Source organism: Nannobrachium achirus (genome assembly GCF_963921795.1).
Source record: "Nannobrachium achirus genome assembly, chromosome: 22".
NCBI lineage: Eukaryota > Metazoa > Chordata > Actinopteri > Myctophiformes > Myctophidae > Nannobrachium > Nannobrachium achirus.
This window is the reverse complement of record NC_137829.1, coordinates 18,823,301-19,111,658: the sequence shown is the minus strand read 5'-3', so window position 1 is coordinate 19,111,658 and position 288,358 is coordinate 18,823,301. Positions and strand designations below refer to the sequence as shown.

Sequence of the window (288,358 nt, the reverse complement as noted above, 5' to 3'; positions counted from 1 at the left end):
GAGTGATAATCAAAAGGAATACAAAAACACCCAGCATAGCCTATCTTAGGGATCTGTCGGGAGAGATGAACTGCCAGGAGTTAGAGGCGTCAGAAACATTAACAGAGGATTTCAGTCATGGCCTTAGTCATGTTTTGGCACCTGTACCCACCTGCCCTGTTCCCTATATACCCAGCATGGACCTATGCATTATGAATGGACACAACACAAAATTAAATCATCTTTTCAAATGCACTCTCCTTTATCAAATGCAGAGACCGCTCTGCTGCCATGCAGGAAGGTCACAATTCATCATATTAGTTCCTTGGCTTATACTCAGAGCACACTCCCATAAGTTTGACCATGACAATGAGCGCTCTGTGCCTGTCGCTTTCAGTACTATAGCCATCCGCTGAAAATGAGACAGGTGTCACTTCGCTTTGCCTGGAGCTTTTTGTCTCTCTGGTGCAGTTCGTCCACCTCTCACCCTGGTCAAGATCACACTCTGGGGCCAAGAATTTGCCTGAAATTGAGGTACTTTCCATCTCTATGTTACACAAAACCATTTTGTCTAGTGAGAACCTGAGTTATTTACCTGATTAGTCTGTAATCAACCATGTGATGATAACATGTAATTGAGTGTCTAAAGGCGACTCGACAACTGTAGGCCTATGTAGTGTTCTATGTTTAGTTGTGTTTGTAGATAAAGTATTGTTGTCTCTTCTCAACTGTCTGGCAGTAGTAATTATTCAGACATGCATGTTGTGTTGACTCTCAAGAGTGCATTCCCACCGCAAGGCCTAAAACCTAATTGAATAGGTTCATCATTAAGACCTCCCACAGGTTCGGTTTGGCTGAGAGCACGGTTATGCACCCGTGCGGACTGTTGGCACCGTTTATGCCATTGTCAGCCAGACAGACTGAAATGCAAATTTTGGAACGGTTATTAACCGTTCGCAGAACCATTCTATGGTGCAGTGGAAAGGACCCTTAAATAAGCATTGACACTGCATATGCTGCCAGAAGCGTTGGCTTTTACGCGGTGCAACTTGGTAGTGGGCCACAAACTTTGGCTGAGCCACAAATTGCTACCTCTTAAGTGCAGGTGACCACGATTTATTCACCCACTTGCCTCCGCTTAGAACTACCAAGTAGGAGCTGTCTAAAGGATTGCAGCGGATCGTGTTTATTATCTTTAAAAAAAGGATAATGGGTAGTTAGGAGTCCATTTCTACCTCATTGTTTAGGCTACTTACTGAAGGCGAACAGGAAAGTTGAGAAGGAGGCAGCATTGTAGAGCCATGGAAGAAGGCTCTAGTCTAGCATGTTTAGACCAGGGCGGGGAAGGAATAGATTAAATGTTGTTCCATTCTTCCCATAAGCCTGATTTATTCTTTATCGTACAACAGTGTCATGTGCCAAAACCAAAACCAATCTAGTTCACAGTTGTGAGGTTGTATATCTGCTATCTTCGGCACGCTAATACATTAATTCCCAACCTTTTCAGGCTGTGACCCCCAAAATAATCATATTTTAACTGGGGACCCCCCACCCAGACAAGCACTAGGAGTTGAGGCATTACATTTTGTATAACACGGTTGTATTGTTAAAATAGCAGATCTTTGTGTTGTGAGCATGTAAATCAGCTATTTTCACAATATCTGTCTCTAATATTTGACAATTTGGCCAATGTTTAATTTGTAATTTTAGAGGTATTAAAAAGTCCTTAAAATTGATACCCTCTATACACTTACACTTTATGTTGGATTGTTTACTGTTGAGTGAGAAAACAATGTTGCACATTAAGTTAATCATCTGGGGACCCCCCAAAATAATTGGGGGGGAGTCACGCAACGGAGTATAAATTAGGCATCACTTTTACCCTATTTTTAAATGAGAACTTTCCACTCTGCGCGCCTCTCTGAGTGTTGAAGGGCATTTCACGTTTTTTAGGGCTGAATTTGAGAAACTGTCTGGCCGGGCCGCCGAGCAGAGCGAGAGCGCTCCTGTGACACGTGATCCATCTCCCATCTATACGGTCCACTCGTAAACCCAGTCCCAACATTTCTGCTGAGTCGGATGAGTCCTGCTACCCTCCGTCTGTCTGTCATCCAGGTCCTTGAACTGCCACCAGCTAAGACCCCCCCCCCCCCCCCCCCCCATACCTGCAGCAGCAACGATGCCACTAGGGATGGGACGATAAGCGATATTATCGTCTGTTGTGATAAAAAACACTCACGATCATCTTATCGCGGAGATTTAATTTATCGCAACATCGTCCTCCGTCATGCACTGGGATCAATTCACCTTTTATTTGCCAAGCTGCATATATGGTACCACTTAAACCCTTAAATTGGTAAAAGGTACTTACAGTAGTTATAATATATGTACTTGATACCGTCTTTCTTTCACTCTCTATCAAATGTCTTTGGCAAAAAATAGCCGATCTAAAAGTAGATCGGCTAATCTTTGGCAAATGTTCCGCCCCAGGATAATGGATTTTTAATTATCATGATAATAATGTAAATCGCGATTTCTTTTGTCACAATCATCGTGATATGACATTTTCATATCGTCCCATCCCTAGGTGCCACCCAGACTGTCTGATTTACACACCCCTCCCTCAGTGAGTGAATCAGTGGCAGCGGTGCGGCGCCGAGCGTACCGTAATCACTGTTAAAAGTGGTGAGTCACTCTCAATGGCCCCGTGAAGGCCAGTGGTTGAGGGCCACAGACAGTAGAGTAAGGTGGGGTAAAAGGCCCCCCCTAAGGATAATGTCTATTTTATGACCAATTAAAATACATTTTGATATTAATTCAGTATGTACATGTTAACAATGCTTTACCCAATACACCTATATGGGCACCATGTTGAAAAATTAGATACATTTGATTTTATAGTACAAAAAGAAAAACATGTAAAAAGGGCCTATTGCCCCACTACTGGGGTAATAGGCCCCCCTCTATGGGGTAATAGGCCCCCTTCTATGTCCTGGAGCAGAATAAGTGCTACAATCATGAAAATTGTCATGAGCATTTTCCATGGGTCCCTTGACAAGATAATTGTCAGAGGAATTTGAATTTTCAAGATGGTGGCCATTTTTCAAGATGGCTGACACCTTAGTGGAGCAGTTATGTGATATAATAGTTTATTTGGTGATATAAGTATGAAAATTGGAATGAGCAGTCTCTGTGGGTCACTTGACAATTAGCCACCCACAGCTACTTGAAATTTCAAGATGGCGGACATTTTTCAAGATGGCGGACACCTTGTGGAGCAGTTAAGTGATATAATGGTTTATTTGGTGCTCCACTAAGGTGGTGGCCATCTTGAAAAATGGCTGCCATATTGAAATTTCAAGTAACTGTGGGTGGCTAATTGCCAAGTAAGTCTGGGTTTCCGAGGCTAATTGCCAAGTGACCCACAGAGACTACTCATGCCAATTTTCAGGCTTTTATCACCAAAATACCCAGGGGGCAAAGGAAGGTGTGCTGCATTTGCCCCGACATAAAAAGTTGTCCACCAGAAATATTATCTATGACCCAGTAGGATCACAACCTATATGGACAACCCGGTCAATTTGTACAACAAAGTCCAATATGGCCGCCTCAATATTAGCCCCTATTAGTTTTAATGGGGGGTGAATAGGGCAACATTTTAAACTGAGGGATATTTCCACGAAACTTCACAGGTTGATCAATGGTATACATATGAAAATTTTTTGTATGGCAAGTTTCCATGAAATCCAATATGGCCGCCACAATATGGCCGCCATAATGTAAGGACCCAGAAAATAGGTTTTGCCTCTAACTTCTGAACCAGATGAGCTAGAAACGCAAACTTGGTGTCTATTTCATGGTGTCTGACCATGGGAGACTCAATGGAATAGCTAATTTTATTATTGGGTGTGTCTGGACCTTTATTGTGCATATTTGCAAGATGGTGGATTCCCAAAATAGAGCTTTAACATAATTTCTACCATGATTGTTGACTGCTTTTGCAAATACAAGCAATATGAATCCATTTGCTAAGATTTATGGCACAGAAGGGACTTATACCTGTATTATTCTTGAGTTTGCATGTTGTCAAAATGGCTGTAAACGAGATATTATATTTCCTGTCCGATTCTACTGTATGTAGTTGTAGCAATGACTTCAGATAAAATCAGAGACCAAAACAATGTATCTTAGAAATTATTTTTTAATAATAATAAAAAAAAGAGATTATCTCAATGAAATGAATGCAACTGCCTTTTTGGGTCTTTCACACATAGACATGCACATGCTTTCCAACAACTTCAGCTTCAGGGAAATTATAATGAACACATGATTAAAACAGGCTGCATTATAATGCAAATAATTGCTAGTCACTATCACTGTCATGTGTACCTATCCTGCTGCATCTTGTCTCCAGTCCTTGGCAACGACACCCCAAGTAGCATGCAATTCCCTTCTTCGCACATGAAGTTCAATCACCCGAGAGAGACTTGGAGTAGAACCGCTGCTCCTTCACTTGGAAAGGAGTCAGCTTAGGTGGTTCGGGCATCTAGTACGGATGCCCCCCGAGCGCCTTCCTAGGAAGGTCCTCGATGCACGTCCCACTGGGAGGAGACCCCGTGGCAGACCTAAAACCAGATGGAAGGATTATATATCCAGACTGGCCTGGGAACGCCTCGGTATACTCCCAGAGGGAGTGGAGGAAGTTGCGCAGGATAAGGAAATCTGGAAGTCTCAGTTGGAACTGTTACCCCCGCGACCCGATTCCGGATAAGCGGTTGAAGATGGATGGATGGATGGATGGCACATGAACAGTTTTTCTGGCAGCCTTTGATACAGCTACATGATATTGCCTTGTCCATTGATATAGGCCAGGCTGGCTCTGTAGATGTACAGGGGACTGCCTTCCCATCACTGAGAGACCATCCATATTCAGTGAAGCAAGGGATGTCTGGCTTCGCGATGTGTGCAGTTTTATCTATTATGGCTGCAAGAGCAGCTCTTTTCAGGTGCAGGCCAAAGGCATTTTCTGTAGGTGGCAGCAGCTTCAACAGGGTTGATCGGTTATTTAGGAACTTGTACACTCTCAGCTTTGCCAGGTCAAAGTCCTCCGAATGGTCAGCTTTTGATGCATATACAGCTATTGTGAGGTCTCTAGCCTGATTCTTGACATCCTCTGAGAGGGAATAAGAGGAATTTTCACCAAACTCCTGAAGTGCAGGGAGATCTAGGCCCATGCTGGTCTTGAACCATGCCTTCTTTCCAGTGAAAAAGGGATAGCTGGTGGTATCTCTGCCACTCAGGCTGTGAATAAAGGGCAGGGCACGACACTGTGCGAGTCCAAGGGCTGAGACCATGTGATGGATAGGAAGATATGCATCCTGCTCTGTTCTCACCCACAGCTCTGGAAGGTCTAGGAGGTGGGTGGCAGCATGATATAGATGCCTATATCGTGCTGCCGCCATGGGAAGGCAGTCCCCTGTCCATCTACAGAGCCAGCCTGGCCTATATCAATGGACAAGGCAAGATCATGTAGCTGTATCAAAGGCTGCCAGAAAAACTGTTCATGTGCGAAGAAGGGAATTGCATGCTACTTGGGGTGTCGTTGCCAAGGACTGGAGACAAGATGCAGCAGGATAGGTACACATGACAGTGATAGTGACTAGCAATTATTTGCATTATAATGCAGCCTGTTTTAATCATGTGTTCATTATAATTTCCCTGAAGCTGAAGTTGTTGGAAAGCATGTGCATGTCTATGTGTGAAAGACCCAAAAATGCAGTTGCATTCATTTCATTGAGATAATCTCTCTCTTTTTTTACATTTTTTTTAATAAAAAAATAATTTCTAAGATACATTGTTTTGGTCTCTGATTTTATCTGAAGTCATTGCTACAAATACATACAGTAGAATCGGACAGGAAATATAATATCTCGTTTACAGCCATTTTGACAACATGCAAACTCAAGAATAATACAGGTATAAGTCCCTTCTGTGCCATAAATCTTAGCAAATGGATTCATATTGCTTGTATTTGCAAAAGCAGTCAACAATCATGGTAGAAATTATGTTAAAGCTCTATTTTGGGAATCCACCATCTTGCAAATATGCACAATAAAGGTCCAGACACACCCAATAATAAAATTAGCTATTCCATTGAGTCTCCCATGGTCAGACACCATGAAATAGACACCAAGTTTGCGTTTCTAGCTCAACTGGTTCAGAAGTTAGAGGCAAAACCTATTTTCTGGGTCCTTACATTATGGCGGCCATATTGTGGCGGCCATATTGGATTTCATGGAAACTTGCAATACAAAAAATGTTCATATGTATACCATTGATCAACCTGTGAAGTTTCGTGGAAATATCCCTCAGTTTAAAATGTTGCCCTATTCACCCCCCATTAAAACTAATAGGGGCTAATATTGAGGCGGCCATATTGGACTTTGTTGTACAAATTGACCGGGTTGTCCATATAGGTTGTGATCCTACTGGGTCATAGATAATATTTCTGGTGGACAACTTTTTATGTCGGGGCAAATGCAGGTTTCCCAAAAAAAGGCTGGTTTGCCCCCTGGGTAAAATAACCCTTTATATCACATAACTGCTCCAATTAGGTGTCAGCCATCTTGAAAAATGTCTGTCATCTTGAAAGTGTCCATTTCAAAGTGACCCATGGAAACTGCTAATGCCAATTTTCACGTTTGTATCATTAACTGAACGATTCTGCCAAAAATAAGCAGTTATTCTCTCCATGGGGCAAAAAGCCTCCGGGGGCTTCTTACCCCACACGAGGGGGGGGCCTATTACCCCAACGCTGTCATTGCAAAGAGTGTCATCTTAAATCTTAAACCTTTTTTATTTTTTATTTTTTTTAAGTTGATAATTTATCATAAGGCCTTCCTAATGATATACAAAAAATAAGTGAAGAGGTTCAACTTATTTACACCGAGTTTGGAACATTTTCACAGTGACAAAGAATTAGATCAGTTTATCTTAAATGTGTTTGATTGAGAAAGTTATGACCTGGATTAAGGTGAGACAATGAAATGTTGTATCCATGAAGAGCTAAGGATGCCAGGAATGTGCTGAAATCAAAATTTTTGCCACCTTGTAGTTCTGTAGTCAAATACAGCTGGGGGGCTTATTACCCCAGGGGGGCCTTTTCCCCCACTCTACCCTACCTGATGGATTAAAAGCCAAATAAAATCTCACGACTGAAAAATGTTTTTGTGACCAAGACTAAGTAGGTACTGGTGTGTGATTTGTGAAATGGTGTGTGTCATCAGTTATTACCTTTATCTGCTTGACCCAGTACATACTGTACATGTGGTGAATCATATCTGCATAAGCATAATACGCTTGATACGATGACCATCAACTACTTCATCAGATAGACTGACGTCTGTGCACAATGATATGAGATGTGTTCCTATTCAATCTGTCCTTGTCTCATAATATCTTCTGGTCACGTCATGTGTCCAATACTATATATATTCTCTCTCAAATGCTTAAATCTTAAAATAATCAAAAATAACTAACTGCTAATAATAATAATCAAATGTATAAGGTTTCAAAGCATCACAGACATGCTTCCATAGAAGACATAGAGTATGGCCTTTTTTTTATATAGTTGTGTGTGCCTGTGTGTATGTTTGTGTGTGGACACATATCCGTGCTGTATACTGTATGTGGAAGCATGTGTTGTTGTATCTATAAGGGCCAAAAGAGACAAACAGATACAAAAGTGCTGAGCAAACAGTAACAGGAGTTGACAATTGAAGCGTGTGTGTGTGTGTGTGTGTGTGTGTGTGTGTGTGTGTGTGTGTGTGTGGTGTGCGTGTGTGTATTACAATAGCTGTGAAGAACAAATGTCCCCAAGTGTAGTCCAATTTGAGAACAGCTTTCCATGGTTGTTTTATGGTTAAAGACAATGTGTGGAGTAAAGCCGGGTTAGACATTTATAGGTCAGCTTTAGGGGTTGGGGATATAAAGTTTTCCCTATTTTATACTTAGTTGTTCTTGTGTTACCATGTCACACACCCAAAAATAGTTGACAACAACACGCCACAGCGATATGCGCTGTGAGCTTGTAGATCCCAATGCCGTCCTAAAATGTTGATGTTCTCACAAGTGTAGTAGCACAAACATCACGTTTGTATTTCCATATGTGTGAGGACAAACATGCACGGTTGATGTGTGCGTGCGTGCGTGCGTGCGTGCGTGCGTGCGTGCGTGCGTGCGTCGTGTATGTCATTACCATATAAATGGGGGTGGTTCATTGTACCTGGGAGGGATTCATCACACATTTTCATGGCCATGCAAGACTGACTCTACAAAGACAAAGCTGTCATTCGCAATATAGTATTTATATGCATGCAGGGGGTGCTAACTGTGAGGCTTTGTAAGACAAGACCTCATACACATTTTCTGTGAAAGAAGATGCCATATACAGCTTGGTAAACATGATGAAACCATATCTGTTTTATCTTTGCACGAAAGGAGGAATGGGTGAGTTCTGGCAGTAAAGGCTCCACTATGTATCTTTTGTTTTTGTGTGAGTAAAATGTTATTGAATTTTTGACCAATCTGTAAATGCCTGGTATATAGTGCATTTACAGTATATAGCGCCTTTATCCAAGGTGCTTTACAGAGATTGTGCATTACATTCACACAAACATTCATACACCGATGGCGGAGGAAACCATGCAAGGCACCATCCTGCTCATCGGGAGCAACTATAGGGGTTCAGACAGAGTCTTTCTCAAGGACTCTTCGTCACTAACTCTGGGAACCCAGGATCGAACTGGGAACCCTTCAGGAACCCTCCGTGTTCTAATGACGGCCACTGCCACCCCCAGGGGTGTATAGTATACTAGTGCAATTTAACTAACTGCTGCGGTTACGTTTGGTCTCCCTGCTTTTCTATGTGGTAGGAGCACTACTGGATCACAAGTGGTAATGACGGAAGCATATCATTCAATTTTTGTTTTAATACAAAAAAAGTATAATAATAATAATAATAGCTCAGTAATATATACTGTAAGTAGCCTACAAAAAATGCTTTACATAAAAGAAAAGGAAACAACTTTATTAAGGAAAAAAGTGATGCTGATAAAAGGCAACACCAGTGGGTCTCAAAGTGTGGTCCTGGGACCCTCATGGTTTCTTGAGAGGGCTCCAAATGGCCCCTTACAGGTGTGTGCTACTCTTGAGTGTGTACGAATGGAACCATATGGGTTAGGGGGAGCATCTTAACTCGACCTCAGCTGGGAAAGGATATCCTTATTGTGTCACTTGTGCAGGCATCCGGGTTTCGAATCTCGGGTATAGGACGTGATGGAAGTTACAGTAGTGTAGCTTTAAAAGCCCAGTGAATAATGTGCAGAAGCATAGCTTTACCGTCAGTGACACCAGTGACTGACTAGTGTGTGCACCACTTAGGCAAGGTCAGCCCAGAGCCTATCATGCAGGAGTGTGAATGAGTGGGGCGGAGGTGTGTGTTTGTGCGTGCGTGCGTGCGTGCGTGCGTGCGTGCGTGCGTGGGGTGGATTTTGTATGTATGTTTGACGTGTGTAAACTGTGTATGTGTCTGTTGTATGAGTGCGTGAGATAGTGGCATGTGTGCGTGAGTGCATGTGGGTGCGGTGAAATTGTGGTAGACAGTGGCGTGTGTACGTGTGTGTTGTGTGTGTGTGTGTGTGTGTGTGTGTGTGTGTGTGTGTGTGTGTGTGTGTGTGACTCAACCAGACTCAATCTCTCCCTGTGGTACCCTAACACATCTCCTCCTCATTGCCTGCACCACAACAACATTCCAACCATAGAATCACTGTCACATATTCTAAATGGCTGCCATGTATACAAGGGAATGTATATTTCCAGGCACGATAGAATTGTTGACCTACTGGTTAAGAACATGCTTTCATACATCCCACTGTCCTCCGTTAAAGTTTATACCCACACAAGGGTTTCACCTACTGTAACATGTTCATGTTGTGCAATAACAAAGTTGACACTTTCTCAAATGTGACAGCCAATACACCAGATGTTATTGTTGTTGAAGAAGAGAGCAGAGAAGTCACCATCTTAGAAGTAGGCTGTACGTTTGACTATAGTCTGGAAGAGGCATTCCTTGCTAAGGTTCTAAAATACCAACTTCTCAAAAATGTGATTGAACAAGCAGTACGACACACACTTCATATATGTGACATTCCAGTTAATGGCCCACCCCCAATGCTGCTTCCCACTGCGCTCACAGCCCTGATCATCAACGGCTAGCTGCACTGAACAAACTGCACCCTCTCTGCGAGCAAGGCTAGAGAGCAAATCTAGTTGATGATGAACACAGCCACCATAAAATAACAATATAATCATATGTTTGTTTACCCCTATCGACTCTGTCGGGTGGAAACCTCATATGTCCAACAAATTCAAAAACAGCAAAAGCAGAAGATCTGCCAGATCAAAACGTGTCGTGTTTTGAGTTTGCGGATCTGCTACTTATGATACTTTTTGTGTAACGCTAGCTGTAGTATTAACAAGTAGGGCGTTAATTTACAAGAAAACACACAAAGTTTGGATATTGAGATAAGAGGTTTCTGCCTGACATGCAGCAACGATAGTGTTTTTCCAAAAAACAGTGTTCCCCCCTTTCCAAAATGTTACAAGGAATTGTTATGCACATCCACCTTGCTCGCTGGTACCGTGATTAAACGTGAATCAAATGATGTTCAATGCATGAGAAACTAGAAGCAGTGCTCTTCCGAGCACAGGTCTCCACCAGGCCGTGCGTCCTGGTGGTGCTACTGTATAATAGGCCAATGTAAAAAGGGTGGCATATGTTATTCACCTTAGATCTTTCATGGCAATCTGATGCTGCATGCATGATTTGAAGCATTGTGTTCCAAAAATGAGTTTTGCTAAAGTCTACCTGCTGGTGGCGCTATAACAGGCCAATGTGAAAAAGGTAGCATTTGTTCCTTGACCTAGTGGGAATATGTGTGGCAAATTTCACGGTAATCGCAAGCTGCGTTGATGATTTGAGGCATTTTGTTCAAAAACGGAGCAATCCTGCAAGCTTTGGAAGCCAATATTAGCCAATCAGGATGGAATATGAAATACAGACGGATCGGACTTGATCACATGACTATAGAGATACTGTGTACCGATTTGCGTGATTTTTGCATAAAATCTCAAGGAGTAATATCCAAAAATGTGTTTTACATAAGTCGGCCCAAAGGTGGCGGCGCTATAAAAGGCTGATGTGAAAAATGCAGGGTAAAGGTTTATCCTTAGCCTCTAGGGAGTGCGCTTACAAAGTTTGAAACTGATCGGTGGAGTTATAGGTAAAACCACAAATCGGCCTGTTATAGCGCCACCATGAGGCTGATTAAAAAAGATTTAAGTGGTATTTCTTCCTCGGCCTAGTGGGAACGTGTGTGCGCGATTTCATGATAATTGCACTTTGCGTTTGTGATTTGAGGCATTTTGTCCAAAACGGCTCAATCCTACAAACTTTGGAAGCCAATCTTAGCCAATCAGGATGGAATATGCAAAATCGGACAGATCCGTGTCGATCACATGACTGTTGAGATACTGCCTACCAATTTGTAGGATTTTTGGACAAAATCTGTAAGAGTAGTGCACAGAAATGTGTTTTGCGAACATCGGCCACTAGGTGGCGCTAGAAAAGGCCCATTTGAAAAACTTAGGGCAGAGGTTCTAGATTGGCATCCAGGGAATGTGTGTGCTCACTTTGGCAGCGACCGGGCCAACGGCGACTGAGATTAGCTGCACACAAACTGCGAGGACGCACGGACGGACGCACGGACACACGGACGGACGGACGGACGGACACACGGACGGACGGAGGGGAAAACATACTCTCCCCCATGCCTTCGGCTGGTGGAGACAATCATAGGTTTACATTGCCAAAGCAGAAGTGTACACAGTACAATACAACACAATCAGAACAAAATATGTGAAAGGAGTGTAACAGTTTCCATGTATCGAGGTTACATGCAGGCAAGGCAGGGGTATATAAAGGTTAATAGTCTTTAAGGTGGTTGGGTTCCATTTGATATCCTATACACACAGCAGCTCACGAATCTTGCTGCTGTGTTTGCACATTGTTTTACTTCACCCAGAAGATATGGGAGTTTTTTTTTTATCATTGGTCATGTTTTCAAACTCTCCTTGGGTGGTTATGATCTGTGAGAAGTATGTCTTGGTACAGTGGACAGGCGGTTAGGAAGTGTACACACACTTGTAGATCTATACAGTATTGGACACATGACATGACCAGAAGGTATGAGACAGGGACAGTTTGAATAGGAATAGAACATGCATGTCATATCATTGTGCTTGTGCTTACGCAGATGAGTAATTCACCACATGTATGTACTGGGTCAAGCAGATAAAAGATAAGGTGATAATTCATGACAGCAGCTGCTGCTCCTTTTTCGGAATAGCAGCTGCCTAGGCGGACTTCCTTTTATTTTCACTTATTTCCCCATGGTTCATATATTGGTTCATAGGTTCGGTTATTACAGTTATTACACTGGCCCGGGGCGCAGTCCAAAGGAAAAAGAAAACATAGGACAAGACGAGGACTAGACTAGGACAACAAGAACTCACACTGTCAGACAGTCACAACAGGAGGGAGTAGAGGCTAAACACACACAAACCCACAAAACAACAAGTGAACCTAATGAGTCCTCTACAGTGAATAGGTGGGTCTTAATCCATTATCGTGGTATGGCCTTGATTACTCCTAGAATTAGTCATGTACTGTATGTTGGTATTTATTGGGGACAGTAAGGATCACAAAAACACCTTCAGTAAAGAAAAAACACTTGGCACAGTATCCTCTACAACGCAGAAACAAATGCACACAATCACAGTGTCATTGCATTATCCGGCACTGAGCATAAACAAGTCCACACATCACAGTACCTCAGCAGAACACACCGATATCAATACACACACTGTTAAGAAGATTCCCCAAATACTATATGTTCAGTTACTTTTTCTGTTTTACCTCTAAGTAGAGTGTGCCTTTAATGTCTTAACTGACTGATTAGTGTTCCTTTGATGTGAGGTCACAGTGTTCCTTTGATTATGGTCACACCTGCTGTTAATTGATTACCTAGTTTTTCCACCTGTTGTAGCAAATGTTTGGCAGTGTCATTCATTCAGTTTCCTGCACAGAGAGCAGCAGCAGCCTTTGAGCATTTTGAGCTGCAGCTACACATTATTTATTTTTCCAGTGTGTGCGTCCTTTGGAAGTAAGTTGTTTGTTTCTTTTCACATACATATGTAAGACGTACACTCTGTTTAATGTTTAGGTGGAATATTATATTTGATGATTTCACTGATATTTGAGTTTGAGATATACTGTATTTAGTAGTTGAGTGAGTGTTATTGTGGGCTCGCCTATAAAGGCGAGCACACTTTAGATGTTGTCATTATTTATCTATCAGTCATATCATGCATACTGTAGACGGGAACTTCGGTTCCTTTCTACTCCTACATACTTAGTGAGAAAATGAAAATAAAAACATCAATGTGTTCAGCTTACAGTGGCGAAGTGTGCTATTATTTTATACAGCAATCGGCCAAATGGTGGCGCTGTAGGAAGCCTTCGAAAGTGCGAACTTTGAACAGGGATAGCTCATGCTGTGTTTTAGGTACAGCCATGAAACCTGTATACATGTATGCGTCTCCTCATGCCGAACAACTTTTACCCTCTAACTTTTGACCTCTGACCTTTAGGTCTCCCACAATTCGGAATAATATGAAAAACAGTAAAAATCTATCTCCTCCTGGGTTTTTTTCGTTACGCGCACAAAACTTTTTTCACATGAACTTTGGACCAATACGGTCAGATTTATCTCGGCGGATTTCTTTTAAAGTGAAATATAATTTTTTAATAATTCAATCAATATTGCGGTTTTATGGAAATTATTCTTCGGCCTCTAAATCATACATGCAAAGTTACACGTTCATGGCATTTGGCAAAGATGTGGAGGGTTAGTCAAAGTATCACCGAAACCAATTTTATTCCAATCGGCCAAAGGGGGGCGCTATACGAAGCGTTTGAAAATTCAAACTTCAAACGGGCATAAGTCATGACTCGTTTTGTTTGAAGACATGCAACTTGTTACACGCGTGCTTTGACTCAAGCGGAAGACATCTGTGTCGTTGTTAAGTAAGCTCCGCCCTTAAATTTTCCGCCATTTTGAGCAGTTTGTAAAACTGCTCAAAATGGAATTTTCGCTCCACCTGCACAAAACTTTTTTTACGTGAACTTTGGACCAATCTCTAAAGATCTGTCAGATCGGATTTCTTTAAAATTGAAACATGCTTTTTTAATAAATTCAATGAATATTGCAGTTTTATGCAAATTATTCTTCTGCCTCTAAATCATACATGCAAAGTAACATGTTCATGGCATTTGGCAAAGATGTAGAGTGTTAGTCCAAATATCACTAAAACCAATCTTACCCCAATTGGCCAAACGGGGGCGCTATATCATTTTGAGCAGTTTGTGAAACGCTTAAACCTGTTAGGATTTCTTTAGCAATTTGCATGAAACATTCTACACACTATCTAAGGACCTTTATCTAATATGCCTATGAAGTGCACACACACACACACACACAAAAATATTATAATAATAAATATAGCTGCAAGCAGCGATAAAGTGGCCAAAGCCAAAAACACCTCAAATCATGAACACAGCCTGCAATGTGCGTGAAATCTTGCAAGCACATTCCCAATAGGTCAAGGAACAGATACCACCCTTCTCACATTGGCCTGTTATAGCGCCACCAGCGGGTCAACTTTTGCATAACAATTTTTTGGAACAAAATGGACCAATCTTTGACGTCAGTAACGTCAAAGTGAGCACTGCCTGCGATCTTGACATTTTGTGATTTTATAGCCATTGTTTTCTGGCTTGAAGCGAGCCCACAATTGTTTCGAAGGAACAATATTTGTCTAGTTTTTTATGTTACTGTTATACATGTGGTTAACTTGTTTCTTTTTCTATTTCTGTTTGATATGCAGAAAACCACACATACACAAAGCTACCAACCTGTAACCCCCCTGCACAGTGCGTGAATAAATAACACTAAAGACAATCTCTGCATTTTTATTTATGCCCCACGGTGATCACGATTACACCGAACCCTTTTTTTTGAGAGAAACAATTTTACATATGGTCCTTCGAACACCGGAAGAGGTGATTTCTGTGGAAATAAGATGTCTTCACCAAGTAGAGATGTGCGTCCCAAGCGCCCTGTGCGTATTCCAGACTGGCTGGAGGACTACGAACACACCCTGCCTGGACAAAGACTACATCCACCACCTAATCCTTTAAGTCGCACTGTGCAGCATCGGGGCCAACAGCCATTCTTCGACCAAGTGGAGGGATACGCCGAGATGACGCCCCTCACTCAACGACAGCGAATGGAGGGATACGCCGAGATGACGCCCCTCACTCAACGACAGCGAATGGAGGGATACGCCGAGATGGCACCCCTCACTCAACAACAGAGGTACAGTGAATGGGGCATGGGGACCCATGAGCCAAGTTCTCAGTATTTAGTTATAGATGAAACTGGGTCAACAAGTCCTGGGGGGATGGATAGTATCGACGCCACCTATGGCAGATCCCACCCATGTGCCCCACTAAATACACCAGCCTCATCAGAAGTGCTAGGAGCTGTCAGACAGCTACAAGAGGAGAATCAACGGTTGTGGAGGACTCTGCTGAATGTGCAACGACAAGTGACAGTTAGCAGTAGCACCCCTCTGCATGTCCATAATGCCCCTCTGCCAGTCCAAACAACACCTGTCTGGCCCCCTTCACAATCGGAGCAGCGGCCCCAGCCCAACAGGCAGCCAGCCCCAACCACCATTTCTGGCTCTGCCCTTCCACCAAGCAACAACCCACCTCCAGGTGGACATCGCAGTGCAGTTCAGCCAGAGGATGGAGACTGGCCGCTGCCACCACCACCAGTAACGGATGATGTTCCACCATCGGCTCAAAGACTACCAGTGGACCTGGTACGTGACCTCACAGCTCGCCTTAACAGATTAGGGGGGCGGTCATCACTGCCACCTACACCTGATTATTTTGAACCTGATGGGGGCTCAGTAGCCTCAGATGAGTGGAGCATTGAGGAATCCGACAGACCGTACCGTGGGCTACCGCCTCACCAACCTCACCGTCAGCAGTATTCATCAATGCGGCAGGTCCCTGCCGTTCCTCCTCACCGCTCCTCTTCACCCCCTCGTCAGGAAAGGTCCTACCGAGGACCGAAGCCAGCTATCCCTAAGTTCACCAGAGAGGATCCAAGGGAGTTTGCAAGACTGAAAATCGCTCTGGAAAATCTTCTGCCCCAAGATGCAACAGAGAGATTTAAATTTCAGGTGCTTACAGACCACTTGAAATTTGAAGAAGCCCTGTTAATAGCAGACTCCTACAGCAACTCCCGATACCCATACAGTGACACCATGGCCTCCCTCAGTGCCCATTACGGTCAACCACACCAGCTGGCTTTGCAACGAATTGCAGAACTGATGGATGGGCCCACTATCCGCAGTGGGGATACAGCAAGCTTTAGAAGGTTTGCTTTGCATATCAGAGCTCTGGTAGGCATGCTAGATCAGCTGGGTGAAGATGGCCACATAGAGCTTCAGTGTGGTTCACATGTCGCAAGACTCTCAGCCAAACTCCCCCACGACATGTGTGCCAACTTCAAGAGGTATGTTCATCCATTGAACATCAAAGTCCCGACCCTTATGGACTTTGCTAAATGGCTGGAGTATGAGCTTGATATCCAACAGAGTGGACTCAAGTTCAGCCGCGATGAAGTGAAGGAGAGCACAGTGTCAAGGAAGGATCGACACAAAGATCAGAGATCACGCAAGGTGACGACCATCCTACATGGAACAGCACCTGCTTCTAATGATATCAACGCACTTAATGCGAAATATTCACGTGCTTTCAGACTCTTCAATGCAGAGGTATCCATAGATACAGCATACTAGTATCTCACCAATGCAGAGAAGTATCTCACCAAGGCAGAGATATTAGTAGTAAAATGACGACATCTAGTGGTCAACCTCAGAGGAGCGCAAAAATAAAACCTGAGGTGACTCCCAGCCTCGAACCAGATGCCAAGTGTGCTCTGTTCCCCAGTGTAATGCTCCACGCCACTGACCCTGACGGAGCGGCGCGGAATCCCACTCAGCCGCGTTACCGAGTTATGTGCCGTTATGGACAGAATAGTAAATATTCAGTCCCTCACTATCAACATCTACCCCACTATCCACGTCATAGATATCCACGTCATAGATAAATGCACAAAAAAGGAGTCACTTCATCCGTTCATTAGCTCAGTCAGTAGAGCACGGATGCAACAAACCCACGGTTTGGGTTCGATTCCCCTGAGGGGACTAATATTCAAGGCGAGAGATATCGGCGCATGCGTACTTCAAAGTAGATACTCCTCCGTGGATACACTGTGGATACTATCTGCGTTCAAACGTCTGAAAAAGGGTGATAAAGTCCGGTTGAATGCGAAGATACCAGTCGAAGCGGGTGGGAACAGAGACAAACTCTGCCACCACAAATGAGTCTGCGCTCTCCACAAACCCAGCCCCAGAAAAGCCCAAAACTTTTTGTCCATACTGCAACAACTCAATGCATTTCCTAGACCAGTGCTCCAACTTCAGTCAACTTACCAAGGAGCAGAAGACTGCATGGATCAAGTCCAACAAGAAATGCTGGAAATGTGGCCGTGGTCACCAGGCAGCAAAGTGTCGGCTCAGAGCGACCTGCCAGATATGCAAAGGCAAGCATGTTGAAGCCCTGCATGACCTTAACACAAGACCTGTGGAGGAGGATGTCTGCATGGTGAGTACTGCAAGTGATGTTCTCTACCTAGATCGCCGGGCTGGCTGTAGTCAGGTCTTACTGAAGATTGCTAAAGTCATTCTCCGGCATGGAGGTCAGACAGTAGAGACGTATGCAATATTGGATGATGGGTCAGAGAGGACCATCCTCCTTTCAGCCGCAGCCAAGCAACTGGGCATCAAAGGAACGCCAGAAGACCTAGCCCTGAGAACAGTACGGCAAGATATTAGGGTTCTCCATGGTTCAACTGTATCGTTCACCATCTCCCCCGCCAGCCAGCCACACAGCCGATTCAAAATCAAGGGTGCATTCACGGCAGAGGAATTGGGTCTCGCAGAGCATACTCAGTCAGTGGCAGCTCTCCAACGGAAATACAAGCATCTCCAGGGATTGCCACTCCAACCGCTTGACTGTGTCCACCCCCTCCTGTTGATTGGCTCAGATTATCCGTATCTGATCACCCCGATAGAGCCGGTGCGTTTAGGGCCACCGGGAGGTCCCACGGCAGTCAACACAAGGCTAGGATGGACCCTCCAGGGTCCAACCAAGTTCATCAAGAGACGCTTTACCCCGTCACAGTGTTTGTTGACATCCACGCTTTCTCCGAATGAAGAGCTGCTCAGCCAGGTGGAAAGGCTCTGGCAGCTAGACACACTGCCATATCGGAGTGAGAAACTGGTGACCAGGTCAAAACGAGATCAGGAAGCAGTGAACCTACTGAACGCCAAGACGGTTCGGGTGAATGTCAACGGAGTTCAGAGATACGCCACACCCCTGCTGAGGGTGAAAGATATGCCACGGCTGCAAGCACCAAAAGAAGCTGTACTGGCAAACCTGCGTGGCGTGGAGCGCCGTCTAGGCAAGGACCCAGAGAAGGCAGCAGTGTACACCACAGAAGTTCAGGAGTTGGAGGAGGCAGGCTATGCCACTAAAGTTTCCTCAGAGATGGTGGACCAAGTCGAAACTTGGTACATTCCCCATCACCTGGTTCATCACAATGGCAAGAACAGATTGGTCTTCAACTGCTCGTTTAAGTACAGAGGTGAGAACCTGAACGAGCTACTCCTGCCTGGGCCTACCTTGGGATCCACACTTCTCGGTGTCCTCCTGCGCTTCCGGGAACATTCTGTCGCTGTCAGTAGCGACATAAAGGGGATGTTCCACCAAGTGAGACTTCTACCTGAAGACAGGCCACTGCTCCGGTTTCTGTGGCGAGACCTACAGAGAGAGGATCCCCCGAGTATCTATGAGTGGCAGGTCCTCCCTTTTGGGACCACCTGCAGCCCGTGCTGCGCCACCTATGCGCTGCAGAAGCACGTGATCGACCACAGCCTGCCTGGAGAGGATGTCCGTGAGGCAGTCGAGAGATGCTTCTACGTCGATAACCATCTACAGAGCCTGTCTTCTACAGGTGAAGCAAAGAGACTGGTTGACAAGCTGAAAGCGCTCCTGTCTACAGGTGGATTCGAGCTGAGGCAGTGGGCGAGTAATACACCGGAAGTGATCAGTCACCTACCCAAAGAGGCTCGAGCGGAGAGCAGTGAGCTTTGGCTCAGTCAAGACCAAGCAGGTGTGGAACCCCAGGAGCAGACACTCGGGCTCCGCTGGTTGTGCCAGTCTGACACAATGGGGTACAAGTGTCGAGCACAGGAGAGCTCTACGCCCACGATGAGAAACATCTACCGCGTGTTAGCGAGCCAATATGATCCGTTAGGATTTATTGTGCCTTATACCACAAGGGCCAAGATGCTGGTACAACGGCTGTGGGACAAGCAGCGAGAGTGGGATGATCCTTTGCTACCTGATGAGGTCCTCCAGGCCTGGAAGACCTGGGAAGAGGAACTGCAGCACCTGCACCTAATCTCATTCCCCCGCTGTTATTCCAGTGCCGAAATGGATCGCCTGGACAGTGTCAGAGATGTACACATCTTCTGCGATGCGTCTGAACGTGCCTATGGGTCAGTGGCATATCTGCGCACAGAAGATCCCCAGGGGCAAGTTGAAGTGGCGTTCCTAACCGCCAGATCAAGGGTAGCCCCAAAGCGCCAGCAGTCCATGCCACGGCTCGAGTTGTGTGCTGCCGTCACCGCAGCACAATTAGCCACCCTGCTAGAAAAAGAGCTCACCCTGCCTCTGCGCTCAATAGTGTTGTGGTCAGACTCCACAACAGTCTTAACTTGGCTTCAGTCTCAATCATGCCGCTACAAAGTCTTCGTAGGCACAAGAGTAGCCGAAATTCAGGAACTGACCGACGTGCAGGCATGGCGCTACGTAGACTCTGCCAATAATCCAGCAGATGACCTTACGCGAGGGCTGTCTTTGCAGGAGCTTGCCACAGGAGGTCGATGGAGTCAGGGCCCAGCCTTCCTACGGCAGACATCCGACAACTGGCCAGCCAAACCAGTGACTGAAGACCAGGGAGATCCGATGGAGGTGAGGAAGCCAACCTTCTGCGGTCTGTCCGTCACATCCAGTGACCCTGCTTTACCAGATCCAGGTCAGTTTAGCAGTTTCAGAGAACTGGTTGAAGCAACTGCACTGTCTCGTCACGGGGCGGCCGGGTTGCAAGGAACTCCTTCTGCGGAGGCCCACATAGAGGCGGAAAGAGAAATCTTAAGGAAGGCTCAAGAACAATGCTTCGCAGAAGACCTCAAGCAGTTAGTAGCAAGTAAGCCTGTATCTTCCACAAGTCGCCTGCTCACCCTGGCTCCAGAGTACGACCAAAGTTCGAACCTCATCCGGGTGGGAGGAAGACTGCGGCGCAGTTCTGACCTAGAACCCTACAGTGTTCATCCTATTGTCTTAGACCCAGCTCACCCAGTGACAAGGCTGATAATTCAGGACACTGACAAGGATCTGCGACATCCTGGCTCAGAGCGGCTGTATGCAGAGATCAGGCGCAGATATTGGATTCTCAGAGGGCGAGAGGCCATCAAGAAACAGCAGCGGACCTGCGCAGACTGTCAGCGTTGGAGGGCCAAACCTACCATCCCGAAGATGTCTGACCTGCCTGAATCTCGCCTACGTCTATACCAGCCAGCATTCACTTCCACCGGAGTGGATTGTTTTGGGCCTCTCCTAGTGAAAGTGGGCAGACGGAATGAGAAGAGGTGGGGAGTGCTGTTTAAGTGCATGACCACTAGAGCCGTCCACATAGAGCTCCTGTCTAGCATCGATTCCGATTCTTTTCTCACCTGCTTCTAATGATATCAACGCACTTAATGCGAAATATTCACGTGCTTTCAGACTCTTCAATGCAGAGGTATCCATAGATACAGCATACTAGTATCTCACCAATGCAGAGAAGTATCTCACCAAGGCAGAGATATTAGTAGTAAAATGACGACATCTAGTGGTCAACCTCAGAGGAGCGCAAAAATAAAACCTGAGGTGACTCCCAGCCTCGAACCAGATGCCAAGTGTGCTCTGTTCCCCAGTGTAATGCTCCACGCCACTGACCCTGACGGAGCGGCGCGGTATTGGGCGCCGATGAGCCCCGTGAGTCGCCACCGAGGCGAGCGCTAGCGAGCCGAGTTGCCGCGACGAGCGGTGCGAACGGCGCCCAATCCCACTCAGCCGCGTTACCGAGTTATGTGCCGTTATGGACAGAATAGTAAATATTCAGTCCCTCACTATCAACATCTACCCCACTATCCACGTCATAGATATCCACGTCATAGATAAATGCACAAAAAAGGAGTCACTTCATCCGTTCATTAGCTCAGTCAGTAGAGCACGGATGCAACAAACCCACGGTTTGGGTTCGATTCCCCTGAGGGGACTAATATTCAAGGCGAGAGATATCGGCGCATGCGTACTTCAAAGTAGATACTCCTCCGTGGATACACTGTGGATACTATCTGCGTTCAAACGTCTGAAAAAGGGTGATAAAGTCCGGTTGAATGCGAAGATACCAGTCGAAGCGGGTGCTTTTCTGATGGCCCTGCGAAGATTCGTTGCCCGAAGAGGGAAACCTGCAGAACTTTTGTCTGACCAGGGCACGAATTTCAAAGGCGGAGATCGAGAACTCCAGGAGGCCTTCAAAGCTCTACATCCCACCCTTCAAGCCCAGCTGGGGAAGCAGCAGATCAAGTTCACGTTCAACCCACCGAGTGCGCCTCATTTCGGGGGAGCTTGGGAACGTGAAATCCGAAGCATCAAGACCGCCCTGACTGCTACCGTGAAGGCGCAAGTCGTCACTGAGGAAGTTCTTAACACTGTCCTCATTGAAGTTGAAGGGATCTTGAATTCAAAACCCCTAGGGTACTTGTCCACAGATTTGGCAGACCCCGAACCAATCACGCCAAACATGCTTCTGATGGGGCGGCTTGACTCAGCACTACCCCAGGCTGTCTACCCGGAGTCTGAGCTCCTCAGCCGCCGTCGATGGAGACACTGCCAAGTGTTAGCGGATCAGTTCTGGAAGCACTATGTGAGGTACTACCTGCCTACACTACAGACCCGCTCGAAGTGGTGGAACGACTCAGCCAACCTCCAGTCAGACACAGTGGTCATGGTTGTCGATCCACAGCTGCCAAGGGCATTGTGGCCAGTCGGACGAGTGAGCAAGGTTATCCCAGGGGCGGATGGACGAGTACGTACAGCCGAAGTGGATATCGGAGGGAAGACCTACATGAGGCCAGTCGCCCGGCTTATCAAGCTACCTGCCATCCCAGATTAGGACATGGACAGAAATCTTCTACTTGATGGCAAATCTGGTGCGCCAGATTTGGGGGCGGCTGTTAAGAAGATTCCCCAAATACTATATGTTCAGTTACTTTTTCTGTTTTACCTCTAAGTAGAGTGTGCCTTTAATGTCTTAACTGACTGATTAGTGTTCCTTTGATGTGAGGTCACAGTGTTCCTTTGATTATGGTCACACCTGCTGTTAATTGATTACCTAGTTTTTCCACCTGTTGTAGCAAATGTTTGGCAGTGTCATTCATTCAGTTTCCTGCACAGAGAGCAGCAGCAGCCTTTGAGCATTTTGAGCTGCAGCTACACATTATTTATTTTTCCAGTGTGTGCGTCCTTTGGAAGTAAGTTGTTTGTTTCTTTTCACATACATATGTAAGACGTACACTCTGTTTAATGTTTAGGTGGAATATTATATTTGATGATTTCACTGATATTTGAGTTTGAGATATACTGTATTTAGTAGTTGAGTGAGTGTTATTTTTTATGTTACTGTTATACATGTGGTTAACTTGTTTCTTTTTCTATTTGATATGCAGAAAACCACACATACACAAAGCTACCAACCTGTAACCCCCCTGCACAGTGCGTGAATAAATAACACTAAAGACAATCTCTGCATTTTTATTTATGCCCCACGGTGATCACGATTACACCGAACCCTTTTTTTTGAGAGAAACAATTTTACACACACAGTGTCAACAATATTATCAGTATGATACCCGTACCTTACAGTGTTATTGAGGCATGGAAAACACTGATGGCATTACAGTATAGCTAGTGCTGGGGATATTATGTCTTAAAGCACCCTATTCTTCCCAAACCTTTGAGCTCGAGACCCAAAAGAGAGATCAGACGTTTGCCCGGGACCCAAACTAGTGAAAACAGCAGATCTACAAGCTCACAACGCTTCGCGCCACATTGTGAGCTTGTAGATTGGCTATTTGTTTTCTAATTTATGGAATTTCTTTGAGGTTTCTTTGATTTCTTCATGAAGTTACTGAAAGAAAATCATTGAATTTAGTTTTAAATTCCAAAAAAAAGTTTTGAGTTAGTTTTTTGGAAATATTTTGAATTATAATTTTTAAAATCAAAATGTAGGAAACAAAAAGCAAAGGTGACCCATAAAAATGTTTCCGCAAACCCACAAATGCCCGACCCAGTGTTTGGGAACCTGTGCTGTAGGCTATGCAAGGTATGTCACCTCTGAAATCTTGATATTAACGAGCCAGACATTGATGTTGGTTCTGTCTATCTGTCTGTCTGTCCGTCCATCCATCCACAGTATCTATCACACACGCCACTCTTGTATTTCAACATCCTTAGTATCCAGTATTTCATCACTCTCTTGTCACCTTCCATAAAACAGACGCGTCCTGTCAAGGCTGTCATTGAGCTCTGAGATGTCTCTGCAGCAAACATATTATAATATCCATCCAGCCCCGCTCTGTTGCGCAGCTGTCTGCAACACACATCATTCCACTGCTATATGTGACCTTCACTACAACAGGCTTTATATTCCCTTTAATGAAAACACATGGCTTAACATTAAGCACTTAAAGGTCTACTTTAACTTTTGTTTCTTCTCTCACTTACTCATCCCAGGAATGGAGGATGTTTTGTTGCATTCCTGAATGAAGAATCTCCAAGATGAAATGAATGAATGACGATGAAAATATAGGTGAAAGCCTAACAACAGCAACACTATATTATAAAAAAAATCTGCTTACATTTTATAGTGTTCTTATTCTACTTCCGTCTTCTAATGTTTCAGTTTAATCATATGCGTTCTCATAGCTGCCCTGCTCTGCAGTGATAGCCGTTGCTAAAGGTACCATTTAGAGCAGTGGTTCCAATTGATAATTTAGGCATTTAGCAGATGCTCTAAAATAGAGTGAATTACAATAAGCAAGGTAAACACATCCAATGCAGAGACAGCGTAGTAGGCCTACTAGTGTGTGTGTGTGTGTGTGTGTGTGTGTGTGTGTGTGTGTGTGTGTGTGTGTGTGTGTGTGTGTGTGTGTGTGTGTGTGTGTGTGTGTGTGTGTGTGTTTTGTTGCAGGAAAATGTACTTGCACATTTACACTGCTTCAGAGCCCAGTAAGTACATTAGTGCGCTGCCTGTGGCCTGGTCTCCATGTCTGTAATTTGGTTACACTGTGTTCATCCTGAATCAACCTGCAGTCTGTGAGACTCTGTTTGTCATGCACGTGCACATGTATGCACTTTCATGCCAACACATCTCTCTCTCTCTCTCTTTCTCTCTCTCTCTCTAAAATAAAACAAAAAATATTATGTCCATATTTTAACCTTTTGAGGTTTTTCGTAAATTAGCGCCCTACTTGATCATACTACAGCGTCACACAAAAAAAGCATCAAAAGTAGCAGACCAACAAGCTTGAATCGCCGCGCTAAGCAACATTTGAGCTTGTAGATCTACTGCTTTTGACATTTTAAAATTTGAATCCTGAAAAGTAACAGTTTTGGACCCGACAGAGAGGGCGTGTTTTTGACATGGATGAGAATGTCTTAATTATGGCTGATTCATAACTTGTCTTATGACCAGGCCTGGAATTTAGTCATTTTACTTGGCCTTGGCCTTTGGTGTTGTCCATTTGTTGAGGGCACAAAGGCCAAATGTCAGGGCAGGAAGGCCATCAAATAACACAAGATACATGTAGACTATCTGCAGTGACAAATTATTGTATTCACAATCTGAGCCTTCGTGGCCTCCCTGAAATTCCTGCCCTGCTTATGACAGAGTTACGCTATAGCAGATCTACAAGGTCACACTCGCATCCATTTTGCATTGTAAGCTTATGACGCTGCTACATTCAGGTTCTAGTTGTCTCTAGTGTAAATTGGGCCTCTCTATTGCATCCAGCAGCCTTGGATGCTTTTGGCTGCCCCAGCTCTGTGCAGACAGGGATTTTGAGCAATCAAATACTGGAAAAGGTATCTTGTGATGCCCATGAGGAATGTGGCAACGCTCACATTTTAACCAATGAAAATTAAATCACATTAAAAAAGTGATAGACCGGCACATTAGTGCACATTTAAACAAAAAAAAAAAATGTCTGTCAAGAATGTTATTTAATATCTCTCAGGCACTATAACATTATGATGACTCTAATTGTGTTATAGATTGCGTTTTCACTTTGCAGTTCCTACTGCAAATCATTCAGCTTTTTTTGTTATTAGCTGGAGTATGACCTCTATTGAATTATGTCGTGGACATCTTTATATGAGCTAATGCCCCATAAAAGCTTAAAAGCTTACGCCACCCCGGGGGAGAGCTACCCATTGCGTGCTTCAACCACATAATTGCGACGTCTCGATGTATTCTCTGTAAAAAAAAGAAAAAAAAGAAGAAGAAAAAAGGGTCTGGTGTCGTTTCTATTCAAATAAATTCCTCCCAGGGTCAGTGTTGCTGTGTCTAAGTTTTAGAGGTTACGGTACGCGACTTAAATTTGGTTCTGTAAAGTCGCTTGAAAATATTGGTAGCTGCGGGTTGTGTTATTTGGGGCTTGTTTCTAATGTGTAGTTGCTTATTTGGGATTGCTTCCCAACAAATTAGAATCATTATTTAAACCAATCTCTAATATTTTCATGTCAAGGACCCCCAAATGAATATCTCTGCCGTCAGGCCAAAACCAGCCAACTCCAAAATGTTCACTTTACAGAAGATGAGAAAACAAAAACATCCAGCTCAAGTAGAGTTAGGAGGTTTTGGCCAAAGCGCTTTTTACTACTTTTCATTGGATCAATATTTTTTAACCAACAGACATAGGCCTATGTGTTCAATAGCACAGATTTATGAAAAGAAGCGGGCCAAACGGGTGGACTGGAGTTAGCTGGTTTGGCAGAAAGTGTGAGGATCCAATGGAGATAGGTTTTGGCCTTTCGTCTTAGTTTTACTAGACAAAATTAACACTTTATAGGCACAGCACTAGATATGAGGCGGTGGCGTTGGAGCGAGGCACTTCACCAGAAACCCAGAGAAAAAGAAGAGAGTCATCACCTTCCACATACAGTTGAGTAGAGCAGCGGTTCTCAAAGTGGATTCCAGGGACTCTGTGGGTTCCTTAAGGGGGTCTAAATCGACCCAAGTCTAACCCCGACAGTGTACAAATGGAACCAAATAATTTGGTTTCATTAGTACACTGTCGAGTTAGGGGGAGACCTTGAAATTTGAAAGTTTGAGAAACACTGGAGCAGAGGGACAGACAAGAGATGAAAAAGCAACTACACGTCTACTCACACAGCGTGAATCATTGACAGACAGAAACACAGACACTCAATCTATCAATCTATCTAGATAAAAAACCAACCAACCAGCACTGCTGCCGCACAAACGCGCGCGCGCACGCACGCACGCACGCACGCACGCACGCACGCACGCACGCACGCACGCACGCACGCACGCACGCACGCACGCACGCACGCACGCACGCACGCACGCACACACACACACACACACACACACACACACACACACACACACACACACACACACACACACACACACACACACACACACACACACACACACACACAGGGTTTATCTCTGGTGTGGTGACCTAGCTCTTCAGTATCATGTCTGCTCTTTCCTGGTGTCACAGGAGTATTTTGTTACACCTCTCTTGTCAGGTCGACCAGACCTCTGCACTCTGTGACACCACATCATGTACTCTCGGTCTACAAAGGTCTTTACAATGTGAAAGAAAATAAAAAAAACAAGAGCAACTGTTGTGATGTACAGTATATAGGCTATCGTCGCTCTCGGGCAGAAACCTCTTATCTCCATATTCTAACATTTTGTGTTTTTGGGGGATTAAGTCTTATAGCCTTTTGAATAACACACATTTAGTTTTAGTCTTAGTCTTTTTTAGGCCATGGCTACAAGTACACGGAGCTGGATATTTCGGAAGCTAGACATTTTTTTGTGCTGTTGGGGCTTGCAGCCACATGAAGCTGGATATTTCGGCTGTGAAACTGGATATTTTTTAACCGGATAAATAAGTGGAGAGATTGAAAAATATCCGATTCACTGGATCCGTGTAGACAGGAAACCCGGATATCTCTGAAGACTTTACAGTGTGTGTGCTTGTTAGACCTAGTTATCTTTGTCGTGTGGACCTAGATATTTTTCTATGTGGATATCTGAAAAACCGGGATATATGAAATATCCAGCTCCATGTGGACGTAGATATTTTTCTATGTGGATATCTGAAAAACCGGGATATATGAAAAATCCAGCTCTGTGTAGCCATGGCCTTTGTCTTAACATTTTTAGTCTTGGGACTAAATATCAAAAATCATAGTCTTTTAGTCTTAGTCTTAGTCAACAAAAGCAACAATGCATCACACAAAAGTATCAAAAGTAGTAGATCTACTGTTGTGATTTTGGTTAACCAACCATGTGGTCTGTGAAGTCTCCATCTAAATGAGATGGAGAGTTTGATGATCTAACTAGTAGTCAGGTTCACTATGTATTTTTGTTGGATTTTTGTGGAGATTAGCAAAACTATACATTTTTGAAATCTTCAGAGCATGGGGAATCCAAAAATCTTTGTTGGCATTTGCACAGACACCTGTAAAGCCGCCATTTTGGACGTTCAAAATGGCTGACATAAAATACATAATTTGTGCTATCTTGGCTTCTAGACAACATAGAAACTTAATTAAACATGACAATCCTATGTTTTCTGGGTCAAGGAATCAAATGAGTAATGGGTGTAAAATATTTCGGACCCCCACCCCCTTTTTGGGGGTTATCTATTTTGGGACCTCCCAGAACAGTACGCCAGCCAGTTAATGTCAGATTTTCATGATATTAGAGTTGTTTTGTAGGTTTTAAAACATCCTGAGTTCATTTATTACACTTTTAAACGTTTAAACTTTTCTGATGTTTGGTTGGGGTCTTTCCTCACCTGGGACCCCCAGATGGACCCCTGAGCCTATCTCAGCTCCGGCTCCAGAACAATATTAAATTAGATCATAACCATAAAAGAACCATAAAAGTTATTGTAGCTGGGCTCTGAAAACAAAAATGAGTAGTAGCAAATACCAGGGGTCTTCCACGGGGGTCCGGGACCCCTGGGGGGTTACTAGAGGGGGCCTGCCAAATCTTGATGGGATCTTTTTTTTTTACATTTGAAACTTTGAATATTTTTTATGTATCCTGGGTTTATGTATTGTTCTTTGATGGTTTATTAGTATTCTCAGTATTATTTATAACATTTTTGTGTTAGACAGTTATGGTTGATAGCTGTTACTGCAGGGATTGCAATAATGAAAGTATTGCAACTTCTCACTTACGCAGAACAACGTGTCCATTTATTGCACTGCACTCACACTTACAACACAACACACACACACAACTCTTTGTTATTGTCACCCCGAAACCCTCACCCTATCCTCTTAAAGAGCCCATGGTCAATATGCCCAAAGAGATTCACTACAATACAGTAAGTTCAGAAATGCAGGATCTATTCGTCTTCACATTGTCATCTTCAATGTCCAACCTAATAGTGTTGACACAGTCTCCACCATAGCATATAATGAAAGGCAGGCTTTTTTTGAGCAGGGAGGGCAAGACCCCTGACTGGAACACACCCTCCACTCTCTAAATTCCACCTATTTTCTTTGATTGGTGGAAGCTCAGGACTATTTGTCAGGTATGATTTATCCTGCATTGTGACTTGTTGACACGGGGGATATATGGTAGCAGTGCAGCACGAATTGGAGGTAGCATCTCACCCTCCATGTACTTTGACAGAAATAGTTCCCATCTGAGTAATCGCAGGGTTGTTGTTGGACCTTTTGAATTGTAAACATGGCTTTCAAAATGCTCCAATGACTGCAATGTTGATGGAAGCTCACCAATAATAAGCTCAGGTGGAATGGAACCCTTGCCACGGTCCTTGAAGCGGTTAATGGCTTTGTCATCATTATCAGGCTTCAAGAAGGCGTTGACCCATGTCTTTTTGGAGATTCCAACAAATGTTCTTCCTCAGTTAGCACCAGAAAAATGTGTAAGCCAAGGAACCCTTGACATTTGTGACATCCAATAACTTGAACTTGAATATATCTATTTCCATTTTTTTGTACCTTTGACTGTTGCAAATTTCAGTAACAGCAGGGGGACATCAGTGTTGGGTGACCAAACATATATGTCTCGCAAAGCACTATAAGCAGCAGAGGAAAGGACTTGATGAGGAATGAGGGTATCACCCTCTTCATATGTGTACACAAAATCATGTCCCAGGTATTGTATTAAGATGCCTAGTTTGTCATACCTGAAAATTGCCCTGAGCTTCCATCAATCGAAGAAATGGAATTCAGAGAGTGGAGGGTATGGGAGTCTTGCCCTCCCTGCTCCAAAGTTTTTTTTTTTGTTGTTGTTGTTGTTGTTGTTGATGATTGATTGAAGTATTTATTAGAGGTTCTGCATAGGTAAAGGTACAGTTTCATGACAGTACAGTTCACTGATACACGGTCAACTAAAAGGAAACTCAGGTAAGGCAAGGCTTATTTCCGTTGAGATCCTTTAACTCATAAATATAGGAAGTACTTGAGCTCATCAAATGTGGGACAAGGGGCAGTGCAGCTGCCCAATAACCCGCCTTGCACTCCTCCCTGCAAATGCTATTAGGGAGGACATGTATTGTAGTGAATCTCTGTGGGCATAATTGACCATGAGCTCTTTAAGAGGATAGGGTGCAGCTTTTGGGGTGATGATAACAAGTGTGTGTGTGTGTGTGTGTGTGTGTGTGTGTGTGTGTGTGTGTGTGTGTGTGTGTGTGTGTGTGTGTTGTGTTGTCAGTGCACGGCAATAAATGGACACGTTGTTCTGCATGCTCAAAGTGAGAAGTTGCAATACTTTCATTATTGCAATCCCTGCAGTAACAGCTATCAACCATAACTGTCTAACACAAAAATGTTATAAATAATACCGAGAATACTAATAAACCAACAAAGTACAATACATAAACCCAGGATACATACAAACATTCAAAGTTTCAAATGTAAAAAAAAAAAAGATCCCATCAAGATTTGGCAGACCCCCTGTAGTAACTCTGAGGACCCGGTCCCCCCAGTGGTCCCGGACCCCCCGTGGAAGACCCCTGGTATTTGCTACTACTATTTGTTTAATGTTTTCAGAACCCAGCTACAATAACTTTTATGGTTCAGTTATGATCTAATATAACATTGTTCTGGAGCAGGAGAGTGAATACTGAGATAGGCTCAGGGGTCCATCTGGGGGTCCCAGGTGAGGAAAGACCCCAACCAAACGTCAGAAAGGTTATTCTGGCTGCTTTAAAAGTGTAATAAATGAACTTGGGATGTTTTAAAACCTACAAAACAACTCTAATATTATGAAAATCTGACATTAACTGGCTGGCGTACACTTCTGGGAGGTCCCAAAATAGATAACCCCCAGAAAGGGGGTGGGGGTCCGAAATATTTTACACCCATCATTTACTCATTCGATTCCTTGACCCAGAAAACATAGGATTGGCATGTTTAATTACGTTTCTATGTTGTTTAGAAGCCAAGATAGCACAAATTATGTATTTTATGTCGGCCATTTTGAACGTCCAAAATGGCGGCTTTGCAGGTGTCTGTGCAAATGCCAACAAAGATTTTTGGATTCCCCATGCTCTGAAGATTTCAAAAATGTATAGTTTTACTAATCTCCCAAAAAATCCAACGAATAAACGTTTCTTAACATAGCAAACCTGACTATAGGGGTGGTGACTGAGTGATGCTTAAGTTGAGTCGCGCTCGGGTGGCGTCCTAAATTACCTGCCCACCACCACAGAGGTTGTGGGTGCGAATCCACCGTGGTTCATCTGGCTTTGTCCAGCGTCTTTGCCAGGGGGTCTTTTTTGTCTCAGGGCACCCCATACATATTTTTTTTAATCCAAGGCACTTTACAATTTTCACTCCCAGCACCTTATATTTATAGCATATCGTCGTTGTCGCTTGGAAACCTTGTATGTCCAAAACCGTTCGTTTTGTATTTATCATCTATAAAATATACTAAACTAGTGAAAACAGCAGATCTACAAGCACACAAAGTTGTGTGCTTGTAGATCAGCTGTTTTCACTAGTTTTGCGACAGTCTTGTATGATGAAGCACTGACTGAAAATAACTTTGTACTTCAAGTTTAAAATTATACTAAATAATATTTCTTTCAAGTGTCCAAATAAATTCTAAATATTATCAAATTATCTCGCGGCACCCCATGACTGCTGTCACGGCACCCCAGGGTGCCCCGTCACCCACTTTGAAAACCCCTGGTCTATGCAAACAATTATAGCCTGTGTTCGGGGAGTGGGATAATTGTCATTGCGCGTAATCCTACGGGCCGGGCGGCACCTGTCAGTGGGAAGTGTTGGGTGGGAGGGGTAGGACATGGGAGGAGAACTGTAGGCCCTGCATCCTCCTCGTGGGGGCTCCTCACTGGCAGGTGAGCCAGTAGGATACAGCAGCGGTGACCACACAGAAATGTGTGGGGAGGAATTCATTGGTATATGGACTAAATTGGGGAGAAAAAGGGGCGTAAAAAGAATTATTGGCGACTCTGAATTTAGGAAAGAAATAAAAGTTGAGAGAACAAGTTGACACCAAGTTCTGAAGTTTAATACACACCAGAGCCTTGTATTGTAGTGTCTACTTTATCAAAACCAACCAAAAGTAGTGCAATGAGGCCGAGTGTAGGCTGTTACTGTGTGACACGTTGTCCAAAACAAAACCAGGGAACTTCTCTCTTGCAGTTAAGGTGATTTTTTGAACAAAATAATAAAGGTATTATATTGTAAAATATTGTACTGAATTAAACTGGCAAATCTTAACGTATAAAGTAAATACAAACGTAAACGTCCTATGACGATATGAAATCTGACATCATGCATAGCCTACAATCCCTTTTATGCCCATATTCAGTAAAAAAGCGTACATGGACACGGACATGATTTGCCGTTTCTCATATTAAACTGCGACCTTTGGTCGCAACAAACAATGGACAAACCTTGCACAATAGAAGAATCACTCATTTAAAATAACTGAAAACTAAAAAAAATCGTGATAGACGTGTCTGTTGGACAATATTGTAATATGAGCATTAGATCCCTCAATTACAAGGTACATTACTTGAGAGCTCAGTCATGGGTGAAGGGGGTTTATGGGAGTTGGCATAAGCCCCTCCTCTCTAGGGTCCACTTTGTAATCCGGGAAGAAGCACTCTCCGGTCTTTTTACGACCACTGTTTGCATGCGCATCGCCATCGCTCAATTCAGTGTGTGTCAAATGGTTCGGCTCCTATTAAATATACTTCCATCCGCTGAAAGCACTGCATGTGAGTGTGTGAATGAGTGATAGCTAGCGAGAGTATGAGAGAGGAAAAATTCGAGCTTTTTGCCAAATGTACGGATCCATCTCGAATATTTTGAACATTGTGTAAAAGTAAAATTTCTTGAAACTTTATTTCTTGAAAATGTCATTTTCTAGATGCATTGCATTCAGTGAATTATTCCAAACCTTTTTTTGTTAAAATTTAGATTTTTTTTTTATGGCATGCAGCTCATGAATATCAAAAGCCCATGTTTCAAATATTACAATATTACACAAGACCACTCAAAACAAGGATTTATAATAGAGAAATGTCAATGTTCTGAAGTCAGAGTTGCTTGAAGTCCAGTGGGAAGTTTCCACAGTCAGTTATGATTTGGGGAGCTAGGGCATCTGCAATACTTTTTTACACAATATTACATTTTCCGAGATGGATCTGTACAGTATACCGATACTCCGTCGACAGGAACAGATCTCAAGCTAAGATCACGTAGGGAGCTTGTAGATCTGTTTTTGTGGGCAAGCAACACTGCTGTGCAATGAATGGAGTATTAAATACTGAGCTGAGGGGGGTGTATAAAAATAAATGTACCCCCATTCGTACCGGATGGCATCCGGAATCAATGGGGGTAAATTTACTCGAATCAAATTTTGCGACAAAAAACAAAAATGTTATTGAACTCTACTCTCCAAGGCGTGACTAATCAATAGAAAAAAAGTCATTTTGGGGGTGAACTACTCCTTTAAGACCTTTGGCTCCAAAATGAATAAAATAAAATGCTGATTCTCCTCTCTGAAAATGGCTGATCTACAAGCAATGTGATGAAATATTAGTTTGTAGATCAGACATTTTCGCTGAATATTCACCAATTTCTGCCAAATGTTTTGCATATTTATGACATGAGGTTCATGAGGTTAATGGGTTCAAGAGAGAGAGAGAGAGAGAGAGAGAGAATGGATAGTGTGGGATAGTGCTTAATCAAAACTAATGGCAGTTTTGAACCTCTCTGTCATCTTTAGCCCAAAACTGCCATCATCTGGTGTGTGTGTGTGTGTGTGTGTGTGTGTGTGTGTGTGTGTGTGTGTGTGTGTGCGCGCGCACGCGAGAATAATGAGCAGGTAAATGACTCCATCCCAAATTGCTATAATTGAGCAGGTATTCTGCTTGATTAATCAGTGTTATCGCTGATAGACTTGAGCATGATGGCTTTTTATGAAATGGCCGTTTGAACCCTGCTCATCAAACATTCATGCTAACAGGCTCAGTCTTAATCCGCTTAAGACATTTTTCATGATAATGCAATCTGTGCCTTTTTCAACCTGAGCTGCACTCTCAAAGACAGCTTTTCAGAGTGCTGACTGTGTGTATAAGGGCTGGGCAATTAGCCATTAGTATATCAAAGCTGACTTTTAGAACCAATAATCGACTTGCTTATGTAGATTAATTGAATAATCAAGGTGGTAGGACAATTGTTTTATTTCTTATATCAACAAAAATAATTCCAATCATTTTAAATTTATAATAGACTAAATGTATAAGTCTGATTAACCACTTAACCCTGTTTTATACTTTATAATGGTGGCATACAGTACAAAAATAGCAGATCTACAAGCTTCTGCTATTTTCACACACAAAAAAAACATTAATCAATTGTGCTAGAGGCGCAATTGGAAATCACACCACAGCTCCAGGAGGAGCCGCTCGTTTCATTTCACCAGCGTCGGCAGATAGGGTTAGATTTAGGCATAGTTTGACTGAGGTTAGAGTTAGGTTTAGGCATAGTTTAACTGAGGTTAGGTTTAGGGTTAGGCATAGTTTTAATGAGGTTAGGTTTAGGGTTAGGTTTAGGCATAGTTTTACTGAGGTCAGGGTTAGGGTTAAGGTTAGGTTTAGGTGGTCGGACCACCCGGCACCTACGCACAGTGCAAAAGAAGCGCTCCCTAGCCAATCAAAAGTAGGCAAAAGTTAGAAATAATTGTGATATTGATTTGAAGTCATATCGCCCAGCCCTACGTGTGAATAATTTGTAAGAACATGCCAGACAGCAGGAAGAGTTCATGTTAAGAGGACCATATCCACAAGTTTCCAGCGTCCCATCATGCATTGCGCAGGTGGGCGGCATTTCCGGCTCGGTCTCAGCCAAGCAGAGCCGAGTGTGATGTACTGTAATCTTAATCCTGACCGCCATTGACGGTCCCAGAATACCTGGATGTGTCCCACACACATAATTCTGCAGTAAATTCCAGCGGAAATAGGTGGATACAATGATTGGAAAAAAATAACTGTTCCAGCCATTCACTGCCTCCTAGTGGTCAACACCAGTATTCTCAACTCCAATGAGAAAAGTGACATCTTGTTCCCTATGCTCTAGCTGTCCTATATTTTAACACTTCTTGGTCATACATTGTTATTTTCTAGTGTTTATTTCATAATTCAAGCAATAATGACAAACTTTTGTCAAAATGTTAATACAGGATAAAATGCTTGTTACCAGTTGCACTGAGCATAGACAATTCATATGAAACATTAAAAACAAAAAAAAACATTTTAAGGTGAAAATAAAGGCAATACTAACAGTGTTCAAGTAGTTTCTCTTCTTCATTACAAAGAAAATAAATCAGAAAAGTATGTTTCTGATCCAAGGCACTTGCATAGATTAATTTTCTTTTCTAACTTTAAAGGCATCGCTTCTTTTTTAGAAAATAGGCTACAAAGAGAGTCAAAATGCGCCAGACCAACATTTCACATGCATGCCAGATTTGAACTGCATTTATGTATAAACTGGTTAAGCCAGGATGGATTTATTCTAGCATGCATCTTTTGCATCCATATTGTGCAGGTGTCAAATTAACACAGGGGTCTGCAACATTCTTCAGTCCAACCCTAACCCTTAGCTAAGAGAGAGATGAAGCTGGGACCCTCACTATTGTATAATTTGCCTTGCAGATTAAACTTTTACATTAGATTTCATAGATTGTTTTTCGTTTGACAGCAACTATCAGTGTATGTTAGATTCATTTAAATGTTTATTTTCAGACATTTAATCATTTGGTCTGCTCTTCCCCCCCCCCCCTTCTACACCAAATAAAACCTCTTTGGCGAAAATAGCTGATCTACAAACTCACAACGCTTTCCGCCGTGAGCTTGTAGATCTGCTATCTTGGCTAAAGTTTCAAGTGGCTAATGTAAAAAATATATATATTCTATCACACAAAGATTTGGAGGCCTCTCTGTAGTCCCAAGGGTCCCAGGCAGACCCCCTGTTGCAGACTCCTGTATTAACTCTGGCAGCCATAGTTCGGCGTCCTGTTCTTCAAAAGTAGCTAGAGATCTGCAAGCTCACAAATTGTAAGCTCATAGATTGTCTGTTTTTAAGCCATCGTATACAAAAATGTGAGAGTAAAATGGGCTTAAGTGGTTAAGAAACAGCAAAAAGCTTAAGTATACAAAATGAGGGTAACATGTGCAAAAACAGGGCTTAAGTGGGTTAAGGAACAGCAGATAACTACTGTAAGATCCATTATTGACAAAAACCAAGTTCTTTATATTTTAGAGGTATTGAACAGTTAAGTCCAGGTCAGATTCTTCAAACTATTGAATGAATCTGAACTTCTGAAGGGTCTTTGAAGGCTGACACGAAATGCACACCATCAAGCCCTGTTCCAGATCTCACATCACATTTCAAAAACGTCAGTGTTGATCTGAGATATTAATAATGATCTTCACCATCAATAACCTAAAAACAAACAGGAGAACATATCTGTCCTACTTTGACGTCCTTGAGCTGTATAATGCTCAATATATTATGCTCTGTTGTGCTAAAGCGTTCCGTGCCAAAAATAGTCGATCTACAAGTTCACAACACGTCAGAGATCGGCTATTTTCGGCACACTGTCGTACGTAAAAATAAAAACAAAAGCATAAAATGGGTGTAAATGTTCCAGCTCGGTTATATCAAAGATAAGGCACACAGTCATAATTCAGAAAAACCAAAAGCATACATATATGCATAGCAGTGTTCCCTTGTGACTTTGAAGCCAGTGTTTCTTAGTGACTCTTCTCCTGAAGAGGCACAACTTTATATTCCCAGGACAGTGTGACTTTAGATTCTAGGTCAGAGAACTTCCTTTCATAGATAAATCTCTGCCTCGCCTACGAGGCACAGAGTGGCTGATCTCTCAAATGGAGGATGTATTGCAGATACAAGGGAACTTTACAAATTCGCCACCAGTCGCACTAGTTTTTTTGCTGCACATATAAACCGAGGGATTTAGTATTGGCTATGTTGTGTCTTCTGGGGTTTCTTACTGAATATTTGTGTTTATACTGTTATATCTTCTTATCGGTTTCTACCACAGTGAATCCAAAGATTGATTCCCGCTTGCATAGAAAAGAAAGTTCCTGTTCTATTTCATACCTCCTAACCGCCAGAGGGCGGTGTATGAACACCGTGGATAAACATCACGCGCTTGCGCAGAGGTCGAATTCTAATAACAACATAGTCACCCGTGACCCTGTGTGCCTGTGCGTGAGCACGTACACTGCCTACATAGGCAGGACGCACACAAGGACCTCCCTCTTTCATCTTTTCGCCTAGAGCGCAGGTCGACACAGCAGATGCGTTGGAGTCTCGATAACCTAAACCTATATGGTACGGTGGGAGCTGCGGTTTTCGCCCTCCTAGAGACTACGTGGACTGCAAGGTTTACCCTGTTCAAGATGGGACTGAAAGCAGTACGGTAAGTAACGGCTGATGATAGCCAATTGCTAATATACTAGCGTCGAGAGTGGTTTTCGCTCCATAAAGCTAGTTGTATTGTATTGTGAGTTTGTGACCCACGTGTGTAGCACGTCTGCCGTTCACTATAGCGTCGATAGTGGTCTTCGCTACATAGCTATTGGTGAACCCTGCAAGGCAGCAGTGTGTTGGTGTATGGTTGTTTAGCGATAGCGCTATTAGCCTAACCAGCGTGGGTCTGCGGCTAACGTTGGCATAGAGAGCGGTGTTCGCTCCACAAGCTAACGTTAACGGTCGCTTGTTTACAGCGTTGCACAGCACACGGTGCTGGCATTTAAAAGCGTGTAGCATAGAGAGCGGTCTTCGCTCCACAAGCTAACGTTAGCTGTCGCTTGTTTACAGCGTTGCACAGCACACGGTGCTGGCATTTAAAAGCGTGTAGCATCAGAGAGCGGTGTTCGTTCCTTCGCTACAGTTAAAGCTGCTATAATCACCAGTCATGCAGAACGCATGTGCCCGGTGCGCCGCCGCTTTGGATATGGAGGATGGTCATGACTGGTGCCCGCGCTGTCTCGGCATTGACCATCTGAGGCAAGCCTTGACGACGGAGGCGTGCACGAATTGCAGCTGCATGGCCTTGGATGCGAGGAAGGCACGGCTGGCGACGGCTGAGGGCAGGGACATGCCTCCATCAGGCATGCCAGTCTTGAGCCCAGTGAGGGGGCTTTCTAAGAGCAAGCGCTCCCATAGTAAGGACGCATTGGCCAAGAAGGCAGGCGCCAAGAAGGGCCGTCGTGAAACGGCTGGTGGGGAAGGTGCAGGTGCGAAAAAGGTGCGTCAGGAGGACCAGCAACCCCCGTCGCACACGGTGGACTCACTGGCCGCTGAGTTTGCTCAGATTAAGGCCCTGCTCTATAACCTGCAGCCCCGTACCCCTACCACCGGTGCTGCTACCGTAGGGCCCCAACGCCATGCTAGGCAGCTGGGCCTGGACCATGCTGCAGCATGGGCTGCTGGTTTGGAGGACGTCCTGTCTATATCGGCCTCAGACTCTCTCTTCACAAATGAGGTTTCATATCATGAGGAGCCAGTTGGAGAGGCCCCTCGCTCTGAGTCGGGCTCACAGGGGTCAGGAGCAAGTACTGCTACTACTGCAACCAAGGAGGACCTTCAGCTGGCCCTGTCGCGGCTGGGCATTGAGGTCTCTACTGAAGGGCCCCAGCTTTCCAATGAATTCTTCAGGCATAGGCCGGATCCAGTTTTCTCTGTGCCGCCTTCGAGGGCTTTCATTGCGGAGCTGCAATCATGCTGGGCAGATCCCAGGTCTAATCGTCATCCATCGCAAGACCGCAGGGCCATGGGTGCCATGGCTGACGCGGCACAGTTTGGCTTGGACCATATGCCAGCGGTGGAGAATTCAATCGCTTCCCTGGTGGTGTCACCAGAGGAGGCCCTTAGTCAGGATCCTAAATGTCCACTGGCCCAATGCAGACTGACGGATGAGTACATCACCAAGGCTTATGAGTCAGCAGCTCAGGTGGCGCGTGTGGGGAATTCGATGTCCCACCTTGTCCTGGCCCTGGACAAGTCTCTTGTGGCGGCGGGGGCGGATGCGGCAACACAGAGCCTGAGTGAGGCTTCACTCAGGGCCTTTGCCTACATGGCTAAGGACCTGGGAAGGGTTATGTCCACCTTGACCTTGGCTCGTCGCCAGGTCTGGCTTGCTCAGGCCCCTGTGTCAGCGCAGTGCAGGAAGAAGCTCTGCAAGCTGCCTGTTGCCCCAGGCCAGATTTTTGGGCCCTCAGCTCAAGAGGCCCTGGACCGCTGCCTTGAGGTGAAGAAGTACAGGCGTCAGTTCGCAGACTTGTGCCGGGAACCCGCACGGCAGTCAAGGCGCACGGGCACTCAACGCTCAGCATCTGGTGGTCAGAGCGCTTCATCATCGGCGGCTAGAGACTCCTCGTTTCGGCACGACCAGCCCCAACGAGCGCCCCCACAGCCCTCTTTTAGGGAGCCCAGAGGTAGGGCTCCCAGGCGTGGGGGCGGCCGATCATCCAAATCATTCAAGGGCCGGGGGAGTCGAGCGTGACTCCCCCGACCCGGGCCCCAGCCGGTTCACCCCAGAACATCTAAGCCGCTGGGAAGCCCTAACTTCGGACCCCTGGGTACTTTCCACCATATCCGGAGGATACAGGATTCAGTTCAGACGTCGGCCCCCAGCATTCACCGGGGTGAGGATGACCGTGGTCGACGATCCGCTGAGGTCTCAGGCCCTCAGACAGGAAATTACAGAGCTCCTAGTGAAGGATGCCATAGAGAGTGTACCTGGTTCAGCAAGGCTAAGAGGGTTCTACTCAAATTATTTTCTTATCCCAAAGAAGGATGGCACACTTCGGCCAATCCTCGATCTCAGGAATCTGAACCAATTCCTGAAGACTTTTCATTTCAAGATGTTGCGCCCAGTGGACGTTATCCAAGCTGTGGCAGCAAAGGACTGGTTCACCAGTATAGATTTAAAAGATGCTTATTTTCACGTGCCAATAGCACCAGACCACAGACAGTTCCTCCGGTTCGCCTTCGAGGGTCAGGCATACCAGTTCCGGGTCCTTCCGTTTGGCCTCTCTCTCAGCCCCCGGGTCTTCACCAGGTTCGTAGCGGCGGCGCTGGCCCCGCTCCAGGACAGAGGGATGCGGATTCTCCCGTACCTCGACGATTGGCTGGTGTGCGCGTCGACTCGAGGACAGGTACTCAGCGACACATCGGCCCTCTTGAACCATGTGGCGCAACTGGGGCTCACAGTGAACCTCACCAAGAGCTCCTTGACTCCCAGTCAGGAAACTGTATTCATTGGAATCGCCCTCAACTCCGTTTCAATGATGGCCTGCCCCTCTCCACGGCGAGTGGACAGCATCCTGGAGCTTGTGTCTCATGTGCGGAGAAGCACCACGCTCGAGTATGGACTGCTCCTCAGGCTGCTGGGTTTACTGATATCGGTATCCAGGCTTGTACCTCTTGGGCTCCTGTCAGTGCGGCCTCTGCAGGTGTGGGTCAACGGCTTGGGCCTCGACCCCGTGTGGGATCAGGAGAGTCTGGTGACGATCTCCAGTCATCACCGTCGGTTGCTGGAGCCGTGGAGGAGAAGGGAGAGACTGTGCCGGGGCGTGCCCGTGGGGGCACTACCCTCCCGCCGGGAGTTGGTGGTGACGGACGCTTCCCTGTCAGGCTGGGGAGCCTTATGGGAGCACAGGGCAGTCAGAGGGTGCTGGGGCCCTCAGGAGAGGCGACTACACATAAATGTGCTGGAACTCCGGGCAGTGTACTTGGCCCTCAAATACTTCCTTCCTGCCTTGGAGGGGAGGCATGTCCTTGTCAAGTCGGACAACGTAGCAACGGTGTACCACGTGAACCATCAGGGTGGCATCAGATCCAAGGAGTGTCTGCTGGAGGCCCAGAGGCTCCTCAAGTGGGCTTTTCCTCGCCTTCGCAGTCTCCGGGCAGTGCACCTACCGGGAGTCTGCAACCAGGCAGCGGATTTGCTGTCCCGTCAGGATCCTCCACCGGGGGAGTGGAGATTGAACCCGGCCGTGGTCCAACGGATCTGGGAAAAGTACGGCAAGGCAGAGGTGGATCTCTTTGCCTCAAGCGAGTCAACGCACTGCCAGCAGTGGTTCTCCCTGTCGGATCCAGCCTGTCCATTGGGACAGGACGCGTTCGCTCACCCATGGCCGCCAGGCCTCTTATATGCGTTCCCTCCTTTGCCCATGCTCACGCTGACACTTCACAGGATAGCCACAGGCAGTCACACAGTGCTGCTGGTGGCTCCTTACTGGCCAGGGAGGATCTGGTTCCCCATGATCAGGCGGCTTCTCATTGGAACGCCTTGGCCCCTCCCGTCGAGGCAGGATCTCCTGTCACAGGTGCAGGGCCGCATTTGGCATCCCCAGCCAGATCGCCTTCAGCTCCATGTCTGGCCCCTGAGGGGCCAGGGTCTCTGCTAGAGTCCTGCGATGAGGCAGTTGTCCAGACCCTGCTCAACGCTCATGCGCCCTCCACAAGAGCGCTTTATGCAAACAGGTGGAAGCTGTTCTGCAAGTGGTGCGAGTCTCAACACGAGGATCCGGTCAGGTGCTCTGTGCAGAGACTGCTACGGTATCTTCAGACGTTGCTGGTCAAGGGGCTCTCGTCCTCTACTATGAAGGTGTATGTTGCTGCCATCTCAGCTCGGCATGTGCTGGTGGACGGTCGGACGCTGGGGTCTCATCCGCTGGTCAGTCGATTTCTGAAGGCAGTGCTCAGATTGCACCCCCCGCACGTGGCTAGAGTGCCCTCGTGGGACTTGCCTATGGTACTGGAAGCCTTATGTTCTCCGCCGTTTGAGCCGCTGGAGCAGGCTGGTCTCAAGTGGCTGTCTGCTAAAACCGCCTTTCTCCTTGCCATCACGTCTGCCAAGCGAGTAGGGGAACTCCATGCCCTATCTGTCGCTATGGACTGTTTGAGGTGGTCCTCGGATGGCTCTGGGGTTACCATGTGGCCCAACCCCTCTTTCCTGCCGAAAAGGATTTCAGCCTTTCACGTCAACCAGCCTGTCACTCTGACAGCTTATGCTGCGCACCCAGGGGCGGAGGGGTCGAGTCATGATGTGCGATTGTGTCCCATTCGGGCCCTGAGGCAGTACATTGACAGCACGATGGCGTTTCGGAAGTCGGATGCTCTCTTCCTCTGCTATGGAGGGCACAGGAAGGGACATGCTCTGTCCAAGCAACGTCTTGCTCACTGGATCATTGATGCCGTTTTGCAGGCTTATGAGCGGAAGGGGCTGCCGGCTCCTCCAGTGAAGTGCCATTCCACCAGGAAGGTGTCCACCTCCTGGGCGGCACTGAAGGGCGTGCCACTGATGGATATCTGTGCGGCGGCAACATGGGCTTCCCCCTCTACGTTCGCCCGCTTCTACCGGGTGAATGTTGCTGCCCCTCGACTGGTCCAGATGGCTGTGTTGTCGGCCTCCTCGACCTGTAACTGATGGTTGGTGAGTGCAGGTTCCTCGTGACCATGTTGATATACGTTATCCACGGTGTTCATACACCGCCCTCTGGCGGTTAGGAGGTATGAAATAGAACGAGAGTTATGCATATAACTATGGTTCTATGAATACCGGATAACCGCCAGAGATGTCTGTCACTCGGAATCCCAGACGAAAAGATTTTCACGAGGGAGGTCCTTGTGTGCGTCCTGCCTATGTAGGCAGTGTACGTGCTCACGCACAGGCACACAGGGTCACGGGTGACTATGTTGTTATTAGAATTCGACCTCTGCGCAAGCGCGTGATGTTTATCCACGGTGTTCATACACCGCCCTCTGGCGGTTATCCGGTATTCATAGAACCATAGTTATATGCATAACTCTCGTTCTATTCAACTCACCTACAGTACAGCGAATTGTTAAGTACAAAGAGCAATGGATAGATATTAATTAAATTCACTATAAATATGTGATAATATAAATCACCTCCAGATCAGTCTTTTAGTAAAGTTCTGTAAGGTTTTGTTGTTTTGTAATTGGCAAATTAGTTGGCATTGAATCATTTTTTTATAATTGTTTTCACTCAAAAGCCAAACATACTCAAGAGCAGCATCAAGATGATGGCAGTGTTTCTCAAACTTTAAAATTTCAAGGTCTCCCCTTAACTCTGACAGGGTACAAATGTACACATTTGTACACTGTCAGAGTTACAGACTTGTATGGGTCAATTTAGGCCTCCCGAAAGGAACCCACAGAGTCCACTTTGAGAACCACTGGTATAAGGTGTCCTGTTTACATGCTCCACAATAAGAGCTCATGGTTAACTTTAGAGCAGGTGCCCCATATAAAAACACAACAAAACTACCGTCGCTGCGCTGAGTTATGCTGTGTGCACAGGGTGGTACCCAACCAGTCCGGTATGTAACAGCAGCATAGTAAAAATAAATGGGTCAATGCGGGATTGCGGGTACATATATTCAGAATTTCTGACCTGAGAATGTATCTGTCGAACAGATTCTAAAAGGTTTACTTTATACCACCCCTTTCAAACAATTTTAAATGCATTTCTGAATCAACTCTGATCAAGGAGGCTACTGTACATAATGATTTGACTAGTTCTGATTATTACTGGAATAAAAGGTCCCCCATGTAAAAACAGCACATGATTACATTAAGGCAAATGGCTCATTGATTAATGTCATATTAAGATGAACGATTCATATTATGTTCACACCCTAAATTATAAATATTTCTGCATACACAAAGTAATACAAATATTCAGTATAGTACTGTATCACAAAAACTAAATGTAACACTGTGCACATGATCATGTCTTATGACTCGCTTTTGGGTCGTAAAACCATGTGTGAGGGATTGTTCTTCAGAAAAGTCTGACATTGCATATGGTTTGGAAACAGTGATTTTCCACAACACAATGTTCAATACAGAACACCAGACTGCAATGGTCTGGTGGACCATTGCATTCTCTCATGTAGGGATGGGACGATATGAAAATGTCATATCATGATTATTGTGACAAAAGAAATCGTGATTTATGATATTATTAGATTATCAAAATCTATTATCCTGGCGTGGAACATTTGCCAAAAAATAGCAGATCTACTAGCTCACAACGCGTCGCCAAACTTGTAGATCGGCTATTTTTTTTTCTATCAAAAAGACATTTGATAGAGTGAAAAAAAAGATTGTATCAAGTACATATATTATAAGTACCTTTTACCAATTATAGAGGGTTTAAGTGGTACAGGATATGCAGCTCGGCAAATAAATGGTGAATTGATCCCAGTGCATGACGGAGGACGATTTCATGATAAATTAAATCTCCACAATACGATTATCGTGAGTGTTTTTTTATCACGATAAACGATAATATCGCTTATCATCCCATCCCTACTCTCATGTTGTTCATAATAAAAGGCACAAAGGGACCTTTGTCAGCAGCACCTCTTGAAGCAGCAGTAAAAACAAATGAATGCAAAACATGTCTCTCTCAGAAAACACAGCTTTGAGCCCTCTTGAACAAGGCACTTAACCTTTACCTCCAATAGCACCAGCGGAGCCACGCAGTGACCGACAGCACTTGTGAATTGATAACCAGGAATGATCAAAAATAACAACCAATAGGCTCAGCCAGAGCCTTGTATTCAGAGAGAGTGGTGCCACCTCCGTTCACTTCATGGGGCCAGGTCTTCCACATACACATCTATTGGTGAATAGTGACAAAGCGCGAAAATGGAAGTTTACAGAATACATTGGAGTCTACGAGGGAAAAGTGACATTTCGAGTTACATGAACCGCGTGACCAGCGCCGTTTCTGACCCCGCATAGGTAAAACTCTCTATACAAGGCTCTGGGCTCAGCCACCATTTCCATCCCTGGACAGATTGAAAATCAAACCTATTTAAACATTCTGAGAGCCCTTGCGGGGACAATGTGAGCCAATGGCTTCAGGAAGTAGGTTCATCCAACCAAAGGCTAAAACCCCACCAAAGGTCTCTGATTCCCTGGCCTGTGACCCCTGTCGCCTGCAGTCTATCCTGGTAGTTGCGGCGGTGTCATATGGATTTCGCTGAAACCCCCCGGAGATTCAGCCGCTGCTGGAACAAGTGGAACAACGTGAGGGGTGCGGTACGGGTGGCTCGTTACCTCAGAGCTCCACGGTTCGCAGGCGGCCCCGCGGGGACACAGCGGCCATTATGCTCTGAGGCAGGCACTCAGACTGCTCCGCTGTACTGCCACAGCACGACCAGTGGGGCTTCCCCGGGTGGCCCTTATGACCGTGACCACAGCCCTGGAACCCTCCTGCAGGCACAGGCACACGCACGCACACACACACACACACACACACACACGAACCAGAGCTATTGAGAGAGACAGTTACAACTTTCCCCATAGACTTACATTGTAGATGGAAATATTCATGTAATATTCAATATCCAGTCCATTTAGTTTCAGAGTGCTCAGACAACAAACACTACTGTATAATAATTAGAACACTGAATCCTCATAATGGTTGTCGATGAAGCATGTGTGATACACGCACCACGTGAACGCGTCTTGCACGACAACGAATTTCACACACCTTTTTGAATAAACCTGCGATGCGACGAGATGACACCCATAATACTAAAGGGAGCAACAACGATCTGGACTGGTATCACTCATTTATAGAACAAACATGGGAAAACATATTTTTCTACAACTTGGCCACCTCGAAAAAACAAAAGCGAAACACACATTTGCATAATGGTCGCAACCTTAACTCATTGACTGGACCAGCCGAGCAACGCGAAAATGTGGCTGTCTTTCACTGCCTGGCTTCTCTTGCCTTTTAACATGGGCGCTAGAGTTTCCATCGTGCGCGATCGGACACGGACTATGCATCGTGCGTGTGCGGGTATTTCATCAGCTTCGAAAATCCGTTGAAATTTTGAAAATCCGTCCAGGCGTTGCATTTTTTTTTATAAAATAATGGTTAAAGTGTTTAAAATCTAGCTTGGCATTAGCCAGACTGATAACATGGATTCACTCAAACATTCAACCACGGTATCAGTCTGGACTTCGGCCCATAGGGAGCGAGTATGAGAAATCAGAAAATGATCAGGCCAATCAGTGACTGGGTTACACTGTTCAGTTGAAATGCAGTCACTGATTTGCCCGATCCTTTTCTGATTTCTCCAGAAATCTCTCTGATTTCTCTCTTAAAATCTAGAGTGACACGGATGCGTTCCAGAAGTGAATACATAGGACCACAACAGAAACAAGTCCCCAGGACTTTTTTGTGTTATCCTTTGAGCCTAAATGTCTGCACCTCTTGCCGTTTACATTTCTGACTAATAAAGTATTCAATCAATCAGTGACTTGAGGCCTAAGCAATTTTTTGAGAAACAACCCAAAATAGGGACACTTTGGTTCATGTGGTTAACGGGTTTTCCCAGTAGAAACATAGGATCTCTTTTCCCCGCAGTGCAGTGTTCCTTTCTGTCCTCTAACGGCAGGTTTACAGTGAATATTTCATGTCTTTAATCAGCCTTCCCTGGGCCTACTGTACCTGGCATGGTTCCAGGGCAGCCGCACTGGGACTGTTTGGATCCCCCACTGGAGCAGAAGGAGCAGCAGTGGAACGTCCCGCGATGACGCCTCAGCTTCCTCTGCACCTTCAGGACGAACGGCGAGCCCTGGAGATGGAGAGATACAGTAGAGAGAGAGAGAGAGGGGAGAGGGGGAACATTTTGATTACACAATAGTTTTCATGCCCTTTATGTATCTCAGCCCTGATGAATTTAGTTAATATTGTTGCTGTCGGGCAGAAACCGCTTATCTCCATATTATTAATACTTTTTGTGTTTTATTCATAAATTAACGCCTCTACTTGATCATACTACACTACGCGCCTGTGTCACCTCAGGACCTCAAGAGGGACCCACCCAATACCTCCCTAGAGGAGCCTCTTGTTGGTTAAAAAAATAAATAGAGCAGAAGATAGTCTTGGCCACCACTGCCGACTCGCCATCGGAGGGTGTAGCGGTTCAGGGTGGAAACACCTGATGAACGATGGTTACCACCTGAAGACATCAACTGTTTCTGGCCACGGCTACATTCACCAAACATGAAAGAAGGAGGCGCATATGCATAAGGTCGAAGATTTGGACAAAGGGATTAGGTTCCCCTGGAATCACAGTGATTATATATTGGCATTCACAGATATGGGCTTAATATTGATGACATCTACGATCGCAACCAGCAGTGTCACACAAAAGCATCAAAAGTAGCAGATCTGTAAGCTCGTAAGTAGCAGATCTGTAAAAAGTTTTGAAAAGCAACCATTTTGGACATATGAGGTTTCCACCCATAACAATTCATTCTAACTTTGAATATATTTGTAAATGATTGTTTTGAAAATTATCAGAGCTGTTGGTACAGTGTCCAATTTTTGAGCGGTGGGTAAACCACCGCTCAGTTCACACGGGTGTGATTTTTAGTTTGTTTATACCTAGGGGAGAAATGAGACGATTTGAACCCTAGCGTTTTATTTTATTTCGGTGTGAACATTTAGCAAAAATAGCCGATCTAAAAGCACACTACAGTATGTAGCGTGTGAGCTTGGAGATTGTCTATTTTTGGCATAGAACCCTAAATAAATAAGTATAAGTGGTTAAAACCATACCCAATAGGGCTATAACTATGAAGCTAAAGTATTGTTTTACTGTCCCACAAACAAACTGAGATAAAAACAAATTAAATTAAATCTAGACTGAAAAAGTAGAAAGACAGTTATTAAACCAAGTCTACCTTGACATGCTGGGCCTTGACACACACCCAGACAGAGTAGAGACCTGGCTCCACAGGAGTGTAGGAGACAGCATAGGATCCATCGCCGTTATCCACCACGGCTGCTTCCACCGTACTGAACACAAACACAAGCAACATGGAGTCAGATAACGTGTGGTTTTCTGTAGCTGTGGATCAGGGCTGCAACTTTCAACTAGACTGCACGCTGTCGAGTTGCCTGCCAACTTGCGCCTTGAAAAATCTGTCCGTTATCCGTCTTTGAATATTTTTGACACGATTCTATAAATGTCTTCTAAATCTTTCTTCTAAAATCAGTGGTTCTCAAACTTTTTCATGTCAAGGACCACTAAAATGACATGTATTTGGCCGCGGACCCCCATCTCAAAATGTGTTGTTCCAGGGACCATAAATATTTTATCACTTTTAAAAAGATATATTCAAAGACTTGCAAAAGAAGAAAAAAAAACACGATTTAAAAAAATAGCAGATCTACAAGCTCACAGGGCTGCACTCGGTGCCGTGCTGTGAGCGTGTATATCTGCTATTTTTCAATAGTTAAAGCATTAAATAATTCTAGGCCTAAATGGGTTTAAAACAACTGATATGTAAACGGCGTGCGTGTTGCCGCCAGGCAGGCAGTCACCAGTCCTTCTTGTCCTTGTGGATGATGCTGACCAGGACATGGTCCCCTCCACGTCCCATCTGCTCCCCCTGCACGTCCCTGCACACCAGGCTGAAGGCTCCCTGCTGCCCCTCCCTGCCCTGCAGGAGACCTGGACACACGCACGCACGCACGCACGCACACACACAGAGAGAGAGATTCATTACTGAATCAAAAGTAACCAACAAACTACCAAATTGTCAAATAACAGAATAGACGATCTACAAGCACACAATGCCTCACAACACAAGCCGATTATTTTCGTCTATTTTTTTATCCGTTTTCACTATACTGTGATCTAGCTTTGGAAAGAGTCTTCCTCCAACGCTGCAAGGCGTATTGCTGCCCCCCACAGTCAGTAGTAGGAAATTCCTGTAATTTAGTTTCAGCATGAACCAAAATTCAATTTAAACAATGATTAATTTTTGCCTGTGCACGACAGCACATATATGCATACAAACGTGCACACTCACACACAGAAAAAAGAAGCAGAATAGAAGGACAGATGTGCAGACAGGCAGAAAGGACACACACACACAGGATCGTGTAGAGACATGACATTAAAAAGCGGTAGTTCATCATTCAGACAAAACCACATATAAGGAAGCACATAGTCATTTATCTGGGACCTGGGACGTGGGACCTGGGACGCACGTGTGTTGTCCATCATAGGGGTTGGAGCAAGGGGTTGGCTATTTTCACAAATTCTGCCTCTAATATCTGACAATTTGGCAATGTTTAATTTGTCATTTTAGAGGTATTAAAAAGTCTTAAATTGTCACTTTAGAAATGTGCATATACTCTCTATGTTGGTTTGTTTACTGTTGAGTGAAGAAAACAATAAGTTAATCATCTGGGGACCACCCAAAATAACTTTGTGAACCACTGCTGTAAGTCACCTCAACATTCCTACCACAGGAATGTCAATATTCCCTAACTGCTCAGTGTCTGTGCGTGTCAGTGAGCGCACCTACTCATCCAGACAGTTGCTGAAACAACAATGAACAGCTTGTCTGACTAAACAACAGCGTATGTGAAAGAATGACCCAGTAAACCCACAGGGTCCCGTAACTCTGTGGAAGGTTCCCAAACTTGTTTGTGTCAACTAAGGTCCACCAAATTAATATGAAGTTGGCCGCAGACCCCCCATCTGAAAAGGTTTAGCGCCAGGGATCTCCAGTTATAGCAGATGTACCAAAAATCCCCAAAATAGCACGTGTGCAAGCTCACTTCGTGCTGCGCTGTGAGCTTGTACACTTAGATCTTTTGAATAGCCAACGTACAGTAGTAATGTATGAGGTGGTTAAAATGATTGTGCTACTATGAACCCCACTTTGAGAAGCACCGTTGTAACTGATAAATCACTGTATGCGTGTGCCCACCACCAACCAACAACACCTCTCTGTCTCTCTCTTGCCTGGGATCGCTTCCAATTTCAGGGTTTGATCCGGTCTTGAGCGGAAACAGCCTACGTCAAGTTGTAGTCCTCAAAGAACTACACTTTGACCGGAAAGATCAAAACAAAGCGACGCCTCTTGTTCTCCCTGTTTCCAGTTTAGGCCACGCCTAGACCGGATCAAACGGCCCGTTGTAAACGAATACCAGGCTTTCCTCCGAGGTGGAAAGACTGGTGATGCGAGGTTAGTCTCTCTCTCACCTTCCCCTTCGATGGTGCACCTGCTGAGGTCCAGCGTCTTGGAGTGGATGGCCCCCACCACTGGGAAGCCCCCCACCTCGCCGGCGCCCTCCAGGGGCAAGAAGCAGATGCTGCCGCCATCGTCGGGGGCCACGGCGGCAGGGTGGGGGTCGTAGCCCATCTCCGCCAGGCCGCCCAGTCGCCTGAGGGTAGGGGTGGGTGATATGGTGATAAATGTCTTTGAGACGATACCATGTCTCCACCATACCTTAACCCTGTATCCACGATATTCCTTTTCAGAGATATCGTATTTAGCGTGATACAATGAGGGAGCCTTATTCAAAAAAAGATCCTGTTCCTACATTTTGGTCTAAATCAGTAGTCCTCAAACTTTAAAATGTCAAGGTCTCCCCTTAACTATGACAGTATACAAATGAAACCAAATGGACCTGTAAGGGTCCATTTGGTTTCATTTGTATACTGTCAGAGTTACATACTTGTAAGGGTCAATTTAGACCTCCCAAAAGGAACCCAGAGAGTCCCTGTACCCAACATTGAAGACCACTGGTCTAAATGGTCTGTTACTCCTTTTTCTTTTAGTTTTTGTTACATTGTAGGTGGTTGTACTGTTATGTAACTTGAAAAATAACCATAAAAACCAACATGATAAAGAATCGTGATAAGATTGTGTATCGTGATACATCTTGGAAAAATATATAGATCTTTTATTTCTCCATATCGCCCACCCTTACCTGAGGGTCACACCCTTGGCGCTGAGGATCTCCGCCTCGGAGCCCGAGGTGAGCAGCCTCTCGGCGAACTCCACGCCACCGCGGACGTCCGCCAGCGCCTGCTGCAGCTGGGCCTTCTGCAGGTGCAGCTGGTTCCTGACGGCGGGCGAATGGGACACAATTAGCCAGATCCAACCACGACACTCAAACTCATAGAATGAGTTAATGGTTTAAATTAGTACTGTTCGATTTGGCCCAAAATTAAAATCCAGATTTATTGCTCAGAAAAGTAGATTTTTTTTGTAAAAAGAATAAATTATTTCAAAAATGTTGTTTTCATTAAAGAAATGCAAACAAATGTGTTTTTATTACATTTTTTTCTATTGGAAATATTATATTGCAGAACCTTGTCGTGTTTTAGGAGGATTTGTCTGCAAAAGAAATGCAAACAAATGTGTTTTTATTACATTTTTTCTATTGGAAATATTATATTGCAGAAACTTGACGTGTTTTAGTAAGAGGACCGGGCTGTAGACTTTTTGCCCCGTGCAGGGCTCTAATGAGCGAGATCCGTACCAGAATTACCCTTAAAGTCTAAATGGATTTGACAATTTTCTCGTTTAAAAAAAGAAATCTTCCAAACCAAAAAATCAGATTTCGATTAAAAATCGATTAATCGCCCAGCCCTAGTTTAAATACAGGGTATTTTCTGTGGTCCCGCACCTGCGCTGGACTCGGACCTCGTCCAGCCTTCGGAGCAGAGACAGACAGTGTGTCTCCACAGCGTTGGCGTAGCCTCGGGCAAACGCTCGCACCTCCACCGCCACCGCCTCCACCCGCGTGTGCAAGCTCTCCTGGGAAGTCTCCACCTTCAGTAGGGAGGAGAGAGAAGAAAACGCAGAAAACTCTTAGGATTTAGAACAGTGGTTCTCAAAAATAGCAGATATACTGTGCAAGCTTGCAGCGTGTCTGCTATTTTAACTTAAAAACTCTCTGGGGGTCCCTGGCACAAAATGTTTTCAAATTGAGGGTCCTTGGCACGAAAAGATTTGAGAACGACTGATTTAGAAGATCGTAGAATCTGCGTCAGGGTAATGGGTTTATAAACATTTCATAAAAAACTGGTGTCCCTCCACTTGTGTAGGGCCTTTCTCAGGCTGCGGCTATTGTGGTCGTAAGGGGACAGCTGTCCCTTTCAGTTTCCAGTGTAATGTGCTAGTTCCGGTTCACATATAGAATATTGCCATTAGAGTAACAGCCCTCGTGTGTGAGCGTGAGAGGGACATTATAAGAGGTGTTTGTTTTGACTTATGGGGACACAGGACAGAGAGGAGAGCACGCTTTATTTATTTTCACTGTTTTTTTTTTTTTTGTTTTTTTCATTTTTAATTGGATGATCTGGGGGAAATAATGAATAATATGTGGAGCCCTAAGGTAAATGGTACTGGAAGTGTAAAAAGTATATATTAGTGTTTTGAAAGCACAACAGACATATCTTGTCAATACACATCTTACACATTTCAGTCAAAGCCCTTTCATGGAAAAAGACAGGGAAACCTCGCATCGCTCAGTGGTTTAAGGAACTGTCTTTGTGCCTTCCATTAGAAAGAATCACATACACTCTCAAAAACAAACAAGAGCTATTTGAGAAAATATGGGGGAACTTTATCCAGTATGTCAAGGGTATGTAATAATTATTTAATACTCTTATGTGTCGTGTTAGTGTCAGGTTTTTGGGTTTTTTTTTTTCTGTATGTTGTAGTATTTTCTTTTTTGCTTGTTTCGTCTGTATGTAGCATATTATTGTGCTGTATATGTTGTTTTGTATGTCTCTTTAAAAAATGAAAAACAAAAATAAACATATTGTTAAAAAAAAAAAAAAAAAAGCGCTGGTCTGATCTCAATGTCACTGAGCCACTGCCACTACACCTGTTAGGTCAACGGTCACAGGGGAAGCGACAGTTCTGAGCCATGTGGCCCATAGGTACAGGAGAGGTCACCATGTGGCCCATAGGTCAGGAGAGGTCACCATGTGGCCCATAGGTCAGGAGAGGAGCCTATCTCCTGTTTCCATAGTGTAAGGCAGCTTGATGTACAAGTACACCTCCTGGACAGGACGCTGGTATGCCACAGGGATTTACCCACAATCCAACCCACGATGCAGAGTGCTAAATAGGGAGGCACTGGGTACCATTTTCTGGTCTAGACCAGTGGTCCTCACAGTGGGGTCCAGGGACTCACTGGGTTCCTTTTGGGAGGTCTAAATTTGACCCTCACAAGTATGCAACTCTGACAGTATACATACCATATGGACCCTGACATTTTAAGAACGTTTGAGAACCACTGGTCTAGACGCCAGACTGCAGAAGGACGGACACAGTTTCTACTGTCATAACCTCTGGGTTATAGGCTTATAACTCAGAACCCTCACCTTCCTCAGCGCCTCCTCCAGGCGCTCCAGGCGGGGACGCAGACACCCAGAGACCAGCTGGCGGATGCGGTTGCCGTGCCGATCAATGACATCGCTGGCGGGGCAGCAGCGGTGCTGGCTGGGGTCGCGGTGGAAGGTGGCGGAACACTCGATGCAGACGGGCAGGTCGCACGGCTCACAGAACAGACGCAGCTCCTGGCCCGGGTGGAGGGAGCAGAGGACGGGCCGCGACACGCGCCCGCCCTGGCGCTTCAGCTCCTGGAGACACTGGACCGTGTGGGAGGCTGTCCGCTTCTGCCTCCTGATGACACAACATGCAACAGTTGTAGGGATGCAACGGTTAACTACTAGACCAGTGGTTCTCAACCTTTTCAGGCCGCGAACCCCCAAAATAATCATATTTTAACTGGGGACCCACCACCCTACACAAGCATTTAGAATTGTAGGAGGTGGCTAGCCTGATCTCAGACTCAGCTCACGCAGTAGTCTGAAACTGTGCCCTTTCTGAGCGAGTGATCACGACGCACGGTGATCGAGACGCACCGTGGACGCGACGCACGGTCGCGGTGTGTGTGTGTGATTGTGTGTGTGTCTCTGTCTGTGCCAGTGACTGCTTCCACAGAACTGCGACCAGAAACATGTCATCAACATTGACAGCTTGGTGAAATCAGCACGCGCGTGTGTGTGTGTGTGTACCTTCCTCAGCCTGCCTGTGTGTGTGAACTTCGTTTGAATCGTTTCAACTGGATATTCGTTAGACCCACCCCCACCCCCCGCGCTCATTGGACGGGCCGAAAATAAATCCCGATTCATGTACTCAGCTCCAGACCAGAGAAAGAGTCCACTCTGAGAGTGGGCGGGGTCTATTGTCTGGAAGCAGGCTAGGAGTTGGCATTACATTTAGTTTGACTCGATCTATATACCATTGTGAAAATAGCCAAACTACATGCTCACAACGCCTCACGTTTTGCGAGGCGTTGTATTCACAATTTCTGCCTATAATATTTGACAATTTGACTGATGTTTGACTAGAGCTACTAAAAAGTCCTTACATTGGCACTTTAGAAATGAGGAGATACCCTGTATACACTTATACTGTGTGTTGGTCTGTTTACTGTTCAGTGAGAAAACAATATTGCACATTAAGTTAATCATCAGGGGACCCCTCAAAATAATTTGGGGCCCCCCATGGAGATCCCGACCCACAGGTTGAGAACAACTGTACTATCTCTTAGCCACTTAACCACTGTACTATCTCTTGGCAAAACGCAAGCAAGCGATTCCCGATGAAGCCAGTTGATTTGACATTATGGCCCAGATTTCTTTTATGTATTATTTTCCTGTATAGTGAAGTCAAAGGGACAGTGAATAATATACAAATGGCCATAACTTTTTTCACGATGTTTCCAGCAGAGCAGGCCTCTCATTCTGTGTGTGTATTGACCGAATAAATAGAAAAAACAAAAATAAAAAGTATGTCATCCTCTCAAATTTTGGGCCTGTGGCTCCCTGCCTATATCCACATCTCTGGTCGCTTCTCGGGACCCACCTGTGCGCTTGACTGCAGAACTCGCACAGGTTGACGGAGCAGACCTCGCAGCGCTTCTCGGCATCTCCGTCGCTGCACAGGTCGCACACCAGCGGGCCGTCCGCCAGCAGGGTCTCGGCGAACACCGCGTCCAGGGCCAGGTGGTCCGTGCTCAGGCCCCCCACCCCCGACGGAGGAATGTCCACCTCAGTGTCACACTGCGGACAGAGGACGGTGGTGACCGAGGAGGAGAAGGAAGTCTTCTTCTTGTCCTCCCGATGGGACGAGGGGGGTGACGGGTCCTCGCTGCTGTTGCTGCTGCTCCTCGAAGATGACGAGGTCCGGTTGGTAGCAGGCCTAGGGATGGGACGATAAGCAATATTATCGTTTATCGTGAACACTCACGATAATGGTATCGTGTCATTAATTTCTTTGTATATTTAGGTTATTTCCTTTGTCATATCTGCCCTGTGCAACTTCAAAGCAAAACAGAAATTAGATTTTTATTCATAACAATGTTCCAATTAATTCGTTAATTGCAATTCAGTTGTGTGACAATTTATCGTCATGTAAAAAGTTTAGCCTTGGATCAAGGCCATCACATATATAGATATAGATGTATTTTATAGAATGTAAATATAAAACATGTCAAAATGTAAAAATCAATCAAAATACATGAGATAGATCAGTGTTTCTCAAAGTGGATTCCAGGGAATCTGTGGATTCCCATACATTGATTGATTGAATAATTTATTGAATAATTTAGTAGAAGTTTGCAATAGGAAAAAGTACAGTTTCATGACAGTACAAATGAAATCACTGGTACAAGGTCAACTAAAAGGAGATCTTAGTAAGCTTTACGGCTTATTTACCCAGGAACCACTTTATGTAGGCCTATCTCATTATTGAAACTTAAAACAGACGGATATAACACAGTACTTTGCATAGGAGGATAAGATCAATTATAAAAGCAGGGGGAAAAAATACAAGGTAAATAAAATAATCAGAAGAAGCAGATATTTACAGTGGAAAGGGGGAGGTGAGTATGGGCTTAGTCTATTGATAGATCCAATGGTTAGTAAAATGTGATAAGTGATGGTGACAGCGTCAACAGCCCTACCGGTTGGTGTTGGTACCAGTACCGCTGGTTCGGGAGGACACAGAGAAGGGCTCCAGCTGCAGGATGCAGTCGGAACAGAACGTGTGCAGACACGACAGGATCTTGGGGTCTCGGTACAGCCGTTTACACACCGCGCACACCGCCCTGCTGTGGTCCGCTTTGATGTGGTCGGAGTCCTCGTTACAAAGTAGCGAGTTTGGCGTCTGCTGGTGGTGGTCCGCGTCTTTATTATTCTGCTGCTTGGAGTCCGACATTATAGTGCCAACCAGGTAACGGTTTGTTAAGTTAAGTTTACACCTGAATAATTCCTGCAGCTAAATAACAACAATGAATCCCACCCTTAAAAAACGCCACCACATAAATACGCCTCCGCTGTTTGCTCCAGTGTAAACTATCAAATCTCCTCCTAAACGATTCTCTCACTCACGGGGCATGCATTTTAAAAGTTCAAATTCCATTGATTACAAACGCAGACTGAGACACGAGAGAGACCACTATAATAATAGTCTAGCCTACTTTTCTCTTGCTGGAAAAACTCAAGTAGCCTAAATTTTTACTACTGCTCTGCCTCTCAGACATCTGACACCTTCCCGAACAGACCAATGAGAGACGTCTGCAGGCCCTTCAGGCGTGGCATCACGACTCCCATACAGTGGTTCTCAACCTGTGGGTCGGGACCCTCAGGGGGGTCCTCAAATTATTTTTGGGGGGTCACCAGATGATTAACTTAATGTGATTGTGAAACACTGTTTTCTCACTCAACAGTAAACAAACCAACATAAAGTTTAATTGTATAGAGGGTATCTGCACATTTATAGTGACAATTGAAGGACTTTTTGATGCTTCTAAATTGACAAATTAAACATTGGTCATTTTGTCAAATAACAGGGGCAAACATTGTGAAAATAGCAGATCTACATGCTCACAACTCCTAGCAATGCGAGGCGTTGAGAGCTATGGTTGTGAGCGTGTAGATCTGCTATTTTTTAGTCTTCCAGAAAAAAGAAAGAAAGAAAAAAGGTGCCCACACTGTTACCAGTAGGTCTACTTAGTTTGTGTACAATTTTGAGGTAGGCCTACTTTACTAGAATATATATAGAATATATTCGATTGATTGAATGAATACTTTATTCAGCCTACTTACTTTCTTTATTTAGTATTTACTTTATTCGGTTTGCAAAAAAACAAAACACAGAAAGTAAAGTTCAATACAAAAGAATGCTTTTGAGAAGAGGATTGAAACCCAAGAAAGCACTATGGCATTATTAATTACGACAATTAGGCCTACATTAAAAACAATGGCATTAGAACAAAAACAAAACAAAGCAATGAAACACCAGAATATACCAAACAAACCAGGTATTGATCAAATTAGGGAGTTGATATAATACAGAAAGGGGTCCCAAGTTATGTGGAAATAGTTTATAGACTGTGCTAAAAATATAGGATACATCATCAACAATTGCTACATAACTTAAATAATGTAAAGCTCTCTGTCTGTTGTTTGACCTCATTTGGAATTGATATGAACCTGTTGTTACACAGTAACAACATCAAAGTGAAATACTGCAAATGTACACCATACTGTATGGGAGATCTGGAGTTAAGCTGCTAGGCTGCCTTTATCCTGGACAATATAGGCCTACCTACATATTATGCTGTGCTGTGTTCTACATGATACAGGGATATAAGAAATAGAAAAAGCGTATGTCCTCGTGAAACTTTCAAAGTAGCATATCTGATAGGCATTATACACTGGCGTATGCGCTGGCCACATGAATGGACGCGGATCGTAGATTATAGTATGCCCTCAACAAAATTCGAGAACACACCACTGATATTATGCATTCCTAATCTCATTAGTATTTACATACATTTGTGTGAGTACTGAGTACTTCATTAATACAGCTTTTTGCAGTTTTTCATTATCATCTCCATAATATGGAGCTATACATTATATGGGTCCTTCTCACTTGTGCATTCCTATCTACACGCTACACCGTGTCTCAGAGTTGGACTGTGGATAGTTCAAAAATGTGTCCACCGATGATATGATTCATGGTAATTTTAAACAAGATTTAAAACTGTTTTTTAACCACCACTTGCCCCATATGGTTGAACAGTCCCTCATACTAGGGTATTTTCTGTTTTCTGTTATTGTGGGGAAAGGGTTAGGGTTTTGCTTTTGCTGAACATAGCCTATCGACAAGCTCACAACTCGTCGCGCTGTGAGCTTGTGTATCGACTATTCTCAGCAAAACTTACAGTGTAAGGCTGCAGTCAGTGTCTATCAGCTTGGAATGCCCATTGATGATGTCAGAAGGTTTGAACTGTCCATAGCCAATCACCTCTAGACGGAAAGAGTGCCATCTTATTTTGATGATGAGCATCATCTTATTGAGCATCAGCGATGACCTATTATATTGTTGTTGTCGGGCAGAAACCGAGGAACCTTCGATCTATTTATTTGTTAATTAATGCCCTACTTGATCACACTACAGTGTCACACAAAAGAATCCAAAGCAGCAGATCCGCAAGCTTGAAACACAGTGCCACGTTTTGACCTTGCCGATCTGCTACTTTTGCTATTTTTGAATTTCAATCCGGAAAAGTAACAGTTTTGGAAGATAAGGCTGAGAGCGTGCTTGACAATTAGTGCTCAAATCTCATCTGAAGTGATTTAACTCTTGTGTGTAACTTTGTAATAATAATGATCAGGTCAAATATCTGACAGAGAGAAGAAAACATGTGATGAGAGACAGGTGTTTAGACGCCACTGTAGGCGATGCAGCAGCACTGTAGGTGAAGAAATTCTTTGTGGAAACTCCTTTGTCTGTAAAACAGAGAAACACATTTCATTGCTGTTGTCATAAATAATACCTCTTTGTTTCAAATGTCTTTAATAATAAGAACCAGCGAGGTATTTTGTTGCATTTTAAGGAAAACCCATCAGGGCCACCTTGTGATCTGTTTCAACATGTTCCTCACAGTGTAAACAAAAAACCAGGCGAGAAATCTCTGTATTTCCCTCGATTTTGATTGCTTGCTCTGAAAGTCAACATGACAGTCATTCACCCATTATGAGTTTTGAATACACCCGCAGCAAAATGTATTTACGGTAAGTCAGAGAGTGTACAAAAGGAACCAAATTGGTCCATTTGGTTTCATTTGTACACACTGTGAGTTAAATGAACACCCATGTGTTTCTACAGGGACCACGCCATAGGCGCTGAATTATGTGCACGCTCCCGGGGGCTAAAGCCCATTCAAGCGCCATGGACCACATTACACACACAGTTGCTCCATATCCGTCGGGCCAGTGCTGCTAGAAAAACTAGAAAGGTGCAATCGGAAATTACAAGTGTGGTTGCCGTGACACAAGTCACACTTGCAAATAAATATTTCCGTATCTGTCAGTCCTTGTCCCTCTTTGAGTGTGTGTGCTAAACCATTCCGTCCTTGTCCCTTTTATGCCCATATATGGAGATCCCAACCTAGATGTCATCAATATTAAGCCCATATCTTGGAATGCCCATATATGGACATACTGTGCCAGTCTCATGTGGTCTATGATGTCAGACATCTATGATGTCAGTCATCTGATCTCCATATTTGGGAAAAGTTAACATTTTAATTGTGTGTCTCTCTCTCTCCATATATGGAGCTGACTATCATCACCCGGATCTCCATATATGAAGATCACGACACTGACCTCATCAAACTGATGATTTGGATCTCCATATATGGAGCTGGTAAATACCTCTACATATGACATCACAGACTCCAAACTCCATCACAAACGCACACTTCCTGATGAAGCTGGTCAATCTGACATATGGCGCAATGTGTGGCGCAATTTGCACAAAAACATTTGGTCACTCTTGAATAATAAAGCCGGACAAGTACTATGTTAGGGCAACCACACTAATTACCTGTTATAGTTGCCTCAGCAACAGCTCTCACCAAACTGTTTTGGATGCGACAGACGTAGGTTGTGTTCTGGCTGACAGGCTGCAGGGTGCTGATTAAACTGAATATCCCGTCAGAGGTCTGGGAGAACGTTGTCGTGCCATTCAGGACCTTGCCATCCAGGTCCAGCCATGTGACGGTGGGTTTGGGGAGCCATCTCTGTGACGTAGCTGTCAGTACGTCAGAGGCGTAAGTGAACGAGGGCGCAGAATAGGCTGCAGAGGAACAATGATGTCAATTCAAATGTTTGCACTGTGCTCCAGTAGTGGACAAAGTAGGCTACTCAACCCAGGTAGGCCTACTTGAGTCTAGTATAGATATTCCATGGTCAAATATTAATACTCAACTACGAGTGAAAGTTGCTCAGTTACATCATGTGTTTAAAAAACTAGACCAGGTCAACCTGGTTGTGCCAGACCCCCTGTCTGTCATCATCATTTATGACATCATGCCTTTTGTAGGCATGTCATCATCATGTCATCATCATATATACCCTTTATATAGAAAACCCGGACAGACCGACATTTGCTTATGTAGGCCTACCCATTTCATGGGTCTGGCAATAATTAAAGGGGTATTTTACTCATGCTTTTCTGTGCACCCCAGACTAATTTAAAGTAGTGTTGGAGAGAGAACCAATTAAACAATAGCTTGATTAATTATTTTGATATTTGACCCTCCTACATGTAAATAAGCCCATTGACCTTCAACTCATTTTGAACCATGTTAGACTTATATTTAAAACACACACCCCTGGTTCTGGTGACTGATATTGTCTGAGTCTAACATGGTTAACATGGAGATTGAAGTTGAATGGGCTTATAGGAGACATTATGACATTTTCTAAAATGTCATAATGCTTTGTTATTGCTTATAGATTCGTTATTCTCTCTGTATGTCTTTTCTTTAAAAGAAAGTTTGGGTCCCACGGTCACTTTCCTAGAAATGTAGTGGAAGTACAATATTGGAAATGTAGCAGAGTGATAATACCTTAATAAGCTTAAATAAATACATAAATAAATACTCAACTAAAGTACAGATATTCAAAAGAAAGTTACTTAAGTACAGCACTCAATAGGGCATAACAGTGGGAGTGGCTTACTGGTGCCACTAAAAGATTGGCCATTCATTTTTCCCATAGACTTTTACATTTTATATCAATTATTTTAAGCCTGGAATCAAGCCATCCAGGATCCAAAAAATAAAATAATCAAAGGTTATTTATTAAATGTAGTATATCATATCATATAATTAAATATCAAATATATTTTTTCACAGAATCTAAGGTTTTATGGTCATGATTCACCGGGATCCTGGATGGCTTGTTTCTAGGCTTACCATAATTGATATAAATATTTTTGTAAAAGTCTATGGAAAAAATGTATGGCCAATTTCTTTGTGGCACCAGAAACCACTGCTATGCCCTATAAACCCGCCCCAGTGCCTGCAGCAGCATCATTAAAAGCATCAGCTTGATGGTGTTGTCTACTGTAGATGTAACTAAGAGCATGTTAAACCATGGTTGGGATCAGTGTAAATAAACAGAAGGAAACCAGAAAGATGAGTCTCCTTTCTTGCCACTGTAAGGTCAACATCAACACTAACTGAAACTGCAGTGTGTGTTTACCAAACTATAACTCAAACAAAACTCAATCGTCACAGAGAAAACATCCTTGGTCTTTGTCAATATGTCATGCATAAACCTAGTATTTTAGATACATACTGTATGAAGATGATTTTATTTAGAAGTAAGTAAAATAAATATATAGCAGATCTATAAGCTCACAAATCTTTAGGATGAGATGCATTGTGAGCTTTTAGATCTGCTATTTGAAGATTTTTGACCAATTTTAATGACATGCCCAAATTAGGGACACTAGGTTGAAAGTAATCTCTCGAGAACGGATGAAGTGCTTCTCAACTCTTCTGAAATGAAAAGGAACATAACAGAGGGTGCGCTGTTTTTCCCCTTTTCTTTGACGATGGGTACCCAGATTGGGTTGAAAGTGCTTACCTTTGAATACCCTCTTAAAATGTATGTTTTTCATAATACACAAAACTTTTTTCTGACCTATTTGAACCTCATCCCAGGGCCCAGACAAATACTCCAATATTACTATAAAATACTCAAACTAACACTAAAACGAAAGTGAAAAGCAAAAATAAAAAAGCCTGAAAACGAATTAAAACTAAAGCTGAAATTGAAAACATGAAGTCAAAACAAAATACAAGCTAAAACTAAAGATAACTCCAATGAACCTTGCTACTTGGAGTTGGGGGCACCCGCTGGCCTACCGGTCCAGGCGCATACCACATAGTCTCTGATGCCTGACAGCGTGTCGCGGGTTCGAGTCCCGATGCCGACGACCTTTGCTGCGTGTCACTCCCCATCTCTTTCCCCATTTCCTGTCAGTCTACTGCCCTATCAATAAAGGCATAAAAGCCCCAAAAAATAAACCTTGCTACCTACCTGCCACCCTGAGGTGAACATCAACAGTGCCATTGGTGTTGACTTGGCAGCGGTAGACTCCCTGGTCGCTCTGTCTCACCCTCCTGAGCGACAGAGAAACATTCCCACTGGCGATGGCGTCGGGGAAGAGCTGAGTTCTGTCGTGGAACAAGGACGTGCAGAGAATTTTAGAGAGGCAGGGGCTGAAATTTCTAAAAGGACCTTTTGGTGAAAATATTGAAAATAGCAGACCTCCAATCTCAACGTGTCGCGTTGCGAAGCGTTGTGAGCTTGGAGGTCGGCCATTTTCGGTACTTGATACCACACTAAAATTAAGCATAAAAAAGGCAATACTGGAGATATGGCGTACGACATGGATTTCTACACAGAGGGCAATTCTTTCAGCATAAGATGCTACATTCAAGTTCAGGAGAGTTTGGACAAGGCAATTCTCTTGAATGCTGTCTTCTGGTATGGCATGCATTTGCATTTCTTTCACCATAGTGAAAACTGCATTCATGCTCTGGAGAGGGCACTTTTTACAGATGGATAAAAGGGCAGGGGCTCAATCCCCCTTTGATATATGTGCACATGCCTGTCATGGAATGCAGGGTTCTGGTCCTTGAGGACCGCTTTCCCGTGCTGGTAGCTGTAAACCAGGCCGCTCAGCCCCTCCTTGGTCCAGGTAACTGACACGTCGCTGGTGGGTCTGGAGTGCAAGAAGCAGCTCAGAACGACATCTTGGCCCAGGTTGGCCACGGGTGAGAGGTTGTTGCTTCGCACGTCAGACTCAGACTGGTGGCCTGTGAAGCAATAAGGATTAAGACCTGAGGCCCATTCTACAATGCCCTCTAAATCAGTTCTTCTCACACTTTCTAGAATCTTCAAAAAGAAATAATAATAATAGCAGCTAAATCAATACAAATATTACAAACATATGTATTCAGTCAATCATCGGCCACGCACCAGATTTTTTCACCTTCCGGACGCGCCACAAGGCCCCAAATTCTAACCGATTAACGGTTACTGTGATTTTAGGTCTCATCGTTTTTCTGGTATAAGGATTCTAATGATGTTGCATGTAGACCATCCAGATGTAGTCAAGGAAGCTAGGGAGTAGTGGGCCAGTATTCAGATGATATACAAGCCAATGGGGCCAATGTGATGGCTCTGTGGGCTGCTAGAGAGATCTCTCTATAGCGCTGCTGCTTCTCAAAGATTGGCCATTTCAGATCATGAGAGACAAGCCAGTGGGCCAATTACATGCGTTATATTTACTTTGTGGGCTGGCCTTTTTTTTAATGGCAGGCCTGGACCGTCCGGGAATGGACCGGCCTTTCGGGAGTTGTCCCGCTTTTCCTAATGGCCAGCACGTCCCTGGAATCAATTACAGTCAAATCTGTGACAAGTTGCAGATATGCTTCTTTAACTGGTAAATGCACAAATACAACACACACGCTCGTGCACACACACACACACCTTTCTGCATGTGCTTGTTTAATGTCAATCAGCAGTGACTATTGTCATGACTTGAACTGATTATCTTATCCAAACACGGTCATCATCCCTGTGTACACACACATAATAATCACTTAAACCCCACATGGTTATGCTAGTCCTCTTTCATGTTTTCGCTCTACATTGAATATTTTCGCTGCTGTGAAGCATTGAGAGCTTGCAGATCTGATATTCTTTGCAAAGGTTTACCCAAATATGGCTGGGGTTTAAGTGGTAAAAATGAAATGGACATGGACAAAGCTTTGTGTGCCAGATGAAGTGTAAAATCCTGACAAATGACATTTAAATGAATTACTGAGCACAACTTGAGAGACCAGTTCAAGTACAGTAATCTGTAGGGGCAACTCTGTGTTTAAAATTTTCCTTGGTTTAGGTGCACTATAGCCTGGCCCAGTGGTTCTCAAAGTGGATTCCAGGGACTCTGTGGGTTCCTTTAGGGGGGTCTAAATTGACTCATACAAGTTTGTAACTCTGACAGTGTACAAGTGGAACCAAATGGACCCTAACGGGTACATTTGGTTCCATTTGTACACTGTCAGAGTAAAGGGGAGACCTTGAAATTTGAAAGTTTGAGAAACACTAGCCTATCTCTTAAAGACAGCTCTTACCTGATAATGCCAGTGCTAGGATGAGAATGATGACGGCTGCAAAAATGACAATGAGGATGATCATACTGTAAAAATACAGAAACACATCAGTGAAGTCACTGTATGAAATGTCAAACACATTCCCAAGTACTGTCAAGGTGTATTGATAGGCCTATAGGAGTTAACAATAACATATTCACATCAAATCTGTTCTACTGACAAATATAGTCCCTTGTTCACCCCCAAAATGACTTTCTTTCTATTGATTACATACAAATATAATTTAACTCAAGTCTCCATGGCATAAGTATAATCAATAAAGTCATTTTGGGGGTGAACTACTCCTTGAATAACATTCATTCATCAAACTCTAATCTCCACCATTAGTCAGACTCAGCAACTCAAACATAAGAATAGTAAAAAACGAAGAAAAAAAAAACAGGGAAAAAAAACACAATGGGTTTATTTACTGTATAATGCATGTTACATTTAGGTAAATAAAGTACTACAATAGGCATTTGCATAAAAACCATCATACCTCTATAAAATATCACGTTAAATTGGTTGCTCAGACATATAGCAACACTTGGTCAATTTATTGCCTATGATCAATTAGATAGAATTAATTGATGAAAAACAAATAAATAAAGAGTGTAAAGTTCACCTCCCATATCTAAAAAGCTACAGCATAGCCTATGAACTCCTCTACTCACTGACTCACTTGATACCTCACTTAAACCTCACTTGAAACCCCTGAAAGTACAGAGACGTACATTGCGAAGATAGTGTCTCCCATTGAAGCCATAGTTCCATGTAGCCATGTAGCCCTGCAACTACTCCTGTGGACTGAGCAACTATCCTGTGTCTCGTCTCTCTCTACATTGTCTTATCTAACCTAGGTGTTACTGTTGGTACTGTTGAGGAGCGTCACTCACCATCCAGCAGTGAACGCTACCCCTTGTGTCAATATTGCATTTAAGGTGTGTACTACTTGTTTCAGCCACTCTCTGACATATTTAATCAACATATAGGCATATACATTATGTTCTAAGGGAAAGCCATGTGCATTTGATATTCATTTATACACACACACACTAATTGACACTTATGTTGAGCCGAGTTGAGTACGAACATTTCTGTTTAAGTAGCTTATATTCGAAATATTGCCACTGAAAAAGTGTTTGACTATGAACTGGATTCTAAAGCAAATTCCATACGTGAATATGACTCATAAGCTGCACTGGTGGAAAGTGCATTTACTGAAGTACTGTAGTAATTTGATGTAGGCCTATGTTTATTTTACTTGAGTATTTTCATTTATACTACACATAATAATCCATCAGAGGCAAATATTCAAAATTTTCTCTTTGCAGATTTAGATTAATATAAAACATATATCAACTGACAAATCTTTCCAGCAGCACAAGTCATTAAAAATCAGCTCCATCTTTAACAACAACTAAGTCAGGAACATTTTTAATACAACATATTCATATCCTCGGCACCCAGGCTTGTACTGCAACTTTTAATTAAATCTCAGTACTTCTTCCACATTGTGTGTAGGCTACAGTCCAAAATGGATTCACAGAACAACATTCTGTATCTGTATCAAGATTGGTATTTGTCCTTGTATGGTATGGTATGGTTTTATTTCGGTTTTCAAAATACAATGTTTAAAAAGAAACATTTAAAACAATAACAATTTAAAATAAATACGCAACAATGTTGCCGAAAAGGAGTTAGGCTGAAGCCGCAGCTTATGGTGCCTAGTACCCTTTATGTCTCTTCATCTTACATCAGAAACGAAATATCTGATACTTTCAAAACAAACAGTATCACTCTTATGTTTATCAAATAGTTTATAAAAATGCTCCTTCTTTTGCGATCTTATAATATTTACCAATTTATTTTTTACAACACTTGTATCTATTTTCGGTTTCTTTAGTTCTATGTTTTAAAAAATTCTTGTATAATAGATTTTTCTTTTTGCATGCATTTTCGATCCCCTTTGTGATCCATGACTTATTTTGCTTCTTGTGCTTTGCAACCTGTTTTTTTAAGGGGCAGTTTTTATCGTAAAGCTGAAGTACTGTTGCCAGGAAGGCATCATAAGCTTTGTTAGGATCTTTATTAATATACACCTCCTGCCAGTCCTGATTTCCAAGGTCCACGTTGAGGGCTGCAATGTTTTCTACTGTTGTTAGTCTCGATAAATTTTGTTATCGAGACAGTGTTATTTCACTGTCAATTTCATTTGTGAATATATTGTCTATTAATGTAGCAGTGTCTCTTGTAATTCTGCTTGGCTTTAGAATCAAGGGAAATAGGCTGCTACTGTACATTTGATTTATGAAATCTGTTGTTTTTATATTGCCTTTTGGATTGAAAAGGTCTATGTTAAAATCCCCACAGACTACATGCACCTTACTATTATTTAAATTCCCAAACATATCAGCCAGTTTATTATTGAATGTGTCTAGAGAAGTACCTGGAGTTCTATAAACACAGCTGATCATTATGTTTTTAGATTTTTCAACACTTATTTCAATAGTTAGATATTCTATAAAATTGTCTATTACATTTGACATGCTTTTTACCATTCTACATCTCAGATCAGTGTCCACATATATAGCAACTCCTCCTCCACCTTTAGTACTGTCCCTATTTGTTGTAAACAGTTCATAGCCTTCCAGTTCGACATCAAAACCTTTTTTAAATTCAAGCCATGTCTCTGATATTGCTATAATATTACATTTCTTGAATTTAGTTAGATAATTTTTAATTTTTGAGAAGTTTTTATATAGGCATCTACTGTTGAAATGAACAAGTGATAATGCACCCTCCATTATGGAATTTGACCTGCTCATAAATTGTTCATCTGTGTAATACTCACAGTTTTTACTTATATTATTATAGAAATGGATATCCGGGTCCATATCTTTGTCAATCCCATGCATTTTATACTTATTTGGATCAAAGGTTTCAAAATTCATATTTTCATATTTACTATATAGACTATACACATTTTCCTCCACACATGATGCATCTGTGCCTGCAAACTCCCATTCTTCTGTTCCTCCAAAGGGGAACATAAAATCGTCCTCAAAAATTAGTGCAACCATAAATCCACAGACACTCTACACAGCCCATGCATTTATCCATTCCTCGCACTTGCGCAAAATGCGCCCTCCTCACACACACATACAACCACAAACAGACCCACATTTGCAAACTGACACATACTAACCACACACACATACACGCACACACGCACGCACACCCACAGGCAGGGCAAAAGTTAAACAATAAACAATGAACAGAAAACAACACATGAGCAAAAAAAAACAAAAAACAAAAACAAGCAAGCGGCATCCCTTGCCAACCCCTAGTTGAAAGCCAGTCCATCAAAAGAATAAAAAAGCTTGCCGTCATCCTACAAGAGGCTTCATTAGTCAAATGCAAAAATACCATCCATGTAGGACAGCACCAGAAATGCCTGCAGTTTTGTAAGTGATAGGTTTGTTTGTGCAGTTGTCTTCTACAATCTCTCGGACCTCAATCTGCTAATTTAACATACAAATTGTGTTTTTGAAATGACAAACAAGGTAATGAGAGTCTTGAACACTTTATTGCCAAATTGCAGTGCAGTAACAACATAACATTTGAGTATTAACAGACTACAGGGATGTGGTAATGTCGTGATATGACATGGTCTATTCATGTCTTTTCCTGGTTGATATTATTGTCTCAATATCTATAGATGTATTTGGTGAAAAAAATATGTGATATTTAGTGGCCAAGCACTGAAAGGGCAAAGCCACTATTGAAATTGGTATTTCTCTATGATGTATTCTTGATGTGCAAAGAAGATCAATAAACAAAGATAAACTCTATGGCTGCCCTTTTTCATTAGCAAAATAGCCTGTGGCACCTTTATGTGTACACAGATGCAGTCCATTGTTTGAAATTCTGAGACCAAAGAATGTGTACTTTAATGATCTGTCTTAAAGGTACTGGAAGCGATTGTCTTTGGTCTTTTTTTTTAATTCTGTTTAAGTAAGCATTGCTGTCTGTGTGTGCGTGTGCGTGTGTGTGTGTGTGCACACGCGTTGTACTTGACATACCCTGAACCAAGAATCCAATACAGCTGTAAGTTTGTTATCCAATATACAACCTAAATACTGAAAGTGACCTCTGCTCTTGTGACTACACTGTCACCGACTCTGATCATCAGTGACCCAAACAGAAAGGGTTCAGTATTTCCGATACTTTCATCTATGAAACTCCCATTTAACATTGTAACCATGAATGGAATGTTCTGAAATCAAATGTCTGCTGACTTTTTTTTTTTTTCTTGTTTGACCTGCTTCTGTGAAGGCCACTCGAGACAAAACACGTGGGCATGTTTTTAACCTGTTCGAGTATTCAATAGCCTGCTTTAGTCAGTGGTGGAAAAAGTACTCAAATATTTACTTAAGTAGCCTAAAGGTATCAATATTGCAGTTTCAAATTAAAATTTACTTGACTAAAAGTACAAAAGTATTAGTGTGAACATGTACTTAAAGTACCAAAAGCAGAGGGTGCTCATTATGCAGATTGTCCCATTTCAAGTATTCAAACGTATACAAATCTTTTGAAAATAGCTGATCTACAAACTCACAATGCGTCACAATGTGTTGCATGTCGTGTTTTAAAAGTTAAATATGTAAAAAACTAAAAATGTCAAAGCATACAGTACATGTACACACCCACAATTAAACAGTAACCTGAACATGTTTAAGTTTGAATGGTGTTTCTAGGTATAAGTATTTGTAGGAGTATAGGTGCCAAAGTTTTTAGGAGAATATAGTGTACAACTATGCTGCAGCGAGCCCACAGCAATCTGGTACCACCATTTATATAAAAGTGTGTATGAAAATGTATGATCATGTTTTTTTATCTTTTGAAATAATAATACAATAAAAAACTATATACGAATCGGGATGGATATTTATGGTTAAAAAAAATGAAAATTGGAACAGCGGCAAGAACAGCTGCTTTGACAACCGATCAATATGAACAACCGACCGCCCAAACGTTTTTTTTTGCAGTGGTTGCCTGCAATGCTGTTATTTTTTACACCTCCGAATTGCTTCCATACAGTTATTTCATCCAGTATTTATATTATAACAAATAATTTTCTCGGGTCGTCTGGCTATGTGACAACCATTCCATAACACAGATTTAACTCATTAAGACTATAAATGAGAAGTTATTTCAAGAGTTTTTCAACAAATGTTCAAAAATAATTCAGTGCCGCACAGTGACATGCTGTGAGCTTGTACATCTGCTATTTTTGAAAAGCCAACGCTAAAATCTAAAGTGACAGATGCTTTCATGGTTTTAATGGGTTAAATATAAGAGCAACACCACAAGTGGAGGCTACAAATAAAATGGTATGTATATCCCAAACATTGCCTAAGAGATGTGCTTTCTAGGTCTGTTCTCACAATGAAGGCCACTGCAGACAGGGTCCGGTCTTCTTCATGGAAAAAACGGACAGATTGTATTAGAATGTATTCTTCTTCGTGTATCATCGTCCTTGATGATTGGTTGACGACATTTTATTTCACAAGATAGGGGAGGCCATTTCAGACCCGGTTATGTTGTCTGGTTTTTCCTTGCGGAAAATCGGACCCTGTCTGCAAAGGCAAAACTGTACATGTACACTTGTGTGCGTGAACCCTCACCAACAGTGACCTCTGGAAAACCAACATTTGAAAAGAGCAAAAGGTTCAGTAAAAGGAACAATTGTGTACTTGAATCTGTAGACTAGAATCTGTATAGGCTATTGGCCAGAAGTTCTCTTTTGCTTAACTTATTTGAAAGGTATTTTCTGTTATTTATTATTTCTTTTTACACATATTTTTACTATTATTTCTATATATCTATTTCTGGTTTACTGAAAGGACCCCCAAACCGATATGTTTTTTTCCACGCACATCCATCTGAAAATATTTTTGCCAGGGACCCCCGTACAACATTTGTGTTCCAAAAACGTCCCTATTTCTGCAATATTTAGTATATTGCGATGTGACAACTTGTAATCTTGTAGATCTGCTTGGGCTGCACGATTATGGCCAAAATAATAATCCTGATTATTTTAATCAATATTGAGATTGAAGCCGGCAGTCGCCAGAATTGGGGAGCGTGCGCGTGTCAAGCGTTCTAATGGCACCGTGAAGCACGCAAAAAGATTATCGGAAGATCATGTTATTGATCGTGGGAAGCCAAAATCGTGATCACGATTAAACGTGGACTCAGTGTGCAGCCCTCAGATCTGGCATTCTAATAGCTGGGGCCCCAGCCTCCAGTGAGTCAGCCCAGCGAAGGGGGAGTGTGGAGCGGGCTGGTCGTAACCCAGGAGCTGGCGGGTGAAGGACTCCCAGCTCCAGCCCATCTCCAGACGGCTGCACACACAGGGGTACTGCCGGTCTGCCCCGCACGCCCAGTCCACTGCCTTCTTCACAGCCTCCCATCGCTCTGGCCTGAGAGTTGGAATGAACCATTACTATTATATAACACAATTATACAATTATTATTACCCTGAGATCTTTAGCTTTATGAAAAACTAAACAAAAATATGCAAACCTAGCAGGTGTACTGCTGAACAAGTTCACAACGGGTCACGATGTGATGCATAGAGAGCCTATTATCCCTATTCATTGTTCAAATGGGTGTATGTGTAACCCTAGTGGTACGCAGGGGTACTGCGTACTTGAGGGAAAAAAATATGATAAAACATTGACATACTTTGTGTGAACCTGCTCATCTGTTAAATTGTTAAACCAAATTACATCAACAACTTGACTAGTACAACTGTTATGTACCATTATGCTGTTTTATTTTTTATTGGCATTGGAACTGGACTTTTGATATAAATAAGCAAAATGCTGTAGTCGAGGGAAGGGGGTACTTGGCTTCAGAAATCAGGATAAGGGGGTACAACAGCCAAAGAAGTTTGAGAACCACTGCTGGAAATAAAAAAATGTTCCCCCTCTTCTGTGTTGCCTAGAACTGGAGGATTGATTTTGGGGTTTGTATTGTAAAGTACAATGTGTGATGTCATCAAGTTGTACTTTACAATAGGGTGTGCCAAATGTAGTTCTAAGAGCGGCCATTTCTTGTGACAACACAGCCTTACACAGGTGTTCTGATTAGACTATAGCATTAGTTCTATGCAATCAAACAATTGAAACACCTGTGTTTTGTCACAAGAAATGGCCGCTAAGGACTACAATGACGTAGCCGCTGGCACACACTATACAAACCCCAAAATCAATCCTCCAGTTCTAGGCAACACAGAAGAGGGGGAACTTTTTTTTTATTTCCACACAACTCCTCTAAGGTATATTAATGACATAATTCAATATTGAAAATGGGTGGTCTTCCCCTTTAAGTGGTTAAGACAATACAGTGAAGGGTGGGGCTGCATGCAACATGGTTCCAAAGCAAAGGAATAAAGTAAAGTCTGTAAACAGTATTGTAACGTAACTTGTAGCCTAAATTTGATTAAGTACAATACAAAATTGAGTATTTATACTTGACTTGAGCATTTCCCATTTTCAATAATTTCACGTCTACTCCACCAATGGCTGCTTGTTTGCACCGCGACAATGGCGACGGCGCTCTCTACATGAGAGCGCTCAGGAAATCGGTCTGTACGCGCATGCACACACCTGGCCTGAGGAGGGTCCTCGAGTGAGAGGAGGGTCCGCAGGAGCTTTCCTTCCTCCAGCTGCTCCACGCGCATCAGCTGCAGCACCAACAGAGTGGCCAACAGCCTCAGGATGTCTGCACGGGCCCTCACACCTGCACACACAATTCAATTCAATTCAATTCAAAGGGCTTTATTGGCATGAGAAAACATATACTGTACATTGCCAAAGCAGAAGTGTACACAATATAATACAATACAATCAGAACAAAATGTGTACAAAATACACACACACACACACACACACACACACACACACACACACACACACACACACACACACACACACACACACACACACACACACACACACACACACGTTTGTATTACTGTACTCATGAAAACATCAACATTTCAGAACGGCGATTTTATGAATGTCATTTTTGCAATCGAATTTGCACATTTGCAAGCGTCAGTCACGCATTCACTGAACGTCTGTTTCCAGGTAGACTCGTCTCTCTCTCGGTCACGTGCAACTCTTTCGTGTATCATCGTCCTTGTTAACTTCAAACTCCATTTGAACCATGATAGATTGATTCATTAAAAACACCCATTATTTTTTTCTGGTGACTCATCCTAATACGTGAGCAGGCCGTGTTTTTCATTTTTTTTTTATTGTATTTTTTTTCCAAATAATTATTAAAAATGAATGAAAAAAGTGATAAAAAAAACCACGGCCTGCTCACGTAGTATGAGTCACCAGAACAAATAATGGGTGTTTTTGATACATTTATCATAGTTAACTCAGTGAATGCCACCCTTTATTCAAAATCTACAAAACTGGTGCCAGCCATTTTGCTTAATTTTGCCTTTTTATGGGGGCCAAAATCATATTTTGTACTTAAATTACATATATAAATCTATGCTTCTATCGAAAGCCACACTACCCCTCTTACAAAGGAAAACATGTATATTTATATATATATATCCTATCATTAGATTTGGGCTTCAATAGAACATGTGTAAGATGTCTTGATCATCATCATATGTGTGTGCTGTGATGGGCCCTGTGTGCAATCTGGAGTGCAATACCATTTGAAAACCACCAGAGGGTGGTCTCCTACTATCTGATCAACTAACAGAAGAAGGAAGAAGACGTCCATCTTTTTTTTGGTTTGGGCCTGTTGTTTACATTTTGGCCAGGCCTTTTAGCTAGCATGCTAACACACTTCGGAACCCTGGCGATCGCGATCAAGGATAGGTAGAGAAGAATGGATGGCACCGCTGGAATCCTGAGAATTTTCTGCGTTTTTTGAGTACTTATAGTTCGTCAGGGATGCACGGGAAAGTGTATAAACGAACGTTTTAGATAACATTTAAACGGCCGGAACCAATCTTCGGCTATACCGATTTTCCGCCGGACTGTGTTACACTGGTGCTACAGTCAAATCGGCCGTATCGCTCAGGTCACGGAGGCATATGGCCAACTTCTAGAGCGATTTTTTTGAAATTACAATTATGAAAAAATGATAAAACTTTTGATTAATTAAAAAGACGTAAAAGACGTTTATGGCACCGAGGTCCAAAGACGTATAAGACGTTTATGGCGTTCAGTGAGTTAAAATGGAGCTTTAATTTACAATGGGTGTGTATGGGGAGGCGTCCTGCAGGAGGAAGGCCTAGTAACATTTACATCAAATATCTAAATACTGAATCAGCAAATCAAAAACTGAACCGGGAAAGCGAACTCAAAATCTCTCTCACTCCCTCTCTCTCTCTCTCTCACACACACACACAGCTGTAGTACCCAGTGAGAAGATGCCCTTGTTCTTCAGGAAGACGTTGGCAAAAGAGTGCAGGTCGACTCTAATGAATCCACCCAGCTCAGCAGTACACTCCCAGTAGCCCTCCTGAAACACACAAGATGCTGTATGCTATACATAGATATTACGGTATATTTAAGGAATCAGTCTGTTTGCAAACTGACTGGTGGGTTAGTGAATTTGAGGAAAAGCTGACACTAACCAGGTTTTTGGGAGCTATTTTTGGCCTAGCCTCAGTCTAAATGCCCCTCAAATTAAAACCCATCAGTTTGATTCACCGTAAGGCAGTATCGCATGTATATTTATACTAATAACTCTTCCACGCCAATAGATGGTGCCCGTATCGTAGAAACCAGTGTTCTCAATGGAGCGAGTGAAGAAACGCACACTGTCCAGTGCCTTTAGGCATCTTAGTGGTTAAATGTAGTATATCAAATAATTTTATATTAAAATGTGTTTTATATATGTGTTTTATATAGGATCAGAGGAGAAGTTACATGATGTGTGGATGACGAGAAGAGCAGGATTAACAAACTACAAACTAGTTCACATGGACGATGTTGACTTTAATATATCAGAACGTAACAGGGAAATATATTTTATATGCAAATATTTACAATTAAAATACAAAATATGTTGAGGTCACTTTCTCATTTCCTGGTCTGTTTGATGCCAGTGTGAGAGGCGATTTTCAGAGAAAAATACCAATCTATTTGTGATAAGTCCCACCCTGTTTTCAGACAGTTTTTATCGAAACCATGCGTACAGTATCATAATGATCGCATATTGTCATACGCATTTCTAAAAGACATGAAAACATGTTAAACAAGATGTTAAAAACAACAGAATGTTATTTCTGTAACGCCTTTTCTATATCATTTAAAATAAATGTATTTTCTTTATGAAGAACCAGATTTCTTTTTTATAATTTATAATATTTTTCCAAAAATGAGTCTCATTTGCAGGACATTTTCAGGAAAAGAGCAGTGAATCACGAAGAGTTGAAACGGCATATCTGCACACCGTGTTGTATATATTCTCTATTCTTTTCAAAAGAGGAGTGAACAGTGAGATGAGAAGCACAGTGTAGAGGACCTACTGTATGCTGCAGCAAGAAGATGGACTCCCACTTCATGTTTTTACTCAGCTTTTGAGTAAAAACTGTGTACTCTGTCTGTTGTTGTTGTGGTAGTTGTAGTTGTTTTCTTTGTCTTTGTTGGGGTCTGTCTTCCCTTTCTCCTCTGCAAAAACAAAACTATGGTGAATAGTAGTAGTAGTAGTAATACAGCAGTAATAAAAACAACAACAACAACAATCATAGAAATGCTCCCGGGACTCACGTAGAAGTGTTCGGTGCTGTAGTTTTCCGTGGTAAGGATAAGGTACCTGCGAGTCGTCCGAGATTCCTGCTCTTGCACTCCAACTCTGCAGGCCTCTCACAATACCGTCGAACGCTTCGTGAAGCACCCGTAGAGTGAAGAGTGCCTCCCTCAAAGATGGGCTTTGAGGGAGGCATGGGGGATCCCTCAACGGAGGGGACTAGAGTGGTAAATGGTGCATTGGTAGTGGTTTGAGGAGCAGCCCTTGCAGGGATAAAGTGTGGTGGAGTAGCCCTAGCAGATGGAGGGATAAAGGGTGGTGGAGCATCCATAGCAGATGGAGGGATATAAAAGCGTTGTTGAGCACCCATAAAAGGCTGTATGGCAAAGGCCCAGGGTGGTGGAGCATCCATAGCAGAATGAGGTGTAAGGGGTTGTGGACCACCAAACAGAGATCCAAAGAGTGTTGGACCACCCACAGCAGATGGAGGGGTAAGGGGTGGTGGAGCATCCATAGCAGATGGAGGGATAAAGGGTGGTGGAGCATCCATAGCAGATGGAGGGATAAGGCGTTGTGGAGCACCCTGTGGAGGCATAAGGCGTTGTGGAGCACCCTGTGCAGCAGTCTGAGCGGCAAAGGCCCAGGGTGGTGGAGCATCCATAGCAGAATGAGGGGTAAGGGCTTGTGGACCACCTGGACCATCAAAGCGTATTGGACCACCCACAGCAGATGGAGGGGTAAGGGGTGGAAAGTCCTCCTGGCTCCAGGGAGGAGCAGCAGAAAAAGCTTTAGGAAGCGGTGTATACAAGCATTTCCTAGTCTTAGGAGGCGTGTAGTAACTGAACGCACAGGTGGCAATGTTGAAGCTGGTATGAGGAGGAGGAGGAGCAGGAGGAGGAGGAGAGGGAAGAGCCTTGGCAGATCCCATCATGGCAGATCCCGTCATGGGAGGTGACCTCAGGGCAGATCCCGTCATGGTAGGTGACATCATAACTGGAGGAGGAAGGTCAGAACATATAGGTGGCGCAGAGTCGGAAAAAAGTGAGGAGGAGGAGATGGGGATGGAGACAAGTGCCCCAGATACCCCCATGTCCATGCTCCATGACCCCACATCCATGTCCATCATCTGCTCTGCACCAACCCGGGAAAAACAGCTCGTCAACAGGGTATTCTCTGCATCGGACAAGGATGAATAGCTCAGGGTCTCCTCTGCATCAGGCGAGGACAAAGAGGATCTCATGATAGGACTATCTATTTCAACGGCCTCCTCCTCCTCTTCATCTTCCAGTGCTTCCTCCTCAGAGAATGGGAGGTACGGGAGGAAGTCCACATCTTCCTCTGAGACCAGCTTGTGAACGTCAGTGAAGCTCTCCTGCTGCGTCCGCTCTGAATCCTGGAACACAGTGGAGAAAAGCCCCTTACACACAGGGAGGATCAGGGGTGTATCAGTGGGATAACTGCTTTTTTCCCCTTCTACACCAAATCTCTTTGTCAAAAATAGCCAATCTACAAGTTGTCAGCTTGTAGGGTTGGCTATTTTTTACTAAAGCTGAAAATGTGCGATTGTGTGTGTGTGTGTGTGTGTGTGTGTGTGTGTGTGTGTGTGTGTGTGTGTGTGTGTGTGTGTGTGTGTGTGTGTGAGTGAATGAATGCTTAAGGAGTGTGTGTACACGTGAGGTTGGTGTGTGTGTGTTCTGTAGTGCACATGACAAACCCTCTCCTCGATGGCCACAAAGCTGGTGAACTGAGACAAGATGGAGTACTCTTTACTCAGCTCCACGATGAACGACTTCAGCTCGGCTTTCTTCTCCTGATGAACACGGGAAAGACAAACATCAATGAAATCAATCTAACAAGCTGCTTATCAGCATCAATCTAAGTCGTTCACATCCTTTGGGAAAATCTTGAAAGCGTTCGCGGCCCACCTATCTGACCTGAACACACCATGTTGTCAGAACTGCCTTGTTAGTTATATCAGTGGTTCTCAACCCCAGTGGGGTCCCCCATATGATTTCAGGGGGGTCCCAGACGACACTGAAGTGACAATTTTAGTAGAAAAAGGCGGAAATTTTGCCCTGTGAGCCTGCAGATCAGCTATATTTTAGCTATTCTTTGAACTTTTTTGATCATTTTCACCTACTGTATAATCAAATGCCCCAAATAAGGATACCATGGTTAATCCATCATCCATTTAAGGGTAAGAATGGATTCCACTAGGCAGCCACAACACTGCTCTATCAACAGCCCTGAAAGTTTTCATTTCCCCAATGAAGTTTAAAGCTGGCCTAAAATCATGGCTCCACCACAATTCAAATTGGGCGTAGCTAAATTGGTCTCCCTGCAGGCCTTCCCCCAGGGCAGTGAGTGACATGCTCCATGTGTCGTATCCTGGGCCCTCACATCCTTTTACATTATCTTCATAAATGGTAAATGGTGCATTTATATAGCGCCTTTATCCAAGGCGCTTTACAGAGATGTGCAATACATTCACCCATTCACACACACACACACCGATGGCAGAGGAAACCATGCAAGGCACCAACCTGCTCACCAGGATCAATTAGGGGTTCAGAGTCTTGCTCAAGGACTCATCAACAGATTCAACACTAACTCTGGGGGAGCCCGGGATCGAACTGGGAACCCTTCAGGAACCCTCCGTGTTCTAATGACGGCAACTCTACCCCTGAGCCACATTCACGCCTCAGCCCCTGAGGCGTGAATTTAAAGGAGTAGTTCAACATTTAACAATCACATGCACGCACACGCACACACACACACACACACACACACACACACACACACACACACACACACACACACACACACACACACCTCATGTTCAGCTTCGCTGGAGCCCAGGTTTCCATCTTCATAATCCCTGATGAGCGCTCTGGCTGTGAGTTTGTGGAGGAACTGTACACATAAACACACACATAAACATACTGATACAGGGTAAAGAAACTTTACTTAATAGCGCTATCCTTTGGACAAAAGATCATGCTAGAGTGGCTTTTAGATGTTCACATTTGACAGTTGTTATAGTTATAGTACTTGGTGTGAATAGTGCTTAGTGTTTTATGGAATATAAATGTATGTCCTCACCGTGCCCTTGGTCTTTTGCAGTTCGCTGGTGGACACCATGGTGTTAATCTCCTGACCACTCAGATTACCATGGAGAGAAGCCTTCAAAAAACAACATACTGTTAAAAGTTTGACCTAGACACTGATCTGTACACACGCACACGCGCACACACACACACACACACACACACACACACACACACACACACACACACACACACACACACACACACACACTCTTAAAGGTGTGAGTGGTGTACCTGGGTGCAGTGTGGCACAAAGCCGTAGACCAGGGTGTGGCAGTCATTGAAGAGGGCATGAAGCTGCGCTGGGGCCTGAACAGCAGGGGGCGCCCTGGGGTTGAACTGCTGCCACTTCACAGACACAGAGCTGCAGCCCGGGGAGGCCATGCACCTCACCTGAGAGGACACCTGACAGACGGAGAGACGCACAGACATGCAGTTTTAACCCAGTTAAGCTAGAATTATTTAATGCTTTAACTATTGAAAAATTAGCAGATATTAAAGCTGCTATTTTTGAAAAGTCGTGAAAATGTGTGCAAATCTTGGATATATGTATTTTTAAAGCGAAAGTTTGTAACTCAAGTTTTGCTTCTGGGGGGTCCCTGGAACTAAATATTTTGAGATGGGGGTCTGTGGCCAAATACATATCATGTTGGGGGTCCTTGACATGAAAAGGTTTGAGCACCACTGATTTAGAAACATAGGTTTTTCAATAAACCTTTTAAAAGGTCAAATAAACGATTTAGAAGATATTTATAGTCGGGTCAAAAATATTCAAAGACTTGCACAAATAAATGTTCAAGATTTTTCAAAACATATTAGTTAAAGGAGCTATAGTCAACTTTTTCTTGAAAAACGGATCCTAAAATAAAATAAAAACGAAAATATTTTATAAAAAAATAAGCTTCATACATGTGTTTCTATTCAAAAATGACCACAAAAAGCATAAAATAATGATAAAATAATCATTTTGGTCAGGCTGACACTTTGTTTACATTCTAGTCTATTCTTTGATAGTGTTAGACTAGGATGTAAACAAAGTGTCGGCCCGACAATGGCCAAAATTATTATTTTATCATTATTTTACACTTTTTGTGGTCATTTTTGAATAGAAACACATGTATGAAGCTTATTTTTTTATAAACTATTTTCGAAACATTATTTTTATTTTAGCATCCGTTTTTCAAGAAAAAGTTGACTATAGCTCCTTTAAAGCATAAAATAATGCGTAATAATGTGTCCCGGTAAATGGGCTAAATAAAGGTAACAAACAAATACAGTTTTAAACATAATGTTGATTATCGCGATAATATTGTTAATTGCAATTATTTTGGCCACGATAATCGTGACATGACATCTTCATATCGTCCCATCCCCAGTGCACAGAGTATGTCTCTAATACCCTCTGCTACAGTGATAGTAAATGTACACAGTGTGTATCACCTTCGCTGACCAGGTGTGTTTGGTTTTAGTGTCAAAGAATTCATAGGCTCCTCCCCCAGCCTGGGCCAGGGCTCTCAGCATGTGCCGATTGGCTGTCGGGCTGAAATGACAAAACATGCATGAATAATACATGAACGTATTGTACATATGAGACATTAACGAGAGCTTGTGATTAGATCATAATCAATTGGATCCACACGGTTTTGGACATTTGGTTTCCACCCGACATTGCCATTTTAACACGTTGACGTCCGAAATAGAATGGTGGTTGGTAGATTAGCCGTGACATTTTTATTATTGTATTGTGATCTGAGACATAATATTATGTTTATAAACATGACCCCGCAGCCCCTCCATCTTGAACAGCGCCGCTGTTTTTTCTTTTTTTTTTCCCCCCAGGCCAGTAACTCACCATGATTTTCTCGATTTCCGTTGGGATAGAATGGGGGTTTTGGCCGATCGTCGATGTCCCCGTGCGTTTCGCGTGCGCGATCCTTTCACGTAAATGTCCCCGCAAATAGTCCATGAGCGTTGGGACTCATAAGGCGGCCGGTCCTGATGGGATTGCCTCACGTGTCCTTAAGTTGTGTTTTGACCAGCTTTCGGGAGTCTTTACTGACATTTTCAATATGTCCCTGTCATTGTGTGTGGTACCGTTGTGTTTCAAGGAAACCATAATTGTACCCATAGCAAAGAAAAATCCTGTCACCTGTCTTAATGATTATCGCCCTGTGGCTTTGACCTCTGTTCTTATGAAGTGTCTGGAAAAAATGGTTATATCACATATAACGCACATTATCCCTGCCAATACTGATCCATTACAGTTTGCATACTGTGCTAATAGATCAGTCGATGATGCTATTTCTCTCGCACTACACATTGCCTTGAAACATCTGGAGAATAAGAACTCTTATGTCAGACTACTCTTCATAGATTATAGCTCTGCCTTTAACACGATTGTACCATCTAAGCTTGTGTTGAAACTCAGGGGTCTTGGTCTGGGCAGTAGTATCTGCAACTGGCTGTTTGACTTTTTGACAGGCAGGCCACAATCTGTACGAATAGGGAACAAGCATTCATCTAAGATATTGACCAGGACTGGAGCGCCCCAGGGCTGTTGCCTCAGTCCCTTGTTGTATAGTCTGTTCACCTATGACTGTGTTGCCAGGTGTGGAAATAATTCTATTCTCAAATTTGCAGATGACACCACGGTTATAGGACTAATATCCAACGATGATGAGAGGGCCTATAGGAGGGAAATTGAAGAGCTAACCCTATGGTGCCAGAATAACAATCTCTCTCTAAATGTTAGTAAAACAAAAGAGATCATCGTTGACTTTAGGAAATCTGAAGTCAATCACAGTCCCGTAACCATAAATGGTTCACCTGTAGACATAGTGGACAGTTTCAAATTCCTGGGTGTTCACATAACAAACTCACTCACATGGTCTCAAAACAGCGAAGGTATCCTTAAGAAAGCGCAGCAGCGATTGTACTTTCTGCGGCGCCTCAGGAGATTTGGCCTAAGCACCAAGGCTCTTGTTAATTTCTATCGCTGTACCATAGAAAGTGTATTGACAGGATGCATAACAGTGTGGTTTGGTAACGTGACTGCTCAAGACAGTAAACAGTTACAGAGAATTGTGAAGAGAGCTGCCAAAATCATTGGCATAGAATTACCACAGCTACACACAATCTATAACACACGCTGTAAGAAAAAGACAGAGAACATCTTAAAGGACAGCTGTCATCCCGCACATTCCCTGTTCTATCTCCTCCCTTCAAAAAAACGTTACCAGAGCATCAAATCTCACACCACCCGTTTCAGTAATAGTTTTTATGCTCAAGCAATCAGGCTGCTTAACGAAGAGATGGAAGCGAGACGTAGGTAGTCATGTACAATATACGCAGTTTTTAAACTGTACACTGTCACACTGTATGGTTGTTTTGTTGTTTTTTTGGGTTGTCCTGGGTGACCTGTTGTTGTCGTATTGTTTTGTGTGCAATAAGGCTGAGAGTGCTCTTGGCACAAGCATTTCATTGTTTGTCTGTACTTGTATGGATACGCATTTGACTAATAAACCGAACCTGAACCTGAACCTGATGTGTGACTGAAGAACAGCTAGCATAGCCCCAAGCATGGCTGCAGGAGGAGCTCGAGTGTGTAGACAGTAAACGGATGGGTGGAAGGTGCCTTGGAGAAGGAGAGGCGCTGACGTCACCTCTGCTTCATGCACGGTCTGCATGAGCTATCAGTGCACGAGTGGTGACTAGGGAAGGTTAGACGATCGCCGATTTTCGGATCAAAAGCTTTTATTCCGGTTTTAAAGACAAAGTCCGGGAATGTACGACGTGGCTGAGAGTCCCTGGGGGGATGTGCGATATAGTACGGTTTTAACATTAAGGGGCTCCCCTTGGCTTAGAAGGTGTTAAGGTTTGCTTATGACCATAATCGGTTAAGATTCTAAAAACGTGAACTATCATGTATTGCTCCTGACCAACAGTAGGGACTCAATGGTGCCATATAAATACAACCTAGAGCTGCAACTATCGATTAATTGTTTTAGCGATTATTCTATTGATTACTTTTTTGATTCATCGAATAATTGAGAAGCGTGCTGCGAAATTGTAGATCAGCTATTTTCAAATGTATTATTTGAAACTTTCACCCATAATGACATGCCCAAAATGGGGATTGATTATTCATCGATTCACACCAAGAAAATCACCAGAAGTAGCGCAAATCAAATCCGGATGTGATGTTTGTGACGCCCAATGTCCACCCACAAGGCAATTTCAATGTATTTTGTATGATACAATTGATTAAATCAATTAGTTTGATTAACTGCTGCACCCCTAATTCAATTTGTAAACTTTTTGAACCCGGTGACCCCTGGTGACCTGAGTCCGCAGGTGAAGAGACGGCTGTGCTGAGCGGCGTCTCTGACGAGTCTCAAGGTGAGGTCCGGGTTCTGGATGTGGCCGTCGGACAGCAGCAGCAGGTTCCTGAGGCCGCGCGACGGAGGCAGCAGGCTCAGGGCCCGCAGGGGCCTCCACAGCTCAGTGCTGCCCCCAACTGGAGGGTGGGACTAGGCCAGGGAAGAAGGGGAATTGCTTACTGATTGATTATTCATGTTAATTGTAGTAATTGAACTAACAATGCACATATTTGCAAACATAGGATTTTGATGATCAAAAAGCAGTTGTGTTGCTACATTTCTGCCTGGCAAAGGAAACCTTGAGAGTGTGTGCATCACTGGACTCAGACCAGTGGTGAGTTCTACCGTGATACAGGGGAATACGTAGTATGCTGAGAAGATTCTTTTTAGAAAAAGCGTATGCCCTCGTAAAACTTTCAAAGTAGCGTATCTGATATGCATTATGCACTGGAGTAGGCCTATGCGCTGGCCACAGGAATGGCCACGGATCGTAGATTATAGTATGCCCTCAAAGAAATTCTAGAACACACCACTGACACAGAGGTAGCATGATGTTGCTCTCTGGGAGATACCTGGTATCTCCGTATTTCAACTTTTTTATTATTATTATTTATTTTTTGCAATAATTCCTTTACAAAGACAATTACAAAAGTCCAACACAAAATATAAAATAATCACAAAATTCATCATCTTCTTTTCATTTCATTTCATTTCAAAACCCCAGCCCTGTCTAGTACAAAAGGTCAACAATGCATGGATCTCATGTACAGAGAGTTAATCTCACATGCACAAAGCAATAACACATCAATGAAAGCCTCATCTGTCCTCACATCTCACCTGGAGGAACTTCTTGGCTGAGTGGTAAGAGACCTTACCATCCTGAGCAGCAAGGAAGGCATCTTTGTGTTCTGGAAGACACAACCATACAGTATATATAAAAATCATGTGCTGTTGGCAGTACAATTAACTCCACTTTAATGGATATCCTACTCAAATTAGCCAAGTGTTCAGAAATACAGCCCTATATTCAGCGCTGTCGGGGTAAAAAACATATTACTTGGGGGGAAAAAATGCCTTTGTTCCAATGGAAACAATGTAGTTATTATTTAACCACAAGCTCTTACGGTATTAACACTTTTCATTGATTACATGCAGAATTGCAGACCGACTTAACCTTAGGTCCTCTAACAAATGCCGTCTGGACATCCCTGTGTCCAAACTAAAAACCAAGGGTGACCGGGTGTTTGCAGTTGCTGCTCCTACACTATGGAATGCCCTCCCATTGGTGGTAACAAATGCTGAGTCAATTGATGTTTTTAAGAAAGTTGAAAACTCATTTGTTTCTTATGCATTTTATGTTATGATGTTTTTACCTGTCTTATGTACCCAGTTTTATCTTGTTTTAACGGATTGTTTATATTGTTTGTTTTTATTGCTGTCCATTGTACAGCACCTTGTAACATCGTTTCGAAAGGTGCTTTATAGATAAAATGTACTATTTAGGACTTCAAATATTTTCACAAGAGCCCAAAATAGCCGGCCTGGCTACACGGCTCACAAACAGTGCGTGGCGAATAGTGACGCCTATAGGTTGGAAGTGGTTAAGAGCCATCGCTACCCACACCCACCTGTGCCAAAGAGGATGACGTTGGCCTTCCAGTGGCGGGCTGAGTGCCTGAGGCCTGCGAGGAGCTTCAGGGCGATGGCCCTGGCGTTGTGGAGAGCTTCTCCCTGCATGGACTCAGAGGAGTCCAGTAGAAGGACCACCTCGTCACAGCCCTCAGGGCCTGAAGAAGACACCTCAAAGTCTGGGTAGAACACCAGCATGGAGGCCTGCATGGAGGGGGAACCACAGTCACCTCAAGACTAGTCTCGCGTGGGCAGACAACTATTCCACAATCTCTGAATGCTAAATAGAGTCTGGAACGGCAGCTCCCGAACGGTGAGTATCGGAAGTAGTCAATGCTGCACAGAACTGTAGAGACCATTGGAAACATAACAGAAACACACTTGCACGGACAGAGTCATTCGAGCGACATATTCTTGTTATGCGTGTATAGTTTAAGTCAGAAAACATTTGAAAACATCATGGAAGTAACACCAACAACACCTGAGAAAGACAAAATAACGGCCCAAAACATATTGAAAGAAGACATAACGCTTCCAGTAGGACTTGTTATCGCTGCTGCACCAAGGGAGCGGGTGCATCACATCCGCCTTATCCCATACTCATCACAAGACTTCCGTTGCCCCAGACTGTATGACGGGAGCATTTTCAAATCACGGGAGTCAACAGTCTGGCCACGCGAGACTACGTCAAGACTATTTGATTCATGAATCACATTTCATTTGACATCAACTCAGCCACTGGTGTGTAAAAAAAAGAAAGAAATAGCCTCTCTACAGTACCAACGTGTTGCAAGCTTGTAGAAGGGCTATTTTCTTTTTTTACGCAGGACACCATTGTACGATGGATAGAGCATAAACTGGGCAAAACAATCAAACAGACCTCTCCTCTCTATCTTTGTCAAATGGCTGAGACAGGGTAAGTGGACAGATGATGAGACAGACAGACAGAGAGAGAGAGAGAGGCATAAAGACTCATGAAGTGGAAGAGATACAACTAAGTAAGGAGAGACAGACAGAGAGAGAGAGAGACAGACAGACAGACAGACAGACAGACGGACCTGGCTGTCCTTGTCAGGGTGATTCTCCACCCACATCCTGGGCAAGTGGATCTGAGACAGTTTGATTGACAGCTGGAAGCCGTCCGAACCCAGAGCCTCTCCTGGTACAACACTCACCACCGCCTTGCAGGCTGTTTTCTACACACACACACACACACACACACACACACACACACACACACACGTGCATGCACGCACGCACGCATGCACGCACGCACACACACACACGCACACACACACAGTTAGCAGAGTTAACAAAGAATAACACAATTCTGAAAAGTTGAAAAAAGGCTGTGAACAGCGGCATCCATATCCTGGGGGTTGGGGGGGGGGGACATTGGCCAAAATAGCAGATCTACAAGCTCACAATGTGTCACGCTGTGATGCGTTGTGAGCTTGTATATCGAAGAGATTTTGACTGAGAAAAGTGGTCCATGTAGCCAAGGGGAGCCAACTCAGGTCCAGTTTATAAGCAAGAGAGTTTAAGTGGTTAAAATGTACAGATCGTAATTGAAATGCCACATAAAACAGCTGCTAGTAACTCTTACCTTGATTCTGACTTTGTGCGTGTCACACTTGAGGCTGGTGATTTCATAGGGCATGTCGATGGACATGTCCAGGGAGAACTCACTGACACACAAACATACACAAAAACACAAATTGGACTTTTGATTTAATTTCCTAATTTATTTCTTTATTATTTTGAATAGCTGAAATATAAAATTTGTCTTATATGACTATTATTTCATATTCCCACACTGAACAAAATATATTTTGTATGCTGGAAATATATTTTCATAATATACTTTAGATATACCTATTAATAAGCTTAATGTAAGAGACAATAAACTGAAAAGGGTTAACTCACCCCTTAGCATCCGGGTCAGTCACACACACCTTCTTGACAGTAGCCTGTTAATAGAATATGTTTTGTGCTGTATTGGTATGAGGTTATCTTGAACATTTGTATATTTTGAGGCCAATACTATTACTCCCTAACTTTAACTCCTTTTTTCCCTAACCTAATTATGACCTGACGACGATTCTACAAATGCCTTCTAAATCAGTGGTGTGTGTCGTGCCCAGAATGATATGGATTTGGCCGCAGACCCCCATCTGAAAATGTTTTCTGCCAGGAAGCCCCCCAGAAGAGAAGATTTGTGTTAAAGAATTAAAATGTTCTCAAACACTGCAGATACAGAGAACCTGTTCTAAGGTAAACCAATGTTCTAACTCCTAATGACGCTGTATATACATCAGTATAGCTAAAATCTAAAATGACACAAGATGCTTTCCCAGATTGAATGGGTCAAAAAACTCTGAGCACTGGCTCCGCCACTGCTCTCTACTCACTATGGATGGGACGATATGAAAATGTCATATCACAATTATTATGACCAAAGAAATTGCATTTTACGATATTATCGTGATAAACAAAATATCCCCAATATCCATTATCCTGGGCGGAACATTTGCCAAAAGATTTCGACGCGTGGTGAGCTTGTAGATCAGCTATTTTTGACAAAGAGATTTGGTAGAGAGTAAAAAAAAAAAGAAAAAAACGTTCAAAAACGTTATTTACATGTCCCTTTTACCAATTATAGAGGGTTTAAGTGGTACCGGATATGCAGCTCGGCAAATAAAAGGTGAATTGATCCCAGTGCATGACGGAGGGCGATTTCACGATGAATTAAATCTCCACGATACGATTATCGTGAGTGTTTTTTTATCACGATAAACGATAATATGTCTTATGGTCCCATCCTCCCTGCTACTCACCTGGGTGGTCTGGTTGAGCGCGGCGCTCTCTTGCCACGGCGCCACGCTGCCAGGCAGGGAGAAGACCACATGGCCGTCCCTGACGATAAGCTCTGAGACAAACGTGACTTTGATCAGGACGGTCGCACCGGGCGGCAGGTTCCCCACGCTGATGGTGAACACATCCTGGTGGTCGCACGGAGATGACATCATCATTGTACATTGACGTTTATCATTCACATCTTTTTGTTGTTGTTTTTTGGAACACAAGAAGTCAAAAACAGGATTTCCTGTAACCACAAATCAATAGAAATAGTATTTGTGTGTGTGTGCAGGCCTGTCACAATTATTACATAATTGTCTAATTGCAATTATTTGATATAATCGCAATTATTTTGTTATAATTGTCATAATCGTTGACATTTACAAAAATAGTGTAAATAGCAGATGCGATGCCTCTTCTGCATGTGGCAGAAGAGGCATTAAGATGCCAGATCATGTCCTTGTCCATTCCATGGCATTTAAGTTGAGTTTGGGTGCTCGCTTCAATGCCAGGTCCCCCCTTAGGAGGGGCCTCTGCATATTGGAACAGAGCAGCAAAAGTCCCAGTGAAGCTTAGCTGACAGAGCTTTGTGGACAAACGTGTTGGAATAGACAGAGAGTAGACACTCAATATTCACGTTTTCTCTGTGCGAGATGCCCCAAAGCAGGCATCAGTCCCAGAGAAACAGCAGAGTATTGTGTTCCCTCCACAGAGGAGAAGAGCCACAGGTCACACTCTCTTCATGCTTCAGAATAGAGAAAAGAACTCAAGAAATGGGATGCGTTCCAAATAACACAATAGAACAAATGGGTCACAATAGGTAAAGGCAGACACATTCCCTTGTTGTTCAACTTGGCCTGTGTCACCATGCGTTGTGAGCTTGTAGATCGGCTATTTCCACTATCAATGTTCTTTTTTAACTATAAAGTTGTCAAATATGTCAGTAATTTCTTTGTATATTTAGGTTATGTGACATATCTGCCATGTGCAACTTCAAAGCCTACAAGCCAAACAGAAATGTAATTGTTAAGACAAAAACAATTCAATCGTTAATCGTAATTATTTGATTATGTAAAATGTCACAATCATGACAGCCCTGTGTGTGTGTGTGTGTGTGTGTGTGTGTGTGTGTGTGTGTGGGGGGGGGGGGGGGGGGGGGGGGGGGGGGTACAAACAGAGCCATACAGGGGCATCTTGGTCCATGAGGTAAGCTCCATGACCTTTGCCGACTGCCTGCTTGTACTCCTTACGAGCCTGTTCCTTCTCTTTCACCTGGGATATAAAAAATAAACACACACACACACACACACACACACACACACACACACACACACACACACACACACACACACACACACACACACACACACACACACACACACACACACACACACACACACACACAGTCCGTCCTGAATTGAGGGTTTTGGTGTACAACACTGATCTATAAGGGTCCATTTGGTTACTCTTGTATATACTATCTGAGTTACAAATCGTCTCTGTCGGGTGGAAACATCATATGTCCAAAACTGTTACTTTTCAGGATTCAAATAAAAAAACTGTGCAAAAGCGGCAGATCGACAAGCACGAAACGTGGCGGTTGCGGATCTGCTTATTGATGTTGATGCTTTTGTGTGTCGCTGTAGTAGGATCAAGTAAGGCATTCATATTTAGGACATTTTTGTTTTATTGTCCTAAATACGTTGATATAAGAGAGGAATTTGTTAATAAGATGTCTTCCATCTGTGGTGATTTCCTCGAGTTAAACGATTATGTAAAAAATATGTTTTGCTAAAGGAGCTTTTGTTGTGGCAGATTTTATTTGTCAAGCTTGGGAGAGAATTCTGAGGTGTGTGAATGTATGAAGAATATCTTGTAAAACATGCTGTAAGCTTGAAATGGTGTCTTATAAACCCATGAGAGTTGGGCACTTTGTGTGACCGCTGACCACATAATCAACGCATGTCCTCTGTATAAACCACCCTCGGAGGCTGGCCTCTTCGATGTGGGACCTGAGACGAGGGCGTGGCTGTACGCTACAGATCTGGACATCTGATGATGCCACACGAAACAAGTGCAGGACACGAAAAAAACAACAACTAATCAATCAATCATCAATCATATGAGAGAGAAAAAGCACAGTGAGATCAGCTGACCTGTCCCACCACATGTTTCCCGTTGATGAAAGCCTCGAACCCACACACAGCCGCACACTCGTCCAATGGGAACACATACTTGGCCTCGATGGGTACCGAGCTCTGATTGGTGTACTTCTGGAAGATGATGACCTGGGAGCCAATAGGGACACGTGTTAAAGGTGCAGCAAGTGATATTTATTTAGTTCAAATATAAATACCTACAGTATATATTCTGATAGTAATCATTGCTATATATAACTTGAGGAACCGAATATAACGTGGCTTCTCTTCTTCACTGAACTCAATGGACACGTCCGCCAAGTTCTAGTTTTGAATGGCGTTCTCGTTCTGGGTAGAGTGTTCAGCAACAGGGGACTCCTTGTCTTTCGTGCTCTTCAACACATTAGATGCCTTTATTTTGAAGTGATCCCAACCGTAAGTTGCCACGAATTCCTTTCACAGGCGCCCGCTTTTATTTTGAAGAGCCAGAGTGAAAACGTGCACGCTTTGTGTCACTTGACACAGCCCAGAAAGTTTCCGGATGTTTTTATGTAACACCCTGGAGCGGCCATTGCCGAGTGCAACAAGCCATTGTCTCGCTATTTTGCAATGGAAAAATGCGGTCCTTTTTAGATAAAGCAGCTTTTTGGCAGCACAATGAACGGGACTCTATGGAGGATTTTCGCTGCACGTGCATGTCGTCGCCCAATGGAAAGTGATCTGCGAGTCTGGCTTCACAAACGGGACCCCCCGAAAGTGCAGTAAGGATTAATAATATAACCCTAACCCTAACCCTATGCCTCGTAAACGGCATATTACCGCTCAGGTCGTGGTACCAATTTCATCCGATAAGGGGAGAGATTTACCAGCCCAAGAACCAGCTTACCATATTCAATTTCATAGAAGAATGTAAACGTTTTAGAATTCCTCCCTAGGATTTTTTAACCAAAACATAACATAATTTGCAGCACCTTTAATACACCAAGACAATATAGATTTTGAGTAATCAATGTACTGTCATGTACCTGAGAGAGAAGGTCCATCAGCTTGCACCTCACATGAACGGCCTGTAGAGGGAGCTGTTGACCAGCGCTGTCCAACAGTCCTGCAGTCACCTTATCCAGAGGGTTTTCACTGCTCCAGATACTCCTCACCAGATACTCCTCATTAGACAAAACTATGCACACACACACACACACACACACACACACACACACACACACACACACACACACACACACACACACACACACACACACACACACACACACACACACACACACACACACACACACACACACACACACACACACACACACACACCTATATGTATCTATTGATTATTAGATATACTGAGTACAATAATATGGCTGTGGCTGTATCGGAGTGGGAGTGTGGGGGGTGTGATATATTGTGTTAGTTCAGAATTCTCTCTCTCATTGCATTGTGTGGTCCATTCATTCTCAATGTATGAATGAGTGGACCATTGTAAAGCGCTTCACTTGCTTAGAAAAGCGCTATAAAAATCCCATCCATTATAGTGTATACATTTAGAAATAGCAATAAAAAGACTGAGCAAAAAGGTTCCCAATTTTGGGTTTGCCATTATTTGCAAAGATATTTTTTCTTTACTCCAAAGATTTCCTGAAAGATTGCAAAAAAAATATATATTTTTCAATCAAAAAAATGTTAATCCACTTCCGATTATTCAATTAATTTGAAAAATAATGTCTAAAAGAAAATAGTAGATATTTGTAGCCTTACGTTCAGTGGAAAGCGTGCTGGGCAGGGGAGGGAGCTCGGAGGAGGTGTCCAGGGAGGGATGGAACTCCTGCAGCGGATCTCCTTCAACAGTGAACTGGACCACAAACCTCAGCCTCACCTGGTCCGTAGCATACACCACAAACTCATCATCCTGCAATGTAACGTACACAACATGGATTAATGTTCTGAGTTAAGACCACTATTTTCAGCCTTGGTCTCCTCCCTCTTTTAGTAAGAGAAAGTTAGCCTATTGCTACATCAATCTGGGAACTAAATCTAAATCACTAGCTTTCTTCACAAATGTGTTCATAAAGGTGTCTACTATCACCTCTGAACTTTGTCAAACCCAACTCCCTTGACATACTTTGTGGGAGCCAATCAAAGTTATTGGGTATCCCGAGGGCCTGGGATTAAAGGGGGAAAAATAAAAAATGGCCAATATGAGCGTATGAGGTGTGTAATTTGGGTATTTTTGGGCTGCTGAATCCATTCCAACCATTCGTTTTCAGTTAAAATGACTCCTTGGCCATAAAATAGGCCACACCTAATTTTGTGTGTCCATGAGACATATAATATTGTCAATAAAAAAAAAGGTTGGAGTAGTGTTTGAATTCATGAAAACTATTCAAGATCAGGTGGGTAATCACACATGACACACAGGATAACATGATACAATCTGACAAGGAACATTCAAACACAGGGTTTAAAACATAGGGACTAACAGGACACAGGTGAACTCGAATGACATGATTGGCTAAGCCTTAGACAATTAGGCCTTTTTTATGGCCAAGGAGTCATTTTTACTTATAACTAATGGTTGGAATGGATTCAGCAGCCCAACAATACCCTAATTACACACTTCATACATTCACATTGGCCATGTTTTATTTTTCCCCCTTTAATCCCAGGCCCTGGGTATCCCAATACCCCCAACTTTGATTGGCTCCCACAAAGTATGTCAAGAGAGTTGGGTTTGACAAAGTTCAGAGGTGATAGTAGACACCTTTGTGAACACATTGTGAAGAAACCTAGTGATTTAGATTTAGTTCCCAGATTGATGTAGCAATAGGCTAACTTTCCCTTACTATTTTGACAGTTATTGTTTTCACCCAAATGTACCAAAGAGACCTTTTTACTTTATACTTCTTCTCTACACTGTATATCACTATAGGTTGTACACATATTCATTGTGGGAAACAATTTGTGTACATGCACAGACTCTCTTTCTCACATATTTACACAAACTGGGAGGTCAACATTCCAGGACCACAAACACACCTGGAACTCAGACTGAGTGTTGGGGGTCCGGCGGACCCCATGGACACTGTGGTATCCTTCCGGGGCCTGACAGAGGCTGGGGTCCTTCCTGTGCAGGTCCCTGCATTCCCCCAGGGCCACGTCGCACACCAGCAGCAGCCGAGAGCCGTCAGTCACACTGGGCTTGGAGTACTTCAGACTGGTGCTGTAGATGGAGAAGATGGAGACCAGTGGTTATTGATTTTTACAAACAGGATAAGGCACATAACATCACAGTATTACAAAGAATGATAAATGACGTGCTCGGGTGGTGCAGTGGGAAAGTATCTGCCCACCACCGTGGAGGTTGTGGGTTCGAATCCACCGTGGTGCATCTGAGAGCAGCATTGACAAAGTTCCCCATACATACTGTTTGTACGTATGCAGCCTACTTCCTAAAGCTGTTGTTCTGCTGACCTGATGGAGTCGCTGAAGTAGATTCCACTGCCCAGGTCCCCGATGTCTGTCCTCTCAATCCCATGATGCTTCACTCCAACAGTGGGCAGCAACAGGCCACTGGACAGAGAACATGAACAATCACAATAGATTATACAACAGCAATCACTAGGTAAGCTATCATGTTTATTGGTCGATGTGAATGCATGCATTTTCTTATTACAGTTAGGATTGCAGATTCAGCTTGGGTTTAGGTGTTGGGTTAGGATTAGGCATTTAGAGCTTATGTTTAGGGGTTGGTGTTAGACTTACTCTATCACGTATGCATTGCACTGAGCTTGTAGATCGGCTATTTTCAGCTATATACTGCTGATCAACTGTTTGCATATTTTCTGGGCGCGACACAGGTACGCAATCAAGTATAACTCCGGCTTTAGAGTTAAAATAGCATGTTAAAATTGTCATTTGTAAAATTGGCGCCCTGGAAATGTTATGTCCTGCAATACAAGCAATGTGCGTGCCTGCGTGTGCCTTGTGTGCGTGTGGTGCGTGCGTGCCGTGCGTGCTCACCGAGACAGGATGCCCACAAAACTGCTGGGGCTGGAGGCATGGAGGAGGAGCCTATTGTTGCCAAGCTCCTTCCTAAACGTATGTAGCTCCGCCCCTCTGCTGACACGCAGCATCTGCTGCACCTGCACGTTGCTAAGAGACGGACATACATACCATAATTATACACAATGCACTGTAATAGCTACAGTCAACAGATACCATAATTATGGGGCCTTTCTGTGTGGAGTTTGCATGTTCTCCCTGTGTCTCCCTAGGGTAGGTACCCTCACAAAAAACATGCAGTAATCCTGGTCTCTATACTGCCTCCCCCTGGCCAGCCGGGGCGCCTGATGGAGGGGAAAGAAACTGGTTGGAATAACGTGTTCCTTCCACGCGTTACGTCCAGCCGGGGAAACTCTCCCCTGTCAGGTGAAAAGAAGCGGCTTGGAATACTCATGCATAGAAGGAAGCATGAGGTCAGTCTGTTGTCTCCCCATGTTGGCAGAGGGAGTGTAGCGTGTATTACATTAGATAATTGGCACTGGGTGAAAAATGGGTTACAAAATCGTGGGATAAAAAAATGTAAATAAAGAAATATGATAATTATACAACATACACTAACTGCTTTGCGATAAACACATATCTATTTCTCGGAACCTTGACTTTTCACCAAACAAATTCCTCAGTAGGTCAGTTTGCTTGTTCTTTTCAAACCATGTGAGAAGGTCTTGACTCTTGTTCTATCACTGTTAAACAGATGGTAACATTTTACCGTACCAAATTAAAAAAAATCTCATATCACAATCAACTACACAACTTATTTATACAAAGATTAGGCCGGTGGCACAGGCCTATTTGGAAACAATGCAAGCTGGGAACGATTAAAGTTACAGAATATAGAACTTTTAACTAAAGTTAACTAAACAAATAACTAAAGAAATTCACTTGAAATCTTTAAGCATAATAAGGCTGTTTTACCTGTGTCTAATCTTTATGCATAAGGCTGTTTTACCTGTGTCTAAGCAGATTGCTGACTTCCTTAAACTCGTTGCTCTCCGGGGGAACCTTTTCAATGCTGCACCTCAGGGCACGGTACTTCCCCAGACAGGAAGGGGAGGGGCTTCTCAAAGTTACTTCACTCACGTTCAGTACGTCTCTGATCAACTTGATGAGAGGCAAAATAAATCAACATAGTCATGTTAGAAACTAAGAGTGTAACTAAGTATGTTGTGATGGGCTTGGACAAACTAATGATAATAATAAAAGAATTATAACGCGCTTTTCAAATGAGTGTTACAAAGTGCTTTGCAATGTACGAGTACAGTGTACAAGAATTAGCTTAAAGGTAGGGTAAGTGATTTCATTGAATTCAAATAATAACAAAATGGGTCTATGTTCTGATAGTACTAGGTACTATACAGCGTTTGGTCCATATTTGGACTCCAGTCTTATCCCCTGTGAGGAGAAAAAAGCAGTTTCAGTTGCTCCATCAAAACTGTTGGGTGACAGGTTTCCCTCCAGTCAGGATAGAGTTGGGCCTTCCTCCAATCATGGTCGAGTGGGGGCGGGCCTTGGCGCACCAAGGTCTGCCCCCACTTGAATATGATTGGAGGAAGGCCCCTGCCTGTCACCTACATGAAAACAGAAACTTACCCTACCTTTAAAATACATGTCTCAGTCAACTTGCATTTAGGCACATACAAATGGTCAAGACGATCCGTCGCAGTTCAAACCAAGCATCAGTATGGCGGACATAAAAGATGATTTAAGTGACTTTGAATGTGTGCTAACCGGAAACACCTGATAAAGTGGCCGGTGAATGTAAAATAGAGCAATAAGGAAAAGAATATATAATCATAAAAATAAACACCAATAAAAGCACATAACATCAATTAACATTAATTTAAACAAATTAAGACAAAACATGAAAAGGTGTAGGAGGAAAAAAGCATGGATAAAGAGGCATTAACAACTATGAAAAGGAATGATATAAAACGTAGGTGTTCAGAAGGGATTTGACATGGATGGATGTGTGTGTGCTGTTACCTGACACAGATCCAGTTTGTGTGATATGATATTAAATAAGTGATTTGACATGGATGTGTGTGCTCTGTTACCTGACACAGATCCAGTTTGTGTGATATGATACTGGCATTATTGAGCAGCTGGTTGTTTTCTTGGTGCGGTAGAAGAGTGTAGAAGTCCTCCGTGACAGAGTGGACTTCCGCCACGTCGCTGAAAGTGTTCTCCTTCACCTTCTTCCAAGCCTGAAGCAACATCCCTTCTGCTCTGCTCACCTGCACACAAACACACACAGAAACAGAAACACACACACACACACACACACACACACACACACACACACACACACACACACACACACACACACACACACACACACACACACACACACACACACACACACACACACACACACACACACACACACAATTTTGCTTTTATGTTTATTGATAGAGATGGACAGTAGGCTGACAGGAAATGGGGGAGAGAGATGGGGAGTGACATCTAGCATCTTATCTGTTGAGACTTGTCAGAGATTAGCTGTACACAGAGACAACCAAGTACAAATCAGGCTTAACATACAGGTCAAATGCAAACCGGCGAGACATAATAAGACGAATCTCACATCATTGAGGCTGAGACTGGAGATGGGGACTTTGAGAACGTTGCCTAGGCAACCCAGGGACTCTCTCCACAGCAGCTCCACGAACACGCCCACTTCCTGTGATACGCTGCCTGTGTTCAGCTTCTCTTCCAGCAGCAGCTGTCAATCACACAGATCCCAGAGTCAAGTGAGTTTAGTTGACCTTCCATTCAATTCACTTTAGTCTAGTCTAGCCTAAGTCATTATGATCTGATGCAGTGGTTCTCAACCTTTTCTGCATGGCCGTGACCCCAAAAATAATCATATTTGAACTGGGACCCCCCCATTAAGAGTTGAGATCTACATGCTCTACAAGGTCTCAATGCGGCGCGAAGCGACGCGCTGTGAGCTTGTAGATCGTCTGTTTTCTAGTTTGGGTCCTGGGCGATTGTCTGATTTCTCTTTTGGGTCACAGGCTAAAAGGTTTTGGAACCACTGCTTTACACCACTGCGAATCCCACCTGTTTGAGTGCATCAGAGAGCAGAGCAGAGGCCTGTGGGTGAAGGCTGTCGGTCAGCGTGAGTCCAGCATCCAGGAGCGCCTGCCTCAGGGTCTGGTAGCTCTTCACAGCCTGCTCGGATGTGGACACCAACACCACCTTGTCCAACGACACCTGACACACAAAGAGGACAGTATCACACATACAGTATAACCTATATATATCTTTTTGAAAACCCTATGTTTCTTTGTCTGTGGTGCTCAAACTACTTTTTCATGTCAAGGACCCCCAATATTACATGTATTTGGCCGCGGATCCACATCTAAAAATATGTTGTTCCAGGGACCCCAAAAAGCTAATATTTGAGTTACAAATGTTCGCTTTTAGAAAGATACATAAAAAAAAGGAGAAAAAAAGAAAAGAAATCAAGACTTTTCAAAAATAGCAGATCTACAAGCTCGCAGCACGGTGTATATCTGCTATTTTTCACTAGCTAAAGTATAAAATAATTTCAGGTCTTGAAATAAAGTTAAAAGAATGTGTCATGACATTATGTTGCAGTGCGGGCCTCTCACCGTGGGTCCCGTGGCCTTCCTGACCACACGATAGCGCTGGCCCTCCTCTCCTGTGGCACTCTGCAGCTCCACTACGCCCCACATGCTGCCGTCAGCCTGTCAGCAATGGATATTGAGGATTACTATTATATTATATATGATCATCATTATTAATGCTAGTGCTTGTGTTTTATTTCTTCATCACTTCAAGGGAAAAGGAAGCTACACTAGCCTGGGTTCCAGCCCGCAACACCAACCCCTGGTGGTGTGAGGCTAACTGTGCACAAACACGCACGCATGGACACACACACGCACGCACGCATGCACGCACGCACGCACGCACTCATACAATAGTTGAATTGGTCATGTTTTGTAGATTACTTTTTGTTTTCTTGTTCTTTTGTTTTCACCAGCACCCAGATTTATAAAACAAAATGTTCTCACCAACACCCACAAATATGAAACAAAATTTGCTCTCAAACACCCAGATTTTCATCCCACGATTTTGTAACCCATTTTCCCCCGATGTCAATTATCTAATGTAACTCCCTCTGCCAACCTGGGGAGACAACGGACTGACCTCATGCTTCCTTCTATGAATGAGGAGTCCAAATTGCTTCTTTTCACCTGAGAGGGGGGGGGGTTCCCCATTTGGACGTAGCGTGTGGAAGGAACACGTTATTCCAACCAGATTTATTTATTTTACCCAGATCTATAAAACAAAATTGGATCACGAGCACCCAGGTACTTCCACCCCAACCATGCTCTATAGTCTATAGGCTGCTACAGACAGTATATAACGGTGACGGGCCAAGCAAAGATGAAGAAAGTTAACTTGATGCTTCACCTTTTCAAATATGGAATATTTAGCCACTTGGAAGTCAGACGGGAATGTTGGGACATCGCTTTGACTTTCTGTCTCCACCCTGCAAACAGGAATGTTTAGATGACATGGTTATAATAACATAAGACATATAATTTCCTTAGCTTTGCAGACACACGTCCTTTTGTTGCAATACATCTTTTGTTTTATGACAGTTGTACAAGAACAAGAAGTCAAGTTGAACTTCCTTTTACACATGGGGAACTCAACGTGCTTCACAATGAAAACATACAAACATAAAATGAAGAGAAAGGGTTTGCTTAGTGGATATCATCATGACAGTAGACATTTTGTATATTGTCGCTGTCGGATGGAATTTGGAAACCTTTTATGTCCAAAACCGTTACTTTTCTAGAAATATGTTCTAATGGGGGAGGGGGAGGGGGGATAAATGTGACACAAACGGGACTGACAGCTACACCAAAACAATACACACCTGAGCTGGTCAACGACGTCAGCAATCCCATCCTGACGGCCCGCCGCTGTGGTGTGACTGATGACGTTGACAGCGTTGGACTTAGATACTGAAACACACAGAACAGCACCACCATTACTAAACAATACACCAAACCGCCCTCCTGGCCCCAAACTGTGGAATAAACTCCCTGTCGCACTAAGAACAACAGACTCACTCCCTAGCTTCCACCGTGGCCTCACCTCTTCAGACTCCACCTATAAAGCCCATAGCACTTACTGTAGCACTCGCCTACCCTCAGTGACCATACATGACAGCTACGAGCTAGATAGCATTTTTATATAAGGTTTTATATAACGTTTTTTTTACTGATTAGGTGCTTGGTCTACCAACGTTATTTTTTCTAGATTGATATTTCTATGCATTTGATGTACTGATTGATGTATTGATGTATTCATTACCTTGCTTATCTTGTATTAACTTATTGTAAGTCGCTCTGGACTAAATTGTAAATTGTAAACTCAAGTCACATGTAGGCCTGTCAATATTATTACATAATCGTCTAATCGCAGCTATTTGAGATAATCACAATCATTTTTTTCTCATAATCGTCATAATTGTTTCCATGTTATCTTTCGATATAAAATTATTAAACGAGTCAGTAATGTCTTTGTATATTCAAGTTGTTTGTCATTATAAGTATATTTTCACAAATATTATATTTTGAAACATACATAATTTGACTCACAAATACACACACATGTGGAACAATGTGCAATGGCATGTTCTCTCAACTGATGGGGCCGTTTGGTTAAGACTACTGATTTCTGTCAAAACGTCAAAGCAGTACATCAATTAGCTGTGAGAAAGGTACTTATTGCACATGTGGTATGTGCATATACAAACAGACAGTGGCTCAATAGGCTCAAGGGCTCTATATACTGTACTTTGTTACGTGCAGTGTCGCGGCACTAAGTATAAATCAGGCTTAAGGAATCATCGCCTTGTGTTCTTCTGACAATGGACTGACTGCAGGATTGTATGAGGAGGGTGCGGATAAGCATGATAGAAGTTAGACAGGTTTCAGGTGAGTTACAAGCAGTGGTGAAATACTTTTTTTTTTAATTTTCTTTACTGAAGTACAGTGCAGGGGTTGACACTAAGGTCTCAGAGACACTTACCCGTCAGGCAAGTACAGGTCATGTTCTACTTGCCCAAAGGTCATGCCCACTTGCCCGAAAAGTAAATCGTTCATTATAAAATGATAGGTGAGATTTTAATTACCGCTCAATATAACACTTATATTTCTGGGGCTGTGCAATAAAAAAAAAATCATACCTCAATACCTCCAAATCCAAATACCTACATAGCTATGACTGAACACTTGTTATTTTATATTTTTAAGTGTAGCAACAGTATAACAGCACATTATAGGCAAATAGTGCTCTTGTTTTACATTCCACAGACCAGAAAACAGAGCACCCTGGCCACGTTTGGGTGTTTAGACAGATATCTTGTGTTTTATAGATGGTTGCGTCCCCTCTCAAATGATCACTTGCCTAGTCGGGCAACCTGAAAGCAAACTTCACCTGCCCGAAAGTTGTATTTACCTGCTGGGCCAGGTGGGCAAGCCTTAGTGTCAACGCCTGAAGTACTAGTCAAGTAAATGAACTTAGTTCCACTTTCCACCACTACACTGGGTAGAAGGGTGACATACCTGGCTGTGAGGGTGGGTCTGGCCCCAGTGAGGCGAGAGGGAGAGGAGGAGAGGTGTCCAGCTTGTGCTGGTCAACAGGGAGTAACACTCCCCTCTCTACACAGGCGTAAACATAGTCTACAGCCACCACCGGAGTGTGATGCTTCTGGATGCTCCGCAGTCTGTTGGAACTCAGACTGGACACACTGCTGGCCACCACCAGAGAGCACTGTGGGAAATGTAGGCCAGATATACAGTGAGTGAGTGAGTGAGTGAGTGAGTGAGTGCGTGCGTGAGTGAGTGAGTGAGTGAGTGAGTGAGTGAGTGAGTGAGTGAGTGAGTAATAAAAAACAGATGATTAAAAAAGAAGAACAATTGTAAGTAAATTAGAAAACTGGCAGAAAAAACAAGGTTTCCTTATTGCTACATAAGAGTATTTTGTTATGGTTCGTCAAACATTGCTGCAGCATACCGTGTATACAGTATATATAACAAGGAAAATAATTTAGAAAAGGAATAGTCAAGAATAGCAGTAGCATTTAGAAAGACTTGGTGCATGTATGTGCTGTACAGAATTGTCTTACTCCTAGAGTAGCCTGGGATCGCTTCCAATTTCGGGCTTCTGATCCGGTCGGAGGCGGATGTTGTCGCACGTCATTTTGTAGTAAAAACGGACTACACTTTGGTCGGAACTACCAAATCGGAAACAGTTTTAACCCAAAACTATTCCCTGTGCTCAAGGACATCATTTTAGTACCTACCCAATAAAACCCTTGGTGTGGCGTAGTTTTGAAAAGCTTGTTTACATATTTTAGTCCAACTCGCAGCTAATGGCAAGACTACACTTCTCTAGAGTTTAAATCGAGATTGGGGAAACAAACAGGGGGAACCAAAACAAAGCGACACTGCTTCTTCTCTTCTGCCATCCAGTCTAGGATGCCATCTGGCCTAAACCGGATCAGACGGCCTGTTGTAAAAGAATAGCAGGCTTTCCTCCGAGGTGGAAAGACTGGTGATGCGAGGTTACTCCTGGAGACAAAGATGATATGAGAGAATGGAAGAATCCTTTGACTGCAACCAAGCACCGAGAACAGTGCAACCTACATTACACACCCACATACAAAGAGGGTTCTTCCCTGTGAAACCTGAAACTGTTTGTTTTGTTACGCTTCCCTTCCAAATGCTTTCCCAACTTTTCTTGCACGTTTTTGAAGTATCACAGTGTAATCACACAATTATGGATTAACCACTTCAGCACTATTTCAACAATAGTTTCTATATTTCTTAAATTCTTTTTAATTCATGGATTTAAAGAGGTGGTGCCATAGTTTTGTACTTTTTCTGTTTTGTATGCGTCTATGGAACATTTCTCTAATAAACCCCCAGTTGTGGTTATAATATGCAAATATGTCTTCCCTGTGTATTTTTGGTTACTTGCTGATAGCTGAAAGCCTCTGAGTCAAAAGGCCCAACTGAAATACAACTGACAACCAGGCATACTTAATGAACAGGTGGGTGTGACCACATAAAAACATAATTTTAACACTTTCTGTCCATTTTTTTTAGACAAATATTCCTCCAAGTATAATCATAATACCTGATGATTATGTTGGTGGGGGAAAAATCACAGCACAATGTCTTTCAAATAAAAATAAAATAAAAAACATATCTTTTTGTAATCTTTTGAAATAATAAACAATCTATTGCAAGGGTCTTCAACAGGGGTTCCTCAGAGTTACTACGGGGTCCTCCAAATCCTTGAGTGACTTTTTGATATTAACCACTTGAGCCCTAGTGTCCATATTCTGAGAACTTTAGCCAAAAAGGCTTGGTGTAGAGGGGGAAAAGAGCAAACTGAGTACAGAGTGAAATGTCAAGTTCATTAAGTATCGACGGTTCAAGTGGTTAAAAAACACAAACTGACATGAATCCAAAATACACTGATGATTGTGCTGTAACTATGGAATCTATGAAAAGGTTGAGGGGGGGCCCTGCTTCAACTCTTTCTCAACTAAGGGGTCCTTGGCCTGAAAACGTTGAAGACCCCTGATCTATGGAATATTTACTTAGTTGGAACGCATAAGAAAACGTTGGCACAACCTAAAAATGAGTCTCGGTGACCCATGGTTTGGGAACATGGTTTGCGTCCATCTCACCTGTTTGTTGACCACATAGGAGATGCTGTGTGTGTCCATCTCACCTGTTTGTTGACCACATAGGAGATGCTGCCTCCATGCTCTGTCAGGGTCAACCCCAGCCTCTTCTTCTCCTTATGAGCCAAGGTCTTGAGCTCCAGCACAATGGAGCAGTTCTCAAATAGAGCCATACTGTACCTGCAAAGTAAACACGGCCAGTGAAGGCATTATGACTCTGGGCTTGCCCTGTGTTGTGTACAATACAAGCGCAGATATCATTCACACAGGTATATGAATGTGCGTCCGCCGTCCACACATGCACGCGGAGCAGCCTGGCCCTCCCCATTATGGAATGCAAAGTGGGCAGTAGTGCTGGGAAAGAAATACAGGGGTAATTTCTCATATATAATATACATAGCAAGAAAAAGAAAAGAAAAAGGCCATCTCATGAACAGTAAAATATTTGTACTTGTTTCCAATTCAATATTGTCTTTCCACTTAGTGCAATTTTCTTTTTGACTAGTTAATTAATCCATGTCCTCTTAAAATGCAGAATACATCTTTTTGGGCCTCTGATATCAGATGACATATCTGCAAAGACAAAGTCCTTCATTTATGTGTTGTCATCTGACTCAACAGCGTTGTCAATCAATAATCCATAATAATGTTCCATTTCTGTTTGTCTGTCAGTCTCTCTCAAATACTATTTATTATACTATGATTATAAAAGTGGTGTAAATTTACATTTACTTAAGTACAGTTAAGTAGTTATTTGTACTTCAGAATTTCCAATTTATTGATTGATTGATTGAAGAATTTATTATAAGTTTGCAATAGAAAAAAGTACAGTTTCATGACAGTACAAATCACTGGTACACGGTCAACTAAAAGGAGATCCTAGAAAGCCGAGGCTTATTTCCACAGGAACCACACTTTAAGTATCTCATATACTTTTACTTCTGCTCTACTTCTACATTTGAAAATAGCCGCTCTGTATCATGAGCTTGTAGATCTGCTATTTATTTTCAAATGATTCTTATGTCATTCATTTGTAATCTTCTGAAATGTGACAGATCTGCATAATGAGTAGCCTACTTTCTACTTTTGGTACTTTAAGTACATTTTGACACAAATACCTTTGTACTTTTACTCAAGTCAAGTACATTTTGAATTCTGAACATTTACTTGTAACAGTCTATTTATTTATTGCAGTATTGATACTTTTACTTAAAGTAAAACATTTGAGTACTTTTCCCAACACTATTATGTATAGCCTACTATATTATTATAACATATCAATATAAAACTATTTACTGGAAAAAAAAGCTCACATCTGTGTCGCACAAAGTATCAACCATAACCACCCATAACTAAAAACGTAATATGCTTAAAATTAATAATAAACGTAGCCTACTTGTCTGTATGACTTCAGGCTGACGTTTCCCGGACTGTCAGGAGTCCTGGGCGATGTTTTTAATGGTTCCACAGCGAGACAAATGCAGACTTCTTGTAACGCTGCTCCTGCTCTCTTCTCTTCCTGGTTTTTGTTTTAGACTACTTTACATTACCCCACAAGGGGGAGCAACGCTCCGGTTTCAGCCTTCATATCTTGTTCATATCCGCTTTAGAGCTCGCCTACTCCGGTTATTTTCACGCATACATCATGATCATACGCTCTACAATACATTATAACTCTATGCTATGCATACGCTCCATATCCGTTCTAGACTGGATATGCAAACTGCAAATTGATCGTTGTGTAAATAATTAAATTTAACTATTGTCTTATTGTCTTTTTAGGGGTCCAAAATAAGATGAAAGGGCAGTGGCTAAATAGATCCCATGCCCACAATCATGAGACTGAAAATTAAATATTGATCAAAATGTCCTTCACAATCACAACTGGCATGATGCTGACCCCTAGTTAAAGTGGTTATGTGAATTGACAAGAGTGTGGAAATGGGATTTTTATTCAGCATCTAACATCTTTGGAGAGAAAAAAAGTGACATATAATCAAGACAGGAACAGGAACATTTATTCTAATTTTTCCTTTATTTGCGATAAAAAATAGGTACAAGATTTTCCCTTTACAAATATACATGGAAGGAAATGCAGCATGTTGAAAGCCCCACCCTGTACAGAGAACTACAGTGGAGATTTACACATGGCGGAGGACAGAGATAGAACAGAAAAAGACAGGTGTGTGTGAAATAATGGAATTAAAGAAAACACTGTAAAAGGCCTCAAGAGTTACATTGATATACAAGTAATCACCCAACTTAAGATTTCACTATACAAATACACTGGGCATAGCAGAGAGAGAGAAAGAAGAATTCAAACAATCACCCCTGAGCCGAAATCTACAGTAATCTTCCTCAGCGATAGAGTAATAAGAGGGCATTCAAATTCATATCGACCTAGGTGGCTCCATTTTCTAAACACACGTGCCAACATTTATCAAGAAATTGTCTTAAGGAAAACAATAACATTTTAAACTTAATTTATGTAGCTCATCTTCAAGTTCACAGGGTGGCACAATGCCTTTTCCGCTTTTTTTCGCTTATTTTTGTATTTTTTTTTAAAGGATTTGCCCATAAGGACATGCCCAAATTATCTCCCAGCAGATTACATTGTCATTTCAATTTTTAAATGTATTTTTTTTTCCAATCTTTTAATTTAGCCACTAAACCCTTTGTTTAATTTGAATTACATTTTTACTATCTTGACCACTTATCATACATCTGCCAAAGTTTCTATGGGACTTACTGAGGCACATACTGTACACAAGGCTAAGTCAGATGATAGAGAGAAAGCTGGGGAGGAGGGGTTGCATCTGAATTTTGGCTCAGTCCTGTAAGGTGAGAAGCAGCCGTTTGCCGTGACATATACAGGAATCTACCTTTATGTACAACACAGAAGAAAATGGGGTCTACAGACAGTAGTAAAATACCCCCAAAAACTAAAATGACACCCACAAAATACAGCCAAACCAATACATTCAGTACTGTGTATGTAAGTTCTCACTTAAACAAATGTTTTTGCGTTGTATTTTTTTAGGTATGTGTCGGTTGTCTTGATTAACTATACATGAAGAGAATAGTTCTGTCACACTGTTGCGGATGTGGCATGCCACACGGTTGTGTTGCAGGCCCACTTTGTTTCAGTTCAGCTTATTTGAAGTACTGGTGTCTTTATATAATATATGTAACATGATCCTCTGCAATCTGATTGTCGCTCATTGCAGTGGTCTTCAAAGTGGGGTTCAAGGACCGTCCACATTTCTTGAGGGCGTTCCAAATTGTCCCTTACAGTTCTGTAACTTTTGAGAGCCTACAAATGGAACCAAATCGACCTGTAAGGTTCCTCTTGGTTTCATTTGCATGCTCTCAAGAGTTATTGGGGTCCTTGAAATTAAAATGTTTGAGAACCACTGACGTACGGTCGTCGCATCTCTTCCCCCCCCTCCTCCTCCTCCATACTATGCAGACCCACTGGAACCACCGGAAACTGACACTAAAAACAGCATTGCACGACTGCTTAAACTTGCCCTTAATAGTGCAAGAAACGAGAGGTCATACCATATACAGGCCAGAAAATGGACTCAATGCTCAACTGTTTGTGAAAGGACCATACTCTATTGGCCTGAATATAGGAGTCCTGTTTTTCTTCTTCTGGAAATTACATCTGGAAAAAGTGGAGTCATCTTACACCGGAGATCCAGACTTGTAAATGTCGTTACACATTCACAACAGCACATGGTGCCAGCTATTGGCAAAATGAAAAAATCTCTTTCTGCCTGGAGCGAGCCACAGTCTAGGGCTGCAACCATTGCTTATATTCTTAGCGATTATTCTACCAATGTTTTCGATAAACAAAGCTGGTTTTGTTTAATATATCAACAAATCAATGTGAAGAAATTCTATCGTTTTCGTTTCATAAAACTACAGTAAATCTCAATTTAACCATGTAAGTACTATTTTATACTTTGTCGTACAACTGTGTCACGTACAAAACAGCAGATCTCCAAGCTCACTGTGAGCTTCTGGATATATATATTTGCAGGTAATTTTGTTTTTAAATATATTTTTGCAAATCCATTTTTTTATTAAAAAAAGTATATATATATATTTTCGATTACAATGAAAATTATCAATGAAATTAGTTCAATCAACTGTTGCAGCCCTACCACAGTTACAACTACAGCACCAGACAGTAAGGATAGAGGAAGCAGCACGTACAATGGTGGCATGTCCACACAGAGTGGATTGACATACCAAGATGCAAATGAAAGTCTCTGCTTTGCGCAGCACCGGTTCAATGGCCAGTAGTGCTATTGGGTGCTTTTTCAGTATGTAATACACACCTTGTTGTTGAAATGTGCTATACAAAAAAAAAATCCTGCCTTGCCGTGCTTGTGCAGGGAACATCCAAACATCAAGCTCATGAGGAGCCAGTTCAATGGTAGCACGCTTTCTTGTAAAAATAATAGTCCTTCCCACAGCAGACACTGGTACGAATGCAACCAGAGGCACTTTACTGCATGTCATGCGTACTTGATATCTGCTGCAATGGGGATTTAGTCTGCCTTGTTCCTATATATATATATATATATATTTATATTTATTGTATTTGATATTGTTGTTTTGTTATTTGACATTTTCTGAAAATGCTAATTTGTGGAAGCTTGTATGCAAACTATTTTTACACCTGAAACTCTGTTCACTGTATCTGTCTGGAATAAAGCATAACATCCTCCCAAAATAAATCATACAAATAAAATAAAACAAAAACAAGATTTGGTCTTCAAAATATTGTTGAAGAAGGGGTGGGGGGGGGGGGGGTCATCTTATAATCTTATAGTCGGGCGAATGCGGTAAACAGACAATACTAACCCCTCCCCTCCCCACCCCCACCCACCACACACACACATACACACACAGCTGAGGTGTTTCAGAAGTCAGAAACTGTGATGTGTAGATCAGAAGGCAGAGAGCCCCGTTCTTTGTTTGACCTCATGAAACCCGATTCATACTTGGTCGCACGCAGAAAAAGTCTTGAGGGCGATGGAGCCTAAATTAGGCCCGATACTGACATGACAACGGATTCATGAAAGCAAGAACGGACTGCATAAAAATGCTGAATGGTCTTAAAGTTTGTTGAAAGCAGCTGGGACGACCATCATCGCGGCCTCTTGCGCGTGACGAATATGAGCACCCGGCGGATGGCGATGAGGCGGTCTTTCAGGGAGGTCATGGACAGGATGGTGAGCTGGGCACGGTTTTCCAACGGCAGAACGGCCAGCAGCCACCAACACCAGGCAGGACCACTGGCACTGGCCTACAGGGACAGACAGGACATTAGTTTAAGTATTATGTGTTAACAAGCAGACAATAGAGTACATCACATTACAAAGGGAAAACAAAGCACAATAGAATGTGTGTTTGTGTGGATGAATATGAGTGCATGTGTACAAGTAGAGACACACACTGTGTACCTACAGTGGGTCTGGGGTCTTTGCTGGGTATGTATAATGTATATGATTGAGTAAAAGTACATGACATGTATGTACTGTATACGTTGTGCATCTGCATGTCTGCATGAGTGGATGTGGGTCTGTGCCTTTGCTGGGTGTGTATATGACGGAGTAGATGGGAGTGTACATGTACCTGTGGGTCTGGGTCTTTGCTGGGCAGGTGTCCAAAGTGGCTGAGGATCTGATTCTTCATGTCATCTCGTAGCGAGGTGAACCAACTGCTAGCCTGCTCGTACACCGAGTCATGCAGCTTCACCAGCTCTGCCAACTCCTCCCCCTCCACCTGACGACACAAAGACCACACGTTAAACTCCTGTCCCTGCAACTGAGACCACACACTGAGCCCAATGTACACTACATAGTACAACAGCGTTGCGTGCCAAGCGAGCCAACTATTAATTCACCGAATGTCTGTCCGCCGTCTGTCGGCATGCTGACATCACTGATACTAACCAGTGTCGCCACCATAGCAATGGCCAACAGACATCAACATAACAATGCCCAACTGATATCACCTACAGACATCACTACAGTGCCCAAATTTGGAGATGACATCACAGACTGGCCTGAATGCGGAACACTATATATGGGCATAAAAGAGTGCCAGCCAGAGAGACGGATACAACGGGTATTGCACAACAGGACATCGATGGTGACTATTCTGCCCAACGGGCACCGGTCTGGTTTCTCCAACATTACTTATGAGACTACATTCAATCCCTCATCGCACAACCCCGGGCACAGGACTAGTATAATACATTCTCTAACTTGGGAGTAATGGAACTACCTGGTCCATTTGTAACATGGTTTCACACACCTTCTTGTCCTCCAGGTATTCTATCTTGGCAGTGTTGTATCCGTCTCTCTGTCCGTGGCTCAGCACCTTGAAGCGTGACACCCCGATGGTGTCCACCACGGAGCGGCCGTCTGGGAAGAACTTCACATCACGTACCTGGAGGACAAGCCATTAAAGGTTTACATTAAATAAGAGATATTCTTGCTTATTTTGGTAGCATAGTCTGAAATCTACAACAATATAACATAATATTATTTCATTTGATGGATTATTAAATCAATTAATTTTGTAATAGATTAAATCAATTAGTTCAATTAAATCAGGGGTGTCCAAACGTTTTTCAAAGGGGGCCACATTAGAACATATTAAAACTAGGGCTGGGATGCGATTAAAATTTTTAATCTAATTAATTACAGGCTCTGTGATTAATTAATCGCAATTAATCGCATTTTAATCGCACATCGATATTTGACCTGTGAAGCATTTTTTTTTCAAGTAAAACACATTTTGTTGTACGAGTGAATCAATGAGTGAGTTTTTTAAATCTAAATTTCGCATCCACTAGGCCAAGCAAAGCACTCTGATCGGCTACTTCTCCCCGAAACTGAAGGTTCTGTGGTGCAAAAACTAAGTGCGATTAAAATGTGTTAATTTTTTTAATCGCGTTAATTTTCTGTAATTAATTAATCGCAATTAATCAGTTAAAGTCCCAGCCTTAATTAAAACACACAAGGGCCGACTATTATCTCCTCACAAAATGTACTTTCGGTCAGGCCGCAACAAAGTCACATCATCAATATTTAATATCAATGTCTTTCAAGGAATCCTTATACTATGACATATTCTTGTTGGACGGTGCAGGTGGGCCGTTTATAACCCTATTTAGGAATGAAGCCACGGGCTGTATGAAACTTGTCCTCGGGCCACATTTGCTCCTCGGACATTTGGACACCCCTGAATTAAATGTTTTACCACACTACAATAATATACCGGTCAACTGCTAGATATTAGGTTATAGGTCAACCTTACATGACTTCTCCCCATCCACTTGACCACAGAGACTCCCAAACCCAAACCCACCTCCAGCATGCAGCCATAGTCAGCGAAGCCTTTCAGCTCGTCGGCGATGCACATTCCAAACTGCTTGGTGCCCGCCTCCATGGAACGGCGGATCATCAGGCGGTAGCGAGGCTCAAAGACGTGCAGCGGGCAGGGGATGGTGGGGAAGGCTATGGTGCACACAAAGATCGGCACTTCCTGGTTCAAACTGCACAACAACAAACGGAAGGCAATGGTTAAAGTTTTTCTTTTTTATCAGGTTTCCTGACCTCAATTACACCAAAAAAACAGAACTTTCAATATTCAGTGGTTTTTCTGTAATCTGTAGTTTTTTGAATAATTAGGCTCAGAAAAGTGAGTTCATTGACCTCTGGACGAACACATCATCGTCCAGGGGAGGATGTGGTTGCATCACCTTTGCTGTTACTTTCCACTGTGTTTGTATCGTTCCAATGCACCATTTTTACCATTTACCACTTTGGTTGTTGCGTTCCAAAAGAGGCAACGATTAACAGCAAAGTTCCTGAACTATGACACCTACAGGAATCTAGGTATATTATCTTTGCAAGTCAAAATGCAACAGAACACAGAAAGAAAAACACCTGCCATGGTTCACTGGAGTGGAGTTTTCAGTTTTAACATTTTAATACACTTTTTAAGGACCAGGACAAAGCTTGTGAGTGTGTGTACTTTATTGATAGCTTGCGAGTATGTGGGTATTTTATTATTATTAGTACTACTATTATTACTATACTTGTGAGGGTCTAATGTCCACACAAGTATAGAAGACATTTTGAAATAGATATTGTGAGGACAATGTCCTTGGTCCTCACAAGAGCAAACGTTTTTTATACTTTTGTGTGCTTTTGTCACACACCGAAGAAATAGCCGACGTACAAGCCCACAACACGTCGCAGCATGACACATTGTGAGCTTGTCAATCAGCTATTTTGGGTGTGTGACAGCGTTGCCCAATCAAAATAATAGCGTAACTGTTTGAGTATAGAAATATAAACACGCACACGTGTGTGTGTGTGTGTGTGTGTGTGTGTGTGTGTGTGTGTGTGTGTGTGTGTGTGTGTGTGTGTGTGTGTAAACTGACTTGGAAAACTCCCTCATCTCCTCCTCGTGGATCTTCTTCCTCTCTGCCAGCTCGTCTCCAAGGTAACGCTGCAGAACTTCCTCCATCAGCATGGTCTTTTTATAGCCCCTGGTGGCCAGGTACTGTAATGTCAACACACACTTGTTAACATCAAAGACTTTTTCATGCTTGTGTGTAAGAGAGATTACTATACTTGTGACCGAGAAACAATTTCCTGGTCCTCAGAACTTTTTTAGTTTTATGGTTAATAATATGTTTTAGATTTATGATTCTGAAAAGATTTTGCTCAGGGTTTTGGCCTTCAGACCACCGCGTCCGCCTCGCCTCTCCGAGATACATCCGTAGAGGTCTTCTGTGTCCCTCTACGAGCAGCGGTTGGGGAGCTACATGCTAGACTCCTAGACCAGTGTAAACACTGCAGTGTACTTCCTGAAGGGCTCGGCAGTGTATGATCTGGGCTGTGATTGGCCGGTAGGGAGACACGTGTACAGAATGATGCATATGACGTAATTTTGCCGGGAAAAACAGCCCCGGTCACGGCCACCAGGGCTCAGTAGAACACATATAAAGAAAAGGCTTTGGGAGCTGAAATTAACAGAGTGGGTGTTCTAAAACTTTAGTGATTTAATAATTAGGACAATTTTAAGATTTATTTTATGAAAAAAGTTACATAGTATAACTTTAAGGGCCGATGCATACTCCACTTTTAGAGACAAATTTAATTTCGGTTTGGGGAGCCACAAAATCTCGGTAGCACCGAACAGCCGAATTAATGACATATTGTAGTTTACACAGAGCCGAACCGAAATAAATTCAGCTTTAAAGGTGGTATGTATCGCCCTAAGACTTGCCTGATTTATACTTAGTTGTGTGGCAGTGTGTGTGTGTGTGTGTGCGCGCACGCACGCACGCGTGCATCATCATACCTCTGCGAACACAGGGATGCCGACAGAACCCTCGCTAAAAACCCCAGGATAAAAATCCACTGTCGCACTTAGAACAACAGACTCACTCCCTAGCTTCCGCCGTGGCCTGAAGACTCACCTCTTCACACTCCACCTAAGCCCATAGCACTTACTGTAGCACTCGCCTACCCTCAATGACCATACATGAAGCTAGATAGCGTTTTTATGTTTTATATAATGTTTTTTTTTTCTGAATAGGTGCTTGGTCTACCTACGTTATTTCTTTTTTTTATAGATTGATATTTCTATCTATGCATTTGAGGTACTGATGATGTATTGATGTATTACCTTGCTTATTGTAAATCCCTCTGGATTAAGAGCGTCTGCTAAATGTCTAAATTGTCAATTGTGTGTGTGTGTGTGTGTGTGTGTGTGTACCTCAGACAGGTTCTCCTTGCAGAGTGGACAGTGTGTGTGTGTGTGTGTGTGTGTGTGTGTGTGTGTGTGTGTGTGTGTGTGTGTGTGTGTGTGTACCTCAGACAGGTTCTCCTTGCAGAGTGGACAGTTGGGGTTGTGGTCCAGACAGCGCTCTAGACACTTGAGGCAGAATGTGTGGCCACAAGGGGTCGCTACTGGCTCATAGAAAAGCCTGGAAGAAGACAAACACACACACACACACACACACACACACACACACAGTCAACAACAATAATAATGCACATTGTTGGGTCCGCACAATAAGTTGGTCCAATAGTAAAAGTATAAAAACCCAAATCACTGTGTGTGTGTGTGTGTGTGTGTGTGTGTGTGTGTGTGTGCGTGCGTGCGTGCGTGCGTGTGTGTGTGTGTAGGGCTGTGACGATTATGACATTTTACATGACGATTGTCATTCAAATAATTGCGATTAACGATTTAATTGTGTTTTTGTCGTTGACAATTACATTTCTGTTTGGCTTTTAGGCTTTGACGTTGCACATAGCAGATATGACAAATGACCTAAATATACAAAGAAATTACTGACATATTTGACAACTTTATACTTAAAAAAGAACATTGATAGTGGAAATAGCCGATCTACAAGCTCACAACGCGTCGCGATGCGACACGTTGTGAGCTTGTAGATCTGCTATTTCCACTATTTATTTTTTTAATGTTTGAAAATATATGAAAGATTTTCAACATGGAAACGAGTATGACTAAATAATTGCGATTATGTCAAATAATTGCGATTATGTCAAATAATTGCGATTAGACGATGATGTAATAATTGTGACAGGCCTATGTGTGTGTGTGTGTGTGTGTGTGTGTGTGTGTGTGTGTGTGTGCGTGCGTGCGTGCGTACCTCATGCAGAGGGAACACTCCATATCTACAGAGTCCAGCAGTTGAGCAGGCACCGTCCTCCCTTCATATGGGACACGACTCTGAGACGAAGTCGCCTCGTCTGGAGGTCAAAGCCAAATGGTTGTTGGTTAATATAACGCAACTTTAACGATTACAGACATTACATAAATACACGTTTGTATTAGGGGTGTAACAGTTAATCTAATTAAATGATTTCATTATAAAAAATAAACTAATAGATTTTACCAAAAAAATATATTGTTGGCACATTTACTTATTTCCAGATTCTTTAAAAATCTGCAAGCTCAACGCAGAGCAGATCTGCTATTTTCACACTGTAAATATTATTTTTTACATCTACTTAATCTCACATCTAAATAAAAAATAAAACGGATCGATTAATACAAATAAAAACACATTTATAGTAAAATCTTTAAGAAAATAATGTATAGTTGCAGCCCTAGTTTATCTTTCATAGTTGTATATGTATTACTTACCAGCCTTGTGCAGTTTAGATGGAGGACTGAAAGCTATGGAGGAGGTGCAGTCTCCACTGTGCTTCCTTTTAAGGCCACTGGGAGGCGATGGCAGGGCAGCCAGGACACTGGCTAGGCTCTTGCTGCTACTGCCCTCGTCTCCGAGAGCCGGGTCACATTTACCAGGGGAGAAGGGGAGTGAGGAAGGGGTGTCCTCCACTGGAGTCTTAGTTACGCTGAACTCTGATTCCTGGAAAGGAGTGGAGCAAGAGCAGAGCTGTTTTTAAGTACCGTCCAGACGAGTCCATGTAAACAATATGTTTATTTGCCAGACCCAGGGGGTCGGCCTACAAAAGGCTTTGTCGGTCTGTCGGTCGGTCGGTCGGTCCCTCTTTTCCTCAGTGTGCCTGTGTTTGCCTCTGACTGCTCATCTGCCCCTCCCTTCCCTTGCTCGGCTGATTGCCTTGAGTGCCGTCACCTGTACAGGACCAGCTGAGTTGAGTTGGCTGACGAGCTGCTGACACTATAAATTCCTCAGCCCATCTACAAGCTCAGAAACATTTCCAGCTGCTCAGCCTATACAATCCTGTGTGTTCATGTGTTAGTTCAGTGCCATACTAGTGAAAACAGCCGATCTACAAGCTCTTGCTATTAAGTGTTGAAAATGTTCCGCCCCAACTCTGACTGTCACTGTCCTGTTTTAGTCCTCTGTCTGTCTGACTGTCACTGTCCTGTCTCTGTCCTCTGTCTGTCTATCAGAAATGCCCACCCCTACTCGAACTATTACTCTATTATTTTGAGTGGGCAAAGGTGTCACACCCAAAATAGTGTATTGTATATATCATGATACAATGAGGAAGCCTGTTGAATTGTTAATCCACACGTGTGGTGCATCATCCGTGCATTATCTGTGCATGACCCGTGCACATTAAAAGGTAAGATTTGAAAGATTCTGGCAATGGAAGACATTGAAGATTTTAATGCTTAGCAACAAAAAGGTTAAGTAACTTGAAAAATAATCATAAGAAAGAATCGTGATAAGATCACGCATCATGATACAGCTTGGAAGAATATTGTGATATTGCCCACCCCTAGACACCATGTGTTGGTGTTTTCCTACCTGTGAGGATGAGGCAGGTCTGAGTGTGAGTGGTCTGAGCGAGCTGAGCAAGGCGCTGGGTTTGATGAGGCGCGTGGCCGCCCCTCCCTGCAGCGGGTGTAGAGGTGTGGGCATGTCTTCCCTCTCAAACACAGAGGAGAACACCTCACTCAGCACCTGAGGAGACAAGTAACCGGCCATCAGCTAATAAATACTTATAAGACCAATTACATTTAAAACAGTGAAAATAGATAATCTACAACCTCACAACGGTGAATGTATAGATTCATTTTCTCCATCATTGTTTGAAAATATCCAATTTATTTTCCTGATTTTCACTTTGATTATCTAATGACACAGACAATGGCAGATTTAAGTGGTTACTATATTGTATAATTAATTAGGTTTCGTGGACCAGTTGTAATTGTCACGTTGTAAGCTTGCAGCTAAGCTTGTAGCTGCTATTTTCAAAACAAATATTTCGTTTTTATTTATCTTTTTCATCTTTTTAAAAGTTGATTATTTTTCATAATAATCAATGAAATCGATGAACTGTTGTACCCCTAAATATTAAATGATTACAATTTTGAGCAGCCATGGTGGCTCAAGCACTTATTGCAGTGATCCCATAATAACCATAACATTGAGAGTTTGATTCCCTGGCTCAGGAACTTTTCATGTCCCCACCATCTGTCTGCTCTCGCCTTCCCGTCCGAAAATAGCAGATCTGCAAGCTCACAATGTGTTGCGGCACGTGTTGTGAGCTAATAGATAGCCTATTTTTGGCATGCGACAAAGCATATCAGGCTCAACTTTACACCGTCCTATGGCAAGAAAACGGAAATGCCATAAAAATAAGAAAGAAAAACATAATCTGTTATTGTTACTGTCTCCAACACAACCCGACAGCCTCTCTCCAACTTTCTGTGACAGGCCTGGACTCTGTTAAGTGTTATCAAGTGCCGCTACTCAGTCCTCTGGGAAGTGCCGGAACATTTTCTTGGCGCTACATGTTGCACCCTTACTCTACCCAGGAATCAAAGATTACTTCTGTGTTGCATTTCATACACAGAGCCATACTCAGCTAACTAAATTCATAAAACACTCTGCACCTGACGGTATCGTATGTTCATTCCCTTGTGTAACAGCTGTCGTCACTGTGGGGGGTGTGTGTGTGTGTGTGTCTGTGTGTGTGTGTGTGTGTGTGTGTGTGTGTGTGTGTGTGTGTGCGTGTGCATGTGTGTGTACACAAGAGAGAGTTTCCTGGTATTGCTGGACAGAGCAGCTGGAATGGGGGCAGTGTGTGTGTGTGGGGTGGGGTTGTCTGACACGAGGTTGTCAGGTTTAGCATTGAAGCTAATCTTGCCTGACATGCATGGAAACCCATAAACCCAGGGAGAGAGAGAGATATGGTTATCTGCTCTGATAAATTTACACATGATAGAGATAGGTTTCCTCTCTTACAAAACAGAAAAATGTTCATGATACGACACAGATTCTTGGACAGAAAGTCTACTTCCTCCGTGTAAATATGAACCGGGATTTAAATCCTGTCTGGTTATCTACTAAATACTGCACATGGTATAACAGGTGACAGTTCCTGACATGGATGCAACCATAGGAAACAGGTGCTCAGGGGTAGAGTGGCTGTCATTAGAACACGGAGGGTTCCCAGTTCGATCCTGGGCTCCCCCAAAGTTGGTGTCGAAGAGTCCTTGAGCAAGACTCTGAACCCCTGATGAGCAGGTTGGTGCCTTGCATGGTTTCCTCTGCCATCGGTGTATGAATGTGTGTGTTAATGAGTGAATGTAATGAACAATCTCTGTAAACTGCGACTTGGATAACGGCGCTATATAAATGCACCATTCACCATTTAACCATCCACCGTTAAAACACTTAAGCCCCATCGAAGCCGCATTTGATTGTAACTTTATATACAGTGTATATATATATATATATATATATATATATATATATATATATATATATACAGTGATGTTAATAGGTTTTTAATGTAATGAGTCCCGGGACCCCAGAAGAGTTTTTCGGATGAGTCCCAGGGATATTTTATGGGTCCCAAAAAAATTCAACGCCGCGGAGATGGGTATCGTTCACCTCTGAATCGATACGATACCTTTTTCGATACCTGGGAATCGATACGATACCTTTTTCGATACCGTTTTCGATACTTTTTTATGTATTATTATTATTATTACTACCCTTATTATTACCATTATTATTATTATTATTAACTTTTTTCTATAGGCTATTTTACACACCACAATAGGTTATTAAGGCCGTCTAAAGACTGAGCTTGTAGATCGGCTATTTTCAAAATGTTTGCCTATTTCTTATATTTATTTTACAATTTGGCTAATGTTTGAACTTAGAACTAGGATTTCTAAATACACTAGGCTACAGACACGCATTTAATTATATTTATATCACTGGGACCCCAATTTATATTACATTTTAAAAAACTAGAGTAGGCCTACAAATGGAACAGGTCCATTTGGTTCCATTTGTTCACCGAGTAACAGACCCATTAAGTTTCCAAAAGATTCCCTTTTACTTTGCTATTAGCAATATAAAACGTTTTTATATTCAGCAAAATGTCAGTAATGGTATTGTCTGCCTCTCATTATTGTCAAGGAAGAAAGTACCGCATGTCGCTGCCTTGCTTAAGTTTCATCAAGGCAAAAAAAAGCACCCTAAGACACACACCAAAAGTTGTGTGTGCGGGGGAAAGAGGAGGGGCAGCCACCGTTGCACAGAAATCACTTTCACTTTCAGCTTATGACAAACGGCAGCTTTTAATCAATGCACAAGGATTTAAGGACATTATATTTATAATGATTACAAGAACATTCACTACCTGTAGCTATGGAGTAGGCCTACTCCGTTGGAACCTACTCTGTTGGAACGGAAATAAACTTGTACGTGCTGTTAGACAGACAGTTGGCTCCTCTCCTCTCCGCAGGTTTAATAGGAAGCAAAGACAGACACCACGGTTTGATTTGATCATTGCGTAGTCAATTATGAAGGGATTTCAAAAATTTAAACGTCTCCATATTGCTTGGGAAGTCTACTTAGCAGAACATCGCGGCCTTTGCGATTCGCTAATCGCTAATGTTTTTCTTTTACCGCGATGCGGTAAATTATGGATTAATAATGGAGGCGCGTCCCCGGGACCCCAGAAACAAGACGTGAATGCGTCTCTGGGCGACATGAACGCGTATTTGACGCGGGACGCGCACGTAATGACATCACTAATATATATATATATATATATATATATATATATATATTTTTTTTTTTTTTTTTTTTTTTTTTTTAAGGAATGCCAGGTTGAAAGTGATTTCAAAGTAAAGAGTTTATATTAGTATTGTACCTTCTGAGCTTCCAGCTTGGCTTTCGCCCAGTCGGGCTTGAGCGCCACACACATAAAATACTCCTGTAGGGCCTCGTCGTTGCTTCCCGCTTTACTCAATGCAGTGGCTTTTATGTAGTGGGCCTGGAAAGACACATGAAGACAGAGGATATGTAACCATAAAATACTGCCAGAAATGGCTTATGTACTGTTACGTCAATACATGGTCCATCCCTGGATATTCCCTTACATAAAACCAGTATCTCAATCTAAACATGTCAATAAAGCATGTAATCACACACACACACACACACACACACACACACACACACACACACACACACACACACACACACACACACACACACACACACACACACACACACACACACACACACACACACACACACACACACACACACGTTACAGATGTAACTCTTAATTCTCGTAAGGACTGGAGGTTCTCCATGGGCTTGTGAACACTGGATAGTCATGCTGAGAAGACCCAAACTAATAACAATGACCCTAATAGTTAACTGATGGAGGATAGAACAGCCAAACTGCTTTTGATTATGAATTATATATCTATTATTAGAGGTCTGTATTTCAAGTCAAAATGATACGTATTTCTAGGTACATGGCTGAGATACAATTCAGTGACAATACATTTAAATAGCTTAATTTATACTCCATCACACAAGCTATGCATTGTTGGATTTTAGATGGGTTCTTTTTGGCGAGGACAACATTGTATTATAAATTAGGCTGCACTGTATAATAACCCATGTCGTGTACAGTGAATGAGAGTGTTTGTTGCTGGGCTGAGGGCTGCAAGTTCGGCAGAGGAAACAGCCAAGCTTGCATGAATATCCCGCAGGGTCATGGCGGTCACTCGCCTTGTTTAACTTTTTTTTACTACTTTGATATATTAACACTGGCATGATTTTGCCAGCTAAACGCTGTCTACTCGACATCTTGTGCCTCAGCTGCTCCAACGTGTTTACCATGTCCCGAAAGCAACTCAAGCTATAGACACTGTGCTTGTATTATGCCAGAATCTTCACTTGGCATGCTAGTATCGTCCACCAGAAATACCAGCAGAAATACGATCTAGCAAAAATAATCTATATTCAGTGTACGACTATTATGATTATGAGAAGCAAATATTTGAGTTACAAATGTTCACTTTTAAAAATATATATTCAAAGATGAATAACAACCCATTCAGGCTGGGAACACATTTTAGTGTATTACAGTACATGTACAGTATGCAGCAACATATTTGTTTTTGTAGTCAGAAAACTTAGGTCAGGCCTAAATGGGTTTAAGAAAATAGATCTACAAACTCACCGTGCGGCACTCTGTGCTGCGCTGTGAGCTTGTATATCAGCTATTTTTCAGTAGTTAAAGCATGAAATAATTCTAGGCCTAAATGGGTTAATCGATATGACATTTCCAACAATGTCACATAATCGGTAGAAGCTTTCTGCAGTAGTCCAGAGCCTAGTGTACATTACTTAAACTCTTCATCGTTGACTCTCTTTGTTTCTCACCTTTGGCCAAAGAGGTTTCATTCTGCATATGCTACTGGCATCTTGGACAGCTTGGCTGTAGCTCCTCATTTCCATGTGCAGTTTAGCCCGCTGGCACAACAGTCTGCCTGAAGAGGGTGCTAGAGATCACAGGGGAGGGGGGGGGGACACACACAAGCAGGTCAGGCTATTGCTCCAGGGTGTAGAGTGACATTCTCCAGGTCTCAGAAGTAGGCTGACTATGTAACACGTGTGTTGTAACACGTCATTAGACCCATTTTAAATGTAACTTTCCTCTCTAGATCAGGGGTCTTCAACTTTTCAGGCCAAGGACCCCTTAGTTGAGAGAGAGCTGAAGCAGGGACCCCCCACAACCTTTTCATAGATTCCATATAGTTTCATTGTTTGACAGCACGATCATCATTGTATTTTGGATTCATGTCAATTTGTGTTTTCAGACATTTAACCACTTGAACCGTCAATACTTAATAAAGTTGACCTTGCTTTCCCCCCCTCTACAAAACCTCTTTGCCGAAAATAGCTGATCAACAAGCTCACAGCGCTTCGCTTGTAGATCTGCTATTTTTGGCTAGAGTTCGCAGAATATGGACGCTAGGGTTCAACAAAAAAAACTCTGTTTTTCAAACTCTGCTTCAAAACAATCTTTCTTTTTTCCCCAAGCCTTACACACAAAAAATTACACTCTGTGATGCGTGCGCGCGCACACACAGTAAATACTCAACGAAACATTGTTTCAGCTCAACAACAGCATAGGTCTGTATTCTGACACGAGATATCTGTGTGATTCAATTATCATGTGTTACACGTGCTAGCTACCTAGTTACAGCAGCAGCATTTTTCCCCCAAAACGTGTCGTGCCGTCTATTTCTGCTTTTGTGTCAGGTCTGAAATCATGTGACAACATGGATTTCTGTCAGTTTAATGTTGCCTTGCTCACTGCCAAATGATCACGTCACAGAGTATTACTAAAGACCTTTAACTCGGATAGTGTACAAATGTAACTTGGATAAATTATCTGTACAATCTCTCTGAATTTGCCGTGTAGCTATAACATTTGTTTTGTAACAATTTGTATTGCGTTTATTTAAAGAATGCTGTAAAGTACAAGGAATCTGCGTATTAAAATATGCTATTTCCCAACTTTATTTCTTCAGGGAGAATTACAGTAGCATTATTTTCCTTCCTATCGCCAAAATAAAAGTCTGTGTTTCCGAGGCTACAGTAGCATTGAAACAACTCACGTGTCTATGCCACGTTTATCAACTGCACACACGTCAGTGTATAATGGTACAGACAAAAGTGTCCCTTTCAAGCAAATCATATGCATGACTACATTTATTGTGAGCCCTATTTGCACTAGTTAGTGACTATGTGTGTCATTGCATGTCCCATATGCACCAACTTAAATGGATTCACTGCATTATGTTGCCATGCCATACAGCCACAACAAGGGTTGGCTTTCAGTGGTGTCAGAGAACTAAAGAAAACATGTAATCTTTGCATCACAATGTATAGCCTAGCCCAGGGGTATTCAACGTTTTCAGGCCAAGACCCCTTAAGCCCCTTTACCACTGGCCCAACACCACACCACACCACACTGCCCACCTGTGACAGGTTTTCCACTACAAGGACCTGGGTAGAGTGGTGTGAAAGTGGTACTAAAACGTATCCAATCTAGAGTAGGTCTGAGCTAGGCCAAACAGGGCCAACCACTTAATAATGACTGATCACTAACTGACTTTTCATTTAGCCCACCAGGACATAGTTGTAATACATGATAATAGATTCTATTGTGTTATAACCACTATTATAATCTAGTAATACATTCAAACTTTATAGTGTATTAATCACAGTTCTAATCCATTATAGTGTATTATACGGTAATTTAGGATAGTTGTAATACAAATTTCAGGGTTTCCTGCAGGAAAAAGTCTTGACCGGAGGGAATGTGCCCATGATGACGGAAAACACAACTACAGTACATGCTATCATCATCCACATTTATTCAACATTGAATAAATATGTTTTTCACAGGACAGTGTAACTTATTTTTTTTCTCCCAGGTTAATCAACCAGCACTCGTGGCGGGGGAGTTTTCTGGACGGGCGGGGGCCCGGCCAGTAAAGTGCTGCCGGAAACACTGAATTTATATTGTATCATAATCAGTTAAAAGGGTCAATTTGTTTCTTACCGGTAGGGGTACTTTTGTGTAATGGAGTGGTGTAGTGTGGTGTGGTGCGGTGACTAAAGCTGCAGTCGAAAAGGGGCTTTAGTGGAGAGAGAGATGAAGCAGGGACCCCCACAACCTTCTCATAGATTCCATATAGTTCCATCGTTTCACAGCACAATCATCAGTGTATTTTGGATTCATGTCAATTTGTGTTTTTTTAAACCACTTGAACCGTCAATAAGTAATAAACTTGACCTTTCAGTCTGTACTTAGTCTGCTCTTTTTCCTCTCTACACCAAACCTCTTTGCCAAAAATAGACGATCTACAAACTCACAACGCCTCGCAGTGTGAGTTGTTGTGAGCTTGCCTTGTATATCTGCTATTTTTGGCTAAAGTTCGCAGAATATGAATGCTAAGGTTCAAGTGGTTAATATAAAAAAGGAGAAAAAGGTTTCCATCGCACAATGATTTGGAGGACCCCCTGTAGTAACTCTGAGGACCCCCTGTTGAAAACCCTTGGCCTAACAAGCCTACTGTATTAGAATCAGAGCATGTGCTGATACGGCTATCACAAAGAAAATGATGAAAACACTATACAAGTTATTATTCTCCAGTAAAAAGGCACACACACACACACACACACACACACACACACACACACACACACACACACACACACACACACACACACACACACACACACACACACACACACACACACACACACACACACACACACACACACACACACACACACACACACACACACAAATCCTGTCCTTCTATTTACACGTGAGGAGGAACACTACACGACTGCAGAAATGAAACTCTAGCTAGTCTGTGTTTCACAAGAGGGGCGTTTTCATCATGGGAAAACTGCTTGTACATTTTCACTCTGGCTGTTGTCTTTCATCTTATTAATTTAAAAAAATATATCCCTCCCATTTCATAGGCATTTTAGCAAGGGAGGGCATATGTAAAAAGAAAATCATAATAATTTTTTCATTTTCTTTCGGTTAGGTTGAGAATCACTGCTGTACAGTACTGTATAAACAGGAGACACTTGGCCTGGCCTCAGTCTTGCATGACAAGCACACACAGTGTGCAAACATTAACAGCATGTGATTGGATAATATTCACCCACCACTCAAATATTGTGCTACAGCCAAACACCCACCGTATGGGCATTTGAAATGGTGCAGATGGTGCCGATAATAACAAAGATGGACGGATGGACACCAGAAGTTAGAAACTGCTAGCTTGATTTTTGCTGAGATCGTGATTGTTTAAAACAATTACACATTGTAATGATTGTAACATGTATTTTAAAACACTCCATACATAGAGATATTCATGGTTCTTTGACAATAACTAGACTAACTTGTTAGGGGAGTATGCATGCTATGACTATAACCTCACATTTGACCTCATCTTTACTCTTTAGGCCAGGGGTGTCTAAAGTGTGGCAAAGAGACTTAGCAGCTACAGCCTGATGTATGAGGATCAGTCTTGTGTCGCCAGATAACTATCTCCAAATGCTATAGTATAGAGAGTCTGGAACTACACCTTCTGAAATCAGTAGCCTATGTGCTAGCCTGTTCGCTTTGTTCTGCGATTTGTTTTGTCTCTCCGCATCACAGTCTGGAAAGCCTCCTATCTCCAAGGGGAGGTGGGACATAGAAGCTGGATTCACACATCCGTGGCTTCCGAATGGTCTTTGGTGATGTCTGTCAAACACACCAGTGTGCTGATCAGAGCTTCCGTTCCCCAGACTGTATGAGTGAAGCATTTGCAAATTGTTGGCGGCAACAGTCTGGCCACACGAGACTATATGAGGATCAAATGGAGGCATGGAAAATAGGCTTGCATGCCATCTGGAATAATACGTTAATAAATAAAGTGATAAAACAAGATGGGCCCAGTGGTCACAGTTGTTAATGTTAAGCCACTCCCTTTTAAAAAGGGTCAAACAGGTCCTTCGTGGCCTGTCCAATAAAAGGTCCCTACACTGACTGGCCCAGACCCTCCCTCTCAGCTTAAATTGGGAGGTTGTGTTTATATGGTCAGTTCTTGGTCAGGGGTTAGTAGGTCAAAATACTAATCTTTCCACACTTGGTGTCTTATTCTGTTGGTTAGCTAATCAACCCCAATTTGTTGGTTAGCTAATCAACCCCAATTGAGATGAAGTATTCTGCTGATGAGACTTATGAAATAGCGACCATGCCTATGATCAACGCCTCTGTCTGGCCCCTTGGCAGCTCAACGCCCGCTAACCTCTTTCAGGTAAACTAGAACACTTAGAAATGTTCCATTTCCATCCCCGATCCCTTACCTAACCGGGTCACTGGCTAGGGAGAACAGGGTCACTCTACTGTGGCCAGCCCCCTGCCCCCAATGTAGAGCCAACAAGTAATGCCAGATTTATGCTGCATCGCCTCAGTTACGCACCAGCAATATCTGATCTAATAAGCTCACAGCGCAATGCCGTGTTACGTGTTGTGAGCTTGAAGATCGTCTCTTTTTGGTGCACGACCAAGAAAGGTAGAAATTGTGAAAATAGCCCATCTACATGCATGTAGATCTGCTATTTTCACAAAAGAACCATGTTATAAAGTGAATGCCTTAACTCTTAGTGCTCGTCAGGGTAGGGGGGGTCCCCCGTTAAGATATGATTATTTTGGGGATCGTGGCCTGAAAGGGTTGAGAATCACTGGCATAGAGTAGTATGCAGAAGTGTTGGCTCAACTTGTTTGGCTTCAGTGAGTGAGGCTCACTAACTCTTATGGAATGAAAGATCCAGTTGTTTTAACTGGATGGTGGGGGCGGGGGGTGACCTACATCTTTATGGCTTCTCTGAATAGAACCGTGCAATAATAGTGAACAACACACAGGACTACTGTTGATTTGATGCTTCAATGCTGGTTTTACCACTTTTACCTCAGCGTTTAACTAGTTACTAGTATGTTGCTATATACAGTATTGTACATTGCAACAACTACACTAAAAGCAACACACACACACACACACGCACGTGCACACGCACACACGCACATGCACACGCACACACACACACAGGACTACTGTCGTGTGATGCTTCAATGCTGGTTTTACCTCTGCTTTTACTAGTATGTTGCTATATATTGTACATAGCAACAACTACACTAAAAGGTTGTTCCCTGATTGAAATGTAAAGTAACATATTGGTCTAAATTGTATTTCAGTTGTGTGAAGCATTTTGTATCCTTTTGCATAGAAGTGGTCAACTGGATGCCTTTACATTTCAATTTAAATGCTCAATCAGACAAATAAATAAAGACTTGTGTTGCACACATTTTACATCCTGTAATAATCCACCCATCAACCACCCTCTAATCTAAAAATGCATCCCTTTCTCTACACACCATATATCATATGACTGGCATAGATCACTGCAATAAGAGGTTCATGAGGCCAACTGGGTTATTGATTACCCTAGCTATTGATTACTTTTTTTGAATAATCAAATGATGGAGAACAGCTTTTTTTAATTACTTTTGATATAACAATGTGTCGACACAAAAATTATATTTGATATTTTTTATAATCGACTGTCAATATATCTATATATTTTTTATAATTGATTAGTTTAATTAAATGTTGCAAACCTATATCACACATGACTGACATAGACCACTGCAATAAGAGGTTGGATGAGGCCAACTGACATTATGAGTTGCTGTCGAATCTCTTATCTCCATTTTTTTGTAAATGAATGCCCTACTCGATCAGGGTCCCTAACCCTAACCCAAACCCTAACCCTAACCCTAACCCTAACCTTAACCTCAGTGAGGGAACATAGGGTTGAGGGAACATAGGCATGACGCCCTCGATCATACTACTTACAAAACAATCACATAAAAGTATCAAAAGTAGCAGATCCGCAAGCTCGAAACGTGGCTCAACCATAGACTGTAAAAAATATGGCCCCTTTACAGGTGCCGCCATCATTGTAGAAATCAACGTTCATTGGTAGAAAATAGAAATGGTACCATCTCGAATGCTATTGGCTGCCAACGGTCACATGCAACCGCAGGGCTACTTGGGAGAATGTGGTGTTGAGCTTGGCGAAAATAAAGCACACGAAGAAGAATCATCACAAGCCTATGACCACAAGCCCCTCCTACAGCATACACTGCTTTAACATCAATTATAACATAAATTGGACCATATTTTCACAAAACGCATATCATGGTGATTGAAACAAGGCTTTAAACTAGCGACAGGAACCATAAAGTATTTATGACAATGTTTATTAAGGTAAGAAAATCAAATGTAAAAGTTCGGGGAAAATGAATGGAATCCTATGGAGAGCATGTTGCTTTTGGTACCAGAACAGCACAACTAGCGGCCAATCATAGTAACTTTCAGTTCAGTGTTTGCTTAATTTTAAATCCGGACAACTGGACCCCTGGGCTCAACGCAACTCGTTTTGAGCTTGTAGATCTGCTACTTTTGCTGTTCTTTTGCATTTGAATCCTAAAAAGTAACAGTTTTGGATATATTATGTTTCTGCTATGAATGGGCCTGGCGGATCTGACATCCTACCTACCACCCCCCACCCCAGTGGTCTGCAATGGGACTTCCTCCTCATATGCTTGATTAGGCCCCATGCTGGGTTTGTTAGGGAAGGCATAGTTATGATGACTGGTAAAGATGTGAAGGCACTTTGTCAACTCACAGCCAGTTCATTGCACCATCCAATAGACAGAAGGTGTGAATCAGAGGTGATTTGGATGCAGCTCAGTGAAAAGATTACTCAAGGACCGCATACTATGTAGAGAGGAATCTAGTTCTCATTGTCTGTGAGTCTAATCTCTACTGGCTGACAACAGTGGCATTGAATTTACTCTCCTCAAGATTAAAACTTTTTTAACATCCCCCTGAATACTGCATTTGAAAAGAGTAGTAGTACTTTTTTCGTCTCCTCCTGACTGGGTTAATAAATAGGGGTTATATCACACCTAAAAAGCACAGCCTTCGTGCCCTGGTTCTTGATAAATTACACATTTATAAAACAGTAGGCAAAAGAGGGGAGTGGTCAGTGGAATACAGGTCATGAATTGAATTATGTATCACAAGTAAACATTATGCACAACATATGGGCTGCATTTCTCAAAAGGAAATGTCATGCATGCAAAAACAGTTTTGATTCATTGTGGGCTAATAATGACATACCGGTAAATGGCTAATGGACTGAAAATGAATTGACCCCATACCGTTGCCTTTGGTCATAGATGTCTAAAATGGGTTACGAACGCAGGCTACGTCATAAGCTATCATTATAAATAGGTTATATGAATAAGTGCTGCTTAGATAATGAGAGTGGGGATGTGATATAACGCCTGACCCAGTAGGTTTTACATAAAGGTGAGACGGACGCCCCTATCGGTGACATGAGGAAGTGCGACAGAAAGTAGGTCAAGGAGATTCAACCCCTCAGTCTCGTGCACAACAGACAACACCACCTCGCAGGTATAACAACACTCAACAGTATTACAGTGTTGTTCCTGCGTTATAACAACACAGGTTTTCTCATGACAATAAAGCTCATTTGAATTGAAGGGAGATGAGAAATAAAGCATGCATTTGTCCTGCTCTCTCTTACCTAGTTCCACTGCCTGGTTGTACTTCTCCAAGGCATCCGTGTGGCTCTGTTCTCTCCACAACACATCCCCTTCCACCCAGTGCCTCCTGGCTCTGCTCTCGCTCTCAAACCACTTGTCCAGCAGGCCACTCACCACGACATTTAATCTGAGTCCGTCTTTTTTGTTGTTCAGTTTGTGTCTGCAATGTTTGCAGTCCTTCACCGCGTCGTCCTCCAAGCACCGTTTGCAGAACGTGTGGCCGCACTCCAGCGTGCAGGGCTCGTACAGGAGACACCTGCACAGGGGGCACGAGAACATGTCCAGGGTCTCATCCTCCGGCTCCCCGTCTGCCTCGACCCCGTCCTGGCCATTGCCGTGCGACCCGTTTGTCCACGCTATATTCAACTCTTTCTCGCGGAGCGTGCGCGCAATATTCTCCACCAGCAGGCACAGCTCCTCCGGCCGCAGCTTGCAGAGGTTGGCGGCCGTGCAGTAGGAGTCCAGCGCCTCGGAGATGCGGCCGGCGCGCACCAGAGAGTCGGCCTTGCGCAGACACAGGCCCCGGTCCGGCGTCTGCAGGTCGGCCAACTGGGAGCTGTAGATCTCCACGGCCAGGTCGAAGTCCCCCGCGCGGCAGGCCTCCTCCGCCACCTCCAGCATCTCGGGACATATCCCCGCGGCGCCGGGGTTGGAGAGCGGGTGGACGAACAGTTCGCCCCCCGGGTGATGATGAGGCTGGATGCCGGTCTCCATCATACTCTCCCTCCACCCACAGCCTGTAGATCGCGACTCACTCCTCCCAAAACAAAAGTTCACAGATGGTCTGAAACGAAAAGACCCGACGACTCCTCACACTTCTTTGCGCAACAAACCATGTCCTTCTTAAACGTTAGCTAGCAAACATGAAATATTTTGCTCTCAATCTCAAGACCGCTCGTACCATTGTTGTTGTCGCTGGCTACATCAAGAAGAGGCTCCGGCATGTCGAGTGTTGCCGGAGTCGGACATGCATGAATTCACGTATAATAAACCAAGGTCTCATCATGATGGATGGTCTGATGGAGTCTGTTCTCACACTACTAAAGAGTCTCCATCACAAACACCAGGAGGAGAGAAGTGACATGATGGGTTAGTTTACAAACCAACCCCCCATCTATCGCCTCCTCCCCTTTAACAGCAAGTAGGCGGTCTGGCGTTAGTTACTCGGGAATAACAAACAAAACAGACTGTGGCTTCTCTGTGCCACCGAGGTAATAATAATATTGCTAAAGTAAACTGAGGTTGGTTGGTTGAGAGGAAACAGTGCTACTGTTTAGTGTTAATGAGACTGTCACACAGGAGGATTCCAGTCACAGTATTTATGAATGTCTACACCGGCGGCTCGACGTCGACAGAAAACGGTCAAAAAAAAACACAATTTTGTTTTTTGTCAAATAAAATCAAATAAAAAAAAACACAAACTTTGCAGTGTCGCTACAAGGAAACAAACTAAACAAATACACTGATCCGACGAGGCGCTTTAAATAAAATAAAATAAAAAGTGCACAAGCGGCTGCCTTCCTTGGCTTGAACGTCACTTGTTTTTATGTAAGAGACAACACAAGCTAGCGAGCGTTCAACAACCCGAAGCACCTCTTTCTTTCTTTCCTTCTGATAAAACTCAACGTTCTACGTTTCGAATGTGCCTCCAAACCGTCCAAATTGTCCGCCGGCGTCGCGAGCGGCATGTTCTACCTCAGGAAAATGCGGAAAAAGAGGACATTAACGGTGACAACGGCGTCCTGTTGTTGAGGTTTCATGATCTCGGTGCTAGCAGTAGCACTGGTGGTAGCCTCTCCAGCTAGCCTACTAAAGATTTGACAAAATGATTTACACGCTGAACGAACGGCAGACCGCACGCGGTCACGTGACACCCAGAGACACGTTCCCATTGGTCTGCTAGTAGCCCTGAAACATACGACCGTCATGGTTCCGAATTGACATGATTTCGGGCAGAGCGACTTAATTTGCCACTTACAGCGACGCAAACATTCAGATTTCACAAACAAAGTGCTTAACCAAGGCTCACACGTGTCTAAATTCGGTACGCACTACTATAATTACCCGTACCCTCCGTATTCTTTAACAAGAAGCCTTTTTATCCGACCGTTTTGTGTATTTTCTGGTTTTCCCCTGAGCCCTGTATTGAAGAGTGACGTGATCTCCGTTCTCTTCATGAGGACAGGTATTTGAAGTGAATGGAGATGACGCGACTCTCCAATACAGGGCTCTGAAGACACACAAAACGATCGGATAAAAAGGCTTCTTATTAAATAATACGGAGGATACGGGTAATTATAGTAGGGCGTATCGTATTTAGACACGTGTGTGGCTTTATTAAGCACTTTGTTTGTGAAATCTGAGTGTTTGTGTAGCTGTAAGCGGCGAATGAAGTCGCTCTGCCCAAAACCTTGCCACCCGGAACCATGACGGTCGTGAGATACGACCGTTATGTTTATGCTACATGGCTCGGGCTCGGGCTCGTTTATATAAACGGCCGGGGTCATTTCACGCTGCGAGTTTGCTTCTCCGGTCTTGGGCGGATATGGAAACGGCTCTGTGTGAGTATCTGCAACCTACCAGATACGGTAGGCGGGTTCTAGACCGGATATTAACGCCGAGTAGGAGATGTGAACCAACCAGGCTTTCCACCGGTCCTGTGGAAAGCCTGTTGACGCGAGGGGTTGCACAGAATGATTTACACACCGAGATAGACTGAAGACGCACGTAGTCACGTGACGCACGAGACACGTTTCCATTGGCCCACTATATGGCTCACTTATATAACGCAGCAATATTGTATAACGCTCGCGTCTATAGTTCAGTGGTACAGCGGCGTCGCTTGTTAAAAAATGACAGATCTACAAGCCGACAGCGCGGCCGCCAAGTGACGTGCTATCAGCTTGTAGATCTGTTCTATTTTTGCGCTTGCGCAATGGATAATAAATTGAGTCTAACCTTTCACCGTCGACTCAACATTGTGACAAGCAGTGTTAGTGTATGCAGTGTCACAGTTATTATAGTTGTTTTCATGTGGTTTGACTGACATATTACATTAACATAGCCGTGGCCCGTTAATATAAATTACTATCAAATGAGTCTTTGAATTAAGAGCCTCCATTTATCCGTGTTATTATATCACTCCTGGCTGGAAGGGAGGGAATGCATTGTTTTATGTAATGCTTTATATAAGCAGCCAAAGAATTGCCCCACACCTGTTTTTTTGTGGTGAAAATATAGAAAAGTTCATAGGCCTATATATATATATATATATATATATATATAATAAAACAGACCTGATTGATTGATTGGTTGGTTGATTGATTGATTGGTTGATTGAGTGAATAATTTATTAGAAGGTTGCATAGGAAAAAGTACAGTTTCATGACAGTACAAATCACTGGTACAAGGTCAACTAAAAGGTGACCCTAGTAAGCTTTTTGGCTTATTTACACAGGAACCACTAACCTGAGTTGCACTGTACTTGAGTTCTTTTCCCATATTCCCCAATTCTCTTCAGCAGAAATGGCTAGATCTACAAGCTCACAACGTGTCACAAGCTTGTAGATCTGCGATTTTTTTGGTGAAGTGGTTAAACATCAAGTTATTTTCAGTCTTTTCTGATGGAAACTGATATTCTCTCAAAGTTTTCCTCCGTGACATACCGATTCTTTGGGGGAATGATTTGCATATTTACGCAGCATAAACGACATGAGATTCTAAAAATTAACAGCATAATTCAGGTGTGCCATGGATGAAAAAGTTATTTACAGGGGACAAAAAAGTTTGAGAACCTCTGCCATAGACTGTATAAAAATGTTTAGACCAGGGCTCTTCAACAGGGGTTCCAGGACACCTAGGGGGTCCTCAGAGAGTCAGAGTTAATACAGAGGGCCACCAAGTCTTTGTGTGATAGGATCATGTTTTTTACATTAAATTTAAACCCTAGCATCCCTATTCTGAGTGGAACCTTAGCCAAAAATAGCAGATCTACAATAAGCTTGTAGATCGGTTATTTTTGGCGGGGTTTTTTAGAGGGAAAGAAGAGCAGACTATAAGTATTTGACGGTTCAAGTGGTTAAATGTCTGAAAATACACATTAGGCCTATTCCAAAAGAAATCCATAAAAATGTTTAATCTGCAACACAATTTTATACAAAATGAAGTGGGGGTCCCTGCTTCTTCTCTCTCTCTCAGCTAAGGGGTCCCTGGCCTGAAAATGTTGAAGTCCCCTGGTTTAGACCAGTGCTTCTCAAACAGGGGCCCCTAGTGGTACTTGAGGGGGTTCCAGGGTGTGACGGTCTCCAGCTAAATTAGTTAATCAAATTTTACAAATTTTAACCTTATTTTATACTGGGATATTTCGAAATCTACAAGCTCACAAAGTGTTGTGAGCTTAAAAGATCTGCATTTTTTTTAACACAAATCTTCTCTAATTGGGGGTCCCCTGGCAGAGGATGTTTTCAAATGGGGGCCCAGCTCCATATGAATTTGGTGGTACTTGACATGAAAATATTTGAGAACCACTGGTTTTTAGACAAATGCTGGGTTTTATGTCCACCTGTTATCCTAGTTACTTACTGAATGTAATTTGTTGAATAGGCTTCCTGCTGCTTACGCAGTTACAGCCACTTTGAATGCCATACACTATGGATAAGAAAGTCTGCAAAGTGTATGAACTTTATCATCGTAATTTAGCCAAATGAATCCAACGTACACGTATAACTGAATAAAGAATTGGCAACTCGGACGATTTGAGTCTTCTTTATTTAGGTTACATGCAGGGTGGGTGTAAATCACAGAACAAAAACGTTTCGATTTCGAAAACGTTTCGTAACGTTTCGTAAGGTTAATAGGTTACTGACCTGACGAATATGTAACCTTTTTGGAGCGGTGGAACAGCGCTCCCAATGGATAGCTATACATATTTATAACTTGAAAAGTTTGCTCCACAAAGTGCAGATCTCCACTAGGCTGGGATGCCTATATCCAATTCCCAGCCCTGTACAAGAACATATTTGAATGATTGGTTGATTGAATACTTTAATAGAAGTTTGCATAGGAAAAAGTACAGAGGAGGACAGAACAGTTCAGATACATCTACTAATAGGATTTAAACTACGAAGAAAGCACAATGGCTTGTTTGCATTCTGGTCCTTTTTTACTCAATTCATAAAAACATTAAATGACAGGCCAACACTGTACTTACTATGCATATAAAATAACATCATAAAACAGTTGGTGAACAGAAAATCACACCCGTGTGAACTGAGCGGTGGTTCTCCCCCCCCCCCGTGTGTGTGTGTGTGTGTGTGTGTGTGTGTGTGTGTGTGTGTGTGTGTGTGTGTGTGTGTGTGTGTGTGTGTGGCCTGGACAGGACAACAGCGCCCCTCCCTTAACATGTGTGGTCAGAATGGTCAGAAAAGGTACTACACAGGCTTGAGGCTACATACAGACCCACCCACCCACATACAAACAAACAAACATACCTACACACACGGCCACGCTATGGAGACGGTGTGACCACCGCTCAAAAAAGGGTATTTACAGTAGGTCTCACCATACGTTCTACCTCTAGAATTTGAATAATCTGGAGTTTACTGGGTGGATGGGGAATCTACAACAGTTAATCTACAACTTCTACCATGTATATTTTAGACAAAATGAATAATAATAATTAAAAAAATGCAATAATGGAGGTTAGTGTCTTGTGAATTTAGTTGACCAACCATGTGGTCAGAAGAGTCTCCCTCTAACTAAGGGTGGTGAGTGATGTTTCAATGAGTTGTGGTGCGCAGAACAAGATGCAGTATCACACGACAAGTTACACACATTACACACAGAGTATATATACAAACCACAGCACTGGACACATGATGTGACCAGAAGATATGAGAAATGGAAAAGAACAGAATGAGTAAGACCCTTTTAACTGTGATTATAATACAATGTAAATTTGTATTACAACTATCTTATTAGAATACACTATAATGGATTATAACTGTGATTATCATACTTATCAAAATTATTAATATATTACTATGATAATTATAATACACTATAATATATTATAATAGTGGTTAAAAACATTAGAATCTATCATCATGTATTAAAATTATATCCTGGTGGTCTAAATGAAAAGTCAGTGAGTGATCAGTCATTATGAAGTGTTTGGCCTAGATCAGACCTACTCTAGATTGGATACTTTTAGTACCACGTTTAGTACCGCTTTCACACCACTCTACCCAGGTCCTTGTAGTGGAAAACCTCGTAGTGGAAAAAGTAGGCGGTGTGTGGAGTGGGGTGGTGTTGGGCCATGTCAGTGGAAAAGGGGCTTAATACCTGTAGTAATCCTTCCTGTCTGTGCTAACCGGAGTTCTCGCCGGTTAAGAGTAATCCACTGGATTCCGGTGCTGTAGTCTGAATCAACTGCCGACCATTCTACTTCCCACGGTAGCCAGTTTGTCATTTCAGAGACCCTTGAGCCTGGACATGAATCCTACATAACAGCATGAACTGGTTTATGAAACAGGGGTGTCATAACCTGAATCATTTTACATTTCATAACATTTACAGAATAACTATGGAGTGTGATAAAGGCTTTCAAGAGAAGCAAATTCATTCTAAAAGATCACAAATATTGTTAGCTGGGGTACATTGATAGCCAAGACAACTGACTCTTTGTGCTGCATTTATTTATAAGTAGTTCACTTCATACTTTTATTCCAGTTCAGCGGTTGCCACTGAATGAGAGCACATGTATATACTTTGGGGCTTCATGACTGTATAACCTGGTTTCTTAAACTTTGAGTCTGAGGTCATGGGACTTCCAGTAATGGTTCTCCACATGCCAGAAGTAGCAATATGCAACAATGAGATCAAGTTTAAATAACTCTTGCCGTAATAGAGATCTAGGCACTGCTAGGGTTTGGGAGAAAAAAATCTTGCTAAGTCATATTAGATATCGGAAAAAAATATCAAAATACAAAAACTCTCATACGGAATGTCATATAAATCTGGTGCCGGCATGACTGTAAACTACATAATTGTGTATTATTGTAATGATTAGCTAATTTAAGACCTTTATTTAAAATGTAAGTAATATAATATGTTTTTTTATTGAAAGTAGTTGCACATCATATCATGAATAGGCATGTTAAGTAAAGCAAACAACGTCTATAATAAGCAAAGTGGTTTGCTTATGAAAACAAGAAAACCACTTCTTTTCAATTTATTAGGTAAACACACGCTTTGCAGTGATTTATACTGTATATATAAAAAAAATCACTGTACAATGTGCCCCTCCCCCCTAAAAATCATCCTCACTCTGACAAATAAACATGGCTATTTTTTCAATCAACAAATGCTCCTCTATGCAGTTCAGTGGGATAAGCAATCAGCAGCCTTGGCCCTAGGATACATACTGTAATGACAACTAAAGCCTTGTTGGTTTGTGTGTATAAGTGTGTGTGTGTGTGTGTGTGTGTGTGTGTGTGTGTGTGTGTGTGTGTGTGTGTGTGTGCGTACGTGTGTGTGTGCGTGTGTGTGTGTATGTGTGCGCGCTCGCACTGAGCGAGGGTGGGGGGGCAGGCAAACAAGGCTTTCTGAAAAGCCAGAGGAAGTCATGCTTGTAGGTGTTTTTTGTCTTCAAACTGGCAAGGCGATTACCCAGGGACTTACTGTAGACACGCCCCTTTAACAGCGACACGTGAGAGCCAGCTCTGGTGGCTTGGCGCACTGGCAGATGGCCTTGGTCCACAAGTCAACATTCTAGTAGGCTAATTGTGGATCTAATTATAACCACATCAATTAGTTGAGTGGAAGCAGGATCTATTTACAGTACCCAAGTTGTGTTTTGCTATTCTTAGTTATCTAGTATTTTGAAATTGTATGCATGTTCTTTCTCTTTCTGTGTGCCACAAAAAAGGACCACAATAATAAGCTCTCCTTTTTTGTGTTTTATCCTGTTGACAGATACGTTACCATATATTTTCACGTGTGCATTTTTGTCAACAAAAACATCAGTCAACACCATCACCACTGTTACGATTACATTATAGATTTGGTCGTCGCCTAGGCGTGTTCATCAAACTAAAGCTTGAACCGAAATCAAGGCCCTACCTAAGACAAAAATTTGATTATAGTAAATTTACCCCCATTGATTTCGGAATCAATGGGGGTAAATGTACTAAAATCATTTCTTTCCCCTTAGGAATACGACAAAAAACAGGAAATATTATTGAACTCAAGTCTCCATGGCATGAGTAGCCTAATCAATAGAAAACCCCTAAAGTCACTTTCATAATTGATTATTCAATTTACCTATACAGTATACGTACACAAGCAAGATTAGTCAGTTATTGGTTCTAAATATCAGCTTTGATATATCAAACATATAATTTTCGGAATGTCTGAGTGAGTGTCTGTCTGTCTGAGTGTCTGAGTGTCTGTCACAGCGTTTCTCCTCAGTGGCTGGAGCAATTGATCTGAAATCGCATCACCATAAGCATATGAACACACCTGACATAACTGTGAAGCCCGTTTGTCACTTTCACAAATCGTTTGCTGTATATTAGCATTTTTATGGTGTATCTACTATCTATTCTGCATCTAGCATGAGGCTTATCTATTCTGCATCTAGCATGAGGCAACATGTGTAACCATCTCTGTGTGTGTGTGTGTGTGTGTGTGTGTGTGTGTGTGTGTGTGTGTGTGTGTGTGTGTGTGTGTGTGGGGGGGGGGGGGGGGGGGGGGGGGGGCTCTTACAGATGTTGTCCAAAAATCATGCAGATCGGTATACAGTAAACGAAACGGGTATTTCTTACATTGATGCTCCTACATATTATCATGCAAGCACCAGTTAAAGTTACTTTCCATCCCTCATATACTGTGTGCAGTGCACATCCCATAACCCACACACTGCACATCATTTCAGAGCTCATATCTTTGAACGGGTAAGGGCTAGTTCAGTTAATTGCTCAGCCCTACGTGGTTAATGCTCTGAAGTAGGGGCCTCTCTTCACGGCTTCATAGACCCATCTTGCATCTCATTGTCCAGAAGACACATGGTAAGCGGGGGAGGCTGTAGAGGCTAATGGAACAGAATGATTGTGACCTTTTTTACCTGGATGCTATGGCAACCTTGCTCTCAGTCTCAACTTTCATGCCAATAAGGTTTATTATATGGAATTATTAAAGGAAGGACTGTATTGAATACATTCTCTTTCACATTTAACCACCTAAGCCCTATATTTGATACTGATGTAAAGATGGTGTCACACAACAAGAATAGACTATCTACAAGCTCACAACGTGTTGCATCACGACACATGAGCTTGGATTCTGGAAATTCTGGAAATATTTTGAATTAATTTTCACCTGAATTTTGTATTTTGATTTTGATTGAAAGTAACATTTCAATCCCCCTGTTTACTTTAAACGACCACAGATTCCTGGATCAGGTCCCACTTGAAAATCTTGAAAGCGTCCGTAGCCCACCCATTTGCCTCCACTTAACAAGGAAGGCATTCGGCTGTCATTTTAGCTGCCTTGCATTTCTGTGTTTATTTGAATGATTAATCAATCGATTATGTTCTGGAACTAACCTAGCATTCACTTTGTATTTATCTGTATCACAATGAAAACTAATTTGTCGAGGATTTAAAGAAAAAATACCATGAAAATAGAGTTTTTTTTCTTTAATTGATGTTATATTGTCATTAAAATCTTAATGCAATTTATTTGGCCCCTGCTCACAGGTTGCGTTGGGAATCACTTTAGAAGAAGTTCACCTGTTGAAGTAGGCTAGACACAAAAATCTGGTCCAACTGGAATCCAATGAATGAATGAATGAATGAGGAAACACACGATTATTGGAGTGAAGATATTGAACTTACCTTCACAACCCTCTCTCTGTGACTCTATTATTTCTCTGGAGTATATTTCTCGGTCACATACAGTAGTCCCTGTCTCTCTTCATCTTTGACCACTGCCAACCCTCGGGGGGCTTTCTGCGTACTCCCTTCTATATCAAGTCAGCTATTTACTTTACAGCAAGCCGAACCAATTTATCAACATATACAAGTCACCAAGACATTAGTAAATCTAAATGGTTGTAAATGACCATCTTCTAATGTTAGCTGCCTGTATTAAATATCTCTGTTCTGGATTTTTCCCACTTTGAGGGGGGTGGGTGGGGGCACAACTTTATGCCTTTATTTGATAGTGATAGTGGAGAGAGAGAGAGAGAGAGAGAGAGAGAGAGAGACGGAATATGGAAAGGGAGTCGGGCAGGGGTCTTCAACAGGGGGTCCAGGACCCCTAGGGGGTCCTCAGAGTTACTACAGGGGGCCACCAAATCCTTGTGTGATATGATAATTATTTTCAATTAAAAACTTTGAACCCTTGCATCCCTATTCTGAGGAGAACTTTAGCCAAAAATAGCAGATCTACAAGCTCTCCACGCCTCACAGCACGAGGCATTGAGAGCTTGTAGATTGGCTATTTTCAGCAAAGTGGTTTGGTGTAGAGGTCAAAAAGAGCAGACCAAGTACAGAGTGAAAGGTCAAGTTTACTACGTATCGCCGATTGAAGTGTCTAAATGTCTGAAAAAAAAAAACATTAACACGAATCCAACAGACTGATCACTGATGGCAGTGCTGTCAAACAAGTCGATGTAAATCTGCATAACGCATTTATACAATATGTAGAGGGGCTACCTGCTTCATCTCTCTCTCAGTTAAGGGGTCCTTGGCCTAAAAACGTTGAAGACCCCTGGAGTAGGGGAATCGGGAATCACTGGGGATTCACTTATCAGGTGGTGTGTGGTGTGTGCACACCACCCTTTTTATCTACTCAACTTTCAAAAGTGAAACAGATGTGGTCAAGAGATAATGAGTTCATTTAAGACTATGCTTGTTTTGTTATTGTCTTCTGCATGCATGGGGAAATAACAAACAAACAATGGAATATACTGTCATTGAGGGTGAAAAGCTTACAAGAAAACAATAAAAGCTCATGGAAGGGAATAATATAAAGGAAAGAGGTATTGCCCAAAAGGCATAAAAACTAAATCCAGGTCCAAGCACTCAGGGTGGGTTTGAAAAGTAAAAGGCCTTTTTTATTATTATTATTAATATTATCGTAAAAAGAAAACAACGAATGTCGGATAGCTCCAGGGCCTGGACCAGGATTTCTCTAGAATTTATTTATCCAATCCAAATTTTAGTGCCAATTAAATATCATTATGTAAAACAGCTCAGATTACGCAACATAGTACCACTCGCACATCTCGCTTGTCGTTCTGTTCCTGATCACTGTGTTCCCATCATGTCACTGCGCCTGTGTGTTTTTACCTGTAGAACATCCCCTTACCGCTGGCAGCACGTGGCCTCAGCACCATTCAAAACACGCACGCACGCACACACGCCATTTGTGAGGAGGACATACATTTTAACCCTAACCCTAAAGCAGAAAATAGATGACACATGGTCGCAACACATCAGATATGTTCGGCACTTGACACCATCACATACGTATAGTATGAATCTGGTGCATCTTCAACCCTCACCCCTGAACCTAACATCTAAATGACAAATTCTAACCCTGACCCCAACTTGAATCTTTTCCTATCAATATAACTCGAACTAGAACCATAATAAAACAACCATTTAATAATGAAAGTTCTAACTCTTAACTCCTAAACCTACAGTATAATGCCTAATCCTCTCCCTAAACCCAACCGGAATCTTTTCCTAATTGTAAGCCATACTCTAATCATCAACCATAAAAACGAATTTCTCCTGTTGTGACCAGGAAAACTGTCCTCGCAAGGATCTACTATTCTTGTGGGGGATTTGGACCTATAAGTATAGCAATTAACAAGTACACACACGCACGCACAAACAGGTGAATGATGTGCTGACGACGTGTGAGAAAACACACAACACGCACGTGTGTGCATGTGGGTGTGTATTGTGTAACTCATCTTCGCTGCCTGCAACTCTAATTATATTAAATCCACACGCAGTAGGCTGTAGCATAGCCACCGCCTGGCATGAATCGTTTCCAACAACTGGCCAATCACAGCACAACCATCCCTTTGAACCATGGGATGGGATCCAGACTATTGTGTGGGGGTTAGGGATGGAGAACACAGTTGATGTTATTGTTGCCATAGCAGCGACTCCTAAGCAGCCATCAATGTTCTTTAATTCTTCCTGAGGGTCAGGTGATTAGACCTACAAATGCACACTTTCAAGAGTTTTCACCAAAGAAGAAAAACCTTTAAAAAAAGAAATAGCAGACTAGCAGGCACGAAGCTGTGAGCTTGCTATTTTTTAATAGCCAACTCAAAAATCTAAAATGACAGAAGCTTTCCATGTTTTAAACAAATGGTATCCTATTAACATTTAGTGTATACTATAGATGGAGAATTTCAGTCATTGTGATTATTATACCAGTGTTTATCATGTTATTGAGGCTATTGATATGCTGTGTGTGTGTGTGTGTGTGACTGTGAATATATATGAATATATATGAATGGGAGATTAAACAAGCTTAAATGAACACTGAGGATATTACTGTATAGCTTTGGTCTCAGTGTTGGTGAAGAAATCACAATGGCTTGTGGAATGTTTATCTGAATATAGCCTACTTTTCAATATTGTGTTACATTTTCCTGTCAACGGTGACATGTAAACTTTGGGGAAGGAAACATTTAGAAAAACAAGTGGTGAAATAATACTGCTGCTTGGCCACAAGATGGCACTGCAAACTTTGGTGAAGGTTAGTTCACACAGTCAGTCAGTTTTAGAGAATTCTCTCTCTCTCCCTCTCTCTCTCTCTATCTCTCTCTCTCTCTCTCTCTCTCTCCCCCTCCCTCCCTCCCTCCCTCCCTCCCTCCCTCTCCCTCTCCCTCTCTCTGCATAATAATGCGTTCCCAGTCTAAATGGGTTAAACCCCCTCCCCCTATGAAGAACATTCATGGGGGCCCGCAGTGAATCCTTGTACCCAGGGCCCAGAATTTGGTGCGACACCCCTGCCCATGATGACCATGTTGACCCTGCACTACCTTGCCTGAGGGAACCGCTGCCACGTTTGCCAAAAATAATTGCATTAGTATTTGGTGTTAACAGAGAGTTATGGTGTTAACAGAGAAAAAACAACCTGAAGATTGCCAGGAAAATGTCGGACATCTTCCAGAACAAAGCGAAACTTTCACAGAGGAATGTTGATTTGTCATTAATTATTAAAAAAATAAAATAAATACGAATAAAAACAATATTGCCGCGATGTGGCACGTTGGAGCTTGTAGATAGCCTATACCATATCAAGGGCCTTCAAGGGGGGGTCCGGGACCCCTAGGGGGTCCTCAGAGATACTACAGGGGGTCCTCCAAATCTTTGAGTGATAGAAACGTTTTTTTCTGCTTTTTTATATGCATGCACATTAGTGTACATATTCTGAGAACTTTAGCCAAAAATAGCCGATCTACAAGCTTGTAGATCGGCTATTTTCGGCAAACAGGTTTGGTATAGAGGGAAAAAGGGGCAGACTAAGTACAGAGTGAAAGGTCAAGTTTACTAAGTATTGACGGGTTCATGTGGTTAAATATCTGAAAACACAAAATGACATTAATCCAAAGTACACTGATGATTGTCCTGTCAAACGATTAAACTATATGGAATCTATGAAAAGGTTGTGGGGATCCCTGCTTCATCTCTCTCTCAACTAAGGGGTCCTTGGCCTGAAAACGTTGAAGACCCCTGGCCTATATAATTCTCTCAATTTTTTACAACACGGTTGTACAATGAAGGTCAAATATATATATATCCTCACTGTGTCTAAAATGTCTACAAAATACCTGTGGAGTCTGGAGATGCTATTCAGTATGCTCCCAGCAATGATTGGCCTATAACGGTCCTATTTTATAATGGAGGAAGAAAGCAATGAACTGAAACTCTGTTGACTCTTGAATCTCCTCAGCTCTTTGGCTTGTTGGCATGACACACTTACAGTATCTACAAGGATCGGGTAATCAGAGGCCATCTTGCGTGACGTCTGGCCTAAAAGTGGCAACCAGGAAAATGGTGTAAATGAGCTTTTGGAGATGCAACTGAAGAGGTCTGGTAACGCTACAGAACCCAGCATGGCGTTTTGAAAACAGCATTTCATCTTCAGGGTGCACTTCAGACTGGCGTGCAAGCTATGGAACAGTCCATATCATTGCTGTCAGGCAGAAACCGCCTAGCTCCATATTTCAAAGTTTTACGTCTTTTATTTATTTATAAATGCCCTATTTTGTGGCACAAAAGGGTTGTGCAAATCTATGCTATAGAAAAAAGCAGAGATTGTAGATCAGCTTTTTCCACTATTTGTAAAACATTTCTTTAAAGTGAATTGAATAATCTTGAGCATTTTTTGTATCAAAATTCTTCTCAAATGGGGGTCCCTGGTGTAAAAATCTTTTCAGATGGCCGTCTGCAGCCAAATACAATCTAATTTGGGGGGTCTTTGACATGAAAATGTTTGAGAACCACTGCCTTGGTAGATATTTGAAATGCTGCATCCGCTGTAAGGCTGTCTGGGATCATCCCTGATTGCGGTGCGTGTGTGCGTTCGTGTGTGCGTTTGAATGATGTATGGCCTCTGCATCATGGCAAGTGCTGGTGAAATAGGAGAAGCAGTGCTATTTTGATTGCATCTGATTGTTTGATATTCCAGACCAGCACAGTAAACAGTCAGTCACAGGGGTTACTTGACCAGGGTTCCTGCACCATTTTAAAAGTAAAATTTAAGACTTTTTAAGACCTTTTTAAGACCTCAACAAATGTAATTTAAGACCCAAATCGCCCTCCCGGGCCGTTCGCCCTACCTCATGCTCACCGCGCTGACGGTGGAGATGACGGAGGCGCGCCGTCTCAGGCGAACTTGATCCACGTGAGACACTGCCAAGCGAGCTAAAGCAAGCGAGTAGCCATGTCGAGCGTTGCGAAGGTCGCATGAGCCGACTCAGCGCAGTCCGAGTTATGTCACGATAGGGACAGAATAGTAAATAATTTCACCCCCGATTATCTTTACGCTGGATAGACACCCAGGGCGAACGGCTGGGAGGGAGAACAACAACTTGGGGATTGTGTGTGTATTCGGACAGCAGGTGGGTCAGCAGACCACCGTGGCCTGTCACCATTATTCAGAATTGGAGATGCACTGCACAATATTGTCTTTTGAAACCATAAACCCAGCTTCTGCAGTGAATTACAACTACAAGATGCTGTATTTACTGACTCATACATACAAGCAGCAAAATGTTGGGAAAAAATAAAATAAAATATTAATATACAATAAAAAATATAATAAAGCTATGATATACAGATCCAAATAGCCAAGTTAGGGACTTGTCTTAGAAGACAGGCATATATCACAGCTGAGAATGCCACCCCTCAATGTTAATCTCAGACAGTCTGAGATCACTAGTCCTCCCCCAGAACGGACCCCCAGATCCCCTGCTTAAGGGTGTGGGCAGTGCATGTAATCATAGTGAGATATCCACTTAAGTAGTGAATATTAGTAGGCCTATACATATGGGTCTTACATTGCTTCAGTTATAAAATCAAATTCTATACACCTACTTCTGGCGTTTTAATTGCTGAAATTGTACCCATCCTTTTCCAGTGCAAGTACAGCAAGTGTAATAAAATTATCAAAATCAGAGTTCCATATGCCCCCCCAAAAATCTCCTGAATTCTGACTGTCTAATGTTAGCAACCCTGGTCAATGAGTAAAATTATTATGAGTGAACGGGACTCAAGTCAGGAGAGGAGAGGGGATACGCGGTGTATTGATGAGCGTGTAGAACGTAAAAACGCTCGGTACAACAGCTGTTGTAAATCACAGATGATTGGTGGATTCTCCTCTTTGAAAACGGGCTGACTAATGACTTTAAGACTGTCAGCTTCATTCTGTCTCACAGATAGAAGGAACGGGACAATATAGCCTTAGCATGTAGCTAGGCTAGCGAATTCCTCATGGTTGAGGAAAATCAACAAACATCGATTATGTCACATCCCCGCATCAATGCAGAATCGCGCACGGCCGCATCGCAAATTGTCTTAATCTAAAACTTTTTAAGAAGTCCACCTCACAGCCCACAAGCACAACTCCACTACACGCCAAGTGTGTTTACTTGTATGCTCTCATCTGTGCTCATTCACAGTGTCATGTGAGAGCGCTACGCTACATAACAGGGAGGGCAGTTGATGTGACGGTAGGCTAGGGAAAGGAGCGCTTGTTTTGTTAAAAAACTAAACTACCCTCTTCCGCATCCACATCATCCACATACATCACCACAGTACTGACACAACGGGCGGAGCCGAGAACAACACGCAAGCTCCTCTTCCCACTGACTGCTGCTCGCTTCAGCCTGTTAGCGGTCTCTCATCGTCTAATATTAATAAATCAAATAAACGAATCAAATGAATACGTACAAATGTTTATGGCTTAATTGTCCCATGAGCCTTAAAAACATCATCTTCAAATGTAATACCTACGGTCAGATTTGGTCAAATTTAAGACTTTTTAAGACCTTAAATTCACGATTCTTTATTTAAGACAATTTAAGACTTTTTAAGGACCCGCGGGAACCCTGTTGACACTGAGGTCTCAGAGACACTTGCCCATTGGGCAAGTACAGGTCATGTTCTACTTGCCCAAAGGTCTGAAAATTAAATCATCCATTATAAAATTGATTTTAATTACCACTCAATTTAACTCTTATTTCTTTACTTTCTGGGGCTGTGCAATAAAAAATGTCATACCTCCAAATCCAAATACCTACAGTACATAGCTATGATTGAATATGTTTATTTTATATTTTCATTAAGTGTAGCAACCGTAAAAACATCACATTTAAGCTCTTATTTTACATTCCACCGACCAGAAGGTAGAGCCCTCTGGCCACGTTCAGGTGTTCAGACAGATATCTCGTATTGTGTTTATAGACTTGCCTGGTCGGGAAACCTGGCTGTAAGCAAACTTCACCTGCCCGAAGGTTTTATTTACCTGCCGGGGGCAGGTGGGCAAGCCTTAGTCAATGCCTGAGTCAGATCCTCAGTGTTATGTGTCAAACTAATATCTGAGGTTTGAGCATCCATACTGTCTGCGACTTGCCGACAGCCTAGGGGTGGGCGATATGGTGATAAATATCGCTGAGACCATACAATGTCTCCACGATATGCCATTTCAGAGATATCGTATCCACAAGTTTCTGCGGGAGTTTACTGGAGACCATCGGGACCAAACTTCCGGGTTTAACAGCAGACATACAAGCTCACGTCGCGTCGCAGATGCAACCCGTTGTGAGCTTGTAAATCGGCGCCGGAAGCTCGGTACAGACATCTGCGCAATGCACTATGGGGCGTTGGAAACTCGTGGATATATCGTGATGCAATGAGGGAGCCTTATAAAAAGAATCCTATTGAATTGTTAATACAGAGATTCAATGCAAAATTAATTTAAACCTACATTTTGGTCTAAATCAGTAGTTCTCAAACTTTACAATGTCAAGGTCTCCCCTTAATTCTGACAGTATACAAATGAAACCAAATGGACGCTTACGGGTCCATTTGAGTTACATACTTGTAAGGGTCAATTTAAACCTCCGCAAAGGAACCCAGAGAGTCCCTAGACCCCACTTTGAGGACCACTAGTCTAAATGGGCTGTTACTCCTTTTTATTTTTGTTACCTTGTACTGTAGGTGGTTGTACTGTTAAGTAACTTGAAAAATAACTATAAAAAAACATGAAAAAGAATCGTGATAAGATTGTGTATTGTGATACCGCTTGTAAAAATATTGTGATTGTATTTTTCTATATCGCCCACCCCTAGACAGCTTCATCAGGAAATGCAAACCATAATCCTTGATGTAAATAAGCAAGTTGTCTCTTGTCTGGCGCATCTCTGTGGTAGCGAAGCTTATCTTGTCTTCCCAACCAATCAGAAGATTATGCAACATTTTATGAAGTGTGTGTCATTTAATTTTTCCAGAGGTACACGCGACACCGCTGGCGGACATCCTCCACCACACATCTTTGTCATTTTGATGTGACTTTCATTGTGCAACTCACCGTTCGTCACTTCCGCTCCAAAGATAAATTGGTCTTTATTTTAACTCAGAGTGTTCCAATGGAACCAAATGGACCAAGTAGGAATGGGTAATTTATAGATATATCGATATCGTGATATAATGAGACTAGATAATTAACGTCTGGGATTTTGGATGTCGTAATATTGTAAATAAGTGTTGTCTTTTCCTGTTCTGAATCACTTAACAGTATAAGCCCTGAGAAACAAATTGAAAAAATAGCTGATCTACAGGCTTACAATGCTTTCCATTGCGTGAGCTGCTATTGGTGTATTTATATAGCGCCTTTATCTTATTAGTCACACCACTAACTGCTCACCAGGGTTCAGTGTCTTGCTCAAGGACACTTTGACAGGAGGATCAAACCGGGAAGCTTCCATTTCCTAAGCAAAGGAAATGTAAAAAATAATTTTTAAAATGTATACTATATTGTCACAATGTGATATTGAGTTATTTGGTTAAAAACTATCATGATATTTGATTTTGTGCATGTCAACCAGCCCTAGGACTGAAGGTCACCATGAGGACATGAAGCCCTTATATGGTGTGGGGTGTGTTACTTGTTCAAGCAGCGAGCCTTTTATTTTCTTAGGGACTTGTAATTGAAAGTGTATGCCATTCCTCTTGCAGAGGCTATTCCATCACTATGTTAAGAACCAAATTGCAAAATGTCGTTCTTGTCTAAACCACCTTGTCAACCCCCTGGAAAACCTAGACCGGTTTTGTTATCTCTTGACGCATTGAACTGAAAATATTATGGAAGAAACAAAAAGAAGATATAAAGCCCTCAAGTTAAGTTTCTTGTGGCGTTTATCTTGTTTTCATCATAATGCTGGAATAATTACACTATTTGAAGGGCACTTATTCAAGGCCCTGTGTAGTTAATGGCTACGTCCACCTTCCTGGATGCCACGTCAATGCTCCCTCCTTTATTAACCCAATAAATCTGGCCATCCTGCCAGCCCACCCTACCTTTAAAATGACCCTTGGTGCTAAAGCTTATGCGGTCGATGCCACAACATTGCGACAAGTAGCGTCTAAGCAAACGTTAAAACATCCCAGATGACGAAAGGCACAGTTTAGCTCCAAAGACTGTTGTGTTTTGAGATCAGATCTAGTTTTTCCCGGAAAAGTATTTCAGGAAAAAAAAGCCTTCTATAAGGAGGTTAGAGGCATTTGGGGGTAAAAGTGGGGTACCAAGCCATTTTATATAATTCAATGGCTGCTGAATCTGAAAAACCTGGTACCCAAGCAAAATTCAGAGTTTTTAACATTCCAATTTGCATATCAAAATGGCTGCAGATTTTGCACTATTTCTTCAATAACTATAACAAAGCAAGTAAAACTGACAAATACAATGTACATATCTATGTTTTGAGGGTTAGACAATGTGTGTAAAGTATTTTTTTATGTAATTAGTGGTAAGCTTACTCCTAAATATGCAAATTAGAGGCCACCATTACAGAAAAAGGTTTAGTACTCAAGGGGTCCATACGCATCCTCCTTATTTTATTTTCTTTGCTACTTATCTGTATTTTTGGCATCATTAGGATCTAAAACACAGATTTAGATGACAGTTAGTTTGATTCAATATTTAGATATTTGATTTTGATAGATTTGATTAGATATGTAGTGGTATATTTTGGGGGGACTTCTGTGTCCTATACTCGGCCCATGAACCACTCCCTGTCTTGGTTCACACATCCAATAGTTCAAGGCGACCAGACCCAGGTGTCAATACCAGTTTTGTATCTGTAACACATTCTAGGGGTGAGTTAAACAAGGCAGAAATCACCATCTATTTATGGACTGTCACTCCATTCACTTATGTATTTTGGGTCACCAGGGGTCAAATGGATAGCCTACTTTACCCAGTTGTACTGTACATGTGATCATATACCTTTGTATTTTAGATGTGCTAGGGATGCCACATATACCAAGTAGAAAAGAAAAGAAAAATAGGGGAAGTGTTCTGTAATGTTGGCCACTCATTTGCATATTTTGGAATAGACTTAACCCTAATTACATTAAAAATGCCTTAATCACATTGTCTGACCTTCAGAACATAGATATGGCCACTTTATTTGTCAGTTTTACTTGCCATGTTACAGAGTTATTGAAAGGGATATTTCACTTAAATAAAAACACATTTTAACCATGATAGATTAAATGAAAACAAAACACCTATCCTTTTTTCTGGTGACTCCTGACACCCTTCTAATACACAAACAGGTAGCGTTTTTTCGCTGACCTTTTTCATTTATTTTTAATAATTTCTTGGGGAAAAAAATACAATAAAAAAAGGATTAAAAATAAATGAAAGGAGTTATCGAACAAACACAAACTGCTCAGGTATTAGGAGGAGGGTGTCAGGAGTCACCAGAAAAAAGGACGGGTGTTTTCATTAAATCTATCATGGTTAAAATGGAGTTTGAAGTTACAATGGGTTTGAATAGGAAGGGGGCGTGTCTGATAAAATGAATATCAAATGTCTAAATCTAAACTGAATCAAGCAACTCAAAAATGGTCCTGGGTGTTCCCAAAAGCTTGATTATACGATAAAATTAACAAAAGTGTTTTGAAAGAGAAATATCCCTTGAATAAATAGTACAAAATGTATAATGCAGCAGCCACTTTGTTATGCAAATTAGAAGGTCAAAAACTCTGAATTTTGCTTGGGTACCAGGTTTTTCAGATTCGGCACCCTTGAATTATGTAAAATGGCCTGGTACCCCACTTTTATCCCCAAATGCCTCTAACAATCTCATTTATTTTTAAATCCCACCCGACTAGAGCTTGGCAGTCAGTTTTGTATTGTAGTCTTATTGGTGTGGGTGTGTTTGTGTGTGTGTGTGTGTGTGTGCGCGTCGCAAGCGTGCATGTATGCGTGTATTCGCATAGTATCAAAGTATACTAGTAAGTATAGCAGTGTAATGCATAATAATAGTATATCCAGAATTATATCCAGAATTATATCCAGAATTGGCGCGACCTCGCCTTTTAGAGCGAGGTCGCATGGCACCCTGAGGTGTCTTACTAGTATATAGATCTGTGATCTGCACAACTATAGTATGAATCACTCTTATGACTATGAGGCATGCTTTGGCACGCACCTCGTCGGTGAGTGCGAACGATTCTTTCCATACTGGCGCCAGTCAAACTCACGTCACCGGCTGTGAGTTCAATATGCACTGCATGTTAGATGAACGCTCCTGTTTACGTGACACCACAGAATTGATCAGGCTCATTCCTGTGGGTGTCGGTGCGTCGCTGCGTTGTCGTTGATGTTGTTGTGGAGTCTCATAACGATTGAGCAGCTCCTCCCTGGGGGCTAACATGTCAGGCCACCAACAAATTGCTGTGGAGATGAATGCACTCCATTAACTCACTGTTGCTCAACTTCTGGTCCGGGGGCCCATGGGGGGTCCAAATGGACGATTACAGGTCTGAAATCTCGCTATTTCTACATGTCAATACTTCGACAAACTCAGCTTCTTCTATGCAACGGTAGAGTCTGTTCTCCTTTATGGCAGTGAATGCAGTGAAGCCAACTCTGCATAAGTCTCTAGACGGGTGCTACACCAGAATGTTATGTGTAGCACTATAAGGGCCCTATTATGATCCAGGTCTTATGCCTTATGCCTTAACTTCTTTACCTTTTTTTCACTATTTTGAAAAACATTTTTAAATACTTCAAATGCTGATCTACATATGCACGTTGCGAACTTGCAGATCAGCTATTTGAAATATTTAAAAAACAAAAACAAAATTGTAAAAAAAGGCAAAGAAGTTAAGGCATAAGGCATAAGACCTGGATCATAATAGGGCCTTAAAGGAGTAGTTCAGACCAAAACACATACAGTATAGGGTTAAATCTGCCTTTTATCATACCCCTTCATACCTGCTTTAGTCGATTTTTTTCATAACTGCCCCTGTGGCTAGATTTCGGCTGCCCCTCCCTTTCTAGGATCTCCTCTCCCTGCTCTGGTGCAGAGCAGAAGCCGTTTGACAATTAAGGGTGCCTGTGAGGTCAAAACAGTGGTTTGGTTGGTCTCAGGACGTTGTGTAAAACACAATCCAATAAAAAAATACTAACTTTGAAGCTAAATAAATTAACTGCATTAGCAGGAAGACAATCCACCGTGTTAGTTATGAGAGGGCCCGCGAAATCAACGCAACAGGGGCAGCTGAAATCCAGCAACAGGGGCAGCTATGAAAAAAATCAACTAAAGCAGGTATGAAGGAGTATGATAAAAGGCAGATTTATCCCTATATGTGTTTTGTTCTGAACTACTCCTTTAACATCAGCAAGAGTACACATGTTACCAACAAGAAACTGTATGATGCAAAATTAAGGGAAAGTGATAAAATAGCATCCATGAGAATGAGACTTGCACAACACTGCCAAAGACACCAGGAGCTGCCAGTCAGCAAACTGGTGCTGTGGGAACCAACACATGGGCACCGGTCACGAGGACGTCCCACACTAACATAAGACACAGGAGCTCAAAGCACCAACGAGCTGACAGGATGTATGGAGCGACGATGGAAGGCTCATCCGAGGACGACAGATAAATGTTTTTGTAGTGGTTACCAGTGGTTACAACTTAAGGTCAACACCCTCAACATAACATAAGAAAACGTACACAAGAAGGGTTGTATAATATGGCATCTTGCTCTCTGATAGAGCAAGGAAAAGGCCAAATGTCTACGTGGCGATGCGCTGTTCAAATTATTGTGACAAAAGTGGAAAACAATCAGGGGAGGATTATTGTTTGTTGTCAATATGGTGGCTTGTCACTTGAAACCCACTTCGGAAAATATTCAGCGAAATGACTCCATTTGACCTCCACCACAAACCACAATGATGCCATTTCAGCACAAGCTGCATTTGACATAAAACTTTACGATTATATACGACTAAATTACATCTTTATAACAGACGTCACGTTAATTTAGGGTGTATGGGGGTGCTGTTCCGAGTCACCATATGCCTGAGTTACGAGGAAAAAATATCAATAAAGTCATTTCACAATTACATCTATATTTTTCTCAAATCTTTAATTTAACTTGGCCCAAGGTTTGGCACTTTTAATATAGAAATCCTACAAGCACAGTGAGCCCAGCAGTAAAATTTAACAACAAACACAAGCATATTATTGAGCTTTTCTGATGAATCACCTGCTTCATCATGCTTTAATAAAAGCAAGTTTATAATGGATGTGCCCCCTGTTCACAGAGCTCACAATATGACGCGATGCAACATGCTATGAGCTTGTAGATTGGTTATTTTTCAGTATTTTGAATGACAGAGAGTATTAAATACGGCTCAGCCCTTGTCTTCGGGAAGGTCATGCATTTCATTAACGTTATAGCAAAATAGCTGCCATGTGAATATGATCTATGACATACAGTATACAATTGGCACTCCACCACAATGGTCTTGAGGCACCTTGACATTTTCTTCACGATGTCACTCTGCCACAATAATCGTGACAAAATATGTTTGTATTTCAGGGCCTTGCAGACGACATCAGAGTGTTTGACACAGACCAACTACTGGCTGCGCACACCAACTGCACAGCTTCTTCCAGGAGAAAGCACCCTTGGTGGCAACACCACTCAGACCTTCTCCTGGAAGCATAGGCGCCGAGTGGGGCTGAAGTTGAACCCATATCGAGCACGACCCCCGCCCCCCTTTCCCCATCGCAAAAAAGGGATTTTTTTTTTCTCCACTGGATACTTTATTTAAAGTTTGCCAATAGTACAGTAGAATTTTACAATGAATGTTCAGTATGTTTCAACATTCAAGCACCATATTATCAAAGTAATTAGCGTATGGCTTTGAAGAAGACATTCATTGATGATCTCACAAAAGATAAAGTAGCCTTCTACATGCACAAGCAGAACGCTTATAGTTTTTTCCCCCTATCTTTTTGTCCATTTAAATTCTGGAAGAAACATCTCTCTACCTCCCTCCCTCCCTCCCTCTCTCTCTCTCCCGTTGTCTGTCACTGTGCCTTCACGCCCTCGTATTTGTGCATCATGGATGGCTAAATGAAAGAAATATACATTTGCATACCTATGGGAGTGCTCCCCCCCAATGGAATGAATGCCCACGGGAGCACGCCCAACCAATGAGTGAACTGGCTCAACTGGTTGTGGCCAGCCAATGCTGAGCTACTGTATGATAATGTAAATTTGGGGCTGGGAATTACAGCTGGGTGCTTGTGCGCACCCGTGCAGATGCCGTCTATGCCTGGAAGAAGGTCGAGCAGAAGGGGAAGGGCCTGTGGCAGACGTTTAGTAGTTGTTGCATGTTGGAAGATCCAATCATCTTCCTTGATAATGACCTGTACATCTCAAGGCCTGTCCATACTCTCTCCAACCACCAAAGTTTTCGTCGGAAAGGTCCGGTTCATCAACTACAAAATGAAGCCACTCGCAACTTCTGAAAGGCATTCCCCCGAATTTGAGTTCGGAAAGCTGCACGTCGGAAAGATCAGACTTTCCGATGAAAGGTTTGGTGGTCGGAGACAGTATGGACAGCCCTTTAGACTTTAGCCCTATTCTGAATTATGTGAACGGTCTTGGGGGAAAGTGAGGACTCACACTATGATGTGTGAGTCACACATCACATCAAATGGGAATTGACAGCCATGACTACTAACAGTAACAGACATGAGTGCTTTTCTGTATGCCAAAAAGTCCATCAAATTTAAGAAGAATGTTGAAGTACTAGGTGTAGCGTGGGGGAAAAAAGCTTGAAATTAAATATTGACTATTATTTGATATATATAGCCTAGTTCATTGCACAAATTAAGTGTCTTGCACCAATAGCAGCTCTACAAGACGAGCTAGTTGATCTATTTTTTTTGTGTGCATTACAACAGAGCGCCACGTGACGCAACGAAGTATAAATGTTACTCTTTCTAGGCTGTCAATTGAGCGTCAATATTATTATTTGCTTATTAAAACATATTTTATGGAAATGTTAGACAACCATGTTAGCATGCATCACAAACTAACGCTATAAAGGCTGTGTTGTTGCGAACATAGGTCACATTTACTGTAAAAACCTCCAGATCCTGTGCGGGCGTGCATGCATCACAGAGTGTGACACCTCACGCACTCTAACCTCTAACCTGTTCTGACATCACAATGATGTCGCAAATGAATTCTGTCATTCATATGACGTCATATGCCGTCATATGCCAAAATGCCATCAATATTAAGCCCATATCTGGGAATGCCCATATGTGGACTGGACATATAGTGTCAGTCTCATGTGATGTGGTCTATGGCGTCAAACATCTCGCTTCTTGCCCTTAGGGCGTCTTACTGGTTGTTGCTTTTATTATTATTATTATTACCCATAATAATAATTATTTAAATCATTTTGCTTTATTGCTTGTGCCATTGTGGAGGAAGCATTGTACTGATTCATGGAGAATTCTAGTCGAAGATGTTTTAACAATATTTTTCATAACACAGTTGTAGCCTACCTAATAGCCTATGAGAGAAATGATTGAGCAGTGATGATGATGGTGATGCTGTCAGGATAATGACCTTGCCAACCATAGAACTCTCTCCAGTGTAGCCTACCAACTCCAAGCACATATAACTTGAGTGCTATACTTGTATAAAACCCCAGTATTCAAATATTAAGTAAAAGTATTAAAGTATTGGCATCAAATATAGTCACAGGTATTTTTGGGTACAAGCGCACGCATTGTGACCAATGACCATTGTGATCTGCTATTTCTGGATTTTGTTTTAATACAGCAATGTATTGATATTAAAAAGAAAATGTAGGCCTACTTTGTATTTTTGAATACTTATGTTACATGTAGACTACTATTCCAGCCTACTAATTAATTAAATAATACAAAACAATAATATGTCTTGTCTACTTGTCTCAGCCTCCTGGCCTGGTGGAGATGTACATTCCTCTGAATTGTTAGAAATGTTGCCACCCAAACAATCTTATATTATTATAGGCCTACTGTACTGGCTCTTATCTAGAATAAACTGTGTGTGTGTGTGTGTGTGTGTGTGTGTGTGTGTGTGTGTGTGTGTGTGTGTGTGTGTGTGTGTGTGTGTGTGCGTGCGCGTGCGTGCGTGTGTGCGCGCGCGCGTGTGTGAGGGGAGGGGAGGGGGGGCACTTACTTGCGCACGAGGGCTCGGTTGATGACCAAGGCGGTCACCTCGGAGAGCCGTGGGGACATGATTGGTGATTGGTCATGGTCACTCTTTGCGTGGTAACGTGGGAGATGGTGTTTGTCACCGGTCAAGTTGGAGCCCTTTTAAGTCGGCGCAGCGCAGCCAGGTGCTCAGAGTTTGTGCTTGTTGTTGTGAGTGAATAATCATTCGGCGCGGGAGAACTTTAATCTTGCAGCAAAGCTTGCCTGTCTGTCTCTGCTCTCTGCTTTCTATCTTGAACTGTTTATTTCTCTCTATCTTTCCGTCTCCAAAGCGCGTAAAAACGCAGAGAAGAGATGTCCATCCCCGCTGTGAGACTGTGTCTGCTCCATCTGCTCTGGTGGTGGTGTCTTGGATGTTGGAGCTGTGCCACAGCAGGTGAGAACAATTACGCGCAATCAAAACGTACAGCTGTTTATTGAGAACATGGGCTCGCTTGATTATGTCAGCTCTTATTCTTTTGCATCTTAGTTATAGCCTAAGTCTAAGAGCAAAACAATTAAACGCAATTAAATCTTAGTCTAATTAGGCTATGTTTATTGAGATGGTGAATTAGTTTAGTTATAAGCTCTTATTCAACTTGGACTTTGCTTTGATTACAGGCTGGTCTTTATAAGTGCCAGTGGTATCTTATAGGCTATCAGTTGTTCTCAAACTATTTCCTATTTTTGAATATGTGAAGTAAATAGGGTGAAAGTGGTTAAACTGATGTTGATGCTAGATTAACACATTTTGCTGGGGACCCCCCACTGGCAACCAAGTCATGTGATCAATGAGCATATAATCCTTCTTTCAATTCAAATTTCAATTCAATTCAATTCATTTCTTTCAGAGTCCTATGGCAATCATTTCAGTCAATGGGAAGATGGGATTACTTTAAGAAAGGTAATAGCTATATTTTTTAATGAATCCATGATATTTACTTCATTTAACTAACAATGGTCATAATAAATCATTCTATGAATGCATGCTTGTTTTTTAATTCATGATAGTGAAATATATTTTTTATACAGGTATACAGTGCACATATCACTATCATCATTATCTAATATCTATCCATTATGAATGTTGTATTTACAATTCTGTGCTAAAGAGATAGGCTATTCGTTCTAAACGGTTCCATTCTACTTTTTTTTTAAACTTTTTAACACTATATTAAAATTATCTCATGGTGGGTGGGTAGGCAGGTGGGTGGACCGATGGTGGACATCACGGAATTACCTGGACTAGCGAGGCGCCGTTGCTACAATTCACACCAAACCTGGTACAAACTCTGTTCAGGGGTCTGTCATGATAACAGCCACATCAGGGGCCACGTGTGGCCCTCTACTGCAGCTCTACATTGTGTCGAGCTTTAAAGGGATGTTCTAATCAAGGAGGATTACTACAATACAAAAGTAAAATTTTGCTCAATTCAATGTAGGCCTAATAGCCTACATTATAAATCTAATCTAAGTAAAAGGGAGAAGAATACCTCAAGCTCACTAATGTTTCCTACATCCCTAATAGTCAGGGGGCCTTAGGGATTTTTCCCTCTTACTGGTTATTGTTGCTTGTCCGTCTGAATGCAGGATAACATTTCAGAACGAAATGACAGTTGCGGAGTAAATGTCACCACTACGCCCCTCAGCCAGTGCAAAACGCTCAGTAAACTGTGACCTCTAGTGCCTTATTTCTTTATTTAACGGGAAGAACCCAGGCTCTGGGAGGGTGGCACTGGCCATCTGACTTGACTTTGTCAATAATGTATAATTTAGTTTGTAGATCGGCCCCATTATTTTGCTTTTATTTTCCTTCTACACAATCCAACTATAAATGTGCAACATCATTGTGTGCGTGCAATTGCATGAATGTGTGTCTGTAGTTTACATATGTCGAGAACTTCAAATTAGCAGAGGACAGCGAGTGCCGAGCGGTGTCGAGTCAGTTTTTCCAGAACAGCCGGTCCAATTGATGAGGGACACTCTGATAAAGGGTCCAAAGGGTATTGCATAACCGGGGCATGTGTAAAGTGTGTTTTTTCTTCTCCAGGTGCCCGATATTCAGAGTGATGATGTAGGGGACATTGAGCTGGCAGACCAGAATGAGGTCGGTTGTAACCCTTTTTCCTTCCAAAGAATCCCAGTTTGATATGAATTAGGCCACGGACCCCCATTTAATAAAAATGTTTATCTCTTGGACTCAACTCTATACCTTAAGTCCTTGGGGTTAATCTATCTCTTTGAGTTACAGACCCATAAGGGCCCATTTGGTGTGTGTGTGTGTGTGTGTGTGTGTGTGTGTGTGTGTGTGTGTGTGTGTGTGTGTGTGTGTGTGTGTGTGTGTGTGTGTGTGAGTGTGTGTGTGTGTGTGTGTGTGTGTGTGTGTGTGTGTGTGTGTGTGTGTGTGTGTGTGTGTGTGTGTGTTTGTCTGTGTGTGTTTGTCTCTCCATGGTCTTGCAAACCACTGTGATCAATAATGCCAAATTTCTTGTGCCCATTTAAAAACCTCAATTTTGTACTGGAAGTCAGTGGAGACTCAGAGTCAAATAACTATAGTATGTTAAAATGGAAAGGATTAATAGAAGATCTTGAAACAGGGTTTTCTCAAATGGGGGTATGTCTCTCCCTAGGGGTATGCCGTGGTAATACTGTGGATGTGTGAGAGAAAGTGGAACATGGAAGCATTTATATAATGTTTGTTTAATGGTAAAGAATCGTCACACTTTGTGTGAACCTGCTGATCTGTTTCTGAAGTGTTAAAGCAATTTAAATAATTTCTAGCATGTTAAATACTTAACATAATATGCAACTAATACAACTATCAAGATAATTGAGTATACATAATAAGATTTTATATAATAATTACTCTGTATGATTGTCTGTGTTCACAGGAGGAAGCTCAGAATGTATTCAAAAGAGTAAGTTTATTTTAATTTAACTACTTTGAACCTGGTGTCCCTATTTTGGCCATGTCATTAAAGGAAAAAAATAATAAAACAAAACAAACTAAAAAACCGCAAAAATAGCTAATCTACAAACTCACAACATTGCGCGATGCAACGCGTTGGGAGCTTGTAGATCGGCTATTTTCACAAACTTCAAGCATTTTTTAAAACATAAACTAGGCCTCAAGTGGCTAGTCTTTGATCCAATTTGGTCCTGTTTCAGAATGAACTGATTGTTGTCTCTCCTTTCAGTTTCTGTTTCATTACTCCAAAGCAAACAAAGTGGGTGCAGTACAACAAGTGGTAAGCAAAGGCTGATAACCATGATTAGATTACTAATATAGGTTTGGATTATTTATTTTTTACAAAACAACACAGATGCAAACTTCTTTAGTTACTTATGTTGTACAAAAAAAAAGAGGATAAAAATGAAATATATCTTAATTTAAAAGGATTGAATATACACTGAATATATTAACTGTTCCTTCAGAATAAAAATAACAATCAATTTTAAACAGTAATCTTGTTGTAATCAGGACAATGGAGCTCGCCATTCTCCTTTATATTCTTTACTGGTTATTTGGTTTGAGGAAGTGTTTAAATGTCTGCTGCAAGATGTATCCATTATGGACATATGAATATATGGAAGCACTCTGGATTTTTTTATTCCAGGCCTGAAAAAGGCCTTGAGGACACATAGTAATGACTGTGGCAGTGTACTAAAACGTGTACAGAATGAATTAAATAACAATATGCTTTATCTAGTCCCATTCAGTGCATCCCCTGATGCGGTTGTCCCCCAAACTGACCCAGAGGAGAAAGAAACAGCTGGTACTCTTGGTAAAACATTTACAGTATTTAAAACTATAACTGTTAACGTTGCCTATATGTTTCCATATTAAATGCACTGATGGCTCAGCCAGGCCGGACGCATTCATTGGCCATACATCAACATTGCTGCCATATTAGCTAGGTCAACTTGCTTTAACTCCAATGCAAAAATATGCCTTGAGTTGTACAGTATATACTGTTGTAAGACTTACAGTGCAGTATGTACAACTTAGAGTGTAAGTACAGTACCTGAGACCAATAAGCGTAACGTAAAGAGATACAGTGTTTTGGTACAAAAACCCTCACATATCCTATGCTATATCATCAGGACTACATTTGTAACAAACCAAACAGAAAATAGGTTGAGAACAAGTTCTAATGGTTTTATTGCTTCAATAGACATACATACAGAAAACATGCATAAGGAGGCACAGCTTGATCTAGCTAATGTGGCGACCACAGACAGTGACACATTGATCTAATGAACAGCAGCGGACATATGTACATGTATATATGTATATATACTGTATCTGTAAACATGCCTTTGTGTGACATCGTATACAAATCCAACCCACTTATGTTGCATGTCAACCCCCGTTTTCTATACTTTTATACTTTTTCATGGCAGCCATGTTGTCATGTAATAGTACGGTAAACACTGGTGTTACCAAATGACACCAATGAGTCTAATTGATGTTCCATTCCATTTAGTGTAGCACAGTGCCTTTCCAGTGAGCCAACATGCACAAAAAGCACCCTTGACTCTGTTTGACCTGAATGGAACGTGACTTTAAAAGGTAGGGCAACAGATAGCCTAAAGGACAACTTTAGATATTTATGTTCTACATTTGTCTGACATTTGTAGACAATCATGACATCACAAGTGGAGTTAGATGTTAGTTGCACTAATATTTTGACTGTACAATATTGGCCTGGAAATATACATTGTAAATGTTGACATACCTATTTGCAATGCTATGGAACCCTTTTTACAGTTCATTGTATATTGATGATAAAAGTATCCTTGTATTTATTCGTGTATATGACGTTTACAGCCTTGAAGAAATGTGAAATGTTGGCGTTTGGCGGATTTAGTGGGTAGAGAGGACACCTGTGAATCAGAAGGTTGCGTCCCGGCCCATGTCAAAGTGTCCCTGAGAATGACATTTAACCCCCAACTGATCCCCCGGTTGCTTCAGCCATAGTGCCCACTGCTCGTGATACTTAAAAGGCAGAGAACACTTTTCACTGTATTTGCAAATACAGTATACAGTGACAAATACCGCAAAGGATTGCAGACTATATTATTATCGGTTTACGCTATTATTTTATGTCAAAATGGTTGCTGTGAAAAAGGTTTATTAATGTGGCGGCAGCGGCTCAGGAGGTAGTGGCCGCTTGGGAACCAGAATGTTCTCAGTTCGATCCCGAGCTCCACCAGAGTTAGTGTCGAAGTGCCCTTGAGCAAGATGCTGAACCCCTAATTAGCCCTATTCACGGCCCGCCCACTCAGCAAATTTCTCAGCAACTTCCTGGTGCTGACGTCAGTTTAGAAGGGGAAATTAATACAGAAATAGCTGGACTTAAAGCCAACAAATCATTATTTTGAACGGTAAAGTAAATTATAATGCTTTGTGCCTTTTACTATCTTGTGTTCTTGATCATGCTAGCCGTATTTTATACTTTACTATTCAGAAATTGCATTAAATTTGCGATTTCTGTGTCAACTCTATAGGCTTTTAGTAGGGTTTTCCCCTTCAAAACTTGACTTCAGCACCAGGGGGATGCTGAGTGGGCGGGCCGTGAATAGGGCCCATTGCTCCCGGTGAGCAGGTTGGTGCCATGAATGGGTGAATGTAATGCACTATCATTGTAAAGCGCATTGGATAAAAGCGCTAAATGAATGCACCATTTACTTTAAATTGGACATCCGCAAACTGGAATGTGTAAAATGTTATATTTATATAGTTATCGTGATGCCCGATATATACTTGGTAAAATAGCAGATCTATGACTATCTTTCTTGGTGTGGACGGCCCTTGAAATTCTGCATGAAAATCGAGAAACCTTGAAAGAAGAAAAACAGATATGTTGACAGTAACTGACAAACATTTTCTCTTCTCATCTGGTTAACGATACAGAAGATCCGTGATCTCCCGGAGGGGATGTTGTAGAGCCTGAGAACGCCACAGAAGAGCACCGCCAGGAAGTCAGCATCATGCACTTAAAATGGCAGACAGAGCAACGTGCAACATTTTACGTCTATTCCAACAGAATTTTACGTTTTGGAAAATAAATGATTGTAGATAAAGATAGCCATTACTTCCATGTGTTTAACCACAGCAGAATAACCACTTATATAAATCCTATATACTTCATTGAGTGGGGGTCCCCCAGGGGTCTATACTTCATCTCCTTTTTTTCACCTCTACACCAATTCTTAGCAGAAAACCGCCAATCTACAAGCTCACGAGGTGGCAAGAGATTCGACAGATTCTCACCAAATGTTCAACCAGTATAGGGATGCTAGGATGTATGTGATAAATCTGAGACGTATTACTGTGTGAATGGTTTAGTCATTTTACATTTTGTATCATCAACAGGACACGTATGGACAGAAACTCTTCCAAAATACATCCAAAGTCCAAAAAAAGTATTTTATATAATACATCTTGTAATAATCAACAATGACAGACGATCAGTAAAAAGCAGTTACCAAAAACTGGCATTGATGAGGGTAGCAGAGGTCATTTCACTTGTATTTGAACAATTAGAAAATGTATACATACATTCTGACGATTAATATGAATCATAAAATAAAAATGATCCAGAGTTGCCTCTGCTTCAGGACATTGGTTGAATATCAGATTAAAACTATATTTATTTGGCAATAACCTTATGGCTGAACACAATGCATACCAGAAACTAGGGATGCACATTAATTAATTGCACGTTTATAATCTCCGTTCGACGCCAGGTCCGAGGACCACCAGGGGTCCAAATGGACTCTTATGGGTCTGTAACCGAGTTAAATACATACTGAGGATTTTACAGTGTAGAGCGGGGTCCTTAAGATTAAACAAACAAAAACTAAAAACATTGTGTCTCATGGTTGTCCGTGGCCTAATGCAGTGTTTCTCAGACTTTCAAATGTTAAGGTCTCCCCTTAACTCTGGCAGTGTACAAATGGAACCAAATCTGCCAGAGTTACAGACTTGTATGGGTCAATTTAGACCTCCCTAAAGGAACCCATTGAGTCCCTGGAATCCACTTTGAGAAACACCGGCCTAATGTATATCAAGCTGGTGGTCCTTCAAAAAAAAAAAAAAGCATAATTACATACCATGTTAATAGTTTGCATAATTTGGCGGCACTGAAGTATGCTGCTGTAGTTGATCATCATGAACATGGAAACCCATATTGTATTCTCCGTTCAGTCTTAAAACAGCTGCATGTAAACGTATCGTTAACAAGATATATGTGTGGATATTTGAAAATAAAAATAAACCTGTGTCCCCAATCGTCCTCGACTGAAATCATACTGTCTGCGTATGTTCCACATAGTGGTGACAGAGCCTTCCGACTGGTGTGTGTGTGTGTGTGTGTGTGTGTGTGTGTATGTGTGTGTGTGTGTGCGCGCGTTGGGGAGGGACAGGGCTCTTTTCTATCAGTCCTCGTCTTCGGAGTCGTCGCTGTCTCTCCGCGTGGGGAGAGTTTGTCTGATGGAGGTCATGAGTTTGTCTTCGATCTGCTTCCTGGGGTTCTCCTCCAGGTCCGTCTTCACGGCTCCGCTCTCCGATAACCTCCACTCCAACTCTGGATGAACAACAGAGAACAACGTGTAAAACCTCAGCATCAGGGCCACGGGTTAAAGCAAAAAAACAAAAAAAAACAAGACTGAAATGTATTTTCAGACCATGTCTCTCTCAATATGTGCGCAGCGCACACCAATATTTGGGGTGTTTCCCTGAAGTTCTGAACAGCCTTCACTGAATGTGTGTGTGCCAATCCATGCTTCTGAAGTTCTGTTGTATTCTATTGCTAGTCTGGCCAATTCAAATACTCAGATCTTTAAATTATAACTGCTTTTTAGTTTGGAGATTGATGTTAATTGTTTTTGGCATTGGACACTTGAACATGTAAATAAGAATTAATGTGGACATAATGATGGAAATATTACATTTCTGTTCATTCTATCAGTTTTTATCCAAATGAATAGACACAATACTAACCATTATGCAAAAGAATTGGATTATCTCACTAATCACAATTCACTACAACAGGCCTAAGATACAAGGTTGTAGTAGGGGGGTCTCGTACATACCTTCAACTTTAAGGTTCATACCGCCGAAGACGAGAGGGCCGATAAACTGAGCTTTCATTTCTCCCTCAAAGTAGACGAAGATGGTGGGCAGGTTACGGTCGGGATAGTTGGGGATACAGGTGGTGGAGATGGACTTGACGAATTTGGTCTGGGGGAACTTCTTGGCCAGCATGCACAGGTGCTGGTTGATCAGCGTGCACAGAGGGATGCTGGGAGAGAACAGAGAATGAGCCGGTTACCAGCAGATAAATACAAGACACATTTTATGTAGATATCCTTTTGCCTATCTGTCTTGTTGGTCAAATAGACTTGTTTCACCAATGAGAAGTTTAAGCTGTGGACTCCAACCATAGCTTGGCTGAGACCGTTCCATTATAGACTAGATTAGTATTGACTTGGCCAGGGGATTTAAACCCAACCTCCCAGGGCCAGGGCAGACAGAGCTGGTTCTAAGAGGTTAACAGGTAGGGCAGGCTATAAAAGGGCCAATCTAGTTGGATGTCTTACCCTTGTTTGTAGAGATGCAGCACCACCCAGATACCCTCGCCGGCCTTGTTGACTTCCTTGATGTAGTCCTGACCAGAGATCTCCGCCACCTCCCCGAACACGTTCTTGATCTGCGTAGCTTTCCACTCTGCAATGCGCTTCTGTCTGAGATGGTAAAATAACACCCACAAAATACACACAATTAGAAATCTTACAATAACTCTAAAGACACATTTTAAACTAGAAATATGCAATTGGAAATTGCAAGTGTGGTTGCCGTGACGCGAATTTTGCAAATTAATTTCGTCTTACCATTTGAATTTTTCCCATTCAAGTCAATGGGGAAAATGTATTCACCATATAAATGAATGGCCATATATGGAGATCCCTGATGTCATACTGTGTCAGACATCTATGATGTCAGCCATCTCCATATTTGGGAAAAGTTAAATTTAATTAAAGTCAATGGAGAAAATTGTGGGAGAGTAGCGCGGCAAAAAAAAGTTTACTTAGGAGACGATGGAAGATGGAATAACGTCTGAACAAGTACCATAGTCCAGTTGCCCTGCAGGGGCAACCACACCAATTAAAAATAATCTGCCATGATCAATATGTTCATTTCATTTAACATGTTTTTTCTTTTTTTAACAACATAAATACGGAAATACAAAACCCTCTTAAAAATCACCTCTAATTCTGTGTTAGTTTCTAATTAACGAGCTGTGAGAATCAGTTCCTCCCACGAGAGACAACTCCACTTTCAGCAGATGTGAAAAAACCTCTGCAGTGACAAATTTCACACCAACACCATTTGCTATGGCCATTTCAAAACCTTTTGTTGGCAAAGAGACACAGGAAAAATGTGATGCTTTCAATTCCACATAACTCTTCTAGAGTTTTGAGTGAGTTACAATAATAAACAATATTTTAATCATTTATGTTAATTCTAACAATATACAATAAACAGTACAGTGCAACTGTACTGTGAAATACACATAGGCCTAATATTTTTGTCTTACTTATAGATTGGGTAGTATCAAATTCCAGTGAGTCATTTGTCTTTAAATAAAACTTTAAATTACCGCTAAATAAATAATGAAAACACAGCAGGCCTAAAATGCTTCCCATGTATATGCCTAAACTAGCCATTAAAACCATGGTGAGTGACTTTCTACTCCTTACCTGTACATCTCAATGGCAGCCTCGTCCTCTTCTTCAAACTCGTCCTCGTTGTCCTCCAGCTCATCCAATGTCATGCTTTCGTATGTTTTCACTGGTCAATTACAAGGCAGGTAGAAGAGTCAATTATTAGACCAAAGATTAATTATATATACTGTTTATAACAGAATATTTGCTTTTAGTCAAGTTGACAGAACAGAATAACTGTTGGAAAGTGCTTTACAGCAGTGGTTCTCAAAGTAATGAGATCTACAAGTTCACACGGCCTCGCATTGCGAAGCATTATGAGCTTGTAGATCAGCTATTACTTTTTTGCTTCTCTTATTATTTGACAATTTGGCCAATGTTTGACTAGTTTTTATAGTACCGTTTGTTGATTACTTTTGACGCAGACATAGTATTTTCTTTGTCTTAAAAGTCTCTTAAATTGTCACTTTACTGTCATCTGGGCCCCCCCCCCCCCAAAAAAAAAAATCAACCCGACCCAGAGGTTGAGAACCAGTGCTCTAATGCAGAGGTTCTCAACCTGTGGGTCAGGACTCAACAGTAAACACACCAGCATAAAATATAAGTGTATATAGAGGGTATCTGTATATTTCTAAAGTGACAAATTAAGGACTTTAGTTTTTAATACCAAATTAAACTTTGACCAAATTGTCAAATATTAGAGGCAGAAATTGTGAAAATAGCTGATCTACATGCTCACTTGTGACTGTGAGCATGTAGATCGTCTATTTTCACAATAGAACCGTGTTATACAAAATGTAGTCTCGCGTGGCCAGACGGTTGCCTCCGCGATTTGGTCAAATGCTCCCAGCATACAGTCTGGTGCATCGAAAGAAGAACGATGAGAAAGCGGAAGTGAAGCCCCCACGTCACTTCCGTTTCAGTCTCACATCACACATATTTATCATTATATAAATAAAAATCATATAAGCATGTTTAGCTTGCTGCTTAGCAGAAATGACATTTTAAAATATATTTTTTTGAACGTTAATGCCCGTTTTCGATACTCGCCGTTCGGGAGCTGCTGTTCCAGACTCTATATAGCATTCAGAGATTGTGGAATAGTTGTCTGGCTACGCGAGACTATACAAAATGTAACGTTTCAACTCGCTTGTAGGGGGTGTGTGTGTGTGTGTGTGTGTGTGTGTGTGTGTGGGGGGGTCCCCAGTTATGATTTTGGGGGTTGTGGCCTGAAAAGGTTGAGAACCAGTGCTCTAATTCAAAGAAAAACACCAACAATCAGCTGTCTTACCAACAGACTGCTGCTGAAGAGCCAACTCCTCCTCTTCTTCGTCTACATTGGGAGTTTCTTTGGGAGGAAGAATGCCTTTCTTCCTCAGAATATCATTCCACTCGGTGTCTGCGTTTGGGTCCTGTGGAGGACATACAAGACATTCATAGAACTCCTCGCAAAGAGAGAAACCCCCCAACCACCCTATCACTAAATTAAAGACAAAGCACATTTGATCTTTCTGTACAAAGAGAAACACACAACACAAATTATCTCAAAAGTGCAATGTCTCTTCTAGCCAGGGATTCTATCTAGTGACTTTTGGTCTCTCGTGTCAAATCCTAATCAGGACATGAAATGTAGCAGTTTTGAGATCTATCCATTTTTTTGCTACACTAACATAGCTACACACTGAACAGAATATCAGCAGTCCCACATTATATGTACATATGACCCATATATTATGTACACATATGGTCAAATATATTAAAATTGACCCATTACAGGTACCGAGACTGTACAAATGGAACCAAATGGACCCGTAACTCTCGAGAGTTAAAGAGGACTGATAGGACTTTAAATAGGGGTATAGATTGAGGTCCAAGAGATCAAACAAAATGGTATCAAATGGAGGTCCCTGATAGACAGATAGATACATACTACAGACAGATATAGACATACAGACAAACAGATAAATTACGTTTTTAGCCACCCATTAATACAGCGGCTAAACAGCATAGGGCAGGCTAGCATCATAGCCCTTCCTTTAGTCGACTAAATGACACAAATTACAGACACGCATCGAGAAAGACATGTTTAAATGAAAGAGTCTAGGTAAACGATGTAATGAAAATGGAAATAATGTAAAGATTACAAACCTGCATAGTGACAAAAGGAGAGAGACTGAGAGATGCGACTGATCTGTGAGCTGAGAATCACACCAATACTGCTGTGTTGCTTCACACACGGAACTACAAGGCTCGTCACCTTAAACGCTCCGGATGAAAACACACGACCGAGGGATTCTAAAATAAGATCAAGACTGTGCCATGTATGTTGATATAAAACCCACTACCATGTTTTTATTCATGCACGACTCTCGCGGTGATAAATGTCTAGTGCCAGTTATTACTTTAGGTTGTAATGATCCCCGTAGTGAAAGGGAACCAACGCTGAGGCTGACAATAATAAGGGTTGCACCCATATCCGTTTGGTCTCCAATATGTCCATATATGGAGTGGGAGCAGCAGCCGCAGCAGCAGCAGCGTTCCATTTGTGAATGACAGCGAGACAACAGCTGTAGATACACTTCGCACGTGTGTGCGTGGGTGTCGCGCGCGTGTGCGACACACACACACACACACACACACACACACACACACACACACACACACACACACACACACACACACACACACAGCATTGGTATTCAAATGTACGAAAAGTAGAAAGTAGGCCTACTCATAATGCAGTGTCCCATTTCACACGTTTTCAAATGTATAAAAATCTTTTGAAAATAACAGATCTACAAGCTCATAGGGGCTGTTAAGTATGACATCATTTTGTAGGCAGAGGAGAATTTCTGCCCCCCGTTTCCGTGAATCTTTTTACTATTTTTACTATTTACACATTTTTCTTCTCTTTGTTGTTGAAAGGAAAGTGTTAGAATTATACTTTAGTCGTTATTTTTTAGTCGTTGTTTTTTTAAATAGCGAGGGACAGAAAATGCTCTGGGGGCAGATTCTCCTCTGCCTACAAAATGATGTCACGGCTTAAAAGCCCCTATCTGCTCTTTTCAAATGGCTGAAATGTACAGGGCTGGGCTGAAGTGGTTAAAGGGATATTCCACTTTCAAAAAGACTTTTGGTCATTTTATCATCTTCAGGCTTTTATGAACTCCCTGAACAGATTTTAATTTGCTTGATTCAGTATTTAGCCTCCCCATACACACCAATTGTAACTCTAAACTCAATTTTAACAATGATAGATTCATTAAAAACACCCATTATCTTTTCCTGGTGACTCATAATACCCTCCTAATACGTGAGCAGGCCGTTTTTTTAATAACTTTTTTCATTTATTTTTAATACTTTTTGATTGTATTTTTTTTTTTCATTTTCCCAAAGAATTATTAAAAATAAATGAAAAGGGTTATAAAAAACACATTAGGAGTCACCAGAAAAAATAATGTCTGTTTTTAATGAATCTATCATGGTTAAAATGGAGTTTGAAGTTACAATAGGTGTGTATGGGGAGGGACCCTGTAGGAGGAGGGCCAACATTTACATCAAATCTAAATATTGAATCAAGCAAATTAAAATCTTTTCAGGGTGTCCATAAAAGCCTGAATAGATGACCAAAAGCTTTTTTGAAAGTGAAATATCCCTTTATGTTTTGTAAAATCGATCAAAATCTACAAAACTCGTAACGTTTTCAAATAAATGGAGTGGAGTACAAAGTACAATATTTGCCTCTGAGATGTAGCGGAGTAGAAGTAAAAGTAGGCTACTGAAAATTGGAAATATACTCCAGGTAAAAGTAGGCCTACCTCAGAATAGTACAGCAAAGTACACTACTTGAGTAAATGTACTTAGTTACTTTACACCACTGCACACACACATGCTCCAAACGTGTGCCTGCATTTCAAACGCCTTGGTTTTACTTTAAGGGTGAATTTATACGACTTAAATAATTTGTGAGAGCTGAAACAAATAGATAGGATACAACAGCAGTGACAAGAAGTGTAGGCTGTGTGAGGAGGAATCAATTGGCTGCAACAATCTACAAAGTAATAGTAACTTAGGCCTAGTAGGCCTACTATAGGTTTTCTAATAATTGTGGTGGAGTAAAACGTACAATCCTTGCCTCTAAGATGTAATGTAGTTGTAGTAGGCTAGAACTACAGAAAATGGACAAAGGCAAGTAAAGTAGGCTAAAAGTACCTCAACAATGTTCTTGAGTACTGTACTTGAATGTACTGTGTTGCTTTTTCCACCATATAACATACTATTAAATCAGCAGTAAGCCTATTTGTCCTGTCAGTGGCCTAAGTCCTTATATCTGTGACTAAAACAGCATATGTTATATGAGATACTTAAATGGTTTCCTGTGCAAATAAGCAGACACGCTTACTCCTTTTAGTTGACCTTGTACCAGTGAACTGTACCATCATGAAACTGTACCTTTTCCTATGCAAACTTCTAATAAAGTCTTCAATCAATCAAAGCCTTCTTGAAGTTTGAAGTGTAAGTTAACTTTCTATTATCTCACACACACACATGCATGCACGCGCGAGCGCGCGCACACGCACGCACGCACGCACGCACGCACGCACGCACACACACACACACACACATGGTCCGTAAATGTATAGATAAATGGTGCATTTATATAGTGCCTTTATCCAAGGCGCTTAACAGTGATTGTACATTACATTCACCCATTCACACACACATTCATACACAGATGGCGGAGGAAACCATGCAAGGCACCAACACCGGGAGCAACTAGGGGTTCAGAGTCTTACTCAAGGACTCTTCGACACTAACTCTTTGGTAGCCCGGGATCGAACTGGGAACCCTTCAGGAAGCCTCTGTGTTCTAATGATGGTTTCTCTACCCCTGAGCCTCTGCCACCCCATCTAGATAGAGATAGATGGAGTCATACATCATAGAGGGCTGACGTCATAGATGACCGACGTGATGTCACAGGCTGGTCAAATGAAGGGGTGTCGTTGGTCGGCTCATAACGTATTGTTTATTTAGAAATGGCTCCAGGGACCGATCAGGTGGTTGGCTTCGGATTGGTGTGCTTCAGCCTCCTGTTGTTTACTTACTACTCTACCTGGGTCATTGTTCTGCCGTTCCTTGACAGCGGTCGTGACCTGCACAGGTATTTTCTTCCCAGGGAGTACTCTGTCATCATCCCTGGTATTGCAGCAGTACTTGCCCTCTTCTGTGTAGGGACCTTCACTGTAATCGTCATGTGGAGGAATCTAAATCTCCAGAAGGTCGACTAGATCCACAGAGAGGGGTCTGAATGCGGACCGCAGATTCCTATTGGGGCGGATTCTGAAGGCTCATAGGGGTGGATTTTGAAGCAGAGGTGGATTCTGAAGGTTCATACTACCCAATAGAATCATGGCACTAATGTCACGTGCACACTCCAGGTAGGGAGCTCTTCGTTGTGTTCACTTGGACCGCACAGAGGTGCCAAAAGTTGGGGGGACAAAGATTTACTATTCTGTCCATATCGTGACAACTCGGGCGGCGCTGAGTCGGCTCATGCAACCTTCTCAACACTCGACACCGTGACTCACTCGTTGACGCTCGCTCGGCGGTGTCTCACGTGGCTCAAGGTCGCCTGAGACGGCCCGCTTCCATCATCATCACCGAAAACAAGCGCTCCTTCCACAAGCGTCACACAACCAGGGTGGTTTTAGGATTCTTTAGAATCCGCCTCCCCTACAGACTGTACAGCGGGAGGGGAGATTCTAAAGAATCTACATTCTCGACAGAGTGCAGTCTAGTTCTATTAAGCGTCCCGCAAAGCTTGGCCAATGTGACCTTGGGCGACCCTTTTCTCGGGACAAATGGGCAAAGCCAGATGTAGGAGGTCCTTACACGAGCACCGCTCAGAAATAAGAAGTGAAGCTCTGGGACCCCAATGTACACTGCGAAATACTCTGTGTTAATTTAACAGAGTTCTTTAATCTCAAGAGTTACGGAGCCATTACAGTCCCAGGACCCGACGTTAGGTAGATGACCTTTAGCTACAAGTATACTGTATATGTAGCCTATATATGGATTATACTAACTGTACATCGCCATAAATTTGTGTTTATAATGGAGGTCAATTGATCGCGCTGGCACCATGACATGTCCAAATGTCATATATGACTGATGTCACAGGCATGGTCGCATTATAAATATAATTCCTCAAGAGGCCTCCTTCCACAACACAGATCTCTACAGAGGTGTTCAGCTGTTATGGTGTACAAGCGCTACGTTGAGATCGGCCGTGTTGCCTACATCTCTTTTGGGTCATACGCCGGCAAGCTGGTGGCCATCGTGGATGTCATAGACCAAAACAGGGCTCTGGTCGAGGGCCCATGTACAGAGGTGCCGAGACAAGCCATGGAGTTTGAGCGCCTGCAGCTCACTGACTACACCATCAAAGTTCCACACAGTGCCCGTCAGAAGTTTGTGAAGAGGGCCTGGGAGAAGGCTCAGATCGACGAGAAGTGGTCTGAAAGCAGCTGGACGAAGAAGATCGAGGCCAGAGAGAACAAAGCCGACATGTTGGACATTCACCGTTTCGAAGTGGTGAAGACTAAGAGAGAGATGAAGAAGGAACTAAGACCTGAGGTGAGGAAACTGCAGGAGTAGGCCGCTGCAAAGAATTAACGTTATTACTAGCGCCAGCAGAGTGTAGTACTGCGTTCTGTGATTTTGTATGTGGCGGATCTGTTTGCTTTTTACGACCGTAGCCAATCAGGGACCGGAATTCTTAGTGATGTCGCCATTAACAGCCAATGAGGGACCAGCATCGTCACCATCGACAAGTGCGACCTGATATAAATATCAAGGCAAGCTCTGCTGGCGCACAAGTATATTTTTTTTAATGGCCGTCCTGAAACTAGCAGTCGGCCATTCAGGAGTTGTCCCGCTTTTCCCAATGGCCTGAAAGCACTGACTTTTCTCCCATGATATAGGTACAGGCTATTCTTGTGACAACTATTAATGGGATTGCAAAGTGAAGACCTGTTTCTAGGACACTGCCTTATCACTCTTTGTGACAATTACGCTAAGGATATACAGTACTGTATATAAAAATAAATAAAAAAGTGGAACGTAATGTTTTTACTTTCATAACAGAAATGCTCTTTAGAGCAGGAACAGTTAAATACCCTAAGAATATTGCAGATAATCTATGATATTTAATCAAAGAGGTGGAAAATAAAAAGGGACTTGTACATGAATCAGGCCAAAATGTCTGTCATGATTGGAAAAGCTACGTTTTGAACGTTAGTTTAGCCCATCACTGCGGATATGACCCGGATATGTCACTCTTACCTCATCAGTGGAAAAGAATGGTTTATTTAATTATTTTCAGAGTAGCAGGTTTTTTTTTAACCCTTTTATTGTCTCCCCAATGACTCACTTGGCTGCCAGTGAGGAGCCCCACCGGGAGGACGTAGGCCTAAAGCCGTCCTCCTACTCCTCCCGCCCAACACTCCCTGCTGACCAGTACCATACTGCCGCCCCAGCCCGTAGGACTAAATGCATTGACAGGGTCGGACTGCGACATAAATTCAGCCCTGGCATCTTGGCCCAGACCGGCCCACCACAACCGGCGCGAACCGAACACAGAAGATCTACCCAAGCCCACACGTTGTGGCCTTGCTGTTAAATGTTTGTGTGGGACTCCTGGGCCACAGTAGCCTGGGCTACTAGGCCAGTATTCAGATGATAGACAAGCCAGTGGGCCAATCATGTGATGTATCTCTGCTCTGTGGGGTGTGCGCCAGGCGTGATTCCTAAACCCACCAGGCTTGAGTTAAGACCCGCCTCGCGGAAACGCGAGGACTTCCAGGAGTCAGAGGCATATGAAGGCATGAGGACTTCAGAGGCATGAAGACTTGTACTTGAGAAAAGCCTGCATTTGCACAACTATTAATTTCTCACTACAGTGCTCAAAATAAACTGTAGCCTACTAAAAAAAAAACTTGAAACTGACTTAATTGTACTGTGCTTAAAGGTGCACTTGCAGTAGTTTAAACACTTCAATAGTATAGGTCTACAGTGTAAAGGGAAAACTTTGTAACTTTGCTAAAGAGAAAAACGTTCTGAGAAAGCTATTAATTTGTCACTACTGTGCTCAAAATAAAAACTCTTACTGATTATCAGTTAAATTGTTATGGTTTGGATATGGCTTTGGGCCTATTATGCTGCGTGTATTATTGTAAAATGGATCAGTAAGTAGGTAGGTACTTTGCACTTGAGCGAGCAGCACTAACGTTCATGGGCACTTTCATACTTAAGATTATCGAGAGGAGGCGGGTCTTAACTCAATCCTGGTGGGTTTAGGAATCACGCGTGGGCCAGTGCTAAGGAATGGCTGCACAGCCCATAAATTAGGCCTACTGTAAAAATGGCACTACTGTAAATGGTACCTTAAAATTAAATTATTATTATTATTATTTTGGCCCACAGATCGACCACTTGTTTTACTAGCATGGAAAATGATGGGTACAATTTAAGCAATTAAAATGCAAAAAGTAGGCGTACAGAAATTGATTTGATGATTGAAGCAATGTAAGAAGACCTATCTTTAATAATAATAATATCATCATTATTACTTACATTAATATCTCAAGGCAAGACAAGAGCATATCTCACACACCTTTCAACAAAAAGAACAATCAAATACAGTCATGAAATTTGCATATCAAATATCCAAAGAACTATACAGTTCAGTCTCTAGCCTTCTTTTGTCGCAAGTTCGCAACAGTGCACACACGCGCACGCACACGCACACCTACGGTGGGACTACACCAAGCCGTTTCGCGCGCGTCAGTGCGTATGCGTGCGTATGCGGGGCGCGCGCGCGTATGCGCGTTTTGGATAGATCCAATATATATCAATTCAGCCGGCTACACCAGGCGTACGGATAGCGCGAACCACGGATACGCATTCCCTAAAAATAGGATCGGTTCTATTTTTTAAGCACGCCTATGCGTTTTGTACATAGACTATCTGGTCTTCCTCCCTCCTTGGTGTAGCCTGGAGCGTTTACGCATACGCGAGCCTCTTCACGGACAGTACGCGCGTATGTGCACATTTTTTGGTGTAGTCCCACAGCTAGGATCAGAGTAATTACATCCCAGAATATTGAACAACGTTGACATCTTGTGGACATTCTGTCTAACTTCAGCACACATTAACGCCTAAATGAAACACACCCGCAATTAATGTAATTATTTTCAGCTGTGTTTACTAGTCAAAAACCTCAGGACATTTTAGTTTCCACTCTAACAACATCCCTGCCTGAACCCACAAGTAGAGTGAATTTCTGTTTTGAAACTTGCACAATAGTTAGAGGTAAGAAAATGTTTTAATTTAACCTCAGATTCTTGACTTGTTTATTTAAGCCTTTTCAAATATATGGGATGATATGGGAAAACTACTTAATAGCCAAGCCAAACTAGCAGTCAGATCTACAAGCTCACAAGGTGGCATTGTGTTGCGAGCTTATACTGCTATTTTAAGAGGTTTAAGCCCTGGGGGTCCCTGGTCCAGTGGTGTGTAAAAAATAAAATCCTTTGAAAATAGATCTACAATTTGTAGATCTGCTATTTTCAAATGGCCGAAATGTGTATAGGCCTAGGCCAATGGGTATGTTTTGTAAAAAAAAAAAAAAAGTAGCTAGCCTACTGTAACTAAGTTTTGTTGTTGAGTAAAAGTAGGCCTACAATATTTGCCTAAAAGTACTGAAAATAACCCTGTAAAGTAAAAGTTGAGTTGAGTAGCCTACTCTTAGTTACTTTACGCCGCTGCTCTGGTCAACTACATAAGGTTGAATACAGTGAGTGGAAGAAAAAGGCTAGGCTACTCGCATGTTTTACTTAAAGGGGAACTCCACCACTTTTCAACCTATCTTCATATAATAGACGGGTTTCTTGTTTACAAACATTGAGACTAAATGCACAGCTGACTGTATCATGTAATCAATTCCGTCCAATCCCCAAACCTGTTGTCTTGGGGAGCGCTGGTTCATTGGCTAATTTTGGTACCGACCCTGCGCACGCATCTACTTCTTATCAGTGTAACGTGGACCAGAAACCCGTCTAGGTCCTCACTAATGTTCATGATAAAAAATATCAAAAAAATGTTCTACTCAGTTTGGGTCTCATAGGAGAGCTGCTGTGGGTGGGTCAAATCCTTCCTACCGGTGACATCATCAATGGGAAATGCAAGCTAATAGAAACTGCAGGCTTTCTATTCCTGAAAAAGTTGCAATGTTAAAGTGGAAGCCATTGTTCTCGTGAGAATATATATATATATAGGCCTATATATTTTTTTTTTTCAAAAATATTATTTACATTTTTTTTGTCAAACGATGATGTCACCGGTAGGAAGGATTTGACAGCTCTCCTATGAGACCCATACTGAATAGAAAGAAATTGTGCTATTTTATTATGAACATTAGTGAGGACCTATTATATGAAGACAGGTTGAAAAGTGGTGAACTACTCCTTTAAGTAAAAGTATAAATACTGCAATATAGAAATTCTCTGTTACAACTTACAAGTAGAAGTACGGAATTCAATATTGTATTCAAAAGTATTGGCATCAATAAGTACTTAAAGTACCAAAAGTAAAAGTACAAAATGTTTGAAAATCGTCTATTTTCAAATAGCCAAGGTATAAAACATACATTAGTTAATGTATGTTTTATAATTTATAACTGCAAAGTAAGTTTTCAAATAATTGTAGTGGAGTAAAAGTACAATATTTGGTTCTGAGAGGACCGAGATGTATTGGAGTAGAAGTAAAAGTGTTGTAAATTGGAAATAAGATTCAAGTAAAGTACAGATGCCTCAAAATTGTACCAATTGTACCAGCCAGAGCTGGTCGACACTACTTGGTTACTTAACACCACTGGTTGAATAAACCTTATACTTAGTTGCCCAGATTCCAAAGGGATATACCAGTAAGACTCCCTAATCGGGAGATAAGCGACCGTAGGTCGCTTATCTCCACAAATAGGGCAAAAATGTGTTTTTCCAAAATGTTCCTGATCCATGTTGATGACATGAGTGTAGACATACTGTGTAGTGATTTTGGTGATTTTAGGGCAAAATCTGTAGGAGCAGTGTCCAAAAATGTGTTTTTAAAAATCGGCCTGAAGGTGGTGCTATATGGGACAGATTCATGTTGATGGGATGAGTGTAGACATACTGTGTAGCGATTTGCGTGATTTGAGGGCAAAAACTGTAGGAGCAGTGTCCAAAAATGTGTTTTAAAAATCGGCCTGAAGGTGGCACTAGAAGAGGGCCATGTGAGAAATGAGGGGTGGGGTCTCCGCGTTGCCTTGGCGGACGAATAGGTACCGGCCCCGGCTCTCCCGGACGCTCCTAGCCCGAGTTACGGCATTTTATGTGAGCTGCAGTGGAGGGGGTCCTCCACTGGGGGCGCCACCACTTTTGCACCCGTTCTGGAGCACCAGGAGTGGGTGGTCCCCAGGAATTCCCCGTGAGCAGCCCCGTTGGGGTGGTCACTTGGTCATTTTTGCACATTTGGTCAGTTTTTACACCTGGGGGTCCCTGGAGCTCCGGGGGTCCTTGGAGGTTGTAGTTTGGCAGGTAAGGAGTGTGTGTGCAAAAGTTGGCATGGATGGGGCCAACGGTTGTGGAGATATGAGCAGGGCAAAAGTGTGACGTGTGACTGACTGACTGACTCACTCACTGACGGACAGCCTGTGGAGGTTTTGGTAGTAAATGCGACCTACGGTCGCAACTAGGTCCCGTCCTGTTTTTGCTCTACACTAGCAGTTGCTGAAAATTGCCGATCTACAAGCTCCCAAGTGTTCTGCTGTGTGTTGAGTTCGTAGATTGGCTATTTTCCGGGAATGTTAGCTCCGGCCGGAATGGAGACACTAGGAGTATTTTGTATTTACCCCTAGTGTCCCCATTCCGGCCGGGTATCTACTACTGAAATTAAAGATTCATATCATAAATGCATTGTTTTGTCTTCTCTCTATCCAGGCATGGCAACCGGAAGATTTCTTCTGTCAGATGAGATCTTGCTCTGTGCGATCTGTCTGGATGTGGTCGCTGAGCCGGTCTCTACACCATGTGGCCACAACTTCTGCAAGGCGTGTATTCAACACTACTGGGACACCAAGGACATTTACCAGTGTCCTCTGTGTAGTACAACATTCTCAACCAGACCTCGAATGCACGTCAATACCGTCATGTCAGAGTTGGCTTCAGGACTTAAGAAGTGGGCTCAAGTTCTAGAGCAATCTGCTGATGGTGTTCTCTGTGACGTCTGTACTGTGAGGAAGGACATGGCTGTGGTGTCTTGTCTGGTATGCCTGGTTTCTCTCTGTGAGACGCACCTGGAGCCTCACCAGAGAGTTGCAGGCCTCAGGGGCCACATGTTAACTGCTCCTGTACCAGGCCTTGAAGACCGGTTGTGCAAGGACCATCACATACTCCCTAACCTCTATTGTAAGACGGACCAGACTTGTATTTGTGGCGTTTGCGTGAAAACGCACCACAAACATCACTGTGTCGTACCACTTGAGAAAGAATACGAATCCAAACTTGCAGAAGTGCCTGAGACGATGGCTAAAGTCCAGAGTGCGATAAACGCACGGTCGCATAGGATCGCCGAGATCAAACGCTCAACCAAGAGGGCGCGAGTCTTCAATGCCCAGCTGATCCGCACCCGGCCAGAGCTGGTCAAGGTGACCGAGGACCGGCGTAAAACGGCAGAGCAACAAGCGACGGGTTTCATTAAAGAGCTGAGCGTGGAAATCGCTGTGCTCAACGAGAAACACGTCGAGTTGGAGCATCTCTCTCGTTCTGACGATCACCATCGCCTGGTCCTGTTCCTGTCAGGCTTGCCCACTCTGCTGAACGAGGAGCAGAAGAACACAGTGGTTGATTTCAATCTGCCTGACACCACCTGTGTGAGAAGATGTGCAATTCTTCTGGCCAAGGAAGTCAATCTTCAGAGGCTGAAGGATTGTGCAGTGGATGTGACCCTCGACCCAGACACCGCACACTGCAACCTCGTCGTGTCCGTGGACGGGAAAGCGGTGACGCTCGGAGCAACACCTCAGAATGTTCCCGACACTAAAAAGCGATTTAAACATCACGCGGTGTTGTCAAAGGAAGGGTTCACATCGGGGAAGTTTTACTACGAGGTTCAAGTAAAGGGCAAGACTAGCTGGGCTGTAGGAGTAGCGAGAGTGTCCGTTAACCGAAAGAATCCCGTCAGCATGTCTTTTGGGAATGGATGCTGGGTCATGGTGCTGGGTGCCGGACATTATCGAGCATATGGCTCGGTGTCTTCAGCGTTCACTCTGTTTGTGAAGGAGAAGCCACAGGCGGTTGGGGTCTATGTAGACTATGACGCGGGACAGGTCTCTTTTTATGACGGGGCTACTGGCACTCACATCTACACCTTCTTTGGCCAGTGTTTTAACGAGAGACTGCATCCATACCTGTGCAATCAATCTGACCGCAAGCCTCTGACGATCACCCCTCTACGTCTCCCAAATTGACTTCAGTCCAGTCAGTGTGATGGTAGCTGCTGTGTTAATTGTTTTGTGTTAATGTATAGGTGTTAAGTTATTTGTTTTTGGGGTTCTTTCCCTTCGACAGAGTGAGAGCTGTTTTCACACTTCACTAGGCCTTTTAACAAAGTTATACTCAAAATGTAACTGACATTCATTTATGAGGATATTGTTTTTACTTCTAGAAAGGCCTGTCTTTTAACTTGTTTTGTAATTGTTTTAATAAAGCTTATTTTAGATAACATTTTTTTCCCCTTTTTCTGCCCCCTATTGAAGCAACTACAGCTTACCAGGGTGGTATTTAACTTACTGAGTGGTCATTGCAACTAATTTACATTGTGACACCTAACAGCAGAGTGTAGCAAATTCTGATGTTTATTTTGTAGCTACATAAGATTAATTTTATTTTTGTATGGCTTCTCAGATCAATGCAGCGGTACAGTAACCTGATAAACATCACTATAAGAAATCGTAGGCTTAGGCAATTAACAGAACATTGATCAAAACTGATATTTAGAACCAATAACTGATTCTAAAAAAACTGATCTAAAAGCTCACATGCCATTAATTGTGAGTTTGTAGATTGGCTACACTTTAAAGGACACATTTGTTTTTTAACAAGGGTCCATATTTTAGATTGTAATTGAAGAAAAGAGTGTTAAAATGTTTTCATTTACCCTTATCTATTTGATTTCAGTGGGTAGGCCTATGCGTACATGTGGCTAAATATGTCTTTACACACAATAAGCCCATTCCCAAGATGCACCACGATCTTTCATGGGAAGATGTGACTTATGGGAGATAGGAGTGTTACTGTAAATGGTAATAAAGAAATTGCTGGCTTGTGTCTAAAAATACATATTTAGCCACTTTTATGCATGGCCCCACGCACTGAAATCAAAATTGCTAAACGTGCTAAAATGATAGAATGAAGTAAATTAAAACATTTTAACACTCACCTTTTCTCTCAAAAAACACGTGCATGCATATCTCCTTGTATGGGCAAGCTCTGTCTGTGACGTTATAGTATCTCAAAACATGGAATTCTCATAGGGACCTACACACAAAGCCAGATGTGGGAGCGGTTGGCACTGCTCAAACAGAGCTATCCGTGTGCAAAAGTTGGACTCTGTAGAACCAGATGTGTGTTGGTTCTACATAGTAGAACCCTATCCATGCTGACTCCGAACTACATGGGTCTCTGCATCAATTAATAGCAGGGATTATTATTGAATCCTTTTCTCCTCCCCATAATTGAAGTAAATGGGGCTTGGATCAGGGCTGAAACCATGTCCAAATTCCATTGGGCTTGTGAATGTGACATTGAGTGACGTCAACAGTGTGATGCCTGTAAATGCATTTATATAGCACCTTCATCCAAGGTGCTTTACAGAGATTGTGCATTGCATTCGACCATTCACACACATTCATACACCGATGGCAGAAGAAACCATGCAAGGCACCAACCTGCTCACCGGGAGCAACAAGGGGTTCAGAGTCTTGCTCAAGGACTCTTCAACACTAACTCTGGGGGAGGATTGAGGATTGAACTGGGAACCCTCTGTGCTCTAATGACGGTTTCTCTACCCCTGCTGAGCCACTGTGCACTGCCTCTGCATGATGGTCACTGATGTCATCAGTGATGATGTGATGATATCAATTATGTCATCAGTCTTTAAAAAATAACATAGCTACAAGTTTTAGGTTCCCCTGCTAGGGACTCCCTGGAACTTCTTGAAGGACCCCACGTTGAGAACCACTGTCTCATTTATTTTGGACAGACTGATTGATATCCATAGTTATTGCGACCGTCAGGTCGCAGTTACTATCAAAACCTCCACCAGCTGTCTGTCAGTCTGTCTGCCAAACTTTGCACACACACACTCCTTGGCTGCCAAACCGCAACCTCCATCCCTCATTTCTCACATGGCCCTCTTCTAGCACCACCATGAGGCAGATTATTGCAAAACACATTTGTGGACACTGCTCCTATAGATTTTGCCCTAAAATCACGCAAAGTGGTACACAGTATGTCTAGAGTCATGTCATCAACATGGAGCTGTCCCATTTAGCACCACCATCAGGCCCAGGAACCAATGGCACTTACAGGCCAATTTGTGTAACGACCTGACGGTCACTTATCTCCCGATTAGGGAGTCTTACTGGTAATAAGGTGATATCAGTGCGCAACATCACCAAGTTGACATCACCAGGGCGGCAGGGCCTACTGGTAAATAAAGTGCTGCTGGTCATTGGTCCCCATACATGTGCACAGAAGAGGTCATGCATGTAACAAAGGAACTAGAGCTGTATCCAGAGTACAGCATCACTCAGCTGCTCTTCAAAGACGTGAGAAACGCAGCCGAGATGAGACGGAGTGCCGTGGAGGGTGACATCAAGTGTGCCCTGATCAACCCATCGATGCTACTGAATCCTCTCCAAGTGCTGGTAGCCGCAAACAAGGCCGTGCACTCACAGAAAACCGATAAGATGAAGACCAGAGGCTTGTATTCAGAGATCATCTTCAACCTGTCTCCGGGTAATAACATATCGGAAGCTTTCAAGAGGTTTGGCGTCAGGGACAGCGATGACTCTGTGCACGTGACGGTGGTTCACTCCAAAGAGGAGGAGTCACGTGATCGTCTTCTCTCGGACATAGTGGCTAAAGTGGACGGGCGGCAGCTTCCGGTGGATCACGTCTCGACGTTGAGCGACCTCGAAGAGATCAGGAAGACGTACAAGGTCACCGCGCAGGAAGAGAGGTGTGGAACTCTGTTGGATGCAGTCATCTGCAGGATGGCTACCAAGGATGCTCTGTAGATTCACAAACTCTAGTATAGAGGATATGCGCATGCATAAAGTGAATAGCAAATCGAGTGGCAAAGTGAGTTTAACGTTTTAACTCGGTAGGCGTTTCCATACGCCTCCATTTCATATATGGGCTATACCAAATATTGTCATTCCCAGATATGCGCTTAATATTCTCCATATATGGGCATAAAATGGACAAGGACATAATTAATTTGCAAGTGTGACTTGTGATGACATCAGCTATCTCAATATAGGCATAAAAGGGACATCAATCCAGAGCATGTCAGAGCGACAAACCCATAGAACCACAGTGTCAGGCGTGACGTACAGACAGAGATATGCGGACAAGATGTGCCGGTTGTCATAGTAAACTCGCGACCTACGGTCGCAATAATGGTCTCCCTTCTCAATAAAGAATACAAGGGATCAATCTGCCCACTCTTGGTTTAAACAACAAAGAAAAGACACAGATGGAGGGCAAAAAGACCACCAATTTTCAATATTGAACTATGTCATTAATATACCTTAGAGGAGTTGTGTGGAAATGGAAAAAAGGTTCCACCCCTTCTGTGTTGCCTAGAACTGGAGGATTGATTTTGGGGTTTGTATTGTAAAGTACAATGTGTGATGTCATCAAGTTGTACTTTACAATACAAACCCCAAAATCAATCCTCCAGTTCTAGGCAACACAGAAGAGGGGGAACTTTTTTTCTATTTCCACACAACTCCTCTAAGGTATATTAATGACATATTTCAATTGAAATTATTGAAAATGGGTGGTCTTCCCCTTTAATGAAACATTAAACATAGAATAATCTCACAGATTTTAATGCTGGAGGGATGAAAACACCTCACTGATCCAAATGTCAAACCTCATTGGACAGAAGTTCAGTTACAGCAGTCAGTCTGTACATGTAATCAATGTGGGAATATAAAATATCAGGTGATTGTTTTTTTTTTTTTACACGGTTTGGTGGTTGGTCGACAAGGGACAGAGAACATACGTACATTGTAGAGAAAGAGAATAAACAGGCACAGAAACCATGCTTTAGGAAAACTGTAAAACAAGTTTTTAAAGAACTTAACATTGAGCAATACGGTACAAGAAAACATATAACCAAGTGTACATTTTCAGTGTATCACATTCAGAAACATGTTCTTTGAAGTCCTTAGGCACAACTGAAATATTTGGCAGTAAATTAAAGGAATTAACTTAAACCCTTTGTGTTCTCCACCAAAACACATTTAATTCAACTTTTCAAATAAATGCCCTAATGATTGTTTTACTAAAAACACTGTGTTGTATAGCTTCATCGTAAGAAAAAAGTTTGTTCCCATTTTGTCAGAGCAATGATGCAATTTTTCCAATTAGTCTATCCACAACTTTCCAACATCCCATCGTGCATTGCGCAGAATGTGCCGGCAGCTTCTGGCAACGCAGCCGAGAGTGATCTACAAGCTCACAACGGTTGCATCTGCGACGTGACATGAGCTTGTAGGTTTGCTGTTAACCGGAAGTGTCCCGAAAATAATGCTACAGTAAAGTCTCGCGGAAATAGGTGGATAAATACGGAACCATATTTCCTTCCCTTTACACAACAGGTAGGCAGGAGTTGTCATGTGTCGCATCATAAGATGTCTATCGCATTGAAAACAGTCAATTCATTAATGTCACCTGAGCCCCTTTCACACATTTCTTCCCCATTACCCATAAGTGTGCCGTTAGAGTTTGAGTGATTCTCAAACGTTCTAATTTCAAGGGCCTCCAGTTTGGTTTGTATTAGGCCACGGAACCGTTGCTATACAGTACATACTGTATTCTAAGGTTTGGTTTTACATACTATTTGCTTCGGGTACAGTTAAGGCACACAAACATAGAATGAGTCATCATGACACCTTCGGTCTGTCTCGGTAGCGATGACATTCTAAAGCGGAGCACACACACCGGATGTGGACGGCGCGCACATTTTTGGACCACACGGCAACGCCTGGAAAATAGAACAGTGGCGTATTCGGCCCGGTGGGCCGAGGCGTGAACGCGTGCCTGCGCGCGTCTGACACCACCGGCCGGTGTCGGTATGTTCATTGAAAATAATGAGGGCAGATGTTTTGACGCGTGCCGTCCGCACCCGTTGTGTCCCCCCCCCCCCCCCCCCCTTAATAGTGACCTCAGGGAAATGTAGTTGGTATGCACCGGACAGAGGGTGACTGTACCATACTGTAATGCAGTGGTTCTCAACCTTTTCAGGCCGCGACCCCCCCAAATAATCATATTTGAAGTGGGGACCCCCACCCTGCACAAGCACTTGGAATTGTAGGAGTTGGCATTACATTTAGTTTGACTCAATCTGTTCCATTGTGAAAATAGACAATCGAGATCTGCCATTTTCACAATTTCTGCCTATAATATTTGACAATTTGACCAATGTTTGACCAGAGGTACTAAAAAGGTCTTTAAAGTCCTTAAATTGTCACTTCAGAAATGTGAAGATACCCTGTATACACTTATACTGTATGTTGGTCTGTATACTGTTGAGTGAGAAAACAATGTTAACATTTAGCTAACCCCCCCAAAATAATTTGGGGACCCCTCTGGGGGTCCTGACCCACAAGTTGAGAACCATTGCTGTAATGGACCTGCTACTGTGCAGGGCATAATTGATACTTTCCTTCCTAATTATCCTATTGATTACTTTTTCGAAAGAAATTAAGAAGCACATTTTTGGAAAGGGATAACATTCATTTATATCAACGACACAAAATTATCTATACTGATTATTTCATTATCGACTAGTTCAATTAGTCTGATTAACCACTTAAGCCCTATTCCATACCTCTTCATACAACGGTATTACGCAAAGATTGTGCAAATATCCAATGCAACGCATCCCACAAATATATAATAATAATTAAACAATCCATTTAAATGGATTGTTTGATTAACTGTTGCATCTCTAGTACTATGCCATGATCCGATAGTAGATGCAGTATGGGTACAGTACGGTATAGCATTGCTGTTGGGTAGAAAGAAGCCTCAGTGTTTTTTTCATAAATTAATGCCCTACTTGATCATAACACAGGGTCACACAATCAAAAGTAGCAGATCTGCATACTAGAAACGTTATTGTACATATGTACGAGTGAATGGGCTTTAGAAAGGTTTTCGGAGACATCGTACTGATACTCAATTACTCATACTGAATATATATATATATACGTAGTACAAGGGTATCGCTTGCATTGCGGAATTTGCGTCCGAGCACTGATTTTCAAACTGGCATGTCGTTAGCTTGGAAATCTCAATTTGGCAGCGTGCGGAACCATCTTGTGATGGAGAATAAATTAAGTTTAAGAGTGGGTTAATATCACTCAGCTACGATAGAAGCCATTGTGCTAAATCAGTACTCTGCTCGTAAGGTTTATGAACCTGTGCTCACACTTTAATAGAAGCATACTGATTTTGCATCATGGTCCAGCAGCCTATACTGTATGTAGCCCTGCACCATTAATCACAAGAAAATATTACATCTGTAACTTCCATAAACAATACATTTAATGAAGAGGAAAGGTTTGACAGGACTGCTTTGTGGTTCTGGGCAGAATCCTGGCCCACATTATGTCAGAGAGAGAGAGAGAGAGAGAGAGAGAGAGAGAGAGAGAGAGAGAGAATAATTATTTATGTATGTTCAAATTGACCAACAGTTACACTCCCTTTTGCTCTCTGCTGTGTATGAAAGATTCTCCCACCTATACCGTCCAATTCATACTTCAATCCCAATATTTGTCCAAAGAAATTAAGATCATATATTTCAGTATTGTGCAGCCCTACATACAGTATATGTTTGTGATTCATGTCTATGGCATTGAATACCATGCATGTTTTCTATGTGTCAGCAGCTTCTAAGGCCATCTTGTTCCCACAATGCGAGACCATCAGTTGTACAGATGTTTCCACTAGTCTCACTAGTGTCACACCTGCACCTTTTTAGGTCAAGCCTGTGACATCTAAAGTTTTTTGTTTTGTTTTAGCTGCCAGCGCTTTTCTGCCATGCATTTATATGGTACAGATGTGCTGGAGTTCTCTTCCTATAGCGCAGAGCATCGCATTTCAGCACGCTCTCTGTCCAGCATTTTCATTTGATAGAAGCGCCGCACATCAATGTGACCTTTGTATGCAGGGGGTTGGACAGACATTGGACAGTGCGTGTCTGTGTTCGAGATCGGACTGGATCTTACTTGAGAAAAATATTTCACAACAATTGGAAAAGGTAAGGAAAATCTAAATCAAAAAGTAGCTGGCATTGAGGGCTAATTTGGTTAAATACGTCTGGTAGTGAATGAAAAAAAGGTGTCCTGCTATTTTTGAATAGCGAAGTATAAAATATGGATAAAGTGGTTAAAATGATTATGACGCTATATTAACTAATTTAGCTGGGAACCACCTGGAACCTCCCCAAGGACTTTGAGAACCAATGCCCCATTATCGGGTACTATGGTCAGGTGTCAGTTAGAATATGGTGCTGATCCAAGTATGTCATGGTTAGGGATGGGAGTGGAAAAGAAAATTACGTCACGATTATTGAGGCCAAAATAATTGTGATTGACGATATAATATCGCGATAATCGAAATATGCTTAAAACTTAAACTGCCACTTTTGTTAAACCACTTGAACCCCCAGCATCCCCATTCTGGGGTTGAACGTTCACAAAAAATAGCCAATCTACAAGCTTGCAACACGCTGTAAGCTTGCAGATCTGTAATTCTTGCCTAATCGATTTGTGTAGTGTGAAATAAGAGCCTATCAAATGTGCTCTTTACAGGTCTGCTTCATCAAGTATTGAGCAGTGGTTCTCAACCTGTGGGTCGTGACCCCCAGGGGTGTCCCCAAATTATTTTGGGGGGTCCCCCAACATTGTTTTCTCACTCGACAGTAAATAAACCAACATAAAGTGTAAGTGTATAGAGGGTATCTGCACATTTATAAAGTGACAATTGAAGGACTTTTAAGACCTTTCTAATACCTCTAAAATGACAAATTAAACATTGGCCAAATTGTCAAATATTAGAGTCAGAAATGGTGAAAATAGCAGATCTACATGCTCACAACGCCTCGCGTTGCGAGTTGTTGAACAAAATGTAATGCCTCAACTCAACAACAACTCCAAGTGCTCGTCAGGGTGGGGGGGTCCGCAGTTCAAATATGATTATTTTGAGGGCCACGCCCTGAAAAGGTTGAGAACCACTGGTATAGAGGGGTTGAAGTGCTACTGAATTTGCAGCTCAATGAAAGCGAATTCATCCTAGTGTATGACGGAGGACAATTTCACGATTAATTAAAATCTGCGATACGATTATTGTGAGCGTTTTCTTTTTTTTTTAATATAATTATCGTCCCATCCCTAGTAATGGTTTTTGGAGACATCTTTGATTCAATAGTGAGCAAGTCCTAGATTCCCATTATTATCACACACACATCTTTCCTATTATAACATCCAATCGAGGGGAATTGACAGTGGTCACACAGGCACTGGCAGGGCACTTTATACCCCAGCCTGGGCTCAATATATTATTATACACCAACCTTCAACTCAACCATGCCCATGATGTGACCATGAAAGCAACTCACTGAGTTTACACCAAGGTGCTCATAGTTTATACGATACCATCCATATTACACCATGACACCTTACTTTGATAACACCACACATCCACTAGTGCAGGAATTCTACTGAAAAAAATCCTATAATGCCAGCACTATCCTGGGTGCTGCAGTATATATTGCTTGCCACCCTCATAACATATATAATTTAGGTTTTCTTACATTTTGGTTAAATTCCTTATGACAACAGAGTATGAAGAGCACATATAAAGTATTTCATTAAATGCAACAGGTTCATTTGAACTCTTGCTTGTCTCCATACTTAATAAAATAAATTGGCTGGGCACACACACAGTGTCAAGGAGGAGGTGACAGGTTCAAGGCTAACAGCCATCTAGTCAAAATGTCTCTGACCAAATCATTCAACCCTTACTTAATGTACAGCAAGTCATTTTCAATAAGAGTATTGGCTAAACGTGCTAACGTTAGCACGTAGCCCACGCCGGCCGGACAGAGTGTACAGCACTTCCTGGTCTGCATCCGTGGTCTGGCCAATCAAACCATAGATAGCAGAGCTACGACGGCTCAGTGGGCATTGTCACATCACACTTATTCAAACCATTACTGATCGGCAGATTTTCCTACTTCAAAATCAAATTGGGGTGTTTCATCGCTTCTTGGCATTTGGGATCAGCTGGTCCGTTGTTGGAGCATCAGCAAACCGGCACGCTGATGGTACTGCTTCTCCTTGGCCTCGGCTATCTTGGCCGGCAGCTGAACGGCCTTCTCGAAGAAGTTCACCAGCGTCTGCTCTGTCAACAGAGAGGCCAGTATCTGGGCGTAGCTGACCGTCCAATCGCTCTCTACGCCGCGGTCGCCGCCGCTAGTACTGCCGCCGCCGCTAGTACTGCCGCCAACACTACTGGTGCTTCGACAAGGCCGGACACCGTCGTCACCCTCTCCCTCGGCGCCGAAGACCGGGTGGTCTTCTTCTGCGAGTCCGCCGGCGGGCGCGGCGGCCACTTCCTGGCTGAGCCCCGCCTCTCCCTGTCCACCGCCGCAGCTGACCTCCGAACCCGCGGAGGAGCGGCCGCGGTGACCCGCCTCGCCGATCTGCAGCACCAGGCTGGTCACCGTGGCGATGGCCTGGAAGAGGTCGTTCTCCTCGGGGTCGCCGTGGAACATGTTGCACAGCGTCTTGCAGAACTGGATGAACTCGTACTGTAAGATTTAACAGACAATATACAAGATGTTTTTAATTGATAAACCAGTTGTGTCTTTTCCTTAAGGCAAGTTCAAGAGGTTAAAGAAGTAGTTCACCCCCAAAATTTGAGACTTGAATTCATGGATATTGTTTTGTATTTGTCACATACCTAATAGTAAATTTACCCCCACTGATTCTGGATGGGGACCAAAATGCATTTGGGTCCCCATCCGGAGGGTGAACTACTCCTTTAAGGCACAAGATCACAAGACAACTCAGTGTTTGTACTATAGTTAACCATCATATTGTTGCTGTCTCTTAACTCCATATTTTAACTTTTAATGTTTTTTTTGGGGTAAATGAATGCCCTTTGTCATACTACTAGTGTTGCACAAAAGTAGCAAAAATAGCAGATCCATGACAGTTTGGGACATATTCAACCAACAGCAACGATATAGTGAATGATGAGGTGATAGTAATGCAGGTACCTGGTTCACACTGAATGATGAGGTGTTAGTAAAGCATGTACCTGGTTCATACTGAATGATGAGGAGTTAGTAATGCATGTACCTGGTTCATACTGAATGATGAGGTGTTAGTAATGCATGTACCTGGTTCATGAGTGGCAGTGGCTTTTCTACGCCTTTCTCCTTCTCTTTGGCCAGGTCTCGTAACATCTGCTTCAGCTGCTGCTGGTAATCCTTCACCTCCCCAACAATACCTACACAACACCTACATGTTAGCAAGCTGCACCACACAAATAAAGGCCTAAAGGTCTGCAATGGCTTAGCCATTAAGTAAAGGGCTGTGCACAGGCATACCCAGTGGCGTAAGAATTATTCCTATTTGAGACTTAAAAAGTAGCAATACCATAACGGTACATAGAACACATTAGATAGATACCCTTGGGTAGGTCTACGTAGAGAGGTCTGGTGGTTGACAGTAGAGGGCTGTTCAGAGATGCAGGGTCATCCTCAATGTCTGTCAGGGCTGCAAGGACAAGGACACACAGTACACACCACATTATATATGCAATATATGCCACGTGAATGTGATTGAAAAGTACAATATGCATATGTTCCAATGGGGCGCATTTTGTTTCACTCTCAGGGCCCTATTATGATCCAGGTCTTATGCCTTATGCCTTAACTTCTTTGCCTTTTTTTACTATTTTGTTTTTTAAATATTTCAAATAGCTGATCTGCAAGTTCACAACGTGCAGATGTAGATCAGCATTTGAAGTATTTAAAAAAGTTTTTCAAAATAGTGAAAAAAAGGTTTAGAAGTTAAGGCTTAAGGCATAAGACCTGGATCATAATAGGGCCCTCAGTCTCAACTGAATAAAGAATGTTTTTACAGCCATGCCTTTTTACGTCAGTGGCCAGTGACGTAAGGCGCCTCTTAGTGAGTATACCGGTAAACACACAAGCTCACACACAGGTCAGTCAGGCAACATAACTAACCCATACAGTAGATGTTATGTTTTAAGATTTCTTTACAATGTCGACGGATTAACCAATGAGGAAGAATATAAAGTGAATCTGTGTGTTTTACCTGGTGGTATGTGTAGACGATACAACAGCCTTATCTTCAGGTTCAGATCTTCACAGTAACAAGTGTCTGACACAAGGAGAGAGAGAGAAAAAAAAAGAGAGTAGTGTTGTGATGTTTGAGAAATTCACCTGGTGGTGCAAACCCTGCCTGCCTGCAACATCTCTTTACTTTCTGAATGTCCAAACATGTCATTTTGACCTTAACGGTGATCTTGAACCTTTGAGATGCAAAAGTGATTCATCTTTTTGGGGGCATGTCCAAACATGTCATTTTGACCTTAACGGTGATCTTGAACCTTTGAGATCCAAAAGTGATTCATCTTTTTGGGGGCAGCTTACTGACAAATCCCTCAGGGTTTCGTAAAATCAAAAAACAGCCACTGATATGTTATTTTGTTAACAGTACATGTACAGGGCTGAGCCAGGTAATGCCTGATTCACTCTTATTTGCACACGGTTACGTACCACATTTATTTAATTCTAGAAAGCTTACAGTGTGAGTGCCTGTAGATCGGCTATTATCGATCAGGCTTAACAGAGAGAAGTGATAGCTCATGCACTTAGGTAAGAACAATCCCACAACCACACCTCCAACACAGGAAACCAAAAGAGTGATAATATGATGCTGTATGATACACCAGAGATACACATTCCATAGTGGGTTCCCTGTGGGAACCTAGTGTCCAGTTTTATGTGTCCACTCATCCCCTCTCCTGTAGAACAGAGCCATGTCACTTTCTCCCGGGCACTGTGATTTATTCATTCTGGTCTCTAAAAGCTTCACGGGCATCAAGCCAGATGCGTTGTTGTGAGCATGTAGATCAGCTATTTTTACAATTTCTGCCTCTAATATTTGACAATTTGACCAATGTTTAATTTGTCATTTCAGAGGTATTAAAAAGTCCTTAAATTGTCACTTTAGAAATGTGCATAAACCCTCTATACACTTCAACTGTATGTTGGTTTGTTTACTGTTGAGAGAGAAAACAATGCTGCACATTAAGTTAATCACCTGGGGACCACCCAAAATAATTTGGGGACCCCCCTGGTTCAAATGTTTTAAATGTTATAATCTTTATTTTCTGCTTTATTGTAATCATGTGTACTTTTTCTGTGAATGAAGCACTTGTGCTTCATTTTCTGCTCTGTAAAGCGCTTTGAGCTGCATTTCATCTCATGAAAGGTGCTATACAATGAAACTTTATTATTATTATAATTATTATTATTACCCAGCCATCCAGCGAACTCCCTGAAGGTGACGAGGCTGTCCCTGTCCTGGTCCAGCAGTGTGAAGGTCCTGTTGGCCACCGTGTCCGTGTGGTGGCTGCCACACAGCCAGGGGGCCAGCAGGACGTACAGGCTCTGGAACTGGGCCCGGTCCACGCGGTACTGCTCCACGTAGGGCCGGCCCGAGTCGTGGTGCTGCAGGGCCTTGGAGGTGCTCCCGTCACCCCAGTACAGGTTGATGAAATGCTCCGTCTGGACGAGATGCAGGTGGAGATGGAGAGAGTGAACAATAGGGAGAAGTGAAGGAGAGACTGTAATCAATGATAAATACATTCATACACTTTCAACATACTAGAAGTAAAATGGCAGAGAACGACATACTGCCAGTAGTGTGGGTGAAATGTATTCCTCATGCTCTCTGTACAACTGAGAAATATGTGCGTTCTACTCTGGTAATGATACAGCCTACAGACGGCGCAGTTTGCTCGTTTATGTTTGGTCATCAAGATTATCTTTGCCTGTGTGTCTGACAACATCACAGGGCTGGCAGTATACAGTATACCCCAGGTATACCCCACCAAAATGAATCTAGATTTCTTCTTTTTTTTTGCATTTAGATTACAGAAGAACATTTACTTTTACACAACATTAATTTTTTTTAGACAACAATACCTTGAAGAGGTCAAAGACATCAGCCAGGTCCACTGGAGAGATGGACACATCAGGGGTCACCACCCTCAGCTAGGAAAGGAAAGGTGACAGAGAGAGAGGGAAAGAGGGAGAAAGACTTTAACTTTTAAAAGGAAACTTCCCTTATGTTTCAGCCAAGTTGTTTGAACTGTTAATCAGCTTTGGGGATGTTTTGACCAGGGTGTATTTTGGTCGCTACACGCCACACCATGGCGTACAGTATGTTTTACAATGCACAATTGGCTACTTTGTATAACAGGTTTACCGTTGAGCTTCCGGCATTACCATTACTGTTCCCACGAGAAAAAATACACCACTGGTTTTGACCCAGATGTGTTGCCCATCAATGCTTTGTCTGCTCAGTTTCTGTCTGTAAACGCAGACTACTACCGTTCATTACTTTCTGCTGCCCAAGCCTCTTTAATTTCCAGATCCCCCTCCCCTCCCCCACCCAGCATCGATGTTGATAACATTAAGAAAGGCCACATGTTCAGTGATGGATGGATACAGGTAGACAGAGGAGAACAGATACTCACAGCGTTCTCTTTGGTGGTGTCTTCGTGTGCTTGAAGAACCTGGATTCTGTGTCTGCATCTCAGCCTCTCCACCTGCCTCACCGTCAGGTCTCCAAATTTCTGTAAGCAAGAGAACAACAGTAAAGAGAACACGAGAGAATAAGAGAACAACAGTAAACAATCTGTACTTGAACAAATAGATGTGTGCGTATGTGCACCGCCAATCAATCAATTTATATATCAATTAACTTTATATAGCACTTTTCATACATAATGACACAGCTCAAAATGCCATATGAACTCCCATTTCATGTGGGAAACATCCATCGTGTAGTGTACTGCAGCATTTCACCTCTTCTCCACGCGTGTTCCATAAGCGTGACAACGTTATGACTTCCAGTTCTACTGTATCTGTCATGCATATTTAATATAGTCGGATACCTCTCCCCTTCCTCCCTCTTCCACTCATCCTCTCTCATCAGTGACCCATGTTTTCTTCACACACACACACACACACACACACACACACACACACACACACACACACACACACACACACACACACACACACACACACACACACACACACACACACACACACACACACACACACACACACACACACACACACACACACACACACACACACACACCTTACCTCATATGAGTCATTGATGAGCTCAGTGATATTTGTGTGTCCTGCAGGGGGCGCACTAGTGGGAGTTTCCTCCAGAGCAGGCTGAGGAGAGAGAGGAGGAGACGAGGAAGAAGAGGGGGGCGATTCCTCTTCACTCCTCACCTGGTCTAGAAAACTACAAAACACATCACATGACAGGTAGATTAGAAAATTACAAAACAGATCACATGACAGGTAGATTAGAAAACTACAAAACAGAACACATTCCAGTAAGATTAGAAAACTATAAAACATGAGTGCAGAACATGAAGAATAGGGACTACAGCACTGGCACTCTTTCACACTTGAAACAATCTTGGCCCGTTCCGTTGCCCTTGCAACGGGCCAAGGACCACACCAGAACTTGTGAGGTAGATTATTATACCTTTATTTATTTATTTAAACCTTACTTCTCATTCAAATTGATTCTGATTAAAATACTTTAGAACAATGGTTCTAAATGTGGATTCCAGGGACTCTGTGGGTTCCTTTAGACTTTAGAGGGTCTAAATTGACCCTTACAAGTCTGTAACTCTGACAGTGTACAAATGGAACCAAATGAACCCCAACATGTTCATTTGATTCCATTTGTACACTATCAGAGTTAAGGGGAGACCTTGAAATTTGAAAGTTTAGAGACACACTGCTTTAGAATATAGAATATTCATTGACATCCCTACACAACACCACACCACACAAGAACCAAATCACCTGGAGAGAACCATGAGGGCTTGCCCGTCATCGGCGCTGGCACACAGCTCCTCTGTGTTGGCGTCCAGCACGGCAAGGCCCAGCTGGAAGATGGCCTTGATGCCGTGGAGGAAGAAACAGTCGACCACGCACACGGCGCTCCTGAAGGGCATCACACTGAGGAAGAGGGTGAGGAACCAGGAGAGAGAGACGGACGACAGAGGGGAGAGGTCGGGGATGTGCTCGGCCAGCAGTGGCAGACGCTCGCGGATGAGCTCCTCGAATACCGACTGGTCCACCTGGGCGCCTGAAAAGACAATTTACAGTTTAGGAATTTAGCAGACTATCACTACATCAAATACATAGAAATATCAATCTAGAAGAAATAAATAACGTAGGTAGACCAAGCACCTAATCAGTATAAAAAACTTTATATAAAACCTAAGAATGTTATCTAGCTTTCATGTATGGTCATTGAGGGTAGGCGAGTGCTACGGTAAGTGCTATGGGCTTAGGTGGAGTCTGAAGAGGTGAGTCTTCAGGCCACGGTGGAAGCTAGGGAGTGAGTCTGTTGTTCTAAGTGCGACAGGGAGTTTATTCCACAGTTTGGGGGCCAGACACAACATAACATCGCTGTCTGGTGGAAACCTTGAAATTGCAAAAAAAAAAAATATATATATATATATATATATATGTCACGGTTAGATAGAGAAACGGTTAGATAGAGAAACGGAGCGCTCACCGTGCGGCACGGGGCGGAACAAGCGGTCGCCACAACAACGTCCTCCAGGCGGAGCCGCTCGATTGTCCACGACATTGCAAGCGGCGCGCCGCGCGAGTTACGAAGCCGTGGTGAATGCAATCGTTATATTTATGCCCAGGCCGTAAGGCCTGGGCAAGCTAGGCTAGGCTAGGCTAGGCTAGGCTAGTAAATAAAGAAAGAGAGTCGCAAACGAGTGACGTCAGCGCCTTCACTAGTGAATGGCTGTCGTCGCCATCTGGTGGTGATTGGTGTGTGGTGAACGACAAAACAAGCGCTCTTACCACAGTCTAACCGAGTTACCCAAACTAACCGTAACATATATATATATATATATATATATATATATATATATATATATATATATATATATATAATAATATATATATATATATATATATATATATATATATATATACTTTTCAGAAAATGGTCAAAGGTTATGCTAAGTCATTGTAGTCCATTGTATTGCTATGACAATACTGAAGGTACTATTGAATTATCTTGATAGATCAGACACACTCATCATAGAGATTCAACAAGAGACAGCTCGATGAATGTCAAATCATTTCCATTCAAGAGTTTAATGGGTAAAAAAAGAAAGATTCTCTATTCTTGGCAGAGAATACAGAGACACAATCTACCCACAAAAATACATCTGTTGCACTGGAAAGACATTTTAGAGTGGCCTAAAACGGTTATTGTCTAAGTACTGTAATGTCACCTTCATGTTTTACGGTTTACAGAAAAAATAAGAAAACTGAATTCACTGTGCCATTTTGCTCCTTGTATTTATGTTTGTATTCTGCTTTTCCCATTTTGTCTTGTTGTTGCTTTTTTGATTTATTGTGTGTGTATTTTATTTTTTTATCCTTGATTATTTTCTTTATGTATGGAACAACTGCAGTGATCTGATTTAACAGTCAAATAAACATTTTCATTCATTCCCAACACACACAGGACACAAGCCAATACCATTTCAAAGCTACAAGACACACACACGACAAAACATCCGCTTTCCAACAGACATTTAAAAGGAAGAGGACATTGTTTCAAATGCTGTAAATAAACGGCTGCACAAAGCACAGGAAATCAGCCATGCGTTTCAACAGCGGTGGTTGAGAAACCTCAGGGGCTGTTTGTCGAGGCCTCTGTAATGCTTCAATTTGTACTATGTTGTAGGGCCGGGTAATTAACCGAAAACATATCAAACCAATACTTAGAACCAGTAACTGACTTAATCTTGCTTGTGGGTTAATCAAACGATTACACAGCATTAATAAGCTATGAGTTCTTTTCGGTGTTTACTAGCTCAGCGTTTGCTGTATCAGAGCGAGTGAGCGCACATCAGCTGCCCAGTTATGTGCGCTGCGCGCATCAAAGAAAGGGAACGTCAGAGAGAAATTACATATTGCATTGTAGAATCGTGTTGTGCGTAGGAGGACCGGGCTGTGGACTTTTTGCCCTGTACATTTCTCTAATGAGCGAGATCTGTACCAGAATTACCCTAATTAAAGTGAAAATCGATTTGGCGATTTTCTTCTTTTTTAAATCTTCCAAAAAAAAGAAATATGGATTTCGATTAAAAATCGATTAATCAAACAGCCCTAGGACCAGCCCTAGGGAACAGTTCGTTATCAATCAGACCCAGTCTGAATCCGCCCTTAACCCCCAAATGATCCACAGGCGCTGCCTCTGTAGTCGTCACTGCTTCTGATACTTAAGATGGGTTAAATGCAGAGGATACATTTACCATGTGTGCAAATATACAGTGACAAATTACTATTATTGCATTAGGTTTCAGGAAGCTGCTTGGAGCGCTGGCCCTCACCTATGACCCTGCGGTTGAAGTAGTCGGGTAACATCCTCTCACACACGGCGACCAGCAGCCAGAAGGCCTCCTCCTCTTTAGCATAGAGCAGCAGAACTGATGCTAGGATGTTCATAGACTGGAGGGAAAGAGAGACACAGGGAATGAGAGAGAGACGGGCACTGATGCTAGGATGTTCATATAGGGCAGGGGTCTTCAACGTGTTCAGCCCAAGAACCCCTATTAGTTGAGAGAGAGATGACAACCTTTTCATAGATTCCATATAGTTTTATCGGTTTGACAGCACAATCATCAGTGTATTTTGGATTCAAGTCAATTTGTGTTTTCAGATATTTAACCACTTGAACCGTCAATACTTCTTAGTAAACTTGACCTTTCACTCAGTCTTTCACTTAGTCTGCTCTTTTTCCCCTCTACACCAAACCTCTTTGCCGAAAATAGCCGATCTACAAGCTCTCAACGCCTCGCAGCGCGAGGCATTGTGAGCTTGTAGATCGAATAGCTTGTGAGCTTGTAGATCGAATATCGAAAATAGCCGATCTACAAGCTCTCAACGCCTCGTTGTAAGCTTGTAGATCTGCTATTTTTGGCTAATGTTCTCAGGATATGGACACGAGGGTTCAAGTGCGTATATAAAAAAGGAGAAAAACTTTTTTTATCACACAAAGATTTGGAGGAGCCCCTGTAGTAACTCTGAGGACCCCCTAGGGGTCCTGGACCCTCCGTTGAAGACCCTTGCTGTAGGGAAAGACTAAGAGAGAGAGGGAATGAGAGAGAGACAGGCACTGATGCTAGGTTGTTCATAGACTGTCGGTGAAGAAAGAGAGACAGGGAATGATGCTAAGACGTTGAAACACAGAGAGAGAGAGGGGATAAGAGAGACAAGCACTGATGCCAAGATAGTCATATAGATAGTCTATTATATCATCCATGCTGCTCTGAGAGCAGCATTGACAAAATGCCTTAAGAACAGCAATTTAACATTGGTCTATGCATATCTCTATAGGATCCGGATAAGCTGCTATAGATGGATGGATGGATTTGACAGTGTCGATTTTACAGGTCCCTGAGATCAAATGGTATCAAATGGGATGCATCGTCTAATGCATATCAAACTGGGGGGCCCATGAAATTAAAAAGGTTGAGAATTCCAGCATAAAGGTGAATTTGAACCAAAGATGACGAGAGATACAGTAAGCTGAACTGGTTTTAGGTGTCAGTCCCACAGCCAAATAGAATATGCCCTGACATGCCCACGGATCTGCTTACCTAGCAGCAAAGATAAATTAAGCTACATGGCCAGAATGAGAAATAGATGCCTTTTCATACGGTTATTAAATTGATGTCATCAGAATGATAAGAACAACCTACACACATTCCGTCCCCCTTATTGCTACGCCAGGCCTATCCTATATCCATCTAACAAGGAGAATACAGAGAGAAAAACAGAGCGAGTGAGAATGAATTGACAAAGTAATAAAACATGACTGACAGGAACATACAGGGTGCAGGATGGAGAATAAAGAGAGGGATAAAAACGAAGAAACAATATGGGAGAAAGACAGATAATCTAATTCTAAATGAATGAAAGAAGGAGTGAAAAGGTGACAGCATGAAGGAGTGAAAGAGAGAGAGAATATAAGTAAACAGATGAGAGCGCAGCACACATACAGAACACTCATGAATCATGAATACAATGACGTGTCAGCACCATTGGTACCATTATACACATCTCTGAAACACTCGTCCACAATGGCTGTCCCTCTAGAAACTTCTAAAGAAAACACTTAGAAAAGGTTATGTCTCTGGAGAGCTCAGCAGCTATTTTAAATAATTTAAACACACATCATTTCGGCACTTATAGCAATTATCTTCTTAGATGTTATTCTATCGATTACAATCGAATAATCAAGCATGTTTCTTTAACCCATTTAGGCCTAGAATTATTGAATGCTTTAACTATTGAAAAATAGCAGATACAGTTAGAAGATAGAAGGATTCAAAAGACACTTATAGAATCGGGTAAAAATTCTAATTTTTAAAATTTTTCAAAAATAGCAGATCTACAAGCTCACAGCGCGGCACCGAGTGCCGCGCTGTGAGCTTGTATATCTGCTACTTTTCAATAGTTAAAGCATTCAATAATGATACACAATAATGTGTACCCGTTCTAAATGGGTAAAAAAAAAAAGAAAAAAAAAAGGTAATTTGCTATATGGTACTTGTACCTGTGCATGCAGTTTCAGTGGGTTCATTGTATTGCTTGTTTCTTATGTATTTTGTTGTATGTGCATGTATGTACAGTATGTGCATGTATGTAGGTGTATAGATAGTGCAAAGGTTCTCAAACTATGGGTTGGCACCCCAAGTTGAGTCGTGGGAACCTTTTAATTAAATCTTCGCTTCTGGGGGTCCATGGGTGAATTTTTTTTTGATGGGGGTCCGCGGCCTCTGGTCTTAATGAGTACGTTGCATACCTGGCAGTAGCCGATTTTGGGGTTGCGGTGGGCGTAGGCGGTGAGGACACGTCGCAGGGCAGCGATGCCCGTGGGGTTCTGGAAGGCGGGGTGGTCCGGTAAGGAGCGGTGCAGGTCTCTCTCGATCTCCTCTGTAGCCAGGCTGCTGTGGCCCATAGACTTCTGGACCAGGTCCGTGTAGTAGTCCCTGTGGGACGCCAGCTCCGAGCACGCATCTGTAGGATGGAGATTATTTGACCATTTGGGTTTAGTGGGCATGTTTAATCTAGAGCGAGACCACACAATGTTGGCCATTATTTCACTCTTTGAAAACATCGGTATAATTTATAAGCAGTTATGCAGCTCATGATTTATGACCAATTTCAAACTGACGTCCCTGGCTTAGGTGACTCACAAATGTTCAAAAATAGCTGATCTACATTATTCTTTACACAAGTGTTTTGACAGAATTTTTTGATTTAGTCTTAGTCTTTTGAATAACACACCATTTCATTTTAGGTCTATTTTAGTCATTTGAAATTGTTCAGTCTTAGTCTTGTCTTGGTCGACTAAATATCAAAATATTTTAGTCTTATTCAACAAAGTTTTGCATGACACTATTGTACGACAAAGTATGAAATAAGGCTTAATTACGGCTTTAGTCGATCAGACTAAAAACTACATTTTCATGTTTCTGGAATTTGTTGATTTAACAAAAGAATGATTAGAGAATTGATTGATTGTCTGATTAATTGTCTGATTAATCGGAAAACTAATCAACAGAATAATCGCTAAGAAAGAGTCGATAGCTACAGCCCTACTCCCTTCTTGTTCCCCCCCGCCCCTCTCTCCCCCCTCTCCAAAGCTTGCACTCAGCTTTCCACTCCGCTGGCTTGCATTCAGACATAGTGATGAGATCATAGTCTATTTGTGCACGCTCTAAACCCTGTCGCTCTGGTTTTTACATTACATCAACATTCTTCTCCACCAAAATAGTGGTGCAGGAAATAAGCAAGAGGCTGGTGAGTGAATTAAAGGCCTTGCGAGCAACGCTGTGGTAATTAATCCATCCATCACTGCCAAGCTCAGGGACGGCTTGTGGGTGCGTGAGTTTTAGCGGTTGTGACAGATTTAGACAGTGAGAAAGAAGGAGCAAAAGAAAAGAAAGGAAAGAAAACAAATAAACACCTAGTATATCCCGGCACCGGTCTGTTAAGTCAGAACACTGACGCAGGCTTGAATAGGTGACGTGCCGCTGTGCAGGTGACTGTGGTCAAAGTCGCACATGTCAAAATATCAGATGCGTCAACCATGAGGTTACAGTATGTAGTACATAAACATTTCATCTAGTTTTTCAATATTTATGTTTTTTTGTTAAATAAATTCATGTCAGGGCCACGGAGGAGAGAGAGGATGACATGCCAACTGCGAAAATTATATGAACTCTTACCAGGTGAGCCACCAAAACTCAAATGTTTTATCTATTTCATTCTTGTTTGGAGGGGCCTAAGCGGCCTCTTCTTAGTTGACTGATGCCTCGGTGGGGCGGGTCCTGGCAGTTTGACTATGCTTCAGATAGCTGGCCTTGGCAGTAGGACTGACTCTACGCTTCAGATAGCTGGCCTTGGCAGTAGGACTGACTCTATGCTTCAGATAGGGGTCTTGGCAGTAGGACTGACTATGATTCAGATAGCGGGTCTTGGTAGTAGGACTGACTATGCTTCAGATAGCGGGTCTTGGTAGTAGGACTGACTATGCTTCAGATAGGGGGACTGCTCCATAGAGGGCAGAGAGACGCCCAGAGAGGAAGTGAAACCCAGGAAGTGAATCTCCATGCTGAAGCCTCTTGATGCTGTCTACCACAGTGCCTTGCGGTTTATCACTGGTGATGCTTACCCATCATTGCATGTTATATGAAAAAGTGGGTTGGCCATCTCTCGCACTTCGAAAAAGCAACATTGTATCTTATTTTATTTATAAGGCCTTGTGTGGTGAGCTTCCTTTGTACCTATCTTCGCTCGTAGAACCAAAAGTCAACGTGTTCACATGCACACATTAGATATTCCTGTCCATGTATGAACAGTGAGCAAGGAAAGACTGCCTTTGTGTATTATACTATAATTACTAAGTGGGATAAACTTGAGGACTCATCTCTAAAACTGTTTCGAATGGTCTCAATAGACATTTAAAGTGCTTCTTGAGTGCACACTACATAGTGACTGTACATGTTTTGAGTAACAACTAGATTTTTTTGCATCTGTAACGTTGTACTGTGATTCGATTGCCTGTTGTAATTGTGTTATTTTTCATTGCTTGTATTGTGTCTTATATACTGTGATCAGGGCATCCTTGAAAAAGAGAGCTTGCTCTCAATGGGCTCCCCTGAATAAATAAAGGAGAAATAAAGAAAGAAAGAGTGAAGCAGAACACAGAACACCACGTTGGTTTGAAAAGTATCATTTGGACGTACAGAGGAAATGGATGCACAGCAGAGGACCTGTCATGCATGACATGCTGGTAGCCGGCAGTGTTAAAGTACCTCAGAACAACACACCCACACACGCTTTCTGCTGTTTGGAATCCCTCGTAAATAAGCATGTTGTATTCAGGTGTTGGCTTCACTACTCCGGGCGCCTCAAGCCGGAGGCAGAGATCGGCAGGAGAGAGCCCACGGGCAGGAGGGAGAAGTACAGACACTCCATGGTCGTGGGCCTTAGCGCTGCCCTAGCGGTCTGGGCACCTCGGCTAAAAGTAGCCTGACGGCACATTGCGTGTCACTCCACATCTCTCTCCCCATTTCCTGTCAACCTACTATCCTATCAATGAAGTCATAAAAAAGACACCACCCCCAAAACAAGATAAATAAATAAAAAGACAATGCCCTGGCATGTTTCTGGCAGCTTGTTTGTTAATCTACACGTTTTAGGTTGCTCAATGCTTATCAAACTACAACTGCTAGTCGTCGTACGCTTAGTGTGTACGCCTAGTCTGTGGCTATTTCAGACCACAGTGTACTTCTGGTTGACTGTTGCTCTGTCTCACGTGACATGAGAAAAGTTGAACATTTCTCAACTTGGCGTCTCCGCTTTTTGCTGGCTCCACCTCCTGCCACAGCAGGGGAAGCAGCAGTCTCTCCTGATAATGCATGTAACATCACTGCTTTCTCGGAACACTTCACACAAACGCAAATACTGTGTACACACTAGGGATGGGACGATAAACGATGTTATCGTTTTCATTTAATTCAAGACGAGGAGATTTAATTTATCGTGAAATCGTCCTCCGTCATGCACTGGGAACAATTCACCTTTTATTTGCCGAGCTGCATATCCAGTACCACTTAAACCCTCTGTAATTGATAAAAGGTACTTACTTTTGATTATCGCAATAATATCGTAAATGGCGATGTCTTTGGTCACAATAATCGTGACATGAAATGTTCATATCCCATCCCTAACACACACCCACCAGACAAGGTCATCCAGAGCTCCCCGCGTAGCGACTCCGGGATCCCCATGGCGACCAGCTTCTGAATCTTCTCTGTGCGGAACATGTGGACTCCTCGACCAAACTCTGAGAAGTGATCGTCCCAGAGCCTCTCCTTCACCTGGTCCACGCTCTGTAGGACACACACACACACACACACACACACACACACACACACACACACACACACACACACACACACACACACACACACACACACACACACACACACACACACACACACACACACACACACACACACACACACACACACACACACACACACACACACACACACACACACGCGCGAAATGTTTGTTTATGTCCACAACACATACTCAGAAGGGGGGGGCGCTCTCCATTCCGACATGTCGCCACTCCAACAGTGACTTCTTATTGTCGGAGTGGCAACACTTCCATAGAGGTTAAGGTTAGGGTAAGAGATAGGGTTAGTGTCGGAATGGAGACATACATGTCGGAAAGGAGACATGTCGGAATGGAGAGATGCACTCGAACAGAAGTACATTGACCTCGTACAAAGGACACAAACAATGCCAGTGCAGTCAAACAATTGGAGAACAGCCAGTTACAAAGTGCATAGACGGCAGAACATTGTTACCTACAGTATAGTTGACATACTGTACTTCAGACAAGTGGACATAAATCGTGGGTAAATCTCTAAATTGAGCGGCTTCGTATAATGTCTGACACTGAACAGAACCTAGCTGCTTAGCAGAAGCAAACTGCTTGACCCTCCTTTTGGAGAGGCCGGCCATGTAAGCCCCTCACAACCAACTTGTGCACATGCCCTAGGCTGCCAAAGTAAATAAAAACTACATGTAAAGGTTTATATATGTAGCCTAGCTGTGAGGTGGTCTGCTCTAGCTGTTGATATATTTACACACACACATACAATCACAAATATGGGCAAGGCTTGTGCTCAATAGCGACTATATACTGTATATTGTTGCAGTCACACACACACACACACACACACACACACACACACACACACACACACACACACACACACACACACACACACACACACACACACACACACACACACACACACACACACACACACACACACACACACACACACACACGCGCACACACGAAAGCACTCCTACCCACACACTAAAAACCTCAGTCCGTTTGGTCACATGTTGTACACTCTCAGAGTTAAATGAACACTGAGGAGTTCTACTGGACAGCTAATATTCCAGTATTACTGACACACAAAGTGTCTCGTCAGCAGGTTAGAGCTGGCTGCAGCTGAAGGTCATGTCACTCAACACTGTGAGTATACCCAGAGATCAATGGAGAGATAAATAATGGATGCCCCCCCCCCCCCCCCCAACACACACACACACACACACACACACACGCACGCACGCCGATCCTCCACCCAGTTTACCCCTTCAATGCAGTGGTGGGAAATATCTATTAAGTACATTTACAAACGCGGATATATAAAACATTCGAAAACCAGATTCTGCATTTTCTTCTTCTTTTTTTGTAAATAAAAATGTCCACCAACTTCCTGTTGATTTTGTCATTTGAACTGAGAAGATACGGACTAGAAGTGTGGATCCGGATCTTCAAATAGCATAAATCAATAGGAAGAAGAAAAAGAATGCTGGATACATTATGTTATACATTGTCAAAATCCACTTTATTTGCCTATGATAGTGTGATATGACTGTTCCAGACCTGTTCCACTGTGAAATGCAGGTCAACGAGGAGAATATTTTTTGGAATATCATCATCAACTACACAATCCAAACCCCTACCCGAGTTTAATTGTGCTTTAAAACCATTTAGACCGGGTACACATATCTGTGTCACCACTTTGACCATTATTTTATGCTTAAAAAAATAAAAAAAAAGAATATTGTAGATCCGCTATTTTTGAAAAATCTTGAAAATGTGTGCAAATCTTTGAATGTATATATATTTTATAAAGCAGACATTTGTAACACAAATCCTCCTTTCTCTCGGTCCCAGGAACTAAATATTTTCAGATGAGGGTCTGTGGTCAAATACAGTACATATAATTCTAGGGGGTCCTTGACACGAAAAAGTTTGAGAACCACTGACAGAAACATAGGTTTTTCACTGTTAGGATCTTTTTTTTCAGGTCTAAATGCTTTAAGCTTGTTGTCAGGCAGTGCTAGCTGTCATGTACCTTGGTACCATCATTGTGGGGTCCAGTCTGGTTTTGGTGGAAGGCAGTCATCAGGGCTTCACTGTTGACGGTGTTGCGGAGAGCCTGCTCCTCCGCCTCGTCGTCGTCACAGTACATGGTGTCGTAGTAGAAGGTGTAGTAGGGAGCAGGAGAGCTCTGAGAAGATAAAACATATCATAAACCTCCTTTCTCCACAATCTAACTTTTAGGTTTTTTCGTAAATTTACACTCCGGATGCTGACGACGCATGCACTCGTCAAACTCTTTGATGTCTCTGTGTGCTGCCGACTCGTTCAGCGCATCCGATAGGGTTTTATATTAAACCGTAGCTTGATGTCTGGGGCAGCCGTGGCTGAAGAGAAACACTCCAATTCCCACAGTGCAACAGGAGATAACGTGATCAGGAAATCCGGTTTTCCAATAGGCCAATGTTATGAGATTCACAAAAGTGGATTTATCTTGTAATCTATCTAACTCCAGATCACGTTAATGTTTAAAACAAGCCCTTCTCTACCAGCCGTTACAAAAGCACTGATAGCCGCGATTGTCATTTTTATGTTCTGAGTGAATGAAAATACGATTGTGCAGAAATACCAGGATTACTCAGATTACATTTACTCAGATTACTTTTTTTTTTAAACAATAAAATACTGTACCATGGCACTTCAATGTCACACAAAAGCATCAAAGTTGCAGATCTACATGCTTGAAACGCGGTGTGAAGCGCCATGTTTTGAGCTTGTAGATCTCCTCTCCACCAGACAATATATTGTATACTGTACATGGATTTTGAACAATGTAGAGACAAGCCTACTGTAAACTGGCCACTGACTTGTGCCTCACCTTCAAATGGAAATAGCGATCTTTATAAATGTTTGCCCAAAAAACTGCTTCACAACAATAATGTTGGTACAAAACCATTGCCTTTTACATGCATAGATTAACTACAAAGTACAGTACACGGCACTGGCATTTACAATGAGTGATAATACAACCATCTACAAAGAGGAAATGAAAGTGAAAAGCATGAATAGAGTGAAGTAGAGTATTGTTGTTGATCATCTATGCATGTAAAAAAAACGTTTATTTTCAGGGAATTTCTTAGTTAAAACAACATTGTTCTAATGAAGCAGTTTTGCACGGTCGATCACTATGTCCATTTGGGGACAATTACTCCCACACAACACTAGTTACCAGAATACACCTGTGTCCTTGTTTTGTTCCTGGATCAGACATTTATTCTCTCAACATTTGATGCATATGTTTGACTAAAAATGGCCCTGAAAATAGAAACAAGCTAGCAAAAAAATGGGGGGGGGGGGGAAGGAAAGAGATTTGCTGTGCAAAGACGTACAGTAGCATGTATACACAAGCACACACAAGGATGGAGGGAAAATCTCTGCCTCCTGTATAATAAAATCAAATAGAAACACCTGACAGCCCAGGGCAGATCAGATAGGACAGTGGTCTCAAAGTGGGGTCCAGGGACCCTCTCAGGGTTCCTTGGGTTGGTTCCAAATGGACGCTTACAGGTCTGTTATGGGGGTCCTTGAAATTAAGTGTTTGAGAACCACAGAGGTACTGTAGGGCAGTGGTTCTCAACCTTTTCAGGCCACAAACCCCCCAAATAATCATATTTTAACTGAGGACCCCCCCACACCCTGACAAGTTGAGGTATTACATTTTGTATAACATGGTTCTATTGTGAAAATATCTGATCTAAATGCTCACAATGCCTTGCGTTGTGAGCCCCCAAAATAATTTGGGGAGCCCCCTGGGGGTCCCGACTAAGGCTGGGCAATATATTGAGGTATCAACATGCAAGGTATACATATCGACGAAGGCGGCTTGAAATGAGGTACAAAAAAGCAGTCCACCTGTAACCAGGTGTGGTTGTTTCAATAAAACCATTGTTGGAAAATGGAAATTTAAGAGACATTTAATTTCTTCATTCTATGTGTACTGTGCATGCATGGATATGCTATTCATTAACTGGGTTAGGCAGGCAGTGGACGTAAAGCAGAAAAAAACATTAAAAACGATATACCATAATGCAATTGTTTTTACTAATATCGTGAGTAATATCGATATTGAGGTATTCAACAACGTTATCGAATATCGAAGGTTTTCCTAATATCGCCCAGCCTTGGTCCCGACCCACAGGTTGAGAACCACTGCTGCAGGGCTCCAGGTCCATCCATACCAGTGCTCTCTTGCCCTGTGGTTTGCTGCGGAACATGGAGGTCTTCCACTGCAGCGTGCGCAGCCTAGAGTTCATGCTGTCCACCAGCTCATCTCTGTCCTGCAGCTCGATCAGCTGGAAGGCCTTCTTACTGCGCACACTGACGATGACCGGGTTGGGCAGCAGACTGGTGCTCTCTGCCTTCTCTATGGACAATACCTGTCAGCAAAGACATGAACATGGAGGAACTACAGATCAATCTAAAAAAAGAAAGCATTGTAGATGCCCTAGCACCCCAAATCATAACTGACTGCGGAAACTTCCCACTGGACTTCAAGCAACTCTGACTTCAGAGGGTTGACATTTATCTATTATAAATCCTTGTTTTGAGTGGTCTCGTGTAATATTGTAATATTTTGAAATATGGACTTTTGATATTCATGAGTTGTATGCCATACAAAATCTAAACTCAAAATCTTAACAAAAATGGTTTGGAATAATTCACAGCAAGTGCAATGTATCTAGAACATACGAAAGTTTCAAAAAATATATGAAAGTTTCAAGAAAATGTACTTTTACACAATATTCGAATTCTTCAAGATTGATCTGTACTGAAATGAGCAGCGGCCATTGAATCGAGTTACGCAGCAATTTTAACCACATGAACCCCAGCGTCCCTATATCTGGGGGCTAACATTCGGCATAAATATCTGATCTACGTACGTTACATTGTGAGCTTGTTATTTTCGGGGACCCCGGTATTTTGGGCATTACATTATAGTGTGTGCCAACGGCTACGTCATTGTAGTCCTTAGCGGCCATTTCTTGGGTCAAAACACAGGTGTTTCAATTGTTTGATTGCATAGAACTAATGCTATAGTCTAATCAGAACACCTGTGTAAGGCTGTGTTTACCCAAGAAATGGCCGCTCTTAGAACTACATTTGGCACACCCTATAAACACAAGATTGAGAACCACTAGACTAGGCTATATGTGTTATGTACAGTATGTAAAACTATGTTACAAAATGTGAAAATGTAAAAAAGAAAAACTAGAGATATTTTGTTACACGCTTCTATAGATTCATTGAAAATTGGGTTTAAGTGGCCAACAAAAACCTGCTGTTTGTACATAGAGTACAGTATAGTATTGTGAGTTCCTGCATGAATAAGAACAGTGTTTACTGATAGCTTGGTTTGTTCAGGTTGACAACACCACATTTACACAAGTGAGGCTTGAATAAACTATGAGATTAACAACTTCAATTAATGTGTAATCAATCAGTCTGTCAGCCTGGGAATATGCACCCTTGTGACTCTCGTTATGTAACAGTTGAACAGTGACCTTATTTGAACATCTGCCAATGTGCAAACACATTGTGTATACGTATGTGCATGTGTGTGTGCGTGCGTGTGTGAAAATTGCCAGCTAAGGGCAGGCTAAACTACGAGCATTCCAACAGATAACTATGGTAGAATTTACAATACTGACACACTAACAATAGACAGCCATCAGGTCCCCCAGCTCTTCTATACTGTATTTTGAATTAATTATCTTGTGATCGTTTTTAAACACAAAATGTGTCTCATTGTGTTTAAATCAGTTTCCAAATGGTAACGAACACATTTTGTGCAACAATCTTAAAAGCGAACATTTGCAACTCATTTGCAAATATTTGCTTCTGGGGGGTCCCTGGAACAACTGAGATGGGGGTCCGCGGCCAAATACATGTAATTTTGGGCGTCCTTGACATGAAAAAGTTTGAGAACCACTGATTTAGAAGAAGGATTTAGAAGATATTTATAGAACCGTGTCAAAAATATTCAAAGACTTGCACAAATGTTGATAAAAAAAAATAGCAGATCTACAAGCTTGCAGAGCGGCGCCGCGCTGTGAGCTTGTATACCGTATCTGCTATTTTTTAATAGTTAAAGCATAAAATAATAAAGTGGTTCAAATCTAATCTAATCTTAAACCCCATTTCAAGTGGTTAACTGCATAACTGGTTTCAGATGGGACACATTTATTTCTAAATGAAAGGGAGCACCCTTGTCCATGAAGCTTTTAGAAAATGTTGCGACCCACGTTTGGGTCCAGACCCGCAGGCTGAGGAACCCTGCTGCAGCATACTGTGTGTAAACCTGACAGTGTGTCCGCCTGTTACACTTTAACCAGCGAGTGGAAGAGTCAACATGGACTGTTTAACAAGCCTGCAACAAGAGCACCAGCACACACACCATTCAAGGGCGTCTTCATGCGTTTTAGCCTAGTCAGGTTTTTTATTTGTGTAAAAATAACAGAGGGCTGGGAAATAATATCAATATTGTGATATATGAGACTAGATATCCTCTGGGGTTTTGGATATTGTAATATTGTGATGGTTTGAATCACTTTGGCATGTTGAGAATCTTTCAAAAACAGCCAATCGGCAAGCTCACTTGATGATTATCCATCCTTAACTGTATGATAAATATGATACAATATGAATATAATATAAATATGAATTATTTAGTCGATCTACAAGCTCATTTCATGTTTATCAAAAATCTCATTGTGTAAATGTTTTGTGAATGCACCAATAATAATCCCATTCCCCACAATACCATATCGATAGAAGTATTTGAGCAAAACCTATTGCCATATTTGATTTTGTCCCTATATCACCCACCCTGAACATAACGCTAGCGCTTTATTTTCCCTCTCACTAGCATCTCTGACACTCATTTACACTTTATGGGCGGCAGTAGTCAAATAGTTCAAGCTGTGGCATTGGAAGGTTTCCGGTTCAAATCCAAGACCAACTGATTAATACATTTGTCCACATTTGTCCTCTTTCAGCAGCTGCTGTATAGAATAGATTACCTTGAGCAAGGCACGCACTCAACCTAAATGGTTCCATCAGAGCCCATCAGTGGCCTGTGGTTGTTTTGTGCAGCTCCCAGGTATATGCGTGTATGTACTGTACGTGTGTGTGAGTGAGACAATTTTGAAAGTGAAAGTGGTTACGCTGTCTGTGGGTAAATAAATCCTGAACCAATGAGATATCAACAAGAGCTTGTGACTACGTAATAACTAGATGAGATCCATTTCAACACAAGTTCTGTTTTCCATTTCCTGTAAAGCATTGGTTCACAAATAGTGGGGTCCGGGGACATACATTCTCTTCTGGGGGCCCCCAGGCAAAATCTTTTCAGAGGGGGCGTCTGTGACCAAATACATTTGGGGGTCCTTGACATGAATAGGCCTGCGAACCACTGATGTAAAGTAACAGTTTCTGCCTAACAGCAACAACATACTGTACAGCTCAGGCTCCTACCGCTTGCCCATCTTTCGCACATCGCTTCATGTAGATCGATGATTTTACTCTGCCTCCCAGTTCCTCCGAGTTAGTGTAGAGCAATAATTTCGCATCGTATGACTTTTGATATGGTTGACACATCGGCTAAGTCTGAGATCTACTTGAAGCGATGTGCGACAGCTAGGCAAAGCGTGTGTACCTCAGAGAGGGGGATGAGCAGGGTGCACTGGCCCTCCTCTTACCTCAGAGAGGGGGATGAGCAGGGTGCACTGGCCCTACTCTTACCTCAGAGAGGGGGATGAGCAGGGTGCACTGGCCCTCCTCTCGGCTGGAGAAGCATAGGTAGCCGTCGGTGGTGTAGAGGGTCCCGGCGCTGTGGCGGCGGCTGTGGGGCGTCCACACGGAGCAGGACGCCACCTCGTAGAGTTTCTCGCCGCGGGGCAGCCGGAACAGAGCCAGCACGTACTCCCTCAACATCTGCTCCTCCAGCACCCTGCAAGGGGAATGGAGATTTACAATTTAGGCATTTAGCAGAAGCTCTTAATCCAGAGCGATTTACAATAAGCAGGTAAATACATCAATACGATAAGCAAGATAATACGTCAATACATCAACATCAAATGCATAGAAATATCAATCTAGAACAACCAAGCACCTAATCAGTAAAAAACTTTATATAAAATCTAAAAATGCGGTAAGTGCTATTGGCTTATAGGTGGAGTCTGAAGAGGTGAGTCTTCAGGCCACATATTATTTTATTACCGTTGCTTTTTACAAAATATTTCCTGGAAGACGCTTCTGAACATGTATTCTGTTTCTAGTTTGACGCGGTTTAATGTTAAAATAAAAACGTATCTACAGTATCATTACTGTAGGGATTGGCTTTACCAGCCACATGGTGCCACAGTGTTCAAGTCAAGCCACTATAAAAAACTTTAATCCATGGGGTGTGTGTGTGTGTGTGTGTGTGTGTGTGTGTGTGTGTGTGTGTGTGTGTGTGTGTGTGTGTGTGTGTGTGTGTGTGTGTGTGTGTGTGTGTGACCCAGATAGATATTTTGCTGGGAAGAATAAGCTGCTCTGGCTGGGGGGGATTTTTTAAGCAGAAACTAGCTGACATATGCTCTGTTCATTCGCTGTTCTAGAGCCTTAAGGGAGCTGAGTAGGGGGAGAGTTGGACTATAAACAGTGGTTCTCAACCTGTGGGCACTGGTGGGCCGCGAGGGTATTGTAAGTGGGCCCATGAATAAAATGTAAATAAAATGTCATGGCCAAGTTTTCATTGTGATACCGATAAACACTCTGGCATCTCACATTGTGTTTTATAATGCAATTTTGAACCAGTTTTACCATTATTTTATGCTTTAACTATCGCACAGTATTTAAAGATATATGTTACAATAAAAAAAAAAAAAAAAACAGAGAGACATTTTTTTTTACATTGTGGTTCTCCTGATCTCATCAGCATACATGTGAGGAACACAGTCATTTGGACATTTTGTCTGCCTCTAGGTTATGATCAGAAGCAATGCACTGACCTATTTGACCGACAGCCAGACCTATTTGACTGACAGCCAGACCTATTTGACTGACAGCCAGACCTATTTGACTGACAGCCAGAGTGCCGTTTCAGCTTGGAACTGATGGAGGTTAAGCAGTCGGGCAGAAACCTTGCATCTCCATTATTTCAACTTTTTGTTTTTATTTTTTTTTCATAAATGAAAGCCTTTGTCGAGTGTTGCGCAAAAGTAGCAAAAATACAGTAGCTGATCTACATACTTACAAGGACCATTTTGTGTTATCCTTTTAGCGCAAATGTCTGACTGTACCTTGTGCTTTTGTATTCAATCAATCAAACAACACAATGTGTAATGAAATTGTATATCAGCTATTTGAGCCATTTCTGAATTTTTTTTTTGTGATCTGTCTATCGGTTTTATAAATATATGGGAGCTTGTTGATCTGCTATTTTTGAAAACTTTTGAAAGTGAAAGTGCTAAAGCATGTGTGGGTTTGATAAATATGAACCCAATGAAAAGTATTCTTGCACAGCCACGGTATTCACAGAGACACCGTGTTTCAGACAACCATTAAAAGCTCAGCGTTGAGAGATTGTTGAGAGAGCGTGCCATCCATGAGACTATTCTGGTCAATCATAAATAGGCCGGGCAGCTGTTTACTTCCTGTTATGGGGTTGAGGTATTTATTTACATTAAGTTACTAAGAATGGTGGTGGGGGAGGGACACAAATGGCTCCAGTTTGGGTCAAGCCAGCTGAACTGGTCCAATGTTTATACATGACGAGGTGGATTACTGACTCTCTGGACTCAGATGTAGTAGGCTATAGGGCCGGGCTTTATGAACATGTGATCCTCTTATTCGTTTCAGTTGAGGATTCATTGGTCCTTTGTCTTACGGTGGTGTCGCACGCCGAAAATAGCCGACCAACAAGCTCACAACATGTAGCGTTGTAGGTTCCCAAACAATGGGTCGGGGAACATTTTTGGGTCAAGGAAAGATTTTTATGGGTCGTGAGTAAATATCAATTTTCTTTTTCTTTTTACATTTCCTACCAAAATAATAACAATTTCGAAATAATTTCAGAATTTGAATCAAAAATGAATCGCCCCAAAAGGTTTTTAAGAAATAGTGAAAATTTGTATTTTTCAAATAGGGCTTATGTTTTTAATTTGTGTTTTAATATATTTTTATAAGTTTGGGTGCCAGGGACACTGCCAATTTCTCTTTAGTCCTCAAGCTGTAAACGTTTAGGAAGCCCTGACATCGAGGAAGCGTTGTGACGCGAGCTCGTTGTGGTCTCTGCTATCCTTGGCGAGTGATACCGCCATACGACGGAGCATAAATTAGAGTGATACCGCCATACGAAGGAGCATAAATTAGTCATAGCTATGAAACTGGGTTTTCGAAGTAGAGTCATGGAGGGAGGGCCAGACGCCCTCCCTCCATGACTGACAAAAGTAACACAAAGACGGGAGAAAGATGAGTCAGGCAGGCCAACAACAAGCAGACAGGTTACCTTTCACCTACAAAAAAATGCAACAAGGTGAATTTACAAGATAGAAATCACAGACACTGTAGACACTCATGCACCCCCCCCCCCTCCACACACACACACACACCCACCCACCCACCCACAGAACAAGGGTATAATTTCCCACAGTGCCGACTGAAGTGGCTCCCAGCGGCTGTGAAACATACTGATTTATAGCGTACATACATTGGTACTGTCCATGCATGTTTTTTTTCTGGGTTTCTTCCATTAATGCAAAGCACGTTCTTTTTTCGCCTGCTTTCTTTTAATCCACGTTTGCTATTTATTTAGTATCTCTTTAACGTAAAGCACTTTGACCTGTGCATGTGTTTGTATGTATGATTATATGCATTACTGATGAACTGAGTACTAAAGACCACAATGGAAACAAGCCCCATGTGTTATCGCCACTGTACTACCTGTACTATTAACAATCCTACTGCTAATAAAGTATGCAATCAATTAATCAATCAAAGCTGCATGGTTTGTATGAAATAATGTTCATAAAAATGTCAATGGACTTTCCCCACTTATGTTCTAAAAAATAACATCTCATGGCCTCAAATGGTTTCAGTCCACCATGTTGATACTTAGGTTCTAGGATGACAATTTTAAGCAACATGTTGTGACTTGCCTCCGTTGTCGTCGACTGGTGGTGGCTGATTTTACTCAATTCCAATTCACTCACTCACACACTCACACACTCACACACTCACACACACACACACACACACACACACACACACACACACACACACACACACACGAAAGTAGCAGATATACAAGCTCGAAATGTGGCAGTGATGCGTTTTGCGCTTGTCAAGCTGCTACTTTTGCTATTTTTGAATTTGAATCCTGGAAGGTACCGGTTTTGGACATATGAGGTTTCCACTCGACAGAGACGATAATGTACTGTACCTGCCCACAGCCCATTAGACACATGGGGCCCTATTTTCGCCAACCTAAACCCTAAACTTCTTTGTCTTTTTTTACTATTTTGATTTTTTTTTTAAATAGTTCAATTAGCTAGCTGATCTACAAGGGGAAAATGGTTGCAAGGAGTTGCATGCAACAGTTTTGTTACAAGGAGTGGCGACTAGTTGCATTGATGTGGACTGGCTTTAAGGGAAGTTCACACCAAGCACTAAAACGATAACTGTCCTCATAGTTCTGGTGTGAACTCTGTTTTGATTGATTGATTGAAGACTTTATTAGAAGTTTGCATAGGAAAAGGTACAGTTTCATGACGGTACAGTTCACTGGTACAAGGTCTACTAAAAGGAGATCCATGAAAAGACTAAGCTTATTTCCACTGGAAACCATTGAAGTATCTCATATAACATTGAATGACAGACAAATAGAACACAGTACTATGCAGTAGATATGTAAAGAAAAAGAAAAAAGAAAACAGTAAGTCTAAACAAACAGTAAAGAAGGGGCAGGGGAGGGTAGGGTTGGGCTAGGTTAGTTTTTTACCAGTTGCGAACGGCTGCTGCCTGTAAGTGATTTTTCAGGGCAATTTTAAAGGATGCTAGTGATCCACACTCCTTTATGACCTTCGGTAAGGCTTTCCACATTTTGGTGGTATAGCAGAAAAAAAGAGTTTGACCCTTTGTTGGTTTTGACTCTGGGTTGAAAGTGATCTGTGCCGCTGCCTCTGGTGTTGTAATTATGGACATCCTTAATGTTTATAAAGTATTTTGACAGGTACTTGGGTATCATAGTGGTGTAGTGTATCTTGTACACCAGGCCCATTGCAAGTTGCTGTACTCTGTCATCTACTCTGAGCCACCCCACTCTTAACTGGTGAGTAGCGGTGAGGTGAGTCTGATAGGGAAGGTGAAGTAGGACCCTAATTAGTTTATTTTGGGCTGTTTGGAGTTTAGTTTTCAGGGCTTGTGGGGCGTCACTGTCATCCACTTAAACTAGAACTTAAACAATATCTTTAGTTATAAATATAATCGCGGTTACGGACTCGACAACACGGTATGCATTACACAACTGCAGTGTGGTATTGCGGTTATTGCACCCAGCGCTAGTCTCTGGACAGTTCCGAAACCTACCTACCAATGACGTAATCAATGGGGATTCCAAGCTAATACAACTACCCCCTTTCTCTTCATGGAAAGTTAGAAGGCTGGATTAGAATAAATTCAAGTAGTTTCAAACAATAGAAATCTTGTTTGAAACTACCAAACCTGCCTAACGATGATGTCACTGTCTCACAGGTAGGCATGTTCCTGAACTGTCCACAACCCTCCTTTGAGACCGATAAAGATAGATAGTATATAAGTAGAGATAAAGATGGTACCATCTTACAATGAGCACCAGTAGGTTGAAGATGGGGGTGAAGTGCCCTTAACAATCGTTGACTTTGTCGCAGACTAAGCTGCACATCACGCAGTATGCATTAACTCTTCAGATTCCACAAACACTTAAAAAGGTTTATTGTCTCACAGAGACACTGTAATTGGAAGCGGCATTCTATCCACGTAGTCCCTTTATGTCCCGAGGGTGCCGTCTGTCTGCTGACACATCTTTATGAACCCATCACGGTCACATGATGCGTTGTGTGTTTGAACACTGTAGACGTCCCAGAGCAGTAGCTTCTAAACAAGAGCAGTGCAAACACGTCTCGCCACGTGTGCGACATTGACTAAATTTAAACTTTTCATGTCAACGACCCACAAAATGTTTTTGGCCACGGAACTCCCATCTGAAAAGATTTTGTGCCAGGTACCCCCAGGAGAGAAGGGAGCGTGTCGATATTTCAACATAACATTTGTTCGACGTTGGTGAATGTTAACCTGGTGAAATTCTACCCTGCCGACGCTGGTGAATGCTAACCTGGTGAATGTTAACCACTATGCCTAAACCTAACCCAAACCCTAACCTCAATAAAACTATGCCTAAACCGAACCCTAACCCTAACCCTTAGTCGAAATAATGACACGTAGAAAAAAAAGAGAAGATTAGTGAAAATCTTTGCCCCACTGTTCAAAATCTTCCCAAATGTTTCTAAAACATTTACAAGCTCGAGCTTATCCAAAAACACACTGGCTAAGGAGCTTTTGGACATTGACTATCTGGAACCATCGTTTGCAAGGATTAACCAAGCTCAACAGTTTTCAACAATTTCACTGCGGACAAAACTGATCTAATATCATGTCTGAAAGACCTGCTGACTCTGTGATGCAATGCATGTGTTAAGTGTTGTTTTGATTGGTGGACGGGGAGGGTTGGGAGGGGATGGGGGGAGGTAAGGGGAGAAGGGTGGGGGATACCGAGTTCAACTTCAATTGTATTGATTTGTACTGCTTGAAATGCATAATTGTTGCTATGTGTGAAAAATCTATAAGAAAAAAGAAAATTGGGCTTAATTGTTATAACATTTTGCTGGGGACGCCCTGTAATCCCCAGACCTAGCTCTGGTCCAGAGCGTCAGAGTTCTCACTAACGCTCTGACAGACGGCTGACTTCACAGACAGGACCAGGAATCCAACTCGACCGCTGCTGTTGAGTATTCTTATTTCCGGGTTGTGTCTGCGGTGGTCGAGTTGGACGCATTTTATTTCATGTCAAAAATAGTGTATTTTACAGAGTGGGTGGGGTGCTGAGAGGTTTCCCACTGCGGAAAATAGACTTTAAACAACGCAAAACTACCTTTGTTTAGGTGAGTAGCGAAGTAGTTTTGTTTATTTTGACTGAAGTTGAGCCCTCGTAGGGCAAAGAAATCCTGGTCGTGTCTGTGAGTCAGCCACCTGTCAGAGCATTAGTGAGAACTCGCTGACGCTCTGCACCAGAGCTATTCCAGACCCCACTTTGAGAACCACTGATGTGGTGCATGCAATGGATACAATCACACATTTCCCTAAATTAACCATTTAAACCCCTTTTGATACTTTGGCGTACGATGGTGTACAAAAATAGCCTACAAGCTCACAACGCGCTTGTAGAGCAGCACACTTTTGAATGTTTAAAAATAATTCCAGAAAATAGGGACGCTAGGTTGAAAAATTATGCAAAGGGCAATGTACTTCCCCAGTCACGTTTTAAAAGATAACGTCTCATCGTTTCAAATGGTTTCATGCCGCCACATTGATACTTCTACTTCTAGAACCACAATTTTAAGCAATATGTTGTGACTTGCCTACTTTGGTGTCTGGTAGATGTTTTTGCTAAATTCCAAGAAACTACAACCAAGGTTTAGTACTATTTAGGTTTAGTACGATTTAGTACTATTTGGCAGTCATGTCTATCGCTTTCTGTCAGCCACCATTAGAACTCTGACCAGTGAGGACACATCTTTGAGTGGTGCAACGCTCCCATGCTTAACCGAGTGTGTATGTCTATTTGCAGTATACTCATGCGCCTCGTATGAGTAGCAACAGATGCAATACTGCTGGGTGACCAAGTGCCGCTGTTGAGCATTAACACGTTAGCATTACCCTCCAAGCCAGCAATCAAAGCAGTGCAGATTCCTCACCTACAAGTCTCCCTCTCAGCTTTCCTACAGTCTAGCCTATCTCAAGGGACAACATGCAAAGTGGAGTGGGCTGCACTCATGCAGTCTACCATTTGGCTGTGAAGCAGATCAGTTTCATTGGGACACGTCTGGCGAGAGGAGGAAAAGGAACGGATGCCTTGTTCCACTTTCAGTCAGCATGGTGGATTTCAGAAATACCTGGGTTAAGATCCCCTTTGACATAAAAACAGAGTGTACGTGCCTACAATAACCATGCATATTAACTACATTAACCATGCAATCCCAACATTGGGCATGGGATTACAGGCTCTTTTTGTTTTTTTATTTAAAGTTATACCATGTAACTTTTTTTATAAAACAAATCTTAAAATTGTCCTAACTGTTAAATCGCTAAAGTTTTAGAACCCCCACTCCGTTATTTTCAGCTTCTAAAGCCTTCTCTTTATATGTTTTCTATGATCCCTACCGGGGACCGGTTTTCGCGGCAAAATTGCGTCATCACACTACCGGCCAATCACAGCGAGGGTTATACACTGCCGGCCAATCACAGCGCATCTTGGAGTGGGGTCACTAGGGCGGCCATATTTGTAGTCTCCCGTGTGTCTCTATACTCGGGTGCACGGTGAAGCATGGGTGAAGGAGTGTATCTCCGGAATGGCTGAACGCACAGCAACCAGGGACCCCTCAAAAGATAGATCTCGGCGAGGTGGAGGCAGACGCGGGGGTGTGAGAACCGAAAAACGGCCGGAAGACGCGGACTAGGGCTGCACGATTTTGGGAAAAAACCTAATTGCGATTTTTCTGACTAATATTGCGATTGCGATTTTATTCGCGATATTTACAGGGGCTAAAGCAAAAAAAAAATCCTAAGACGGAAATTTATTTTGACTTGACTAGCAAGTATTATGCTGCATTTTGACGATTTCGGTCATGTTATTAACATCACGGCCATGGCTACACCCCCCCACCCCCATTTTTTGTTTTCTCTTTTTTGGCAAATCTGCCTCGATCTCATAAATGGCCCCTAGAGACTCCTCAGGACGGAAATCCATCCCCAGGACGGAGAACCTTAACCCCTGTATTTATATATGTATTTCAAGGTAGGATAAGTGATAGTTTTTTTGTTTTGTTAAAAGGATATAATAAATTATTTTAAACATAGGAAAATCATTTCACTACCTTAGGCCAAGCTTCCGTTGAATATTTATTGTGTAATACATTTAAAAATAAATTGATTATTATTAACTAGGCTAATTGGCAATCATGTAAATGGTTTGATTCAGTTCAGTTATATTTCCAAAAGATTACCTTTTATTTTGCTTTAGCAATATAAAACGTTTTTATATTCAGCAAAATGTCAGTAATGGTTTTGTCTGCCTCTCATTATTGTCAAGGAAGAAAGTACTGTATGTCGCTGCCTTGCTTAAGTTTTATCAAGGCAAAAAAATGCACCCTAAGACACGCCATACGTTTCATGTGTGGAGGAGGAGGAGCAGCCACCGTTGCACTGAAATCACTTTCACTTTCAGCTTACGACAAACGGGAGCATTTAATCTATGCACAAGGATTTAAGGATGTTATATTTATAATGATTACCAGAACATTCACTACCTGTAGCCATGGAGTACTCCGTTGGAAGGGATCATATACGTTTACGTGCTGTTAGACAGACAGTGTCATGCCTTGGCTTGGCTCCTCTCCTCTGAGGAGATTGGAGCAACCTGTAATGCTAATCCTCGGTGCGGCCGGCGATGCGCAAAGAAAGACACCACAGTTTGATTTGATCATTCCTTAGTCAATTATGAACGGATTTCTAAAATTAAAACGTCTGCATAATGCTTGGGAAGTCAACTTCGCAGAAAATCGCCAAAACCGCGGCCTTTGCGATTCGCTAATCGCGACATTTCACATCGCGATTTCGGTTTGAAAACGATTAACCGTGCAGCCCTAACGCGGACGCGACCGAGGTTTGCTATAGAGCTACTGACCACAAGTTGAGCAACTTACACAGTATAGCTTTAACTTTTTATAATAGCTGATCTATAAGCTCACAATGCGACAATGGTACAACTACCTTGATGCTTGGGCCTAGTGCTTTACATTCACCCAGTCTCTCACACACACACACACACACACACACACACACACACACACACACACACACACACACACACACACACACACACACACACACACACACACACACACACACACACACACACACACACACACACACACACACACACACACACACACACACACACACACACACACACACACACCCCTTGTTCCCTGATATTTCTCATCTCACAAGGAGAAAAACCCGGAATATTATTACAGCCCAAAGTGTCAATGGGGCGGAACTTCCATTCTATGCACTTCCCCCGGAAACTTTTTGACCAATTGCTACACAGTTTTCATGCCTTGTTAATGTAAACACAGCATTAACATAACTTCCTTTGGCTGTACTTCTTGTACTTCCGCATATAGACATTTTCAGAAGCACTTCTTGTCCAGCATACATACAGTAGTACAGTACATAGCAGTTAGACCCTGCATACATAATTGACCGTGGTGGTTCCTCAGGGCTCTGTACTTGGACCGCTACTTTTTTCCTACTACACCAAATCTCTTTGGTGAAAATAGCCGATCTACAAGCTCACAGTGAAACACATTGCAACTAACATGACATGACATCCACCTTTAACCATACCCACCATTTTAATGGTTAATCTCAATTCCCTAACCCTAACCCTAACCTTAACCTCAGTGAGGGAACATAGGGTTGAGGGAACATAGGCATGACCCTGTTAAACCATGGTGGTCAGGCATGTTTAGCCCACTGATTTGACTACCATATTGACTTCCATTTTACAAAATGTACTGTGGGTTGTTATTTTTTGGGAGATGCTCGGGACAGTGGGAGACGGATCATTTACATGATATATTTTTATCTCCTAGCACAAAGCTATGGTTAAGTATCTCAGTGCACTGAGATTCAGATGCATTAAAAATAAATATTCATTTTTCAAGCTTCTGAGACAAAATTGTAGTCTGAATGTCTATTTTTGTCAAATTCTACCATACTTGTGGGGACATTTGGCCATCACAAGTATAGTACTGTAATACACACACACACACACACACTCTGACCTCTTAGTAATGCGGGTGGGTTGCTGCAGGATATAGTCCAGCTCCAGTCCTTCGCTTTCCAGCAGCCTTCGGAGGGCGATGTCAGCCAGCTGACCTATGACCCCGAAGGCCTCGTCCAGGCTCAGGAACATGGAGAAGTCCCTCTGACGCTGCCGGGTGCTGACCCGAACCACCTCCGTCATCAGGCCCGCCGACACGCGCTCCACGCGAGTCACCTCCGCCCAGGGGATCACGAACTTGACTGCAGGAAGAGAACATTTACATGTTTACACATACATGCAGTACTTTCACTGGCACACTGACCACATAGTTGTGAGATCCACAAGATCACAGAGGGGTGTATGTGCTAGGTGAGCAAGTTTCATTGAAATGAGTGGGCGCCTGGGTTGGTATTTTCTATGCCCTCTCTTCAGAATATGTAGATCTGCTATTTTCACAATTTCTGCCTCTAATATTTGACAATTTGGCCAATGTTTAATCTGTCATTTTAGAGGTACTAAAAAGTCCTTAAATTGTCACTTTATGAATGTTCAGATACCCTCTATACACTTAAACTTTATGTTGGTTTGTTCACTGTTGAGTGAGAAAACAATGTTGCACATTAAGTTAATCATCTGGGGACTCCCCCAAAATAATTTGGGTCCCGACCCACAGGTTGAGAACCACTGTGATAGACGGACCTTCTTTGCCCAGCAGGAAGGAGTAGAAGGCCATGTGGTTGATGCTGAGGTAGAGGAAGCCCTGGCGGGGCACGCGGCCCTTCCAGCAGCAGCACGAGTAGTGGGTGACCAGCTTCTCCGACGGCGGGAGGCCAAAGTGCCGCTCGAATTTCAGCAGTGCCTCTCGGAACTTCTCCGGGTCCTCCTCCTGGGCGGCCACGCGCCCGCGGGCCTCCTCTGCTATCAGACCCTTTTGAGGTGAGCGAAGAAAACATCATGGGATGATGAGAGGAGAGGAGAAAAGAGAAGTGAAATGTGAACTGAAAAGGCAACCAAATTGGAGCTCTATGAAATTTAAGCTGATAAATGTTCTTCTCTCTCCTTATTGGATAGAACATGGTATCCGGACCTGAACATTCATTTTCTGATGACTAAATAGCTGTAGAGACGGGGAGTCCTGTGTTACTGAACACTATAGCAATGACTCCAATAAAAACATAGAGCTTTTGTTTTTAAACATAGCAACTACATGCCCTTTCTACAGGCCGGTAGAAAAGGCCGCGTTTTGAACGTGAAAGTGATTTAAAACCTGGATTAGGAGAAAAATCCATGTTTGTGCAGCAGCTTTGCATGCATGTCTATTAGCGAGACAGCACTTCCCGGTTACGTGATCCCGCGCTGCATTTGGGGAAATGGAGTTGTTTTTGTCACCGCAGTAGTACAGTACAGGTGCTACAGTACAGTATAGTTTACTGTATGACGCGTCGAACGTGTCGATGGGCACACGTAGACATCAAATATATTGACGCCTTGACACCTAGTGGGCATCCGATGAGTTAAAAGTGATAGTTGAGGAGCTATATTCCAATAATAATCATTGCTATATACAGTTTGAGTTTGCTCAGTTACAGGGGCCTCCCGGTCTCTCTCTTTTGTTGAACAGAAAATACATTTTCAGTGGTTTAGGCTTGATGGCGCTCTCCCACACACGTGAGTGATCCCAGGACTACAGATCCCAGAATACAACCATAAATGAAAATCTTCCACTCTGCCCTGGCACATGAATTATTAAATGAATACCTGGCAGTGTTAAGTGTGTTAAGTGGTTACACATACTTTGACTTTGCCTTTGACGAAGCTGGCGACATCCTCCTTGTTCTCAAACACAGACAGAGAGTGGAGCAGGTTGTGTAGGAGCCAATTCCAGTGCTTGTTTACTTCCTCAATGGCAGCCCCTGAGAGACAAAACAACAACAACAACAGAGGACAGGATTTTTACCATGTGCTTTCATGCCGCAATCACATAATGCGTGAGACATCTTCTCCGTATCGTTTGAGAATGAGGGGGGGTCCAATTCATTTTCTATGTACGTCACATGGTTTCATGTCGTTGCCGTGTCTCTTGCTCAACCGAAGGCTGTCTTTTGGCCAAGAGAGACAAAAAACCACGTGACCTTTATTGAGAATGAATTGGACCTGTTTCCCCCCCCTCCCTCACTCTCAAACGACACGGACACGATAGCTGTCGCAAATGTTTGGACGACGCCTAAGGGGTATTTTATTTCACTTTAAATTGTATTTGAATGAAATGATAAAATCGATCAAATATCTAAATATTGTTGCACACAAAAGCCAGAGTAGAAGTTAAAATCCAGAAGTGTTTCAAGGATAAAGCTCCCATTAACTAAGTGTATAGGGGTTTAAGTGGACAAAACAGAACAGATGTTTTGAGTCAGCCTCGGTGTTAGCCTCACCGCTAGCGATGACCCAGCTGATCTGGGATCCAGGGACCTGGAGGAGGATTCTGAAGGGAGTCACCCTGGCGTTGGAGTCCAGCACCGTGTCCAGAGCGCCCACCAGGAGACCTGGACACAACGGGACAAAACACAATGGCAGGAGTCTGCTGTCAGTCACATCTTTTATGCATGTGGCTGTCAACCTTTTCAGGCCGCGACCCCCCAAAATAAATCATATTTTAACTGGGGACCCCGCCCCCCACCCTGACAAGCACTAAGAGTTGAGGCATTATATTTTGTATAACGCAGTTCTATTGTGGAAATAGCAGATCTACATGCTCTCAACGCCTCGCAAACGCGAGGCGTTGAGAGCATGTAGATCTGCTATTTTCACCATTTCTACCTCTAATATTTGACAATTTGGCCAATGTTTAATTTGTCATTTTAGACATATTAAAAAGTTAATCATTTGGGGACCCCCTGGGGGCTCAACCTACAGGTTGAGAACCACTGTTCTAAGCATGTGGCTCTCAACGTGGGGTCCTCATGGAATTATAGATCTGTAACTCTAGCCAGTGTACTGTACAAATGGATTTGGTTCCATTTGTACACTCTCAAGAGTTAAAATAACACACTTTAGATTATGGTGTCCCAAGACTGAGCGTTTTTTGAAATTAAAAAAGGTTGAGAATCACTGTTCTATAAACATGTACTAGCCTCTATGTATGGATGCCCACACACAAGCAGCAAGCAACAACAATACAATAGGGGCTGCATATCGTCGTTGTCGGGCGGAAACCTCGTATCTCCAAGTTTCAAATTTGTATGTTTTTTCGTAAAGTAAAGCCCTGCTTCATCATACAAGGCCGTCGCACAAAAGTAGTGAAAACAGCAGATCTACAAGCACCCAACGCCTCGCGCTGCGAGGCGTTGTGTGCTTGTAGATCGATCGGCTGTTTTCACTAGTTTAAATCGTTTTTAAAATGATAAATGCAAAACGAGCGGTTTTGGACATACAAGGTTTTCATCCGACAACGACGATATGCATACAATGAGCTCACTAATGGAGCTTTTCTCCTGCATGGAACTGGCTTGACTCGAACCTACTCGCCTTCTGGGGTTTTCCTTCTCCTTTTTTTATTTACCCAGGGGAGGTTCGCTGAGCATGAATGCTCTTTCTTCAGCGACGCCCTGCTTCACTCATAGAGACACACGTTTAAAACCTGGGTGCTGACCAGTACAACCACAGTCTTATAGAGCATCGCAGTTGAAGCCCCACCCCGTCTTCACTTTGGTGTTGGAAGCGTTTTCCCCATTCATTTCTTCCATAGACCCCATTCATTTCTTCCATAGACATTTCATAAAGTATTTATTTAAACATTTTTAAGCCTCGGACAAAGCCACCTCGGCTGGAGAGGAATCATGACAATATTCATTTTTTTTTAATGCAACAATTAATTAGAAAGCTGAAAAAAGGGCAGGGTACAAGACTGTGTACATCATTACTTTTAAAATTGCGGAAACTACACTCCCAGAATGCATTGCGAATGACACTTTTTTCCTGAAATATATCCCTTAAATCACGCTCAGTTTAGTTATCCAGGCCAGTATATGGCCTGACATGTAGTGATTGCCATCTCTGTGGACGCTCTTATCGTCATCTTTAACACAGTGCATCATATTTGTTCATTGATATAAGAATTTAATGAAAACGTTTTAAATCCAGCTTCTCAATCGTTGAATTAACCTAGTAATGAGTAAGATTAAGTTGGTTATATTTTTCAGTTAATTTGCCCATCCCTACCTAGTACATTGCACACAATGTGAAACTAAGTCATTGAGTGCAGGGAGTCATCTTGAGACACAAAATCAATAGTGTTCACATGTAGCCACAACACTGGAGTCTATTATTATCATCTCTCTGACAGAGCACAGACATTTCACAGCCTGATGTTAGAGAGGAAAGCCAGGGGTTCAGCTTCTTGGAACTGGGAGACCGGCTAGATGTATCAGAGTCTACTAATCTAGCCTGAATTTATTTTCCATCATGCCAATTATGATGACTGATGTGCAAGATGAATAATCTCTTTTAATTATGACTCTAAAATCATCATAGTGGGGCGCGATTTTCCCAACATCAGCATGTACAGCAGGGGTGGGCAACTTTGATGATGGCGAGGGCCACTATATTTCCACCTTCACTCCAGAGGGCCACATTGCATATTGCTACGTCCTACTTCCTACCTATGTCATCTCATACAAAAGAAGCAAAAATAGCAGATCTACAAGCTCAAAACGCATCGCGCTGCGATGCGTTTTGAGCATGTAGATCGGTTAGGTTTGCCTCTTTTGAATTGGAATCCTGTTTTTTTATTTTTTATTGGAATCCTGCAAATGTAACATTTTGATTCAATTTCAAACGCATTTAGTTATATACTCATGTTAACTTCATGAACCTAAATACATTGGACATAAAAAAAATACATTTTAATACTACTATACTAGTCATTAAGCTACTAAAATAGAATGACGGAATTAAAGCAAGTCATGTTTGGAATTACAGCTTAAATCAATAATATATCAGTATTCTGGTATTAACCTGAGGGCCACATTAAGTGAAGGTGGGGGCCGCATGTGGCCCCCGGGCCGCCAGTTGCCCATGTATGATGTACAGTGTGGTATCCCTTCAATACCAAAAAGAAACCAGCGAAAATAGCTGATTTACAAGTGCTCAACGCATTGCCAAGCGACACCTTGTAAGCTTGTAGATCATCAATTTTTCCTGCCGGAATAGGGACACTAGAGTTTGTGTGGTTCGGAATCACATAGCCCTGAAGGACTGTCAACAGTCAACTCAACACCAACCAGGCAACAACAGCAAGCATATCATTCACTGTGTGCCAATCAGTGACTGCCGATGATCCATCTCAGAAAATAGAGAGTCATTTACTTGTCTAGGGCAGTGGTTCTCAACCTGTGGGTCGGGACCCCCAAGGGGGTCCCCAAATTATTTAGGGGGGTCCCCAGATGATTAACTTAACAACATTGTTTTCTCACTCAACAGTAAACAAACCAACATCAAGTTTAAATGTATAGAGGGTATCTGCACATTTCTAAAGTTTAAGGACTTTTTATGCCTCTAAAATTAAACCTTGGCCAAATTGTCAAATATTAGAGGCAGAAATTGTGAAAATAGCCGATCTACATGCTCACAACATGTAGATTTTGCTTATTTTCTTTTTATGTTTGCATGATTTTACAATGGGTGATTTTTCTTAAAACATGATTTATAAGGCATGATTTTAAACATTAAAGGAGCTATAGTCAACTTTTTCTTGAAAAACGGATGCTAAAATAAAAATAATATTTCGAAAATATTTTATAAAAAAATAAGCTTCATATACGTGTTTCTATTCAAAAATGACCACAAAAAGCGTAAAATAATGATAAAATAATAATTTTGGCCATTGTCAGACCGACACTTTGTTTACATTCTAGTCTATAGACTAGGATGTAAACAAAGTGTCGGCCCTACAATGAAAAAGTTGACTATAGCTCCTTTAACAGAAAAACTTGACATATGGTGCAACTCAATAAATAATCAAAATCACAATGAATGGGGGGTGCCCGCTGGCCTAGCGCTCCAGGCACATACCGCATAGGCTCTGATGCCCGACAGCGTGTCGCAGGTTCAAGTCCCGATTCTGACGGCCTTTGCTGCATGCATGTCACTCCCCATCTCTCCCCTCCTATCTACCGTACTGTACTATCAATAAAGGCAAAAAGCCCCCCAAAAAAACAAAAACAACTACAAGCAGTGCTCTTCCGAGCACAGGTCTCCACCAGGCAAACTTTGGAAGCTAATATTAGCCAATCAGGATGGCATATGAAATATCAGACGGATCGGACTTGATCACATGACTATAGAGATACTGTGTAGCAATTTGCGTGATTTTTGGATAAAATCTCAAGGAGTAATATCCAAAAATGTGTTTTACATAAGTCGGCCCAAAGGTGGCGCTATAAAAGGCTTATGTGAAAAATGCAGGGCAAAGGTTTATCCTTAGCTTCTAGGGAGTGTGCTTGCAAAGTTTGAAACTGATCGGTGGAGTTATAGGTAAAACCACAAATCGGCCTGTTATAGCGCCACCATAAGGCTGATTTAAAAAAAATAAGTGGCATTTCTTCCTCGGCCTAGTGGGAACGTGTGTGCGCGATGATAATTTCATGATAATCGCACTTTGCGTTTGTGATTTGAGGCATTTTGTTCAAAACGGCTCGATCCTACAAACTTTGGAAGCCAATCTTAGCCAATCAGGATGGAATATGCAAAATCAGACAGATCCGTGTCGATCACATGACTGTCGAGATACTGCCTACCGATTTGTATGATTTTTGGACAAAATCTGTAAGAGTAGTGCACAGAAATGTGTTTTGCGAACATCGGCCACTAGGTGGCGCTAGAAAAGGCCCATTTAAAAAATTTAGGGCAGAGGTTCTAGATTGGCATCCAGGGAATGTGTGTGCTCACTTTGGCAGCGATCGGGCCAACGGCGACTGAGATTAGGTGCTCACAAACTGCGAGGACGCACGGACGGACGGACGGACGCACGCACGGACGGACGGACGGACGGAGGGGAAAACATACTCTCCCCCATGCCTTCGGCTGGTGGAGACAACTAGAAAGAAATCGCAAGTGTGGTTGCCTTGAGGCGAGTCACACTTATAATTGGACGACTTAAGAGTAGTTGGTTTTATTATTACCAAACGCTACGAGGAATCTACCCAAAGACATTGTGCTTTCTTGTTAGGACAATCACCAAAGAAATACAACCTATAGCAGAAACGTTCAGAAGAGTAACCTTGAGGGAGCCAATATTTCAGTCAGACATTAACAAATGGAAACAGTCCAAACATGCACACAAAGAGACAATAGGCAGTTAGGCACATGCGTGCATGCATGCAAACACACACCTCTGCAAATCACATTAAACTCCCTTCCCAGAGCCAGATCGCATCATGCTTGCCTTTATGTCTTTCAACCACAACTAATAAGCGTCACACTTTTCCACTCGAGCAAACTTTACAGCACACTCAGCCCTGTTGTTCACTATATCGTATATCCTAAATGTGTCCTCTGTGGAGAGACTCACGATGGCCCAGGTCCGCCATGTCCATTATGAACAGACAGTTGCGCATTTCAAGAAGCCTGTAGAAATTAATACTAGTAGAATCGTCGGAAAACACACTCGCCTGGGCTGATGGTTTATGACTTTTGATTGATTGATTGAGTATTTATTAGAGGTTTTGTACAGTATAGGGAAAGGTACAGTTTCATGACAGTACAGTTCAATGATACAATGCCAACTAAAAGGAAACTCAGGTAAGGCAAGGCTTATTTGTTATTTTCCATTGAGATTCTTAATATCCTTATATACCTCTGTAAACTATGCCTAAACGGTTAAACCTAACTTTATTCCTAACCTTAACCTCAGTAAAATGGTGCCAAACCCTAACCCTATTCCTAATCTTAACCTCAGAAATATATGCTTAATCCTAAAGTTATATCTAACCTTATTCTCAGTAAAAAAAAAATACAAGAATAAAGATCTCTGCGTGTATGTTTTCCGGCGACTCTACCAGTTAGAAATAGGCGTCTTATGGTCTTGGAGGGCGATTTATCTGAGGCAGAGTGGCCGCTGGGGAAGCGGACAGTTCCCGGTTCGATCCCTGGCTCCCCAGTCCCCCTCCCCCCCCCCCCCCCCAGTCGCTGTTGAAGTGTCCTTGAGCGAGACACTGAACCCCTAAGTGTCTTGCTCTGAACCCATTAGTGTATGTGTAAAACACAGACTTAAAGTCGTCTAGTCTACACATCAGAGGTGTTTGTATCGAATACATGATTAGAAGTTAGTTTTTGTTTTTTAGAGTAGACTATACTTTTTTACCTCTTTTTCTCTCCAGTTTAGTCGTTATGCATACTGATTCCTCCCCACACACATTTCTGTGTGTTGTCAGGGAGGCTGTTGTAGACAGAGCCTCCATCTCGCTCCTCCCGCCCAACACTCCCTGCTGACAGGTGCCGCCCCAGCCTTTGGTGATAAATATCACCCCTCCCCACCAGACATCCAATTGTGTTCATACAGACGCTCAAACAAAGCCGGATGCACTGCGGTGGATTCGAACCCCTATAGACCCCACAGTGGTTGGGCAGGTACTTTACCACTGTTCCACCCGAGCAGAACATGCAGGTTACATAGCATAATTTCTTTATTCAGAACTAGTTTGATTTAGGCTTGTAAACCGCCCTCTTCCAGAAACCATACTGGATTAGGGTTGGTCGTTTACTAGGCTAAGTTTGATTCTTCTGAGCTTTAGACACTCTGAATCACCCTGTATGAATGGAGCATGCAAAATATTCACATCATCCTATCATTTTATTTATCACGCCCCCATCCGTGTTTAAAGGCCTGGAGTCAGATCACTTACTTTGTTTAGCATCCCGTTTCCACCTTTCCACACTTCTGCACAAGCACACCAACACATGGGTATGTGCACCGTGCACTGCACACACGTTTTTATTACTATGCTGTTTATGAATGCCATATTTTCACAGTTTTCTGCCATTCCGCAAAAAATCCTAAAAATAGCAGATCTACTAACTAGCTTGTAGATCAGCAATTTTTCGGTGCACGACAACATCGGAAAAACTAAGTATAATCCAGCGGAATTCTAACTCTAACCCCTAAATGTCTAATCCTAACACCAACCTGAATATTTTCCTAGAAAAGGGAAAGGGTCAGGGTGCTCATGTAGCAGAGTGAATCACTGCCTCAGCCTGATGGCCACAAAAGTCTAAGTATCTCCCTCGGTCCAAAGGGATATCCCTTCCGGTCCAAAGGGATATCCCTTTGAAGGGATATCCCTTTGGATCAATGGTTAAGATATTGGACTTTCACGCGGGAGACCGGAGTTTGAATCCCGGGCGTTACACTCAAAAGTTCAAAGAAGTGTAGTAAAGGTGCACTTTTGTTGGTGTAAAAAGCCTTTAGTTTATTTAAGTGGCTAGTTATCCACGCGTAATGGCCAGCACTGCCTTCTTCGTACCCTGAAGAAGGCCATGCTGGCCAAACTAGTCAATTCAATAAAGGCTTTTAAACAAACGTTTTGCCTTGGTTTCTTTTTCCTTAGTTGCTGAGTCCATTCCTAATAGTAAGCCCAATGGAAACGTCCTTTTATAAGCATAAAACAACCATTTCTCTTGTGAGGAACAGGAAAACAGTGCTCACAGGTTTCACAACACAAGTTAACGTCTATTTCTCAAATTCTACTATACGTGTGGGGACATTGGTCCTCACAGACAGACAGGCAGGCAGGCAGGCAGGCAGGCAGGCAGGCAGGCAGGCACGCACGCACGCACACACACACACCAAAGTCGGCTTGAGCCCCTGCCCTTTTACCCTGCCTGTAAAAGGTGCCCTCTCCAGACCGTGGATGCCGTTTTTACTATGGTGAAAGAAATGCAAATGCCCCTCTTTCCATGCATTACCTGAAGGCAGCAATCAAAAGAATTGTCTTGTCCAAACTCTCCTGAACTTGAATGCAGCATCTCATGTTGAAAGTTGCCCTCTGTGTAGAAATCCATGCCGTACGCCACATCTCCAGTGTTCACTTGATTATGCTTAGTTCATGTGGTATCAAGCACCGAAAATAGCCGACCTCCAAGCTCACAAGGCATCGCAGCGCGACGCCTTGTGAGCTTGGAGGTCTGCTATTTTTGATATTTTCACCAAAAGGCCCTTGCCTCTCTAACATTCTCTGCACGTCCCTGACACAGTCACACACAGAGAAGAGGAGTTGAAGACAAGCGCTGCTTCCTTTCTTATACTTATTTCACATAAGACGGTTGTGGCCCACAGCCCGTTCCAAACCACATCTGAAGTCTGCCAGCCCAACAACACAAAGCCCCCCGGTCTCCCACACTGCAAACCACTCCACCACACAGTACCATAATCCATCCAGAAAGACAGCCTTAAGAGATCATTGTGCTCTCTACCTTACAGTCACATTGTTGGGGCCATCACTGTGGAGATGTTGACACTAAATCTGTCCCCCCATCAGCCAACTAGAATGGCTTTACAGCAGGCTAGAAAAAAAAGCGCAAGATTGAAGAAATAATCAAGTAGTGTGTACATGTAGCTAAGGAATTTTCTCAGTGCCTACACAGCAGCGGTTCTCAAAGGTTTTCATGTCAAGGACCCCCAAATTGATGTACTTGGCAGCAGACCCCCATCTGAAATGTCTTGTTCCAGGGACCCCCATGCAAGATTTGTGTTGTTAAAATGTTTCAAATAATATTCCAAAATGTTCACATTTCTCTCTTTTTAAATGACTCTCCATTAGCGTCAAATATCCTATCTATATCCTTTTAACAGATTTTAAAAGGATATACACAGTATACAGTAGATATGGTTCCAGCTTTGTTTGAAGTGAGAAGAAGCAACAAAGAAGACAGTGTTGAAATGAAAAGGGTAGTCACAGATATTTTCTTGTCCAACCCTTCCCTGAAATGTGTTATCATTGGTGTGATGGGGAATGGAAAGTATTTGATGCTATGAACACTGACAACACCTATTTGTACTTGATGGGGTGCCATGTTGGTTTCCCCTCCTACAACATAATCATCGGGTATTATGATTATACTTGGAGAAAGATTTCATTCAAAAAAGTGTACAGAAAGTGTTCAAATTGTGATTTTTATGTGGCCACCTGTTCATTAAGTATGCCTGGTTGTCAGGTGGGTGATGACCCAGCTGAAGTTGGCCACACCCACAGACGTTGTTTGATGGTGAAAGGGGGAGGGGTTAATATTATGATGACATTATATCGGTGTATTTCAACTGGGCCTTTTGACTCGGAGGCTTTCAGCTTTCAGGAAGTAACCAAAAATACACATGGTAGGACATTGCATTTTTGCATATTATAACCACACCACCTGGGGGTCTAGTACTGTTGTTTACAGTTCTGCAATGGACCAATCCCCAATCACATACACACCCATTGTAACAGTTACAATGGGTGTGTATGTGATTGGGGATTGGTCCACTGCCGTGCTGTATTGTCCATGAACCCTGTCTTTATTCCTTTGATCATTGTTTAATGTTAGCTTATCACTGCACTAACCTGCTAAGGCTAACTCCCTTTATGAGTCTCATATTTGCCAATAAAGTGTTTCTCAAGCTGACTGTGATAACCAGTGGTGGAAGAAATTACACAGATTTGTTTACTTTAGTAAAAGTAGCAATACGACTACATAGAAAATACTCTAAACTATTTCTAAACTATGGAAATAAGATGCAAGTAACAAGAAAATCTTGTGAAACAAATGTTGCCACCCAATCATCAAGGACGATGATAGACGAAATAAGAAGTATAAAAGTATTGGCATCAAAATAAACAAGTTTTCTAACTGATCTACAAGACATTGTAGTGCTACGGAGATTGTAGTGGCTACTGCATGCTATTTATAAGTTAAATATGCAACGTAACTAATAACTAAAGCTGTCAAATAATAGTAGTAGTGTATCAAGGCTAACTGTAGGTAGAAGAGGGATATAGTAGACACACAGAGAGACACAGATCTAGAGAGAGACAGAGAGAGAGTGTAAAAAATAAGTAGAAAAGTAAAGTATATTTACATCAGAATTGTACTCATGTACAGTACTTGAGTAAATGTTCTTGGTCACTTTCCAACAGCGGCATACTAAAGATCAGGGACGTGCAGAGAATGTTAGAGAGGCAGGGGCTGACATTTCTAAAAGGGCCTTTTGGTGAAAATATCAGGGGAAAAAAGCAGACCTCCAAGCTCACATTGCGTGAGCTTGGAGGTCGGCTATTTTCGGTGCCTGATACCACACTGCATAATCAAATCAATACTGGATATGTGGCGTACGGCATGGATTTCTACACAGAGAGGGCAATTCTTTCAACATAAGATGCTGCATTCAAGTTCAGGAGAGTTTGGACAAGGCAATTCTCTTGAATGCTGCCTTCAGGTATGGAAAGAGAGCATTTGCATTTCTTTCACCATAGTGAAAACGGCAAAATCTCGATATTCCGACGGCCTGAAAGTCCGACGGCACGGAGATCCGAATCCGATGTCCCAGAGAGAGGTCCGCGTCCCCGTCCCCCCCCCTCTCCCTTCATGCGCAGAGGTTGGCATGATTAAAATAATTAATTAATTAGCCTAAAAGCCAGCAAATAAATAGCCAAATCTGAGCACATATCAATATATAGGGCCAAATCTCATTAAAAAAAGTATAAAAGCTATTTGAGATGTTTATAGATTAGAATCTTTACACACCTGCTTCCAAATAATTAATTATATAATTCCAGTTCACTGCAATTATGTAGGTCATTTCAATTAAGCTCTCACTCCAGTCAGCGCTGGTATGAAAACAGTCGAGCAGCTCCCTAGTTTAAACTAGGTTATAAAATGACATAATAGTAGGGATGGTCCGATCAGGTTTTTTGGAACCGATCACCGAGCACAAAAGTTTGATCACCCGATACCGATCAATCACCGATCCGATCAAGTTATTATTTATATATTATTTATATTTTCTAAATGTTAATGTTTTAACTTTAATTAATTAATTCACTCATGAATTCATTTATATATTTGCCTTATAGTTATTTACCAGCATTACTATGTATTTATTATCATAGCAGTAACTAATTATTCCTTCAGCACTGTGGAAATCAATACCCCAAAATGGCCTCAAGTGGGCATACTGAACGGCTGGTTGATCGGATGCACCGATCGGATCGGATCGGTGAATTTACCTTTTGATCTAAACCACCGATTATCGCCGATCACGCTTTGATCGGCCCGATCCGATCCATTGCCGATTGATCGGTAACATCTCTACAAAATAGGATATAAAATGGATCTTCAGCCAAGAAGTTGTGAATGAAAACGTAGGCCTGTGCTTTCTTATTGTCCTCAAACTGGATTATAATTTCTTCAAATTGACTGGATCCAACCTGGATCACACAAGCAAGAGGTAACATCCAGTGCTTTCCATCATGCTTTCACATCAAACAAAGTAATCACTCAAACCTATGTGTGAGTGTGACCAAGTTTAACATCTTAAACATCACATGCTGCAAGCGTTGCCAATCTCGCCATCCTCAGTCAGCCGCCTCTCCTCCTCTTTCTCTCCCCGTGTGTGTGTGTGTCTCCGCTCTCATAGGCTACTAAATTGAACAGCCTTTCGGACTTTAAGTCTCTCGGACTTTAAGGCCATCGGAAAATCACCACGCGCCCAGTGAAAACTGCATTCATGGTCTGGAGAGGGTACTTTTTACTAGAGCCAGACCGATATATCGGTCGAACCGATATATCGGTCGTTTTTGGACCCCGATGCCAGTATCGGACATCGGTCATTATCTCCCTGATGTATCGGTCGTTTTTATAAGTAACATTAGACCACCATTTGATGACATTTAGCCACTCAGACCTAAAACTTAGGTCTGAGAATATATTGTCGTTGCCCGTGAGGATCCATTTGGTTTCATTTTACACTCATGAGTTTAAGATCTTATAAAGGGTCCATTTGGTTACCAAAACTCCATCATTTAGCTGGGGACCACCTGGAAACCCGTCAAGGACCACTGGTGTTCCCCGGACCATTGGTAAAAAAAAAGGTTTTGAAGGTAAGAAGTTTTAGAAATTTAGGCTATTTATTATTAGTTTATATTATTACAAAACATCGCTTAAACATCGGCAATCGGTAGTCTATCACTCTCCATCGGAAAACATCGGCATCGGTCCAAAAATATGGCATCGGTCGGGCTCTACTTTTTACAGACAGATAAAAGGGCAGGGGCTCAAGCCCCCTTTGATATCTATGTGTGCACGTGCCTGCTAAAGATATCAAAGGCCAGGCCTGAGGCATTTGATATCATTACAGTATATGACTGTTACCATGAGAAACTGTACACAAACAAAGTCTAGTTAAAAATCTAACTACATGACAACGCCAATTTCACCTTTGACCTGTGGAACAGCAGTTGAAACTAGGGCTGTGTGATACGTCAAATCAATCACAATTATTTCACACTTTTGTCTTGATTACGATAATGAAGGTGTATAAAAAATATATATCTACTGAAAATAGCAGATCTACAAGCTACAAGTGAGCTTGTAGAATGGCTAACTATTTTTGTACGCCACTGCACAGGGCTTAATGGTTAAAATAAAAATCTATGTGAATAAGCACAGGTTATAAGGTTTTTATATTATATTTTGGTTAATTACCCAGCCATAGTGGAAACCATCATGACAAACATGTACATTGTACAGTACAATGCAGTCCCTGGACACTGTGGACAGGAAGAGCTACTATTCTCTTTTATGAGATGAGGGAAGTCCCGCTGAAGGAAAGACTCAAACAGGATGAATTATCTAGCCCAGTGGTTCTCAACTGTGGGGTCTGTGAATGAATCCCCATAGGATAGGGGGTTCTGGGGAATCCCAGGCAAAATGAGGGTAGAGGGGTAGAAACCGTCATTAGAACACAGAGGGTTTCCGAAGGGTTCCCAGTTCGATCCCGGGTTCCCCCAGAGTAATGTTGAAGAGTCCTTGAGCAAGACTCTGAACCCCTAGTTGGTGAGCAGGTTGGTGCCTTGCATGGTTTCCTCTGCCATCCATCAGTGTATGAATGTGAATGTGTGTGTAAACTAAGCCACTTGGATAAAGGCGCTATATAAATGCACCATTTACTCTCCACTGTTATCTCCCCAAATGAAATGAATCTAGTCAGTATAGTACATGATGTTATGTAATTCAACAAGTAAAACTATAAGCAGTGATGATCCATTAATAAGGATTGTGTATGTATTACATATTGTAGGCTAACCTTGGATCAAGACGGTAATCGGTCACAATACTGTATATGACAGTCTTGTATCAAGGCTAACTGTAGAAGAGGGCTATTAGACTGATAGAGAGACACAGATCTAGAGAGAGAGAATCAGAATCAGGGTACAACTTGTACAATAGGCCTATATGGAAAACTGTCTGACCTGTGAATGAAGCAAAGCAACGAGGAGAATATGCATCTCTGAGTTTAATTACATAATGACAAAGTAGAGTGAGGAGGTCATTCTCCAATAGTAATATTTACAGTATATAACACAGTATATGTTATTACGTTATTATTTGTTAACCAATTTACAGTATATGGTATATAGAGTATTAATGCTAGTCCATCTGTAAGTATGCCACTGCATGTAGCTCATGTCCATAGCCTTAGAAGAACTCCTAACGCTATGGACCAGAGCTAAGTGGCATGGTAGGAGATGGTCTCCCTCCCTAGTACTCTTCCTGACCCTGTAGGAGTCAGACACTGGTTGACAAGTAGCTCTGATAGTTAGGAACCAAATAAGGGATGGACCTCACCCTTTACAGGTCTTTAATTCAGAGTAATGGGGGTGACGGGGGTCCTCAGTGGCCTGTGTATGCATTGCATATGAATAAATGTATAAATAAATAATGTAGGTCGTTGACATTTGAAAGTTAAAGACTGCTTCATACCCTGTATAAAACGACAAAATGTGACATAGCTCTGTACCCCCTCAAACTGTATATTATGTTCCCCATTTTCAACTGTTTGTATTATGTTTTGACACTTGCTTTGGCAATGTAAACGTGTTTTCTCATGACAATAAAGCTCCTTTGAATTGAAATTTACTGTAGGCTGCGACACTGAGAGTGAGAGAGTGAGAGAGAGAGAGAGAGAGAGAGAGAGAGAGAGAGAGAGAGTCCATGGGAACAGATCAGGAGTTGAGGTTTGTTTGTGTTTAGTTGTAGCTTGTAGCTCTACCTGAGATCTTTGTGTTTGTGTTTATCTGTAGGTCTGTCTACCTGAGATCTTCCCCCCGGTGTCTCCATGTCCTCTCCTGCGCTGCAGGAGAAAGAACTCGTTGGACTTCTCCGTCAGCCACAGCTTCAGCGCGTTCTTCAGCAAAACTTCCTCTGGGTTGAGCCACATACTTTCCCACACCAAACCATTTACACAGCAATGACGGGACGGGAGAGGGTGCGCGTGTGTGTATGTGTGTGCGAGAGAGGAGAGAAAGAAAGTAAAACAAATCTTCCCGTTGTTGTCAGCTCCAGAACACGCCTTTATCTACTCTAACGTCCATGATATGGTGCGGTTCCTCTTCCAGCAGCGGTGCTGTTGTGGTGGGTTCATGCTTTCTGCTTCTGTCACTCCCCGAGTCCGTCCAGCGTCCAGAAAGATTTGCAACTGTTTCACTTTCTGCCCCTCGCCCACGAACCTTTCGTTTGCCAACGGGTCTGAGCTGCGTGTATCTATTCTGCATCTAGCTTAAGGGCAAGAACCCAAATTCAGAGTGAACATTTTTAAAGTAAATCTTTGCTTCTGGCCGTTCTGGGGGTCCCTGACTCCTGGAACATAATATTTTGAGATGGGGTTCCGCGGGCAAATACAGATTTTGGGGGTCCTTGACATGACAGATTCAACAAAATGTCATCCTGTTTTCTGAAAAAAAACGTATGAATTGCTATCAGTGTGGTTCTCAAACTTTGTCATGTCAAGGACCCCCAAAATGATATGTATTTGGCCGCGGACCTCCATCTCAAAATGTTTTGTTCCATGGGACGCCCAGGGGACCAGGCCAGAAGAAAAGATTTGACTTAAAAATGTTCACTCTAATGTGGGTCTATTTCTGCATCTAGCTTAAGGCCTCAGACCCGTTGGCAAACGCCATGTTGCGGAGAGCCATGGGAGAGGAGGAGCGCCTTGTTTCCGCGTTTTAGCCAAGGAGTATGTTTGAGGAAGGAGAGGTCAAACTCACGCAAGTTCACTCGCAACACGTTTCTTCTCGGCAATTGGCGACAATAGCCGCCAGGCGGCGCCACTGGACCAACTGGAAAATAGAGGAATATGAAATATGGGCTTATTGTGTTGGAGATTTTTAGTGGAGTCATTTTTATTGGGTTTGTGTGTTTAAAGGACAGTTTTGTTTTGTTACAACAAGGGTTCATATTTTAGAGAAAGAAAATATGAGTTTTAAAATGTTTTTATTTACTTTCTATAGTTTTAGTGATTTTAACTTGCCCCCAACGTTGGGGGCATGCATGCAAGTGGCTAAATATGTATTTTTAGACACAATAAGCCCATTCCCAAGATGCACCGCAATCTTTCATGGGCAGATGTGACTTTTGGGGGCTGGTGTAAATGGTAACAAAGAAATTGCCGGCTTATTGTGTCTAAAAAAATACATATTTAGACACCTGTACGCATGCCCCCACCCACTGAAATCCAAATAGAAAAACACTAGAAAGCAAAAATGAAAACATTTTAACACTAATCTTTTCTTTTCTCTAATTACAATCTAAATTATGAACCCTTCTTGTAAAAAACATTGTTACAGTAGTGCTATGGGTTTAGGTGGAGTCTGAAGAGGTGAGTCCAGGGCCGTTTTTAGCTATAGGCGAGCTAAGCGGCCGCCTAGAGAACCATCCTAGAGGGGGCGCCGAAATGAAGGGAGTGGACCCAAACCGGCCCAAAACCGACTAAAGTCACGCCAAAACCCGTGCATTCGAGAGAGCTCGCATAGAGCGCTGATTAGACGCGCCACGGCCCTGGGTGAGTCTTCAGTCCATGGCGGAAGCTAGGGAGTGAGTCTATAGTTCTAAGTGCAGGGACAGGGAGTTTATTCCACGGTTTGGGGGCCAGGAGGGCAAATTGTCTAAAGTTGTCCTTTAATATCAGGGTCCATGTAGTGATGTAACTTCAATAGCAATACATTCATCAGGCTCCACTTGACCCCCCTTCTCGCTCGATTGATTGATTTAATACTTTATTAGAAGTTTGCAAATAAGGAAAAGCACATGACTGTACAATTCAGATACAATGTCTACCAATAGGATTTAAACCCAAGAAAGCGCAATGGCTTGTTTACATCGGGGAAGACTACAGACTGATGAGCGTGTTCTCTGAGACCTCTCCTTCTTCAATATACTCCTTCACGCGGACCATTGGCTCTTTAATGCCTTTTATATTCTGTAATGCGACGGCGTCGCTCGCTAAAAATGAGCAGATCTTGAAGGCTTGAAATATATCATGACTCGTTCTTTGCTTGTATTGTATTTGACATTTTTATATCTTCAGCCATATAACCTATGACAGATAGACTAGTCTTGGTCTAGCCCTGAATACAGGACTCTCATATACATGAGAGTCCTGGTGCCGCCTCAACATGAGGAGTAGTGGGCAATCGAGCCCTTAACGGTTTGAGCTAGGAACGTCAGATTTCAAAAATAAAGTGCTTACCTAAGCCAACTTTGATAACAATTTGACGCCGCACAACGTTCATTACACGCCGCTACCGGATTGTTGAATAAAAAGCATTTTTGTCCGAAATTATTTTGCTTAACATAGGACGTCCGCCTCTAGTGGACAGTCGCGTCATCTCCGGTTGATCATTGTAGTGAACGGAGATGATGCGATGACGCGACTGTCCACTAGAGGCGGACGTCCTATGTTAAGCAAAATAATTTCGGACAAAAATGCGTTTTATTCAACAACCGGGGAGCGGCGTGTAATGAACGTTGTGCGGCGTCAAATCGTTAGCAAAGTTGGCTTGGGAAAGCAGTTTATTTTTGAAATCTGACGTTCCTAGCTCAAACCGTTAAGGGCTCGATTGCCCACTACTCCTCATGTTGAGGCGGCACCAGGACTCTCATGTATATGAGAGTCCTGTATTCAGGGCTAGTCTTGGTCTTGATCCAATGAACTTTCATGAGTATAATATTAATTTATAAAATAAATAACTATTAAATATTTAATATAAAAGTGCAATTTTAGATGATCTGTAATTTGTGAACGTCCTAAATTGAACAAAGCTGTTTTGAGAAGGAATACGAAGCCTGCCCTTAGCCAACCACTTCTGACTGCATTTCCCACAATGCCACGCCAGCCGAAGTTCAAACGCGAGAGGTCGGGCATGGTCGGGTCAAACCGTTACCGTACTGCGTGCCGGTGTGTCGCGCAGCGAAAAATAGCAGATCTGCAAGCCCACAAGGCGTCGCGGCTCTGATCTAATGTGAGCTTCTAGATCTGCTATTTTCGCTGCGCAGACATAGCAGCCATATCCAGTGTTGTGAACGGAGCTGAACATTATATGCACCTTTTTGACAGCTATACGAAATAGACTTGAAAATCGTTCCAAAACGCCTCAAGGTGGACACGTATGGGCTTTGTAAGTCTATTATGTACACTTTGGATTGATCGGTTGTGACTTTTGTCATACATATTTGGTTTGATTTAGCCACACAAATAAATGACCGCCCTGGTTTTTCAAGAGTTAGCTAGCTATGCTATTGCTAACTAACGTTGTGCTAAAATAAATGAATGAATGGAGTTTGTTGACATGTGTTCCAGTGTTGAGGATAGACAATCTGTGTTATTTAGAGTTGGTTGTTTTACTGATCACTGTACATTATTCACACATACTTGAAAATGTGTCCTCTGCACTTTAATCTGCAAGTATTGTTACTTATAAAGTTGTATTATTTTTTTGTTAAAACAAAACAAAGTGAAGGGAAAAGGATGGTTAAACTCTATTCAGATAGTAATCGCTGTTATAGAGTGTTGGTTAAGTTTGTTCAGGGGAAGTACCTTTTAATATGATTATCAAAGTGGTGGAATAAGTACTTTAATTAGTAAAATGACCAAAACCACCACATATAAATACAAACTTTCACTTGAGTAAAAAGTACCAAAGTATTGATATCACAGTGTACATGTACACTTACTCGTTCTGCAGAATGGCCCATTTAATTAATAATACATTAATTAACGTGTTCATCACTTTTATCTTAACATAATAAATGGATAATGATATACATCATCATTGATCAGTTAAAAAGCAGTGGTTCTCAACCTGTGGGTCCAAATTATTTTTAGGGGTCCCCAGATGATGATGATGCAACATTGTTTTCTCACTCAACAGTAAACAAACCAACATAATAGTATAAGTAGGGTAGGTTTAGGCCGGGTATCTGCACATTTCTAAAGTGACAATTGAAGGACTTCCAAAAAAATCACACCATTACTGTGTCAAAAGTAATCAACTAACTATACAATAAAATAGTCAAACATTGGCCAAGATGTAAAATGAATATAGAATATACTCCGAGACTCGTTTCAAAATCAGGTATCAGGGCGTGTCAACGCTGCTGCTATTCCCAGCATTCGATATTCTGAATCGATAAAGTAATAGATAACATTAGTCAAAAAATCACACCATTACTGTGTCAAAAGTAATCAACAAAGTATACAATAAAATAGTCAAACATTGGCCAAGATGTAAAATGAGGTCTTGCGAGGCATTTTGAGCATTTAGAATGGGCTAGTTTCACAATATTTATCGAGTCAAACAAAAGATAATGCCTCTCAACTCCTACAATTCCAAATGCTTGTCAGGGTGGGGGGGTCCCCAGTTCACGAGTTAAAGTATGACTATGTCAAAGTAGGCAAAGCTGTCAAATAAACGTAGTGGAGCAATATTTTCCCCTGAGATGTAGTGGACTATAAGTATAAAGTAGGAAATAAAAGTCAATGACCTCAAAATTTAACATGAGTAAAGTAGATATACTCGTAGCTTTCCACTGGTGGTTATTATTAAAGTAACGCTGTAAAGCTTTCAGTTTAAAAAGTTATTATTTTATATAATCTGCCGCTGATGATAAATGTGTTGTGTGACTACTTAGTTTCTCTCTCTCTCTCTCTCTCTCTCTCTCTCTCTCTCTCTCTCTCTCTCTGTTTTTAGTCATGAGTCTCTTCCCCACACTGAGAATTGCAGTGCACACACACACACAGACAGACGCTGTGATGACCACGTAGCCCACCGGAGGAGGCCGTTGCCCGAAAATTACCCACCGCCCCCCTCCCCAATTAAGTGAGACAGTTATGACTTCAGATTGTTGAATGATCAGCACGGAGCCGCTCGCCCTCCTCGACATGACGCTGGCCCCCAAGGAGCTGTCCAACCTGCTGGGCATCATCTCGGAGGAGGCCTGCACCAACACCTTCGAGAGCCTGTCGTCGGCCTTCCACCACTACTTCGGCAAGGCGGACCACTTCCGCGTGGGCTCGGTGCTGGTGATGCTGCTGCAGCAGCCCGACCTGCTGCCCAGCTCGCCGCAGCGCCTCACCGCCCTCTACCTGCTGTGGGAGATGTACCGCACCGAGCCGCTGGCCGCCAACCCCTTCGCCGCCGTGTTCGCCCACCTGCTCAACCCCTCCCCCATGGGCGGGGAGGAGCACGAGAAGGTGCACTCTGGTGGGTCTGACTTAGAAAACAAAATGTAGAATCCTGGTCTCTATTCTGCCTCCCCCTGGCCAGCCGAAGCGCCTGATGGAGGGGAAAGGAACTGGTTGGAATAACGTGTTCCTTCCACGCGCTACGTCCAACAGGGAAAACTCCCCCCTGTCAGGTGAAAAGAAGCAACTGGGACGCCTCATGCATATAAGGAAGCATGAGGTCAGTCTGTTGCTCTCCCCAGGTTGGCAGAGGGAGTGTAGCGCCCAGGATTACATTAGATAATTGACACCGGGTGAAAAGTGGGTTACAAAATCGTGGGATAAAAAATTTAGAATTAGATCATTATGTAACTTTCTTTTTTTACAACATCAACATGTAACTGACTGTGCATTGTGATCCGGTCCAGGTTTCCTGCCACCCATCACCCAGCCAGAGAAGTTCTTCCTTTCCCAGCTGATGCTGGCCCCGCCCAGAGAGCTGTTTAAGAAGACGCCCCGGCAGGTGTCCTGCATGGATGTCAGCAACATGCCCCAGTCCATAGACATCAGTGGACTGCAGCTAGCCTTAGCAGGTACATGGAGCCAAACATCTAAACCATGAGTATTCAACAGGGGGTCCGGGACCCCTAGGGTGTCCTCAGAGTTACTGCAGGGGGTCCTCCAAATCTTCAAGTTTTTTTTAACCACTTGAACATTCTGAGAACTTTAGGCAAAAATAGCAGATCTACCCAAATGGACCCTTACGGGTCCATTTGGTTTCATTTGTATGATGTCAGAGTTACATTTGTAAGGGTCAGATTTCCTCCCAAAAGGAACCCAGAGAGTCCCTGGACCCCACTTTGAGTACCACTGGTCTACATGGTCTGTTACTCCTTTTTCTTTTAGTTTTTGTTACCTTGTACTGTAGGTGGTTGTACTGTTAAGTAACTTTAAAAATAACCATAAAAACCAACATGAAAAAGAATCGTGATAAGATTGTGTATCATGATACCGCTTGGAAAAATATTGTCATATTGTATTTTTCCATATCGCCCACCCTTACCGACAGTAATGATTGTTATAATATTTATATGTTTGCAAATCCTATACAGTTTACTAAATATTTAGCATGGTTCACACTGTCCAGGTTTGTAATCATAAGCATGTGTGTACAGAGCGCCAGTCGGAGCTGCCCACACAGAGCAAGGCCAGTTTCCCCAGCATCCTGAACGACCCCGATCCTGATTCGTCCAACTCGGGCTTCGACAGCTCAGTGGCCAACCAGATCACAGAGTCTCTGGTGACGGGACCCCGCCCTCCACTAGAAAGTAAGTAAGCAAGCAAGCATTGCCATCAGCTTTTAACCACTTAAACCCTAGCAGCCCTATTCTCGGGGAGCATTTGCCGAATATAGCTGAGCTTGTAGATGGGCTATTTTTGGCGAAAGGTATTTGGTTTTGAGGGGGGGGGGGGGGGGGGGGGGGGATTACGACCAAGTACAGAGCCAACCCCGGTCAGCAAAGTATTAGTTTACTGAATATAGAGGGAGTGAAGTGGCTAATTAACTTTATTGATCAAAAGAAGAGAGACTTGTTTCAAAATCAGGTATCAGGCGTGTCGATGCTGCTGCTATTCCCAGCATTCGATATTCTGAATCGATTAAGTAATAGATAACATTAGTCGCTAAGAAAACAATCGATAGTTGCAGCTCTAATCCAGTGATTATCAACCTGTTGCCCAAATTATTTTGGGGGGCCCCAGATGATTAACTTAATGTGCAACATTGTTTTCTCACTCAACAGTAAAAATCAAACCTCGGTTCGAAGTGGAGCGGTGAATCTGTGTGTGTGTGTGTGTGTGTGTGTGTGTGTGTGTGTGTGTGTGTGTGTGTGTGTGTGTGTGTGTGTGTGTGTGTGTGTGTGTGTGTGTGTGTGTGTGTGTGTGTGTGTGTGTGTGTGTGTGTGTTTGTGCCTGCACAACAGCGCCCCTCCTTTAACTTGTGTGGCCACTCAAGGTATTGCCAGGCTACAGACATACCCAGCCAGCCAGCCAGCCACAGACATACCTGTCTATTGGGAGCGCTTTCACCGCTCCAACAAACCAGCATAAAGTTCAAGTGTATAGAGGGTATCTGCACATTTCTAAAGTGACAATTTGAGGATTTCTTTTATACCCTAAAAGGACAAATTAAATATTGGTCAAATTGTCAAATATTAGAGGCAGAGATTGTGAAAAGCATGTAGATATGCTATTTTCACAATCGAACCGTGTTATACAGTACATAAGGTACCTTTCACTCCAAAATTGAAAAGTGTACAACAGGGCGGTCAGGACCAGGGTCAATGCTGGAGACAATGTGGTAAAATGATGGCACTTCCACATCTTTTGGGAATGTCCCTTAATTCAGCCCTACTGGCGAGAGGTCATCAAAGAAATCAGAGCTATTTTTGGAATAGAAATTGAATGTTCTTTTTGTTACATTGTATTTGGGGAAAATTCCTGTCAAACTCCAGGACTCATATCTGTATAAAACCATCTTGGCTGCTTGCAAGAAAGCCATCACTCGGAAATGGCTACAGGTCACAGGATTTCTTACTGGGTACCACAAACCATGTTATGACTCTCCACTAGATGGTGCCTTGTCACTAGAGCATTTTGTTCCAGAATTGTAACTCACTAGAAATTTGCGGCCCTTCGGGCCGCAAAATCCTAGAGTTCGGGCCGCTGCGCGGCCCTCACCGCCATGTTGCGGCAGCATGGTGTGTACCCCAGAATAGAGATGAATCTACAGCACGTTGCCCTGTTTGCAGTGTCTGTGGATTGGATAGTCTATTGGTGAAGTGAATGAATAGGCTCTCCCCTATCCTGCTGTCCGGAGGCGGAAAAACGGAAGCACTAACACACAGCAAGAGTGGACAGTCTGGACACGGACTACTGACAACCTACTATTAGTCCCATTTAAGTTAACTGTTCTGTTGTGCTGATGTCACTCTGCTCATTGATACTTTGACTTAAGCATAAAATGTGTGTACTTTTTCCACCACTGATTTGATTTCACACGTGTTACCTTTCAACATCACAGCAAATGAAACGGCAGCTTTTAATCTATGCATAAGATAAAATAATAATAATATTGAAAAGGCTAATTGAAAAAGGAGGGCAGTATGAGTTTGCGATGAATTTATCATGGTTAAAGTGGTTTGAAGTTACAATGGGTTTGTACAGAAAGGGGTGTGTCTAATAAAATATCAAATATCTAAATCTGAATCAAGCAACTTAAAAACTGTCTCTCAAAAGGTAGAAGCTGAGTAGATGATGAATTGATCCAAAAATGTTTTGAAAGTGAAATATCAAGGGACAAAAGGTTTTAAAAATATATGTAGGCCTATTTCCCTGTATTTATTAAGGAAATGTACAAATGAAATGAGATTTAAAAGCAAAAAGAAATACATCTAAACACATCTGTTTTTTTCAGTGTTTGCAACACTATACTCTAATATACTACCTATATTGAGAAATAAGATAGCAGGGGCACTACTGGTATCCCTCAAACCACTGGTAATATGAAAGGACTTTTACTTGTAACAGAGTATTTCTACAATGCAGTATCGTGAGCTTGTAGATCTGCTATTTGCAAAATATTTTTTGATATTTTAAAATGGACATTATGCCTTCTGAGTACTTTTTAAGTTAATTTTGAATTCCAGACTTTTACTTGTACAAAGTATGGTTATTACTCCACTACATTTATGCTGTGATAACTTTAGATGCATTGTGAGTTTATATATCTGCTATTTTCAAAATACTTTTATATTTGAAAAGGGACATTCTGCCAAAGTACCTCTGAGAGTGGATTCCCCACTGCCAATGTGTTTCAATGACAATGGAGCATTCTTTTTCTTTTTTCTTTTTTTTTGCAGAAATGCTCATTGAAATGCATTGGCAGAATTGGGAAATCCAATTCAAAGGCATGAGAAAACATACGTTTACATTGCCAAAGCAATCCACTCTCATAGTGACTTTGTTGTGGGAGCAGTAGCAATACTTTTGTACTTTTGAGTAAATGTTGAATTGCAGACTTTTACTTGTAACTGAGTATTTCTACATTGCCGTACTGATACTTTTACTTAAGCAAAACATTTGTGAACTTTCTGTCTGTGTGTCTGTCAGCACAACGACCATGATCTGGCGATTGACATTATTTATTTCATAGTTAAATGATGGGGCGCAAAAGTATTGCTGGCGAGTGGCGACCATTAGTGTCCATTGATCATTGTGAAGGAGTAGTGATACTTTTACTTAAGTAAAACATTTGAGTACCTTTTACACCACACATGCATTTCTTTTCCTCTTTTCTATTCAGACACATTACGGTATTTCTGTCTTTCATTTTTTTCTTTTTACACCACACACGCACCACTTTTTTTTCTATTCTGACACATTACGGTATTTCTGTCTTTCATTATTATATAAGAGAGAAAAATACTTTATATCGCTGACTTTACTTTTTTGACGCCTTCAATTATCATGGTAACTTTAGATGCATTGTGAGTTTATATATCTGCTATTTTCAAAATACTTTTATATTTGAAAAGGGACATTCTGCCAAAGTACCTCTGAGAGTGGATTCCCCACTGCCAATGTGTTTCAATGACAATGGAGCATTCTTCTTCTTTTTTTTTTTTTTTTGCAGAAATGCTCATTGAAATGCATTGGCAGAATTGGGAAATCCAATTCAAAGGCATGAGAAAACATACGTTTACATTGCCAAAGCAATCCACTCTCATAGTGACTTTGTTGTGGGAGCAGTAGCAATACTTTTGTACTTTTGAGTAAATGTTGAATTGCAGACTTTTACTTGTAACTGAGTATTTCTACATTGCCGTACTGATACTTTTACTTAAGCAAAACATTTGTGAACTTTCTGTCTGTGTGTCTGTCAGCACAACGACCATGATCTGGCGATTGACATTATTTATTTCATAGTTAAATGATGGGGCGCAAAAGTATTGCTGGCGAGTGGCGACCATTAGTGTCCATTGATCATTGTGAAGGAGTAGTGATACTTTTACTTAAGTAAAACATTTGAGTACCTTTTACACCACACATGCATTTTTTTTCCTCTTTTCTATTACGGTATTTCTGTCTTAATTTTTTTTCTTTTTACACCACACACGCACCACTTTTTTTTCTATTCTGACACATTACGGTATTTCTGTCTTTCATTATTATATAAGAGAGAAAAATACTTTATATCGCTGACTTTACTTTTTTGACGCCTTCAATTATCATGGTCAAGGGGAAAAACGCGTGCGTGCACACACAGCGCGTATGGTACGGCCCGGGTCCATTTGGTACCGGGAGCCGGGAGGCAGTGAAGTTTGTCGCGGAATAGGACTGCACCATGCTAAAAAGTAAAAAATATCCCCGCCGTCTGTCTCTCTCTCCCTGTCTCTCTCTGTTGATGTCAAGCTGTGCGTGTGTGTGTGTGTGTGTGTGTGTGTGTGTGTGTGTGTGCGCGCGCGTGCGTACTGGGCTGTTACACCGCAAATGTTGACCTATAGAATCTGGTGACAATGGTTGCGTTCACTGCATATAATGTAAACAGACGTTAATAAAGTATTGGTGAGGCGATGATGTGGTGTAGGCCTATACTGTTTGATTTGCGTTGTAGATGACAACTATTTGAGGGGACTATTAACGCGAGTGGGCGGCCAATAGTGAAATACGGACGTTACCGCGATTGAGATGAAAGAGAAGTAGTAGAAAGTTGTGAGCTAACTATTAGCTATTTGGCTAACTGTTTCCTTTCCGGGTCGAGTCGGTCGACTTGAGGCTATTTTATACAGAGGCAAAAGATGACGGTAATAACGAATACAACTGTATACAGAGGTTTGTAAACTACATCTTGCAAAATTGGCATGAGTGTTTGAATTTGTAAGCTATATTTAGTCGATATTTAGTACGTCTTGGCCAAGTAGTTTGGTTTTAAAATAGCGGGTGATTGCAGGGGCGTCAATTGGGTATTGCAGGGGTATGCAGCTGCCATACCTTGGCTACAGGGGGAAATAATAAAAATGTACTTTTCATCATGCCTGTTGCTAAGGTATGGCAACATGACTGGTGTCTAGTCATGTTGCCATACCTTACCTTTTTCTGAACTGACGCCACTGGGTGATTGTTGACCCGGGAGTAGATGAGTTACTCCGATGTAATTTAAAGATTGAATGAATGAATGTTAAAAAAGAAAATGTAATCCATTAATTGGTTTACCCTTGTGATATAATGCCCACCTCAACACAACTGTTCTTTTGTTTGCCTGTTTTTATTCTTTATTCAAATTTCTTTCCTTTCCTTTTTCTTATTCACTTTGTTTGTGCCTTTCTCACATCTGTATGTCTATTGATAATAATAAAAAATAAGTTAAAAAAAATAGAAGAGTGTGGGTGGGTCCCCAGTTAAAATATGATTCTAATCTGACGACGGCGTCTCTCCCTCCCTCCCAGGCCACTTCCGTCCAGAGTTCATCCGGCCGGCCCCGCCCCTCCACGTGTGCGAGGACGAGCTGGCGTGGCTGAACCCCACAGAGCCGGACCACTGCGTCCAGTGGGACCGCTCCATGTGCGTGAAGAACAGCACGGGAGTGGAGATCAAACGCATCATGGCCAAGGCCTTCAAGAGCCCACTGTCTGCCCAGCAGCAGTCTCAGGTTAGGGAGAGAGGGTGTGTGGGTGGTAACCAATCTGTTCGCCCTCCCAGCCGTTCGCACTTAGTTTTTTCCGCCGACCTCACACTCACCACACTGACCGCTCAGTGTTTTTTTTTTTGTATACTTGTTTTTTTTTTTACTGAGGATAAGATGATGAATAAGTTTAGGGTTATACAGTTTAGAGTTACCAGCCAGGCAGCCAGCCACTGCAGAATAGGACCTAAACTCTGTATAAAATAGCTAATATGACATGAAGAGTGGTGTAAAGTAACTAAGTACATTTACTGAAGTACTGTACTTAACTACAATTTTGAGGTATTTTTTTTTATACTTTACTTGAGTATTTCTAATTTCCAATACTTTTACTTCTACCCAACAAAATCTCGGATACAAATATTGTACTTTTACTCCACTACAATTATTTGAAAACGTATGTTTCCGAGACCGTGTACCATTACGCCGGATAGACGCCCGAGGCGAATGGCCGGGAGGGCGAACAGACTGGTATCCGTATGGGTGCCAGGTTGGGCGCAGCATATTTTCCTGAGCCAGACTATCTATTGCCTCCTACAATTTTAAAATGCTTCCGACATACTTCTGGAGTCTGGAAGCTTTGAAAATGATAAGAGGAAGTGACCCAATCACACACATTTATCCTAATAGAAATCATAATCGCAGCATATATGGCTTGCTGCTTATCAGCATATATGGAAATTCTAAAATAAAATGATATGATGAGATGTTTTAAAATATATTTTCGTGAACGGAAATGACTAACGGATGACCGCTTCCGTTCTTGGATTTCGGGATGTGTAGTTCCACAAGTTCTTACATGTGTGACACCCCATGTGCCACTAAGTTTAAATCAGGCATATGGATTTCTCTTTTTGTTTCCCTTCTGCCATTGTCCCTCTTAAAACTTGTTTCAGTTTAATAAGTTATTCATCACTAACAATGCCACATTCATTTGCCAGAAACTTATATTGTTTCTGAACATGTTTGATGTCACACAGTGAGACTTTAACCCAGGTTTTCTAGATCCTAACAGTTTTCTGATGTTTCTCTGTCAAGTTTGATGTTCTCAAACATTTTCATGTCAACCCCCTAGAATGATATGTTTTTGCCCACGAACCCCCATCTGAAAATATTTAGTTCCAGGAACCAAGAGAAAGAAGGATTTGCGTTAGAAATGTCTGCTTTAAAAAAATATTTACATTCAAAGATTTGCACACATTTTCAGTGCTGCGCTGTGAGCTTGTGGATTTGCTATTTTTCAATAGATGAAGCATGAAATATTGGTTAAAGTGGTATTCGTACCCGGTCTAAATGGGTTAAATAAATGTAACCTCATCTTTCTCATCCCCTGCAGCTGCTGGGTGAGCTAGAGAAGGATCCTAAGCTGGTGTACCACATCGGCCTGTCGCCAGCCAAGCTGCCTGACCTGGTGGAGAACAACCCCCTGGTGGCCATCGAGATGCTGCTCAAGCTGATGCAGAGCAGTCAGATCACCGAGTACTTCTCTGTGCTGGTCAACATGGACATGTCTCTGCACTCCATGGAGGTGGTCAACAGGTAGATTGGACAAGTTAAGAAAGCCTGACTTATACAGATCAATCTTTAAAAAAAAAAAAATAGTATATTGTGTAAAAGTACATTTTCTTGAAACCTTCATATATTTTTTTGAAACTTTCATATGTTCTAGATACTGTACATTGCACATTCAGTGAATTATTCCACCTTTTCTTTCAAGATTTAGAATTTGTATGGCATACAGCTCATGAATATCAAGTCCATATTTCAAAATATTACAATATTACACAAGACTCAAAACAAGGACTTATAATAGATAAATGTCAACCTTCTGAAGTCAGAGTAGCTTGAAGTCCAGTGGGAAGTTTCCGCAGTCAGTTATGATTTGGGGTGCTAGGGCATCTGCAATGCTTTTTTTTTTACACAATATTCTGTTATTATTTTTTTTTTAGATTGATCTGTACTTGGCTGCATCATGCAGATCAGCCGCTGCATGACATGTCATGTATGCATGATTGCGCGTCACCGGCACTCAACTAAGTATAAATCACTGTCAACCTTATTGATTTAGTCTGTATGACCATTTTCCATCATCATGTCGGCAAAAGTTGGGTGCGCATGCAGACAAAATGCTGTAGATGACTGACTCCTTTTTGGTGCCAGGCCGTAAAATCTTTTACACCTGGCGTGTTAGTGTGACCCTTTTCTTAAACCAGAACATTAAAAGGTTTATGTGTGTGTGTGTGTGTGTGTGTGTGTGTGTGTGTGTGTGTGTGTGTGTGTGTGTGTGTGTGTGTGTGTGTGTGTGTGTGTGTGTGTGTGTGTGTGTGTGTGTGTGTGTGTGTGTGTGTGTGTGTGTGTGTGTGTGTGTGTGTGTGTGTGTCAGGTTGACGACAGCTGTAGACCTCCCTCCAGAGTTCATCCACCTCTACATCTCCAACTGCATCTCCACATGTGAGCAGATCAAAGACAAGTACATGCAGGTGAGGAGAACGGGATTATATATCTGCTATTGAAAAATAGCAGATATAGAATCTGGTGCAAGTCATTTGAAAGGTGAAATTCATTGCATAATATTTTCTCACATCGTTTCCTTTCTTTCGCTCGTAGAACCGTCTGGTGCGTCTGGTGTGCGTCTTCCTCCAGTCGCTGATTCGCAACAAGATCATCAACGTGCAGGACCTGTTCATCGAGGTGCAGGCCTTCTGCATCGAGTTCTCGCGCATCCGCGAGGCCGCCGGCCTCTTCCGCCTCCTCAAGACCCTGGACACGGGAGAAAACCCCACAGAGGCCAAGCCTGCCAAATAACCTTCCCTACAGAGTGCCTGTAGGTTTTCTGACTAGAGACGGGAATAGTGGCCCTAGCTGCCATTTCATGCCCCCTGTTAACCCGTTAAGGCCTAGAATTATTTAATGCTTTAACTATTGAAAAATAGCAGATATACAAGCTCACAGCCTGGCACCGCGCTGTGAGCTTGTAGATCTGCTATTTTTGAAAAATCATGATTTGTTTTTGCAAGTCTTTGAATATATATTTTTAAAAAGCGAACATTTGTAACTCAAATATTTGCTTCTGGGAGGGGTCCATGGAACGAAATATTTTGAGATGGGGGTCCGTGGCCAAATACATGTCATTTTGGGCGTCCTTGACATGAAAAGGTTTGAGGACGACTGATTTATAGGAAGGATTTAGAAGACATTTTTAGTATCGGGTCAAAAATATTCAAAGACTTGCACAAAACGCGTTGTGAGCTTGTATATCTGTTATTTTTTAATAGTTAAAGCATAAAATAATGGTTAAAGTGGTTCAAATCTAAAGTGACACAGATTTGCGTTCAGGCCTAAATGGGTCGGAGAACGCCCACAGCGGCTTGGTACATGGACCCCACTCCCCTCATCCACTCAGCAATCATTGGGTTTCTCAAAGTGGGGTCAAAGTGGTTAATTTCACTATAATTCTACCAGCTGAGAGACGTGTGAGAATATACTTTTTAAGAATAACTGTTCGGATCATTGGTTTCACTTTCTCAAACCTTCTGTACACTAAAGACAAGTGTAGAATTATGTACTTACTAATCTAACAGCTAAGATCTCTTATGGTGGGGCCCTGGCAACAAAATCTTTTCAGATGTGGGGTCCATGGCCAAATGCGTATCAACTTGGGGGTCCTTGACATGGAAAATGTTTGAGAACTAGTGCTCTAAGCATCTTTGATATCGATAAGGGCTTCGTTCCCATGCAAATAAAAAGAGAAACTATAATGTTTTCGTTAAGATGCTTTTGGGGAGCTCGGTAGTTTGGAGAACACTAGCCGAAGCGAGGCTCAGTATTGTAAATATTTAGTTATCTACTGTAATCATCAGACTCAGATCTTACTGTTCTTTCCAAGTCGCCTGCAGCTCCATTCAAAACCTACTATTTTTACGTATCCCTTTTCTGGAAGAAAAAAAGAAACTATGGACTTAATTTGAAAACGTTTTTCTCTCCTTTAGAGACTGATGCTCATGTTTATTGTTACATTAAACAAAGATTGAAAAGTGTCTTTCAGTTTGCTTGCTTGTGCTTTCTTTCATTGTTTGCCTCAATATATACAGTACGTACACTACACTAGAGTTCTCAAATTCTGCTCGAACCCGACCATACCCAAACCCGACCGACGTTTTCGGGCCGGGTAGGGCCTAAAATGTATGCCAATTAGTTAGGCCGTGTAGGGCCTCGGGCCGGGCCTTATTTCGTTGAGAACTCTACAGTCTACACTACACCGGCAGTTTTCAAACTCTGTGCCAGCGTAAATCTCAAGGCACAGCTATATAAGCAACGTGTTGAGCTTATAGATAGGCTGCAACGAGTTGAGCTAGGGGCTGTTAAGTATGACATCATTTTGTAGGCAGAGGAGAATTTCTGCCCCCAGTTTCCGTGAATCTTTTTGCTATTTATACTATTTACACATTTTTCTTCTCTTTGTTGTTGAAAGGAAAGTGTTAGAATTATACTTTAGTCGTTATTTTTGTCTCGGATCTGTTGAAATAGCGAGGGACAGAAAATGCTCTGGGGGCAGAGTTCTCCTCTGCCTACAAAATGTCACGGCTTAAAAGCCCCATAGATAGGCTATATTTGTGAAAACATTTAATGAGAATAGGGATGCCAGGTTGAACATTATCTTTAGGGGTTAGAATTTGCCTCTGTAATGGGAAATGAGTGTGCATAAAGTACTGATAGAAAAAGGGCTATTGTGGGCCAGGAATGTTCGGAAGATAGAATATGAAAAGTCAAACAGATCCATCTTGATCACTTGACTATTGAGATAATGTGTACAGATTTGTGTGATGTTTGGACACATTTTGTAGGACTAATATAAAATGTATTTTTTGCAAAAGCCGGCCTCCTGGTGGCGCAATGTTAAAATGGTGGCATTTGTTCCTCAACGTGATTGTGCATTCCACTGCAATTGGACGATGCATTCATGATTTGTGGCATGTGGTTGTTGTCACCATTTGGGAACCATTGCTCGAAGCCACGCTTTGAGAAACAAATCAGCACAGTTTAATAGAAAACATCTTTATTTCAAATATGTGCATCATTTGGAATGCATAAATGAGTGGAAGTTGTAAAGTAGCTAAATATTCTAAATTGGCAGAGAGCATTCCTCTCCCTGTCACGCTCCTTCTAATCTCAGAAGTGCCATTGGAAATGGTACATCAATGCTGTAAGGGTAACTAAAGGCCCATTCCCACTGGGCGCGATAAAGATGAAGATAAAGATTAAAAAAATATTGTTCTCAATTGAAGTGGATGGCATCATCCACACCACAACGATAGCCGTAAACGATATAGCTTGGCTCACTTTCTGGGATTTCAAACCATGACGTCAGATAATTATCTTTATCGCGCCCAGTGGGAATGGGCCTTTAGACTTAGGGTAAAGATCACATATCTATGTCCTCTTAAATTTATCTTTGACAATATAAAGGTTTTGAAACAAAGTGATTCTGTCCACACACATTGAATTTTCATGTGACGTGGTCTTCCTTGGACAGTATCTTCTTTATAGGCCACTGCCGCCATTTTATATTGTTTATCATATCATCGCTGTCGGGTGGAAACCTTGTACGTCCAAAAACGGTTCGTTTTCAGTAAATGGAAAAAAACTAACTGTTCCAATGGATCCACTATACTGTAGTTAGTTTAAACACAAGCTAAAATATTTATAAGACCCACAGATAGACTTAACCACTTTTATTTTGCTCAGCACTCTTGTATGACAATACAAGGTCGGACATTAATTTACAAAGATAAAAATAAAAAAAAACATAAAAAGTTTGAATATGATACAAGGTTTCTGCCCGACAGTAACAATGTAAGGCCCTTTCCCACTGGACGTGATAACAATAAAGATAACGATAACGATAAAAAAAATATTGTTTTTAATTGAAGTGGATGGCAGTGTCCACACCACAACGATAAAGCCGCCATAATTGACGCAGACACATCATTATGGTTATGGTTATCCTTATCGAGTCCGGTGGGAATGAACCTTCTTTCTGGTATCACAACATCCTGGTGATAACCGATTTGTATATGAGGCTGTTCTATCGCTTCATGCCACGTGCCACCAGGCAGGCGAACACTGTCATCACCATCTTCGGTTTCACCTCCACCAGGTCTTCTGGCAGAGCATACACTCGGGCGCCGATCTTCCTCGCCATGGAGATGGCGTACCTGGCAACAAAATAACAAGGATAGAGGGCCGTTAAAAACTGCACTACTACATTTAGTTTACTTTTATTATCGGCAAAATGTAATGAGAGAGAATACACTGTATAGTGGTGGCAAACAAAGGAGATTTTCTGTTTTAAAGGACAAGGGTTCATATTTGAGAGGAAAGAAAAGATGAGTGTTAGAATGTTTTCATTTACTGCTTTCTATCGTTTAGTGATTTTAATGATTTTCATTTCAGTGGGTAGGGGCATGTGTACAAGTGGCTAAATATGTATTTTTAGACACAATAAGCCAATTCCAAAGACGCACCGCAATCTTTCATGGACAGATGTGACTTATGGGGGCTAGTAGTGTTACTGTAAATAGTAATAAAGAAATTGCCGGCTTATCGAGTCTAAAAATACATATTTATTTAGCCACTTGCACGAATGCCCCCACCCACTGAAATCAAAGTGGCTAAAATCGCTAAAACGATAGAAAGCAATAAATGAAAACATTTTGACACTCATATTTTCTTTACTCTAATTACAATCTAAAATATGAACCCTTGTTGTAAAAGAAACAAAGTTGTCCTTTAAAGTAAGGCATGGCAACTTTGGCAAGTGTATAATTTGTATAGCATATTCCAACAAGTCAATTCAAAGTGCTTTAAATAAAACATTAAGCATTATTAACTCATTGAGTGCCAGCCTATCACCACTAGAGGGCGCCCAGTGACTAGAGAATAATAGAGATATGCTGGTAATGCATGCCCAAGCCCTGGAGCCATGACTTTTTTTACAAAGGAAAGGACACTTTCCTTTGTGCATGTACAGGAAGAGGATGAAGTTAGCTTGAAGTTAGCTATTGGCTACCAAGCATTTTAGAAGCCTTATTTTCGTCAACTTAGCCATGATTAAACCTTGCACACCTCATGCATGGGAAAAAACAGAGAAGAATGAGCTCTAAAAAATCCAATGCAATCCTGGATTGCATTGGAGTGGATTTGTGCAGTTTGTTCACAGCTTTCAAACAAAAAAATCCGATTGGAAATCCGTTCAGGCATTCTTGAGATAATCGCCATTATGTTTTACATGTAATGTAAACAAAAATGGCTGCCCTGTATGTTAGATGGGGTTGTATGGGGGTGGAACATGCAAAATCGCGATTGAAATCATGTTCACCAGATTTGATGGGGTCCAAAAAAAAAAAAAAAAAATTCAAAAAAATTTTTTTCAAAAAAAAAAAAATTTTTTTTTTTTTTTTTTTTTTTTTTTTTTTTTTAAAAGCCGAACTTGTTCGGGATCGGCACTCTACGATACGCTAATAAAGCCGAACTAGTTCGGGATTGGCACTCAATGAGTTAAGACAGCCCCCCAAAAAAATGTAATTCCTAAGAATAAAAGAAACCCCAGACATACTTTGCGTTGTTGAGTTTCTCTTCCTCTGTGAGGTCCTCCGTCTTCAGCAGGTCGTAGCGAATAGAGCCAGGCTGGATGGCGTCGATCAGGTCCAGAACAGGCATGCTGCTGCTGATGGCGCCATCCTACACACATTAAACAAATATATATATATATTTAATGTGCAACATGCATATACCGTAGTATACAGTAAATCACCTGTAAGAACCAGGGCGGATGGCGCCAATCAAGCGCTGATGGATACACACTGTACACAAGTTGTTATTGTACAAATAGGGCTGTCACGATTATGACATTTTACATGGCGATTAACTGTCACTCAAATAATTGCGATTAACGATTTAATTGTGTTTTTGTCATTGACAATTACATTTCTGTTTGGCTTGAAGGCTTTGAAGTTGCACATGGCAGATATCACACATAACCTAAATATACAAAGGAATTACTGACATATTTGACAACTTGATACATAAAAAAGAACAATGGTAGTGGAAATAGCCGATCTGCAAGCTTGTCGATCTGCCATTTCCACTATTTTTGAAAATGTTTGAAAATGTATGACATTTTCAACATGGAAACGATTATGACGATTATGACAAAATAATTGTGATGTAAAATAATTGCGATTAGACAGGCCCGCCCATGTACAAAGCAAATATTAAGCATACACAGTAACAATCCTGAGTGTACCTAGAATGAAGTGCACAGCTATTCAACATGTTGAAGCACTGGTTAATGCAGCCATTATCCTGAAGAGGGCAGCATCCTCTACAATTTACAATTTAGGCATTTATCAGATGCTCTTAACCAGAGCACACACATGAAATGCAGAGAGACAGCATAGTGCCTCAGTGAACTAGGATCATTCACGAGTAACCCAAGAACAAACATCAGTCTAAAGTTAAAATAATAATCTGTACATTGAAACTATCCACCTGTTTCCGCGCGAATTTACTGTAGCATTATTTGCAGGACACTTCCGGTTAACAGCAGTGAGCTTGTAGATCACTCTCGGCTGCTGCGCCGGAAGCTGCCTGCACATTCTGCACAATGCACGATGGGATGTTGGAAAGTTGTGGATAGGATCTGTCTAAATTGTAACAATGTGGTCAAGAAAAATAAACAAGCCTAAGTAACAAACACAACACACTGAGAGTAGCAGTAGAAGCAGCAGCTCACCTTGAAGCCACTGATGGTGGGCTTGCCCGCCTGTGTCAGCATGTCATTGGCCCAGGTCACGATGATGTCATCGTTGACTTTCTGTCCCTCCCCCAGATCCTCCAGGATGTTCAGTGTGTACCTGAGGAGACGGACAGCGTTCAGTAACAGAGCAGGCACATAGACATCAAAGGGGGCTTGAGCCCCTGCCCTTTTATCCATCTGTAAAAAGTGCCCTCTCCAGACCAGGCCATGAATGCAGTTTTTACCATGGTGAAAGAAATGCAACTGTCCTCTTTCCATGCCATACCTGAAGGCAGCATTAAAGAGAAGAGAATTGTCTTGTCCAAACTATCCTGAGCTTGAACGGAGCATCTTATGTTGAAAGAATTGCCTTCTCCATGTAGAAATCCATGCCATAGGCCTACACCACATCTCCAGTATTGATTGATTATGCTTAGTTCAGTGTGGTATCAAGCACCGAAAATAGCCAACCTCCAAGCTCACAACGCGGCGCAGCTCAAACTATGTGCTGAGACTTGGTTATACTGAGTTGAGACGTGGTTATACTACAGTTGGATGGCTTCACTGAACAAAAATAACAGATCTAACAAGTTAACGTGTCACCGTCTAGTCTAAATTAAACTTTTTGCTGGTTGGCTATGTCTGTGCTTGTTGTGACAAACACAGCATCATGTTCCGTATAAGAGTAGCCTATCTTATCGTTTAATATCACAATCCAATGCATATCCATATAGCAAATGGAGAATGGAGATGCAGATCCATGGAAAGGAGACAGCTGAATTGTAAATATTGCCGGCAATGCAGGGTAGGGATGCACAAAAAAACAGTCATCATATCAGTATCATGATCATGAATAGCCTTAAAAATGCAATATCAGTATCGAACCGTTATCAAAATAATATAGCTGTTTTATGTGAATGGTGAATGTGAAGCTGAAAAGCCTTTTGTGATGATCAGGTCTGAGAGTGTTTTCTGGGAAAACGTTCAAAAAGGTCAACAAATTAGAAAATACTAATTGACTTTGTTTGAACTAATATGTGCATCAGTAGGCCTAATAAATCAGGTAACAAGAATGCACTGTTTATTACAAGTCTGCATCAAGTCTGCATCTCACAGAGTTACTGTATAACAGTTGTAAGGTAGACACTCTGTATTGCAATATCAGTATACGTATCAGTCGATTTGACCAGGAAAATTATCGGTAATGAGATATGGGCCAAAAATATCTGCTTTTTTCAGCTGGGAGATTTGGCGAGGGGGAAAAAAGGACCAGACCAAGTATAGAGTTTGACCAGGTGGACCCTCGTCAACTCTGTATATAGGGTGTATGTGGTTAAATTAACTCTCAAAGTTCAATGTATTGTGTACCACCCTGGATTCCGCTGTGATTAGGAAGTTGTCTTTACCTCCTCATGAGCTGCCATAGGAGTGCCAGGGTGAGCTTGCGGTTCCCTTCGTTGAGGTCCTGTCCTGCGATGCCCACCAGAGAGAATTTAGCCTCGTTCTTCCCCAGTGCCACTGCGTAGTTACAGTTCTCCAACTGCAAGACATGGAACGTGTCAGGGTTCAGGCACGTGCACACATAGACATAAAAGGGGGCTAGAGCCCCTGCCCTTTTACCCGTCTGTAAAAAGTGTCCTCTCCAGACCATGAATGTAGTTTTTATTATGGTTAAAGAAATGCAAATGCCCCCCCCCCCCCTTTCCATGTCATAACTGAAGGCAGCAGAATTGGCTTGTCCAAACTCTCCTGAACTTGAATGCAGCATCTTATGTTGAAATAATTGCCCTCTCTGCGTAGAGATCCATGCCGTTACACCACATCTCCAGTATTGACGTGATTATGCTTAGTTTATTGTGGTACCGAAAATAGTCGACCTCCAAGCTCACAAGCAACATGTCGCAGCGTGCCACGTTGTGAGCTTGGAGGTCTGCTATTTTCACAAAAGGCCCTTTTAGACATTTCAGCCCTTGCCTCTCTAACATTCTCTGCATGTCCCTGTCAAGGTTCATTCAAGCCTGAAGTATAAATTTATACTAAAATATATAAATCAGGCTCATGTCATCATTGTGACTATTGGCATGTACATTATAAGGCTCACATAAGTTCTCCTCCAAGGCCAAAACATGGAAGTAATAAACACTTTCACGTCTAGATTCTCTTGTACCTTCTTCATGTTGCTTCCCAGTTTAGAATAGGGAGGTTTGTTGACTCTGTTCCAGTCTACTGGAACCTTGATCTTCTCATAGAGCTGGAAGATGATTGATGCATCATCAAGGTCTCTGCAAACACACATGCACACAGTGTCAAAATAGCACTAGTAAAGGTCAACATTAGGCTGATATGACTATAAAGCATCGCAGCGGAAGTGGTTTACTGGTGCCACTAAAAATCTCCCATTCATTTTCCCCATAGAAATGTACAAAAATATTTACATGGATGGCTTGGTAGGATCTCAGTGAATCATGACCATAAAACCTTTGATCCTATATACAAACATATTTTAATATTTAATTATTTATATACTACATTTAATAAATACCCTTTGTTTAGCGAGTTTCACATTTTTATTTTCACAGAAACAAAGGTTTCATGGCCATGATTCACTGACATCCTGGGTGGCTTGGTTCTAGGCTTAACATAATTGTTATACTGTAAATATTTTTGTGAAAGTCTATGAGGAAATGAAGGGAGAGTTTTTAGTGGCACCAGTAAACCACGTCATATATTACATATATTAGAGGCATAAATTGTGAAAATAGCCGATCTACATGCTGCGCATGTAGATCTGCTATTTTCACAATAGAACCGTGTTAAACAAAATGTAATGCCTCAAGTCTTACAACTCCATGTGCTCGTCAAATATGATTATTTGGGGTGTCGCTGCCTGAAAAGGTTGAGAACCCCTGCCCTAGATAAGAAATGACTTGAAAATAAAAGAGGGTCCTTCCTTCCTTACGCATAGAGGTGGTTGACACGAGGGTTGACCCCCAGTGAGTTCATCCAGTTTCTGAAGGTGCGTTCCTCCCTGGTCTCACCTGACAGGAAGAGAACATGGTGAAAAGACTGCTGTATCCCCATGGGACATTATATTAGTCAAGTTGATGAGATGCTGTGTTGTTGTGGGTGGCTGATTTAAGCAATTACCACCTGAGTCCAAACTAATGGATACAAATAAAAGCTAGACTTGAGAAGAAATGATATTGCGCACATACAAAACAAACTAAAATAACATGAAAGGAAATGTCTTTACTTTTAGTTATTGTCAATTTAGTCAATCATCTGTCAGCACAACAAGCATGAAGAGGCATTGGTGGGTGCGTTTTATTTGGATGTTTCTATGTATTAAATCTTGTTCCTGACAAATACCTCTCATATTATAATAATACAATAAAATAAAACTTTATTTAAAAATAACTTAAACTAGGGCTGTTCGATTTGGCCTTAAAATAAAATCCCTATTTATTTCTCAGAAAAGTCGATTTTCGATTTTGATTTCTTTGGTAAAAAGAATACATTGTTTCAAAAATGTTGTTTTCATAAAAAAAAATCAAACAAATGTGATTTTTGATTGGGAATAAAGTCCAAACCGTAGAAAAAGAAAGATAGACAATTTGGGGATTAATAAAGCGACAACGTCAAGCGGCACCGCTTGGCACCGCGACTCGGGGCAGCGCTCTGTGTGGATTGGTCTATAATCTGAGCATCTCAGACGCGCTCCGCTCACCCTCGATGGAGCTCCAGTCGATGTCCTGGTTCTCTGGCTTCTTCAGCGCTGGGTACTTGTTGAACAGGTTGGCCACGAAGGCCAGGTTCAGCTTGGGGTTCCCGCGCACCACATCTGTCGCTGTGACAAACTGCCGTGCCCCCAGTCGCTCCGACTGGACAAGCATGCACTCTGCCCTTTGCAAGTTATCTGCCTCCTGCAATGGGATTGATTGATTGACTGATTGATTGATTGATTGATTTTCTTCGGTAGAAGAATTATACAAGTTCAACACAATATAACTTATAACCAGGATAGATGACTTGGAGCCCTATTTTCGTCCATGCTAAACCCTAAACCCCTAAATGTCTTTGCCATTTTTTACTATTTTGAAAAACATTTTTAAATAGTTCAAATAGCTGATCTACAAGCTCACAACGTGTGGATATAGATTGGCTATTTGATGTATTTAAAAAAAAATCAAACTAGCAAAAAAAAGGCAAAGAAGTTTAGGCGTTAAGGGTTTAGCATGGACGAAAATAGGGCCCATAGTGTGTAATGAGACACTTATTTCCAATGTGGTCCTGTATGTGGGGCAGCTACTATCGATTTATATTCTTAGCAATTATTCTATCGATTGTTTAATTGAGAAGCGCATTGTTTTGCAAATTTTGTCTTCTGCTATATCAAGTAAATCGATGTGAACAAAAAATCCTCTAAAACGATTATTATTATTGATTAACCACTTGGGCCCTATTTTATGCTTTGTCGTACAACGATGGCACGGAAAAATAGCAACAATAGCAGAACTATAAGCTAAAAGCTAAAAGACAAACACTCAACCTATGACATCTGTCATCATATGACGTACATTTGGGCAACCTTATCAGAGCCCCTTTGACTTCCATTATAGGTTTGGATGGCCAAAGTGTATACAAAAATCACTAAATATAATGTGGTGCCGTGAACTATACTGTAGCAATTCTGAGCTATAGAGTTAAATAATGTTCTGATTAACTTAATAAGCCTGGTAATTAGCCTATCTATAAACACTTACCCTGATTCCTGACATGTCGATGGTAATGGGTGGAATGCCCTCATCATCTCCTTTGGGAGCCACTTGGTTCAGTATGTTGTAGTAAGCCTTAGAGTCCTGCAATTTAAACACACATTATTGTCTCTTACTTATTAGAGATTCAAGGGTGATTCATTAGTGTTAGTCCTACTGTATGTGTTGATATGTTGCAGATGTCTGCTAAATGCCTACACTGTGACTCTCAACATTTTTTTCATTTCAAGGATCTCCATATGCATTATACTGTATATACTTCCATCGTGTATTGGAATATAATATCCTCCTGTGTTACCTTGATATCAGAGCTGAAGTTGTTGAGCTTGGGACAGCCAGCCTCTTCCAGGTGATAGTTGGCCCAGCGCAGCAGCAGCTCCTCTGGGGACAGCTTCATCAGGTCCTCCAGACTCTCCCCGTCACGCAGCAGGGCGATCAGAGCTGCATATAAGAGCACATGCACATTAAATGTGACATACTGTATACCTGGTATTGTTATAGGGCTGGGTATTGCCTACAACCTCACAATCGATACGATATGCATCGCGATACACAGAGGCTACGATACGATCTAAAACAAAATATTATGTCTCTACAGTATGTAATCCTGGGAGAGTATTTTTTGCAGGTCGTTCTGTCCGAGTGTATCAAAAAAGCACCTCGGTTAAGCACTGTTGGTCCGACCAGTTTAACATTCACCAGGTTAACATTCACCTGCGTCGGCAAGTTAGATAATCACCCGCGTCACGGTTACTGAGGTTAGGGCTGGGTTAGGGCTTGGTTTAGGCATAGTTTTATTGAGGCTAGGATTAGGGTTAAGGTTAGGTTTAGGTGTATCTCCGCCCCCCCCGACTTTCGTCACCTCCGCGCAGCCAATCACAAGCTTCAGTCTGCCTTAACCAAGGTGCCTTTTTGATACACTCGGACTGAACGACCTGCAAAAAACACTCTCCCATGTAATCCTAGAGCTCCCAGAAACACATGCAATTAAAATATTCACTTATATTCACTTATAAATAAGTGAATATGTGTAACTGTAAAGTTGTGTGCCCATCTAAAGATAAAATATTAGTTTGAGCGGAGCGGTACCTAGAAAGTCAATGCAAAGGCATGACTAACGGCACAAAAGAGGTGAACAGGGCGGCGCGAACAAAGCGCTCTGCTGCCTCAGTATCTTCGCCTCAGCTGCAAAATCCCAACTGAGGCGTTCGATTCCCCCCCACCAACACTGACTAGCGTGACCAAAGTGGAGGGATTCTTGAGAGTGTGCAAATGGATGACATCATATTGATGATGTCAGTGTGGAACGCTGACAGAAAATCACCTAAACAAATTCACACAAATATATGTGAAAACTATTAAGGGATTTACTTCCTTGGCCTGCTTGCAGGATGCACAAGGAAAGGCTTCATGCAGTCAGCTGCACACACACAATGATTGAAGCTTATTTTGAGACATGGTAATAGCATAGCATACAACTTATTTAAGTTGCTTTATGAGTCACTGTTACACACAGATTATAAGGAATGAGGGAGAAACCTTATACCTAAAAAGCCTACACTCAACCATTTTAACATGCAGTTAAGTGTCTACAGGTGACTGCATTTGGGGACACACAAATGGACACACACACACACACACACACACACACACACACACACACACACACACACACACACACACACACACACCTTCGTTTTTGCTGAGCTCGATGTCAGCAAACAGGCCAATCTTGATGACCTGCCACAGTAGACCGAGGACCAGGTGCTGCCTGCCTTCCTTTAGGTCCTCAGCTCCGATGTTCACCACATGACAGCCGATGGCCGACGCGGAGTTGAGAGCCAGGTTCAAGTTCTCCTGTTTTGGGGAACACATCCAGGTCAGCACAGGATCACATGCAGAGGACTTATATTTAATAGTCCCTCAAGCCAGAATACATTGATCTCTTCCAAATGAATGCTATCGTCTGCTGCAGAGAGTCTGTAAATTTGCACCGGTAAAAGTGGAACAATCACAACATAGTATTTGCCTTTATTGCGATTGTAAGAATGACAGTGATGATAGGGCTGGACATGATTGAATGAATATATGACTTGAAGACTGTCTGTCATTCAGATTTCTGGGCTGGATCTGTCCATTACATCAGTGGTTCTCAACCTGTGGGTCCCCAAATTATTTTGGGGGGTCCCCAGATGATTAGCTTAACGTGAAACATTGTTTTCTCACTCAACTCACTCATCACGTCCCCAGTTAAAAAATGATTGTTTTGGTGCTCACGGCCTGAAAAGGTTGAGAACCACTGCATTGCATAATAATTAAACACCAGTAAATTGTGAGTTTATCTACTAGTACTATCAAACAATTCAACAAGGGAACCAATTCACTTTTTGGAGTTAACATTTTTTTATTTTTATTTTATTTAATGTTGCTTGTCGATAAAGTGCCACCCACCCACAGTTAAGGCTGTAGCATACTTGGTTTTAAAAACAAATGACATAATTATGTAAAACCCTGACTTTGTCTTGCCAGTCTGAACTAGGCTTTACCTGTGTGGTGAAGGGTGTGAGTTTCTTCTTATTGATGGTCCTTTCATCGATGGTATCAGGGACTGACAGGTTGATCATCTTACTAAACAGAAGCAAGAGAAAAAACATGTTCAATAATGTCTCTGTTCCATTATGAAGGGTAAGCCAGAACCTTCCATAACCTAAATCTTTCCAGACCTTGTGAAGTTCTGTGATGTTTTTTCACGTACGTTTTCATTAATAACCAGAAATACGCCTGAAAGTGGAGGTACGTAATGAATTGGTTATTTTTATTTTTGAAAGTATAGTTCTCAGTTGTGGGTTCCCAGAACTCGACTGAGCAAGGCCCAGATTTGGTTCTGAGAAACAGAGCCATAGTGTATGGAAACTAATCCAGAACCTGTGAGATATGCAGTATGTTTCACAGCACTGCACAGTTCACGTAGTCCTTGTAGTGTGAGTCTGTGAGAAGAGCCATTTTGTCTGGTTCTCATTCATTCTTCTAAAAGGAGACTTAAAGCTTTCATATAGTTTACCATAGAAGGATGCCATCAGCCACTGCAGTGAACAGGTTGTCGCTGCTGGGGTCCATGGGTAGAAGATGCTTACAGTCTGGGTCATTCTCCAGGGCTTTGTTTACCCAGTTGACAAAGGCCACCTTCTCCTCCTCTGTAGAAGGGAAAATGTAATTGTAAGTATTGGTATACAACTGAAGCAATATCTGACCAATGAGAAGTCTATGAAAAAGCTGATTATACCACAAAACAGGAAGATAAAGTAAGCCAATCGTTATGTGGTTCATTAGTGATGTTTGAAGAACAACCACACTTCCTCTGTGAAACGTTACAACATTGCGCTTGTGTCCTAATGTCTGAATGAATGTCAAATGGATATCTGACCTGAATAAGAGTGCTGTGTGCCAGACTGCTCAGATGTTCCCGCGATAGCACAGATTCCTTCCTTCTTATTGATGGCTTTCCTGAAGGTTTTAGACACTTCTGAGCTCTTCAGTCCATGAACAACCTGAAGAAAGGACGGACACCAAGAAAACACACGCAAACCTCATGGTCAAAATGACTGGACTAAAAATGTCAGTGGTGGAACTGAACTTACAAAAGGGAGACTGTCACCTAAATGTGGACTTAGTGTTTTATTGTCCTGCAGAAATATGGGTGTGGAAAAGGAGTGAATGATGAAAGTATTATTTGGATCCCACATTAATCGATTATTTTTCCTAGGTATAGGTATTTGTATAGAAGGCCTAACCAGGGACTGGGGTCGCAAATTAGCCTCAGCTATAAACCCCATAAACAATGCAACAATTTCAAGTTTTTATATCTTGAAACATTGATTTTTGTATTGTCCCTGTCAAATGCCCTTGAAATAGCTGCTTAAAGAAATGTTGAACTTGAATCTTGGGTTGTAAAGTTACCTTTACATGGACTTATCTATAATACAACTTAAGGTTCAACCAAAGCTAAGGTGGAGCTTCCGTGCAGGACATGGATGCTTATCCAAGAGTCTAGCCAACCCAATATAATAATGAATATAATAATCAACTTGAACGCTCGCGTCCCTATTACGAGGAGAACTTTAGCCAAAAATAGCAGATCTACAAGCTCTCAATGACTCGCGCTGTGAGGCATTGAGAGCTTGTAGATCACCTATTTTCTGCAAACAGTTTTGGTGTAGAGGTAAAACAAAGAGCAGACCAAGTACAAAGTGAAAGGTCAAGTTTACAAAATATCGACGATTTAAGTGGTTAAATGTCTGAAAATACACATTAACATGAATCTAACAGACTGATGACAGTGCTGTCAAACAAGTCTATGAATCTATCTATGAAATCGATGAAAATCTTTATCGCACATTTATACAATATGTAGTGGGGTCCCTGCTTCATCTTTCTCTCAGCTAAGGGGTCCTTGGCCTGAAAACATTGAATACCCCTGATTTAGATCAAGTAATTGTTTCACTTCGATACATGTGTAACAAAGGTAAGGTAACATACTTCAGTGAACTGTTCGAAGGTGAGCTGGTCTCCCGTCTTGGTGAGCTCCTGAATGATCTCCCTGACACGGTACCCGGGCAACGGCAGGTTGGCGGCTTTGAAGAGCTCGTTGAGCTCATCTTTGCTGATGAAGCCATTGTTGTCCACATCTGGGACGAGACGAAAAGGTAAAAGTAACTCCAGAAGAATGCGAGCGCAACTCAAGTCTCACCAATTAGTCACTTACTGAGTGCATAGCTCAGAAGTAAGTTAATCAAACACACAAATCAGCAGCACTCACAACAGCATTATAACAGCATTTCAGCAGAGACTTCCTCAGCCAGTGCCAAAACACGTCCACATTGTATGTTGCCCGTTCCGATCTTAATAAAGAGTACCTAAAGGACATTTTGTGAATGTTGCAGATAGTTTTTCTTTTGATTCTTTAATGAAAAGGTCAAAGGTCATGGATGAGTGTACTGTGAATCTGTGATGAAGGTGACAAACCTACAAATACTTACAGTACATTTTTGCTATTCAATGATGAAGTATACAGGGCTTAAAGGAGTAGGCCTAGTTCACCCCCAAAATGACATTTTTTCTATTGATTACTCACGCCATGGAGACTTGAGTTCAATAATATTTTTGAGTTTTTGTCACATTCCTAAGACAATAATTTGATAACAATGAATTTACCCCCATTGATTCTGGATGTAATCAATAGAACAAAAAAATCATTTGGGGGGTGAACTACACCTTTAAGTATGTATGTTATTGGACAATTTGTCTATCTGCAGAACTGGTATAGTTACTGTTACAGTGTGGCAGACATGAAGGAATCTTCTTCTCTAGTGGTTTTAGAAGAAGAAGTAAAGTTAATATAATCAGGTCTCTTGTGCACTTTTTCCTGGTCAACTTCTCTTACCAATCTTAGAAAAAGCCTCTCTCAGTTCCTCCACCTCCTCTGGAGATATCGGTGTGGTGGCAGCCATCTTGAAAGTCTGATTAAGCAGCAGGATCTGAAACCACCACAACAGAGGAACAAGTTTGTTTAGTTTAAACCCTTGAACCCCAGTGTCCCTATTCTGGGGTGAACAGTAAGGCCAAAACAATCTACTTTACAAGCTCATAAGACGAGTTGTGAGCTTGTAGATTTCTTTCAGTGAAGAGATTTGCTGTAAAGGGGAAAAAAAGGAGCAGGCCAGGTCTAGACCCCTGGGAGACTCATTTAGGGTTTAAGTAGTTAATTACACAATGAGCTGTGCTTAATAGGTGATATAACACATTCCTATGGCTTATAAAAACATACTTAACTTTATGGTGCCAAACCTTTGTGAAATAAATAATCAAACTACCAATTTAGACTAATCGCAACACAACAGCTGCACATACGGTATTTAAATATCATGACATACAGTACAGCTGCCACTGTAGAGGTCAGTCAGTGCAATGCACCATTGTGCCACCACACATAATGATATGGATCAGATAAACTGTGACCATTGAAGAACGCAATTGCAGAGCCCCAGCCCTGCACAGCTTCCCTCCCCAGAACACAGGTAATATTCAATGATGCATTTTCGGATCGTTTATTAGTCACGCTCCTGGTGTGTGGACCTTTGAGTGTCACGGAATATGAATTACACAAATTCTAATTTCTGTCCTTCTAGCACTTCCTGTTTAACCTCCTACCAGAGAAAGAGAAGGGAGGCTTCATATGATTATTATCATTACCTTTCTTTTGGCCTGTAAAAACACAGCTTATAACCGATATTTCTATTAACCAAGAAGTCGACTTCAGTACACAAGACTCCCACCAGGGAAAGACGAAAGTTGAAAAAACTAAAAACAAATATTATTTTCCCTCCATGTGTGCGTGTGTACAGCATTCAAACAGTAGGATTGCTTATTGTCAAGGACAGAATGATTCTCTCCTTTTCCAACTGTGTTTTTCAAAGGAATTAAGCACATGGTTTCGGGTTTTGTCCCCATTCACACCCCCCGCCAAAACAATGTGATGATGTCATCAAACAATTTAACTTTTTACTCTTTACTGAGTCGACTTGCAAAAATCACAAGTCGTTAACGCCCTAGTTTGAGGAAGTCTCCAGTTCAGTGAGCATCGGTGCCAGGTCGAGTTTCTTTTGATTAAATTAAAAGATATATAATAATAATAACACTGTGACTACTGACTACACTGCAGCAATCAGACTTGTGCTTGTGTACGATATGAGTCACTGATTTCTCACTTTGCAGACAAACACTTCAAGCAGTCTTCATATTATGTTAGCAAATCATTTAAGAACAGGATGCAAGAAGCGTGAGGCAAAGGTTTCACACATCCATACGAGGAACGCACTGTATGAAGAAATTCAGAGAAGAGCAGGAAGTGCTGGTCACATGACGTGCAGGAACTGGTGTTCACATGATGGACGAGACATTTTTTGGTTCAGTATTCTGATGATTGATTCATTGTATGTATGATTCACTGTACTGCACTCTTACCCCATTTAGGCCTGAATAAATACGTAAAAATGTCTTCTAAATCCTAATGGTTTTCTGAAAAACATAATGTTTCTATGATCAGCGGTGCTCAAACCTTTTAATGTCAAGAAACCCTAGAATGATATGTATTTGACCGCAGACCCCCATCTGAAAATATTTTGTTCCAGGGACCAAGAGAAATAAGGATTTGTTTAAAAATATATAAACATTCAAAGATTTGCACACATTTTCACAATTTTTCAAAAATAGCAGATCTACAAGCTCGCAGCACGGCACTCGGTGCCGCGCTGTGAGCTTGTATATCTGTAATTTTTTAATAGTTGAAGCATAAAATAATGGTTAAAATGTTCAGCTGATTCTGACTGACCTATGCCGGTATGGATGTGCATAAACCACACAAAGATAGTGGGAGAGTTCAGTTATGTTATTGTCACTATTCTTTATTTATTCTTTATCTATTCTTCTTAGAACTAGCTCTTTTTGTTCAGACTCCAAAATGTCAGCGTCCTACAAAAAAAGATACAGTATTATTGTATTCCGCTACAATAACCCACCAACTTGGTGTACAATAACACACCAACCTGTGTCTGCCTGAACCAAGCCAGCAGAAGGACTTCTGGGTTTTCTAGTCTACTAATTTGATGACGTGCGCAGTGAGCAGGAGTTGACTACTTTACAACCATGAACACCCAGTATCTTTGCTGTCAGACAGTGTATTTACTGTATATAAGGAAAACTATTACAGTACAGAAAAAACACTGGTTTTCAAAGTGTGATAAAGTTAACAAAGCATAAAATGTACATTATTCTTACTTTCATTATGTTCAGTTATTTTTCCCTTTTGCATCTGTAAAGATCCTTATACGTTGCTACAGTATTTAAGTATTTGTTCCAAAAATAAATATCATTACTAACAAACTGAATTGTCAATGACTATTGATCACCAGCACTAGTGTGTCCTCCCTGATATTTGGAGGTCTGGGTTCAATCCCTGGCAAAGTCATACTGACAAAAGACTATAAAATGTTACCCAGTGCCTCTCTGCTTGCCACTCAGCCAAGGGTTGGATTGGAGGTAAGTACTCTAAGTCCCTGCGACATACATAATGTCCACGCCACGGTTTATACTTGTACATCAAGCTACCTCACGCTACAGAAACAGGAGACTTTCAGATATGATAATGTTGTTAAAATTGTTTGTCATTATACAGGCTCACAACAAGACATTTGAGTGTCACTGTGCAATGCATCTGTGAATAATATTCAGAAAAATAATATGTTGGTAAATTGGGATCCAACAGGAGCGTACCTACTGTATGTTCCCTAAGCCCTATGTTCCCTCAAAACTAACACTAACCCTAAGCCTAATCCTAAACTGAGAGAACATAGGGCTGAGGGAACAATCTTCAGAACAGTATTACAAAGTGTAATACTATTTGAAACTGACTTGTGTTTACTTCAACCTCAGCTTTAATGTCACATCACACTAATCTAAAACAGTGGTTCTCAGACCCCCAAACTCACACCGTGCCGTGATGCAACGCGTTGAGATCTACAAGCTCATGTGTCGCAATGTTGACATGGTGGGGGGAAATGGGGAACAAGATCTACAAGCTCATCATGTGACACGCTGTGAGCTTGTAGATATGGCCATTTTCAAAACAAAACAACAAATCTGAAAACTTGGAAATATTTTAACAACACAAATCTTGTATGAGGGTCCCTGGCACAACAACATTTTCAGATGGAGCCCCGCGCGGCCAAACGTATATTAATTTGGGGGTCCTTGACATGAAAAAGCTTGACAACTACTGATCTAACCCCTTGTATGGAACCAACTGTTCACCAACATGAAGCATACAGTATGTAATGCATGATGCTGTTTTAAGGTGATTTACTGTCTGTAAACTGTGTTAACTGTATTGTTCTTTTTTTTTATACATACATGTATCGTTTGCATTGTAATTTGTATTTAAAATCTTCCTGCCCAGACACCACAGATGCAAATTAGCTCTATGGCTAACTCTGGCCCAATACTTGCATGGCCCCTAAAAAACTAATAAACAAAAAATAAGTTTGCACCAGGTATAAAGGACTGAGTGAACTCATAACAGTAATTTACACCATGCAGTAGGTGCTTGTAATGTGGACCATAAAACAGCAGAGTGAGTGCTTTATCTTATCACCAAGATGGCATCTGCCGTGGTTTAGAGCTGGCATGAGAACATTTGCATAGGCAATGGCAAATCGCAGCATAAGCTCAATATGCTTTGTTGTCTCATTATGTTACCTAATGCGTCTTAATCCCTTCACAGTAGTACATCAAAGTCGATGTAAAGCTCTCATAACAGTTTTTTTTTCTTTCTTTTTTTAAACACACGTTTGGATTAGTGTTTTTTTCTGTTAGCAGTTGAACAGAGGCTGCCCACAAACTTCCTCTTGAGCTCATTGCATTATGGTCACACTTCTCCTCTCTCCAGGGCCCTGTTCTGCTTCAGCTCAAAGTGTTCCTTTAAAGCTGTACTATTACTATGTTATGTAGCTTTTTTGTTTGTGAATACAATGTTATTTTGCCCAATCTGTATGGAAGAGTATATTAATACAATATGACTATACAATTGGGGGTGGTTGTTTTTGGTTCCCATGCTTCTTCTATTAAGAACGTTGTATCTGGTTTGTCTGGTTTGACACGACTGGTTGACAAACTGGTGGGTCAAAATCCAATTTAAGTCTGAAATCCCCCCCTTTTTTAAACCAAATTCTTAACAAGGTAATATCCAGGGTGCCTTAATAATTTGCCGTTCTTTATGTAGAAGAATTTGAGAATCTACGCAGTGTGAGCTGCAGTTACAGTAGATAAGGTCTGGGTTTATTACCATTTATCATTATTTCACAAATATTTACAATACCATCACCTTGTATCAGGACGATATGTCTGAGTTAAATCAGCACTCAGGATTTTACAGTGTACCGTCAAGGGGAAGTGCAATCACATTGATTTATACACACACACACACACTCTCTCTCTCTCTCTCTCTCTCTCTCTCTCTCATATCTGCTGAAACCTATAAACCTATTCAAAGTTATAACCCCCTCCCCCTCTTTCACACACACATTCACATTACACACATACTATTTCGGGTAAATGTCTCACTTTAGGGCTGCTCTGCAAGGCCTTTAGGGCCGAGACGGACAATGTCACATCATCTTTCGTTACCTGAGAGGTGAGATGAGGAGGCTGGTTGAGTTGGGTCTGGCTTGGCTGTGTGGTGGGGTCCTGTCTTCTGTCTGCGCTCTTCTGCTCACGGTTGGCTGTGCTCGTCTTCAGCGCTTCTCCCCGTTATGACACAGTGCACGGTGCAGCGCGGCCTCAGCGCATCTATTCAAATCTACGAGGAAGGAAGTGACACGTTTCACTTCAGAAAGAGGAACGAAAGAGGTTTTGTCTTTATATGGTAACGTGCTTGCCAGCACACAGACACCGCTATCAAAGGTGAACGGAGGCGTAAAGAGGTACTTTTTAGTGCAATGCACTGTCTGTTATATAGAGGCTGAATGATGAGTTTACCAACAGGAGGAGTGTTGACATGGTGGTGGTGGGGGGGAAATGGGGGGAAAACAAGATCTACAAGCTCATGTGTCGCAATGTTGACATGGTGGGGGTGAAATGGGGAACAAAAAGATCTGCAAGCTCATGTGTCGCAATGTGACACGCTGTGAGATTGTAGGTTTTGAATTGGGCTTATACACTAATGTGGTTAAATAAAGAAAAGTTCAGTGTTCATTATTTATCTATCAAAAAGTTATTTGTGTTTATTTTTTTATTTTTTTGTTTGCGCCAATCTATAGCCAGTGGTGTCGCAACACATTCTGGGCCCTGGGTACAAGGATTCACTGCGGGCCCCCCATGAATGTTCTTCATGGGACACACACACACACACACATTATTTTGTGCTTTAACTATTGAAAAATAGCAGATATACAAGCTCATATACAAGCTCACAGCGCGGCTGCAAGCATGTAGATCTGCTATTTTTGAAAAATCGTGAAAAGTCTTTGAATGTCAGTGGTTCTCAAACTTTTTCATGTGAAGGACCCCCAAAATGATATGTATTTGGCCACGGACCCCCATCTCAAAATATTTAGTTCCAGGGACCCCCCAGAGGCAAGGTTTTAGTTACAAATGTTCGCTTAAAGAATACATATAGTTAAAGATTCGCACAAATTTTCACCACTCAAAAATAGCAGATCTACAAGCTCGCAGCGCTGCACTCAGTGCCGTGCTGTGAGCTTGTATATCTGCTATTTTATTTTTCAATAGCTAAAGTAGGCCTATACAATAATTAAGGCCCCTCCAACTTGGGCCCTAGTAACTCAGTCCCACTTTCAGTCCCTCAATCCCTACTAGCTCGCAATGCGATGCCTTGCATGCTTAATCTTGCCAAATTAAGTGCTTTAATTACTTCAGTCCATACAAGTAGTTTTTTATGACTAGTATAAAAAGTGTATTGTCTTTTTTATGTCCAACTTATTTGTACTAAAGTTCATAAAGTTAACATATCGTAGTATAACTAAATGCATTTGAGTATAACTATTGAGTATTAAAAAAAGACAGTCTACAACAAGCAGAAAACGTGTCGCATTGAGACAGTAGAATGATGGAGTGGGACATTCATTTACGAAACAAGTTACATTCAAATATGGAGATAAGATGTTTTCTGTCGACAGCACCAGTATGCAATGTGGCCCCCTGGAGTGAGTGTGGAAATACAGTGGTCCTCTCCATCATCAAAGTTTTCCAACACTGATAAATGTTAACACATACACATGCTGAGTGATTTGTTCCAGAAGGGTATAGTTGGATTACAGCAAACATTTTTGGCTCAGGTCACTCCTGTAAATAACTTTTTATTCCATGCCACCCCTGAATTACATTTTTGAGACAATTGTGCCCGTTTTGAGCATTGCTAACCACTCCTACATCTGGCTATGAGCATAATAGTATGTCCGTCCGTCCGTCCGTCCGTCCGTCCGTCCGTCCGTCCGTCCGTCCGTCCGTCCGTCCGTCCGTCTGTCCGTATTTCTGTCCCGCAGAGCTTGACATTGGCCAAGCTTTGCAGAAAGCTTATTGAAATTAACTAATAAAAGGCACCACTCACTTCACACTGGGTGGGATTTATTATTATTTTTTTTTTTAAAAGCAGTGATGGCAGTGGTGAGCGCACCTCATGGCACGCTCTGCTTGCGAGGCACAAGTTGGCATCTGGACAGAGTGCATTTGTGTGTGCAGACTAGCTGCCATTCAGACGGTACCTAACGGGGATCCATTCCAAAGCCAAAAACAGCCGAACCTCGAGCTCATGAAGGGTTGAGACGAGCTCTTTCGGTGCCCTCTTGCGAGTGCTGCAACCCCTGTTGCAGCACTCGCAAGAGGGCTTTAACGCCCCTGTTACCCCATAGATCAGGGGTAGGCAACCTTAGGCACGGGTGCCAACATTGGCACAGGGGAGGGTGATCACTGGCACACTGGCAGAAGTGTGAAAGAGAGGATTCATATTTTAAAATCAAATATTGTTTTAAACGTGGTCAATTAAATTAAGTCACCTAATTTGCAACAAATTACATCCTGCACATAATTCTACATCCATTAAAATTCTGAACTTTGACTAGGGAGGGAGTCTAATGATCGTTATAACAACGTCCTGACAATCAAAATATGCCAGAATTTTGATGGCATGTCATTAAAATGTATGTTGACATGGCACACTGACTATCTAGAAAATAAATACATGGCACTGCATTTCAAAAAGGTTGCCGACCTCTGCCATAGATAGATACCTTTATTATCCCAAGAGGGAAAGTCAGTTGCCCAGAGGCAGCACAGCAGTTTTAAGGTTACAAGTTACAGAGAAGAAGGAAAGAGAAAAAAGTACTGTTGTGTACAGTCCAAAAAAAGCAAGGAACAATAAAAAAAAGAATATATACATAAAGTGTCAAAAAAGCTATCACAACAAAAGAATATATACATAAAGTGTCCAAAAAATTTAATTCAATGCTCATATACGTGTCACGTCACACACAAATAGCAAAAAAAAGCAAAAAAAGCAAGAAAGGGTGACACAGCAAGACGCCATAAGCAACCCTCCCTGGGAAAGTACTTAGAGGTCAGAGTCAGTACAACTAAATACATAAATGTGTCATGTACATATTCTGTCTGTCTTTCTCTTTTTCCCGGGAACCCCAGTGATCCAGACTAGAGGACCCCAGCAAAATCATGATCACTTTAACTTTAATCCTGTTTTATACTTAGGCCATCTGGAAAAAGAATATCTACAGTACAAGCTCACAACTCATAACAATGATAGATCTGCTAAATCTTGAAACGGTTGTGAAGAATTTTGGATTCAAATAGATTTTAGTTTTTCAGATTTCAGTTTGATTGACGTGAAAAATGTTTGAGAAGAACCACTTATCTATTTCTTTTTACTCTCTGTATTTTACTCACATGGACTCTCGCTCTTTCTGTTCTCCTCAAAGGTGGGAGGCGTGAAGCGACATTGTGGAATAAACTCCCTGTCGCACTTAGAACGATAGACTCACTCCCTAGCTTCCGCCGAGGCCTGAAGACTCACCTGTTCAGACTCCACCTAAACCCATAGCACTTACCGTAGCACTCACCTACCCTCAATGAAACATGAAAGCTAGATAGGATTCTTAGGTTTTATATAACATTTTTTTTACTGATTAGGTGCTTTCTGGATTGATATTTCTATGCAATTGATGTATTGATGTATTACTTTGCTTATTGTATTGATGTATTACCTTGCTTATTGTATTGGTGTATTACCTGTCCTTAAGAGCACCTGCTAAATGCCTAAAATGTAAATTGTGATGTCAATGGGCTGACTCACCTGGAGCTGCTGGAGGTTGATGATGTCTGCATCATCATCAGTCAGTTCCTTTCCTTCTGGATGATATCCTCCTCATGAGTGAGTAACAGCCACTAGAGGGAGCTACAGTGCAGGGGCATCAATTGGGTATGGCAGGGGTATGCAGCTGCCATACCCTGGGTCCAGGGAGGAAAATAAAAGTTACCTTTAAATATAAATCCATGAATGTCTCTTTGTCTATCTGTGCTGGTAATTATGTTGTTAAATTACAGTAAAATAACTACAAAAGCAAAATGTAACAAAATGGTCACTTTAACAAGGTATTATAATTATATTTGTATTCTCCCCATCTTGACAAAATAAAAATAAAAAATAAAATAGTTACCTACTCCTCCCGCGAGGGAAATTCAGATATCGCAGCCCAACCCAGCTGCTTTTTTCAGCTTAACCCAGCTGAACCCAGTGCTGCCCACAAGGAGCGCGAGGGGGAGGGGAGCAGTGATAGCTGGAGCGGGGAATCATACCTGCGACCTCTGGGGCCTCCGGAGTCCTAGGTATGGACACTAACCACTCAGCCATCACTGCAAATGGTACAGGATCCCCAGGTCAGCTGCACAGGTGCCATGCATTATTGAAGCAATAAGCCACAAGAGGCGAGTGGTTACCTGGTATTTTACACCGGCTGAGAGGCGTAGGGAGACACAAGGTGCAGCCGAGTGTCTCCAACCCTCTCAGCCGGTAACCACAGGTAACCACAAGCCTCACGTGGCTTATTACTTTTCTAAAATGGCAACAATATGGCAACATGAAAAATCATAGACATGTACCAATTAAAACTGTTCTATGTCACTAATAATTCACTATAAGGTCTGCTCTGCAAGAAAGTTGTCCCCAGCTACAAGAAAGTAGTTCCCAGCCAGGCTGAAGAAACAACACACCTGTTAAGGGGAGCACACACTAGACGCGGGCGGCTGCGTAGCGTCGCGTCGCGGTATTGATGCACGTGAAGTGCAGCGCGGTAACACCAACTGGATGCGGTGCGCTGCCACACAGCACATCCATTTCCCCCGGTGGGAAGAACCAAGGGAGAAAATGTTCACCGCGATGCAACGTTGGAAAAATAGAACAGCGGCGTATCGGTGCGGCAGGCAAGGCAGCAGACCTGCGGCTGCGCGCGTCTGACACTGCCGGTGTGGGTTCGTTCTTTGAAAATAATGGGGGTGTGTGTGTTCCCCTTCACTTGCAATCAAGTTCTCTTGTCTAGCTTCACAACACTGAGGAAAGAAATAACGCACCTGGGTTTGCTATAAACTGATTAAAGGTGTGGGTTATAGTCTCACATAACACAGCAATTAAAGGGAAACCAGCCAATCAGAATCAAGGAATGGAACTTGCCGTTTTAGAATGTTAATTGTGCCACATTTACTAACATGCCAAGTTTAGCTGCACTTGAACAACAGTTCCAAGCTGCCCTACCCAGCCCAAGAAAACATAGAAACCTGGTTAAAAAACGGACAGAATACTATTGTTTCTTGCACGTGCGCATGCGGACTGCCATCTTTGCCATACCCTAGCTTTTGCTGAACTGACGCCACTGCTACAGTGTAGTGAGAAAGCCTGGTGACAAACATTACCCCTAATTAATTACCAGGTATTTAACAGTAAATCAGATACCTATACCTATTCAAGTACATCAAGTAGATCAATCAGAGAAGTAGTTTTCTGATAAAACATATAGTTAGCCAATAAGGAAACTAGCCGACCAGTAGATGGCAAAATATGAGCTAGTTTTAGTCAAGTATCCAAATAAAGTTAGCATATTAATTACTGTATGTTCAAATTACTAAGAAACATCACAGTATGGGCAAGAAAATACTTAAAAAATAGCAAAGCAGTGGGTGGAAACAAATAGAACAATATTCTGACCAGATGTGGAGGATGCCATCGTCTACCTGCTACACAGACACCTGGAGAGGCCACCGAAGACTGGCATACAACATTTTAATAACATCTCAGATTAAAGTAAAAATAGGCAAGCTTGTGTGTACACAAAAACATTCCCCCCTCCCCTCTATGACAGGCATGTCTTTGATGCTTTCATTGATTCGAGAGATCACTAACGAGTACTTGACACGTTTATGGCCCAATCAATTATCTTAGTGCACAACCCCTTTGAAGTTCAAAGGGAGCAATTAAGAGCTCTTGCTGAGCTCCCCTGACAAAAATGTCCCTCCACTGTTTCGGTTGACATTTAATGTCAACATAAAGAATGGAACAGAACAGAAATACAGCCAGGGGATGTGTCTTTCTTTTCCCAGCACAATAATATAGTTACTGATGAAAGGAAATGACTAAAAATGTATATACTGTACATAATAGTCTTAAAGTTACCTAGTTTTCCTTTAAATGACAGTTCGTCTATTTAATTTTAATTGGTTGTTTTCCCTTTGTTTACCAAATGATGTAAAGAATTTTTCTATACACTGAGACTGAGGATGTAATTTGACTTTACTTTGGTAGGCCTATAGTATGTAATTCATTGTTAACATATTTTGTAGACTAGACCCCAGGAAGACTAGCTGCCATTCAAACGGTACCTAATGGGGATCCATTCCAAATAAACATTGTCGTAATACGGTGACGCAAGCCAAAAACAGCCAAACTGCGAGCTCACGAAGGGTTGAGACAAGCTACTTTCAGTGCCGTTGTACGACACAGAATCTACCTCCATCTACCACTTCACACCATCCTGCTGTGAAGTGTGTCCATGTTGGGGGTAACATCAGGGATGCCAACAAACGAAACATTGCTCAGTTTCAGTTTGTTGGTAGGTGGGATGAACGCCTCCCCATCCCCTCGAGACTCTTCAATAGTTGGTGTAATCGAGAACCAGAAATCAAAAGTTCTGTGATTTATTTGAATAAATAAAACCTAAAAAACATAAATAGCCGATCTACAAGTTAACATTGTGTCTGTTTCGCAATGTGGTATTTTCACTATTTTAACTAACTTCGAGTTTCGAGAATTCAAGTTAGTATCACCTCCTGAGCAGGGCCCAAATTAGGTTCTGAGAACCTCATCTGAAAGCCATAGCGTATGGAAGCAAATGAATCCAGAACCCACGGTTTGCGTAGTCCTTGTAGTCATAACGAGCCGTATGACTAGCAATAGCATGAATGTGAGGAGCACATTCAGCACGCCCTAGCATACCATAAAGTGACTTGGACAGTCCTTTGTGCACAACCAAGCTTGACCCCTTAAGACCACTGTTAAGCCAATTTTGTAATTTTTTTTTTATTAAACTACATTTCACACAACTGAATAGCTAATATCACTACTACCTACAGTACTTTCTTTTTCGGCAAACACATTGTTCTGTTTTGTCAAACAGTACAGTAATAATGTGTAAATATACTATATTAAAGTCAAATGTAAAGAACAGATTTTCATAATCAGGACAGTAATTTTGTACATTTACAAAGGTGTTATAAAAAACAAACATATCATTGTGGGAAGAATATAGGCAAAATGCCCAATTTATTTTCATACATTGTTTGCAAAAGGTTATGTGAAATGATGTTGGCATCTATTTCCAAAAATGCATGAATTTACTTGTTTTCTTAATATTGATACAAATTACATCAACATCACATAACATCAAAACAATTTTGGATTCCATTTTGGATTCCTAACTTTCAAAAGCATACAAAGCTTCCTTATAAATGTTTCCCAGAGTAAAAAACAAACAAACAATTGAATTATCTGCCAAAAAATATAAATTTTAACAATTTTGCTACATTGCAAAACTCCTTTGAAACCTGAAAGCTATGTAAACACTGAATCATACGGGACCTCTTTTATTTAGTCATAAATAGTCATAAATGTCTTATTGAAGTGTGTGTTGTATCATGTTATGCATTAAGTGCTATAAAACCACAACATTGTTCTTTTTCAGGTCAGAACGGCTGCAACAAAGGACTTGCCTCGGAGGCTCGGAGCAACCACCCTTTGGATGTGTCTGATTTCAGTCACTCATTCACTACTTCCTGCTCCAGGGTTTCCCAAAGTGGGTGCCGTGATGCCAGTCCAGGGGTACCTCAGAATAATCTGATAACATTTGGAATTCATCTCACTGCAACAATATCACTGCACTGTACTTGAGTTATTTTTCCATCCACAGCCAACTCTCTTCACCAAAAAATAGCAGATCTACAAGCTCACAACGCGTCACAACTTGTAGATCGGCTATTTTTGGTGAAACTTCCCTCCAGAATAGGGATGCTGGGGTTTAAGTATGTTATTTTCAGTCTGATGGAAACTGATATCTCTCCAATATGATGTAAGATTCTAAAAAATAACAGTGTAATTCAGGGGTGCCCGTGGATGAAAACGTTATTTGAAAACCCCTGCCCTAGAGGACTACAGTGAATTTGACTGTTCATTGTATGATACAAGCCAATATATTGGGTAAAATATTGATCACTATACATTCTGACACCACTACAAAATGGTGTAACAGCCTCCCTCCCTGCGCAAGGATGGAGAGCGGGAGGGATGTGCTTCCTACCAAGCGCTCGTTTGTAAACGGCATAAATCAATATGGTAACTTTGATATTATGAACATTCAGCTGGCGAATGCACACTTCCAAGTAGCTTGGTATGGGAATGAAGGTCATGGAGTCACATAGACTTAAAGCTTGGGGTAAAAAAAAACGTCTTCACCACCTCAATAGCGCCCTCTGTCTCACGTCTGCTGGTCCAACATCAGCTCACAGGTGCAGCCCAGTTCTCCCAGTTTGACCTTGGCGTACTCTGCGCGGTTCAGTGCCATCTGACAGTCCTTCCGGGCTGAATACGTTGAGCCCTCATGAGGCTGACCTGTAGCCACCTGGGTTGGAGAGAAGGGGTGCAGAAGTTAATCGAACAAATCAATTTAATCGATTATTATTATTATTGAGATGGCAACACAGTGAGACAGCGTCTGTGTAGGGCAGAGTCCTGCAACGGGCCGGGGACCCACGGATACCCGGCAGGTACCCGCGTTTGACGGGCTAAAACGGACGAAAAAATATACTTATAAGTTTGCGGGTACGGGAGGTACAGGACTAAACGCCGGCAGGTGACATTTTATTGTGAAAATCAGAGAGCACCGTTTCAGCCCTAACGTCACCTCACAGTACAGTGCACACAGTGAGCAGCAGGACACAACACACAACCACAGCATGCGTTAAGCAACACGGATGTTCTCATCATAGCAAGGGTGGTTTAAAAGGCTAACTAAAAGAACAAAGAGTGGCTGACTGACGACCTGGCCTTTATCTAGCTGCCGGAGAATGATTGGAACAGATGTGCTTTTAAAGACGGGGTGAAATCAAAAACACGTTTTTCACACTTTTAGAGCATATCTGTAGTGATAATATGGCCATACCTAACACTAGATGCCAAAAAAATAGAAAATAAACAATTCTGTGTATATTTATATCAAAGGTCCCTAAATAGGCCATTCTTAAATACTTCCTGTGAACAGAAATTCAAAAAGTGATGACATAGATGGAGTTTTTGAATATAAATGAACCTTTGATTACATTCACCTGTTTGTTTCCCATTGCTGGCTCCCATTAATCCCATTACTCAGATTTTAAATCCCATCGCCTGAAGGGCTGGTCCCCTCGGATAGGTTCAGAAACACACAGGCTTCCTTTTCAAACTGAAACTTCAAAATAAAATACCCAAAATAGTCATTTCATTGGGTCTTTAAGCCCTTAAACCAGGGAAAGCATAGATGTCATTTTTGATTTTAGTGTTGGCAATTAAAAAAATATGCGTTATGAGCTCAAATAATTGAGATGATCTCAAACAACTGCAATCAGGCGATTATTGCAAAAGACAGGCCTACCTGCGTGAGGTATCGTATCTGAGAGCTCAGTTCACTCTCCACCCGGTTGACGGAGCTCTGGAACTGCACCAGCTGTCTGTCCAGGAAACTGGCGTTGTGTTTGTCTTTAGACAGCTCCAGAACGATGTTACCTGGACATCAAAGATGGGAAGTACAATCAATCAATATTCTGTGCAAAGGGTACTTTCTTTTCTGTGTGGAGTTTGCATGTTCTCTTTATGTCTCCTAGGGTAGGTGTACCCTCACAAAAAATATGCCTCCCCAAGGCCAGGCGGGGAAAAGGAACTGGTTTGAATAACTTGTTCCTTCCACGCGCTATGTCCAACCGGGGAAACTCCCCTCTGCCAGGTGAAAAAAAGCGTCTTGGACTCCTCATGCATAGAAGCAAGCATGAGGTCAGTCCGTTGTCTCCCCAGATTGGCAGAGGGAGTGGATTACATTAGATAATTGACACCAGGTGAAAAATGGGTTATAAAATCGTGGGATGAAAAATTATCTGTATTCTGAGCAAAAATCTTTCACGTTTTTCAGGTCACCGTTGTTATAGTCACTACGGATGGGATCCTTTAGGATTTTAACAATTCCGGTTCCTTCGTGATTCCCTCTTAACGGTCCGATTCCAAATGTGATGGAACCGATTCCAGTTCCTCAATGTTGAAAAATATAGAAAAAATAATCACCTGCATGGAATTTATTGACATAAAGTAGCTCATGTCTGCAGTGGATTTTTATGAAACAAAAACTTGGATAAACCAAGCTTTCCGTAAAGCTGCAATGCTGGTGAGTTTGACCAGAAACGACTTTTATGTTTGGATGAATGGGCTGTTAAAGGTTTTGATTGATTGAATACTTTATTAGAAGGTTGCATAGGAAGAAGTACAGTTTCATGACAGTACACATCACTGGTACAAGGTCAACTAAAAGGAGATCCTAGTAAGCTTTTCTGTTTATTTACACAGGAACCACTTTATGTATCTCATATAACATTGAAAGACAGACGGATTATAGAACACAGTACTTTGCATAGGATATCACCACTAACAAAAAGGGAAAAGGCATATCAAAAGAATAAAAAAAGGAACAAAAGAAGAAGATATTTATATTTACATTGGAAAAGGGGGGGAGTATGGGCTTAGTATATTACAAGTTTCGAGTAGCAGCCATCAGTAGTTGACTTTTCAGACCGATTTTAAAGGAGTTTAGGGATTTACACTTACAGTCCTTTATGGCTTGTGGTAGGGCGTTCCACATGTTAGTGTGGTAGATAATTATGACTTATTTCAACAAAAACAATGCCGCTTACACTTACTGCACCTTTGAGATGTCCTTTCCTTGACATAAAACACATTTTAGAACCACTGGTGCGCACTGTAGTCATGTAATCATGTAAAAGAATGTAATGTTATTCATATTAAAGTAAAAATGAAGTCACGAACCAGCACACTGTAGCGTCATGGCGATCTCTTTCTCCACCTCCTCCAGACTCCGCAGTCGCTCGTTTGCCATGAAGACTGAACACAACAGCGCTAAACTCACCCAACGCACACACCTTCAATCTCTCTCAAATGTCTATGTGTTGCACGCTGTATATATAGGTCTAAATGACTCTGAAACGTAGACAAATGCGGAATAATTCAGTAGCATGAACAAACAACAATAAGGTGCGCACAATAGTGACGCAATCGCCGCCACCAGGCGGACACTAGGTGATGACGTAAAGAGAGCGCATATTGGTATTTTTTGTTGCAGCTCTTTCAGTCCGAGTGTATCAAAAAAGCAACTGGGTTAAGCACCGTTGGTCCGACCAGTTTAAAGGAGCCATAGTCAACTTTTTCTTGAAAAATGGACGCTAAAATAATAAAATAAATAATGTCGAAAATATTTTATAAAGAATATTAAGCTTCATATACAGTGTTTCTATTCAATTCAAAAATGATCACAAAAGGCGTAAAATCATGATAAAATAATCATTTTGGCCATTGTCAGGCTGACTTTGTTTACATCCCCAAAGTCAGCCTGACATTATTTTTATTTTAGCGTCCATTTTTCAAGAAGAAGTTGACTACCAGGTTAACATTCACCAGAGTCGGCAGGTTAGCATTCACCAGCATTAGTTTTACAGAGGTTAGGGTTAAGGTTATCTCTGGAACGTCCCCCCGACTGCCTTCTTCAAGTTCTGTAGTGGCAGTTGGTTTGGTTGCCGTGCGTTTCTGTGACCTCAGAAAAAGAGACATCACGTTAGCCTGGCTCCAAAGCAGGGATCCCCACTAGCACTATAATAACATAGGCTATTGCAGGGGTCTTCAACCTTTTCAGGCCAAAGACCCCTTAGCTGAGAGACAGAGACAAAGCAGGGACCCCCACTATATGTTGTATAAAACTGTGATGCAGATTTTCATCGATTTCATAGATAGATTCATAGACTTGTTTGACAGCTGTCATCAGTCTATGTTGGATTCGTGTTAATGTGTTTTTTTAGACATTTAACCACTTAAATCATCAATACTTAGTAAATTTGACCTTTCACATTGTACTTGGTCTGTTCTTTTTCTTACCTCTACATTCGCCAATTGCAGTAGGCCTAGCAATTAACAATAATTAATAGGCTAATACAATGCATTGAGTTCCCAACTGCACTTCATCCCAACAACACATTTCCAAATATAAACTAACACTCCCCAAAAACACAGTAGCTGCTGCTGATGTAAAAAATCCATCATCTGAGCGACAGTTTTAAAGTAGGCCTACAATGATCACACGAAAAACACAACAACAACAACAAAAAAGATGTTATTTAATGAAAGAAAGACATGATAAAAAAAAGGCCAACATTGATGGGTGGGCCAGCTTTCTACATGGGTGACTCATGGCTGGGCCCCTGGCTGCTGTGTTTCTCCAGTCCACCAGAGAGCAAAATGCATGAGCGGTGAACAGTGAGATGGATGATTGTTATAACCTTGTTGGTTCCGGTTCCGGTGCTGAAGCTGGGCAGAGTGAAGTGGTGGATCTCTTGTCGCATCCATCACAAACTGTAACTGTAAATCTTATTTAAGGTTTACTTTAACATTTACAAAACATCACACTGAAATCAAGTATGTTGATTCAATCTGAATTCTGTATTGTTACCAGGTCCAAGAAAGGGTGTGAAAAGGACTTAAATAATCGTCAACATTTTACTTTCCCTTGTCTATGACATATTCTATTGATACTTGAGACAATAGTGTGTGCCAGCGGCTACGTCATTGTAGTCCTTAGCGGCCATTTATTGGGTCAAAACACAGGTGTTTCAATTGTTTGATTGCATAGAACTAATGCTATAGTCTAATCAGAACACCTGTGTAAGGCTGTGTTTACCCAAGAAATGGCCGCTCTTAGAACTACATTTGGCACACCCTATAGAGAAAAGTAGGATAGCCAGTTACGTTACGTGTCATGAATAATAGTGAATCTGTTTTACGTGTAAATATGACAACTTTTCATTGTTTAATTCATTTGGTTGCCTTCTGTGAGCGACAAAAAGCTGCTGGTGGGAACAGTTCTGAACACAATTCTGCCCACAATAACTCACGTTTGTGGACTGGACACACATCTGGTTGGGTTGGGCTCTTCGGTCGGCGGCCCCTTGATGGCGATGTGACTTACTGCCTGCGGACGTCCATATCTGGATATAGGTTTTGTGCCATGTCTTTGTTACGTCACGGCCGACGCATATATAACGGACGTTACTGCATGTGGTCGAAGGGATTGCTCGTCACGACGCGACTGGCAACAACATTTTTGATGTTTAAGGATAACCACATATTGATGAAACGCCAGTTAGAGAGCCTCAGGGAAGAGATGTTTGCAAAGCAGAAGATCTGGGATGAGGAGAGAACACAACTGGTTGAAGAGCTGCAGACGTCGGTTAAAAGGTTAGTCTCTGCAGAGCAAACGATTCAAGCCATGGAGGAGGAGAGCACAGAGAAAGAGCAACAGGACATGGAAATGGACATGGCCCTCCTTCAACTCCAAAAGAGGTTGGAAGGGAAGGAGGAGGAGCATCACTGCATTGAGAGAGAGGACAACAAGAGGGGCCTGTTTGAGAAACGCAAAACGTGGAAAGAGGAATGTGAGCAGTTGGTAGACCTGTGGAAAATAAGAATTGACTGCTCTTGCCATGAAACGCTCATCACAGAGAACAGACAGCTCAAGCACCAATTGGACCTTATCCAGGAAGAGCTGAGGACCAAAGAGACTCGGTGGTTCTTGGCATTTAGCATGGAGCAGGAGAAATGGGGGAAAGAGAGACGGGGACTAGCTGGAGAAAAGGACGCTTTGGCTAAGAAGAATGAACAACTCCAATACCAACTGCAGTTGGTATTGGACGAACTGAGGAACCAAAGAAACTTGTTGGTGCATGCCGCAGGAGAAAGTGGGCAAGGAAAGGGAGAGACTAGCCGGAGAAGATGAGACTTTGGCTAAAGAGAATGCAAAACTCCAGTACCGACCTCTGGATTGACATCCAAAAGCCTCAAGACCATGCATGACTCACTTACTGTATCACCAACTCACTAAAACAGGATTAAGCAAATGTTAATGGGATTGGTCATTAAGATACTCAGTGCCCACAGGCAGAACACCAGAGGGATCTCCCCCGATCTGGTAACCCCCAGATTTAGCACAAACATGGCCTCAAAACTTGGCCATTGCATCTGCAATGCTCTGACATCATCCATCAAATGATGTGAACTTCTGGCTTCCTGAAAAAAGCATCTGTCAGACAATTCAAGTGGAGTTAGATTTTAAAGCCCCTTGAAAGTAGGGGACATACACCGCCGCCAGTTTTTTCCATTTCCAGTATTTTCTCCTTTGTAAATATATACTAGCTATTTGTATTTTTCAATGACATGAAGGCCTATTAATGTGATAATATCTTTTGCTCTGTTGATTAATTCAATTCATAGGGCCACAATGTAAACAAGTACCTTCACATCTTCGTCCAATAAAGCATTCAATCAATTAATCAAGAAACTGGAGTCAAAATAAGGGCAGGATTATACAACAGCAAAACCTTAAGCTGGAACAACCTTTTTTTGGGGTGGAAAAAACAAGTTGGGATTTAACAATATTGCCATTACCGGGATGTCACAGTAATAACAAATGTCTCAATATTATCGTGGGCCAGTGATGTCCATACCATAGTTATTCAGGCTGAAAAGCTTAACATTTTGTTTGAACAGCAGCGGAGTAATGAGAGTGAAACAGCCTGCCTATACTTATTCTAGCAACTCTCTCATTTCATTCAGCTAACACATTGGCAGAGCAACATAGTCGTGCCATTTAGCTCAGCAGCTATAACCTTCTCAGCTTTAGTCAAACAGTGCTGCTGGCTTTGTACTAAGAGACTCTAGCAAAATGAGGCACAAGGCCTCAAACAAGCATCCATATCTTGAGCATAAGTAAACATTTGGAACATAATTTCTTTCATTATTGATTTATTATTATATAAATGAATTAAAAAATTGTATCATGGACTGTAATATTATTATATCGTGGGGTTTTTTGTATCATTATTACATCCCTATTTTCCTATTTATTTATTAATGTATTTTAAATATTGTGGTAAATACTGTATCATGGATCATAATATATTGTGGGGTTTTTATTTGTATCATTATTAGTGTGGTTGCCCAACAGGGACAACACACTATAGTGCTACTTTATTTATTTATTTATAGATAGATAACCAATCCACACTATAAATAGGCAATTTACGTGATTATAAATAGGTCAAGTTTCACATGACATTCTGGCTATCCAGACTATAAATAGACTTTATACAAGGTTCCACATGAGTGGTAAAAGCAGCACACCAGAATGAGAATACAAGACGGGCTCAGATATTAAGTTCCATTTTATTCTGAATGCTAACGCGTTTCGGCGTGAAGCCTTCTTCAGAGCAAGTTTAAAAAATAGACTTTCTTTGTAGATAAACTATCCAGATTATAAATAGGCAATTTAATGGACTATAAATAGATCAAGCCTCACATGATTATAGTGTGATTGCCCAACAAGTCTGGATAGTAAATGGATATCCAGACAATAAATAGGAAACCACACCAGAATTGCTTCTTTCTAGTTACAGTACATCCCTATTATCCACCCAACAGGAGGGGAAAATAGGGACATGATGGACCAGAGATGAGGACATGACTGCACATTGCTGAGCTGGACATCTGACGATACGTGAAGGCACACAGGAGTGGTGTCGGATTCAAACCTGTGTTCTCAATGTACTATAGAGCCAAAGTTGTGTTTTGTGTCACGTGAAGATATTCTATTGAGCTCCTGATATATAATTATTCTCCTGGGAAACTAGTGTAACTGTAAGTATTATTAGGGTTAGATATTATATTAGATATAGATATTAGAGCAGCTATTTATGCTCACTTGAGGTTATAGATCTAAAGATGTGATTCTTGGTCTGTCCTGCAGTGTGGCAGTTATTTGTTCAGTGTGTTAATTGTGGCTATGAGGTAAGATGAGCAACTGGGTTTGAGTAGGAAATGATTGTTGAGGTTATTAAGAACATTTACTCAGGTTCTGTACATTCTTTGAGGTACTTTTACTTCTAGTTTTACTTACTTGTGCATTTCAAATTTGTATACTGTGCTTCTACTCCACTGCATCAAGTTACTTTGGTATATTTTTTAAAAGGTTCGACACATTTTGAAAAATGTGTACTTTTACTTTGGTAGCCTACTTTAAGTATATTTACTCAAGTAAAACTGTGACTATATGACTTTTTCTAGAGAACTTCTTACACCACTTTGCTTTCTTATAACACAATACTGTATGAAGAGAGAGAAAAGCTGTGTTTTCAGTTAATTTGGACAGCTTGCTGTTCTATGAAGATTATAGAATGGGAACATTTGAGCATTTTGAAATGTTTTAAGATGTTTTTAGGTTTAAATGTTGGAAATGCAAAAGGTAGGTGGGCACATTTCTACATGCAGTTCCAAGGTACTGTCTTTTTGGAAGGTGGTACTGGTTTGAAAAATGTAAAGACCTTTCTGGTAATCGTTGTCTTATCCATCTTTAAAAGTTTTCCAGGACTGTCTCCACAATTATGGATTTTAGGGGACAAATCCCTCATGCCACCACTAAAACAGATTTTAGTAACAGGGTTTACTTTTAAATGTAACAGGTTTTATTTCTAAGTCAAAAGATTTAACACTTCCCATATATAGTATAACATCCCACAAGTCATTATGTGTCTTTAGTATACCCTGCATACAGTATTACCGTAATACGCATCGCTCCTTAGCTGGAAACCCTCATGCCAGTATAGCCTTTGACACTATTTCTACCATTACTCCAGAGGGCCACATTGCATATGGCAGAAACTGGGCAAAAACCTCTCATCTCTGCATAAAATATTGTCCTATATTGTCATTCTATGTCACATAAAAGTAGCAAAACATGGTCAAAACACGTGCAGGATTGAATTTGAATCCTGAAAAGTTTAATTTCAAATGCTATGTTAACTTCACAAACTTAA

At 42.1% G+C, this 288,358-nt stretch overlaps 12 protein-coding genes across 12 annotated transcripts; 4 read left to right on the top strand and 8 right to left on the bottom strand.

Annotated features, from left to right (window-relative positions):
- Positions 1–45,383: 45,383 nt before the first annotated feature.
- trim45 (tripartite motif containing 45) lies at positions 45,384–56,389 on the bottom strand (the record flags this gene model as incomplete). Its single annotated transcript, XM_080752734.1, has 10 exons — positions 45,384–45,538; positions 46,788–46,914; positions 48,029–48,143; positions 48,672–48,801; positions 50,347–50,528; positions 51,078–51,212; positions 51,780–51,925; positions 53,488–53,788; positions 55,037–55,372; positions 56,136–56,389. 10 exons carry the CDS (start codon positions 56,387–56,389, stop codon positions 45,384–45,386), a joined length of 1,881 nt encoding a protein of 626 aa, XP_080608860.1.
- Positions 56,390–56,706: 317 nt separating this feature from the next.
- vtcn1 (V-set domain containing T cell activation inhibitor 1) lies at positions 56,707–65,463 on the bottom strand (the record flags this gene model as incomplete). The annotated part of the gene is made up of 6 exons (XM_080752733.1): positions 56,707–56,799; positions 60,099–60,319; positions 62,575–62,711; positions 63,149–63,356; positions 64,680–64,777; positions 65,432–65,463. 6 exons carry the CDS (start codon positions 65,461–65,463, stop codon positions 56,707–56,709), a joined length of 789 nt encoding a protein of 262 aa, XP_080608859.1.
- A 2,832-nt stretch (positions 65,464–68,295) lies between these two features.
- On the bottom strand, positions 68,296–103,937 carry parp4 (poly (ADP-ribose) polymerase family, member 4). The gene is made up of 34 exons (XM_080752971.1): positions 103,817–103,937; positions 102,468–102,600; positions 100,289–100,496; positions 98,593–98,680; positions 98,121–98,199; positions 97,295–97,390; positions 96,741–96,893; positions 96,262–96,399; positions 95,732–95,911; positions 94,627–94,778; positions 93,636–93,767; positions 93,087–93,185; positions 92,652–92,835; positions 91,374–91,524; positions 90,635–90,786; positions 89,628–89,759; positions 88,657–88,743; positions 87,450–87,614; positions 86,539–86,582; positions 86,219–86,300; positions 85,671–85,808; positions 84,612–84,816; positions 83,821–83,891; positions 82,946–83,133; positions 80,045–80,144; positions 78,839–79,009; positions 78,600–78,680; positions 78,330–78,410; positions 77,212–77,307; positions 75,518–76,890; positions 75,277–75,418; positions 74,162–74,264; positions 72,377–72,509; positions 68,296–71,185 (listed from the first exon to the last, which is right to left on the bottom strand). The coding sequence occupies exons 2-34, from the start codon at positions 102,591–102,593 to the stop codon at positions 70,972–70,974; spliced, it is 5,544 nt and encodes a 1,847-aa protein (XP_080609097.1). The 5' UTR covers positions 102,594–102,600; positions 103,817–103,937; the 3' UTR covers positions 68,296–70,971.
- Positions 103,938–104,483: 546 nt separating this feature from the next.
- LOC308307778 (LON peptidase N-terminal domain and RING finger protein 2-like) lies at positions 104,484–129,254 on the bottom strand. The gene is made up of 12 exons (XM_080753061.1): positions 127,454–129,254; positions 119,639–119,757; positions 118,107–118,229; positions 114,737–114,892; positions 113,638–113,866; positions 113,141–113,240; positions 112,333–112,447; positions 110,894–111,015; positions 109,813–109,999; positions 108,754–108,888; positions 108,070–108,219; positions 104,484–107,740 (listed from the first exon to the last, which is right to left on the bottom strand). Exons 1-12 carry the CDS (start codon positions 128,187–128,189, stop codon positions 107,582–107,584), a joined length of 2,331 nt encoding a protein of 776 aa, XP_080609187.1. The 5' UTR covers positions 128,190–129,254; the 3' UTR covers positions 104,484–107,581.
- A 24,859-nt stretch (positions 129,255–154,113) lies between these two features.
- nms (neuromedin S) lies at positions 154,114–159,748 on the top strand (the record flags this gene model as incomplete). Its single annotated transcript, XM_080752732.1, has 6 exons — positions 154,114–154,128; positions 155,849–155,905; positions 156,690–156,716; positions 156,996–157,046; positions 157,509–157,583; positions 159,716–159,748. The coding sequence occupies 6 exons, from the start codon at positions 154,114–154,116 to the stop codon at positions 159,746–159,748; spliced, it is 258 nt and encodes an 85-aa protein (XP_080608858.1).
- A 464-nt stretch (positions 159,749–160,212) lies between these two features.
- pdcl3 (phosducin-like 3) lies at positions 160,213–165,770 on the bottom strand. Its single transcript, XM_080753087.1, has 6 exons — positions 165,679–165,770; positions 164,822–164,942; positions 163,567–163,657; positions 162,406–162,549; positions 161,899–162,107; positions 160,213–161,390 (listed from the first exon to the last, which is right to left on the bottom strand). The coding sequence occupies exons 1-6, from the start codon at positions 165,682–165,684 to the stop codon at positions 161,242–161,244; spliced, it is 720 nt and encodes a 239-aa protein (XP_080609213.1). The 5' UTR covers positions 165,685–165,770; the 3' UTR covers positions 160,213–161,241.
- A 4,018-nt stretch (positions 165,771–169,788) lies between these two features.
- Positions 169,789–170,187, top strand: LOC308307467 (large ribosomal subunit protein eL14-like; the record flags this gene model as incomplete). The annotated part of the gene is made up of 1 exon (XM_080752731.1): positions 169,789–170,187. The coding sequence occupies one exon, from the start codon at positions 169,789–169,791 to the stop codon at positions 170,185–170,187; it is 399 nt and encodes a 132-aa protein (XP_080608857.1).
- Positions 170,188–179,392: 9,205 nt separating this feature from the next.
- LOC308307804 (EKC/KEOPS complex subunit TPRKB-like) lies at positions 179,393–179,929 on the top strand (the record flags this gene model as incomplete). Its single annotated transcript, XM_080753099.1, has 1 exon — positions 179,393–179,929. One exon carries the CDS (start codon positions 179,393–179,395, stop codon positions 179,927–179,929), a length of 537 nt encoding a protein of 178 aa, XP_080609225.1.
- A 5,778-nt stretch (positions 179,930–185,707) lies between these two features.
- Positions 185,708–235,611, bottom strand: tbc1d8 (TBC1 domain family member 8). The gene is made up of 20 exons (XM_080753253.1): positions 235,290–235,611; positions 221,381–221,491; positions 220,743–220,861; positions 219,648–219,876; positions 218,968–219,208; positions 208,565–208,772; positions 205,003–205,200; positions 202,800–202,955; positions 200,591–200,741; positions 197,144–197,358; positions 194,667–194,784; positions 192,097–192,382; positions 191,368–191,521; positions 190,731–190,829; positions 190,177–190,245; positions 189,507–189,756; positions 188,279–188,344; positions 187,628–187,714; positions 187,336–187,445; positions 185,708–186,741 (listed from the first exon to the last, which is right to left on the bottom strand). The coding sequence occupies exons 1-20, from the start codon at positions 235,414–235,416 to the stop codon at positions 186,211–186,213; spliced, it is 3,525 nt and encodes a 1,174-aa protein (XP_080609379.1). The 5' UTR covers positions 235,417–235,611; the 3' UTR covers positions 185,708–186,210.
- Positions 235,612–238,534: 2,923 nt separating this feature from the next.
- On the top strand, positions 238,535–251,429 carry cnot11 (CCR4-NOT transcription complex, subunit 11). The gene is made up of 8 exons (XM_080752519.1): positions 238,535–238,654; positions 240,227–240,739; positions 241,128–241,292; positions 241,875–242,027; positions 247,206–247,408; positions 248,778–248,980; positions 249,825–249,921; positions 250,049–251,429. The coding sequence occupies exons 2-8, from the start codon at positions 240,385–240,387 to the stop codon at positions 250,244–250,246; spliced, it is 1,374 nt and encodes a 457-aa protein (XP_080608645.1). The 5' UTR covers positions 238,535–238,654; positions 240,227–240,384; the 3' UTR covers positions 250,247–251,429.
- Positions 251,430–252,581: 1,152 nt separating this feature from the next.
- Positions 252,582–275,046, bottom strand: lcp1 (lymphocyte cytosolic protein 1 (L-plastin)). The gene is made up of 17 exons (XM_080753322.1): positions 274,944–275,046; positions 271,250–271,421; positions 266,454–266,547; positions 265,550–265,698; positions 264,438–264,561; positions 264,075–264,207; positions 263,560–263,641; positions 262,705–262,870; positions 261,312–261,454; positions 261,002–261,097; positions 259,966–260,161; positions 259,198–259,276; positions 258,406–258,520; positions 257,645–257,778; positions 256,236–256,356; positions 255,057–255,181; positions 252,582–253,656 (listed from the first exon to the last, which is right to left on the bottom strand). The coding sequence occupies exons 3-17, from the start codon at positions 266,518–266,520 to the stop codon at positions 253,527–253,529; spliced, it is 1,860 nt and encodes a 619-aa protein (XP_080609448.1). The 5' UTR covers positions 266,521–266,547; positions 271,250–271,421; positions 274,944–275,046; the 3' UTR covers positions 252,582–253,526.
- A 4,499-nt stretch (positions 275,047–279,545) lies between these two features.
- Positions 279,546–282,488, bottom strand: med11 (mediator complex subunit 11). The gene is made up of 3 exons (XM_080752482.1): positions 282,255–282,488; positions 280,819–280,949; positions 279,546–279,810 (listed from the first exon to the last, which is right to left on the bottom strand). The coding sequence occupies exons 1-3, from the start codon at positions 282,322–282,324 to the stop codon at positions 279,667–279,669; spliced, it is 345 nt and encodes a 114-aa protein (XP_080608608.1). The 5' UTR covers positions 282,325–282,488; the 3' UTR covers positions 279,546–279,666.
- Positions 282,489–288,358: the final 5,870 nt, after the last annotated feature.

Excerpts from the sequence above, each read along its gene's own strand:
- cnot11 (XM_080752519.1), top strand. The coding sequence starts at position 240,385 with ATGATCAGCACGGAGCCGCTCGCCCTCCTCGACATGACGCTGGCCCCC. Across the intron at positions 242,028-247,205 it reads ACCCCGCCCTCCACTAGAAA|GCCACTTCCGTCCAGAGTTC; the intron begins GTAAGTAAGCAA and ends CCTCCCTCCCAG. Across the intron at positions 247,409-248,777 it reads CTGCCCAGCAGCAGTCTCAG|CTGCTGGGTGAGCTAGAGAA; the intron begins GTTAGGGAGAGA and ends CATCCCCTGCAG.
- med11 (XM_080752482.1), bottom strand. The coding sequence starts at position 282,324 with ATGGCAAACGAGCGACTGCGGAGTCTGGAGGAGGTGGAGAAAGAGATC. Across the intron at positions 280,950-282,254 it reads CATGACGCTACAGTGTGCTG|GTAACATCGTTCTGGAGCTG; the intron begins GTTCGTGACTTC and ends TTTGATGTCCAG. Across the intron at positions 279,811-280,818 it reads AGATACGATACCTCACGCAG|GTGGCTACAGGTCAGCCTCA; the intron begins GTAGGCCTGTCT and ends TCTCCAACCCAG.
- tbc1d8 (XM_080753253.1), bottom strand. The coding sequence starts at position 235,416 with ATGTGGCTCAACCCAGAGGAAGTTTTGCTGAAGAACGCGCTGAAGCTG. Across the intron at positions 200,742-202,799 it reads CCCACAATGATGGTACCAAG|AGCGTGGACCAGGTGAAGGA; the intron begins GTACATGACAGC and ends TGTGTCCTACAG. Across the intron at positions 189,757-190,176 it reads ATGTCTTTGACCTCTTCAAG|ACGGAGCATTTCATCAACCT; the intron begins GTATTGTTGTCT and ends CATCTCGTCCAG.
- LOC308307778 (XM_080753061.1), bottom strand. The coding sequence starts at position 128,189 with ATGATGGAGACCGGCATCCAGCCTCATCATCACCCGGGGGGCGAACTG. Across the intron at positions 119,758-127,453 it reads CAACCAGGCAGTGGAACTAG|CACCCTCTTCAGGCAGACTG; the intron begins GTAAGAGAGAGC and ends TGTGATCTCTAG. Across the intron at positions 113,241-113,637 it reads ATCTAAACTGCACAAGGCTG|ACGAGGCGACTTCGTCTCAG; the intron begins GTAAGTAATACA and ends TTTGACCTCCAG.
- parp4 (XM_080752971.1), bottom strand. The coding sequence starts at position 102,593 with ATGGCTCTATTTGAGAACTGCTCCATTGTGCTGGAGCTCAAGACCTTG. Across the intron at positions 93,768-94,626 it reads AGCAATCTGCTTAGACACAG|CAACGTGCAGGTGCAGCAGA; the intron begins GTAAAACAGCCT and ends TCCGTCTCTTAG. Across the intron at positions 77,308-78,329 it reads CCAGCGAAGCTGAACATGAG|GAGAAGAAAGCCGAGCTGAA; the intron begins GTGTGTGTGTGT and ends CGTGTTCATCAG.
- lcp1 (XM_080753322.1), bottom strand. The coding sequence starts at position 266,520 with ATGGCTGCCACCACACCGATATCTCCAGAGGAGGTGGAGGAACTGAGA. Across the intron at positions 261,455-262,704 it reads CGAGCTCAGCAAAAACGAAG|CTCTGATCGCCCTGCTGCGT; the intron begins GTGTGTGTGTGT and ends TCTTATATGCAG. Across the intron at positions 256,357-257,644 it reads CTATGGCAGCTCATGAGGAG|GTACACACTGAACATCCTGG; the intron begins GTAAAGACAACT and ends CCGTCTCCTCAG.
- pdcl3 (XM_080753087.1), bottom strand. Across the intron at positions 163,658-164,821 it reads TCTTCAGCAGCAGTCTGTTG|TGAAAACATACGAAAGCATG; the intron begins GTAAGACAGCTG and ends GTAATTGACCAG. Across the intron at positions 162,108-162,405 it reads CTGCATCTCTACAAACAAGG|CATCCCTCTGTGCACGCTGA; the intron begins GTAAGACATCCA and ends GTTCTCTCCCAG.